We start from the raw sequence: 243,793 nt of genomic DNA on the forward strand, positions 1-243,793 counted from the left end.
TCCACAGCGGAACCACCTTGAGCAAGTCTGAATCTTGGTGAACCACATTGTCCCAGGGAGCTGATGACGTGAGTCATGGGTGGAGATGTGATCCCTGATGGAACTGAATCACAGATCACTTATGGCCTTGAAGATCAGGACCAAGGCCTGCCACTGGGCAACAGAAGCTTCTTGAGAGCTAGCAGAGGGATTGAAGCCCAGGGTTTAGGAGAAGGCCATCCCATGGAGTAGGTTGGCAGCTGCTTTCTACAGAAGAGTGCCTTATGGATATATATTTGCAAAAGACGAATTATATCTGTACATAGTGATGTGGCATAAAGCCTTCGTATGACCAATTAGGGGCCCAGAGCTGAAATCAACCATTGTTCCAAGCAGAATTAGACCTAATATCCCACTCTATTTTCTCCGTTTGTCACCACCACAAGCTGTGGCCTAGAGCGCTTGTTTGTTGACGGTGCCTGGTGTTGTGTTTTCTACCTGGTCTCCTGTATGGAAGATGTTGCTGTTGGTATAAAATGTCAAGTGTATCAATCAACATTTTAAAAAAAAAATCTCAGCAAAACAAGGTACGGTTGTCTGAGTGAAATGCTGTCCCACGGAAGTTCTTCCACTTACTAAAAGGAACAAGCACTCATCCCTACGGAGTCACGTCAGAATTTCTAGTACATGAACATCTGTTTGGAAAAGATCACGTCACTTGCTGCGCACACCCTGTTGTTACTATGCAGCACTTTGATGCTTTGCATAAACGGGCCCATTAGTCTTCAGCTCCTGGAAGACGCAATGCAGCTCTGCACATGCCCAAACCACCTATTTACGGACAAGAATGACCCTAGTGTTTGGGGGCTCTCTGAGGAAGACTCTGATCACAGCAGTCTCACGGTAAATTGTGGTCTGCTGGTGCAGAGATGAAGGAAAACAACATAAGCAGGTGAAAGCTGAAATGTGGGGCTGGAGAAGCAATCCTCTCAACAGCATTCAGTGGAAAGCACTGGGTATATGAAGCATCCAGACCAACCTCACTGCTGGGGCAACTCCATTAGGTTGGGTCTTCACTAGGAAACCGGTGTATTTAACCTGCGTTTTACTACCCCGTGTTAAAGGACCCATGCTGAAATCCTAATGCAGATAAGGTAGTTTCAGTTTTAATTAGAGCCGGGGAAGAAAATTTTTTGAGACATTGAGGAAAATTTCAGTCCCAAATTCGGATGAAAAGTGAAAATCTCAATAACAAAACAACAACAACAAATTGTGAACTGAAAATCCAAAAATATTCTCAGTGTAGATCAACCAATCTGTTCCCTTTTGATAATTTCAAAACATTTCATTTTAATTTTGACCTTTCCTTTTTTTAGCCTGTTTTAGTCTAAATTTACTAACATTTCTAATCAGAAAGTCATTTTGACTCGAAAAACCAAAACTTTCCTGTTCAAAAATGTTGAAATAGGACATTTTGCCAATTTCAAAACATTTCCCCCCAAAATGTATTCAAGTCAGAATATTCACACAACACAAACCTGTTTCACAAACAGTTTCAGTTTTGACAAATCACGATTTGTCAGTGAAAAAAAAAATCAACAAAAATTTACCAACTGGCTGTAGTTTTAATCCAGACTACCTGGTCTACGTAAACCCTAAACTCCCTCTGGGGTTTATCTTGACCCCCTAGCATGGGTTATAACTACAACTGCCTTGCCTTTCCTAGAATTATAATACAAGTTAATTTAACATGGGATAAAAATTCACCTTTCTCTTTGTGAGTCTAAGTAGAATTAGAAATAGAAATAGAATTGATTTAGTTGGGGATTGGTCCTGCTTTGAGCAGGGGATTGGACTAGATGACCTCCTGAGGTCCCTTCCAAACCTGATATCAACCACTTGGTGATTCCCTGTTCTGTTCATTCCCTCTGGGGCACCTGGCACTGGCATTGTCAGAAGACAGGCTACTGGGCTAGATGGACCTTTGGTCTGACCCTTTGTGGCCGTGCTTATGTTCTTATGTTCTTAAATAGACAATTCATTCTGTGTGTGTGCGGGGAAATTCCCCAGCCCTGGCTTCAGAAAGAATAATTTTATACCCTTCTGAGCAGCAGGTAAAGAATCATTCTGCAATCTCAAAAGATCTTTCCCAAGATCTGTTACCAACTTTGCCCGTTACTTTGGGGTATGCTCATTTATTAGGGTTGCTCTTCGGGGCGGGGGGAATCCGTACTTCTGTTAATGTCCTGCTTGTGTCACTTGTGTTCTCAGAGGGAGCTCAACTTCTCCCTGCTGCAAGTTCCCTCCCAGTGGAGCTGCCCTGTAGATACCTCGGTTCCCCAGGGCTAGGTTCTTCCAGCCCCAGAATTAGACAAGCGCACACACATTAACAGAGCATGTCTGAAAGGACCAGGTTAATCAGCACCTCCAAGCTGCCACCCGCATATGTCCCTGGTTCAGCACTTTTCTATCCCCACTTTTACATTACACTTGTTCTGGTAGCCACTGATGAGCCACTGGATGAGCAAACCCCACAGGGTTTTTGGGCACTGCAGGGATCTTTTAGCTTAGGTACGAGGAGCATTGCTGCAGAGCAAATGAGGAAACAAAAACAAAAAAACACCCACGAGGGGGAGAGAGAGAGAGAGACAGAGAGAGAGAGAGAGAGAGAAGCAGCCAGCTTAATCATGAAACTTATTTATTGGCAGGTAATAGTCATAGGGGAGCCAGACAAACAAAACAGTGATACTATTAAATCTAACCTAAATTTGATTATAAAAGTCAGGTTTGGAAAACTATAACTGATCACACAAGTCAGGGTCAGAAGGCTATATCGAGAGTGAGAGAGAACTGGGTTCTCACCACTCGCTGAAGCTGGAATCGATCGGGCGTCCCAGGTGGTGGCGGTAGGTCAGGGTCCGGAGTGCTGGAGACAGGCAGAGCCCCCAGCACGATCAGTCAGGAGAAGATGAAGTCCCAATGGAACTGATACAGATTTTGGATCCAGGCATCAGAACACTTGAGCATGGGTCGGGGTTTTTGTAGAGAAACAACAATGGTTCAAGGGAGAACACGAGATTTGTTTGGGCGTAAACAAGAGAGAATACCAGCTTTGGTTTGAGCAGGCTAGACATGGGAGCTGATCATTCCTGGCTTTGGGCGGTGTTCCTTTGAGGGAGCTCACAATGCAATTAGGGAGCTTCACTATTTTGGATACCAATGAAGGATTTATTACTAGAATTGGTCTGATAACTACTGAGCTGGATGTGTGCAGGCATGGGTTCATTAACATCTGGGGCAGAGATCCCCCAGGATGCAGGGCTTCCCTGCTTTTCTGGTCCCAGAGTTACGTGTGGTTCTTGCCTTGGAATCTCTGCTCTCCATTCTGTATGCTAATGGAGATGCCTCCTTGTCCTATATTTGATGCAAATGACACTAGGGGAGTTTCCTTAATTCTGACATCCTTATCCCAGGGGTTTAGGGGTATCTCCCACTGCCTTTTCATTGCTTTTTTTAAGTCTTTCTTCTGATGCAGATTTGGTTCAAGCAGAGCCTGCCCTTTCATGAGTCAGACAGGCTGGGTACTGTGCCCTGGTTCCCCAAGAACACAGAGCTGCTAGGTAACGGCTCACATTTTAAAAAGTTACACAGGGTTGATGTGATAAAATGTGGTTCTGTTGGCAAAGAGTTAAACTTTGAGCTGCTGTGCTTTTAAGAAGTAAGGCATGAAAGCTCTGTTTTACAGGGGCCCATTTGTCCTAAGAGCTAACATAACATCGGCACTCTAATGTCTTTTCACTCTTATTTAACCCCAGAATGGCAGTATTCTCAGACCAGCCCTTCCTCATCCCCAGAGAAGCTTTGCAGTGACCTCTGAGCCCTCCCACACCTCATAATAGCTGGCCAAGGACAAACAGCTGCATCACCCCCGGAATGAGGCACGGGTCCTAAAAAGAAACCCTGAGCAAAGACTTGGAGATAATTTTCCTGAATGAGTAGCAGAGGAAGCATGAAAAAGCAGCCTGCAGGGAAGCAGGAATGCTATTCTAAACACTCCCGTGACTAGGCAAGGTGAACAATGAACTAAGATATCATCACAGAGAACCCTGAATTGCAACATTGACTCCAAACCACCATCCACCAGCACCTTGGAAAAGTTCAGGTCCAACTGGGGCCTGATTCTTTGCTCTCTTACAACAGGTTTAACACCAATGTATCCTGGCACACAGCTGATATAATGGAACGGAGAATCAGACCACTGGCTCCTCCCAGGAACTCTGATCTCCGTAGCCCCTGACTCTTCCTCTCTCTTTCCACATCACCCTCTAAAATCCTGGCTCTAACCAGGGAACTGGTCTGCCCTTAGAAGGTACGTCTAAACTGCAGTCAAAGACCCTTGGTATGGCCATGGGTGGCGTGGGTCCGCTAACTCCAGCTTGCAGGACTTGGGCTGCGGGGCTATGAAATTGCAGTGAAGACATTCGCGCTCAGGCTGGAGCCTGGTCTTTCAGGATACATCCACACAGCAATTAAACACCCACAGCTGGTCCAGGTTCACTGACTCGGGCTCTCAGGGCTCTGACCGAGGGGCTAAAAATTGCAGTGGAGACTTTCAGGCTGGGCTGGAGCCCGTCATAGAATCACAGAAGATCCAGGTTGGAAGGGACCTCAGGAGGTCACCTAGTCCCACCCCCTGCTCAGAGCAGGACCAATCCCCAACTAAATCATCCCAGCCAGGGCTCTGTCAAGCCAGGCCTTAAAAACCTCTAAGGATGGAGATTCCACCACCTCCCTAGGTAACCCATTCCAGGGCTTCACCACCCTCCTCGTGAAATAGTTTTTCCTAATATCCAACCTAGACCTCTCCCACTGTGAAGACTGAGGCAAAAAAAGGATTGAGTTCTTCAGCTTTTGCCACATCATCTGTCACTAGGTTGCCTCCCCCACTCAGTAAGGGTCCCACACTTTCCCTGACCTTCTTGTTGCAAACATACCTGTAGAAACCCTTCTTGTTACCCTTCACATCCCTTGCTAGCTGCAACTCCAGTTGTGCATTGGCCTTCCTGATTACACCCTGGCATGCTCGAGCAATATTTTTATACTTCTCCCTAGTCATCTGTCCAAGTTTCCACTTCTTGTAAGCTTCCTCTTAGTGTTTAAGCTCACCAAAGATTTCGCTGTTAAGCCAAGCTGGTCGCCTGTCATATTTGCTATTCTTTCTGCACATCGGTATGGTTTGTTCCTGTGCCCTCAATAAGGCTTCTTTAAAATACAGCCAGATTTCCTGGACTCCTTTCCCCCTCATGTTATTATCCCAGGGGATCCTGCCCATCAGTTCCCTGAGGGAGTCAAAATCTGCTTTTCTGAAGTCCAGGGTCCATATTCTGCTGCTCTCCTTTCTTCCTTTTGTCAGGATCCTGAACTCGACCATCTCATGGTCACTGCTGCCCAGGTTGCCACCCACTTCTCTTCCCCTACCAATTCTTCCTGGTTTATGAGCAGCAGTTCAAAAGGAGCATGGCCCATAGTTCCTTCCTCCAGCACTTACACCAGGAAGTTGTCTCCAACATGCCCCAAAAACTTCCTGGATTGTCTGTGCCCTGCTGTATTGCTCTCCCAGCAGATGTCAGGGTGATTGAAGTCCCCTATGAGAACCAGGGCCTGTGATCTGGAAACTTCTGCTAGTTGTCTGAAGAAAGCCTCGTCTACCTCATCCTCCTGGTCTGGTGGCCTGTAGCAGACGCCCACCATGACATCACCCTTGTTGCTCGTGCCTCTAAGCATAACCCAAAGACTCTCAAGAGGCTTTTCTCCAGCTTCATACTGGAGCTCTGAGCAATCATACTGCTCCCTTACATATAATCCTCTGGGACTCTCCCCCATCACGGGGTCCCACCTGGTCCCAAACGTCGACACTACAATGAAACAGCCCCACAGCCTGAGCCCTGTGGGCCCAGGCCAGCTGACACAGGCCAGCTGTGGGTGTTTAATTGCAGTGTAGACGTACCCTGAGGCCGCACAAGGGGAAGCTCCAGCCTGAGCCCAAGTGTCTACACTGCTATTTTACAGCTCTGCAGCCTGAGAGTCCAAGTCAGCGGACTGGGCTCTGCGCGTTGGCACCACAGGCTGTTTTATCTCAGTGTAGACATGCCCAAAGGGTTCAATAAATAGAAGGTGCAAGTGAAAAGTGTCTGTACAAATAGCTTTGCTGCGCTCCGAATATACTTTCACTCATTGTCAGCCTTGTTCCCTGTTTCAAGGTGAAAGATGCTTTGGCAAACTGCCAGGGCCACAAATTCAATCTGGGGTCTGGAAATCCAAGTGATGAGCACAGAATAAAAACACCAATAGAGCGATATAAAACCAAGTGTCCTTTCCGCCTCTTTTCACCAGGCTAAAGATTGACCCGGGTAATTATAGGCATGCCAACCTGACATCAATTCTGGGGAAAATAATGGAATGGCTGACATGGGATTTAATAAAGAATTAAAGGAAAGAAATATAATTAATGCCAATCAGTATGGGTTTGAGGAAAATAGATAAACTACCTTGATATCTTTTTTTGATCAGATTACAAGTTTGGTTGATAAAGGTAATAGTGTTGATGTAATATACTTAGACTTTGACTTTGTACCACATGTCATTCTGATTAAGAAACTAGGATATATAAAATCAACTCAGTCCACTTTAAAAGCATTAAAAACTGGCTAACTGATAGATCTGACAATATAACTGTAAAGGGAGAAGCATCATTGATGAGTGCGTTTCTAGTAGGGTCCCACAGGGATTGGTTCTTGGCCCTATGTCATTTAATGTTTTTGTCAGTGACCTGGAATAAAACATAAAAATCATCACTGATTTATTTTGCAGCTGACAGAAAGCCTTGGGGAGTAGTAAATAATGAGGAGACCAGGTCACTGACTGAGAGTGAGCTGGGTTGCTTGGTAAACTGGACACAAGCAAACAATATGCATTTTAATAAAGCCAAATGTTAAAGTAGACATCTAGGAACAAAGAATGTGACCATACTTACAAGATAGGGGACTTTATCCTCGGAAACAGTGATTCTGAAAGGTCTATCAATGACTATTAGCCAGGATAGGCAGGGATGGTGTCCCTAGCCTCTGTTTGCCAGAAGCTGGGAAAGGGTGACAGGGGACGGATCACTTTATGGTTCCCTGTTCTATTCATTCCCTCTGGGGCACCTGGCATTGGCCATTGTTGGAAGAGAGGACACTGGGCTAGATGGACCATTGGTCTGACCCAGTATGGCCATTCTGATGAAAACGATTGAGTGTGGAGTTGGCTAATCAGCTGAACAGGAGCTCCTAGTGTGATGCTGTGGCCAAAGGTGCTCATGTGATCCTTGGATGTATAGAGCGGGGAATCTATTTTACCTCTGTAATTGGCACTGGGCAACTGCTGCTGGAATACTGTGTCTAGTTCTGGTGACCACAATTAAGGCAAATGTTGACACACTGCAGAGGGTTCACAGCAGTAAGGATTAGAAAACACGCTTTACAATGAAAAACTCAAGGAGCCCAATCTAGTTAGCTTATCAAAGAGTAGGATAAGGGTGACTTGATCTAGTCTATAAGTACCTACATGCATGGGCAGTGGGTGCCCCTCCCTCCCCCGCCTTTGGGGAGGCTAGCCCTCTGGCCCTGGCTCCCTGAGCTCTCCCCCACCCCACTCTGCTGCCTGAGCCCCGAGCCGCCCCCCACACTCCGCCCCCACGGCCGGAGCTCTGAATTCCCCTTCCTGCTCCCCCCCACCCCACAGCTGGAGGAGCCCCAGACCAGTCCGAGCTGCCCCAGGTGGCCTGAGCCCAGCCAACCTGAGCCCCCCAGTCATGCTGCACCTCCCCTTCCTCCTCTGGCCTATTACACCTGCTGCCTCTGCCTCCATGAGGAACAGAAGGTAGACAAAAGATGGCTCTTCAATCTCGCAGATGAAGGTATCACAAGATCCAGTGGCTGAAAGGTGAAGCTAGGCAAACTCAGACTGGAAAGCAGACACAGTGTTAAGCAAGGAGGGTTGTTATGCGTTGGAACAACTTACCAAGCTTTGTAGTGGATTCTCCATCACTGGCAATTTTTAATCAAGATTGGATGTATTTTTCTAGAAGATCTGCTCTAGTTCAAACAAGAATGAATTCAGGGAAGGTCTCTGGCCTGTGTGATACCAGAGGTCAGCTCACATGATCACAGTGGTCACTTCTGGCCTTATAATCTATGAATCTATTAATTCTGCACTTAGACCTTTGTTAACAAATGCACACGGCAGAAAAACATCCTGCCTGCCTCCCACAAGCCCTAACAGGAGAAATATCTGGTGTTTACCAGTACCAGGTATGACTTAATGACCCACAGAGAGCAGATCTGTCAAGTCACAAGTTATCTGACTATGTGAGCTGTAGCTCACGAAAGCTTATGCTCAAATAAATTGGTTCGTCTCTAAGGTGCCACAAGTCCTCCTGTTCTTTTTGCGAATACAGACTAACACGGCTGTTACTCTGAAACTTATCTGACTACAATCACTCCTCTGAACATAACCACACTCGAAGGAACTATGTGACCATAATATTACACAACTGCTCAGGACAGATTTACTGAAAAGAGATTATGAGTCATCTGGAAAACCGAGAGTGGTCTTGCATTGTCTCTGAGTAATGTAATACTCTCTACTGTCAGACACAGGGGAGATACACAGATGAAACCTTTGGGAGTTCTGGCTTTCTGAAAAGTTTCTGAAGGTGTCGGATTGTTTTTAAATACTGTGATTCCCTCTTTATCTAGCTCTCTTTTGCGGAGCAGCCATATGTGCTCTCAGACACACACACGGCTTTCTCATTGAGGATCTCTTAAATTTGTTTACTCTTGCCGTGGTTTGTTTGTACACAAATCCCAGGGGATGGGATGACTCCTTGGTCCCGCTGTATTAGATGCCAATTGTTGTAGATGATGGATCATGCTCCATGTTCTAATCCCATAGGGTCCATCACAAAGTCCAGGGGAAAAGGACTGAAACAGTAGTAAACCGAAGCTCAAACGGATGCGCTCTGCATACACAGCAATGGGTGGCTGCAACCTGGTGTAGGGACACATCAGTTAAACTGCAGTGCCATGATGCATAGAGTTTAGGGTGACCAGGGATAAGACCATCCAGCCTGATTTCTAGTGTAGCACAGGCCACCAGTGCCACCCAGCACCTGCCCGCTAAACCCAACGACCACAATTAGCCCAGAGCATTACATCCCAGAGGAGACTAGACTATTAAATGCCAAAGGCAGAGCATAGCAGGGACCGAGGTGCACCAGTGCTTGAGGTCCGGCAATGGCAGGGAAGTGATTAAATGAGATACACCCAGATAATCCTGGCAAGTGACCTGTATCCACAGCCTGGGGAGACTTGGTCTCTTGATACGCACTGCAGTCTTTTCCCAGGGCCCCACACCGGTGATCTGGACATGTCAGAGATTATCCCTTCCACAGGTGTGCACTGCTGGCATACACACCTTGGTGATAGGTTCCCTCCTGGTGTGAGCTGGGGGGCTCCACACCTGCATTCCTTGAGGCTTACGAAGAAGTCCAAGCTCTTCCCATGCACAACTCTGCTGCCCCTCCAGAGCCCTGAAGCCCTCTCTGCTCAGGCCAGTATGATAGCATCACAGAATATCCGGGTGGGAAGGGACCTTAGGAGGTCTTCTAGTCCCACCCCCTGGTCAAAGCAGGACTGATCCCCAACTAAATCATCCCAGCCAAGGCTTTGTCAAGCTGGGCCTTAAAAACCTCTAAGGATGGAGATCCCACCACCTCCCTAGGTAACTCATTCCAGGGCTTTACCACCCTCCTAGTGAAAAAGTTTTTCAAATATCCAACCTAAACCTCCCGCACTGCAACTTGAGACCATTACTTCTTGTTCTGTCATCTGCCACCACTGAGAACAGTCTGGATCCCTCCTCTTTGGAACCACCTCTCCGGTAGTTGAAAGCAGCTATCAAATCCCCCCTCATTCTTCTCTTCCGCAGACTAAACAAGCCCAGTTCCCTCAGCCTCTCCTCATAAGTCATGTGTTCCAGCCCCCTGATCATTTTTGTTGCTCTCTGCTGGACGCTTTTCAATTTTTTCACATCCTTCTTATAGTGTGGGGCCCAAAACTGGACACAGGACTCCAGATGAGGCCTCACCAATGTCAAATAGAGGGGAAAGATCACGTCCCTCGATCTGCTGGCAATGCCCCTACTTATACAGTCCAAAATGCCATTGGCCTTCTTGGCAACAAGGGCACACTGTTGACTCATATCCAGCTTCTCGTCCACTGTAACCCCTAGATCCTTTTCTGCAGAACTGCTGCCGAGCCATTCGGTCCCTAATCTATAGCAGTACATGGGATTCTTCTGTCCTAAGTGCAGGACTCTGCACTTGTCCGTGTTGAACTTCATCAGATTTCTTTTGGCCCAATCCTCTAATTTGTCTAGGTCCCTCTGTATCCTATTCCTACTCTCCAGTGTATCTACCTGGAGGAACCAACTAGGGGCAGAACTCTTCTTGACCTGCTGCTCACAAACCGGGAAGAATTAGTAGGGGAAGCAAAAGTGGATGGGAACCTGGGAGGCAGAGACCATGAGATGGTTGAGTTCAGGATCCTGACACAGGGAAGAAAGGAGAGCAGCAGAATATGGACCCTGGACTTCAAAAAAGCAGACTTTGACTCCCTCAGGGAACTGATGGGCAGGATCCCCTGGGATAATAACATGAGGGGGAAAGGAGTCCAGGAGAGCTGGCTGTATTTTAAAAAATCCTTATTGAGGTTCAAGGAACAAACCATCCCGATGTGTCGAAAGAATAGTAAATATGGCAGGCGACCAGCTTGGCTTAACAGTGAAATCCTTGCGGATATTAAACACAAAAAAGAAGCTTACAAGAAGTGGAAGACTGGACAAATGACCAGGGAAGAGTATAAAAATATTGCTCGGGCATGCAGGAGTGAAATCAAGACGGCCAAATCACACCTGGAGGTGCAGCTAGCAAGAGATGTTAAGAGTAACAAGAAGGGTTTCTTCAGGTATGTTAGCAACAAGAAGAAAGTCAAGGAAAGTGTGGGCCCCTTACTGAATGAGGGAGGCAACCTAGTGACAGAGGATGTGGATAAAGCTAATGTACTCAGTGCTTTTTTTGCCCCGTCTTCATGAATAAGGTCAGCTCCCAGACTGCTGCACTGGGCAGCACAGCATGGGGAGGAGGTGACCAGCCCTCTGTGGAGAAAGAAGTGGTTCGGGACTATTTAGAAAAGCTGGACGAGCACAAGTCCATGGGGCTGGATGCGCTGCATCCGAGAGTGCTAAAGGAGTTCGTGGATGTGATTGCAGAGCCATTGGCCATTATCTTTGAAAACTCATGGGGATCGGGGGAGGTCCCGGATGACTGGAAAAAGGCTAATGTAGTGCCCATCTTTGAAAAAGGGAAGAAGGAGGATCCTGGGAACTACAGGCCAGTCAGCCTCACCTCAGTCCCTGGAAAATCATGGAGCAGGTCCTCAAGGAATCAATTCTGAAGCACTTAGAGGAGAGGAAAGTGATCAGGAACAGTCAGCATGGATTCACCAAGGGCAAGTCATGCCTGACTAATCTAATTGCCATCTATGACGAGATAACTGGCTCTGTGGATGAGGGGAAAGCAGTGGACGTGTTGTTCCTTGATTTTAGCAAAGCTTTTGATACGGTCTCCCACAGTGTTCTTGCCAGCAAGTTAAAGAAGTATGGGCTGGATGAATGGACTATAAGGTGGATAGAAAGCTGGCTAGATTGTTGGGCTCAACGGGTAGTGATCAATGGCTCCATGTCTAGTTGGCAGCTGGTATCAAGTGGAGTGCCCCAAGGGTCGGTCCTGGGGCCGTTTTGTTCAATATCTTCATTAATGATCTGGAGGATGGTGTGGATTGCACCCTCAGCAAGTTTGCAGATGACACTAAACTGGGAGGAGAGGTAACTATGCTGGAGGGTAGAAATAGGATACAGAGGGCCCTAGACAAATTAGAAGATTGGGTCAAAAGAAATCTGATGAAGTTCAACAAGGACAAGTGCAGAGTCCTGCACTTAGGACGGAAAATCCCATGCACTGCTACAGACTAGGGACCCAGTGGCTAGGCAGCAGTTCTGCAGAAAGGGACTTAGGGGATACAGTGGACGAGCAGCTGGATATGAGTCAACATTGTGCCCTTGTTGCCAAGAAGGCCAATGGCATTTTGGACTGTATAAGTAGGGGCATTGCCAGCAGATCGAGGGACGTGATCGTTCCCCTCTATTCGACATTGGTGAGGCCTCATCTGGAGTCTTGTGTCCAGTTTTGGGCCCCACACTAAAAGAAGGATGTGGAAAAATTGGAAAGCGTCTAGCGGAGGGCAACAAAAATGATTAGGGGACTGGAACACATGACTTATGAGGAGAGGCTGAGGGAACTGGGCTTGTTTAGTCTGCGGAAGAGAAGAATGAGGGGGGATTTGATAGCTGCTTTCAACTACCTGAAAGGGGGTTTCAAAGAGGATGGATGTAAACTGTTCTCAGTGGTAGCAGAGGCCAGAATGAGGAGTAATGGTCTCAAGCTGCAGTGGGGGAGGTTTAGGTTGGATATTAGGAAAAACTTTTTCACTAGGAGGGTGGTGAAGCGCTGGAATGGGTTACCTAGGGATGTGGTGGAATCTCCTTCCTTAGAAGTCTTTAAGGTCAGGCTTGACAAAGCCCTGGCTGGGATGATTTAGTTGGGGATTGGTCCTGCTTTGAGCAGGGGGTTGGACTAGATGGCCTCCTGAGGTCCCTTCCAACCCTGATATTCTATGATTCTATGATTCTATGATACCTCTCCTCCCAGTTTAGTGTCATCTGCAAACTTGCTGAGGGTGCCATCCACACCATCCTCCAGATCATTAATGAAGATATTGAACAAAACCGGCCCCAGGACCGAGGAATGAAGCCTGTAAAAGATGCCTTGGGAGTTTCCATTCCTCAAACCAAATTCACAGCTGGCGTTACTCCGCTGGAGTCAGGGGAGTGAGGCTGTCCTGTGCCAGTGGTGAATTTCTGAGATCGAGGGCGACCCGGCTCAGTGCTTCCAGCCACGCAGCTAAAGTCCAAATGCCACTGCAACCCTACAGTGTAGAATCAAAGCAAGTGGTTAAACATCAATGGTCAAATCTCTCCCTTCCGTAACCTCTGTGTCTGCACTGTGCGCTGGGGACCTCGGTACCAGGCAGAGAAGGAGTCCAGTTCCTCTAGATCCAGGAGCAGCAGAGGGAACCCCTACCGCTCCAGTATCCCCTATCCAGGGAAGGGAGTGGCCCAGGGTTCTGCACAGGATGCCTCTACTCATCCCACCCTCCCAAATCTCCTGTAATCTGGAACACGTGGAACCCCCCTCCTCCTCCCCACCAGCGCACATACCCATGGTTGCAGACTCACGTTGTAGAGTCTCTGGCTTCTTTGTACTCTGTTTAAAAAGACATACATTCACCCCCGCCCTGTCTTGATCTGTTTGCTGTTCCTCTTAAGCAACGCCCTAAGGGTGTTTTGCTTATTTTGAGAACAGAAAGGCAGCTGCCTAGCACTACTGGACCACCAGTGGCAGGTGTTTTCATACCAACCCAGACTTGTTTCATCTTTGTCCACTGGTTTTTGTCCCTCTGAACCCATCCCTGTAATTGTGCAAGGCTGGCCAGGTAACCACAGGTTTGCTTATTTTTTTTGCACGTGAAATCCTGCCAGTCGTCAGAAGGCAGCAATCCTGCTGTCCAAGCAGTGCTACGGAGCTCGCACGGCGCCTTCAGCTGCTCTTATCACTTGTTTATCTCAGGGCTGAGGAATTACACTCCGGACGTCTGGCCACTACCTCGGTCCGGCTGGTGGTGGATTAAGGCAGCCTCAGCCAGAACTTCAATGCTCTCCCTTGAGTCTGCAAGGAGCAAACATGTTTCTTCATCTTTGACCCTCACATTCTCCCAGTGATTTTGGCTCCTTGTGGTGTGATCAGTTCCGATGTTAAGGCCCCAAATCAGTCGGTTTCCAAATTAGCGCTCAGCAGCAGGAGGAGTGTTGTGGTCAGGTGGATAAACAGAGCTGGAAGGCAGCCAGGAGACTTGGGTTCTGCCACTGACTGACGTCACCGTTTTGCAAGTCATTTAACCTCTTTGTCTTCTGAGGCACTAGGAGCAAGTATCCATCATCTCTTTTGTAGAACTTCTGAGAACCGCTGGGGAGAGGTGCTGCATCTGACAGCACAAGCTATATCCCCTTCCGCTATCCTGCTCCAGTGAAATTTTCCAGGCCACAAACCCCATGCCCCAATGAGGCCCACAGAATTTCAAGGCAATCTGAACAACCACTTAGAACCGTCAAGCTTACGAAAGCTGGATCTGCCCACTGTACATTCTTTATTAAATGCGAAGTCCAAAGCTCAGAATCCAAAGATTTTTGTTCTGGGAAGCACATGTGTGTTGATGATTGATGGGTGCTGGCTGGCCTGGCTGGATGCCTTTTTGGAATACGTATCTTTTATTTTTATTCTCACGCCAGATTGTTTCCAAATACAGCTCAGATGCAGTCCCCACCTCCAGTTCCTCCCTACTTCATTGCATGGCAGTGGGGGGACGGGGAGGGGCTGAGGCACAGGCAGGCAAAGTGACTGACCCAAGGCTGCTCAGGGAGTCAGTGTTGGGACTAGAACTCAGCCCTTTTTGGCTCCTAAGTTCACTCTTCTAGCCCCTGCTGCCTCAGTCTAGCCTGCATTTGTGGGGCCCTCAGGAGATTCTGATACTTTTAGTGCCTAATGCAAACCATAGTCATATGTTGAGTTTTTCTGCCTGTATATCCTTGATCTCTAGAACGTGGATCACAATGCCAGCCCCAGAGTTGTGTGCCTTTATTGACGAATGCCGACAAAGCGCTTTGAGAGCCTCATATGGAAGGTGCGCTAGCAGCAGCCAGTATCACTGTGAGATTATTTAGATGTTTCATTGCTTTGGTCGGCATTAGTCATCCTCTCAGCCACCGTTGTTGCTGTGTTCTAAAACCACAGGTGTGCAGCGAACAAGGTGGAGTGTGAAACAATAGTATCTATCATCCACACTCTGCACCCACTGGTTCATGAGCTGTATCAATACACGCGCATTAAACAAGCTGATTGAACAGGGGAGCAAGGTGCTGGAGAAAATCACCTGTTTTCCCACTGAAATAAGTCATAAAAGTCACATGTTCACACGACAGGAGGGGAAACCATGCCTGAATTCTTAATAATTCCAGAGGAATCAGAAGTTTCTCCTGCGAGCTGGGAAGTCAGGTGAAACCACTAGGGGGCGACGTGAAGACTGTACTTTAAATTGCGATCCAGACATGCTCTGCCCTTCATTCAGGTGCTTTCTCAGCCAGCACCACTGATGCCTCTTGCTCCTGGATTATAAAAGAACTGAAGGAACGGAAAGGCTGTTTGTAGGTTATTCACATTGCTGTTACTCTTACTAGGTGGGAAGCAGGCAGATCAATTGCAGCATTCGGGGTCCTGGGCAGCTCAGTTTAATATCCAGGGACCCTTTGGAGACTTTGAAAGCTATCTGCAAGCAATAGCCTTGTTTGGCGCAGAGATGGCCAGCGGAGGTCTGCAGCTGCTGGGATTCGTGCTTGCTTCCATAGGCTGGATCGGCATCATCATCAGTGCAGCCCTGCCCCAGTGGAAAATGTCCTCTTATGCTGGGGACAACATTGTGACAGCTCAAGCTATCTATGAGGGACTCTGGATGTCCTGTGTCATGCAGAGCACAGGGCAGATGCAGTGCAAGGTGTATGACTCCCTGCTCAAACTGGAGGGTAAGTAGCAACTGGAGGGTTGTGAACTGCACTGTTCTTATACCGGTTGGTTCTATGTTTTCACCCTGGCCAGGGGAAGCGTTGCCAGGAAACACAAACACTTCTTGTATTTTGTTTTCATTGTGGTAGATAAGATTGAGCTGGTGCCACTGAAGGTGCAGATAGGTCTTTCCCGACACAATTGTATGTCTCAATGGGTCTGATTCTCTTCTCACATGATAGTAACTACAGAGTTGCTTCAGTCACATTCACAGTGTTACTCCAGATAAGGCCTGGTCTACATGCAAAAGGTTTTTTTTTTTCAGTAGAACTAGTTTTTTTCAGCATAAGCTGCCTTCAGTCCACGCATGTGCGTTCTTTTTTCAATTTACCTGGTGTCTGCTGCTTTAACGAATCTATTTTGGAAGACAGGGGGAAGTGAAGGGAGAATCTGCCACCATGATTCGCTGCCTTTTACTACTTGGATTTTAATTTTTCATAGTTTGGGTTAGTTGCCAGAAGATCAATGTGTAAAAGAAACAATTTTTTTTCCATAAATATCTAATATGAATCTGTAAAGAGTTCAGGATTGCTGTAAAGAGTTCCTTCCTCTTATGAGTAATCCGAGTTTTGGTTTGATTCTGAGGGGCAAAATAGCCCATTTACTGCAGATTCTACAGGACACCTTGGTTGCTACCGTGGCTTTGAGCAGTTCCTTTGGAGTCTAAGCAATCGCATAGCTCAGGAGAGAGGGCTGGTAGAACTTGGTCTGTGTCCCGGACTTTGACAAAGGAGTCAGAAACAGGAGGTGGAAAAGCAATAATTAATGAATGATCTCAGTGAGTGAAACATGCCAAGAACAGAGAGATCAGCGCTTTGGAAAACAACTGCTTCATACCGAAAAATTCAGCAAGACGGAATTAGTGATGAGCCAAGGTGGGGGAGGAAGGAATTCGAAGCTCTGGAGGAATCTGCTCAAGTTTTACTGTTGTTTATAGTGTTCTTCATGTAGGGAGTTTCCTATTTATAGCAATCTAGGAAAAGGAGCTTTAAAAACTCCCTACATCAATTGAATGCTATCAATTCTCTAAGCAGCTAAGATAACATGCGAGGAGACACACTAAAGGCTGATTTCAGAGTAGCAGCCGTGTTAGTCTGTATTCACAAAAAGAAAAGGAGTATTTGTGGCCCCTTAGAGACTAACCAATTTATTTGAGCATAAGCTTTCGTGAGCTACAGCTCACTTCATTGGATGCATGGAAGGCTGAATCCCTCAGAGCTGTAAATCTGGAGCAGCCCCATTACACTGGATTTACACCTGCATGGCTGAAAATCAGAATCTGACTCTAAAGTTCTTCTAACCATGAACAGAACATTCTGTGTCAGTTACAAATTTCTCTCCATAAACAGCCTGAGTTTATGTGATGGCAGAGAGGGGTGTGATCCCCTGGGAATGTTCAGAGGAAAACAGTTTCTTAATCCTTTCAGATGCAATCACTTGTGGTCACATCCTTGTGTCTGTCCTTACCCCTCCATTGGGGCCTGAGTCAGCAGAGTGCTGAGCCCCCCCTGGGAAGCACTGAGCACCCTCCACTCTCAATGAAGTTAGGGCTAGGCTGGAGCTTTGTCAGTTTCACTACCCCAGAGTGCTGTAGCTAGATCCATCTAAATGTTCAGTGTAGACCACAGCTCTCTTGATGAAATACAGGCTGATCCAGGGTCCCTCTTTTCAGGAAAAACTCCCACTGACTAAAGGCTTGTCTGTGCTACAGGGGCTACAGACCCATAGCTACGGCCCCGAAGCTGTGACACACTGAAACCACGCAGTATAGATGCAGCCTACACTAATGGAAAGGGTTTTTCCATCAAGAAAAGGAGGACTTGTGGCACCTTAGAGACTAACAAGTTGCATCCGATGAAGTGAGCTGTAGCTCACGAAAGCTTATGCTCAAATAAATTGGTTAGTCTCTAAGGTGCCACAAGTCCTCCTTTTCTTTTTGCGAAGACAGACTAACACGGCTGCTGCTCTGAAACCGGTTTTTCCATCAGTATCGGAACACTAGCTCCCCGAACAAGGCCAGCTCCATCAACGGGAACATTCCTCTGGTGACATAGCTGCGTCTACACCGGGAGTTAGCTGCTCTGACCCAGGGCAGGGTTTTTCATGACATAGCTAGGTTGCTCTAACTTTTTAAGTGTAGACAAGCCTGCGAAGACTGTAGCAATGGAAAGGGTTTTTCTTTCACTGTAGGAGCTCTGTCTCCCTGAGTGGCTATAGCCAGGTGGATGGAAGTATCTTCCATCAGCCTAGCCGCATCTACTCCAGGGCTTAGGTCTGCATAGCTACGGCCCATAGAGGTGTGGATTTTTCATACCCCTGAGTGACTATAGCTGGGTCGAACTAAATTTGTAGCATAAACAAGATCTTACCCTGAGTTCTACCTCCCTAAGGCCTGAGGGCTGGAGAGAGATTTGTCTGGAAAAGAGGGTGAAATCCTGCAGCCCCACCCCTTTGATTAGCTGGAGGTGAGTGGATCTGTTTATATAATCGGCTGACAAATGGCCTCGTGTTGTTTTGCTAACAGGTGATACTTTCCAACCTTTGCCCCTTTATGCACAATGTTTCCAGCCTAAACTTTTCACAGGGGAGGGGGGAAACTGCAGTAATTTGAGCACTTCTGTCTGTTCCCACAACTCAACATCGGCTACAGAAATTACCAGAGCTGCTGCACACACTTCTGTGAATTGGGGACAAAACTTAGTCGAGTCATTAGTCCGATGTGATTCTTATTCTTTGCACAGAAAACATTCTTTTAGGACCATATCCTGCTCCCGATGAAGTCAATAGAAAATCTCCAGTTGCGAGCAAGATCAAAAACAACGAGGGGTCCTTGTGGCACCTTAAAGACTAACACATTTATTTGGGCATAAGTTTTCGTGGGCTTGAACCCACTTCATCAGATGCATGAAGTGGAAAAAAGTAGGGAGATATAAACATACAGAACATGACAAGATGGGAGTTGTCTTATTAAGTGGAGGTCAGCGCTAGCGAGGCCAATTCAGTTAGGGTGGACATGGCCCATTCCCAACAGTTGACAAGAAGGGGGTGAATATCAACAGAGGGAAAATTACTTTTTGTCGTGCTAACGAGGCCAGTTCAATCAGGGTGGACATGGCCCATTTCCAACAGTCGACAAGAACATCTTCTCACCCAAATAAACAGGTTCCACAAGGACTCCTTGTTGATTCTGCTGATTCAGACTCACACGGCTGCCCCGCGGAAACCGGGCAAAATCAGGCCATTTGACTGTGTGAGCAGAGCTTATTTTCTTCCACAGGAGGGGCTCTCACCCTTTTTCTTTCTGAGCCCCCCCTCCCCCATGTGACACAGTAACTTGTTTTCTGTACAGAAAAGCCAGGCCCGGCTGTAGGGGGCAGCAAGCAAGACAGTTGCCTGGGGCCCTGTGTCGCAGGGGCCCCCACAAAGCTACATTGCTCAGGCTTTGGCTTCCGCCCTGGGTGGCGGTGCACAGGACCCCAGGCTTCAACCCCATGCGGTGGGGCTTCAGCTTTCTACTCTGGGCCCCAGCAAGTCTAATGCTGGCCCTCCTTGGTGGTCCCCCTGAAACCTGCTTGCAGCCCCCCAGGGGGCTCCGGACCCCTGGTTGAGAACCTCTATTCTACAGCACCAATGCAACCCCTGGTGCTTAAAATATAATCCACGATGCTCTCCTTATGAGCGAGTACCTGTTCCTTTGGACACTTAGCTATCATGACCCCGATCCTACAAAACAAGTACATAGGTGTGTGATTTTACACCCATGATTAGCCCCATGAGATGCTTCTTCACTAGCTAGCTCTAAACTGGAGTTAGCTACAAGGAGGTAAGATCCTAATGAAGACCAGAGTAGTTGGTAGTTTCCCCAGGAGTTAGCAGGCCAACCCACAGACTACGGGAGAGCCTAGGGTTTACCCTGACCGGCTCATTTGTGATAACAAGTCTTCACTAGGATTTTACCCTGGGTCTGTCTAGACTGCAGTCAGAGATGTGCCTGCCACACGTATACACACACCAGAGCTAGCTTTAATGAGTCGTAGATTCCAAGGCCAGAAGGGACCATTGTGATCTGACCTCCTGCATAGCACCGGTCAGAGACCTGCCCAAAGCTTCGTTCTCGCTAGCTTGATCAACAATAGCAGCAAAGACAACGCGGGCAGCAGCAAGGGCTGGATAACCCTGCTTGGGGACCCTGAGTAGTTGCTCCCGGGGCTTGCCCATGCTGCCACGCCTTCACTGCTAGCTCGGCTGTATAGTTTATGGTCACCTCTGATTGCAGCGTAGCTAACCGGCCTTAAGGACACACCTTTCCTAAGGAAGCCTAGGCTGTTGAATTCAAGGGGCCTATTCCCTCGCATAAAGCCATGCGCCTATAGAAGGGCCTGGAAGGTCAGGGCCTGTGGTTGCCTTGCTCCCTTGCTGTCATTTGCCTTAAAAGCGGAAGAAGGAAAAATAAATTCCTAAGGACTAGCCTAATGGCCTCCTGTAATCCCGAAAGACACAAGGCGGGTGAGGTAATATCTTCGACTGGACCAACTCCACCAACAGAAGTCGGTCCAATCACAGATATTACCTCACCTGCCTTGTCTCGCTTGTACCCTGTGACCAACATGGCTACAGCAACTCCTTTATACTGACCCCTTTACCCCCCACGCATTGAAAACCATGGAAAGGCTCCCAATGACGTCAGTGGCTTTGGATCCGGCCCTGTAGGGCTCCTTACATTCCTTTCCAGCTGTGATTAACCCTGTGAAACACCATAATAACAATGCCGGCTTGTCATCTCGGCCAGGAGCCCGCATGCAGTTTTCCACAGAGACTCTATAAAGGGATCGTTAGAAATGCTAATGCAGGTTTATTGGACTCAGTCAGTCACCACCTCGCTCCCCGGGTGCTGCCATTGGACACTCAGGCTTGCAATGACCCCCCCTAATTACTGGTATCCACCGTCCGTTGTGAACTCAGCTTTCCTCTGCCCTGAGACCTCACCCCCCACCCCACACCATACGGTGCATATTGTACAGTCGTTTACTGCTGTGCATCGTGGGTAAATGTGCTGTCAGTCTGATGTGCAAGTGGGTGCAGGACACTATTCTAGCTCTAAATGGCTCCCCTGGGTGTGGGGCAGCGGAGAATCGGGGAGCGGCTACACACCAACCTTGGGCTGGTGTCACCAAAATCCGTTTTCAAATCAATGTTTGGTTTGGTTTGGTTTGTGCATAGAGGAGGCCTCCGACCCTTTACATTTAGCTCCCTGGGGACAGGGGAGGCTAGTGGGGTTTGGGGATTTTACAGACTCCTGGAAAGATTAGATTTCCCTGAAAGAACTAGCTTGGATTTACCCCATCGATTTTGCAGGAGGATTTAATTTAGAGTACACGCATCGCCTGACTAATGACTCCTTACAAGCTGAGTAACGACCACAGGATCCGGCCCAGTTATTTGTAATAACTGTTGATTACTGCTCTGCAAACAATGGTTCTTCTGTGACAGTGGGGGATGCTGATGCTTTGCAGTGCCAGGGCCGAGAGCTGAGCCCTCAGTGTCATTCGATCACATGATAACCCTATAACGGGCGGCCCTACAGGCCATACTGCAGGGAAACTCCTCTTGCCCCCCAGAGTCCTTGACATCATTGGGATTTTCTCCTGAATGAGGAGAGCAGGATCTAGCCATAAGGTCCTTTCACCTGTTCGGTGCATGCTGGACTCTGCTGGAGAAGGAAGAGCGCACTTTCTACCCTCCCCGCACATACAGGCCAGCCTGTGGCTGAAGATAAGCTTGGTAATGAGGCAGGGTCCCTTGAACATTGCTGGGCAGCCTCTGAGCTGTTCCAGCCCGTACCCGCCATGGGTCGCCGTGCCCAGCTCCCAGTGAGATAGGCAGTGCTCCTCTGCTGCCAAGATGGCACTCTAGAAGTCAAGGGCCGGAGCCGCCTCTAGCCTGTGGCAGTTTTATTCTCAAGTAGCCCCATTGCCTTCGGCGGAGTGAGCCCTGCTCTGCACGTGGGTCAGAGCTGGGAGAATCAGCCCAGAGCATCCATGAAGTGGGACACCTGGCACAGTCACCTGCCAGTGCTCGGCCGCACCTACGCACTCTCTCGCTCTCTCAAAGCAGAGCTCCTCCTCCGGGGTCTTGTCGGGACTGTTCCCGTCCAAGCCATCCGTCACCCCCGTGGGGTGTTGCCGCTGGGAAAGGCACCGCACTTCAGGCAAGTGGAGACTCGGCAGCTGCTTAATTGCTGAAGCCGGGTGGATTCCCCGCCCCATCCCAGAAAATAAACAAGGGCTTGCATGCTTTCCGGGCCCAGCAACGTTATTCCCGTGTGAACCCCTCCCTTCCTGCATCCCCAGCATCCTCGCTGAGGCTGTTCCCTGGTGGAGCGGGGGGGAGTTTTCACTGTCAGGTCACAAGTGCCGCACCATGATACTTGACTGGGGGAGCTGCAGGACTGATCCTAGGACTAGTAGCAGAAGCAGCCGGGTTCTAATCCTAGTGCTAACACCAGCGTGCTGGATGGAGTTAGACAAGTCACCCACCTCTCTGCTATCTTTAGCTATGGAACAAGCAGGTGCAGCTCAATGGGATTTGTGCTTTCCTGTGGTTAGGGCTTAATTTGCCCCGGTGTGTCTCATTTCCCCCCTCTGTAAAATGGGGATAGCGTGGTTGCTGTGGGGACTGGTTAATGTTTGCACATTGCGTTGAGGAGATGAAGAGCCAGACGGAATCCCACTGAGACCACCTGTGGGCGGTGCAGCTGCAGCAGAGTGGGCTGAAATCTCTGTCACATAGTATTGGCTTGACAGCAGAACCTGCCATAGGAACCGTCTCCTACGTGGCCGTAGAGGTTACGTGCTCAGTGTTCTTAAGCCTGCAGGTGGGGAAGAGTTTCCAGGTTTTATGGAGGAAATGTCTCTCCTGAATCGCCACCAAGCCAGGTGAGAGTTTGGCCTCAGAAAAGGGCAGCGTGGATGGGCTGGTTCAGGAGGGAGGCTTTCTCTCTGATGCTGTCACTGAGGGATTACAGCGGGCATTCCTACCTTCTCCCCTGCTTCAGGGCAGGCACAGTATAAAGCAGTGCATGCTGATCACTGTCCTTATCTCTGTCTGTATTGAACACACCTTGTGGAATTGCCAGCCTTCACCTTTCAGTCACTAACTAGCCCCCAGCCCAGAGGATCTCCTCACCCTTTTCTAGAGAGCTTTTAATAGCACAATGTCAAATTTAGGAATGGACTTTTCAGAGGTTGGAGGGGCAGCTGGCTCCGGCCGGGTAAGAGGCTTGCCTAGCCTTTCGCTTCCGGCTCACTCACTCAGTTTTGGCCCAGATCAGTGTGAGCAGACGTCGCTCACGCGTCGGACATTTCTTCATCTGGTGATCTTTGTGGTTGCTAGTGGACAGGTGTCTGCATCACATCGCTTCTCGTTCTTTTGGCTGAGATAAAGTGTAGTCTCAACAAAAATCACCATCATTAATCATTCCTTTTCAGCAAGCAGAGTCCAAAACTATATGTGCCCTGGATATTTAAGTACCTCATCATTACTAGAGGTGGTATTCTTCTGACTGGAGTTGTTAGGTTATGCACCCACATCCGGTGGGGCAGCCTGGGTAAAGCTTCCACTGCTACCACCAAAAGTTTGTGGGATCTGAGACAGAATTTCATTGGCCTGAGTTGCCAGTCTGGATCCTTTATCAAAGACCCTTTTGATCGGAGTTCAGCACCCATCCCTTTTACCTGGGTGAATCATTTTTTAGTGTTTTGCCGTACGTTAGATGTTTATTCAGCATAAGACAAAATCCCTCTCATTTTTTAACCTGCTTGCCTCTGAGGATCCTCCCTGTAGACTGATCTTGTCACAAAGAGAGGCTTTTGTCTAATCTTAAAACTGGGGGGTTGTTTCTCCTAAGCATCCCTTGAAAGGCAATAATGAAAGGAAAGGAGAAAGTTCATCATCACCAGCACGGGTACAATGGCACAACAGCAAGGCAGGTAAGACGGGCCTCGCTGAGTGAATCATTCTTGAAGGTTTGGCATTGGTGGGTAGCTCTGACTTCTGTCAAACCCCAGTAGGAAGTGAACACTCCTGACTGAGCTGTTTGGAGTAGCTTGAGTAACATGTTTCCCGTACTTCATGGGCTGTTTGTGACTCATGAGTAGTTACTGTTCTCATAAGAATAGGGATCAGTGTAGCACTTGTCAGTTTCACCTGCATTCTGCCATCCCTGGGCTGCATAAGCCTTGTAGGGCCTGGTAGCAGGAAACTGACCAGTTATTGTCAGAAAACTATTCTAGCTAAAGATATGCAGACACGTCAGCTGATCAGCAACCCATCAAGGATTGGAGCTGGTTGTGTGGAGAACCAGCACAAGATAAATGTGTGTGCACACACAGAGCCGCGAAAGGGAATATGCTTTAAAAGTGCAGGGATTACAAAACGAGCACCAGTCACTTCCCTAACATAGCTTTTATTTAACATGAGGCATTAACAAAATCCAGGCTGAAATGTGAAGATCTAAAAGAAATCCCACACTTACTCCAGTGAAGCCTTTCTGCTGTCACACCACTTCATATGATTATTTCTCTGCCAGCCACTGATAGCCATGGAAAAATCTTATCTAGGCCGTCGATGAAATTGTGCATCGTGTAGTTCATATGTCCAAATCTATGGCCACAGACAAAATCAAATTCCCTGCAGCAGAGAGTTGGCATATTTTGTAAAGGATGTTGCTTTTCACATTTTAAATTCAGCAAGAGCACCTCTAGCATTTGCACGAAGTTACGATATTTTAAAGGTAACCCTTTCCAGCAGTAGTCTTAAGACCCTGTCCAATACTTACTTATTATCTCCCATCACTAGGAAATGTTTGCAGAGCTGGTTCGTTATTACTAAACGGCAACAAAACCCTTCACTTCTGAGTTAACAATGGATAGTAGAGACCAAATCCTGGTGCCATCTGATGGCTGTGGTTTGGTATCAGTCCAGTTCTTGGTGGACAGCTGGGTAAGGTCAATGTTTTCAAACAAGGGTGCCTGTGGTTAGGCTCCTTAATCCTTAGTTGGGCACTTAAGTAAAAGTGGCCTGTTTTTCACAGGTTCTGAGCAGCTGCACCTCCATTGACTTCAGAGGAACTATTTGCATGAGCAAGGGATTGAGAAACAATCCCTTATTTCTCTAGTAAACAGAACATGTGTCCTAGAAGACCAGTCATCACGGACTGTCACTGGCCTCTGTTCTCTAACCTCTCAAGTGTGTGCAGATTTAGATAATCCTGTATTGAGCCGTCACCTTGGTTATAGGGTAGCTACACACCCGTGTGGTAATTAATCACTATCCATGTACTCTGCAAAAGGGAGGAAGGCACAATCACAGAGAGTGACAGGTAGAGAGACAGAACCAGAAGCATGTATTAAGGAGGGGTTTGAATGACAAGTGGGTGTCATCACAGTCAGACCACATCTCTTTCAGCTGTTACTGCTGCCCTGGTTATTCCCTCCCACTGAGCAGCTGGGTTTGAATTCTATCCCCCCCACCACATTGGTCATTGTACTTTTTTTTTTTTCAAATGAAATCTCATTTTGTTGTTTTCTGCCCATGCTTCTAAGCTCACCAAGCAACTCCTTCTAGTTTAGTATCATCTGGGAGCTTCCCTGGTAATACTACTCCCTCTTCCAGATTGGGAAGACGTTAAACAAGGCTAGATCTAACACTGATCCATCTGGTACCCAACCAGTTAACTCCCCTAATCTATTGCTGTATATTGTTGCCCTTTGCAATATCCAAGGCAATTTCAGAATTTTTTTTTCTAGATTTGGGGAGATTCAACTAAACTACAAATAAATGCAATCTATACGAATAGGCCGTGCTACCCAACGGGCCCATGTGAGTAAATACTTTGCAGATCCAGAGATGCTAGATAATTGCCCAGGTTCTCCACAAGGAAGATGGTCCACACGGACTCAATTTTGAACCTCAGCTAAGATTAGCAGATTTTGCAGAGAAGGAGACGGGGAACAAACAGTTTAACCATTTCAAGTCACTGGAGCAAAACGAAACAAACGGAGTGTGTCCCTGAGAAATTCTCCATGGAAAGAACTGGAGATAATGGCTTGAAGGTCTTTCTTTGTGGTTAAGATTTTGCCCATTGCTGGGGGGAACACGCGTTGAAATAGAGGGGAAAGCCCTTTCCTTGGGCACATGGTGGAACGCCATGAAATAACCTCAGGACACTTTGGCAGGAGGGATCTGAGGGGAGGAGAGCAGACCCCTACAGTATTGGTATTCACAGGCAAACACAAACATATGAACGAAAAACCTCAACCCACCTCCATGTTCTCGCTCTCTCACGCACACCCTTCGTTAAGACAGAGCTAAAATTGTAAATGCTGTTCAGAACAAAATAACAATAAAGCCAAGAAATAGCAAGTTTTTAGTTCAAAAGTCCTAAATGCTGAAAAGTCAAACACATGAACCTTAACTCTGACCCTTACCAGCAGCTTTTCCTATGGAGCTCTATAAGATTCACGGGCAAGTGTCGTTATCAAATGTGATCTTTAGGTAGAGACCAGGTAAAAGCACTCTGCTCCTTCCTCATTTATCAGATAATTGATGACCAACAGAAAACTCTTTGGGTCCGTTCAGCCAGACAATCCTGAACCTAGTCCCAGCAGCCACCTCCTTTACTAAATGCCTTGATCCTCTTTTTCCCCCAGCTATGGCAGCTGTGTGGTCTAGGGGAATGAACCGCTGACTAGGTATCACGTGCCCTTGACATCTAACTCCATGTTCTGTTACTGATTTATTGTGGGGCTTTGGAAAATTTTGTGATTTCTCTGGTTCCCCATCTGTGAAGTTTGGAGGGTGATCCTGGTTTACCAATTCTGCAGGGATCTCATGAGGATAATCAGCTAAGGTTTGCAGAAGTAAATGCTGTAACTGTGATTAGTACTAAAATTACCTTCAGTGTCTTCTAAAGTCATTTTAGCTCCTCTCTGTCAAATACCTCACCCTGTAACTTATTTCCTATATTTATTACCCCTTGTGTCAAGTAACTGGGCTTTTACTCCTAGTTGTCCAATATTTAGATTACGTCCCACAGTTCTGAACCTCTTGCAAAACGCTTTCATTGCTTTCAAAACCTCTCTCCCTTTAGGGTCATCTCTTTCACAGTCAGAATGAGCCTAAATTATGCACAATAGACCTGACATGTTGTATGTGACATATGGTCACAGCACATCTGACAAACAGCCTTTCCTCACGTACAAAGAAAATCACAGTTTGGCCATTGCAAAGCTGCTGACATGTTGCAAAAATTAGCATGAAACATGTGTGGGGTCTTGGATACTATTGCGGAATGAGTATCCTAATGCAAGCTGATGTTTGTGTCAGTCTTTTTAAGCTATATTCCATTGACAAATATTAGTTTAAAAATGATTCAACATAACTTGACAAATACAAACAAGTGACCAATAGCAACAGGGTTACAAAATATTCTTTTGGTTTGAAATCACCCATGCTTGATCACTGAGCCAGATGATGAATTTTTCTGCTTGTTTAATAGCATAATAATATACATTTAAAGCCTGATTCTGATTTCCCTTACACCCGTGAACTTCCATTGATGTCATTGGAGTCACCCTGGATTTACACTGCTGTAAGCAAGAGGAGACTTGCATCCTTAGCTTGCAAGCCATGACCAATGGTGACACAAAGGAAACTCAATGAAAAACATCTGTGTTGCTTTGATGGGCAATTTCCCTTTTAAGGAAAGGCAGGGAAGCACAAGCCAGCCAAGTCCTACCACTCTGAAAGTGAAAATCCCCTAAGAGACCAGAGATTTATTTTCTTGTGCACGGTGTGTCAGTTCCCACTGATCTGGATCTGTTTGTTTTTTCACTGCATGGCACAACCTACTCCTACACCATTAAGAAGTTGAACATTTACACAGAGTCTGGTCCTGACTTGCCTTAAGATATTGATGCCTTTCTGTCCTCATGCAACAATACTGAACCCTTCTTGCCGATGGGCTAGTCAGGGCCAACTCTCCCTGGCTTTTAAGGAAGGAATCTTCCAAAGACTCTATAAAAAGACAAAGAGAAAGACCTAGAATGGCTGGGAAAGGGATCGGTGTAATGATGATTAAAGAGCAGCTGGAATTCGAAAATAAATGGTGTCAAAATAGCACCTTCTTCCTCAATAGATCTGCTCCTGGTGTGTCTTTAACTGCTCCAGGTACAGGCTAAGGGTTTCCTGATGGGAAACTCCATCAGCCAGATTTGGACACTTGCCCTGCAGGGGCTATGATTGGCTAGGAAAGAATCCTCCTGCTGCAGGAGCAGCATGAAGCTATGGAGGATTTCGTTATTACAGTGAAGAGCATGGTTTAAGAATCTACATAGAATAGATGTGAGTTTGCTGCCATCCTGGTCAATGCCATAGTTTGAGCCAGGGACCTCCAGAGCTAAGAGCATGAGTCCCTACAGCTGAGATGAAGAGCCAGGCTCTACAGCTGGGTGTGTAACAGACTCATAACCTCTGTAGATCTGGCACAGGTGGAAATGTTTCATGTACTGACCAGTGAGTTATAGAAAGGCCCTATTCTGGTCCCTTCTGACAAGTGTCAGCATAGCAGGTAGCCTTTATTCAGCTCCTAAGCATTAGATCTCATTATGCTTTGAGCCATCCACTTGCCAAAATCTCTTTCCCACATAAGTACTTGTAGGCCATGATCAAGTCACCTCTTATCCTTCTCTTGGATAAACCAAATAGATTGAGCTGCAGACATCTCACAGTCAGGCAGGTTTCCCAGATCTCAAACCATTCTTCTAGCTCTTTTCTGAACACTTCCCGATTTTTCAGCATCTTTTTCTGAGTGTAGACGCCATAACTGGACACAGCATTCCAATAATGGTCCCACAAATGCTGAATACAGAAGTAATATCTCCTCACTGCTCCTACTTGATATTCCCCTGCTTATGCATCAAAACCTCTTATTTGGCCTCTTAGCTACAGAATCATACAGCCCATGAACAGCCCATGTTCATTTAGTTCCCTACCCTTACGTTCTGCTCTGGGTCATGGTAGCATTCCCCATCTTGTGTGACCTCTATTCTTTGTTCCTAGACCTTGCACTTGGCTGTATTAAAATGTATGTTGTTCAGATGAGCCCACCTTACCACGTGATACAGATGGGTTGGTACAACTGACCTGTCCCTATCATTATTTACCATTCCACCAATTTTTATGTCATCTTTATATTTAACAGAAATGACTTTATATTTTTGGTCCATGTTAGAATTCATACTCCCGCCCCTCAGTGCGCGCGGCTGCACCATAGAGACAAGCTCTGAGACACTTAAATTAGAGGTCTGACTTTCAAGAGTGCTGAACACTAAAGAGTTCCCACTGCTTGCAGTTATGCATGTGTTTAAAGGTTTTGCCAGATCGGAGCCTAAAACCGAACTTATTTCCTTTGATAACTAGCAAATGTATTCTTTTGTAATTGGAATTAAAATGGTTAGGGAACAAAAGTTGTTGAAGATCAAATCCTGCAAGGAGCTGAGCTCTCTGAACTGTCAATTGACTTCAGAAGAAATATTGTGTGTCCACCGCCTTATAGGATCGAGTTGATGCATGACAGTTCTTCATAGAGTTTAAGGCCAGAAAGTAGTACCTAACAGAGGCCACAGAACTTCACCATTACCTCTATATTAAGCCCAATAACTTGTGTTTCAACGTGTGCCTTGGGTTCTTTTGTGTTTCAATGTGTGCCTTGGGTTCTTTCCAACACACTGATAACCTCATGGTAACTCTAACCCAACACAATGCTATCTTTGTCCTTGCAGGCAGTCTGCAGGCTACCCGGGCACTGATGGTGGCTGGCATACTCCTGGGACTCATTGCCATATTTGTTGCTGTGACTGGCATGAAATGCATGAAATGCATGGAGGATGATGAGGTGAAGAAGATGCGGATGGCTGTCTTTGGGGGCGTGATCTTCCTTATTGCAGGTTGGTAACATTTCAAAGACCAAACACACCTATCGGTGTGTATTTCTGGATAGGATTTATTTTGCAATCGGGTATTTTGGGTGAGAGGAGAGTATAATGTGCTTTTACCGGTTAGTTGTGCTGGAACATCTGGAAATAATTGTTGCCTTCACGTATTAACCCTTTGGAAACTGCAGACACACGTTGCATGTCCTAGGGCCAGTCATTCATTTGGTTGGCCTTTTCCAAAATTTCCATTGTTCAAAGGATTACACTAACTAGCTGGGCTGGCCCCATTCTCTAGTGTCCTGGCATGCTGTGCCATGGGTTGAAAAGTCTCAAGAGTGCTGAGATGCCAGGTTTTTGCCACCAAAGGGACCAGATGGCAGCTGTCCCCGGTGCAAGGGTGCTGAATTAACCAGAGTGGGGTCCATGGCACTGGCCCCTCACCCATATCTCCCATCCAGTGCCGCCCTGTGGCTTCAAGTAACAATTTGGCTTTGAGTTGTGGGTGCTCAGGACCTCTCAGGATTGCAGTTCCTCAATGTACTAATCTTTGCTGTGACCATGTCATCTCTTTGGAGGCTTCCCTATTAACTAACCAGCCATTTAATTGTCTGAATTTCACTGGCAGGTTTTGCCGTCTTGGTGGCCACATCGTGGTATGGACATCGAGTGGCTCAGGACTTCTACAACCCTTTCACCCCCGTCAACACCAGGTAACAGTCAGTCTTGCATAATGACACTGTACCATAAGGCAAATGAGCATTGCAGTGCAGGGCCTGACCCATCTCAGTCAATGGGAATTTTGCCATTGATTTCAGCGGGAGCAAGAGTGGGCTATCATGATTACTGGTGCCCTGCCAGGGTTTGCTTGAAGGAGTTTCCGAGCCCTTGTGAGACTTGGGTGATTGTCCTATGACTCGTGTTAGAAGGGTTAAATCTGACTAATGCAACCGGAGCCGTGTGACTGGATCCTGACGCCCATGCAGATCCTGTCGCAAGAGCAAGGCCTAGAGCAGCATGTTGACATCAGCCGTAATTTCTGTGACTCTCATAAAAGGTCGTGGGGCCCAGCTGCCCACAGCCCTGCACTTTGACATCTGTGCAAAGTGAGGGCAAAATGCTACCCAACTGGAATGGTAGCGCTGTTCACTCGCTCTGCACAGCTATCCATGCCAACACATGGTTCAATGGTGAACCAAGCCTTTGGTCTCTCTCACTCCAACCAGCCTTCTACTGAGTAAGCCTCCTCCGTGAATGTTTAGGTATTTGGCTCCGTCCAGACCCCGTGTAGTGGTGTACAGCTTTTTAAGTTGTTTGAAACCATGGTTTCTCCTCTCCTGCTGTACCACAAACCCCTTTTGCATGCCGGGACCCTCCTCTCACCTAGCTGGGATCTAGCCGCAACCCATTTAGCAGCATGGGAAGGCCAGGCATGAGCCCCATATGTGAACAAATAGTGAAACAGCATTAAATGATTGTAAGCATTTTTTTTTTTTTTTTTTTTGGTAAAGTGAGTATTGATTTCATAGAATCATAGAATCATAGAATATCAGGGTTGGAAGGGACCTCAGGAGGTCATCTAGTCCAATCCCCTGCTCAAAGCAGGACCGATCCCCGACTAAATCATACCAGCCAGGGCTTTGTCAAGCCTGACCTTAAAAACTTCTGGGGAAGGAGATTCCACCACTTCTCTAAGTAACGCATTCCAGTGTTTCACCACCCTCATAATGGAAAAGTTTTTCCTAATATCCGACCTAAACCTCCCCCACTGCAACTTGAGACCATTACTCCTTGTTCTGTCATCTGCTACCACTAAGAACAGTCTAGAGCCATCCTCTTTAGAACCCCCTTTCAGGTAGTTGAAAGCAGCTATCAAATCCCCCCTCATTCTTCTCTTCCGCAAACTAAATAATCCCAGTTCCCTCAGCCTCTCCTCATAAGTCATGTGTTCCAGTCCCCTAATCATTTTTGTTGCCCTCCGCTGGACTCTTTCCAATTTTTCCACATCCTTCTTGTAGTGTGGGGCCCAAAATTGGACACAGGACTCCAGATGAGTCCTCACCAATGTCGAATAGAGGGGAACAATCACGTCCCTCGATCTGCTGGCAATGCCCCTACTTATACATCCCAAAATGCCATTGGCCTTCTTGGCAACAAGGGCACACTGTTGACTCATATCCAACTTCTCGTCCACTGTAACCCCTAGGTCCTTTTCTGCAGAACTGCTGCCGAGCCATTCGGTCCCTAGTCTGTAGCGGTGCATTGGATTCTTCCATCCTAAGCGCAGGACTCTGCACTTGTCCTTGTTGAGCCTCATCAGATTTCTTTTGGCCCAATCCTCTAATTTGTCTAGGTCTGTCTGTATCCTACCGCTACCCTCCAGCGTATTTACCACTCCTCCCAGTTTAGTGTCATCTGCAAACTTGCTGAGGGTGCAATCCACACCATCCTCCAGATCATTTACAAAGATATTGAACAAAACCGGCCCCAGGACCGACCCTTGGGGCACTCCACTTGACACCAGCTGCCAACTAGACATGGAGCCATTGATCACTACCTGTTGAGCTCGACAATCTAGCCAGCTTTCTATCCACCTTATAGTCCATTCATCCAGCCCATACTTCTTTAACTTGCTGGAAAGAATACTGTGGGAGACCGTGTCAAAAGCTTTGCTAAGGTCAAGGAACAACACTTTCCTCATAATTTTTAATATCAATTTTTTAATTTTAAATTTAAAACAACTTTTAATGTCGATTAAAATGGTGTGTCCCTTGACGTTAAGCTAAAATTATAGGGTTTTACAATTTTTGCCATGAAAGAAATATATTCAGTGTGGCTCTTACATGGGGCTCTTTGGCTATAGACCTCCAAGTGCTTTACGAAGCAGAGCCAGTATCATTACCTCATGGTACATAAGGGGAAACTGAGGCAAAGAACAGTGACATGCCCACGGTTGCTCAGCAGGTGAGGGGCAGAGCCAGCACTAGCTTCGTGGCTTCTAGCACAGTAGGCTAGAAACGTCAGAACAATGAGTCTCGAGAATGACTCTTTCAGTATTCCAACAATGCCACACAGAAGCTTTTCGCCTTTGATGTGCACTTCTGTGATGCTTATAACCTCGCTGCTGCCAATTATTTCTAACAAGCGTCCATAGGTTTTGCAAACTGATGTTTTAAGCTACTTTGCTGTACACCGTATTTTCTGGGCATAGAGAAGGTGATCTGGATTCTTCTAATCTGTTTTGCTGTGCCAAACAAATGTCTAAAACTGAGTGATGAACCAGAGAGGCAAGATTGGTAATTTGTAGTTAACAGTGAAACGTAACTCATTCACAAAGTCTTTTGTGATAAATTGCACTTTGAAATCATATGATGGGGTCAATTTTATGTCTATATTTTCACCACAAAACCCCGTCTCCACGCCAGCGATTTTACTTTGTTCACTGTATTTTGAACTGGTTAGCATTTGAAAAAAGAGAGTCAGATACAGATTTTACGATTGTGCCATATACACCCCTGGTGTAAACAGTGCCCTGTTAGTGGCATCACAGGGATTGCATGGGTAAGAGCGAAGGAAGAATTTAAGTTGGTGTCATTACACTGTCTTCTTTACTTTTATCTTTTGGTTAAGCCTTGCAGAATTGGACTGTATGCCATTCCTGGGAGTTAACTGTGACAAGTAATTATTAGTATTTGTATTATTGTAGTGCCTAGACGCCCTAGTCATGGGCTAGGACTCTACTGTACTAGGTGCAGTACAAACACAATTAATGCTTGTAATTCAGAGGGAGTACTGCCCAGTGTTTAGAACACAGGCCAGTGAAATAAGGGTCTGGCGTTCTATTCCTAGCTCCATCACTGTGTTTGCTGTGTGATCTGGAGCAGTGCTTTGATCCTCTTTCTGTGCCCCAGTTTGTCTATCTGTAAAATGTGAGAAATAACCCAATGTAGTTGTGAAGCTGAAAAAATGAATGTTTGGGAAACACTTTGAGATCCTCAAATGAAAGGCACTAACAAAGAGCAACATACACATGGTACCAACGATAAGCCAGTCTATAAACATATTTCAGAGTAGCAGCCGTGTTTGTCTGTATCCGCAAAAAGAAAAGGAGGACTTGTGGCACCTTAGAGACTAACCAATTTATTTGAGCATAAGCTTTCGTGAGCTACAGCTCACTTCATCGGATGCATAAAATGGAAAATACAGTGAGGAGATTTATATACACAGACCATGAAAAAATGGGTGTTTATCATACACACTGTAAGGAGAGTGATCACTTAAGATGAGCTATTACCAGCAGGAGAGTGGGGTGGGGGGAGAGAAAACCTTTTGAAGTGATAATCAAGGTGGGCCATTTCCAGCACATTTCCAGGAGTTAACAAGAACGTCTGAGGAAGGGGGTGGGGGGTGGGAGGGAATGAATAAACAAGGGGAAATAGTTTTACTTTGTATAATGACTCAACCACTCCCAGTCTCTATTCAAGCCTAAGTTAATTGTATCCAATTTGCAAATTAATTCCAATTCAGCAGTCTCTCATTGGAGTCTGTTTTCAAAGTTTTTTTGTTGAAGAATAGTCACTTTTAGATCAGAAATCGAGTGACCAGAGAGATTGAAGTGTTCTCCGACTGGTTTATGAACGTTATAATTCTTGACATCTGATTTGTGTCCATGCAGATGTGCCACAAGTACTCCTTTTCTTTTTATAAACATATTGCTTTTATTTGGGGCGGGGGGGGGGTCACTAACCCTTCCCATACCGATGGCATCTTTGTTTCCAGAAGAGTCGGTAAGAGCTAGTTAGAAAATTTTCAACAACAACAAAAAAATCCATGAAAAAGAGAAACAAAATGTGTCATGATTCCTTCCCCCCGTCATTTTCCAACCAGCTTTAGAATTAATGTAACTCAAAGGGGAGAAATCAGAGGGAGGCTAAATAAACAACACCCCCTGGACCCTAACAAAGTAAATCAAATATTGGGCATAGATAAATTACGGGATGGTTTGGGGTGATATAAAGATTTATTATCACCTGTTTGGAAGACCTAATATCTCATCTCTTATTTAAGAAATTGCTACATTATAATGGTCCCAAACACGAGGGTATTTCCATTGTAAACAGAACTGTTTTGAGCCATTACTATGAAACACCCTTGTACTTTGTCCATAAAATGTCGTTCTGCTACTTATGGCTCCTAGGTTTTGTTGCTGACCTGCACCTGCTTTGTTCTTTCATTTATTTGATTATACTTAAACTCCAGCTTAGCACATGACATTAAATAACCCCTACCTGCTCTACAGTACTTTAAATAGAACACAGACTCATGAACATTTCTACCTGAATTGCCATTGGGTAGCAAAAGGGCATCCCTTGAATATCGAGGGTGGATGACAGTTTGAGCTCTGATGTATGAAATCACTGGAGTGTGACTTTCACAGACATTCTAGTCATGGGGGAAAACCCATAAACCCAGTGGGGACCTAGGTACTCAAAATTAGTTCACAGAACTGCCAACTCTCATGGTTTCAAGTCTCCTGATAGTTGGTGTTTTTCTTAAAGCCCAAGCTCCTGGAGGCATGTGATTAGGTGAGAATCTTGGCTTTCACTTTCTTTATAAAAAGAGTAAGTTTCTAGCCCTTGTGGGAGAAAAGAAAAGCTTGAAACTGTGACCCAGATGTGACCAACAGGCTCAGAAACCAGAAGGCAAGGAAAAGGAGCTCAACGTGTTTTCTATTTTTAAATTGCATGATTTTTTAGCCAATCTCGTGATTTTGGGGAGCCTGACTCCATATTTTTAGGACTGGCAATGTTGCTCTACTGAACAAGGATTATGCTGCATGTTGGTTGGCTCTCTGGCCAGAGTTTGTTGGGGGTCTTTTTTGCCTTTGACCCTAGGATTTTTTTATATTTATTACTATTTACTATTTCTCCCCAGATTTGAATTCGGACAGGCCCTCTTCATTGGCTGGGCAGCAGCTTCTCTCACCATTTTGGGAGGCGCCTTCCTCTGCTGCTCCTGTCCACGAAGAGAAATTTCCTACCCACCAACCCGCGCCTACCCAAAGAGTGCCCCCTCAGCAGGAAAGGATTATGTATAATCGAGACGGGGAGGAGCTACCTGTGTCGGCGACAAAGTTCATTAAAGAGAGGATGCGGAGACCAGATCGGAGCGGAGTTCGGACCTTCTGCATACTGCCTTCCTTTTATTACAGCAAATATGTATATTTTTATAATCCTCTTCATTACTGGACATGAATCTTCCTTTCTCTCCCATCCCAAAGAGGAAGACTAGCTTTGTTCGTAGATATTCTCTTTGGAAAGGTGCAGCCTCCAATCTTGTGTTAATCTTGATCCTGCAGCTCACTGGGAGAAAAAGGGAAAGTGATACTTTTTTCAGACAAATATTTGTGCTTTATATAAAAAAACCCCAATTAGATGGTAACAATTCAGCCCCTTTATCCCAATAAGGTGGAGTCCAGTGTGGTGTGTATATTTTTTTCTATACAAAGTGATAGAAAAAGTAGTGTTAGAAGAAATCTCCCGACCGAGGGAAAAGACCTGACCCACAGTACCTGTTCTAAGAGGGTCGCATAAGATCTTATGGTTTTGCTATGGCTTCCTATTTTATCCCTCATTCTTCTATGTACAGATCAGCACACCAAAGACTGGAGAATCACAAAAATTAGCAAACCCCAAAGGTGTGCTGCAGATTTTTTTCTGATTGTATTTACCCTCAATCTGACTTTGCTCAGTGTTACCTTTACTCTTCCCCATTACTACTACACACAAACAGTTGTGTGCATGCCCACACATACACACACACACACACGCCAGTGGACACCACCTTAAACAATTCCTCCACTCCTTGAAGTTTGCTCCTTTCAACTATGAGTGACCAGATATTACCTCCAATCCACCACCCACATCCTTCGTCATCTCTGAGCTGAGTTGTACATTCTTTCCTCAGAATCCATCTCCTTGGCCTTTTTGTCATTTTCTTCTCTCAATTTCCCTGTCCCCAAACTGTCAGTTCTGGGAGTGAGGCGGCAAGAACTATTCACTGTATTCCAGGTACGTTCTCTCCAGTCTTGCACGGAGGGATTAGCGCCTTGTCAATCTAGGGCGTGATGCCTCTGCAGATGCAGCACACAATGGTACTGATTTGTGTTTCAGTACCGCCCTGCAAACGCCAGTCCAAGCTGCTGTCCTCTATCACCTGTAGTCTTCTTTCAGCATGGCTGCTTTCTGAGTAGTCTGCTTTCTGGTTCCTTCAGTTTAATTGTCTGCCAACTATTCCCCAGATGGATTAACTTGCAAATTTCTAGGTTGGTTAATTCATTTTTAAAGCTTTGCTCTTACTCCTAACCTCTCTGGATTGCTTTCTGTTACTTCTCTGGCCTCGCTGCTGTTTGCAACTCTCCCTGGCTTAGCATCCCCCCCATCAATGAATTAGCATGTGGTTTGCCTCTTCTTCCAAGTCATTCATAAATATGTCGAACCAAACTGAGCCCAGGGCCAGTGCCTGAGAGATTCCCCTCGGATAACTCACACAGACATACACCTTGCTCAGGACACTGCCGTTTTCACCCTGGATTGTTTTCCTCTAGACGGATCCAGCCCATATTCCAAGTCCCAAAGTTTTGAATCCAAGATCACCAAAGAGAGATCCAGAAGCCTGATGTCCAGGCAGTGATTGCAAGCAGGCATATCTGAGGAAAGCAACTCATGGGAAAAGCTTCATGCACCTTCTCTGAAGCAGTTGGTGAGACACAATACTGGACTAGGTGGACCTGCTCTGATCCAGCCTGGCAATTCCCATGTTCCCAAAAGGGCCAAGGCAGTTCAGTCTGAAACACAAACTCAGTCTGAAAGGAAAGAAGCCGGTGGCTTCTATATACAGGGCTAATCATTTGGCATATGTTCAGAGGCAGTCAAATTGCTTGACATTCTGGTGTGAATAGGGGCAGCCCTGGGGTTGAAATATGTAAGAAGTATTGGTGGGTTATTTGATTGTTGCAAGCTAGGGTTGATCTGACAGCCACCTGTCCTCCAAGGAACACTGCAATAGTACAGCCCATTGGTCAGCTCCAGGTTTAAGTCAGTGCTGGGCCCAGTCCTGCAGCCCTCCCACACCTACAGCTTCCAGACGAGTCGCGTGACTGCCTGAGAAGTCCCTGGTTTGACAAGTCAGCAGCCCAGGCTGGATCTGTCAGCAGCAGAGCGCAGTTCTTACATTTTCAGGTCTGACCCAGAGCAGGGGGAACAGACTTTTTCCATGGGGGACTTGTATAAAGTGTTAAACAATGTTTTCAATAAATGGATTTTTTTTAAAGAAAATCCAATTGCACCATTCATTTTTTACCAAAGAGCAATAACCACGGGGCGGGGGATGGAAGAGAGAAAGAAGCGGAGATCAGGCCCATGGGATTCAGGCTGACTGAATAAGACCTGTTGTACTACAATGCGTCACTGAGTGGCTGAGGCCTGTTGAATGAGTCGGGCAGATGGAGAGTGCAAAGGACTCTCTTCCCACCGGTGTGGTCTCCTTGGGTATGTCTACACTGCATACTAAGTGTGGGCTTTGGCTCAGGTTTGAACTCCAGCCCCCTTTCCAGCCACACACAAATCAGTCTGACTCAAGTCAGGAAGCTCTTAGCACCTGGGTCCTAGGACCCTGGTCAGGGGTTGGTCAGAGCCCAAGTCCTGCTGTGACTCGCGTACAAACCCCGTCATTTTGCAGTGTGGGTATGCGTCAAGCCGCAGCGCCAAGCCAGAGAGTATGTGGAGTGCAGTACGGATGTGTTAGACAGCTGTGAGACCCAGGTCCAGCCGTTGTTAGCCCAGTGGGGATGCTCGAACACAGGCTTGGAAACACCAAGTCCAGAAGCTCAGGTTCCAGAGACCTAGGTTTAGAATGCTGTGTAGACAGACCCTATAAAGGCCAGGTGCAAATGCAATCAGAAGGGCACAATGGCTGCTCTGGCCTTAATGCCCTGAGGGCACAGTGTGCCCCAGAAAGGGCAGGAAGGGTTGGAGAGAAAGCGGTTCGATGCACATGGGCACACAGGGCATAACCAGCAGGAATGGGGAAGGGAAGGGGCATGGCACTGGGCACAGCGCTCCTGCCGTTAGGGGAGCCTGTGGGTCTGCTCCGCATCGTAGGGCTACCAGAAGAGACGGGAGCAGTGCGAGCTCTCTGCCTTAGAGGTACAACTGAACCCAGAGGAGTTAGAGACCATCCTCCTTTCTAATGGCCTGCCACCTGCTTTCCTACCATTACCTGAGCGATGGGCAGGCCAGAGGGAAGCTCCCTCCGAAGCATCTTGCACTGGCCACTGTTGCACCAAGCCAGCCAGATGGTTGATCCCGTCGATTATTATGTACTTGGCTTATGGGATTGCCTCGAGGCCAGGGCCCCACGGCGCGAGGTGCTGGGCAGCTGCAGTAGTGCGAGGGCCTCTCCGATTAGCACCATGCTGGGAGTATTTCCCCTTGCCTCTAGTTTGGGAGCTGGGTGGTTGGGCTCTCACATCTCCGGAGTCTTTTGACTCCACACCCCTTGCTGGGCTTTTATTGGGTTCATCTGCTTCTTCTATAAGACTCAGTCTCTGGTGTTATGATCTCTGGGGCGAGAAAGTCCGTCCGTGGCCGAGACTGCAGGGATGGAAAATGGCTGCAGCCTTCTCTCATCCCGGGACTCATCAGGCTCCGCGTTCCCTTGGAGCCCCAGCTTTCCACCTGCTGTGTCAGACTCCCCCACAGAGGCAGCAACGTTAACTCTTTCTGCTCCCGCTCGAGGCCAGAGCAGGCACCCTGGCTGCATCACCAGCTCTAATGAGTCTGTCCTCATGCTTTTCTAGCCACAATAGACGATGGAAACTAAGAGGCTGCAGGAGAATCTGAGCGTATTTAATTTTCATCATGTTTTTTTTTCCCTCCCCTTTACTTTTTCAGGGATATATAATGGGAGGCAAACTCTGTGCTCAGTGTTTTGTTCCTTGCTGTCAGCAGAGAAGCTGTCTTCTTTGCTCCCTTTCTGCTCACTGACTATTCACTTAGTGCAGGAAACAAAAGGAATAAAGCTAATTAGGGACCTGTAAAGTAGGCAAAGCAAAGCAGACAGGCATGCTGTTGGCTGAACTAGCTTGAGCTGCCTGGAGCAGACTGTTTCCTTGGCACAGTTTGGGGTCCGGGGTTATCCTCATTTCAGCCTGTCAATTAGTCAAGGCTTTTATTGAGATTAATTTTTTCCCATGTTCTCCCCCCCTTTCAAGGACTTTTTAAGTTCAGCTGAAGTTTCCTGTGAAGACAAGAGCCTCTCCAAGTTCTTGGCAAAACGATAAACAAATCTCCCATCTGCACACAAGGCTGAACTTGCTGATGCTTGCACAAAGGGCCAGGCAGGGCTGTGCGCTTCCAGCAAGATGTCAGATTGTGTTGCAAGACTGGAGAGGAGGGAATTCGGCCATGACCTCTATGCCTGCTATGACTTCACATGATCAAACAGTTCTGCCCATCCTGCAGCTCCAGGCCCAACTAGGAGAGGTTGTAAAGTTTCGTGTGATGTTTGCTGCTCAGCCTGATACCTACCTGGAGTGCAGGATGAAGTCCTTCTTCAGGACCACATTATGATCTTACAGCTGTGTAAATTGGGTGTATCTCCATGGAAACCAGTGGAGTTACACTGTTGTGGCAGAGGTGGGCGTGAGATCCCTGTGAAATCAGGACATCTTTTCCTTTCTCATGATCCTAGCTGGGGCATATCTCACATTCCTCCTCGCCTTCTATGCAAAAGGAAACCTCCACCCCTTGCTCCCATAACTCCCTCCACAAAGACATAATCAGGGTCACATCTGGGCATATTTTCCATGTGTCTTTCCCCACCCCCCACTTTTAGTGACACGGCAAAGGAATTTGGGCTGGGGTGGAATGATGAGGGAAGGTTTCGCATTGGAGCTCAGCCCCCTGGGTATGTGCCACCTACAAGCAACTTACCGGGAAACCCTACCATTTGTAAAGCCACTCAACGTAGGAGATAGTAACTTTGGCTACTAGTCTGGAGACTGGCTGACAATCAGTCGTATTGATATCAGAGTTGTTATACCACTGATGAGACGTGTCTGATCTCATTAGATGGGAAACTGCTTCCACTTACTATTCATTGTTCTCATGGCACCATAGCTGTTTATGGCATTTACCGAACCTTACTGCCAAATGGAATATTAAGTTATAATCCAGGCTAGCTGGTGACTTTTCAAGCAGCTAGGAGTTGAGGTGTTTTCTGTAAATCATTAGATCTTTGGTTCTCTCTGCCTCTGGAACTAAATCAGAAGTAAGAGATTCTCCATGTTGAGAGCTTCATCTCATCCTCCGGCTCTTCATCTGGCTGGTGATGGTCATATCAGTGGGTGTGATTTAGATGTTAGATTCACACACGTAAATACACTGAATAGGTTTCACACTCGGCAAAGGGACTCAGCTGGGATATTCAACTTCTGAGGCCATACAGACGGTGACAGGGAGTGCTGTCAGTTACTGGCAGAGCACTGAAAATGCTGTGGAGAACGAAGCAGAACCAGGCAAATGCTGAAACCAAAAAAGTCATGAACGTTCATTCAGTCAGGAAGCACAAATTCACTTTTTAGCAGGGGTCACAGCCTTTTTATTGCTACCAGTAAAACACGGCATCATGAGGTGGTTGCTGTTCACAAGAATTCACAGTCAGGGAAAGTATCACAAGTAATGCCGTTAATGAACACGCATGAGACTGGTCATTGCATAAGTGAATAATCCAGGCCACCTTCTGTGCGTAAGAAGTTTCAGTTATCCAATCAGGCAGAAGAAGCAAGACCATGTGACTTAGCTGGCCTATTGCGTAGAACTGAGTGAATTATAAGTGATTCATACTGGAAACAATGATCCTGAGGAATAGTTAACTGGTAGCCCACGCTTTTCTGTAAAGCATTCATTAAATCATACTGAACCATGAGCAAATTAATAAAAATAACAATCTGTTCACAGGCAACAGAGAATGGGGCCACTTTTGTCTTATAAATTGTTCCCTGTTCTACCTTTGCCCAACTCCAGAGCAATTTCCAAGTTCAGTTAAAAGGAATAACACATTTTTGTGAACATTTTTGACATTTCCCCCCATTTTGACCAGCAGTGTTAATTACTTTTCGCCAATGTTTGCATGGCACCAATGTCAAATCTTTTCCAGTTGGCTTCCATAGATCATGAGCCACGGTGCCATACATAAAACATTTGATTTTTTTTTTCAATTCTTGCTAGATACCTGGGTAGCAACCCTCCCTTCAGTGCTTCTCCTAGACACGACATCATTGCTGAGGCTGGACAAGCCACGTAGGAGAAAACACTTCACCAATAACCGGAAGTTAATCTTTTTTGGAGGTTCAAAATAGCTTCATTTAATTTTTTTGAAGAGCATTTCCCTATGACTCTTCTCTTCCTCTCATGATCCTGAAGCAGAGCTACTAGCTCAGTGGGGAAAGAAGACCTTCTTGTGGTATTTCTGGCCAAGGGCAAAACCAAGAAGTACTGGCAAGCTTATGACAGAGCCTGAATTAAGCAGATTTTTCAGAACAACCTGGCTCAGATAACTATCAAGACTCAGAGGTTTATATTCCCCTCTCACTTACACTGGTGGGCATAGATTCACAGATTCCAAGGCCAGAAGGGACCATCATGATCATCTAGTCTGACCTGATGTATAACACAGGCCAGAGACATGCCCCAAAATAATTCCTAGAGCAGATCTTTTAGAAAAACACCCAATCTTAATTTAAAAATGACCAGTGAGGGAGAATCCACCATGACCCTTGGTAAATTGTCCCAGTGGTTAAATGCCCTCGCTATTAAAAATGTATGCCTTTTTTCAGGTCTGAATTTGTCTGGATTCAGCTTCCAACCATTGCATCGTGTTACACCTTTGTCTGCTAGATTGAAGAGCCCATTATTAAATATTTGTTCCCCATGTAGACACTTACCAAATGTAATCAGGTCACCTCTTTACCTTCTCTTTGTCATGCTAAGTAGATTGAGCTCCTTGCGTCTAGCACTATAAGGCTTTGTCTACACTGGAACCTGAACGACAAAAATTTCTCGCTCAGGGGTGTGAAAAAACCACACAGCTCTCTCCCGCCAACAAACAGCGGCTACACTGCGCGCCTTTTAGCGGCACGGCTGTCACGGCACAGCTGTGTTGCTAAAAGGTGCCTAGTGTAGACAGAGCCAAGTCATGTTTTCTAATCGTGTAATCATTCTCATGACTCTTCTCTGAACCCGCGGCAATTTATCAACCTCCTTCTGGAATTGTGGATGCCAGAACTGGACACAGGATTCCAGCAGCTTACACCAGTGCCAAATACAGAGGTAGAATAACCTCTCTGTGCCTACTCAAGATTCTCCTGTTCATGTATCCCAGGACGGCATTAGGTCTTTTGGTCACAGCGTCACACTGGGAGCTCATGTTCAGCTGATTAACCACTATGGCCCGCAAATCTTTTTCAGAGTCACTGTTGCCCAAGATAGAGTACCCCAGTACTAAACGTGGACTACATTCTTTGTTCCCAGATGTATACATTTACATTTAGCTGTTTTAAAACACATATTGTTTGCCTGCACCCAGTCTACCAAGCGATCCAGATTACTCTGTAGTAGTGACCTGTCCCTTCATTATTTACCACTCCCCCAATTTTTGTGTCCTCTGCAAATTTGATCAGTGATATTTTGTGTTTTCTTCCAGGTCACTGATAAAAATGTTATATAGTGCAGGCCATGAACCCATCCCTGCAGGACCCTGCTGGAAACAAACCCACTTGTTGATGATTCCCCATTTACAAATACATTTTGAGACCTATCTGTTAGCCAATGTTTAACCCTTTTAATGAGTTACATGAGGAAGCCATGGAAGCCAGTGGAGTGACATCTGAGTCAAAACAGTCTATGGGAGCTCAAATTCAGGCCCAGAGTTCTGGCAAGGAGTGGGGGCCAAAGAGAAGCCAAGAAGCTTCAATATCTTCTTCTAATACCTTTGTACCTTCAAGCCAATATCTACTGCATTGAAAGATTGCCTGTAAATATGGTGCAGATCTAGTATAATGAGTTGGCCTGGAGAGAGAGGGTCAGCTTTCAGGAGGGATGTAGTTTGGTAGGACACCTAGAAATCTTTTTTAAGGTAAATTGCATATTTATTTATTCATATATTTATTTACTTATGCATGATTCTTACTCAGTAGTTTCAGGGATTTTTTTTCTCATCATTCCCTAGGTTCTTTCGAAGTTTACTGCTGTTCCTGGATATTGTCTCCTCTTTGTTACAGCACTACTTGCGAATATAACCCGTAAGAATACTTTTCTTCAAACTCTCCCTGCCTAACTCGCTTCACCTCCAGCAACATACCAATTCAGATCAGCCCCTTTTGAGGCTCCCCTCTTTCAAATACTCCATGAGAAGCCTGCCCTGTTTCGTGTCTACCTGCAGCATGTTGGGGTCTTTGATTTCACTGGTGGTTTGCAGTTAAAGCCCATGTACTATCATTGAAATCTTTTTTGCTACTCTTCTTTTCATATCAGAAACCTATTTGGTTTCTGTTTATCTTCTTTTCCGTAGTTGTTCTTTCGGATCAAGTGGTTTGCAAAAAGCACAGCTTCTAGGATTCTTCTTGATTTTTAACCACACTGGTTCTGTCACCAGACCCAGACTTCCTCCTTTGCTAGCCCACTTCCGTATCTTTACATTTCATCCTGTTCCTTCAATTCAGTCTCAGCAAAATGGTTTGTGCTTCTCCATATGTAGCCTACCATGGGTATCCTGTTTGGTCTGCACCAAGTGTGGTTGAAGAACGCATCACGAAAATCCTCTCTGCAGCCAGATATTCCTAGTTCCCTTATTTTCTTTGTCATGTTTCTTCTATTTATATTCACACACCATAGCTATAGCATCACCAGTGTAATCTTCTTACCACTGTGTCTGAGACGGTATTTCTATTTCCTGAGGTTGCTCTTTCTCTCTTTCATGTGCTATGTGTTTTTATTATTTACTTATTTGTATGACTGTATGGTGTAATAGCTGGTTTACGGACCAAGACTTCACTGGGGTAGGTGCTATACAAAAGCAGAATAAAAATATGGTCCCCACCCCAAAGGCTTAGGTTACATTATTTACTCCTTATCCATTTAGGTTAGCTGCTGCCTGTCTCAAAAGGGCCCCTGTATTTGCCAACAATCCCTCCATTCCATTAGTTTAAATTCCTCCATCCTTGTCAGGTGCCCATTTCACTCTTTCGTAGCCCATCAAATCTGCAGAGTCCCCCATAGCTATAAGATTTCCCGTCACTCTCATATCCCCAAAGCCTGCCATTTGCGTTAGCTTTTCAGTCATACATTCCAGGGCCTGGTCATCTCATCAGTTCATAGATCATAGAAATGTACCTGGAAGTTACCTCAAAAAGTCTTCTAGATTAGCCTCTTGCGCTGAGGCATGACCAAATAAACCTAGACCATCCCTGACAGGTGTTTGTCTAACCTGTTTTTCAGAACCTCCAGTGATGGGGATTCCACAACCTCCCTTGGAAGCCTGTTCCAGAGCTTAACTACCCTGAGAGTGAGAAAGTTCTTCCTCACATGTCTAACCTAAATCTCCCTTGCTGCAGAGTAAGCCCATTACTTCTCCTACCTTCAGTGGACCTGGAGAACAATTGATCACTGATCTCTTTAGAACAGCCCTTCACAGATTTGAAGACTGTTATCAGGTCCCCCCTCGGTCTGCTTTTCTCAAGACTAAACCTGCCCAGTTTGTTGAACCTTTCCTCATAGGTTAGGTTTCTAAAGTTTTCATTGCTCTCCTCCGGACTCTCCAACTTGTCCACACCTTTCCTAAAGTGCAGCACTGGACACAGTACTACAGCAGAGTCCTCACCAGTGTCAAGTGAAACGGGACAATTTCCTCCTGTGTCTTACATACAACAGTCCTGTTAATTGACATGAGCTCTTTTTGCAACTGCATCACATTTTGAGCTCATTCAATCTGTGATCCACTGTAAAGCCCACATCCTTTTTTCCAGCTGTGCAACCACCTAGCCAGTTAGTTCCCGTTTTGTAGTTGTGCATTTGATTTTTCCTTCCTAAATGCAGTACTTTGCACTTGTCTTTAATGAATTTCATTGCATGCATGCAGCTACCAATTACTTCAGCAGGAGGTGTGCACAGCCAACTGGTGGGGTAATCAGGCTTGGCTTTTCTAAACTATCCCTGCACCCCGTCCTGATTGTAGCACAAACCGCACTTCCAAGGATCTACCTGCACTCCAGATATTATGTAGTTTATTTCTTAATTCCTCAAGCCTGTACTTTCAGGTCCTGAAGTCTGCTTGGCATCCATATCATCCATCTGAATATAGCTAGAACATGAACGTTGCTAGGAGCTTATCTTTCTGCCATATGTTGCCTTCTGCCTTGCCCATAATTCCCATAGAAGATCTGAGGATCATGACTGAACAATGCTATCTTCATTTCTAAGACTATGAGATATCTGCCACTACTACCCCTGCCTTTTCCTACGTTCCCCTTCAAGAACAATTCTTCTGGAATCCTTGGATCATCAGGTCCATCTGCCTGTATCTAATACGATCCCTTCCAACCCAAATGATTCAGTACTTAGCCTGCATTTAAGTGATGGGTAAACTATTCCTGTATATAACGCCCGGGCAGGAGTTTTGCCTGGTAAAGGAGTAAATAAAAGGCTGCCAGATTTGGCCCCTAATTTGCAAAGGGTTCTAGCGTACTCTGAGTTGAAAGGCACTCTGTGTATGTCAAATGTGATTACATAAGGGACACGCAGAAAAGAACATCGCCGTGTCTACGCTCAGTCACTCTGCTCTCCTGTCACGGCAGCCAGAGGGTTGGTTCTGGAGGCCGTCATGCCACATTACATGATTTAGTGGCATGTGTCCGGTTGTGGTGCGTTGACACTGCTGCTACACTGATTTACTTGTAACTCTTTTTCTCCGGCACCTCCCAATGATACATCATTAGCTTTTCTCTGGGGACAATGAAGGAGAGCCGGAAATGATGTCACTGGTATAAGAAATGAACAACGTTCTCCTGCCAGAACCGAAAACGACCCCATCCCAGCAGGCCCTGATGGGTCCCTTTGCAGGCAATCTCAGCCAGAAGGCCAAGGACAGAATGGACACGGAGACCACTCTCCCCAAGACAGGCCTAGGGCATGCTGGACGAGCTAGAGGGGCTGCTCCTTCTCTTTAGATGATAAAGGCTTCACTGTCCAGGGACATCGAGCGCAGACTTTTCACCAGCACTGAACTGGGAGGCAGCATGGACTAGTGGATAGGCACTGAACTAGCTATCAGGAGAGCTTGGCTACTCTCCCTGCTCCGCCTTCGTGGGTGACCTTGGCAAGTCAATTCACCTCCTGTTGCCTCTGTTTACCCACCTGTAACAGGTGGCTCACAGTGCTCTCGAGTCACAGATTCCAAAGGCAGAAGGGACCATTGCGATCAGCTAGTCTGACCCCCCCACCCGTGTTACACAGGCCTTTGTAAAGTGTCTTGGGTTCTCTGGATGAAACACTGTAGTGAAGCGCTAATGCTGTTGTTATTATTAATTAGTTATTATTATTATTTGTTATTATTTCATTTTACATCTACTAAAAGGAAAGGAAAGTGACTATAGTCTATATTCACCATTCCTACCTGGCCAGCAACCGCTCTCTGCTTCTGCCACCCCCTGAGTGGGTGCTACACACCCATCCTCTGAGCTGCCCCCAATTTCTGCTTCCTGCTGCTCTGGAGGAGGGGCACCATCCTTGGGACAGCCAGTGATAAGAGCCTCCCTAGCATGCTGGTCCTGCGGGCCTGTGTTGTGGGGTCATCTCCTGCAGAGGGAAAGATTCTAAAGGGTTTTGGTTTTAATTTGGGATCCCCCGTCCCCCAGCTGCCTGGGGGAGGTGGGAGAAGGTATGAACTCTCAGCCTGATGGTGTTCTCATAGCCAGCTCCCCAACTAGGACAGCAACCGGGGAGCCGTGAAAACGGACTCTGCCAAAGGAAAAACAAAGCAGTAAATAAAATCCAAATTACCAGGGAAGCTGCATTAACTCTGTCTTTGGGGGATCGATGATGATCCACCTGGATGATCCACCTCTCTGACCACATGTCCTGGAAGAGTAGGTGGAACATCCCCCTCAGGTGGAACATCCTAACCGCAGCTGCAAATGATCATTATTTACCTGTGTGCCTTCATCATTTGCTGCTTTAAGAGCTTCCTCCTTAAAAGCTGTTCCCAGTGAGGGTGGCTAGCATGAGCCAAACACAGGCTTGGTGTATCCCCATTCACCTCAGCAGAGCGGCACCCACGATGAATGGGGACCAGTGAGTCATAAAGGTGAAGTGATTAGATCCCAACTGCTTCTGCTATCAAAGCCCCCAGCGAGGGGGTGTTTGCTTTTGCAGTGAAAGGAGCTGGATGCCTCATTTTTAATTGTTGCCTTTTCCAGCTCCACAGACTTGCAGAGCCCACAGTGCCTTTTGCACACACTCGGCAGTTCTTCTGAACGGGCAGTGGCTGGCCAGTTAGTTCCGGGCAGTCAGAACGCATCTGAAAGAGAAGCAGAGCTGCTTGTTTACCCTGCTCCGTAGGGATCTCAAAGCAGGAGCCCTGAGAAGTAGGTTCAGATTCTTATTATCCCCATTTTACAGAGGTGGAACTAAAGGCACAGAAAGGGAAGTGACTTGGGCAAGGGAACTGACAGAGAATCAGTGTCAGAACCACTAAATCCAGGCACCCTGTATACCCTGCCACACCCGCTTTAACCACTAGACAACAGCCCCTTCCAGAGCTGAGAATAGACCCACAAGTCCTGGCTCCCACATTGTCTAGCCACGACACCATGCTAGCCCCAGAGCTGGGAACAGAATCCAAGAGTCTTGGCTTCCATGTCCTCTTGCTAATAGATCACACTCCCGCCCAGAGCTAGAAATGGAACCCAGGAGACCTGATCACTGGTCCCACACTCTAACCATTAGCCACACTCCCTTATATTCTAAAAGCAAACCAAAAAAACCAAACCCCTGCTTTTGTTTTTCTGGCATTTTGCTTTTCTTTCTTACTGATACAACAGAGATCTGTGTTAGCATGTGTAAAGAATCCATGCAAAAAGTGGAGGGATCTGGGTGTGAGAGATCAAACCCTAGACAGCATGTAGACTATTGTGGGCAGACCTTGCCTGCCTTTGATGGACACCTGACAGGCCTGTCTCTTCTTTAGCACTGTGTAACACTTCCACAGCTTCTCATGCTTGGATTGGATTCAGCTGGGGTGGAGGCAAAGTAGCCTCACAACATATTGGACAGTGTCTCTGTCTTCAGAATCAATCACTTTATTTTCCTTACTTTCCTTCCACTATTTGTGCTAATAAAGGTCAAAGTATAGAGGGACCGAGGCACCCTTCCTGCCGGCCTCCATTCTGTGCTAGAAGCTGTAAAATTCCTATAGAAGTATCAGGATTGTGGACACAGAGACAAACACATGCCTATCCCCTCCACGGAAGGGTGTCTAGGCTAGTGCTGGGGAACGTGGCAACAATAAAAAGACCTCCCTGCCTGTATTTTGCAAGGGAGTGATCTAGTTCAGGCCCAGCTTCAAATTCTGCACTCAAGGGACTCTCAGTTACAGCACCCTGTAATTTTCTGACGCAGTAATGTGTTTAGCAAGGGGAAAGGGCTCTGTTGATGTTAACCAGCAGGTTGTAGTTAGGTCATCCTTCAAAAAGAATGGGTCAGATCCACAGCTGGCGTTAAATTGTCCTAGCTCCACATAACTCACTGAACCCACTGACTTCCACGGAGGAATGACAATTACACCAGTTGAGGCTCTGCCTCATTAACTCCAGATACTTTTAAAAAGGAATGGTCAGGTCTATTTTGACCCCAAACTTTAGGGTTGGTTCAAACAAGGCTTTCTAGATGCAGAAATGCTGCTGTAAGATTTTGTTTTTAATAAAATCCTTTGAAAATGGGCAAACCAAAACATTTCCCTGCCGAGTTTGCAGTCCAGATGTCCCAGCGCTCTGCTAGTGCATGAGAATATAAAGGAAATTCAGTGGTAAGGTTACAGGTAAAAGAAATTCAAATACATTAGGGTAAGGAATCATAGAATAGTAGGACTGCATAGATAAGACACTGAACAACTTTCACTCTGCTCTGCGGGGATGAGACAAGGGGCAAAATATGAAAAATGTCTAATGTGTTTTTAAAAATCCATTTAATCTAATCTGGGTCCACAAATCCTAAAATGCCTTGTTCATAATTGTCTGGTTGCTGCATGTCATCACAGAAGGGCAGAGTAAAGGTTGTTAACTAGAGATAATAATATTTACATACAAACGTCACACAAGGATGCGGTGAGGATCTATTAGTATTTTGTTTGTTACAAGGATATTAAAGTCATTCATCATAACACTCTTCAACTCACCCTCTTTCTGTGTCATTAGGGGCAGGGCTGACATTGCATGTTGGCCTTCTAGTTATATTGACTACACAACAGAGAAAAATCTGGTGCCAAAAAACCCAGCAGTCTTATAAAAGTTTTTCTCTCTCTAATTGGGCATTAGGAAGTGAGAGGTGGAGGAGCAGGGCTGTTTCTGCTTTTTGTTAAAATTTACATTCCTGTGTCTTTGACAGATGTCAGGATGAATTCTTGGGTCTGGCAAACTTTAGGTTCCGAGGCCTCTCCCACACCTACCAGTGTTCATGGGCTTTTTGATTACATCACAAATGGGCTACTTTTTTCTCAAAGAGTAACAACGAATGGGCAGCAATCAGCACAACCATCAAAGACCTGACCTTCTGAAGTGTGCTTTGCTTTTTGCACCAGATTCATCAGCATCCCAAGTTATTATTTCTATATCCTTTTCTTTACAGCAGTGCCCACTGTGTGCTAAGCACTTTACAGACATTCCCTTCCTGAGAAGCTCATAATTTAGAGACAGACATAGCAACATAGGAATTGCCCTCTGCATCAGACCAAGAGGACATCTACTTCTGTCTCCTATCACTAACAGGGCTGGCACCCGAGGCTTCAGGGGAAGATGCAAGAAACCCTGTAGTGGGTAGTGATGAAATAATCTGCCCCTAGGGAATGTTTCCTCCTGACTCACATTCGTCAGAGGCTGGCTCATGCCCCTGAAGCATGATGGTTTAGCTAAATTATTCTTGTTTTAACCCTTTCTGTTGTATCTACAGATTTAATTGTCCAGCAAAATGTCCACTCATTTTTTAACCCTGCTCAGCTATTGGCCTCAATTATATCCTAAAGCAAAGAGTTCCACAAGTTAATTGTGCATCATCTGAAAAAGCATTTCCTTACCAGACAAGAAGGCAGACTTTTGGGAAAGGGGGACAGAAACAGGTAATTTAAATGCAAGATCACTTGATTTGTGCAGGCAGCAGGGCAGAAGTAGGTCTTCAAGAGGGACTGGAGTATGGACAGGGAAGGGGCCTGGTGGATGAGCTCAGGGAGGTTCTATCAAGCACAGGGGACCCTGGGCAAGAAGGCACAGAGATGATTGTGTGAGTGGCTGACAAATGGCTGGATAAAGTTGGGAATATCGGCAGAGTGGGGTGGGGGAGAATGCAAATTTCAGCAAAGGAGGATAAGCATAGCGATGACTTTGAAATGCTTCCTCTGAGAGCTGGGCTGAGGGGAAACAAAAGAACACCTAATATTGTAAAGGAGTGTTTAGAGCCCCCTTGAACTGTGGTTGGTTACACTAGTTACACGGAATAAAGGTTCAGAGATTCACAGAGTTTAAAATGAGACGGGACCATTAGAGCATCTAATCTCACCTCCTATGTATCACAGGCCATTAAATTTCCCCCAGTTACCTTTGTGTTAAGCCCAGTAACTTGTATATGGCTAAACCATCTCTTACAGAAAGGCCTCCAGTCTGGATTTGAAGACTTTATGAGATGGGGACTCTGCCATTTCCCGTGGGAGTTTATTCCGATGGTTAATCACCTGCACTGTTAAACACGTGGGCCTTTCTTCTAATTTGGATTTGTCTGGATTGAATTTCCAGCTAATGGTTCTTGTTCTGCCTGTCTCTGCTAGATTAAAGAGCCCATTTGTACCTGGAGTTTTCTCCCTGTAAAGGTACTTGTACCCTGTCATCAAGTCACCTCTCTGTCCTCTTTTGGATGAGCTAAACAAATTGAGGTTTTATAAGTCTCTCTCTCACTGTCAGACTTTTTCTCTAGCCTTGGAATAATTTTTGTGGCTCTTGTTTGCACCGTTTCCAATTTTTCAACATCCTTTTCAAACTGTGGGTATCAGAACTGGATGTAGGATTCCAGCAATGGCAGATACAGAGGTAAAGTCACCTCTCTCCTCCTAACCCTACTCCCATTTGTATAACCAAGAATTGCATTAGTTTGCCACACCATGGCACTGGGAGCTCATGTTGAGTTGCTTGTCCACTCTGACTCCTAAGTCCTTTCCGAAGTCACCACTGTCCAGGGGACCGTTCCCCTGTCTGTAGATCGGGCCTGCACTCCTGGTTCCGAGATGTGTAACTTTGCCTTTGGCTGTATTAAAAAGCATTTGGTTCGAAGGGACCCAGTTTATCCAGCAATCTAGATTACTCTATGACTGCCCTGTGCTCCTCAGCTTTTACCACTCTGCAAACCTTTTTCAGCAGCAATTTTACATTTATGTCCAGATCATGGATGAAAATGTTGAAAAACTTCTGGCCTAGGACTGGTCCCTGCGGAACCCTCACTACAAACACCCTCATTCCGCAGGGACTCCCTATGGACAATGACTTTTTGGTGCTATGTGACATTATTGTTATTTTGTTTGCGTCGTGGTAGTGCATAGGGCCAGGACCCTGAGGTGCTGTACAAATACAGAACAAAAGACGGTCCCTGTCTCAAAGAGGGGACAGTCAAGAGGTAATTGTGCTGGCCCCATGGTATGGGGCTAGTTTAATATGCAACATCATCCCAGTAATAAACACACCTCTCAAGTTGCTATTAATAGTCGGATCATGTTGCCATGGAGCCTGAGCCATGGGATTGCTCCAGGAAGTCAGCCTTACCTTTGGCAGTAAGTGTTCACAGGACTAAGACACACGCACACACACACAAATCAATTTGCTGATGTGCGGTGTCATCTAGCTAAGGTACTTAGCTGGCTCACCACAGCTTCTGAGCACCTCACAATCTTTAATGTGTTCTCCTCACAACACCCCCGTGAGGCAGGGAAGTGCTATTATCCCATCGTACAGGAAGAGAGTAAGTGACTTGCCCAGGATCACAGGGAATATCTGTGGGAGAGTAGGAGCTGAACCGGCATCTCCCATAGCCCAGGCGAGCACACTAACTAGTGGACCATCCTTTCTCTCATCTTTTGCCTGGACTCGGCAATACCACCCACACTTCTGTTCAGAAACGGAAGGAAGAAATTAGGTAACGAGATTGGAGTTATGTAACCTGCCATTTGGCTAGGATATCAAGGCTCTTTCTACTCTTTCAAAAGTGTTATAAGTACCTTAATGAACAGAGGTGGTTAAGACCTTCACTTTGTGTTTTATGGGAAAGATGGTATCTGCAGCAGCAGTGACTAATGCACACACATCTCTGGCCTACTGAATTACCAACACAACTTCATCCACTAACAGGGATCTCTTTGGAGGTCAGTACTTGGAGTAGTGTAACCCTAACCCAATTTTGCAATCCCCAGAAGCAGAGCACAAGTTTGAAATACAGACAGGATAGAGCCAATACTTATAACTTTAAAAACAAAAATGATACATGCATACAGATAGCATAATCATAACGAGCAAATCATAGCCTTTTCATAGACACCTCACATGACAACCTTTGTACAATATTTGCTGCAAATATATAACAGTGGTTGCAACAATGATCTATATGGTCACAGTTTATGTCAATAACGTCACAGATCTGGCAAGTTGACAGCCCAAGCCAGTAGCAAGTTAATGTTGTTTCAGGTAGAAGCCCTGCTTTGCACAGGTTGCGTGAATCATTTAAGATGGAATTAAAACCATTAATTAAAAGAACACTATGAGTAGGTAGGTTCAGAGCCAGCATAACTTGTTTGTTATTGTTAGCTCTTGGCCTTCACATTCCAAACATGTGTTTCTTTTCCCAATCAATTCCTGCAGCACTGAGTAATTAAATAAATGAAGGGTGGATGTCTTGGAGCTCCCAACATAAACAAAGCCTAACCATTCGTGCAGGCTTTGAAAAGGGCTAACATGGGCGCACTGCGAAGTTGGTATGGGACCTAAAGAAATTAAAGCTTTTGTTGATGTTTATAATGACACCCCAGTGATCACTGAAAGTAAGGCTCAGTCACCAATTCCACGGATGTTGGCAGTTGAGGATCACAGCAGTGGATTTGGGTGGTTAAAAGGTACAATAATAAACAATTTTAAACAAGGTTTAGATTGAGATTTTGGCAAAGGTTCAAGCTGCTTCTTAAAATATTTTATCCAGTCCGGCTCACCCACACCTTGTTTGTTGATTCACTGCCTTTCTAGTTTTCAGATTTTAGCCTTCCTTTTGCTGCTGTTATCCAATTGGGTAATCAAACGAACGTTGCTTGGCTGCATTTATAGCTCACAGAGGATTGTTACACTGACTGTTACCCTTCTACAGAGCTTTCCATCAGTGGATCTTCAAGCACATTACACACACATTTTTCAGAATTATGTATATGATGTCACTGCCTGTGGTTCATTCGTGCTTGGTTCTGTACAAACGTAGGTACAGGCATAATCCATGCTGAGTGTGTCAGAAGATGAGCAACATGCCAAGGGTGGAAGACACTAGGAACAATTCAACATGTGAAACAGAGTTCCCATATTTATTAATTAAACCCCACAACGTCTTTGCTCGGTGAGACGGCACCTCACCTACATCAAAGACTGAATTAGGATCTCAGAACCCCCATGTCAGCTGTGCTCCCTGGGACCATGCAGAGCTCAGGGCCCGGCACAAAGCATGTGAGAGCTGCAAACACAGCATTCTCCGTCCGGCAAGTGAACAAACTTCCAGAGGCGATCAAGAGAATGCAGAGTCTGTGACCCTCTTTAGAAGACGTTTCAAAACCTTCCTCTTCAAAAAAGCCATTCCACTGTAAGAATGATACCCACAACACTCATCCCCTCTTCTACCTCAAAACTGCTACCAACCACACACAAAAGGAAATTAATAAAATCTAAAACCCCTACACAAGTAGAGTTTTGCCTGTGAAAAGAGAGAAAGGACAGCGATGCCAGGAAGTCATGAGGGTCTTTGCTGTTGCTATTGATTTTACAGGGAAGGCGCACAGCGATAGGCAGCACTATAAAACCCTAAGGCAGATAGATTGTTACATATAGGGAAACTGAGGCATAAAGAGATTAGGTCACTTGCACAAGGTCTCTCAAGTGAGTTGGGAATTGTACCAAGACCTCCTGAACCCAGTTCCATGCCTTAACCAAAAGACCATCTATGACGTATTCTTTTTGGAATGGCCACAAATCAAAGATTAGGTGAAGCAGCATTTGATCTCATTTCATTTTGAAGGGGGAGAAGGATCAGAATGGGTCAAAATTTTGTCAAAATATGGGGGGGGGGTTGTGAAAAATAAACAATTTTGTCAAAAAAAAGCAAAAAAAAATCTTCCCAAAATGTGGAAACCAAACGCTGAAAATCATTCCCCAAACCCAACCCTTTTAAAAGCAAAAAATTCACAAGCACTGAAAAATTTCGGCTTTTTGGCTGAAAACCCTAATACCGTTTCAAGGGCAATGCTGCTGAAAATGAAACAAACACAACATTTTCGAAATTTCCTCTGCATAATAATAGGCATTTTTTCCCTGCTCTGTGAAAGGCTCCTTAGCACAAATGTGCATTTTCCCCGTAAGAGCACTGAAGACGATGAAAGACTAAAAGCTCTTTGCTGCTCAGTCTCTGTAGCATTGTTTTATTCTCAGAATGGGTGGCCCTGTGTGTTTACTCAGACCACCGGCGCGTTTGCTAATGAACATGCACAAATGCTCTTGTGGGAGCGGTAGAATGCAGCCAGCCATTCAAACACAACATTGGGGCGAGGGGAGCAGCCCTGGTTGTGAGGGTCAAGAGCAAGTCAGAAGAGGCACCTGCTGGGATTGTGATTCAGTATCCAACCTCAACAGCAACCCTCTTCCTAAACTGCTCCGTGGGGTCCTGTCAGTTGCACAGTTTCGTTCTATAATTCACTTTAGGAAGCAGAGCTCAATTTCCTCGCCTAATATTTTCCCTGTGAATTAAATGCTGGCAAAAGGTGCTGGATTAACATTCAGAGTCCATGAAGTCCTGTGTTTATGCACAAAGCAGAGAGAACAAGGAAAGTGGCAGGGCAGCCTTCCCCCTCACGGTCTCGTCTAAGTGCTGACCAGGAAAGAAGCAAGAGGTGGTTGATGCTGTCCATTCAATCCCGAATCCCTGTGTGAGACTAAAGGATGGTTACTGATAGCAGTGGTATCCATGATATAGATTCCTCCTCTCTGTGTGTACGTGTGTGTGTGTGTTTGTGTGTGTGTACATGTGTGAATGCATACCCCCATCTATATGTAGGTGTATATATTATATGCAAAGTACTAAAGCATTTGCTAGCAATGGCCAAAGCATCCCAGTTTACCTTTGTGCTGCTGCAGTGTTTGGGTAATCTTTGTAGAATTGCCTGGTTTTTTTATTTTGAGGTAGGGTACCACTTCGGAAGTGGACCGACCCCATCTATTCATTGTAAGAAGGTTTCCAAAGAACATACATCAGATAGTGATGACTTGCTGTCACTTTGGACACTTTAGACGGGATTTAAACTGGCATTGGCAATGGGTCCAAACGAGAACCCAAATCCAACCCACTTCCTCTTCCCCACACAATTTCAGAGAGCGGGAAGAAAGGGGGTGGATTTGAATTCCTGCAACCAAAGACACGCTATTTGATTGCAGCAATGTCCCAAACCAGAAGAAGCCTATTTTCCAACTCAAGCTAGTGGAAATCTCACAAGTATGGTTGATCTAATGAGAGCTCGTCAGTTTTGAGCTGAAATCTTGCAAATACAGCAGATGAGATTTTGACACCATCGCATCTGAACCCTAGCTCGAACCCAGGCTGTCTAAACCAGAGGCAGAACAAAGGCAAGGCCTGGCCAGCCCATTACAACTTTGAACTTCCATCGGATCTTTCAAAGTTGCACGGTCTATGGGCTATACCTCCGCCCCACCCCAGGAACTCTCTGGACAGACCCCTATGTAAATGGTTTGTATATCTAAATGAACAAGCTCTAAGAGTCTTATCTAGAGGCACATTCACTCCTGAAAATAAAATGAACCTAATTTTCCGAGCTCTAAACCAAATGTTTCCCAAGACAAAATTCAACCCTCGAAGTCATCTGAGACCCAGCAAATATGGGGCAGCCAAGGGGACAAACCTCCCATAATAAGAACCATAAGAAAGAATGTTACTAGGTCTCAATCTGACCTCACTTACTGGGTGTATGTCAGGAGTAACTTCACTGAAACCAACAGAGTTACACCACCAGCAATAAAATCGGAATAAGGCCCAATACATTTCAAAGAGGTCAGACTAACAGCATAAACAGCATTGTCTGGAAGCCTTTTTCCCCTTCCTGATGCAAATACCTTAGCATAATGAAAGTGAGATGCTGCCAAGTGTGAGGACAAAATCTGGGTCACAAATGAGGGACAGTCGGGAGCTATGACAGCATCACCTAGTTTTTGAAACAGTTTACTCTCTGTCAGTTACAGCAGTGTGGCATTTTCACTGGCTTCCTACGCTCAGGCAAACTCCGGTTATTCTGCTGGGGTTTCTCCTTCCCTGGAACTTGATGTCCGGAATGCCTGGTTCGCCACCCCTTCACGTTCAGGCATGTTTTTAAGCATCTTAGAAATCTGATAAAGCTGTAGCACGCTCTGTTCCTCTCATAATCTTTTGTCTAGCCAAGCAGAGAAAAAATTCACCACACTATTTGCCTCCAAAAGACCCAAACCTTGACAATGCAACGTACTGTAGCAACACTGGGCAATTGAAACTGTCATTTGGTTGCTTATAACTAAAATTGGTCAAAAAAAAGATAATTTTCCAAGAACATTTCCTCACCCACCCCCCTATCTGGGGGGTTTGAAATTTGAAAACTTTTGACCAGGTCATTGAAAAATGGGGGAGAGGGAGAAGTTAATGACAATTATTGTGAAGCTGTGTCACATTTGTTTTACCAGAATCGCTCGTTCTTTTGACCACGACACAGTAGAGATCAGATTAAACCAAAGCAAACACCTCTGAATATTGCGAATGTTCAAAATCCAAACCCAGGGCTGAATTTTGCAGCCAGACATTGTCTCCATACTGGGGGTTGAACCATAACCCCAGCTCCAAACAACCCTACAAATTTAGGGCTGTTCAGAATCTGGGTCTTGGTCTGAATTTTATATCCTACAATTAGTGTAACATACTAACCTCATTGGTGATCATTAGCTTAACTCATAGAATGCTAACCACTGTAATTCCCAGATCCAGCATGTCCACCACCTGGTTGACTAGCCATTTTCCTGGGGTTTTACTCTCTAATCTAATCTACCTCTAACACACTCATCATTGTGGTATCTGGGCTCCAGATATGTTGCTGGCGAGCTCTGTGCTGGATAGGTGGCATGCTGATGGCAGGGATGTAGGGCTGGGTTTGGACCATAGGATGGAAAAAGACCTGATCTGCTCCATCTCCCAGTCCTCTCAATGTGATCTATCTCCCTTGCTTGCCAGGAAATAGCAACTGGGGAAATTGGCTCCATGGGATTGATCAAGCCAAGAGTACTGAAGAACCAGAGTAGCATGGGCAATGTGCCAGCAGAGAGAGACAAGGCTGGTGACACAGTCCTCAGCCTGACAGCAACCCAATGTCTGGCCTCCAGCTGAGACCAGCCTAGCATTAATCCGATTGGCTCACTCAGTGGAAGGCTCACCTGTGGCCTTACCTGCCAGAACTCCTTTCTGTTCTAGGTATGGTCTGTGGCACTGTTCTGGATTCAAGCTCTATGGACCCTGGATGAAGGACTCCAGCTATGGACTCAGTTATGGCTTTAGCCACTGGGGTCAATTCAGAGCTGCACTGCCCATGGGGCAACACCTGGAGTTACTTTACTGAAGCCACAGGAATTAGGGCAGGGGTGGATGTGGCTCCCAATTTTCAGCTGTTCTGCACGAGCTCCTCCTGTACTTTGTGGGAGCAGAATTGAGCTTTCGGGAAGCTCCTCATGAAATGGCTTCTTGTTTCAATTCCTCATTCTTAAAGGGCCAGACTCAGGTTTTGTTAAAGTAAGTCCACTGACCCCAATAACACCAGTAACCCCAATAACCCCCACCCTTGTTACAAGCCCGCTGATGGAGGGGCCTCATCATCTGGCAAATATTTGTCAGCTCCAGCATCAAGACACATTCCCTTTTGCAGTTTGAAGCTTGGACAGGAGCTAACATGAAATAACAATGGGTGGGGCCTTTTTTCAGTAAAGAACAGATCTGATAATAGCTGCCAAACAAGTAGGACCGGACTGTGGAAGCAACTTACTGCAGAGGAGCCAAAAGGCTCAGCAGCAGGGGCTGTAATTATATTTGGCTTAAGCAATGCCATAGACACAGGGAGCCAAACTGCTCCCCAACGTAATTCCAATGGTTTCAGTGACATTACACCGGGGGGAAACTAAATCCAAGTTACCAACATGTTTGTAGCTTTTCATTTTATAAATCTAACCCACATAGATAATTACATAACAAAGACTGCCAAAGCCCTTCATGTGGCCCCTCAGCAAAGGATAATCGTGCGCTACTGGCATAATGCAGAGGCTGCTTTTGCTGTTAGGGATTGACAGGTTTGGATGCCATCCTTTCCAAAGGGCTGTTTTTAACTGGGTTTGTGCCCTATTTTGCTTCTTCCAAAAAAGTGTATTTCTTGGAGGGGGCAAGGGAGGAGGGGGAGACAGGGAAACTGTATTTGTTTCTTCTTGCTTTACCATAGAAATGTTTGAATGTCACGTCTGTTATTTTCCTAGAGAACTCCTTGGGTGCCTCATCAGATGGTATTGACAACTGTCACATTTAATTGAAAGGGATTGGGGAACTGAAACTTTAACAAAGACACCTCTTCTCCTGAATGGTCCTTAAGCATCAGAGTTAAATAGATGATACCATAAACAAACAACAAAGAGTGTTAAACAGTCTAGTCGGTTTAGACAAGTCCTACTTTTCTAATGTAAGAAAAGGAAAGGAAATTAAAAAGCAAGCAGATAACAATAAAAATAAAACTACAATCTTTCAGGCTTTCTTTATCCATCATAAGGAAGCAAAGGAAAAATAAAAGGAGTACTTGTGGCACCTTAGAGACTAACAAATTTATTTGAGCATAAGCTTTCATGAGCTACAGCTCACTTCATCGGATGCATACAGTGGAAAATATAGTGCGGAGATTTTATATACACAGAGAACATGAAACAATAGGTGTTACCATACAGACTTAAACGAGAGATCAGGAAAGGTGAGCTATTACCAGCAGAAGAGGAGGGGGAGGACCTTTTGTAGTGATAATCAAGGTGGGCCATTTCCAGCAGTTGACAAGAACAGTAAGAGGGGAAATAAACAAGGGGAAATAGTTTTACTTTGTGTAATGACACATCCACTCCCAGTCTTTATTCAAGCCTAAGTTAATTGTATCCAGTTTGCAAATTAATTCCAATTCAGCAGTCTCTAGTTGGAGTCTGTTTTTGAAGTTTTTTTGTTGACGAATTGCCACTTTTAGGTCTGTAATCGAGTGACCAAAGAGATTGAACTGTTCTCCGACTGGTTTGTGAATGTTATAATTCTTGACGTCTGATTTGTGTCTATTGATTCTTTTACGTAGAGACTGTCCAGTTTGGCCAATGTACACAGCAGAGGGGCATTGCTGGCACATGATGGCATCTATCACATTGGTAGATGTGCAGGTGAACGAGCCTCTGATAGCGTGGCTGATGTGATTAGGCCCTATGATGGCGTCCCCTGAATAGATATGTGGACACAGTTGGCAATGGGCTTTGTTGCAAGGATAGGTTCCTGGGTTAGTGGTTCTATGGTGTGGTGTGTGGTTGCTGGTGAGTATTTGCTTCAGGTTGGGGGGCTGTCTGTAAGCAAGGACTGGTCTGTCTCCCAAGATCTGTGAGAGTGATGGGTCGTCCTTCAGGATAGGTTGTAGATCCTTGATGCGTTGGAGAGGTTTTAATTGTGGGCTGAAGGTGACGGCTAGTGGCGTTCTGTTATTTTCTTTGTTGGGCCTATCCTGTAGTTGGTAACTTCTGGGTACTCTTCTGGCTCTATCAATCTGTTTCTTCACTTCAGCAGGTGGGTATTGTAGTTGTAAGAACGCTTGATAGAGATCTCGTAGGTGTTGGTCTCTGTCTGAGGGGTTTGAGCAAATGCGGTTGTATCATAGAGCTTGGCTGTAGACAATGGATCATGTGGTGTCTTGCAGGTCACCTTTAAGGGTTAGATCCTGCTCCCTTACAAGTCAAGGGGAGTTTTGCAATTGAGTTAAAGGAGCAGAAGCAAGCCCAAAGCTTTACAGTGTGTTTTATCCCACATATGTGTAGGAATTGGATTGAGGACCACATGTGAAGTGCAGTTATATTGTCACAGGGCAGATTGCTTATATCAGTAATGTCTTTAGGTTCACAAAAGTATTGATATACATAGGACAGCAATACCAGGCTGGTTATCCGTACAGCAGAGACTCATTTTGGATTCATCATGTCTGTGACATTCCAAACCCAGAGGCTTGAGAGATTCCACCTCAGAGCCAGGGAACTTATCTATGATTTGTCGGATCAGGACAGTAGAACTTCCTTGCAACATTCCTGAAAAGAACGCAGGGGCACTCCAATTCAGAGCGCGGAGAAGCTAGAAGGGCCGGGAAGAAGAATCTTAGCACATGTCAGATCCAGTACCTGGACACCTAACTGGAGCAGACACAGGGACAGCTTTGGCCGCTGAAAAAAGAAAGACATGGGCCTTGGAAATGGAAAAAGGCAGCCCTCATCAGATCCTGTATGTCTGGATGTAGCTTCCAGAATCGTATCCATCCGATCTTTACCCTTCTGTATTCCTCATAATCTGAGTTCAGCAGTTCTTAACCACACACTGGTGTTTCATTCATTTAAAATGTGCCATGCACCAAACAACCACTGTTTACTTTGTAGAAGGAGTCTGGAAATGTACAATATACCTTAGTGTTATCTAGTGTGATCATTCAGAAGAACAAGCATCCTGTATCATCACTGGATAGATGGGCTGGGCAGTTGAGGAAGTGTCTCTTGGAAGCCCTTAGCCCAAATAGATGTAACTATGGCACATGTTTGCCTTTAATGTTCCCACAGACAATATTATTGAGCCCCAGAAAGCTGGGTGGAGCCTTGCTAGATACCAGCAGTTAAGTGCTAAAATGAGGAAAGGTCATTTGATGATGACCTGATCTTGGAAGAGTGATGAGTTTATACTGGTTCTGGTTCCTCAAACTGTGGATTTCAGAGGAAATTATGTTCTTAGTGTCCCTGGGTGGCAAACTACAAAATTCAGCTATTAAAATTTGCTTAACCAAAAGGCTGGAAAAGTCTCTGAACTAGCCAGTCATCCTGAGTCTGAAAATTTGGGCAGCGGGTCTCCCCTGAATGGGATCTCTCATGGTATTTTGGAACTTTCTGACTTACCTAATAGAGACAACTGTAACCTGAAGGCCCCAATCCTGGACTGTGATCTGTTCGGGTGGACTGCTGTGCCTGCACAGAGCCCCACGGAGTCAACCTCTATCTGCACAGATCAGGGTCTGATTTGCAACAAACACACAATATAACAAAACAAAGAAAATAACAGAACACCACTAGCTGTCACCTTCAGCCCCCAACTAAAACCTCTCCATCGCATCATCAAAGATTTACAACGTATCCTGAAAAATGATCCCTCACTCTCACAGATCTTGGGAGACAGACCAGTCCTTGCTTACAGACAGCCCCCCAACCTGAAGCAAATACTCACCAGCAACCACACACCACACAACAGAACCACTAACCCAGGAACCTATCCTTGCAACAAAGCCCGAAGCCAACTCTGTCCACATAATGACAGGTTTCAGAGTAACAGCCATGTTAGTCTGTATTCGCAAAAAGAAAAGGAGTATTTGTGGCACCTTAGAGACTAACCAATTTATTTGAGCATAAGCTTTCATGAGCTATACTCAAATAAATTGGTTAGTCTCTAAGGTGCCACAAGTCCTCCTTTTCTGTCCACATATTTATTCAAGTGACACCATCATAGGGCCTACTCACATTAGCCACGCCATCAGGGGCTCGTTCATCTGCACATCTACCAATGTGATAGATGCCATCATGTGCCAGCAATGCCCTTCTGCCATGTACATTGGCCAAACCCGACAGTCTCTACGCAAAAGAATAAATGGACACAAATCTGACATCAGGAATCAAAACATTCAAAAACCGGTAGGACACTTCAACCTCTCTGGCCACTCAGTGAAAGATTTAAGGGTGGCAATTTTGCAACAGAGAAGCTTCAAAAACAGACTCCAACGAGAAACTGCTGAGCTTGAATTAATATGCAAACTAGATACCAGTAACTTGGGTTTGAATAGAGACTGGGAGTGACTGGGTCATTACATTTATTGAATCTATTTCCTTAAGTTAAGTATCCTCACACCTTCTTGTTGTCAACTGTCTAAATGGGCCATCTTGATTATCACTACAAAAGTTTTTTTTTCCTGCTGATAATAGCTCATCTTAACTAATTAGCCTCTCACTGTTTGTATGGCAACTTCCAACTTATCTGTATGTATATAAATATCTTCATGTTCCATTCTATGCATCCGATGAAGTGGTCCGTAGCCCATGAAAGCTTATGCTCTAATAAATTGGTTAGTCTCTAAGGTGACACAAGTCCTCCTGTTCTTTTTGCGGATACAGACTAACACGGCTGCTACTCTGAAACACAGTTTAGAATTGCCATTCTGGAAACTGCTCTTTGATCCATCTAGTCTGTCCTGCTACTGGCAACTGCCAGTACCTGATGCATCGTTAGAAAGCAACAACCCCTTACTCCCACCCAATTTGCACACAAGGCCATTGTGCAAAGCTCTAAAATGCCGGTGATTGCTTTGTGCCCTGAAGCAAGAATGAGCCTTCATTATTCTTATCATCATGATCTTAAAGTTCTGTGTTTAATTTCTCTGGGAGAATTCCCACTGTCAGGCCTGCTCTTAGAGGCAGATCTGAGAGCTGGACCAGGAAATGTTAATTACTCAAATGGTTTATTTGTATCATTAATAACAGGAAAGGTTGTCGCAACCCTTAATAGAACAAGGCAGGTTTACAAGATGCCCAGCACGCATGGAATGAGGCAAATTCCATGCTTCAGAGAGAGCTGGCAACCAAAATGAGACAGGACTAACCCAGAGGCAAGATAAGACACAAGATAACAATAGTTCAGGGGAGGGCGGGGAAAAGCTGGTTGTTAATGAAGGGAAGAAGGGAGGAGGGATTGGGAGGAGGTTGGAGAAGGATTCAAAGGGACAGGAAGGAGGGCACTCGGCAGATCAGGATGGGGAAGGTAGGGAGTAGGAAGAAGGAATGTAGCTGAGAATGGGTGAAGGAGATACAGGGAACAGCAAGTGAGAGGCCTGGGAAGAGTAGAGGGGCTGACAGGGAGCTGGGGAGAGCAGACACATAGCAGGGGGAGGCTGTGAAGGGCCTTGTTGGGGAACACTGGCAGCTGGCTAATAAGCAGTAAGAATTAGATGCCAGTGGAAGGATTCCGAGAGTTGGTAACATTAACAGCAGCATTTTGGACAGACTGGAAGTGGGGAAGGGAGAGGCTGCCGTGTCAGAAATGGAGTCAAAGAGCCTGTCTACACAGATATTTTCAAAGTGCTGGCTCAAGCCCCAGTCTGTTGTCCCGGGCTAGGAGGCTCATTTCCACAGGCTGTGTCGACAGACCCTAAGGGTATGTCTACACTGCAAAAAGAGGTGAGTTCTTAACTCGACTTAGCTAACTCAGGCTAAAATAACAGTGAAGACACAACAACTTGGCTTCCCTCAAGACTTTAGCTTGAGCTGCTAATCTGAGTGAAAAGCAAGTTGCTGTGTCTTCACCGCTATTTTAGCCTGAGTTAGCTAATTTGGATTAGCTAAACTGAGTTAAGAACTAACCTTTTCACTTTATATAATTTTTGTTCTTTTTGCAGTGTAGACATACCCTTAGCTGAGCTCCCACCTCAAGTTAGCCCTTCTCTGGATCTGCTCCTGCTCCGTAGTTGGCTTTGCGCCAGATTGGCATCATGTCCACACTGGGTGCCGACCCTTCAGAATGGACAAAGTGAAAACAGCGAAGCTTTGTACAGCTCTGTTCTGCATGGGTTACATTCCGCCCCGTTCTGCACCAGGAGAACGTGAATGAACTAACCGAGTCTCAGGATTCACCATAGGACACTGGCCGGTGCTGACATGCTTTATACCCATCAGGCTGAGCCAGTTTCCAGAGATAAGAGCCTCGTCCCGGAGGTGCTGTGGCGAAGGAGAGGAAGGGTCTGTGGCAGCTTAGAGGAGGGCCTATGTTGGGGTGCCTGGCCTGAGCCATGTCTGACACACCCTAGCTCCCCTATTCCAGCCTCAGTGCAACCTCCTGCTCTCCTCAGCCTGCCCTTGCCACTGTATTCCGCCCCCTGCTTTGTACAGCGTGGCCGTACCAGGGAAGCTGGGCCTATGGGCTGAGACCGCTTGACACGGGACCCAGGAGTGGTTTCGTCTTGACAAAATGGCGGGCGGCTCACCATTTGCAGGGAGAGGGCTTGCTGGAAGTGCGTGTGAGGAGGCAAGTGGGGAGCAGAGTCACCAAGGGCATAGAAAGAAATGGCAGAGCTTTAGTGGATCTGGCCCTCTGCACAACACCGACCAGGCTGCTTCAAAACCCCGGAGGGAAGTGTGGAGGGGATCTTCCCTGGACTCTGCACTGCAGAGATCTGCAGCAGGAAGGCTTGTAAAGAGGGTCCCCAGCACTGCATGCTAACAAAAAGCAGTGCAGAGCCCTGGGCCAAAGCCTGCTTTCTGGTTCACAGGTGCCAGTCCTGAATAACTCAGTGTGGTGGATGGCAGTAACAACCTACTAGCGCTGTGTGATTCTTCCGAGCACTGGCAGTTCTGAAAAAAATCAAATAATTAAAAAAAATTCATTTCAGGTCAAATAAAACTTGTTGGTTTAAAAAAAAATTAAAATAAAATGGAGGGAATTTTCCAATTGAAAAATCATTGTGAATCAAAAAATCAAAATGTTGCACATTGAAAATATTGAAATGAAAAGTTTCCATTTCTTCCTATTTTTTTTGTTTTGTTTTGGACCAAAACAATTTGGCAAATGGGACACAAATGAGTGAAAAGTTTCGGTTGGCCCAAATGTCTTTTTTTTCCAAAAACAGGTTGGCCTGAAAAATTTCGCCCAACTCTACTCACTGCAGACTAATGCAGCTGTAGCTGAGAGCACCATCTGTCCTTCCCAGTCCTCCTGATTAATTTGTTTTCAATCTCCCTGCCAAGGATTTAGTGGCCTGATGCTTTGGGGCTGCTTTCAGATGGAATTCCACTCGAAACGTGTCTCCTTCCAAAGCAAAGGTGAAAGTGTCACCATCTGAGCATGTAGAGAACTTCACGTTAGCAAGATAAATCGATGCACCCAGCACTGCACTTAGGGGAGGGATATACACGGGCTACTAACAAATCCCCAGAGGTTCAGTGTCGGGAGAAGCAGGCGTTGATTAAGCAAAGGGTCCTGCTGGAGTCTTGGCTTCTGAGCCTGGTGAGGCAGCAAGAAACCAACCCCCAGATTGACTCCCTAGTTTCTGCTGCACAAATGCATCGACTTCAGTGGGCTTGGTGCCTCCTTAGGCCAGGCCTGAATGTTGCTGGAGTTGGGGGTTGGTTGTGAGGAGAAGATCAGTGGCAGAAGGCGACTGGAAGAAGGAGTCTGTTGCACAGGGAGTGGAGAACCCCAGTGTTTAGGTGGGTCCCGTCTCTGAAATTCCCAGCTCTGGCTCATATCTACAGCAGGCAATGCAGCGAGTGGATGTGGCCCCCTTGGTTATCGGACTGTCCCTCGCCCTGCCACCTTTCCTTTCTACACGCCGGATGGCAGAGGATGGAAGTGACCGACCTGCTCTTTCATCCCTGCTGCAACTTTGGGCAGGGTGACGCTGCACAGGGAAAGGTGTTCTCACGCCCCAACCTGCAGGCAGAGAGGATTGACTCCAGAGCCTTGAATGACTGAAGCAGCCAGCAGCACTGGAGGTCAGAGACCCTGGGATAGATGCAGGTCTGACACTTTTCAGAGGAGGTGTCTTCTGGGCAGATAGAGCGCAGCTCAGCACCCGCTTCTACTGGCCAATTCATGGCTGGAACCAAGTGCCCTCACTCTCAAGGCCTTTCCCACCTCTGCCCGTCCTGGATGTTCTCTCACTGTCCCTGTTTGCCTCAAGCCCTCGTCGACCCACTTCTCTCTCACCCATTGCTGCTCTTTCACACTCCACCCAGCTGGTACCGAATGCCCCCTGTGAACTGGCCTGCAAGGCTCCTGCCCTGCCCACCATCAAATCCCACCTCGAGACACAACTCTGCTAGGATGCATGTGAGAAATAAACTGGCTAATTAGCTAAGAAGAGAGGAAGGGCTGCCCAGTGGTTAGGATACTAGCCTAGCAGTGGGGAGTCCTGGGTTCCAGTCCCTGCTCTGCCACCAACTTCCTGTGTGACTTTGGGCAAGTCAGTTAGCCTCTCTGTACCTCCATTTCCCATCTGTACTGTGGGGATGGTAGCATCACCTGCCCTCACCGGGGTGCTGTGAGGATAAATACGTTAAAGTCTGTGAGGTACTCAGATGCTGTGATAAGGGGGCCAGCTAAGCATCTGAGAGGGGTTGCTTCTATTTAATCAAATATTAAACCCTTTGATTTTGTATGTTATGGCTCTTCCCTTCCTCCCTTGTTTGTCTGAGTGAGCGTTCTTTGGGGCAGGGATGCGTCTGCCTATGGGTGGACAGCACCCACCGCATTGGGGGCAAGGCAATGATACATGAATATTGCTCATAGCTTTATTCCTCTACTTGCTATTTTCCTTCCAGGGAGTCCTAGAACTATTTCTGGACTGGCCCCGTAACTGTGTGTGTTAACAACTGATAGCATGCTAGTCAAGGATGGGATTCAAGCCAGCCCTGCAGGGTCCCACCAGCATCTCTGTTAGGTATTTATAAAGTGTCTGTCACCTTGATATCCATGCGCCAGACATGTGCTGGATCTTATCAAGCCCCAGCTGATCTCCCATCCTGCAACTTGGCTCAGGAGAATGGTTATATTTTCACCTGCTTCGCCATCAGAACTCTGCTTAGGACCCTGTTCTCCTTCCAGGTTACTGGGATCTTCTCAAATCAAGGTGCTGAGACTCGACAGCAATGTACATATATCTGTGAGCATTGCTGGTTGAGTACTCCCGCAACTCTCACTAAACTCCTGAAGTCTTCTCCCAGCACGCTTGGGACTCATTGAAAAAGGATGGTTGTGTTGGCCTGAAACAACCCCATCGTGATAGCAGGTGCAGGTGCTGCAGGGAAAGGGTTAAGTGGGGTATGGTGATTCACTGAGGCAGGTGGCTCATAACCCCCCCAGGTAAGATAGAAGTGGGAGTGTCTCTCAGGAAAGATGGGATCTAGGGTGTGGACTGAGTAGCCCTGAGGAAGGAACCTTTAGCAGCCTGTGCTGGCCCTTTAAGAAGGTGATGGATCCAGCATTACCCTGCTCCTGGCTTCTGTTCAGCGGTGAAGCATGCTGGGAGTTGTGGACTGCTGCAGCAAAGCATGCTGGGAGGGGAGCTAGGAATATAAACAGCTCACTTCCCTCATGCAAGAGACAGAGTGGGAAGAGCTGTGGGGCTCTCCTAGGCAAGAGCCTGACACCTGGATAAGAGACCTCAGAGAGGAGACAGGGATGTTTCGGGGACACTGACTCAGCTCTGCTGAGGAGGACAGCAGCCAGCGACCCCAGAGGGAAGAGGAGTTGTGTCAGCTGAACTATATATTGGGAGTTTTCTACAAGGAAGAACCTGTGACCCAAGGAAGAATGAGGTGAGTGGAAGGAGCTCTCAGGCTGTGGGTGGTGGTCCTTAAACAGACTGCCTCAGTCACAGGGGACAGGTCAGGTTATAGGTCAGTATCTAGAAGAGGGAGAGTCAAACATGGCCAAGACAAGAGACAATGGCAATCCCCCTGGGTTGAGATGGAAACGAAGCCTGAGCTGGAGGTGATTGCGTTGTGTTCACTATTAATAAAAGCAAAGTTCAGGGTGGGGGATGTGTTTGGACTTTGTCCTGAGTGGGTTGTATTGGGAAAAGCTCCTGCTCTCACAGATTGGCTGGATTCTCTGGAGGCAGCCTCTTCTTCGGTTGCTCCAAAGTCCTGCTGAGATGTATAGAGGTAATGCCCCCAGGATGCGACAGACCTGTGTAGAATATATTTAGAGCTGCACTAGACTCTGGAAAGACTGAGCAGCAAGCAAATGAGACCTGCCCATCGTGTTGGTCCCTTCCGGGCAGGACTGAGGCAGTCTGGCCAGTGTTTTCCCAGGAATTGAAATTAGGGGGGTGTTTGAATACACGGGGTGGGGGGAGGGAGAAGGAGGGCCAGTGAGGGGTGAGACTGTGAGGGGGAAGATAGGCTATATGGCACCATAGTAAAAACTAAAAAATGTTTCACAACCATTTTATTAGATTTAACTCATTTTAAAATCATCACAGAAATTAAAGTTGGCTACTCAAGCCTTCAAAGAAGCACTATATCTACATTCTTCTTGGTTTCTTGTTGTAATTTTGCACAACTCTGTTAATGAACTTCTCAAATGCAATGCGTTCATCTTTGGTGGCTTTTTGTGTCTGTTACTTCCAGCCCTTCACGATATGCTCATGATCCGGCAGAAGGTGACTTTTTTCAGAACACAGAATTCTATTTAATGAGGAAAAAGAACACTCAGCTGTCGCTGTTGTGATGGGGAGTAGCAAGAAATGAATTCCTGCTTCTTGCATCCCAGGAAACAGAGCACAAAGATCGGGTCGAGCCACTAGTGATGAGAAAGAAGAAGTTGAGGTTAAATCTTCATTCGTTCATCGTATGATATTCCACGCTGTGTTCAAATTCTCTATTCTGTCCTGAGCACATGGCAGCCCCATTGCTGGGAGAGCCTCACTCCACTCAGCTGTCGGTGTTTTATAAGACGTAAAGGTTGAGAAGAATCCGGAAATCGCTATTGTAGATTTGTAAGAATCAAGTCTGTGTATTTTTTCAGCTGGTTTAACAAACACTTCTTGTCCTCTTCACATAAGGACTCAATATATGAGCCTTCATTCGTCAACTTCTGGACTAAAGTCTTTGCTTCTCCCAGTATGTTTTCAATGGATAGCTCTCTGATTGATCCAAGGGTAGCTTCTATTGCTGGACAAAGATCTACCACTGTTATAGAAGATTCCTGCATGGCATTGTTTAATGACCCAAGTGGTTTCAACAGTAGACTTACAAGAGAAGTCTTCTCTGAATTTTGTAGCAAAAGTAGTCCATCAGCTGCACTACTTAGATCTGTCCTATCTCAGTAGGCACTTTCCAAAGCCAGTAATAACGGTTACAGTAATTTTAAGACAACAGCCAAGGATTGCTCATGAGAAAGCCAGCAGGTTTTCCCAGGTTGGACTAATTTGAACTTCAGTCTTCTATTTGTTTCCAAGACGTTCAGTCCTTTTGGGCTGTTGATGAAAAAAGAGTATAACAAAGCCATTAAATTTATGATTTTTAATGTGTTTTGTAGATTCTGTAGCTCTTACTAGTGCTAGTTGGAGTAGAAGGCCTCTGCAGTGTGTATAGGAGAGATTAGGGTTACACTTTTCTCTGAGCAAAGCTTGTATCCACTATGTCTTCCAGAGAAGTCTGCAGCTCCATCAAATGAACAAGCAATCATCTCTTTAGGGTTCAATTTACAAGCATTTAACTCTTCTAAGATGTCACAGATGCAGCTGTCTTCTGCAACTTGAACATCTAGAATGCTTCTACTGGCCCTGCCATGGACATCAAGATAAGATAAGCAGTGACTTAATACTTGATGCCTATTTGCATCAGTGCATTCATCAGCCATGTATACAGATTTTTTGAATGTGTGGAGAGAGTTCTTCACTTTTTCAATTGCTGAGTCTTTCACTGTGACACCGCATGCTTCTAGCCAGCCAGCTGAATGTTTTGCAGAAAGTTAGGGAGCTTTTGCAAGTCTTGTTCGGAAGCAGTGTCCAACTTCAGGATGAACAAGTGACAATGCACTTAACATTGGCCTCCAGTTTGTAGTGTGTGGTATCTCTTGCTTAAAAAGAAAGTATGATGCGACAGCCATGTTGGCTCACATAAACTATGTTGTGTCACCAGCATTCTTAACAACCTTATTAAGTATTTCTAAAATTGGCTTTGGCAGTGACTGGCTTATAAAGCTTTCTGCATGTTAATGCAGTCCAGAGGCATGGTGTTTTGCAGCCTTCTCATGTAGGTCGTCAGTGTTGGCTTGACTGATCAGTCTGGCAAATTAAGCTCCTTCACTTTTACTATATAAATCCGTGGTACACCCACACCTTGAATACCGCATGCAGTTCTGGTCACCCCATCTCAAAAAAGATATATTGGAAAAGGTACAGAGAAGGGCAACAAAAACGATGAGGGGTATGGAACAGATGCCATATGAGGGGAGATTGAAAAGACTGGGACTTTTCAGCTTGGAAAAGAGACAACTAAGGGGGATTTGATAGAGGCCTCTAAAATCATGACTCTCTATGGATCCTTAAACAGGGAATAGGGGCACATCAAATGGCAGGCTTATGACTCTCAGGCAGAGCCCACACCACCAAGCAAAATACCTGTACCCCACCCACTCTCTATTTCTCTCTCTCTCTCTCTCTCCACTAGGATCTGGCATCCAAAGTCCCTGCTTAGCGAGTGCAATACAGTTGAGGGTGACCAGTGCTTAATTTGTAATGAAAGAGATGTCGGGGCTCAAGCAAGTTTATTACTTTCATAACTGATGCAGCAAGCCCAGAGGTGCCGGGGCTCAGCCCTGGCAAGCCCTAGCACAAATTAAGCGCGGAGGGAGACCCCCTCATTCAGGAGGGCTAACTGCCCTTTACTCCTACAATAAGGAGAACAACATTTCAGGACCCCCACATTCAGTACTAAAGTGATTTGTAACCCAACACCAGCCAAAAGTGGGCATGGGCAACACAGCTCTGTCTGCTAGCAGAGTACTTACCTAGGCAGAGAGGTGTGCTCATGTAAATACAGTCTGGTCCTGAAGCGTTCCCCCCTCCCCAGGCTCATCACTAGCTATCAAGAGAGAGCTCATTCAGACCTTGCTTACAAATCATAATTTGAAATTATCAGGTTGGCCAATACAGCTAAAACAAATGTGCCAACATTATGATAAATAACAGCTGTATGAGGAAGCTAGTTTTTGTTCATACTTTTCAAACCTATTACGCTTTCCCAGATTCAAGTATTTTATCATACATTGTATTTGCTTTTAAAGTGTGTATTAATGTTTCAATTTCAATTCAAATTTCCAACCAATGACTACATTGGCAACACTGCATGTAACTGGTTGACCACTGGGAGTGGGGATGTTGGGGAAATTCAGGAGGGGTGTAGGGAAATCCCACTGGGAAAAGCTCGCACTGCAGTTGCTCATAGTCATAGAGTCGTAATGGTCAGAAGGGACCATTATGATCGTTTAGTCTGACCTCCTGCATAACGCAGGCCTCAGAATCTCACCCACCCACTCCTGTAACAAACCCCTAACCTATGTCTGAGCTATTGAAGTCCTCAACTTCTGGTTTAAAGACTTCAAGGTGCAGAGAATCCTCCAGCAAGTGACCCATTCCCCACGCTGCAGAGGAAGGTGAAAAAACCCCAGGGCCTCTGCCAATCTGCCCTGGAGGAAAATTCCTTCCCGACCCCAAATATGGTGATCAGCTAAACCCTGAGCATATGGGCAAGACTCACCCGCCAGACTCCCAGGAAAGAATTCTCTGTAGTAACTCAGATCCCACCCCATCTAACATCCCATCACAGGCCATTGGGCGTATTTACAGCTAATAGTCAAAGATCAATTAATTGCCAAAATTAGGCTATCCCATCATATCATCCCCTCCAAAAACTTATCAAGCTTAGTCTTGAAGCCATTCATGTCTTTTCCCCCACTGCTCCCTGTGGAAGGCTGTTCCAGAACGTCACTCCTCTGATGGTTAGACACCTTCATCTAATTTCAAGTCTAAACTTGATGGCCAGTTTATATCCGTTTGTTCTTGTGTCCACATTGGTACTGAGCTTAAATAATTCCTCATATTGTATTTGTTCTGTGAATACACAAGCCTTTTCATCCTGGTACCTTGCACCGGCTCTGAATGCACATTGGGGCTGGGGGTGGAGGGGAAGACCTAAAAAACAAAGCAGGAAAGGACCTACCAAGAGTCAGAGTTTGCTGGATTTGTGAGCTTCTTTAAAAACAAAGTGGTCTCACTAGCTATTTTGTATAGGAGGTGTGCACTGATCCCATTAACCTTCAGACTGGAATGCTGACATATTCCTGAGCACCAGCCAAAGGAACACTTTAAGAGGAAATGTTTATATATCCCCCACACAAGGAATCAGCATGGACTATTGAACTGGGCACAGGACTAAAAGCCAGGATCTCCTGCATTGTAATACCAGCCTTGACACTGTCTCACGGAGTGACTTGGAGAAGTCCCATTGCCTTTCTGTCTCAATTTCCTGCCTGTACACAAAAGGGATCATAATACTTCTTTAACCACCTCTTGGGGGTGCGATGGGGATTAACAAATTAAGGTGCATAAAGTGCTCCAGAATGGTGAATTGTTAATATTGCTGTCCCCCAACAGCAAACAATGTTATTTCAGGTTTCAGAGTAACAGCCGTGTTAGTCTGTATTCGCAAAAAGAAAAGGAGGACTTGTGGCACCTTAGAGACTAACCAATTTATTTGAGCATGAGCTTTCGTGAGCTACAGCTCACTTCATCAGATGCATACCGTGGAAACTGCAGCAGACTTTATATATACACAGAGAATATGAAACAATACCTCCTCCCACCCCACTGTCCTGCTGGTAATAGCTTATCTAAAGTAATCATCAGGTTAGGCCATTTCCAGCACAAATCCAGGTTTTCTCACCCTCCACCCCCCCACACAAATTCACTCTCCTGCTGGTGATAGCCCATCCAAAGTGACAACTCTTTACACAATGTGCATGATACAGACTAGTCTCAGTTAAGAGCTGTTGCTCCCCCTTGTGTGAGTATATGTGAATTGTAGGGATAGTGGAACCGATCTGTGCAAAATTAATATTGACACAGCCCTTTGCACATCAGAACAGAACCAAAAGCTCTCTCAAAGTTTGTAACCACTTCTGTTAGAGCCTCTCCTTCTATTTGGGTGCTAGGATCAGCTGCAGATCCTTTTAAGGGGTTCTCAGTAGCACCTCAAATACAGAGCATAATGATCGCCACACAGGACACACATGAGCCAAAAAGCTTTCACATCTGGGGGATTGTGGTAGAACTGTTAGAACATTCTAAATATATAAGGATAAACTCAGTAGAGTTTGTTAATTTCAATTTTTGGATGTATTTATCCTGGATATTCCTATTCCTTAGGAGACTGGCTCACCAAACTTTCCACACTTTTCTTTGCCAAAGGTAGTTGGATGAGTCAAATTTTGCAAGCAGTTGATGATGTCCTTCGCATCAGTCAGAAGAGCTCACTAGACACTAACAGAAACATGGTGGAATAGTAGTCATGACTGGAGTACAGGTATTGAAGGGTATGTGCTGTTTAGGAAAGACAGAAATAAAGGCAAAGGTGGTGAGTAGCATTGTCTATCAATGATGAGGTAGACTGTACAGAAATAAGAAGTGATGGAATGGATAAGACAGAGTCTGTCTGGGCAAAAATCACATTGGGGAAGAAAGCTACTACAGCCTTCTCTGGGATAGTGCTTGGAGTGTGCTATAGACCGCCAATATGGATATGGATAGAGACCTCTTTAACGTTTTTAATGAAGTAGATACTAATGTGTGGTCATGGGAGACTTTAACTTCCCAGATATAGTCTGGAGGACAAGTGCTAGTAATAATAATAGGGCTCAGATTTTCCTAGATGCAATAGCTGACGGATTTCTTCACCAAGTAGTTGCTGAATCAACAAGAGGGGATGCCATTTTAGATTTGGTTTTAGTGTGTAGTAAAGACCTCATAGAAGAAATGGTTGAAGGGGACAACCTTGGTTTGAGTGATCATGAGCTAATTCAGTTCAAACTGAATGGAAGGATAAACAAAAACAGATCTGTGACTAGAGTTTTTTATTTTAAAAGGGCTAACTTAAAAAAATTAAGGAAATTAGTTAGGGAAGTGGATTGGAGTGAAGAACTTGTGGATCTAAAGGCGGAAGAAGCCTGGGATTACTTCAAGTCAAAGCTGCAAAAGCTACCGGAAGCCTGCATCCCAAGAAAGGGGGAAAACTCATAGGCAGGAATTGTAGACCAAGCTGGATTAGCAAGCATCTCAGAGAGGTGATTAAGAAAAAGCAGAAAGCCTGCAGGGAGTGGAAAATGGGAGGGATCAACAAGTAAAGCTACCTTATTGAGGTCAGAACATGTAGGGATAAAATGAGAAAGGCCAAAAGCCATGTAGAGTTGGACCTTGCAAAGGGAATTAAAACCAATAGTAAAAGGTTCTATAGCCATATAAATAAGAAGAAAACAAAGAAAGAAGTGGGACCACTAAACACTGAGGATGGAGTGAAGGTTAAGGATAATCTAGGCATGGCCCAATATCTAAACAAATACTTTGCCTCAGTCGTTAATGAGGCTAATGAGGAGCTTAGGGATAATGGCAGGATGACAAATGGGAATGAGGATATGGAGGTAGATATTGCCACATCTGAGGTAGAAGCGAAACTCAAACAGTTTAATGGGACTAAATCGGGGGGCCCGGATAATCTTCATCCAAGAATATTAAAGGAATTGGCACATGAAATTGCAAGCCCATTAGCAAGAATTTTTAACGAATCTGTAAACTCAGGGGTTGTATCGTATGACTGGAGAATTGCTAACATAGTTCCTATTTTTAAGAAAGGGAAAAAAGTGATCTGGGTAACTACAGGCCTGTTAGCTTGACATCTGTAGTATGCAAGGTCTTGGAAAAAATGTTGAAGGAGAAAGTAGTTAAGGACATTGAGGTCAATGGTAAATGGGACAAAATACAACATGGCTTTACAAAAGGTAGATCATGTCAAACCAACCTGATCTCCTTCTTTGAGAAGGTAACAGATTTTTTAGACAAAGGAAACGCAGCGGATCTAATTTACTTCAATTTCAGTAAGGCATCTGATACAGTTCCACATGTGGAATTATTAGTTAAATTGGAAAAGATGGGAATCAATATGAAAATTGAAAGGTGGATAAGAAACTGGTTAAAGGGGAGACTACAACGGGTCATACTGAAAGGTGAACTGTCAGGCTGGAGGAAAGTTACTAGTGGAGTTCCTCAGGGATCGGTTTTGGGACCATAGAATCATAGAATCATAGAATATCAGGGTTGGAAGGGACCCCTGAAGGTCATCTAGTCCAACCCCCTGCTCGAAGCAGGACCAATTCCCAGTTAAATCATCCCAGCCAGGGCTTTGTCAAGCCTGACCTGGTTAGCCTAACCAAGGACCAATCTTATTTAATCTTTTTATTACTGACCTTGGCACAAAAAGTGGGAGCGTACTAATAAATTTAGCGGATGATACAAAGCTGGGAGGTATTGCCAATACAGAGAAGGACCGGGATATCATACAGGAAGATCTGGATGACCTTGTAAACTGGAGTAATAGTAATAGGATGAAATTTAATAGTGAAAAGTGCAAGGTCATGCATTTAGGGATTAATAACAAGAATTTTTGTTATAAACTGGGGATTCATCAGTTGGAAGTAACAGAGGAGGAGAAGGACCTCGGAGTATTGGTTGTTCACAGGATGACTATGAGCTGCCAATGTGATATGGCCGTGAAAAAAGCTAATGTGGTCTTGGGATGCATCAGGCGAGGTATTTCCAGTAGAGATTGTTAAGATATAGATATTCAGGCCTGTCTGTAAAGGCCTATACTCTAAGAATTTAGGTGTATTCTTATCACTTGGCTAGTGATAGAGGTATAAAAGAAAGAATCAAAATCACTGTCTGCTGGTGTAAGGGCCTTCTCTTACTGTGACAGTCTGAGGCCCTGTTCTTAGGCTAAGGCCTTTGGCTAAGCAGCAGAGGCAGCCATAAGCTGGGAAGCGACCGGTCACATCCTCACATTCCAAACTAGTCACATTGAAATAAGGTGCTATTCGGCTGTTAGGAATACAATCCTGTCCTGATAATTCGTATCACCTCCAGAGAAAGGGAAGTGCCTAGAAAATGTAAAAGGAAACTTAGTTTGATAGCATCCTGTCTGGCAAGAACTCACTTATCAATAGCTGGGATGTGAAATCCTCACTTCTGTGTTGTCTTGTCATTGTAGTTCCCACTTTGCTATTGTTTGTCTGTATAATCTCTGTCTGGTTCTGTGATTGTTCCTGTCTGCTGTATAATTAATTTTGCTGGGTGTAAACTAATTAAGGTGGTGGGATATAATTGGTTACATAATCATGTTACAATACGTTAGGATTGGTTAGATAAATTTCAGGAAAATGATTGGTTAAGGTATAGCTAAGCAGAACTCAAGTTTTACTATATAATCTGTAGTCAATGAGGAAGTGACTGGGTGTGGGTGGGGGTGGGCATGGGCATGTGGGTGAGGGAGATGGGAACAGGGAATGGGGGTAAGAAAATTGGAATCATGTTTTGCTAAAGGGGGAAATGGGAACAGGGAATGGGAGTAAGGAAGTTGGAATCATGTTTGGCTAAGGGTAGGAATGGGAACAGGGACACAGGTGTAAGGCTCTGTGGTGTCAGAGCTGGGAAGGAGGATACTAAGGAAGGAAACTGGAATCATGCTTGCTGGAAGTTCACCCCAATAAACATCGAATTGTTTGCACCTTTGGACTTCGGGTATTGTTGCTCTCTGTTCATGCGAGAAGGACCAGGGAAGTAAGTGGGTGAAGGAATAAGCCCCCTAACATCTTGGTGCCGTGACTCGGATGCATCGCATTGGATAGGTGAGTGGCAGCCTGTAAGTCCCCCTCCCCAACAGTCCGCGCAGCTGCTTGGAGGGGGTATCGCGAACTCTCGTGATGGTAGTTGCGGGTTCTGGCAAGCCAGGGTAAAGGATTTTTTGGATGAATGGATAAGGGAGTTCCAGGGCCCATACCAGGTACAGGGGTCAACCTGGGATAAGATTAAAAAGGAAATGGAGGAAGTGTTAGGGGACCCAGAGGTATGGGGGGTGGCTGAGGAGCCCACCCTCCTTGGTATATGGGTAGGGGAAGAAGGTCCCTGCCCATGGGGACTGAATGCCTCCCAGGGAAAAGAGGCACTTCAGTCTGCTTGAGAGGTTTGAAGTAAGGGCAGCATTATGGGAAGCTGCCAGTAATCTTTCAAGTTTGGTGCTGCTTCAGCAAGGGCTGCTGAAGGGTTGTAAATTAGTTAGGGATAGTGAAAGATGATTTGGCACAAAAGGGTTTAAAGTCAAAAGCAGAGTTAACAGACTACCTTTAGAGACTGGATCTGAGACTTGGTCCTGGGGGAGTGGAGAAAAAAAAAAAGTTTCAAAGTGCAACCTGCCTTTCCACACTCTTTTGTTTTTCTGAAGTTTTAATGGAGGGTACTTTGGATACTTATGTGAGATGTCAAGAAGGAAGTTTTTGTTTAATGATAAAACCCAGTTATATAAATGTAACTGTATGTGCAACTCTGTGCAGTCACATTGGATGGAAGCTTGGTAATTAGATTATCCAAGGGGGTCAGGTCGAGTGGCTACTACCACCACTATGCTTCTGTCCACAGAAACCTTTACGGCTATTCTGAGGGAAAATGGGCCCTTTTCCCACAGAAATGGTCTATAAGGGACTGCTGCAGGCAGCAGGCAGAGAGAGAATCTGAGCAAAATTATTTGACTATTGGGTAATGTAATCAAAATCACTAAAGGATGGAAGGGGTTTCTTTTGGAACTTAACTTGGCTGCCCCTGGTTGTGTCTAGTTGTACAAGATGGAAGTGTAATCGGGGTACAGTTGTGTAAAAAGAGTAATTACAGTGCAAGGGATGTTAGGCAAAACAGAATTTTGTGTGTGTGTGCACAGGTAAAAGAAAAGGAAAAGGGGAGGAATGATGGGAACACTGAGCCTTGGGATGGCTCTGGGGGATCAGATTGTTGCTTTGGTGGGTGTGCATGAAAACTCTGTAGGCATGGGGGAGGCAGTTATACCTTGTGTAAAATTAATTTGGCTAATATGATGTTATGGAGGTTAAACTATATGGAAGGAATTTGCATTTTCCCAGGACATGTGCAGTGTATATTGAAAAAGGAGTAAAAGAAATGCAAATAAAACATGAAAAGAGGAGGAGTACTTGTGGCACCTTGGAGACTGGCCAATTTGTTTGAGCGTGAGCTTTCGTGAGCTACAGCTCACTTCATGCTCGGGTAAATTGGTTGGTCTCTGGGGTGCCACGGGTACTCCTTTTCTTTTTGCGAATACAGACTAACACGGCTGTTACTCTGAAATAAAACATGGTACTTCATTAAAATCCTAATAGGGCTCCAAAAGGAGCCACAATAGGTTGTGCTTTCTTTTTCAGATCGTTGTGTTTTGGAGCAGGAGATGAAAGTGGAAAGTAATCAGAACTCTGGTGGAAGTAAAATGTTTCCCTTTTAAGACAGTGTCTGAGCTGCTAACAGCTTTGGATCCAGAAGCAAGCTAGTAAGCCTCTGTGTGTAAATGCAAATTACCTAGCTGATGGGCACAAAGGAGCTGCAAATAACGAATACATCTGGTCAGCAAACAAGCTACTAGAAGACTCAGATTATGGCCCTTCAGGAAAGGGAGGTGAAAAAAACAAGTCAAGCCTGAAAATAAGGGGGACAGGTTAACCTTAAGGGGTGTGTGTGTGTGTGTGTGTGTGTGTGTGTGTGTGTGTGTACAGTGCTAAAATCTGAAGCTGTGTCTCAGCTATTACCTGAGAATAAACTTAAAGCTTGGTACAGCAGAGAAACTATTGCAAACTCGGTCTGTTGTACAAGAGGGGAAACTGAGGTACACCATCTCATGAATTTCATAAATGACCAGTGAGTGAGGTAATTCACTAGCCTGACTATAGAACAAAATAAGGAGAGCCTGGAGGTAATTCTTCTGTTTTTCCTGCAAGTAGCAAGGACATTTGTAAAAGAAAGTGGTATTATTATTAAGCAATAATCTGTCCCCACCATGGGGAAGGAAATTGTTTCTTTTGTTTTTCAGACACTCTACAAGCAAGCTGGCGCCAGCGGGAAGAATAACTCAGAATACCATGGATCTGTGTTTTGTGTTGTTTGTCTGTGGTGTTTGTCTTGTTGCTAGCATTGTTGTGTTTTAATAAACAGAAAACCTCATGACATGGGTGGGGGATGGCTTCAAAAGGCTGACCCTGGGGGAAGATGTGTATGGGAATGCAAATTCTCAACTAGGAGGCCAGCACCTGTGTAATAGCTACCGTGGTACCTGGAAATGGAATGGCAACTAAGGTGGCCCCCACAAGCCCTATGGAAATAATGAGAAGGGGAGGAGCTCACTGGAAATCAATGTGTGTGTGTGTAAAATAGTGTAAATTAATAGAAGATGTTTGGATGTGCCCCTCTCCTATGACTATAGAGGAGCGGGATCAATGGCCTATGCAAGGGGTGGACAATTGGGTGTACTGTGTATAAGGTGTTTTGCTGGGAATGCACATATTACTGGGGGCGCAATTACACCAGCCCATAACCAAACTACACCCATCTACATGCTGCTATATGGACTTTGGTGCACAAATGGATCTGTGAATCTTATTGCTGTGAATAAGCCAGGGCTTACTGCCTGATTCCATACCAAGTGGTCAAGCTGGTTTGGACAATATCCCATTTCTCTGTGAACATTCAATGGACTTGTGATATGGACAAAAGCAAGCAAAACCTGCAGGGGCAGCTTGTTGCAACTGCCAGCAACTGGACACAAGATCGTGACCCCGTCGAAGGAGGAGAGGAAGTGTTCTGGGGGTGTCGTGGATGTTGGACCATACTGCAGTGGTCAGGACTTGGTGTTGCTGTGGATTTTGTATTGTTAACTGTACTTGTGTTACGTTGCATAGGGAGATAACCTATAAGTAATGTAATAAGCCCTCCAAACCCTACAGTGTACTAGACAACCCGGACCCAACCTTCTCAGGCCCACTCTAATGGGAAGTCTGGAACACTAATTGGAATAGGTGTGGTATGCCCGTACGAGAGAAGGTGCAGGGCACTATACTACACAAGGGGCAGTGGGACAAATGGAATATCGACACCTTCCACCTTGATGCCTGGCCCTATCAGGAAATGTGTCGCCATATGTCCTATGCTTTTCCAGGGATACCTGGGCAGGAGGATCCCAAAAGAAAAAGAAAAAAAAAGGGGTGGAGTGTTAGGATATAGATATTCAGGCCTGTCTGTAAAGGCCTATACTCTAAGAATTTAGGTGTATTCTTATCACTTGGCTAGTGATAGAGGTATAAAAGAAAGAATCAAAATCACTGTCTGCCGGTGTAAGGGCCTTCTCTTACTGTGACAGTCTGAGGCCCTGTTCTTAGGCTAAGGCCTTTGGCTAAGCAGCAAAGGCAGCCATAAGCTGGGAAGCAAACAGTCACATCCTCACATTCCAAACTAGTCACACTGAAATAAGGTGCTATTCGGCTGTTAGGAATACAATCCTGTCCTGATAATTCGTATCACCTCCAGAGAAAGGGAAGTGCCTAGAAAATGTAAAAGGAAACTTAGTTTGATAGCATCCTGTCTGGCAAGAACTCACTTATCAATAGCTGGGATGTGAAATCCTCACTTCTGTGTTGTCTTGTCATTGTAGTTCCCACTTTGCTATTGTTTGTCTGTATAATCTCTGTCTGGTTCTGTGATTGTTCCTGTCTGCTGTATAATTAATTTTGCTGGGTGTAAACTAATTAAGGTGGTGGGATATAATTGGTTACATAATCATGTTACAATACGTTAGGATTGGTTAGATAAATTTCAGGAAAATGATTGGTTAAGGTATAGCTAAGCAGAACTCAAGTTTTACTATATAATCTGTAGTCAATGAGGAAGTGACTGGGTGTGGGTGGGGGTGGGCATGGGCATGTGGGTGAGGGAGATGGGAACAGGGAATGGGGGTAAGAAAATTGGAATCATGTTTTGCTAAAGGGGGAAATGGGAACAGGGAATGGGAGTAAGGAAGTTGGAATCATGTTTGGCTAAGGGTAGGAATGGGAACAGGGACACAGGTGTAAGGCTCTGTGGTGTCAGAGCTGGGAAGGAGGATACTAAGGAAGGAAACTGGTATCATGCTTGCTGGAAGTTCACCCCAATAAACATCGAATTGTTTGCACCTTTGGACTTCGGGTATTGTTGCTCTCTGTTCATGCGAGAAGGACCAGGGAAGTAAGTGGGTGAAGGAATAAGCCCCCTAACAGAGATAAGGAGGTGTTAGCACCATTATACAAGGCACTGGTGAGACCTCATCTGGAATACTGGGTGCAGTTTTGGTCTCCCATGTTTAAGAAGGATGAATTCAGACTGGAACAGGTACAGAGAAGGCCTACCTGAATGTTCCGAGAAATGGAAAACCTGTCTTATGAAAGACTCAAAGAGCTTGGCTTGTTTAGCCTAACCAAAAGAAGGCTGAGGGGAGCTATGATTACACTCTATAAATATATCAGAGGGCTAAATACCAGGGAGGGAGAGGAATTATTTAAGCTCAGTACTAATGTGGACACAAGAACAAATGGATATAGACTGGCCATCAGGAAGTTTAGACTTGAAATTAGATGAAGGTTTCTAACCATCAGAGGAGTGAAGTTCTGGAACAGCCTTCCACAGGGAGCAGTGGGGGAAAAAGACATATCTGGCTTCAAGACTAAGCTTGATAAGTTCATGGAAGAGATGGTATGATGGGATAACATGATTTTGGCAATTAATTGATCTTTGACTATTAGCTGTAAATATACCCAATGGCCTGTGATGGGATGGGATCTGAGTTAGTACAGAGAATTCTTTCCTGGGTGTCTGGCAGGTGAGTCTTGCCCACATGCTCAGGGTTTAGCTGATCACCATATTTGGGGTCAGGAAGGAATTTTCCTCCAGGGCAGATTGGCGGGGGTCCTGGGGGTTTTTCACCTTCCTCTGCAGCGTGGGGAATGGGTCACTTGCTGGAGGATTCTCTGCACCTTGAAGTCTTCAAACCACGAGTTGAGAACTTCAGTTGCTCAGACATAGGTTAGAGGTTTGTAACAGGAGTGGGTGGGTGAGATTCTGTGGCCTGCGTTATGCAGGGGTCAGACTAGACGATTATAATGGCCCCTCCTGACCTTAAAGTCCATGAGTCTATTCCTCACTCCTGGGGTTGAGCTCAGCTCTTGTGTATTTGGACTAAAATTGACCGGGGCTTGTTTGAGTGATTGAGACATTTCCATAAAGACTCAACATGTTGTCGATCAATAGATAAACTGCATCAGTCCTCAACGGTGCACAACTGCAAGAGAACTTGGCCCAACATCCTAGAGCAGAGATTCTTGGTGTGGGGGTTGTGGAACCTGAAGGGGTCTCCACCAACTGTCTGGGGAGAAGAGGAGGGTGTTGAGAACTTGTTCCTATTTCCTGTCTCCAATGTTCTGCCAAACTACGTAGGAGAGCCAGCCTTATACAACCAGTGCACTGACCTCCTCAATGTCCTCCTCAAAGGATTATGGGAGGTAGCCAAAGAGCATCTGTTGCACAAGACTGAATACGGAGGGGATCCTGCTATGAAAACAATTTGAATAGAAGCAAGAGAGAAATGTTAGTTCGCTTTTTCTGATTGCAGTAAAGAAGACCACTAGATGTCAGCATAACCTTAGTGCCAGTTTACTGAAAGGCTGGGTGTATTAGATAGGATGGATTGATGCAAGGAGGGCATAAGCGACTGTTCTTTGGCCCATCAGACTGTTCATACAAAGTCTCTCATCGTATATCTCGCTGTAACTCAAAGCACTGACTATACTATTCATTGAGAGCGAGGGGTTCAGGACTGGGCCCTATTCTACTAACTGAGCAGTTGGGTTCTCTTAGTCTAAAGGACTTGTGGGGGAGAGGGGTTGATATATGAAATATAATGTTCAGCTTAAACAGTATAAAATGCTAAGAGGAAAAAAATATACATGTCCAAAAAAAATTAGTAAAGGCAATTAACATAGCTTCCCTTCTTCACGCATACACCCACCAAGGCTCTGATACGGTGGAACTGCTTACAGGGAACTCAGAGGGAATGAGTCTCGGGAAACCCCAAGCTGTGCCAATGCATTGCAATGCACAAGTCCACATAGAGTGAGGCAGTTCCGTGAAAAAGAACAGCTCAGTTCTAATAATTCTGCCTTAATTCTGCTTAAAACAGTCAGTTTATGCAGTCCCAGGGAGCTGCTGCCCACTCATTCAAAGTTGTCACCAGTAGAGTCTGCAGAATGATGCAAGGTCACGTCTTGTGACTCATACAGGGCAGGTCACACCAGAAATACTCCCCACGATGGTTTTACAATGGCCTTTCTATTCAATGGATTTTGCTTGCCTTAATGCAAGGTCAAGGTTTCTTATGAATGAAATACATGGACATAACACCTATCCTTTCACCAAAGCAGTATCCTTTCACATTTGACTTTTTTACCTCACTGGAAGCTTCGTGCTTTAATTGGTGTATTATTCTTCCATCAGGTCATTCATTTAAGAGGGAGGGTATCACCACATTTCTGCAGATACACTTAATGCATTCCTTTCTTCTTTTAAAACATCACATATTTAAATGGTCTCTAATGCAAACCGTCAGACTGATTCCTAGCCATGAAAAGTCCCACATCCTGGCTTGCAGCAGCCACTTTAAAGGCAGGTCCCACATTCCAGGGAGCAGGACAGGGGGCTCCTTCTAGCCGTCGCTGTATTTGTGTTGTGCCCGAAGCACATGGAAGAAACACTACTACGGACTCTTGGTGAAGGGAACCTGGTGTACTGGGTTTGCTGTTTAATTTGCCCGGAGGGCTTACCAAGGCAGGTTGCCACAAGCTGGAGAGGAAATCGGTTTACCCTTGGCTGTAGAAAACATTTCCGTGGGAGGGAGCTGTACCTAAAGCAAGCCCTGGGAAGGTGGGGGCCAGGGGAATCTAGGCAGAGAGTGATTCGATTTTAAGGAGCTTATGACATTTCCCTCGGCGCTCCTTTGCCCACCTTCTCCGGGTTCGCTGGTGCTGTAAGACCCCGCACTGTGTGGGAAGGGGTGAAGAACCCACCACCCCAGGGGAAGCCCTGGAAGCAGAAAGCTCATTATGTGGAGAGGATCCCATGCTGCTACATCCCTATAAGAGGTGCTATATATTTTCTTCTGCTGCCCCTGGCCAGTTCCTGTTGTAGGGGGCTGAGCCCTAGTCCCACATCCTCTTTGCCACCTCCCATTTGGGGAGCAGCTTCCTAGCAGTCCTGCACTCTCCCAAGAGGGGTAGGTGCAGATCTGGCCGTGCAAGGCCATCTCTTCCCTCAGTACTGCCTTATGCCCAGTGTCTGGCAGGACACTCATGCTCTGGGCCTCATCACGCCTGCCTGCATCCAGCGGGGATTGCCCACTTTGCATCCTGCTGGGCTGTGGGCAGACTGATGCAGTTACTCCCTACTGGAGCTGCTGTCGCATCTGGCTTCAGGTGGCCCTCTCTCTGCTTCCCTGCTAGTGCCAGGCTCACCAGCATCCCCCAGAGCGGTGGCAGGGCGGTGTGGGGAGGAGGAAGGACAGGCCGCCCAGGTGGAGCCTGGAAGGGACCAAAAAGGGGGAGCAGAAATGAGGAGGGGGCAGAATGAGGGGGCTGCCTCAGGCTTCCTCTGCCACCTCATGACCCTTTCCCTAGGCTGGCTCTGCCATTCCCAGGAGCCCCCTCCCCAGGCAGTCCCTGCCCCCCACCCAAAGCTCACTCTCCCCCACCAGCAACCCCTCCTCCCCACTCTGCTCACAGGCCGCTACTCCTTCCAAGCCCCTGTCTCCCTCCTCGCTTCTGAGGCATGCAGAAACTAGACTCCTGCCGCCATTCCCCCACTCCGGCTGGCTGGGGTGGGATGCTGAAGAGATGGTGATTCCTTCTCCTGGGTGGGAGCTGCCCAGAATGTGGCAGCTGAGACCTTCCTTGAAAGCCAGCCAAAGGCTAATCCTGGACGTTCAGCCTTGTACATCGCTCAGCACTAAGCCATGTGTTCAGTCACTGCCTCCGTGAAAGGATCCCACTGGAGCCAAAGGCAATAAGAGCTTGGTCTTGCAAACTTGTGATACTCTTGTGAATTGTTCCATTAAAATCAGTGGGGCTGTCTCTGCAGGTTAGGACCTCCTGCTCATCCAGTAAAGGTCCACAGTGGCATCAGGGAAAACACTAGTGATAATGGAACAAACTCGCCTTTCTCTGACTCTGGGCCAGAAGAGTTACTCTGGCAAAACACAGAGGAATATAACCCACAATGTTGCATATAAAATGACCAGATAATAAGTGTGAAAAATCGGGACACTTTTTTTTTTCAGGGGTGGGGGCGTAATTGCATATATAAGACAAAGCTACTAATTTCTGGACGGTCCCGATACTATTGGGACATTTGGTCACCCTTGTTGCATAGTAGAGACCAAATCCTGGCCCCACTACAATCAATGACAAATCTCCAGTTGATTGGAGTGGGCCAAGATTTGGGCCCAGACCCATAATCTTGCTAATGTTTCACATAGTTGTACTTATTAAAAGCCATTTATGACATGATGGTCTTGTTAGCATCTGGAAGTCTTCAAAAATGTGCACCACACGTGCAATTAATTTGGGGTCTTCCAGTCTCAGGAACATCGGAGTCAATACGGAGACTCCCAGTGATTGCAGTGAGTGTTGGCTCAAGCCCTAATTGCTTGGCAGAACAAAGTTGTCCAGCCTCATGACCAGTTCTTAGGCCTCCAAACAAAGGTTTAGGATTCCAGGTGGGAAAACAAGCAGCAGCTGAACTGTTAAAGGCAGAAAGGGCAGCTTTCACTCGGGTATCTTTCAGACTAAAACCGTGGGGGTGAGGGGTGAATATTTAATATTTATTTAAATTTTCTTAAAGGCTGTAGGCACTTCCACACCCATAAATCGTGGTCCAGTGCTGCCCATCCCTGAAGCCTGCTGAGTGGACCACAAATAGTTTCCTCAGTTCACAACCATTAACGATGCATGTATCAAACGAAAGGCGAAATAGCCCATCCTCCCCCATGTCAACCCCGCCTCGCAAAATATAAGCCACCCATTTCACCCGGGCATTATGAAAGAAAAGAAATGCAACCAAACCAGAGCCCATCTCTCAAGTCCCCTCAGGAAAAGAGATGTGCATTAAACTGGGCTTTCTTGGCGCAAGCTGAGTGAGTTCCAGTCCAGATAAAGCCAGGACGTATATTGTGGCTGCACAGTCTAGGGGACAGAGCAGGAGGCCTGAGCGCTATTCCCAGCTCTGCCTGTGACCTTAGGGCAAGTCACTTCATATTTCTGTGCCTCACTTTCCCATCTGTAAAATTGAGATGACACCTTCCTTTCTAAAAGAACAGGAGGACTTGTGGCACCTTAGAGACTAACCAATTTATTTGAGCATGAGCTTTCGTGAGCTACAGCTCACTTCATCAGCTCACGAAAGCTCATGCTCAAATAAATTGGTTAGTCTCTAAGGTGCCACAAGTACTCCTTTTCTTTTTGCGAATACAGACTAACACGGCTGTTACTCTGAAACCTTCCTTTCTAAAACGCTTTGAGAGCCATGGATGAAAAGTGTTTTATAATAGCTACGTATTGTTGTTATTAGCCACGGCATGGGTGTCATATGTGACACAGATTGCAAAACCCTGCTCTCCGCTCACCCCAGATAAAATGGCAAGTACAATATTAGGTTTTCCATGATCGTCATCACGATAAAGGGCAAATGGATTTTGTTTGTGGTGGTATGTTTCCATGATAGCCTTGCAAGGTTGTATTAGACATAGACACCACTTCAAATAGAAATATTACTCTACGTTTGTTGTAGGATAGCAGGGGCTCTTTAGGGAAATTGCGAAAGAAACCTCTCATTGAGCCTCTTACACAGAGAATTTCACAGAAATCAGAGATGGAACCATCTTGTTAAATGATCTAGTCCTGCATAATCCACCCCTTCCCCCACCATTCGAGCAGAATTGTTCCCTATTGTATATACAGATATATTTTATTAGGTTACTTCATCATTTTAATATTCATTGCTGTATTTCTTCAGTTCGTGGCCATGGCTGTAGTTACTTTCCTCAACCGTCCCTACAATAAAACGGATCCTATCCAGCCATGAGGTAGCATTCTCGCCGAGTGACCTTGCACTGACTGCTGGGTGCCTCACAGATATCGAGGCTATAAAAGAGGCTTTGTGAGCGGTATAAATACAAACACCGTGAGATCACATATTCCAAGAGTCTGCATCCAGTTATTCTTTGGAAGAAAACTGACTCAATGTCCTCTTGGAAAAAAATGGTCAGGGAACACTTCATCAATGTTTCCACAACCCTAAACACGCCAGACATCAGACAGGCTCCCTTTCGAAACTGGTGCCATTTTCAGAAGAAGAAAGCAATCCTTCTCGATAGCCAGGAGCTGCAAATTACTTGCAAAGCCTCTTTGTGTACCCGGGGCTGGAATATGTCCTACGTCCTAAGATGTGCTCGGCCCGCTGGTTCAGGCAGAGACCATCTCAGGTGTGGCCCGCAGCAAGTCATTGAGAAGGCGTTTAGGGAAGAGCAAACAATCTGTGAAACAAGTCTGATGACCTCAGTCCAGTTCCCAGGGGGCATGTCACCAAACCCAACATTCTTGCCCTCCTTCTTGGCCGTCCCAGCAGAAAAGCTAGTGACTAAATGGAACCTGGAGCAGGGATTCCCCTCTTCCCAAGCCAAGAGGTTAATAGGATTCAGACTGGCCAAGGGAGAGTGTGGTGGGAGCTGGGCTACACACGTTCTGTGGCTCTGGACTCCAGAGCTGTCAGTCTAGCACCTCCCTCGAGCAGTAGATTTCCATGTGTGTGGTGATCAGTGACGGCTCAGTGCTTCAGGCACTGGCGAGGTTCTGCTTTACTCTGGTTTCGACTGGCTCAGCATCACAGCTTCCCGGCTCCCTGTCTGGAAGCTCAGTCCCTAAAGGCTCAGACCCACAGTGCCGCAACTTGCCCACACCGATTAGCTTTATTTTATTTTATTTTCAAACCCATTTTCACACTTGTTCGGCAGCTGGAGCATGGACAACCCAAGGAAGGCTCTGAGCAACTTGTCGTCTTCTCCCTTATCATCGTATGGGTATCGGCTGGAGGGCTTCCAAGACTCAGCCAGAGCGAGAGGTTGGTCTAACCAGTCCCGGTCTCTTGCACTGACCATAGGGAGTTCAGATGGGAAGGTGTGTAATGAATGAGCAGGACACTGCAAGAAGAGAAAGGACAGTTTCTTGATTAAGGCAGTTGAAAGTTGCCCTGGAGAAGGGGATGCTGTCCCTGCCTCTGCCACAGACATCCTATGTGATGGGGGGCAAGTCATTTAAAATGAACTGTTCACAGGTATTCGCTAATTTTGTTTTCCTCATTGTGATGGTTCTCAGGGTACCCAGGACTCTGAGTCACCTTGTAAGCCCTGCCTCCAGCATGAGGGAGTCTCTCCTGTGTCTGGCGGGGTGTCAACTCTTTAACACCACCAGCCTTTCAGCCCCTCAAGCGCTCTCCTATGGGCTATGCCAGCCCTGTCTTCCCCTTCCAGGTTAACAAGAGGTGCAACCCTATCCCCAAGTCCCTTTGAATTGTTCCCCTCTGCAATTCAGCTCCTGACACTGACTGTTCACAGAAATCCCAGATCTTCTGCACCCAAAAAGCAGTGCATCCCAGTTTACGAGCTGCACCTTAAATCACTGCTCATGTATAACACACAGTACTTACAATAAAACAAAAATATATTTATTTAAGAAAGAATAGAGATTTACCTAGAAATGAGAGTGAATGTGGTGGAAACAAAAGGTTACAATACAAAACAACCTAAAACGCGAACCTCAGTCTACACTTATTAACTGTTCCCTTTCTTAGCTAATAAAGTAGGTTTTGCCCCCAAAGTTCAGTCCACTGCAGAGCTGGCTGGCTTCACAAGGAGCCAGAATCTATTTTTTTTTAAGAGAACACCTCATTCGTCAATATGACTCCTCAGTGAATGGTTTCAGAGGACTTCTATCTCCTCCGTGTTATACCGAAACCATTTTTTGTTTCTATTCACAGACAGGGTGAACCCCGCTCATGTTGTATTGTGTCTTTTTTACCTTCAAGACATTGCTTGCAGTTGTCTCTGATGGGTTTTCCATTGTAAGTCTTGGGATGGAGCAAAGCTAAGTAGAGTGAGGTGACAGCTCCCTCCCGCCCAAATGGACCATCACCAAGACACATCGTCTCCCGCTGACTAATGTCTATTCCAAGTCCATAGAGCAGACTTTCAGTATACATACATTATTCCTTAAATATTACCTGTACATACATCTCACAATGACTAAGAATCTTGACAAGTGACAAGCTTTTTGTAGCTACCTTAGCATGTTACTCTTTATGCATAAAAATCCTGTAAAACATGCTTGGTGTAGAGAGTTTGTCAGGTCCGAGGTAAGAGTTGTTTGCAAAGAACAGGGGACCCTTAGCCTAGGAGCCTCAGTGTCACACACATTTTCTGGGTGCATGCCAGAAGTGCTGAGCACTCATAGCTGTCACTGAAGTCAATGGGAGCTGTGCTTTGAACAGATAAAGAGCTATATAATGCAAAGGACCCTGAAAAATCGCGTCTTTGGCCTCTCAAATTGGCCACCCAGCACTAGCTTGATACTTTTGTCTTTGTGTCTCAGGTCTCCATCTGTAAGGTGGTGGTAAGAATACCCCCTCATCTCACAAAGGTGTTGTGAATATCAATTCATCAATGTTCACAAAGCACAAATACCAGAGAAAGAAGAGCTATAGAAATGCCCACGGGGAAATTAATTCTTCTGTCTTCAGGACAGGGTGTGACGAGCCTGCGATAAATAAGACCTGGGCCACACATTGAACAACGAGGATAAAATGCAATATTGAATAGCTGTGGTAAAAGCCAGCGCTGTGCACTGAATGAGGCAGAGTCTTGTGGGGAAAATACCAGGTGATCACGTAATTAATGACTGTCTCATAATTCATACACACAAGGGGTTTGAATTAAGATTGTCTGCACAACACTAATACTGACATTTCCAAACTTTTGAGTCCTTCATTTTGCAACTTTAATAATGTTCTTTAACATAGTTTTGTGTTTTAAATATATATAATATAAATTACAAACGTCTGCCTGCCTACCCAGAGAATGAGGGTTTTTTTGAAAGACAAAATATTTTTTCATTATTTTAGTTCATCCTAGAAATCCAGGACGTGTGTGTGTGTTTTGTTTTTTCTCCATAACCTAACCCCTTTCTGTTACGCTACAGACCGCTGTGGCCTGGCACAGCCTTGCTTCCTTGGCCATTGGTTTTATGTCCTGCATAAAGGAAATGCAACAGGTTTTCTCCATTCTGTTTTTTAAAATGACTGGTTTGGGTCTCTCGGAAAAAAGTAAGCAAAGTGCTTTGACAAACATTAGTTGCCTTAATACAGTCATTTCCAAGACCACAATTTGAGTTGAAAATAATGTAATGAATGGAAAACACCATCTTGTCCTGACCAAACCTCATATGCTCACCCCACCATTCCAATTCCTGGCTGTGTCCCAAAGCTTCTCTTTCCCATGAAGACACCATCTTGGCACAACAATGATCTTCTTTAGATTCATCCTCTAGTAGTTTTAGCTCACCATCTGGAATAATACCAAGCTTTCTTCTGTCCTCATTCTCCATCTTTAGTTGGTTTTTCTTATAGTGCTACATCTAACATGTTCTCATATTCTATGAGGTGACCATTTCTTTCTTCTCCAGTCATGGTTCCTCAAAGCCTTGTGGTTTTGCATTAGTCTGTGAATCTCTAGGATGTTCCCTTTCAGATGCAAGTGGTATCCCTCTTTCAAAATCAATTACTAGCGAGGCCCAATACTGTTGCCTCTTCAGAGCCACGGAATTGCCTCTTTATCTATCTAGTTTCTTGTATAGGTCTCCATCTCCAGAGTATCTGGACACCAAACCCATACAGTGTATGCCATGAGAGGTTTGAATTGATGCTACTTTGTGCAATCTGTCCCTACATAGGAGTTAATAGAATTCCTGTTCCTATATGGAGGAAACATCAGATTTTTATGGTATTTTGGCCCTATAAATGGCTTTTTGGAATCTAGACACTGATGGGTTGTGTTGCTTCGTGATTGTCTCGATGGAGCGGATATTACACTAAAGTCATTGTAAATCTGAAGACTCTGAGCCAGATCTACAGTGGGTGTAACCCCTTGAAGCTGCAAGGACCTAGCCCTGTGTGTAAAGCATTGGTCAGAAGGGCCCTAAAACCATTTGGCTCGAGGTTTCTATCTGAATATTCCTGCAGTGTGAACCTGTCTCTGCTCAAGCCTGTTCTTTACTGGAGTGCATACACCTGGCTGATTTCCAGCTCTCCCAACCAAAGCTGTAACAAAGGTGTAATGTTGGCACTTGCAATGAGCCCTGAATGTGGCATCTGATTCTGATCTCACTTACACTAGTGTAAATAGAATCAGGCCCATAATGTCTCTAATCATGGTAGCAGGGGGCTCTCAAATTATCCAAACAAAGCTAAAAACAGCCCCCAAAATACATCTACAAAGAAATGGCTGCAACAGCTGAATATCCTTATTAATGATTTAGTGCACTAGCCTTTTGATAGCATCTCTCCTGGGAGGCAAAATCTGACTTAGTCCCCAAATGAAACTGAATATACTGCCTCCATCGTGACCCACTGTCCAGTCCCACCCATCTGGCACAGCTGGGAGCTGATTGCAAAATCAGGATGCAGGTTCATTTTGGCTGAACTTTGGTGAGGTGGGAAAAGCTGCCATGGGGCCTATTAACTGGGCTTCCTTCTATCAAGGGCTAGCCCCCATTCCCCCAGGCAAGGCTTCTTTCAGTGCATGTGCTTCATTCAATTCAAAAATATCGAGTTCCAAATGGATTTTAAACGAGTGCTAAGCAAACCTCAAACAACAACTTTCTTGAACATGAAAGATAACTAAATTCACCCCAAAATGTTTATAGGGGTCAGGGGATAGCCTCACTGTACTGTCTGGGATGAGAAAGCAGATATACCATTCTACTGTAAAGGGGAGTGACATGAACATAAAGGAAAAGAGCCACATTCTCTGCTGGCCAAATGTCACTGATTTTGTTGGCGTTCCCCCAGTGGAGTTTGGCCCACATATTAAAGTGTGTTGGATAAGTATAAAAAGAAGCATCCAAATATTCTCAGATGATTTATAAGATTTCCTACCTGCCCCCCCCCCCATCTAATTTCTTCCTTCTTCCCAGACTCCACAAAGTTCTACCATCCGATCCAAGAGTAGATGTTGGCCTGACTTTCCATAAGATTCCACGTCTGGTGGAGGTCTAGGAAATACATCAAACCAACTGAGAAGTCCTTCTCTCCAGATGCCCTGTACAGACAACTAAAAATGACATTAGTGACAGCAAATATGCAATATGATTTTTAAACACCCCCGTGGAACAAGATGGCTTGGAAAACTGGCAGAGTCGAGCGGAGTCTTTCACCTCTAGTTTCACCTCTAGCCTTTTGTCTGCGAGAGACGATGGGAATTGCAGCCTACGATGTAGATCAGTGGTGAGCAACCTGCAGCCCGCGGGCAGCATGCAGTACATCGGGGTAATCCCCTGGTGGGCCGCGAAATAGTTTGTTTACATTGACTATCTGTAGGCATAGCTGCCCGCAGCTCCCAGTGGCCGCGGTTCGCCGTTCCCAGCCAATGGGAGCTGCAGGAAGCAGCAGTCAGCACGTCCCTGCAGCCCACGCCACTTCCCGCAGCTCCCATTGGCCGGGAATGGTGAACCGTGGCCACTAAGAACTGCAGTGGCCGTGCCTGTGGACAGTCAATGTAAACAAACTGTCTGGCTGCCCGCCAGCGAATTACCCTGACAGGCCGCATGCGGCCCATGGGCCGCAGGTTGCCCGCACTGATGTAGATCGTTTGCAATGTCTCGTGTGACTGAATAGTCCACTCCGAGATTTGCACGATCTTTGGCAGTTATTGCAAATGTCTGTATGTTGGCTGTGAGCTGCTTGCTTCCTACAGGCTCTTTTCTCCTCAAGCTTCTGGGGGCCAGCTTCTGTCATGGACTTTGATACCCTGATGGAGACGATGGTGCCGCTTGTTACGGATCACTTGCCAAGATTTCCCACTGGTCAGGATCAATTCCAAATTCCTTCATATCTTGCTTGCATGTGTCTTTATAGCGAAGCTTGGGACGTCCTGTTGTTCTTGTTCCCTCTGATAGCTCCCCGTATAGCATGTCCTTGGGCATGCGTCCGTCTTCCAGCCTAGTCAGATGGCCCAGCCAACGCTGTCACAGTTGGTAAATTTGCCCTTTGAAGAACCTCTGCGTTAGTGACTTTATCCTGCCATTTAGTGTTGAGTATGCGGCGTACACAACGTAGGTGGAAACTGTTTAACCTTTTCTCCTGATGAGCATAAGTTGTCCATGTTTCCTCACCAGACATGAGAGTGCTGAGGATGCAAGCTTGGTACACTAACATTTTGGCCTTGAGCTTTGAGTTGTCCCATGCTCTTTTAGTTAGTCTGCTAAAGATGGTGGCAGCCTTTCTAATGCGAACATTTAGTTCTTCATCCAGTGAGAGGTTTGTGGTTACTGTAGAACCTAAATAGCTGAACTTTTGGACTACTTCTAGCTGATTTGTATTTAAGGTAACTGAAGGATCTTGTGGAATCCCTTGTCCTAATACAACTGTTTTCTTGATGCTGATGATGAGAGCAAATGCCTCACAGACAATTGAAAGGCGGTCCATGAGTTCTTGTAGTAGAGCTTCATCTCACTACTAAGTGTAGCAGGAAAAATTTTAGCAAAAGTCATCTTAGTGTGCCTACAACAGCCGGCAAATCTTGTCTACCCTGAATCACAGTACAGATTCAGGGCTGGAAGATCAACTATAGACATGATATTTTCTCTGCAAAAACTCCAAGAAAAGTGCAGAGAGCAAAACCGACCATTGTACATCACCTTTGTGGACCTAGCCAAAGCATTCGACATAGTCAGCAGAGCAATACTAGAAAAGACAGCATGCCCACCAACCTTGTTAAGTCTTATACGTTCATTCCACAGCAACATGAGAGCAACTGTCCAGTTTGACGGGTCCATTTCGGACAGCTTTGAGATGAAAAGCAGAGTGGAGCAAGGATGTGTTCTTGCCCCTACACTCTTTGGAATCTTCTGCTCAGTACTCTTGAACTGTGTGTTTAAGGACATGAAAGATGGAGTGTATCTCTACCCAAGATCAGATGGGAAATGCTTCAACCTGTCCCGACTTAAGTCAAAGACCAAAGTCAAAAAGGTGCTAATCAGGGAACTACTAGGTTGCTGGTGCAAAGCTAACCTAGATCAGCAGGGCCAACAAGCTATTGCCTTCTGATGACTGACTTGTAACCTGAATGAATTGCATTTGCTGGTTTCAGCTCAGTTCCCAATAGACAAATGTCCTTGATCAAAAACCACCATCACAATATGCAGCCTTGGGCACCAACTGACTTTGATGGGGATTTTGCCTGAGCAAGGACTGCAGTTTCAGCAGGAAGGCCAAGGTTTACATGCGTCACGGAGACCACTCTCCCTTTCCACTCTCAGGCTTTGTTTACACTTGGAAAAACCAGGAGCCACGATTTTCTACTGGTTGTAGCAGCAGCCAAAGCTGTAGTGCAGACAGGCTCAGGCATCTGTACCAAGGAGTCCTCGAAACTTACATTGCAGCTTCCACAATTGCTACCATTGCTGCAGCTACACCAGTCAGCACCGGGGAAGAATCATGGGTCCCAATTTTGCCAGTGAAGATGCCACCTTAGATGTACTCCCTCTAACACAGGCATTGGGCATATTGGCCACCAAGCATGGTGGAAACATACATGACCACTGCCTCTGTTATTGCTACGGGCAAAAGGGGAACTTCAGACTTCAGGGCTGCCCCTGCAGCCCTTGTCAAAAGCCTTGAAATCCCAATGGGTTAGTCAAAAGGATGTATTGTTTGAAAAGCTGGTTTTAATTCATAGCAGCACTAACTCACTCAGCACGAGGCAGCTGGGGATTAGAAAGCAGCTGTAGTTAACAATCCTCTCAGATGCTGCACAGGGCCATCATCGCCAGCCAGCCAGTTGTTAATCCCTAGGAAGTGCCCTACGCCCTGCTCATAAATGCTCAGAAGACCTTTGCTGTGAAATGCTCACCAGCCAGTTGAATGGCTGCCATTTGGAGCAACGCTCTCGGCTTATAACAATTGAAACTGCTTAAAAAGAGAAATATTCTGCCCAGCTAACCATTCGAGCCCAGTTTCACAGAGCCCTTTTCAAATGAATAACAGAGACAGAACCTCCTTAGAGATCCCTGCACCGCGATAAAGGATTTCACATAACTCTTTTCCCATTGCTACCTCTTCTCTCATTAATAACTGTCCCCACGTGAGCCAGCATCAGAATCAAGCCGGTTCCGGAGCCATCGTGAGTTGATGGATTTACACAGTGAAAGATCATTGCAATCCTTTGTTCTTGCTCCCGCTAGGTATGTGTTCTGAAAGCCACCTTTGGCCCAGCATACCAGAAAACCTCACTCCCAACCCCAAGTACCAGCAGTGAGACTTGCTTGCTGCTCCCTAATGAGATTGCAGGGATCACACAAGCAACCACATGCTATAATTCCTAGCCTCTGAGAGAGCCTTTGTGAGGGGGAGCTCTAAAAGCAGCTCTGTCTTTTTATTGTTTTTATAAGAAGTTGCATTCCAATAAGTAGTAAATTAAGAAAGCCAGAGGTCCTGCTACTGTCTCCAGCAATCCTCTCCCCTTTCCCACTTTGTGCCCCTTTCTGGACATGTCCCAAAGCTTATACAATTTGGCAAAATCTATAAGGGATACTAACTGGGCTCTATTTTTGGTCACTATTTTAAGGTCAAGTCCTGCTCCCCCAACATCCACACACTGCCAAGTAAGGTTCGAGAGAAACTGATGAGGTTCTGCTGCACAGACCAGAGGAGTCACCCCACCAGGTCCGTTTGCTTGAATGGCACTATGCTGATCACACCAGTCTCAACTGCGGGGGGTCTTGCCCTGGAGAGGGGTGTGGTCCAGCTGACAGGCCACTGCCCTGGCAGTTAGGAGAGCTGCATTCTAGTTCCTCCTCTGCCACTGACCTACTGAGTGACGTTGGGCAAATCACTTTGTATCTTTGGTTCCTAGACACCCTCAGTATACTTAGATTGTAAGATCTTTGGGGCAAGGTGTTTCTCTCACTCTGTGTGTACAGTGCCCAGCACAACGGGGTCCTGATCCCAGCTGAGGCCTCTAGGTACTACTGTAATACTGATATTGCAATCGGTTGCCATGCAATTGGTTTTGATGGCACATTGTATCACCTTAGATTGGAACAATATGGTAAGAGCAGAGAGAGACCCCTCAGGAACTAAGAGATAGTTTCTGATCTCAGGTACCCAGATGTAAATCTGGAATCACCCAACTGAAGACACTGAAGTCACTCCAAATTCACCTGGCGGTAACTGAGATAAGAATCTGGCCTGAACGCTTCATGCAGTTGTTTCCAGAAATAAGCATCAAGGGGCTTGACTCTCCTTTCACTCATACCAGTGTAAAGCCAGAGTAAATTCATTGGCTTCACTGAAGTGACTCTGGATTTACTCCAGTTTAACTGAGAGCAGAATTTGGCCACAAGGGAAGAAAAAAACAAAAAGAGAAAAAACGTGTGTATATTGGCAGAATTGTGTAAGCAGAGTCAGAATGAACTCTACCCTGACATCTGGTGGTGAGCTGTGGAAAAGGACTTTAGGGGCTGATCTCGTTTGCATGGACACACCCACCCTACCTAGCATGATGGACTGCTTGCCCAAATGGTCACTTTGGCTGCTGTGGGATCCCCAGTCTCTTTGTTATTGGGACAGGAGTAATAAAGTGTTGTTATCCTGGACAGTAGAACGGTACTTGGCATTTTATGATGGAGTGACTCGCCCTCAACTGAGGAGCACTCACTAGGCAAGGGACATGGTTTCCAAAACCCACTGAACTAAGAGACTGGGGATAGGTATGTGTACCTGGCAGGGTGAGCCCTAAAGACTACTTTGACCTTCTTCCCCTCTGCTGTGTAATAACAGAGCTAATTTTGGCTTTATTAAGAGTCTTGTCACATGCTGGAAAGCTAAAATCAGGATACCTAGATCAAAGCATTAGACCTACTTTGGACTAGTGGTATACCAGCACTGAAGCTCCCCTACTGTCAGCTAAAAATCGCTGAAGTTGCTGAGAGCTGTGTTAAGTACGGGGGTGCCTGAAGACAAGTTGGTGAGCGGCCAGCAGGATGGCTAGCACGGGGAGCAGAGTGGATAGCCAGGCGGCTGGCAGAGAGGAGCGGCCAGCAGGACGGCTGGTGGAGAGGCATGGCTGGCATTGAAGACTGCAGCAGAACCCCCATGGAGAGGAGTGGCACTCGGCCATCGACCTGAGCAGCGGAGCATGTAAGATGCCCCCCATATCTCCCTTCACTTCCACCCAGGCTGGGAGGTAAACTCTGCAGATGAACTTCTGAACTCTGGGGGGCTGCACTGACCAAGGACAGAAACTGTGTGTCGGGGGGTGACTATTGGGTTGCTGGACCCTGAGGGGAAAAGGACACTGCCAAACTTACTTGTGGGTGTGTCTTTTGCTCATGGTTAGTGTTATGAATCTTGTTTGTGGTGTTTCCCCAACATAATGCCGCATTGTTTCCCTCCTTTATTAAGAGGCTTTTGCTACACCCAGACTCTGTGCTTGCGGGAGGGGAAGTATTGCCTCTTAGAGGCGCCCAGAGGGGTGGTATGTAATTGTCCCCGGTCACTGGGTGGGGGCTCGAGCCGGTTTTGCATTGTGTTATTGAAACGGAACCCCTAGATACTGAACCCGGCCCTTGTTGCTGCCAACTCTGACGGGCAGAAGGGTACAATTGTTTCCAAACAGGATGTGTTCCATGAGGTGTCAGTGGCTCTGCAAACACTCGATATCATTTGGCTGCCATCCATCCATCCCAGAAGGCTGACGAGCCTTTCACTCCTCCCCTCCATGAGGCTATTTGTTCCCTGGGGTGACAGGAGGAGCCCTGAGTAGTACATTCAGATGCCAAAGCCATGTGCCCCAAGCTTACCAAGACAGGTCTATTCCTTTCTGAAACTGACAGCACCAGGTCACCACCAGAGCCTCAGGTCTGGCTGAGCCATGCGTATCACAGAACTGAGGTGGGCAGGGGTGGTTTCATGCCCATCTTCATTCCTAGGCACACCTCTTCCTGCCCCTGCCCTTCCCCCTATGCTGCATGGGCAGGTGTTATAGAGGAACTTGTGGGGGACTCCCCAGTTGCCTGTTTCCAGCTGCTTTGTAATGCCTAAGCAGTGCAGAACAACCAGGTTCAGAGGGCTACGAATCTGTGGTTGATACCCTTGGACTCCCTAAAAACAGAGGTTCAAATCCAGGTAAGATTCACTTGGCCCTTCATCCTTCCAGAGTAGAAATACTTGGCCTCGTTCCCCTCACACCAGCGTAGGCAGGCCATTCATCCAGTTTTAAGCTGGACACTCCTGTTTTGTCCCCTATCCAGACAAAACTGGATGTGGTTTTGTCCTGTATCATGCATGGAGGATGCCACTTTGAAGAGCACACTGCTCCACCTCTGCCGGCATGAGCTCACATACATCATGCATGTGAGATCACACCAGCAGGGGTGAGGCAGCCTGCTCTTCAAAATGGCATCCTCCATGCAGCATGCCCTTGCACACATAGTACACGTGAGGTCAAGCCAGGAGGGGCGGGGTCATGCAGGTGGGGACTGGCCCACATTGTTCCTGGAGGTAACTGGAGATGTGTCAATGGCCACCCCCCAGTGTAATTTGGCTGGTTTCTGTGGGCGTACTCCTGAATTACACCAATGTGAGAGGGGAATCAGACCCACTGAGTTCTTGGCAGTTTACTGTCTATTGAATAAGACCTTAAAAATGTTGGCCCTGTCTGTTCTCCCCATGGCACTTTCCTTCAGGACAGAAGTTAGCCCTGCTGTCCTTGGTCTGTTAAAGTTTCCTCTTTTCCCACATCTGAGCAGTGTATTATATGCTTGCTGTCTGCCTAGTAGCTGTAGAGAAATGATTCTTGTATATATACAGTTTGAAGAGTATTTTTGGATCCTTTAGGATGAACATTAGTTGCTATATAAAAGAAGCATCTTACTGAAAAAAAATGTTTCTGCCAAATTCATTTAACAATTTGTTTATCCTTACGTTTTCTTTGTGTCCTCTGAGCCTTCCTCTGCACATGTACAGTAAGTCCAATGACCCGTCTCAGACTGACTTTGCCATAGTAAAGATTTTGTTTCTGCCCTGGGTTGATCTTTCCATCTTGTATTAGGGGATATAATTATTATGGTCACAGAACAAACGCAGAGAAGTTAGATGAAAACATACAATACTCTTGCTGGAAGTCTGAAGTAACACTACTTTATTTCTTAGAATTCAGAAAGATAACACACAAGAACCCCAAAACGGAGAGAGACAAAACAGGCTGCTCCCTAAAACAGAGAAGCACAATTCACTGCACCTTATTCTAGTCTAGACATTCTGCCTGCTGACTGACTGTTGCTAGCCTTGCCAGGCCCAGATCACACATTTCCCTACTGAGTCCCTTGGCCTGCAAGCAGGACCAGGAAAAAAAAACCCTGAGCATTTAAAGCAGGGGTGGGCAAACTTTTGGGCCCGAGTCCACATCTGGGTATCAAAATTGTATAGTGGGCCATGAATGCTCACGAAATTGGCGTTGGGGTACAGGAGGGGGTGAGGGCTCTGGCTGGGGGTATGGGCTCTGGGGTGGGGACAGAAATGAGGAGTTCAGGGTGTGGGAGGTGGCTCGAGGCTTGGGCAGGGGGTTGGGGCATGGGGGCGGGGGTGAGGGATCCATCTGGGGCTGTGGGCTCTGGGGTGGGGCTGGGGATGAGGGGTTTGCGGTGTAGGAGAGTGCTCTGGGCTGGGACTGAGGGGTTTGGAGGGTGGGAGTGGGGATCGGGGCAGGGGTGCAGAGGTGTGTGTGATGGCTGTGGCTGGGGGTACAGGCTCTGGGGTGGGGCTGGAGATGAGGGATTTGGGGTGCAGGAGGGTGCTCCGGGCTGTGACCGAGGGGTTTGGAGGGAGGGAGAGGGATCAGGACTGTGGCAGGGGTTTGGGGTGCAGGAGGAGGTCAGGGGTGCAGGTGCTGGGTAGCGCTTACCTAAAGCAGCTCCCAGAAGCAAAGGCACTACCGGGCAGCTCTGCACACCGCCCCGTCCATTGGCTGCGGTTCCCGGCCAATAGAAGCTGTGGGGGCGGCGCTTGGGGCCGGGGCAGCGTGTGGAATGGAGGCCCCTGGCTGCCTCTATGAGTAGGAGCCAGAGAGGGGTCATGCTGCTGCTTTCTGGAGCTGTGCGAAGCGGCCCCCAACCCTGCTCCCTGGCTGGAGCACCGGAGCAGGGCAAGCCCCAGGCTCCTCTCCCCAGCAGGAGCTCATCTGTAGTTTGCCCATCCCTGATTTAAAGTGACAGTTTACATTTTCATAGGCCATAATAATCACAAAGAGCCACTGAGTATTGTACCTCTTAGCTGTAGATCATTTTTCTTATATTTTTTATTATTGCAAAGTAGTAATCCAAAAATAAGGATTTATTTATTTTGGTAGATTTGTTAGAACTGTAGTAATTGGAAGAATGCTGAATCTTGACACAAAAATTTTAGGAAACATAAGACATGTTAAAAAGATGAACTCATCTTTTCTAGTTTCTCTCCTCTATTTTCATAGAACATAATTAAAACCAGGAAAGACCTACTGTATTAGATCATTTCTCCTCCCACTTTTTGTCTGTCTTGGCTATTTGGACTATAAGATTCTGATCTGGGACCTCTGTCATACTGCTAATAATAAGCATTTAATCCATCGGTCTCCAGTGCATTGTTCTCTAAAGTACATTATCTAATGCATGTCTAAATTATTTTTAGATTTCCCAAGTGATGGGGTTCTCACTGCTGCCTCCGGGAAACCTAACTGAATAGGTCTCACTGATAGGAAGTTTTCCCTAATATTGGGCTTAAATTTCCCTTATATTCTTTCTGGGTCTTTCATATTTTAAATGTCCCTTTTTCCTCCCACAACCAAAGTGGGATCTAAATCCAGTCGAGAGTTGTGCTGGGAAAGGAAATACTTGCTTTATTTACTAGTCTTCCACTGCTGGGTAATTTGGGGATAAGGGTCGATAGATAAAAGCCTTGCTCTTTTCAGGGTGTGTTTTGGAGTGGAATTTGGAGTCTATTTTAATTGGCTCAGGCGACCCACAGGTTTCACATGATCTTATTTTTAAACACTGTTTAATTGATGAAGGGCATTTTGGGACAGGACCAAAAGTGACAAAGTTAAAGACAAAGATAATAAATGCACCATGGCAACAGAAATATGAGAAAATGTACAGAAAAAAAGAAGCCAAATTAAAAACAAACCGGGCCACATTTAGTCTTGGTGTAAGTTTGTTGACTTCCCTTTCAGGGATGGGTTTGGCCCATTAAACATTCACACCCAGATATACAAACTGATTCAAAACAAACCTCAAGATGTTTCTGAGTATCTTCACCTACTGTCTCATCCCCAGTGCACTAGCAAGGCCTTATTTTCATGGACAATAAGTTGCTCCCATGTGAATCATAGAAGTGAAGGAGTGAAAGGAACCTCAGTAGGTCATCTCGTCCCATCCCCTGCACTCAGGGCAACACAATCCATCCATTTATGAGCTTCCTTGTTTTCCCTCTTTTGGCCAATGTATCCTTGCAGTACACAACCCGTATAGCGTATTACCTCCCTAACAACTTTAACTTGGTGCTGAAATGTAATATCCATTTTATGCCCTGAAGAACAACCTGAAAGCTCCTCTCTCTCACTGACAGCAGTTGGTCCAATAAAAGATATTACCTCCCCCACCAAGTCTCTCCAATATCCACTTTATATTTGTTTGTTCAATATGACCCTGTATGACCTACTCCTGGCCCTTGACTTGTCACTGATAATAACACTTAGTGCTTTGAAGTCAATGGGGCTTTCCTGATTACATCCCCAGAAGATCTGCTCCGTAGATATCAAATCATGTTACAAAGATACATGAGCAGTATCATCTCCACTTTACAGATCAGGAAACTGAGGAATCCTTGGTCATTCAGTAAATGAGAAACCGAATTGGGACTAAAATTTTGGTCTCCTTATACCCAGTCTGGTCACTTAGCTACGGTACTATACTGACATGTGGAATCATAGACTTTAAGGTTAGAAGGGGCCATTATGATCGTCTAGTCTGACCTCCTGCATAACGCAGGCCACAGAATCTCACCCACCCACTCCTGTTACAAACCCCTAACCTAAGTCTGAGCTACTGAAGTCCTCAACTCATGATTTAAAGACTTCAAGGTGCAGAGAATCCTCCAGCAAGTAACCCGTGCCCCACGCTGTAGAGGAAGGCGAAAAAACTCCAGGGCCTCTGCCAATCTGTCCTGGAGGAAAATTCCTTCCCGACCCCAAATATGGTGATCAGCTAAACCCTGAGCATGTGGGCAAGACACACCAGCCAGACTCCCAGGAAAGAATTCTCTGTAGTAACTCAGATCCCATCCCGTCACAGGCCATTGGGTATATTTACAGCTAATAGTCAAAGATCAATTAATTTTCAAAATTAGGCTATCCCATCATACCATCCCCTCCATAAAATTATCAAACTTAGTCCTGAAGCCAGATATGTCTTTTGCCCCCACTGCTTCCCTTGGAAGACTGTTCCAGAACTTCACTCCTCTGATGGTTAGAAACCTTCATCTAATTTCAAGTCTAAACTTCCTGATGCCCAGTTTATATCCATTTGTTCTTGTGTCCACATTGATACTGAGCTTAAATAATTCCTCTCCCTCCCTGGTATTTATCTCTCTGATATATTTATAGAGAGCAATCATGTTCTAACTCCCTTTGATCACCCACATTTCAGGGAAATCTCAAATAAGGATTTGTTTTTCTTGAATCACTACTTTGTTGCCATAGACACAAGTAGACTCCCTTCCCCCCACCCCCACGTCAGGCACGCATGTTTTTTCTCTCTCTCTGCCCAAACTCCCTCAAGTTTCTCATGCATATCTCTGAGGCAGTGATTCAGTTCTGAATCTTGTCCCAGAACCATCTCTGTGTTTTATGACAGTTCCAACCTGCCTTCCAGAATCTGTTGCCTATAGAACAACTGCTAGGAGTTAGTGACCTCCTGAAATGGTAGCTCCTTCTTTAACGTATTGATTTCTTCCCCCCATTGTCTTGGTCTTTGGCCTATCTCCTGAGCAATGGGCAATGTTTTGGGGCATGGGGAGCATTAGCATGAGAAGACACGGATGAGGCAGATCAACCAAAGTACTCTGTGAAATCAGTTGGTTCCTGCGCATTATCCACAGTGATGAAGGAGATCTCTCTGTTGCTGTGGGAAGCCAACTGTAGTCAGGTTCACTCTGTGGTTAAAGACAAAGACAGCAGGACAGAAATTCGTGTGAATCCAGGCAAAAGCTTGTACTGCCCAATAGTGGAACATGACTAGAGCATACGCAGCAGCTGCTGGTTGTTGTGGCCACTACCCTTGATTCAAGCCCCAGCAGGGACAGATCCCACCCAAACTCACCCAGGCCAACAGTAACCAGATGTGATTGTTTCCATTTGCATGCATCCAGGGGTACTGGAACAATCTGTACAGTGGAGGTGCTGAGAGCCATTGAACCAAACTGTATACTCTGTATCTGATGGAAACCACTTCAAGCCAGGGGCTACTGCCGCACCCCCAGCACCCCTAGTTCTATGCATGCATCGGCGTGTCTTATACGTGCTGTGCTACCCTATCGTAGGGGATAAACTCTTAGGTGCTCATGGTGAAATCCTACGCCACCAAGCATAAAGCGAGAGGAATCTGGCTTTTTGAGAGTTACAGTGGAGGGACTGGGGCTAACACCTCAGTTCCTCTGAGTCACTTGGGCAGGAGTTTAGGCCACTGGCTCTATGGTCGTGCAAATACCACAAGCCCCTTGCAGGCCACACAAGAGGGACCCATTGCATGGCTGCTGGTCCCTCCTCCCCCTCCCTTAGAGGAGGAGTGATGGAGGGCTTGATGCTGTGGCGGGCCTTGCATAATCCCAACCCACCTGTGTGAATTTCATCCTTCGCGCATTGCCAAAACAGAGCTCACTTACTGGCCTCTCACTCCATTCCACTGAACAGACCAACCGGGGCCTTGCCGAAATCAACCCCTAACTCAATGGTGTAGATCACACTCTCACAAACGTACAGCCTGAGCCAGTGTGTGCATGTTTGTGCATATATACGCTTTGGGCTAAACTCGTCCCTTTTGTAATGCTGCTGATGTCAGTGGCATTACACTAGGGATACATTTGGCCCTTTGTGTACAGAATACAACCAAAAAGATAGATAACCGTAGCTAACAGCTTTAGTTCAGACAAAAGTTATACAATGAAACCTTTCAAGAGCCTCATTAACTCTGGACTATGTATTGAATATATCTGTATCACATGAGTCTAGGAATATATTTTTGCTGTTCCTACTATCATGTAAGTTTTTTCTGTTAGTTTCTGCAACTTTCTTTAAGTCTGTAAAGCATTCTGTGACACTAAGGTAGGAAAGGTGCTATGTAAAATGTAGTTTAATTATTTGTTAGCATTAGTAATTGTTAGCACAATAAGTAGCGTGGTGTTTCGGAGTTATTTTAAATCTGTGCTCAAAGACATAGGCAGCTGGCCAACCCCTCCCAGTCACTAGTGAGCCTGTGGTTGTGTACTTTGCATGTACTTGTTAAACTTTATTTTTATTAGTTTTTAATTTATAACTGCACTGCAGTCCAAGTTTCTACATAAGCAAAGTGTGCAGGCATTTGGCATTTAATAAAGTTATACAACTGTCTGCACGTGGAAACACAGAGAAGCCTCTTATTCATGTTGTTGTTTATTATTAATTATCTATATTGCTATAGATATATGGATATATAATTTGTTCCGTGCCAACAGTGTGGTTGATACTGTACGATTCTATTCTCTTGTGTGTAATTTCTTATGTCCGATCCATCCCCCGGGTATCTGAGCACTGCACAGAGCTTGCAGTCGAGATCTAGACACACCCACACTAGCTCCGTCACAGCTAGTGCGTTACAAATAGAAATGCAGCTGTTGCGGCGCAAGTGGTGGCTAAGGCTAGCCCCCCTGAGAATGACCCCCCGTCCAAGGCCCTAGCTGCATACTTGGGGTCGGTAACCCCTCGTACTTCCACGGCTGAACTCCTGTTTTTAGCCATTGGAGCTAGCACAGGTATGTCTACTTGAGCTGGATATTACCCAAAAACACGTCATCAGAAAAGAGAGGAACCCTGGGAGATTCAGAGGAGGGAACAACCCAGAGCTGGCTTTGTTTCTTACTAGGGTATCTTGGGAAGAATTTGGAAGGGGAGAGGATGGTTACTTTGCAAAGTGAGATCTATATGTGATGGCCGCCCTCTTAGCCAACATACCAGGGATTGAACCATGAACTTCCAGAGCTAAAAGCATAAATGACTACAGCTTGAGCTAACAAATCATATCCTCTGTGGATTGAACACAGAGGGGACCTGTAACACACACTTGCCGGGGGGTTACATATGCATACAGGGCAGCCCAGACACAGGGATGGGAATGGGAGCAATAAATAGAACATGGTCTCATGACTGGCATTGTTAGTGGAACGCAGAGGATGGGGAAGATGGGTTAAGGGACAACGTCTGAGATTTATACCAGAACAGAGTTGTGTAGGATCTCAAAGGTGAGGACAAGCAGTTTAGATTTGAAATTGTAGGTGAAGGGAAACAAGCGGAAGGGTACAAGGAGCAGGTAGCATGTTCAGACGGACAAGCAAGGAACCTAAGTTAAACAGGCAAGCTTTAGACAGACTGGAAAGGGTGACATAGGAAGCTGGAGAAGAGATGGCTGTAGTAATAAAGATGAGCAGGGCTTGAACAAGTGTTCAGCTGTCAGGACAGAGAGGAAGTGTCAGGTTCTTGATCGTGTATGTTGTGGAGGAGCAAATGCAGTATTTGATCATGGCCTGCAACTCAAGGGAGAAGGAGAAGTTGATGATGACTCCCAGGGTGACAATGAGGTGTTGTCAGCAGCAACAGAGGAAGGCAGAAGTGAACAGGGCTTGGGAGGAAGAATAAGGAGCTCACCTTAACCAAGGTGAACTTGAGTTGTTGGTGGGGCATCCAGAATGCTATGTCAGAGAGGCTGGAATGCAGGACTGGACAGAGGGAGATGGGTCAGATGTGGAGGAGTAATTTATGAGTCATCAGCAAAGAGATGATAGCTAAACCCACAGGAGTAGATGATGCGGCGTTCTCATCCCTGCTTTTAATGCCATGATGTACCCTGTATTTTCACCTCCATCCCCTCCTGATCTTTTGCAACATGTCATTTTATTGATTTCCTTCTGAGTAAAACAAAGGATACAGAATTAGCGAGAGAGAAGTCATCTTACTGTTCCCTCCCATGCCAATGGTTCTCCCCCTTAGGAGTCTCCAGGGCTTTGATTAGTCTAATTCTAAATGACTCAAGGGGTGAGTTTTCCATAAAAAGATATTCCTAACCTGGACCGCATTTATTTTTGCATTTTGTAAGCTTTGTATTCACCTTGCCTTCATCCATCCATCTTCATCATCACCATTCCTCTGAATACAAAGGGAATTATGATTACAGATAGGTATATGCCACAGAAATCAGATGTTGATTCAGGGCTAGATCCTCAGCTACTGTAAATCAGAAGAGATCCCGTGACTTCAAAAAAGCTACAGTGATGTACCCTAGCTGAGGATCAAGCCACTGCAGTTTAGAAGTATCAGAGCTTACCTGTTGGTTTGAACCTATCTCTACTTACGGTTAATGGCTGCACAGCTTTGAGTGTTTGATTTAGGATTTGCAACGTTCAGTTGTGAATTAAGGTGAATAATCAGGTCAAAAACTGCTAATGAAAACAGAAGGGGGGCTTGACACATGGATCCAGATAAATAAGTTCTACTTAAAATGCATTCTTTGGGGAAAGTTCTTCTTCTGTCATGTTGCCAAATCATTGGGGGGTGTATTTGGGAGGGGAGCTTCTGATGAATCTGTTCATGTAAGAAAAAAAAAACTTTCAAAACAACCTCGCAGGAGCCAGGATCAGCAGCTGCTGAACGCGGGTCGAGTTGTTGCATATTTAGAATTATTCCTTTCATTAAAGGCTTGAAAGCTGTCTCGGGCATCTTGGGGCCTGGTTACAAATTATGATGATAATTAACTGATATTGGTATTGCTGGAACTAAGGGTGGGATCCTGTTCTTCCTCATTCATACATGTCTTCTGGTCATACAGTGATGTAACTCTGGATGTGGATGGAGCAACGCTGGTGTAAATCTGGTGTGAGATCAGAATCAGGCCCATTCAATGTCTAAGGTGACAGGACACGGCTCTAAAATAACACCTTGTGCCTAAGAACCCTTTTGATTGTTTCAAAAAGATTTTTCTGAAAAGAACATCTGGCTCAGAAAAGGTAACACACTAAAAGAAAACATTTCATTTCACTTCACTCTCTTCCATTCGTTCAGGCTCTGCATTCCTTCCTATTCATGGCCTCAGTGCTGACCATGTGCTGTGAGTACTGGTGTAATTGACTTGGAAATAGAGGAAGAAATCAAATACAGCCTACTGATTCTGACTTGTGCCTCTCAGGAGATACAGCCAAGGAGTGGGGGGGCTTTACTCCATCTTTGCACCCCTTTGATTCTGGGACCAATTTGACTCCCAGCATATACTAGAGCAGCCTCATATGCTGTGACTCAGAGATGCTCAGACAAGTATATTGCCCCTGTGTCCACCCATCTTCTCAATATTTCACTACAGACGGTTCGTGCATGGTGTCTGCCAAAAGCTAAGAACTAGCTGATCCTCGTAGTTATTGCAAGATGTTTATATGGGGAATAGTTTGTGAGAGACGTAAAATGTAGACTATTAGGTCTTCAAACTGTTGAAGTGAAACTTGTCCCCTGAGGCAAGGCGGGTCCCAGGGCTAACTCAATCAACTCCAAGAACTGTTGCCAGCCCTAAGTTTACTGTCTGAACCAGGTGCAGGCTTGAGGATTTACAAAGACAAATACAAAATCTGTGAATAGGAGACCCCCGGGGTGGGGGTGGAGGTGGGTGTGGGGGTTGGGGGAGAAACAATTGTCTGTAACTGTATTAGAGAAGAGGAAAGGGTACAAGATTTTTTCCATTATGGAGGAGATGCTGCCAGTGGGACTATCTGATGAAAGGCAGATCCCAGCTTCCTGGCCTGGACAAGCACTGTAAGGACTGACCATAGGGTGAAAAACACAGGAAACTAACTTGCTAGTAAATAGATAAGCTAGCAACTGTGTTTTTTGGGTTGTTTTTTTTTTTTTTACCTGTAACCCTATGTTTCCAAAACTTTTAACTTGCTTTTATTTGAATCTCTATCTCAAGCTCTGTTAAACAAACTTTAATTTGGTTTTACAGTAGACACATCTAGGTGCCTTGTGCTAAGGAGAGGCTTGAACTGAGGTGAAACCAGAGAACAGGGGTTGGAGTCCAGAAGATAAGGACTGAGCACTCCAGTGTAACAAAGTGGGGCGTAGCGTGTGCTGGGAAAGGATTGAGTCCTGTACAGCCTGCAGCAGAGTGCTTTTTTTGCCAGCAGTTGAGGAGGGTTTATTCTGGTGGGCACAGACAATGCTCCATCCTGTTGTGAGCAGGTGGGAGAGAGTCACCCTGAACACCTGGGTTAGCCCACAAAGCCCTTGGTTAACCCCAAGGGAGCATTCAGCAGACCAGAGTACCCAGGGCACAATGCATTCCAGCTGCACCCTTTCCCCCTCCTATTAAACTAAACTGTAACCCATTTATATAATAGAAACCATTTCAAGCCAGGAGGTGCAGGTGCAGGTGTGTGAGGAATCAGGATCTGGGGGTTGGGATGGCAGCACCATCACTTCCTCTAGCTGTTTTGGGTTTGGCCAAAACTATTTTTGTCAAATACACTGATAGTTTTCAATTGCACTTTTTGTCAAATAAACTATTTGTAGTGAAAGTAGGACAAGAAGTGACTGATTTAATCTGCAGTGAGAGCTTTAGCTTAGATATTAGGAAAAACATTCTAACTACAAAGGTCGTTAAGTTCTGGAATGGGCTTCCAAGGGAGGTTGTGGAATCCCTATCGCAGGAGGCTTTTAAGAAGCGGTTGGACAGGCACCTGCCAGGGCTGGTCTAGGTTTACTTCCATGATTATTATTAAACATTTACATTTCAGCAGCGATCAGTTTGGTGGGCCCATTGTGCGAGGTGCTTTATAAACACATAATCAATAATGAGCCCTGCCCCAAAGAGCTGAGAGTCTGAAACTGAATGAGATCCTGGGTTTCTAAAAAAAGGTTCCAACAGACTTTTGCCCAGTCCGCCCTGCGCAGTGAAAGCTTCTTTCCCCCACATCAACAAAACTTCTTTTAAAAACTTCTTTGCTGTCAAGGATTCAACAATATGAGTTGAAATTACAGTTAGATTTTCCCCCCAGTGTACAGTGCGATTTTTGAATGTTTCATTGAGCTGCATTTGCCAAATACTTCATTGCAAGAATGAGAAGCTTGAACAAAAAATACTGCCTTAAAATGAATCCAAAATGACTAATATTTTGGCAGAGCAGGTGCTGTAGCTTTGGAAGAGGGAACCCTGAAGAGAGAGACCTACACACAGCTGGGAGATGAGGAGGATGCTTCACAGACCTCTCCATTCTGGCTCACTGTGCCCATCCCTGATGATTTATTTGCAAAATTCCTAGAGGTTGGAGGCTTGTGTAGGTGGGAAGGGGGACAGAGAAGCCAGAGACCAAGGTCTCCAAGCAGCAGACTGAAGAGTGTCACAAAATATTTAGCAAATAGTTAGGCAACCACAGGGAAGTCGAGGGAGCAGGAGAGAGGAAAATACATTGCCTGCAGCTGGGAAGTTGTGTTTTTTTTTTTTTTTTTAAATGTTACAGCCATGAAGCAGATCATTTAAGAGGGACTTCCTTGCCTTCTCAACCCCCACCACACCAAACACTGCCCCTCCCAGGCCTGCTCGCGTGGGGCATGTAGCTAGAAATCTGTACACAAACTGGGCTTCCTTCCCACAGCACTTATTCATTATCTTCTATCCCCCTAACTCCCGCAGCTCAGCCTGCTCTGACCTATCTTCCCAGGACCCAATGCCTTAAAGGCATCAGAGCGACCCCGGTTTCTTTGCGCCAGAGGGGACAGGCTGCAGAGGGGTACTTCTGCAACAAATTGAGGAGACTTTTTGGATTTATGACGAGTCCCTCTCCCCCCGCCACAACCTAGTCATCAGTTTTCTCCACTTGTGCAGACTGTGAGCTCACTGGGGCACGGAGGGTCTTTATCTATATCTACACAGCACCTAGCACAGTGGGGCTCTGACCCTCAGCGGGGGCTTTAAATGCTGCTGAACATCTCTTCTTGGGTCGGCTCAGTCGTGACCGGGGGTTGAATGAAGTTCGTGCACCACTTAGGGTGACCCGATGGCAAGGGCGGGCAGTAGGCACCTGTATGAGACGAAGCCCCGAATCTCAGGACTCTAAAATCGGGACATCTGGTCACCCTGGCGCCACCTCCTATCCGGTAGCAGCTTCATGGCTTCCTTCATCTTTAAACCTTTCTGTCCTGCCCTAGAACCGAACACACCAAACACTGGGATGGCTACTGGCACCTCGTCGGCACTGCCTGAAAGACAGCTCGCTGCTTGGCCGGCGACGTGAATCAGAGCCGCAGACGGGGCTGGGGGAGCGGGGGGGGGCGTTCGTCCTTGCTCAGCGGCAGCCGGATGATCTAGTGAGGGCGGCTGCGGGGCCCGACCCTGCTGCCCCTGAAGCCGGCTGGGGGCCCCGCCAGTGGCAGGAGCCATAGGCTCCCCATTCCCTCCCGTTTGGAAAGGGGCTCGGGCGCGCTGCACTAAGCCGGGCCGGCGCTGAGCTCCCGGCTGAGCGCGACCCGGCCCGGCCCCAGCCCCCGGCGGCTCCGATTCCCAGGGCGGAGCCCGCGGCAGTCGGGCTACGCCGCTGCCCGCCCCGCTCCGGAGCAGGAGGAGCGTGTGACCCAGCGTAGGTGCCTTTAAGAGTTGCCGGCTGGTGGCCGAGCCCGGGGTGGAGTTTCACGCCCGGGCGGCCGAGCGAGGAGCGGGCGGCGAGCCGGGGAGGTCCCCGAGCAGCACATGGAGCCGGAGCCCAGCCCCGCGGCTTCAGCCTAGGGAGCCCCGCTTGCACCCGGCCCCCGCCTGCCTCTGCCCCGGGGAGCCGCGCCCGGCCGCCCCCAGCGCAGCGCGGATGGCCCCCGGCTGGTGCAGCCGGCTCTGGGGGGCTCTGCTGCTGCCGCTGCTGGGCCAGGCTGCCGGGGGCCCCGCGGAGCCCCCGCCCCAGCCCCCGCCGCCCTTCGACGCGCTCTTCGCCCGCGGCGTGGAGGCGTGTGACGGCGGCGACTACGCGGGCGCGGTGCGCTGGCTGGAGCGGGCGCTGAGCAGCCACCGGCAGCTGCGGGAGGCGCGGCTGCGCTGCGGGCTGGGCTGCCGGGAGCCCCCGGGGCGGCTCGGGCCGGGCGCCGGCGGGGACCTGCCCTTCTTCGGCTCCGTGCTGCGCCGGGCGCGCTGCCTGCGGGAGTGCGAGGGGCGCCGGCTGGGGGCCGCCTCCCGGCACCGCGCCAGCGAGGAGGTGCGGGCCGACTTCCAGCGCCGGGTGCCCTACAGCTACCTGCAGCGGGCCTACATCCAGGTGAGAGCCGGGCCCCGCATCTCTCTCCTCCCCCGGCGTCCGCCCGCGGCCCCCAGCTATCCACCCCCAGCATCCTTCCACCCATCCCTGCCAGCGCCGGGTGCCCTACAGCGGGCCTACATCCAGGTGAGAGCCGGCCCCGCATCTCTCTCCTCCCCCGGCGTCCGCCCGCGGCCCCCAGCTATCCACCCCCAGCATCCTTCCACCCATCCCTGCCAGCGCCGGGTGCCCTACAGCAGGCCTACATCCAGGTGAGAGCTGGGCCCCATCTATCCACCCCCAGCTTCCTTCCACCCATCCACCTCCACCATCCATCCCCACATCTCTTCATACAGGGCGTCCTACAACAACTTGTAATGGGTGTACTCCCAGGTGAGAGCTGGCCCTGGCCAGCCCTCTCCATCCATTCTCCTTCCCACCCTCCCCCCATCCATCTACTTGTAGCAGATGTATATCCAGGTGACAGAGATGCCAGCCATCTCTCCATCCATTCACTTGTCTTTCTGTTAATTCCCTTCATCCCTGTCGGTCTTCCTCATTCCTTCTACCCATCCCCTTAGCATCTGGGGCCAGATCTTTAAAGGCATACGTGTTTATGAAATCGGTCTGAGTTTGATTCCTCGGTGCTGTTGAAAATCCTGCTAGGCACCTATCTGCATCCTTAGGGTGTCTAAATACCTTTAAAATCTGGCACCTGGAGCCATATGTCTACCTTGGCATGCATCAGGTGAGACTGAGGCATCCATCCATTCATCAGGCTCAGGGTGCCCTGTGAAAACAGCTTCAGCAGGTGTGAACCCAAGTCAGGAACTAGCCAGTCCATCCCTTCCCCACCCACCCCTTCTTCTGTCTCCCCACCCAGCCATTCACCTGTCTCTACAGTCCCTATCCATCTCATTGGTAACACTATGTACAATGAAGCAAAAATAATGAATGATGCAGGGGAGAGATGAGCCAATGTGAAACCCAAGTGTTTGGCCCCCTAAAGCCTAAGGAAAATTGAAACCCATGGTATTCGAAGGGACGTACTGATAAGTTGGTCCTGGACAATTATCTATGCTAAGACATTAGTTTGTGTCCTGAATTACTATGGTTTATGTCAGTTACATTCCTTCTCCTGTTCTTTGGTGGCTGAGGACTCTCAAACTCAGTACATCATTAAAGCATCCATGTTCTTTCCTCCTAATGAAAGTTTAAAGGGGACTGGGTTAGGGTTGAAAATGACTTGCCTTACGAGGAATGTTTTAAGGAAAACCCAGCAACTGTGAAGTTATGGTACAAGAGGCTTTTTCATTTTAATGCAGCAGTACCTTAAACCCCTGTCACTTCAGTGACACCTCCTTTCTCTGTCCCTGTGCATGTAGCAAGAGGATACATGATTTCTATTATCATATTGTATCTGCCTCTTGTCTATTTTTTGTGGTATGAAATACTTTACAGGGTACAGTAGAATCAATGTTTTTGTAGCCTCTGAAATCCTGCTGATCTGCCCCTTGTCCAGATAATTGTTCCCAAATCATCACTGTTTACTCTTCATGAAGACTGTGTTGTCTTTAATGAACTTGCCGTGGGCAGAAAATCTCCTGGACAGCTGAGGTTGGCTCTCTCTCTTTTTTTTTTTTTTTTTTTTTTTTTAATTCAAGGCTGATGCTGTATTTGCTGAGCCACTGGGTACCTGGAGGAAATTGACATTTCATGGCTAACAGCATAGAGACTCTTTGGGAAATTATTCTGTGCCAAGCTGAAAATGTAAAACATTGCTGGGACGTTCCCTCTGGACTTTTCCTTATTTAATTGACACAAGGTTGTAGTTGCTAAAGGCGGGTATTAAGTGGAGATCTGCCCTTTCCAATGTAGAGCATGGCTTGGTGGTGGCGATTCTGCGGCAATCCACCAAAGCCAAATGGAGAAGCAAATGTCAGTACTGAAAGCATAAACGCTTGTAATGTATTAACTAAACAGCGACAGAAAGTGGGTGACAATCATCAGTCCCTGTGATTAAGGACCCACTGAAAATCATAGCTGCATTTTGTGCTTTGCTTCCTGTTCTGTAATGTCTTAGTTTGAGGTCTTTGCAATCCACAGGGCTGGAAATGCAAAGGAAAGGATTTACAGGAAGTTAAGAAACCCAGTGTGCATAATATGCAGCTCTAGAACGAAACACCACTGGAGAAACAGGGTTATAGTCTGGTCCAAATTCTGGTGTCATTGAAGCCAGAAGAACTTCCTGCAGTGAGCTCTTCGTGGGTGGATGCCTTCACCTATGTGGAGCTCCACTCAAGTCACCTTCCTGAGAAATATGCAGTTTCAACCTTTCTCCTGCTGAGAAGCAAATCCAGTGAAGTTAACGGGGTTGCCTGTGGGTTCAGGTGTCTACCTGCATAGAGTTCACAGAAGGATATGGATTGAACCTATTATGTCTGGCTCCCTTTCAGCAAAATTACTCCATGCTTTAGGGTCTTTTTTTGTGTTTGCCAAATAAGGGCTGCCTTCTATTCCTGCTTCTGCCATCCGAGTCAGTTTTCCTCATTTAAAGGGATACAGTGAACTTGAGAACTACTCCATTTCAAAAAGATGAGCTGAAAGAAGATTCAGATATTCCACAGCAATCTCTGAGCCCCCCCTGCCAATGTTTGTGATTTTACAGCCCCCAGAGCTTATGGCCTAGATCCTCAAAGGTATTGAGGGGTCTAACTCGCATTGAAATCACTGGACGTTTAGGGGTCTGAAACCTTTTAAGAATCTGAGCCTGTATTCCTTCTCAAAGCATGTCTATCCCCACCTAATGTAACTGTGGATGTTCTCATTAGCTGTATAAATGTTTGGGTTTCAGACACTGCCTCTGGGGATTTTTTTTTTTTTTTACTACAACTATTTTAATTGGAAGTTTTAAAAATCATTTAATGGAAACCTTTCTTCTGATCTCAGGTTTTTCTGCCTTGGCCTCCAGTGGGCCACTCAGTTTAGCACCTTTCTTGCTTAGCAAAACCATCAGTGGAGTATCTGCTAGCTGGAAGAATTTCTCTCCATAACGATGTATCAGGATAGGCCCCCTAAGGTGCAGAGACTGATCCAGGTCGCTTGTGCAAGACTGGATTTGCCTGAGTTGTACTGACCACGAGTCCTGGACGTACGTGTACTGAGAGCCAAATCCTCTTTCTGTGCCAAGTCTGAGTAAACGGGTTTGGCAAATTTCCCCAGGGCATGGGATACACCCCCGCCCACCCCACTAAAACCTGAAGTTGAGGGGGGGGGAGTTTGAGACAGAGAGGAGGCTGGGAAAAGGGTTGATGCATAGAGCACAACTCACCCCAGCTCTGTTCACCCACACACAGTCCTGTCCAATGCAGCAGACAGACACGGCTGGGGTGTGCAGAACTCCCTGAATTCCTCCCCTAATAGCCCCTCTGCACACAGGTTCTGCTGGCTGCTGAGACTTGCACCCCTCTCTAGGGAGGGGGCAGGGGAAGGCTTCATTTCTGTTCTGGCAACTGCTGTTTGCAACCCTGTTATCTGTTCGTTCACTTTAGCAAGAAGGGCCTTAAGTTCCAGACTTGCCAAGCACCTGCGGCTGCCAGCGACTTCCGGCTTTACGAGTACAACTCACATTGCACTTGTATGTATGCCGTGTAGTTGTAGCCCTGTCGGTCCCAGGATATTAAAGACACAAGACGGGTGAGGGAATGTCTGTTATTGGACCAGCTTCTGCTGGTGAAAGAGGCCAGCGTTGGAGCCATACAGAGACGAAGCAGTGCTCTGTGTGGCTCGAAAGCTCATGTCTCTCACCATCAGAAGTTGGTCCAACAACAGATATTCGCTCACCGCCTTGTCTCTCGAATTGCACTTGTATGACATCTGGTGAGAGAGGCAGGCAGACTGTGACACCCTTCTCCCCCCCCGCCCCCCTTAGGTCTCTCTCGTACTTGGCATTTGCATTTCCAGCTCCTTTGCGCCTTTGCGGAGAAGGGTTTATTGGTGGTGGTTGTTGTAATGGACCTGCTGCCTAAACACGTTGCAGACCTTCTGGAGATCCAAGCAGTGTCTTGCTTTTGCTGCTCCTCTCGAAACCAAAGAGGAAATGAGATTAGGTTAAACATCCCACTGTGTACCCTGGACAATTCCTTCCCGTCACTCTGCCAGGAGTGGGTGGGTCACTGGCTGCTGGGTATTTCCATAGATTCCCTCGTGTGGTTGGACGGCAGGATTTGATGTCATTTGCATTTTTAGAGGGAACGAACTGTATGGAATGTGCTTTCTCCGTCCCACTCCTAGTGACCTCTCACTTGCTTGTTTAGCTCTCAAGAGGGGAGGGGAATAAACCCTTTGATGGTCATGACAAAACAGAATAAATCAAAAATATAAGGCTTGGCACTTGTACGGTGCTTTACAAAATATGGTGCTGTATAAATACAAACTCATCCACACACTAGCCCTGTAAATCAGGGAAGGCAACTGCTATTATCCCTGCCTTGCAGATGGGGAAACTGAGTCAGAGGGCCAAATGTTCATCTCACATGGCTGTAGCTCTACAGTAATTCCTTTGGGTCAGCACCAGTAAACGTGTGATTCGAATGATACTCAGAGGGCCTCAGTTACAATGGGGTAGCTCCATTACACCATTGTGAGAGCAGAAGCTGGCCCAATAATCAATGTCTCTTGTCCAAGTCCCTGTAGTGAGTCTGTGGAAGAGCTGGGTTTAGAAACTGAGGCTTTCTGGTGCCCCGTGCTACTTGCTATGCTATCCTGGCCAATTCCCTGGAGTAAATATGCGCGGAAAACACCCCTGCAATGATAGGTGGGGTTTTCTAGGTTCATGGATGATACCATATAACCCTGTTGGACCATAACCCATGAGCAGATCAGCCTTTAACTCTATGGCAGTTGAGGTAAGGGGGGAAATTCTGGCTTTCGCTAACCCATAAAGGCTTAAAAACGAAACACAATCAAATTCCTGCACAAAATGTTGATACAAGGAAGCGTGCCCCAGGCCTGAGCAAACAATCTGCCTGATTCAGAACTGATTGAAGTCAGCTGAAAGCCTCTCATTGGTTTGGGTGGACTTTGGATCAGGGCCCTAGTGCGGGATCTATTTCAGACGTTTGGCCAAGCACTCCAAAGTTCAGATGTGCCCCCTGACCTTCTTTGGAACCACTGGGCTGGAAACCTCCCATGCTCATGCTTCCCCAAGAGATCTCCAGTGTTTCCAGTTGGGCCAGAAATACCCCAGGGACGGCCAGAGACTGCCGTTGCCAGGTGGGCCAGTGTTTGGGAGAACGAATAAGCATAGAGAATGGGGGGAGGGGGAGAGGCACTAATGGGAATAAAAGAAGATTTGAGTTTTCTAGCCCCTGGGGAAGAGAAGGGTCTGTAGTGTATTCCCAAACGCCCATCTCGTCAGCAGAAGAGGCTATATGTTGAACGCGCTCTACTTCTGTTACATACAGGCTGACTTGTCTATTACAGTACATACAGGCTGCTGTCCTTTGAGAGCCTGCTAGGCTTTGGTAGGAGGGGTTTGGGGGATCACTGGTGCTGTTTGCCCTCTGGACTCTGATTTGAATTATGACCCGCCTGCTTTTGCTGCCTTGGCAAGTTTTGGTTTGTGTCTGAATGTAGCCTGGAGGCCAAAGCTTTTGCCCTCTTTAGGGGTTTTCTCTGCTATGCATGTGGGTTGGGGAAGTAGGAAATTGCAAGACATGACGGCATTGGCCGGTTACAAACTGCTGAGTCAGTAACCTTGTTGGAACTTGCTGTGGACATTCTGCCTGTGAACAGCACAAGAGAACAGAGCTCCCCATGCCCTGCACGGATTCTCACGAGTCAGGAATCCTTGGCCAAAAATAACTAGTAACTTCCTGGAAAAAACTGACAGGTTGATCAAAAACAATTGCTCCTTCTAACCTCACCCTCCAGCTTTTCTCCTAGCTTCTCATTTCCTCCTTTAGTCTTTTTCCTGTCCCCCTTTTGCCTGCATTGTTTGCCATACGATCTTAATAGCCTTTGCTTCCTTCCACATTTGCTTTTCTGTTTCCAGCTCCTGAGTGCTTGCTACCTTTTTCTAACTATCCATCTCTAAACCATGTCTCTGTCTGCCCGTCTACTCAGCCTCTTCTCTATTTGCACCATGACAAGCGACACAGTGTAAATCCTATTTCTGTAGCCTGGCACCACTAAATACATTTCAGGTGTAATTCAAGAGAGATTTAGACATAGAGGGTAGGAAGCTCACTGGAGTATTGTCAGGATAAAAAGTGGTTTCTGAAGAACAATAATATCCTTGCCTCTCTTTCAAACACCATAGATCATTAAAGAGTAAACATACATTTGATTTTTAAAACTCTTTCCATTCTATTCTGTTACTTTTCTGCATTTCTTTTGGCTAGGATAACGATTACAGATTAACCAGAATAACTTGTTTCTAGCCAATATTGCTTTGAGGATTTCATGCATTAGTACGATGTGGCTGTCTTTAGGTCACCAATAGAGCAGGAGAAGGTGTTTTTGTTGTTGTTTGTTTTTTGTTTTTTTAAATGAAGTTGCTTCTGTTGAATTTTTTTGTTTTTAAAACTTGAAAAACTTTGTATTGATCTTCAGTTTTATTAAAAAGGTGTTTAGCCAAATTACAGTGTTTTTACAAATTTGCCCTCGCAATGTCCCTTTAACTACCGCATCCTACTACCAGTAATCTGCTGTTGTGCACAGATATTACTGTTAAGTTGCTCTTATACTGTATAATGCTCTTCATCCAAGGATTTTAAAACACTTCACAAACATTCCCCAATACAGATATGGAAACTGAGGCATGGGCAATTAAATGACTTGACCAAGGCCATACAACATAGCAGCAGACGGTTCAGGAAGGGAATTATTATTATTTGTTGTATTCTCATGGTATGTAGGAGTCCCTGTGCTGGGCGCTGTATAAACAGAGAACAAAATGATCGTCCCTGCTCCAAAGGGTTTTGTAATCTGAGTAATGCAGGAGTCCTGCAGGAGAGTGTGATTAAATCGCCCATATAGTCTGTCACTAGCACCAGCGTGAGACTTGAAATGGACCACTTGCAGCCATTAAAGGTCCCCTGGCACTTGTTGCAAGACTAGGAATGTTTACCATGGCCCTTGTGCCAAATTCTTTCCATCTCCTCAAATTACTTTCTGCCTGCCTAAACTTCAAACTGCGTAATTATATTAGGCCAGTTTCTCCTCTCGTGCTGATGTAAAGCTGGAATCACTAGATGGAAATCATGGAGTTTTCTTCTGGATTTGCACCAGTATAACGGAGACTAGAAGTTTTAACTCCACACGCTACTTTTAATTTCTGGTACTAAGATCGTCTGCAATGTTGCTGTGTGTTCTAAACAGCTGCAGGGTTCAACCTCACAGGGGGATGAATTTCAGTAGTGGAGGAAGTTACCCCTGTGTACTTTGTATATCCGTTGGAGAATATAAAGAACTTTGGGATCATGGTATGACAGAAATGTAAATACTACCATTATGAAAAATCCTAAGTGTACATCTCTGACTGTGATGAATTTGCCAGAACTAGTGGAAAATGCTGTTCTCTTGGTAATCCATTCCCTTTGGATGCCTAGTGGCAGATAACACAAGAAAAAGCCACTGGTTCAAAATCTGTGCTGGCAAAAACGATTTAACTTATTTCTCATTAGAGGTATCACCCACTATGCTCTTTGGGAGGTCTGTCCGTTTTGTTTTCATCTGACAGATGCCCTGTATCCCAGACAAATGTTGAAATAGAAATGTACGGTAATAGTGTTAATAAATAGGGGGATGCTTTTATCTTTAATCTTGAAGACTGATTTTGCTCTACCATTGACTAAATAAAGAGATTTCAGAGCTGGGTTCTTGGAAAATCTCTTAATTTAGATTGTCTAAAATAGCATCCCTAGTCCTCACCCAGAGGGTAAACATCTTGGTGGTCAGCGAAGTTAAAATTATTGCAGTACAAAAATAAACAGTATTTGTATGGGATGGAATGCTCTGAGCCTTGTGGGATGGATCTATGAAACACAACTTAGGCCTTCAGCCCTGAAGGCATCATCCCGCTGCCATTGAAGTCAGCTGGAGATGGGAATGTTCTGTCAGTCACATCAGTCCCTGAGTCTCCGAAGAAGGGTAGGAGCTCTGCAAATTAAAGTGACTCGGCCCATGTCCAGACACAGCCCATCCATTCATGCTCTCTGGACAGAGTAGCGATGCAGAAACCCCATGTGGACATGTGTAGAGGGTGCTGAATGACCTTTAAATCAAGGTATTGGACTCTGATCAATTTGTATGAGAAATAAACCTAAATATAAGGACTAGCTCCCCCCTAAATCCATGGACTTAAGAACCTATCGTCTGCTCGCTCTTGATGGCAGTGTCCTGAATGAAAACTACATCAACTCACAGGCCCAGTGGTGCAGCCATGCGGGTTTCTTGGCTCCCCCCCTACCCCCCCATACTGGCCCACTCATGTGTCTCCATGCTGACTTGGGAGGGAGCTTGGAAGGTTAGAAAGATGACTTGGGTCCTGATTTTCGGATCTCATGAGCACCCAGCACCCGCGCTGATGTCCGTGGGAGCTGCAGGTGCTCTTGGCTCTCAAAATCCGGCCCTTGTTTGAGCAACAAAGCTACCAACAGTGGTGGTGTGTTTTTTTTTGTTTTTTTTTTTATGGTGTGAACATAAAATGTGATTGTTACAAGTTGGGCTGAGACCCACCGAGCTCATTTCACAAAAGCCACTCGACAACCACCAGATAGCAATGACTGGATGTGATCCTGCCAGGTGCTGAGAGCGTCCTCCGCTCCCTTGCAAGGGGCCTAAGTACCTCCCAGGATTGGGCACCTGGGCTAGATTTGAACCAGGGGCCTGGAGCTGAAATGCTTTAGTCCTCCTTTTGTCAGTTTCAAGGGGAGAGTAAAGTTTCCCTTAAGTGGGTGTTGAGGTCTCCTCTCCCCTCGAAGCCTGTTGTGGGGAGGATAAGGGTCATAATGGGGGTGGGGGGGGGGACAGCTCTGGTAATGATGAGAGAATCAATCCTTTCTTTTCAAGCCAGGGCCCTGTTCCTGCTCTTACTGAAGTCAAAGGAAGCTAGACTGGATCCTAAAGGGGTGTTAATATAAACTGATGTTGCACAGAACTGGTTCCTGTATCAAACCACTTCCCCAAGTAGGTGTTCAGAAGCATTAAGAGGGGATGGGGCTGATTCTGATTTCTGTTACACCTGTATGAGTTTGGAATGACTCCACCGAAGTCTCCAGAGCTACTCTGCGTTTACATGGGGGAAGGCCTGCAGTTCTGACTGCAGGGAGCACAGCCTTCAAAGTTCTTTGGTTATTCTAGTTTCTGACCAATCCTAGGCAATAATGTCCACGAAGCAAGGACTTTAATTCCTAGGTCTCTGAGGACTGATCCGGGAGAGGGATCTGAGTGTATACATGCAAGGGGCAGGTAGCTAAACAGCATTCCATAGCCACATCATACTGCCCAGCCAAACCACCTCCTCGCCACTGCAGCTGGGCATTTAACTGACCTTCCGAGGCTGACGTCCAGGGTCCTGGATTCTCCACTGAATAATTATATCAACAAAAATGGTATCTTGATCCCAGATCATCAATGTCCTTTTCTCCTTCCTTGGGTGGGAAGCCAAACCCATGTGTACTAACTGGAATGCAGGGCAGAGTCTGGCTGTGGCCTATCTGATCTGGAGGCCAAATATTTTCTTGTCGCTTCTTGTTCGTTTATATAAGTTTAAAAAAAAAAAAAAAAAAGAGGAAAACATGTTCCTTCGGGCCTGGATAAAAGGACAACTTGTGTTCATAACTGGACTGGAACCAGATGGCTGGCTGTCCCTCACCCTGAGAATGCCATTGCATTGCTCACCACCCTGCAACACCACCCTTGTCACGTGCAGATGCAGCAGAATTATCTTTGCAAGCTGGTGTGTTCTTCAGCCGCCCCCGGTGTGGTGTGTTTTAAGCTTAATCTTTATTGATGTAAAGCATACAGCTGGGGTGTTCAGGAGTAAAAAAAGGGCAGAGCTGACACAAGGCTTGCTTAGTTAACATGATGGGTCTCACGGCAGGTGCTAAGCTTTTAACTTACAACAGGCATGGGCAGGCAAAATTAATAGCATGGTGTTCAAGGATGTAGTTAAAAACAGAAAGCATTGAAGATTGGATGTGAAGGAAGAATCAGACCTACTGAGGCATCATAAGTAATGAAACACATGCAAGTGATGAACTATATGTAAGCAGGGGAATGGTCCCACTACTGTGGGAAACTTTCCTGGCTTCTGCACTACCCCGGTGAAGTGGACTAGCGAAAGGATCTGAGTCCTCGCTCCCACTTCCTTTACCCAGAGGCCTCCCTGCCCTTGAGGACTCCCCTTCCACTCTCCTGTCTGGCAGAGTCCTCGTAACCCCAACAAGGCTGGGCCCAGGATTCCTGGGGGGCTCGACCCCGAACCCTGCTGCAGTCACCTAGGACAGGGGTTAGGGTGTCCCCACTCCGGGGTGCTCTCTCTGCACTGGGCACCTCCCTGACCCACTGATCATTACATACAATTTAAAGCAAATGCAAGTTATTTAATCAACAATTAATTAAAAAAAAAAAGAATAAGGAAAAATGGGAAAGGTTAAAGGAAACACATCACCCCGCTCTGTGGCAGGGAACATCACAAACAGTGTCTCTGGAACGTCAGGGCAGTTCACAGTCAGTGGCCCCTGCCCAGGCCCTGGCTGTGCTACAGGGGTGCTGCGGGTTGGACACTTGCAATGGTGGTGGCCACACACCTCTGGGCTTTGGGCGGTGAGACCCTTCTTCACAGTGTCCGCCCCCTGTTGGGTTAAGATCCCCCTCCCAGTCTGGCCTCCAAGGACCCATGGCTGGGGGTGTCTCTCTGCACTGGGCACTTTGCCCAGGGTCCCCCCTTGGCTGGCCCCAGTTGCTCACCGCACCCGGCTCCAGACTGCTCCAGCCCCAGCTCCACTGTTCTAGCTCCGGCCCCACTCTGCCTCAGCACGGCTGCTGCTGCTCTGCCTCCAGCCCCTGGGCTGCTGCTCTGGCCCCTCTGGCTCTGTGGCTTGAGCCCTGCTCCCAGGACAGGTCTGCTCTGTGGGCTGCTTCCATGACTCTGCTCCCAGCTCTGACCTGCGTCCTGGATGGCTTTTCTGGCCCCTCTGGCTGGCCCAGCTCTGCTCCCCAGCTCAGCTTGGGCCCCGGCTCTCTCCTTAGCTCGGCCCCACTCTGTCTGACCTAGGCAATTCCAGCTCACACGGAGGACAGGACCCACCCTGGCCTCCTGACTCCCTGATTAACCCTGTCAATCAGGCTGACCTGGAGCATTGGCCTCTCCCCATTCTTGTAGTATGGGACCTAGCCAACGCCCCTCCCCCCGAATGTTAGTAAGGGGACAACAGTCCTCTTACATATACATGCAGCCAAGGTTTTTCAAAAACAAGGGACCTGACATCAGGCTCCTAAATCCATATTTAGGCTCCTCAAATAAATAGCCTAATTTTTCAGTTGTGCCTAGTGCTCACAACTCCTGCTGAAGACTGCAGGAGCTGCTGAATCCTCAGCTCTTTCAGGCCACTTATTTACATTCTTTTATAGGCACACAGGAGTCTAACGTCCGGCCTCCTGCAAAATCTGAACCCCAGTTTATTGCACGTCTCCTAGTGCGTTGCCCAATGTTTCTGAGGAATGGAGGGCTGGTTTACTGTTGATGGCCAATCCGCTAAGGGTGAGGTGGTGGCTCGGGATCCGTATGGATGCCTCCATCACCAGCGCACACACAGTTGTTGGTTTGCATGTGGCCTGGTTCAGAGGTGATGGGGAGTGGTTGACTTGGGATGGCTGTTTGGGGGGTCTCGGTCTGGTTCCTTATGCACAAGTGTCAACATTGTAATAGGATCTCCGGGGAGAGTGCTGAATAGGCATAAACAGAGACAGTACCACTCCTTTGTGCCTAAAGGTGCCCACATCCCCCTCAAGTCAGGAATTGGACATTGTGGAGAGACACGTGTGATCCATGCGGTGTATCAGTTCTACGGACACAGAACTTCAGAACTGGTTTCCAACAGAGCTGGACGCTCACAACTCTAAGTGATGTCAATAGAAGCGGAAGGGACTCAGCACCTCTTGAGACTGGCTGGATGCCTTTTCCCAGGCACTGAAAGCAGCATTACATTAACAACATATCTGGAGAGCTGAAATTAGACTCAGAATAATGTTGTGCATAGTATGGAGACTTGAGATGAATGAGCTGGCCTGGCTTTTGCCAATGCACTAGGAGGATTTTGCAGAAGGAAGCGCCAATAACAGATGCTGGAGGCAGCTTCCAGGAGTCCCTTGTTGTCATCTCCCCTAATTGAAGAGAGGAGTTTAATGAGATTGTGTCGTAATCACTCCATGTATGGCTCCCAACCAGAGAGGATCCGTTCCCAGGGCTCAGACAAATACTTCTGGAGAGCATCTTATTTTACCCTTGGAACATATCAAAGGCCTAGAAAAGCTCTCATTTGAAGAGAGATTGAAAAGTTTGGGATTATTTATCTTTGAAAGGACATGAACAAGAGGCAGGGCAGAATAAGATTATGTGAGATAATGAATGGTCTTGAAGGTAGATCAGGAACTTCCCTTCTTCTTGTATTCTAAATCAAGAAGAGCAGGACATCTGGTGAAACACAAAGTTGGGAAATTCAAAACTGATATACTAGGTCTCACCATGCGTAATTAGACTATGGAACACACTCCCACAGGAAGTTGTTGAAGCCAAGAATTAAAAAGATTCAAAAAGGGATTGAATATATAAATAGCAAGAATATTCAGAATGTCATAATGAGAATAAAAATGTTGGCCGGGATATTAAAGCTTGTGACTCAGGACATAAGCCAATCACTAATTATTAGAAATCAGGATGAGATCTAGTGTGGGGGGAGCAGATTATCCAACATCTACTGCTGTGGGTTTCTTGCATCATCCTCTGAAACATCTGGTTTAACTCTAGAATTTCCCATGCGCCAGGGCGCTTGAGGCAGCCCATTTCCCCCCCACCCCCCAGTCTTGTCTATCCGGAGCAAGATGTTTTATCCCATCGTAAGTTGTCCCCATGATGGTAATATCCTTTTCGATCATCCTCTGATAGGTCATTCTTTGTCCTCCATGTCTTCTCTTCCCCTCTCCAAATGGGATCCCGTGTAAGACATACCTGGTGCTTGTGCCACATGGTAGCCTGATGGCATGGCCAAACCACTGTAGCTGTCTCTGTCCGATTACTGAATCTGCAGTCCACTGACCTGTGTGGTACAACACTTCCATGTGGGTTACACAATCTCTCCTTTGAACTCCCAAGGTGTTTCTTAAACAAAGCTGCATTCAGCTTCCTTTTTATGTACTTCCACCATCTGACGTGTTTCCGAGGTATATAGTAGTACTGGGAAGACAATATCATTGTACAATCTCATTTTAGTACATCGATGTATCTTTCTACTCTTCCAGATGTTTGACAAATGGGAAAATGATCCACTGGCTTTGCCAAGTCTTGCCTTCACTACTTTAGTGAGCTGCTGTTAGCAGATATTGTACTTCCAAGATGGACTAAGTCATCAAATCTTTCATATGCTTCTCCATCAATTACACATCCATTGTTGTTTGACAGCACTCTCTCCTAGCTCCATGATCTTGTTCTTCTCAATACAGATATGAAGTCCCATTGTGGCTTCTTTGGCTTTTATGTTCATAAAGAGTCTTCATTCCATCCAAGTTGTCAGTATAAAAATATCATCTGCAAAATCGAAGTCTCACACTTCTCTTGCTCAAACAATGCCAGAGTTTTCTGCAGCAGCCATCACTCTTCTCATCACAAAGTCTGTAACAGTGCAGAAGCGAAGAGGGGATAGTACGCAATCTTGCCTTGGACCAGTAACAATCTTAAACCACTCAGTGTGTCTGCTCTCTGTCCTCATACAGCACAGAGACTTGTCCTACAAAGCTTTTATCTAATTAACCTCTTTGCTGGAATTCCATAGTGTCTCAGGATCTTCCAGAAGGCTTCTCAGTGGAAACATTTTCATAAAATCAACAAAGTTAAAAACCATCTTTTGCTGGTATTCTAAGTCTTTCTCATTGAGTCTTCTCAAATCTGGTCTGAATACAACCCACCTGATCAAAATCCAGCCAGTTCTTCCCTGAGTACTTGATCAGCATCAATTTTCATCCTATTTGAAATGATAATGCAAAATACTTTTCCAGGAACACACAGGAGTGTCATTAGGGTTACCAACCATCCAGGATTGTCCTGGAGTCTCCAAGAATTAAAGATTGTCATGTGATGAAACCTCCAGGAATACATCCAACCAAAATTGGCAACTCTGTCACTGTTCACAAAGAAGCTGGTCCCCCTTTTTTAGGAAGTTTACAGACCTCTTCTTCCTCAGTCTTTAGTACAGTTCTACTTTCCCCAAACCATTCTGTACAACCTGTGCATGTATGACCATTTATGTAATTCACCATCACTTTGACACCAGCTTTTAACATTTCAACCATCTATGTTATCATATCCTGGTGCTTTACAACTCTATGGTTGGTTTGTAGCTTTAGTTACTTCCTCAAAGGTGATTACTTCCAATGATCTAGGCAAGTCTGCTATCTCTTCTCCTCTCTCAATGTGTGTTAGTGGTTCTGGCTGGTTAAGCACAGCCTGGAGAGGTTCCATCCAACAGACTGTCTTTCTTCTGTGGTTAAAATTGTACCATCTTGAGCCTTCACAATGCCAAAATGGTTCAAGAATTGTGATGTCAGTTGTTTAGCTACTGGAATACACTTTTTTTTAGAATCTCCTCTCTTGTACAGCTTGTCTTGCTCTATTTTCCATCCATTATCTCCTCTTAATCGTTTTCAGAATCGGGACCTTCTGACAAGGCAGGAGAACATAGGAACTACCCAAACGATTAAGCACCTGAGTAACTTTGCACCTATTGAACTCAACCAGCTAGATTCTGCTCTTCACTACTCCAGTTTCATACTGCTGTAGGTCCAGGGAATTCAGTGGCATTATTCTGCATTTACACTGGTTTAACTAAGCAGAATTTGGCCCAGTGGAGCTACTCTCCTATGTCACGTTATCATGTGCATGAGTGTTTGTTTGAAGGATCAAGGCCTTAGTCAATTATCCCTTGTGGAAAAGACCCATGGAGGAGCAAGAAAAACTCTTAAATGTTTCCTTAAAGGAATGTATTACAGGACATTTCTAGGATTAGATACTATTTTAAGGAAACTGGATTTTTATTCCTTATTTTAAATAGTCAAATTCAAAGAATTCCCCTTTCAATGTGCACTGCAATGCTTCTACCTCCCAACACCGGAGCTCTGCGGGTTCCTCTTGAAACATGGGCTGAGCTCCGAACGTGCAGGGCAGTCAGAGGGAAGTTTGCTTTCAGAACATAAGCCTGCCTCAAACGTGGGCAGCACTGATTCATGGAAAGCGTTCATTTATTCATGCAAACCTGTTTTATCAATTAAAGCTCTGTCTCACATTAAGCTGAGAATTGTGTAAAGCCTGCTAGTGTTTTTCTTTATCATATCACCCAGCATTACCGCTCCCTTCTATTTCCTCTGCTCCCCAGTAATTAGAGTAGATTGCCCAGCGAGAGCAGGCATATGCTGCAGTCAGAGCAGCCGTGTGTCAAGAATGATTGTGACCTAAATGACTGCATGGTGTGTGTAAACCTGCAAGTGACTAAATCCCTTATAAATCACTATCTCCACAGTGCCTAAGACCCTGCTTACATGCCTGATCTGTGAGTGTTACCAGTCTAATGCATGTGTGGGCAGGCAGCGAGTAACTGTCTAATCAAGTTAATACACTGGAAAAGGAGTAACGCTTTATCACAGGGTTGGTACCGTCGATCTAGGAGTTGGGGTTAAGCCATCTCCCTCTGGTTTGGGGAAAGACAGTTGCCTGTCGTCAGTGTGGGAATTTGCAGGGTAGTGGGGTAAGGCCAGCTGCAGGGAATGACTTAATTCTCCCCCCCCCGGCACACTGTAAGACGTACTGTGGGTCTTTGGTACTGTGGCTGGTGGGGAGAGTCCAGGAGTGAAGGATCTCTGAGTGGGCACATGGTGGCTTTCCCTCCCAGGGCTAGGCTGAACCGAACCGTGCTTTACCCTTTGCTTTCGCTTCTGGGCCATAAAGGGACGGGACAGGACATTCTTGGCATTCACCTCTTGCTTCTGCAGTAGCATTCACGCCCTCCCGAGGTGTGGGGGCTCCTTTGCTGCTCCGACTGGCCTGCCTCACCCACGCCGTTGTACCATCTCTGAGACTTATGCCAGCGCTAAAACCTCCCTTTCCTGCCAGCAGGTTCTTGGCGCTGGCGCGGACGTGGACTGTGCCATCTGCCCCTGCGGGGCAGTAGTTTCAGTGGCCGGTAAACCTACGTATTATGGGAAAATGCAGGGCAGGGTGGGGCCGTTTGGCCTCTGGTTCCAGGCACAGCCGGTCAGCAGTGATGAGGGTTGTCGCCAACTGATAGCCGTTGGGCTGTGTGGGATGGGTGCAGGAAGGGCAGGAGTCTGCCTAGTTCCTAATTTCCACATCTCTCACACCGCTTTCTCAGCTGGCACTTCATTGGCACCGTTGTAGAGAGATCCAGGACTCGAGAGTGGGCCCTGGAGGCCTCTTTCTGCTATGGGTGGGTCTGTTCGTCCTGGGCTGAGGCATCTTGGCAGGGACCGTTGTGGTGGGCAACTTGTCCGCAGTCCAGCCTGTATCCTGTCTGTGGACAGACAGAGGATGCAAGTTTCCCCAAGCGGTCAGTCCTGCCCCTGTCACCAGAACCACGTGCAGGTAAATGGAAGAAAGGCTGAGCGGAGAAAATCAATATCGCTGTCGGCAGAAACGTGATACTTTTGGGCCTAGGTTCCCTGCGTCCTGGATTTGTAATTCTAGCCCATTTCCTTGACTGGAGGCAGATGTTCTGTGTGTGCCTCTGATCAGCAGCTCATCGCCGGACACTAAATGGGGGTTAAAGTGCTTTACAGAAACTTCCTATGTTGTTTCTGCAACCCCACAGCTAGTGCAGGCCATGTTCCCTGTCCCCATGTCTCCACCCTGGCGTGGCCGCTATGGCCTTTTAAAGATAGCAGTCTGCGTCTCCCAGACATGGTGTAAATAGAGCTGTCACCCACGTGCCTGTTGCTATCAAGGAGGAAACAGGCTTGGGCTTCCTGGCATCACGGCTTTGGAATGTTTGACTCCCGGGGCACAGTGGGTGGCTGGCGCATAAAACCGTCATCAGGGCATGTAGCAGCGCACACCAGCTGCACAGCATCCAGGGCGCTGGACTTGCAGCAATGTCCATCTGTAATGGGTAGGAAGCAGCTAGGATTCCTCTTGTGAGTGAGGGAGAGGCAGATCCCCTCCTTTCCTTTTTCTGGCCTCCACCCCCCACTGCCCGGAGACTTTCCAAGGGATTTTTTTCATGGGGATGTTTCTGCTGGGTTATCTGGTCCAGTAGCCCTCAAACTTTTGCCACGAAGAGTCCACAAACCAGCTGAGGATTTTTAGCTGCCCCACAAATTCCCCAGTCCTTCACAGCTGCTAGATACTGCAGCTGCTTTCGGGTGTGAGATGCGGGGTCTGAGTGGAGGGCTGATTTCCCCCTGTCCTCAGCCACTGGTGCTCTCACTTGGCAAAGGGTCAGGTTTTGACGCTATGCCGAAGGATACTAAATGTCTCCTAACATCCTGCAATACCTGTAATCCTAGAGGGCTCAGTCCCATCCTCCTCACATGGGCAGGCCCAGAGGGTGCATTTTGACTAAGCCTTAGAAATCTGAATCCATCCTGTGACCGCTAAAGCTCTGGGAATTGAATGTTCTCAAACTCCGGCCCTGAACTTAGATGAGGAGAGCAACCCATCTCTGGGGACTCGTTCCTTGCCTGATTGAGCATGAGTTTTAAACATTCAGCAGAACATGCTTTGGAAAATGACTTTGCAATGGGGCATGAGGTTATCCAAGGGGTTGTTTTTAACTCCAGTTCACTGTTGTTTTAATCACCATGCTTCTGTTTTGCATGGCTATTTCTAGATCCTCTCTTTGAAATGCTGATGTATGATAGACTTGCAAACATACTTCTTTAGCCCCGTTGAAGTTTTTTGAATTGGAACAAAACTGGTTACGTAGACCTGAATGATCACATAGGTTAATTTCTGTTCTTGGAAGTTAGAGGGTTTAAAGTTGATTCTAAGTTCTTACAAATCCACGCACTGCCTTAGATCAACAGAAAATATGCAGCGTACAACCATCCCACCCTCCGTGTTTGGAATGAGACCTATTAGATAAGGACTAAAGTTGGGGCATATTTCAGATATATTCTTTACATTCCTGTTTGGGAATAAACTACGAGCAACTTTGAAAATGATCCATGGAGAGCGGAATAAATGAGCACAGTTATCCGAAGAAATGCTCTTAGTTTTTTTGTGTGTGTTTAATATTGGAATGAGCAAAATGTGCAAAAGGAAGTCTTCTCAGATGCATGGGTGACAAGCGCACCCTTGCACATGCTTGGTACGTTTCATGGACCTATTCTACATGTGCACTGAGACTCCTAGAGCCAGGGGTCACAAAGACCAAATTCTCTTCTCACTTGCACCTAGGCTGCACCACTGAAGCAGGAGGGCTTGCTCAGGTTTATTGAAAGCAGAATTTGGCCCAGTATCTGCAGGATTACTTCATCCAGCACTGAAATGCAGCCATCGCTGGGGTGGAGGACAGCAGCTTTGGGAAGTGAAGTATTGAAGTGAAGTGAAGAGTTTAGCTCTCGGTTTAGCTCAGTTTAGCTCTCTGCTCCCCATACAGGAGTGGTTATAGCTTGCCAATAGTGCTGTAGTCTGCCAAGTATATAAAAGCCTTATTTTTCAAAGGCCAAGTTGGGTGGTTGGCTCAGATTGCAAACTTCCAGTTGAGATTTTTGACTCCCCCGAGGTCTGAGAGTATGTGTTGGGATCTGACTCATGTCTAGTTTAAAAACATAAAAAGGACAGGAGGGCTAGTATATGAAGGGGAGGAAGGAGAAATCCTTTTCTCTTGGATATAGCTACAATTTCCTTTTTCTGGGAGTATCAGTCAAGTCCAAGCAAGGACAGCAGGCCCTCTCTAAACTAGCTCTGTCATTTTCTTTTGCTACAACGGTTGTATGGTAGAGTTAAGCCCCTGGTGTATTCTCCCCTTTCTGCACCAGGAAGCCTGTCTTTGTGTTTATTGCATTCAGAGCTCTCGCTTCGTATTCCTGAACACTCCTTCCTTGGCCGGCTTTTATTTGGACCAATGCAGAACATAACCCCAACTCCACCCCCATCCACTTCTTATCTGGGAACACTGTTTGGCGCAGGCAAAGACTTTGCCCTGCCAGTGACCTATGACAACACCAGGAGGATGTCAGTGCTAGAAAATTTCACTCCAGCCAGAGGTACAAACAGAATGCAGCCAGAAATAGCAGTGCCATAGGGTTACTGAGCTGTGTGCTGGGCCCTGGCTCTTGGAGCCAAGGGTGACAAAGACAACAACCCAAGGGGACCTACTCTGGTTAGCTGATATATGACTTCTGAACCTGGTTTTGTAAGTGTTCATTGCCGGGTGCTCAGCTGCAAAACTGCCAGTTTCCTGTGGGGAGACAGATCTCCAGGCTTTGCCGTCTGTACAGTGTAACAGCACCGGTAAATCGGTCCCTATTGTTCTTGGCCACTCAGTTTGAGGGCCATATGTCCCAAAGCTGCTACAGCAAACAGCAGGAGTCTGGCCAGTCCCCTAAGGCTGGTCGGGAAAATGTTTTCTTGCTCCCGCCTGTCGATGGAAACGAAAGCTTTCGTTTGGGTCAAAGGTGTTCCTGTTCTCCTCAAACATTTGAAAAATTTCCCCGAGAATGGCTGTTTTCTGCCGAAATGTCCATTTCGATGAAGACGCTATTTTCAGCCAAAAAATGTCGTTGAGCAGCTCTGCAACCCGCCCAGCTGTTAATCCCCTCGGGAAATGGCCGCATCTGCATCCCAGTCCCATCCCCCAGGGTGCCGGGCTTTCCTTCTAAATCTTGCTCTAGCAACATCCTCCCTCCTCGTGCTCAGCTCTGCAAAGTCTAGTTGAGTTGGGCAGGTGTCTCAACCATTTGATTAGCACGCGTGCGTGCGTGTGCGTACGCACGCACATATGTACAAGCAGAGTGGGCCATTTGCTGCTGGTGACTTTTTGTTGCGCGCTGGCCTAGCCATTGCTGTTAGTGCTGGATTCAGGAGGGATTCCATAGCATTTGCATTCCGCTCCTGCTTGACGGTCCTGCATTTTATTGTCTTCCTTTATTGTATTCTCTAGTTAGAAAAAGAAACTGATCTACAACGGCCGCCACAGTTATCTCTCTTTGCACAGGAGTCAGTTCATAGGGGAGCTGAACCTGCTCTGTTACGCTGGTGAAAACCAGGAATAATTCCAGCCAGGTCAGTGGAGCTACATATGTATGGAAACCCAGATGAATGAGAGCAAATATTTAGCAGTTCCCCAGTCCTGGATCTTCCAAACAACTTTTCCACCTCGAACCAGACCTATGAGACCCCCTTGCTATTCCAGGCCTGGGACAACCCTGCACTCTACTGCTGTAGTAATGCACTTCAGTCCTCTGTAACACCTAGGCTGTTGCAGGATGGGAGAGTCCCCAGGAGCCCTAGATTTTAGTCTTCACAACTTGTTGCAGATTTCCATTCGGTGTGGTGGAACAGACAGATGTCCCCTGGCACTTGATGGAGATCCCGAAACTTACTTCACCTGAGCCATCTATCTTTGCACTTCACTAATTATAGCAGGGAAAATGTATTAAACCATTGCACTCCCAGAAGCCTCCATTCCCAGGCTACACTGACGTGGATTTGAGAAATCCTGGGTCTTGCGCATGCTCACATCCTTAGGGAAAAAGTCTGTTGGTTGCACTTCATTGAGCCTTTTGGAGTTCCCAGCTGGAGAAGAACTTAGCAACACATGGCTGCCTGAATTTCTAAATGCTTGCTGCTTTGTTCACATTCGCTTTTGTCCCAGGAGGAATGAAGTAATTTGTTTGATTTGCCCTGCTGCTTTACACTGATACCGATGAATGGCAGAAAACAAGACCATGGTGAGTATGTGTAATCTGGGAGCATGTGGTTTTGAAATATGTGATAACTTACACATCAGTACTAGAGTGGCCAGTTTGGAAAACCTATCAGCAAGGCTCTTGAGTAACTTAAGATAATGACTCCTCTAGGAATTATGCAATGTCGTGGAGTGGAAGGAATTTAAAGTAAGCCACTGCTAAAGTCTTACCTCATTGGCCACAGAAAAGCAGCCTGCGATTCAACCGAAAACTTTTCCACACAAAGGTCTGGATTCATCCTTTGTGGGCAGAGCATAGTGTGGTATAGTCTAAATACAAGGTAAAAAACCAATATCACATATGGATTTGGGTGGGAGCCTTGCTGAAGTTGGAAAAATGCTAGGTCTCATTCACCAATTAAGGCTGTGTGACTTCATTGGACCATGTATGGAGGAGGAATATTTCGTTGTATAACTATCATAAATAGGAAACTTAGAGCTTTTTTTTATGACTAGCTTTTCTAATGCTAGTCTAATGCAGTCACCCATCAGATTTTGCTTGTGAAAGGCCTGCCCTGAGTTGTTGTCAGTTGTTTCCTAGTTTTAAAGAAACCTCTAAGCATCACGTCTTGTTCTGAGGAAAGCTGCCACCTTCTTTTCCTCTTCTCATCTCAGAAATTGTTCTCCCACAAATCCTCAGGGGCTTGCAGTTCCTTCCTAGTTAGACGCCATTAGGTTTAATAAGGGAGCATTGACTGAATCAATTGTAGACTCTTTTATAACTGGTGGTGGTGGTAACACAGACCAGAACAGATGCCAAGAAACCAAACACTGTTTTTGGGTTTTTTTGTTTTTTTTTTTCCTTTTGGCTGTTCATCTTTGTGGAAGCCCCATTTCACACTGCAAAAGGGTATGTAAATGACAGCTGAATACCCAGCTGTGATGTACAGATGACTGTTTTTCCCTCGCATTCGCAAAAGAAATACATATGCTGGGTCAGATTGCTTGTGTCATAAAAAGAAAGGGAAGGCTAACCACCTTTAAATCCCTCCTGGCCAGAGGAAAAAACCCTCTCACCTGTAAAGGGTTAAGAAGCTAGGATAACCTCGCTGGCACCTGACCAAAATGACCAATGAGGAGACAAGATACTTTCAAAGCTGGAGGGGGGGGGAACAAAGGGTTCTCTCTGTCTGTGTGTTGCTTTTGCTGAGACCAGAGCAGGAATGCAGGTCAGAACTCCTGTAAAGGGTTAATAAGCAATCTAGTTAGATATGCGTTAGATTCTGTTTTGTTTAAATGGCTGAGAAAATAAGTTGTGCTGAATGGAATGGATATTCCTGGTTTTGTGTCTTTTTGTAACTTAAGGTTTTGCCTAGAGGGATTCTCTATGTTTTGAATCTGATTACCCTGTAAGGTATTTACCATCCTGATTTTACAGAGGTGATTCTTTTACTTTTTCTTTAATTAAAATTCTTCTTTTAAGAACCTGATTGTTTTTTCATTGTTCTTAAGATCCAAGGGTTTGGGTCTGTGGTCACCTATGCAAATTGGTGAGGATTTTTATCAAGCCTTCCCCAGGAAAGGGGGTGTACGGCTTGGGGGGATTTTGGGGGGGAAAGACGTTTCCAAGCAGGCTCTTTCCCGGTTATATATTTGTTAGACGCTTGGTGGTGGCAGCAATAAAGTCCAGGGGCAAAAGGTAAAAAAGTTTGTACCTTGGGAAAGTTTTAACCTAAGCTGGTAAAAATAAGCTTAGGGGGTTTTCATGCAGGTCCCCACATCTATACCCTAGAGTTCAGAGTGGGGAAGGAACCTTGACATGGTGGGATTAACTTGAAATCATTTTGAGATCAATTTGAGATTTTTTTGAACCAGAAGCACAGATTTTAAAAGGAAATATTTTTTTTCCTTTGGGCTGCTGGAAAGCAAGTTTTAAGCTGAAAGCAGTTAGAGGGTTTTTTTGTCTCTGCTTGGGGACCAGAGCAGAGACAAAAGGTAATTGTCTTTTGTGAGTTGGAGTTTTCTCTGCCTAAAGGCAGGGTAGTTAACCTCCTGCAGGGAAATTCACAAGTCTTCACAGACTTGAAGTTGTTTTTTACCTAAGAGCAACTAGAGGGGTTTTCTGTCTATTTGCCTGGAGACAAAGGTGTTTGGGGTGGGGGGGGGGGGTTTAAAGGATTTTTCTGTAGGCTGACCATCACGATCAGAGAACACAGGTATCCAGTTACAGCACAACCTGTTTTTGTTTTGAAAAGTCAAGTTTTTTGTTTGTTTTTAGTTCTAACTCTCGGGTGTAAAGTTAGTTAAAAACAGAGAGGCAAACATGGCAGAAACCAAGGAAACAGCCAAAGAGGCTGCCCACAGGAGAGCTATGGAGGCAAAGGAAAAAGAAATTAAGAAAAAGTAAAAGAATCACCTCTGTAAAATCAGGATGGTAAATACCTTACAGGGTAATTAGATTCAAAACATAGAGAATCCCTCTAGGCAAAACCTTAAGTTACAAAAAGACACAAAAACAGGAATCTACATTCCATTCAGCACAACTTATTTTCTCAGCCATTTAAACAAAACAGAATCTAACACATATCTAACTAGATTGCTTATTAGCCCTTTACAGGAGTTCTGGCCTGCATTCCTGCTCTGGTCTCAGCAAAAGCAACACACAGACAGAGAACCCTTTGTTTCCCCCCCACTTTGAAAGTATCTTGTCTCCTCATTGGTCATTTTGGTCAGGTGCCAGCGAGGTTATCTTTAGCTTCTTAACCCTTTACAGGTGAAAGGGTTTTTTCCTCTGGCCAGGAGGGATTTAAAGGTGGTTAGCCTTCCCTTTATTTTTATGACATCTTGCAAAGGGCTTTAATAGGGACCACAGAGATTCTCCTTCAGCAAGGATTTCAACTCGCAGACAGTGGATCACACATGAGCGTTCATAGCTCATGAAATAATTACCTCCTCCTAGCAAGGTTAGCTGAACTGCATTCATGGAAGGATGCTCCAGACTCTGCAGGATTGGGACCTTTAATGCTTTTTGATTTTCATTAAAGTGAATGGGGAAAAAAAGTTACGTTTTTTGGACACTAGAATGAGCTCAATTACTCAGCCAAGTCATGACTGGGCCCAGCCTGGCTAGCTGTTAGTGGGTTACAACACAAGGTAGTATGGTACCAAAATGTGTATTAAAAGCACCTATAATTCCAGTGTTACAACACACCCTGCATTATATGTACCTTGATGTGTACGTTCTCGGGGTTTGTCGTTTTCAGGTTTCTTATTTAAATCCTTGCAAAGCTACTGAATTAGTGTTTTTTGTGCAAAAATGCTCTTTTAAGAAGCATGTTGAGCTTTTGAAAATCGTGTAGTTGTTGCGGTGGAAAACTCTCTGCCAGCTGCTGTGGGTTATTATGGAATTTGAGCAAAGTCTTTAGTCCTACAGTCGGGGAATAATGTTTATTAGGAACCTTTTTTCCTCTCTAAAGGGTCCGTTAATTCCATTAAATTTAAAGCAGCAGGAGGATAGTAATTGGAGAAATTAACTGATTTATTTGTTCAATTCCGGTGCATTTTTCCTGGAATAGAATAGAAAATGATTGCGTATATTCGTGTGAGGTAAGAAGAGCTGTTGCTAGTGCTCATATTGTAGGTAGCCCGTTGGAAGATCGCCTTGGTTAAAGTACGTACATTTCCTTTCATAGCTTTCCTTCTTTCACGGCAGCCATGACTTTTTTCTGGTCAATGAATTCCTAATGTGTAACCCACACTAATCCAGTGTGGATCTTTGTCCCTTGTCTAGTGGCTAGACCTAGTTCCCCTTAGCTCAGTGGCTCATGTTGGATTAATGTGGGTTGCACCAGATGGGAGAGAACCTAAGTTATTTCATTTGTATTTGCCTGGCAAGGTGTTCAGTGCAGTCTCCTGTAGGAGAGCAGTGGTTACCATAATGAGCGTGTGAACTACTGACAGACTCTAATCTAATGGTGACAGAGGCAGGTCACTGATTCAGAGCGATCTGGATCTCTTGGTAAACTGGGCACAAGCAAACTACACTTTTTAATGTGGCTACATGTAAATGTATTATTTGTTTATGAACAAAGAATGTAGACTGCACTTACAGGATGGGGGACCCTATCCTGAGAAGCAGTGACCTTGAAAAAGTTTTGGATGTCATGGTGGCTAATCAGCTGAACGTGAGCTCCTAGTGTGAAGCTGTGGCCAAAAGGGCTAATGAGATCCTGGGATGCATAAACAGGGGAGATCTTGAGTAGGAGTAGAGAGGTTATTTTACTTCTGTATTTGGCACTTGTGATACCACTGCTGGAATAATGTGTCCAGTTCTGGTTCCCACAATTCAAGAAGAACCCTCTCCTGATAAATTGGAGAGGGTTCAAAGAAGAGCCATGAGAATGATTAAAGGATTAGAAAATCCTGCCTTATAGTGATAGACTCAAAGAGCTTGATCTATTTAGCATAACAAAGAGAAGGTTAAGTGGTGATTTGATGACAATCTGCAAGTATCTACATGGGGAACAAATATTTAATAATGGGCTCTTCAGTCTAGTAGAGAAAGGTCTAACCTGATCAAATGACTGGAAACTGAAACTAGGCAAATTCAGACTGGAAATAAAGTGTAAATTTTTAACAGCGAGAGTAATTAACCATTGGAACAATTTACCAAAGGTCGTGGTGGATTCTCCTTCACCGATTAATTTTTAAATCGAGATGGGATGTTTTCCGAAAAGCTCTGCTCTAGGAATGACATTGGGGCAGGTCTCTGGCCTGTGCTCTGCAGGGGCTGAGACTAGATGATCACAATGGTCCCTTCTGCCTTGGAATCTAGACATCTATAAATAAAGGTGGAATAAATAGGGATGAAGTGAATAGACATGGCTGTGTCACAAATGTTGCCACAGCCCATGTTCACCCGCTGTTGGAAATACGCATTATTCAGTCTGGAGAACAAATACAAAGTCCAAATAAATTATTAGTTATTCATTTATATTTCACCTGTGCAAAATTGTCATGAAGTGTTAGAATTTTAACAGTAGCAAACCAACTGCTTACGGACTGGACTATTTAGCTGTGCTCAGAGTGCTTCTTCATAACGAAGACGGATTCCATTTCTCCTCGTGCATCCTTCACAAATAGTTCCAGTTAGATACACCTCTGCAAACCCACTGAAGGGAATGTGGTGGCACAGGTGTCCCTGAGAGCAGATTTTGCAAATAACACATGGTAAGGAAGGAACCCAGCTTGACTATGAGCCCAGGTTGAATATGCTGCATTGGCAGTTAGGAAAGGACAATCTTTGTACTTGTAAACTGTGCCCATTTGTTACGGAGACAGCAGGCATGGATCACCACATGGTGTTTGTAGAGTCACTTTTCAGAGTAGAACCACTCTTCCAAGCATTGTGATTTAGATGTAATTAGATAACTAGTGCACTTACTGACTCTGATATCTTGGTTAATTAAACTGACTTGAACTGAATTTCTGAGCAGAGACAAGAGCAAGATTTTCAAAGCACACAGCATTGGCCTGATTCTGCTTCCCTTCAAGTCTATGGGAGTTTCACTTATTCAGGGGGAGCAGATTATGCAGACACTGGGTGCTTTCTCTCAGGGCAAATAAACAGTGGTGTCCTACCTGAGGCAAATGACAGACAAAGAAATGAATTTGTCATTTCCTGAGGTGGCGTAACACTGGGAATATTCTCTGACAGCTCACATGCTCCATGCTCATTTGGGAAAAAGTTGTTGTACTCTGCTAAATCGGGAAGGCTGTTGATATTTAGCTTCCTTTCGGGTTATGCTCCCTGTCTTGGAAACTGGCTGTACGACAATTGCATATTTTCTTGAGGGGAGGGGTAAGGCTCTTGTTTCCCACAGGCTCTGGTATACCCCTTATTCTTTGCTGAGTCAAACATTTGCCATTGCAAAATCCTTTGAGGTCTGACTCCTGGGAGTTTTGTGTATATTCCAGTTTTCCCACCCTGCAAATTCCCCAGCTGGACGTGGTGGTTTCTGCCCAGAATAGAACACAGGTCACTGACTGACCAAGAGATATTTCCTTCCGGAGAATCTGGTCTGTACTGTGTGTTCAATTAACGCATGGGACCTGATCAGCCTTACCTAAATGAAGGCTTCTCACCCAAGTCTCTGGCTGTGGGTAGGATTATTTGGGCTGTTATAGCTGTCGGCAAACTCTTAGCCCCTAGCTGTGCTAAGCTAATGGCTGCTGCAGCTGCCACATCTGTGGAAGGGACACTTCTCTTCAGAGTAGAAATAGCAACATAGATCCAGTCTGGCAGGTGACAAAAGGCCCTGCCTTCATCCGGATCTACTCAGGCCAAGATTTTAGAAAATGGGCGCTGAAAGTTAGGCTCCTAAATCCGTATTTAAAACAACAGCTGGGAGCGTGCTTCCCAGTGCGGGTGGGCAAGCATGCACTAGCTGTTCTTAAATTAACATGCTAAAAATAGCAACATAGCCACAAATGCATGGCAAGCAGGTTGGACTAGCCACCCCCATAGGTACTCTGGTGGTCAGGCCAACTAGCTCAGGCTTCCTCCCATTCAGTTGTGGTCACAATGCTATTTTTAGTCTGTCTGCACTGGGAAGCACTCTCCCAGCTGCTGTGGAGACATACCCCAAATAAGTAGCTTGGTCTTCAGAAGCCCTGAGTCCATTAACCTCAGCTTCAGGCTACTAACTTTGCCTTGGCATTGGAGAGATGAACGTATTCTTGCCACACCTCCATATAGTAATGACACAGTCTCGTCCTAATCATAGAATCATAGAATATCAAGATTGGAAGGGACCTCAGGAGGTCATTCTAAACCATTAGGTGTTCTTATGGCTGGTGATAGGTGACCTTATAAAAACCCAGCCAGAGAAATTGTTCTGAGACCCTGTTGTGGGAAGGCCCCAGCGTCATGATGGTCATCCAAAAGAGAGAGTAGTTTTAGGAGAAAGGGTTAGCATTTCTCTCTTCCAGCAGCTCAATTAGAAGCAGCCCTCCTGGAGCAGACTCTGGAAAGTGTAAAGATTCTTGGCTTGTGTCATTCTTAGTGATGCACAGACTCTTCATTTGGTTGTCAACCTGTCGAGGAACAGTAGAGCCCTCGTTAGTATTCCAAGTCACAGAAGTCATTCTAGTCTCCTGAAACTTTTAATCCTTGTACAAGAAGCATGCAGACAGTGTCAGTTCCTTTGCTTTGACTTTATCTTGCCGAGGTGGAGGAGGTGGGTGGGGTAGGGTTACCAGTTTTGGTTGGATGTATTCCTGGAGATTTCATCACATGAAGTTAGTCTTTAATTAAAGACTAACCTTTAATTCCTGGGGACTCCAGGCCAATCCTGGAAGGTTGGCAACCCTAGGTAGGCGGTGGGAAACGATGGTAGGTGTGTTATTTACTGATTCATGTGGATATTGACTTGTGTGTTCTGGGATAAATCCCAGCACCTTCTGAATGAATCTTTCAGGATAAAAATAACCAAAGAGCCGATGTGAATAACATGATGCAGTTTGCCGATCCCTTGTGCAAAGCAAAGTTTCAGCTAAGACATACCACCTTTTCAAAGCGAGGGAAACGAAAGTCAGGGTTATTGGAGTCCCTGCTGGGGAGCTGAAGACTGGGTGAACATTTGCAGGGATAGGGTGAAATGCAGGCTATGCTGGGAGCTTTGCAACTGCCTGGATGTCTTTTGGGCTAACCTTTGTGCCTTGGAACTAGCACTGCAGACGGACTTTCTAATCCTGCATTTTGAAGGATGCCCATTTTTTCCGCAGCTTCTTTCTTTCACCCACCTCCTCTCCGGTTCCATGTCATTCGGTGCTACGGATGCCAAGGGTTCACTCTCTAAATATCTGCTCTTAACTGAGGTCCTGATCTGCAAGCCCTGGTCTGCACTAGGACTTTAGGTTGAATTTAGCAGCATTAAATCGATGTAAACCTGCACCCGTCCACACAATGAAGCCCTTTATTTCGACTTAAAGGGCTCTTAAAATCGATTTCCTTACTCCACCCTGACAAGTGGATTAGCGCTTAAATCGGCCTTGCCGGCTCGAATTTTGGGTACTGTGGACACAATTCGATGGTATTGGCCTCTGGGAGCTATCCCAGAGTGCTCCATTGTGACCGCGCTGGACAGCACTCTCAACTCAGATGCACTGGCCAGGTAGACAGGAAAAGAACCGCGAACTTTTGAATCTCATTTCCTGTTTGGCCAGCGTGGCAAGCTGCAGGTGACCATGCAGAGCTCATCAGCAGAGGTGACCATGATGGAGTCCCAGAATCGCAAAAGAGCTCCAGCATGGACCAAACGGGAGGTACGGGATCTGATCGCTGTTTGGGGAGAGGAATCCATGCTATCAGAACTCGGTTCCAGTTTTCCAAATGCCAAAACCTTTGTCAAAATCTCCCAGGGCATGAAGGACAGAGGCCATAACAGGGACCCGAAGCAGTGCCACGTGAAACTTAAGGAGCTGAGGCAAGCCTACCAGAAAACCAGAGAGGCAAATGGCCCCTCTGGGTCAGAGCCCCAAACATGCCACTTCTATGATGAGCTGCATGCCATTTTAGGGGGTTCAGCCACCACTACCCCAGCTGTGTTGTTTGACTCCTTCAATGGAGATGGAGGCAACATGGAAGCAGGTTTTGGGGACGAAGAAGATGATGATGATGATGAGGTTGTAGATAGCTCACAGCAAGCAAGCGGAGAAACCGGTTTTCCCGACAGCCAGGAACTGTTTCTCACCCTGGACCTGGAGCCAGTACCCCCTGAACCCACCCAAGGCTGCTTCCTGGACCCGGCAGGCAGAGAAGGGACCTCCGGTGAGTGTACCTTTTAAAATATTATACATGGTTTAAAAGCAAGCATGTGAAAGGATTGCTTTGCCCTGGCATTCGCGGCTCTCCTGGATGTACTCCCAAAGCCTTTTCAAAAGGTTTCTGGGGAGGGCAGCCTTATTGCATCCTTCATGGTAGGACCCTTTACCACTCCAGGCCAGTAACACGTACTCGGGAATCATTGTAGAACAAAGCATTGCAGTGTATGTTTGCTGGCGTTCAAACAACATCCGTTCTTTATCTCTCTATGTCTATCCTCAGGAGAGTGAGCTATAATTCATGGTCACCTGGTTGAAATAGAGTGCTTTTCTTCAGGGGACACTCAGAGGAGCCTGTTCCTCCTGGGCTGTTTGCCTGTGGCTAAACAAAAATGTTCCCCGCTGTTAGCCACGGGGAGGGTTGAGGGGGTTGCCACGCGGTGGGTGGAGGCAAAATGCGACCTTGTAACGAAAGCACATGTGCTATGTATGTAATGTTAACAGCAAGGTTTATCCTGAAAGAGTGTAGCCACTGTTTTATAAAATGTGTCTTTTTAAATACCGCTGTCCCTTTTTTTTTCTCCACCAGCTGCATGTGTTTCAATGATCACAGGATCTTCTCCTTCCCAGAGGCTAGTGAAGGTTAGAAAGAAAAAAAAACGCACTCGAGATGAAATGTTCTCTGAGCTCATGCTGTCCTCCAGCACTGACAGAGCACAGACGAATGCGTGGAGGCAAATAATGTAAGAGTGCAGGAAAGCACAAAATGACTGGGAGGAGAGGTGGCAGGCTAAGAGAGTAAGTGGCGGGCTGAAGAGAGGGCTGAAGCTCAAATGTGGCGGCAGCGTGATGAGAGGAGGCAGGATTCAATGCTGAGGCTGCTGGAGAACCAAACCAGTATGCTCCAGTGTATGGTTGAGCTGCAGCAAAGGCAGCTGGAGCACAGACTGCCACTACAGCCCCTGTGTGACCAACCGCCCTCCTCCCCAAGTTCCATAGCCTCCACACCCAGACGCCCAAGAACGCGGTGGGGGGGCCACCGGCCAACCGGCCAACCGGCCAACCAGCCACAGAGGATTGCCCAAAAAAAAGAAGGCTGGCATTCAATAAATTTTAAAGTTGTGAGCTTTTAAAGTGCTGTGTGGCATTTTCCTTCCCTCCTCCACCACTCCTCCTGGGCTACCTTGGTAGTCATCCCCTTATTTGTGTGATGAATGAATAAAGAATGCATGAATGTGAAGCAACAATGACTTTATCGCCTCTGGAAACGGTGATTGAAGGGAGGAGGGGAGGGTGGTTAGCTTACAGGGAAGTAGAGTGAACCAAGGGGCGGGGGGTTTAATCAAGGAGAAACAAACAGAACTTTCACACCGTAGCCTGTCCAGTCATGAAACTGGTTTTCAAAGCTTCTCTGATGCATACCGCGCCCTCCTGTGCTCTTCTAACCGTCCTGGTGTCTGGCTGTGCGTAACCAGCAGCCAGGCGATTTGCCTCAACCTCCCATCCCGCCATAAACGTCTCCCCCTTACTCTCACAGATATTGTGGAGCGCACAGCAAGCAGTAATAACAGTGGGAATATTGGTTTCCCTGAGGTCTAACCGAGTCAGTAAACTGCGCCAGCGCGCCTTTAAACGTCCAAATGCACATTCTACCACCATTCTGCACTTGCTCAGCCTGTAGTTGAACAACTCCTGACTACTGTCCAGGCTGCCTGTGTACGGTTTCATGAGCCATGGCATTAAGGGATAGGCTGGGTCTCCAAGGATACATATAGGCATTTCAACATCCCGAACAGTTATTTTCTGGTCTGGGAATAAAGTCCCTTCCTGCAGCTTTTGAAACAGACCAGAGTTCCTGAAGATGCGAGCGTCATGTACCTTTCCCGGCCATCCCACGTTGATGTTGGTGAAACGTCCCTTGTGATCCACCAGAGCTTGCAGCACTATTGAAAAGTACGCCTTGAGGTTTATGTACTCGCTGGCTTGGTGCTCCGGTGCCAAGATAGGGATATGGGTTCCGTCTACGGCCCCACCACAGTCAGGGAATCCCATTGCAGCAAAGCCATCCACTATGACCTGCACATTTCCCAGGGTCACTACCCTTGATATCAGCAGATCTTTGATTGTGTGGGCTACTTGCATCACAGCAGCCCCCACAGTAGATTTGCCCACTCCAAATTGATTCCCAACTGACCGGTAGCTGTCTGGCGTTGCAAGCTTCCACAGGGCTATCGCCACTCACTTCTCAACTGTGAGGGCTGCTCTCATCTTGGTATTCGTGCGCTTCAGGGCAGGGGAAAGCAAGTCACAAAGTTCCATGAAAGTGTCCTTACGCATGTGAAAGTTTCGCAGCCACTGGGAATCGTCCCAGACCCGTAACACTATGCGGTCCCACCAGTCTGTGCTTGTTTCCCGGGCCCAGAATCGGCGTTCCACCGCATGAACCTGCCCCATTAGCACCATGATGCATGCATTGGCAGGGCCCATGCTTTCAGAGAAATCTGTGTCCATGTCCTGATCACTCACGTGACCGCGCTGACGTCGCCTCCTCACCCGGTATCGCTTTGCCAGGTTCTGGTGCTGCATATACTGCTGGATAATGCGTGTGGTGTTTAATGTGCTCCTAATTGCCAAAGTGAGCTGAGCGGCCTCCATGCTTGCCTTGGTATGGCGTCCGCACAGAAAAAAGGCGCGGAATGATTGTCTGCCATTGCTCTGACGGAGGGAGGGGCGACTGACGACATGGCTTACAGGGTTGGCTTCAGGGAGCTAAAATCAACAAAGGGGGTGGCTTTACATCAAGGAGTATTTCAGGCAGGACTTCACGGAGGGTTCCAATAAGAAATGGTGCACCTAAGTTATTGTTCTTATTGGAACAAGGAGGTTAGTCTGGCCTCTGATTGATACATGGCTAGATTTACCTCGCTGCACCTTCTCTGTGAGTAACTGCAGTGTGACCCAGAGGAATGAATCCCCTAGACAGGGGAGGAGGCAAATGAGTACAAAACAAATCTGGTCTATTTCTTGTTTTGATCCACTCCATCTATCTTTTACATCTCTGGCTGGCAGCAGACTGTGCAGAAGGACTGCATGCCATCCGCATCTCATGGCTGCCCGGCAGAAGATGATGCAATAGGACTGCTAGCAATCCGTATCGCCTGCCTGCTCACCATAAGACGGTTCAATAGGACTGACTGCAGGACTAAAGAGAATGACATGGTCAAGTCACTCCAACTTTAGTCCCTGCGCTCATGTCTGCCCAGGCACTCGTGGCCGATGTGGCCAGGAGCACCTCGGACATGACGATGACGGCTACCAGTCGTATTGCACCGTCTGCTGCCAGAAGGCAATGGGTTGCTGCTACTGTGTAGCAATGCCGTACCGTGTCTGCCAGCACCCAGGAGACATACGGCGACGGTTACCTGAGCGGGCTCCATGCTTGCCGTGGTATGGCGTCTTCACAGGTAACTCAGGAAAAAAGGCGCGAAACGATTGTCTGCCCTTGCTGTCATGGAGGGAGGGAGGGAACGGGGGCCTGACGATATGTACCCAGAACCACCCGCGACAACGTTTTAGCCCCATCAGGCATTGGGATCTCAACCCAGAATTCCAGTGGGCAGCGGAGACTGCGGGAACTGTGGGATAGCTACCCACAGTGCAACGCTCCGGAAGTCGACGCTAGCCTCGGTCCTGTGGAAGCACTCCGCCGAGTTAATGCACTTAATGCACTTAGCGCATTTTGTGTGGGGACACACACACTCGACTGTATAAAACCGATTTCTAAAAAACCGACTTCTATAAATTCGACCTTATTCCATAGTGTAGACATACCCCAAGAGACTGAGAAGCTATTGGAAAATGCCCAGTTCCCTCAGCTTCTGGTTTCAATAGAGTTGAGGGCTCTGGGCATCTCTCCGGATCAGGCTCTTACCAGGAACGGCTTGTTTGGAAGGTGGGAGGGTTGTTGTAAATTCCACTCTGATATAGTCCAGTTTCATTTGATTTGAAACAAGGTCACATTCCCAGATGTGTATTCTGCAGCTTGCCCTGAAACCCATTCCATGTGTTGTTTTCAGGTCCCTCAGACTGAAAACAAACAAAAAATGTGAAGTGCAACTTGGATACCAAATGAGGTCATCTGACAAGAAAACCCACTTGTCCCAAGTTTTTATTGTAGCTGCTGTTTCTCACCTATATTCTTACCATTGAAGATGCAACTTGTTAGTGGAGTTAGCAAAATAATTTTGCAGACATCTTCCATTACGTCCCCCTTTCTGGGAGGAAACATGAGGAAAGAGGGTGGTTTTCACGGTCCGTATCATATCAAATGTGAGTCAGTCAAAGGATCCAGGATTTTTAAGTGCAAGTGAGAAGCATAACTGTGAGCAGTAAGTAATAAAATTTCACTTTTCCAGGCCCCAGCATTTCTGGTTGTCCCAAGTTGCTGGACTGGTGGGTTTCTCCTAGTGTGATATCCTCTCTTATTTTGATAAATAAGATTAGTGTCTGTTGACATTGAGAAGCGAAGCCAAGCCATTATTTTGATTCCAATGAAATGCAATTAAAGTAACAAGCCTCTTTTCTTTTGTGCGCACGTGCACTTGGAAGATGGTTTTATTCCCCTGGCAGAACCCTCAGGAATCCCTGAGAAAGGAGGAAAGATGCCGAAAAGGGAGCAGATCCAAGAATGAGGAAATGCAGTTGTCGTTACCAGATGGTATCTTGCACAGTGTGTAAACGCTTGGGGGTTTGGGATTTGTTCTGCATGTTTTGTTTGTGCTCAAAGAAGTTTTCTGGACAGTTTGGAAAATTTCTGGGTGCTGTTCCCAGTGCCTTGGTAGACGGGTGTGTGTGTGTGTGTGTGTGTGGACTGAGTCACCAATACACAATACATTCTACATACAATCTCCTTCTGGTGTTTTAAGTTCTCTGCAAAATGAACTATGACTCTCTCTTGTTGTTTTCAAGTCTTCTGCCCTTCCGTTGTAGAGCTGTGTAAGAATTATTTCTCCGCACAGTGCAGTGTTGCATTGGTAGTTGTGGTGTGTGTGTGTGAATGTGATGGTGAGGGAGGGAGTTACCCGTTTCTTTTGAACCGTCTGCAAAGTAGAGGTAGGGGTGTGTGAGCCCACAGTTGTGCATGAAGTTACATAGACCTGGGGTTGAAAATGTATTTGTAAATCTCTTCGCGGATGAGGAGTGGGTTAAAACTGGTCCTTCCCACCTAGCAATCGTTTATGGATACAGATCGGGGATGAATATGGCCAGTGTTAACATTGACAGGGTGTGCAAGAGGCCACGGGACAAGGCTAAGGGCAGAAATGCTGAAATCACTGAGGAAGTTGCATTGGGTGCCAAAGGATCCCTGAATAATAGCAGGGGAGGCCTGAGTTTTTATTCCCAGATAACACTGACTTTGTTCAGCTTCCAGGACAGATTCCCTGGCTCCCAGCACACAGGCCTGTGTGATACCAGGTCTCCACTGAGTGGCAGTTCAGGAACCTGCACAGGAAATATTGGATTTCTGCATGGTGGTATGTAAAAGTGGAAGATAAGGCTGACGTGCCAAAGGGGCATTCCAGAGCGTAGGCTACACATTGTTGGGTATTACACAGCCGTGGTGCCCACCTAAGGCATCCGGCTGAGAAGAACCTCCAAAAGCAGAAAGGCATGGGACTAGATCTCTGATTCAGGACCCAGCAAAATAAGATGACATCACTGAGTCTGAGCTGGCTGCATTCGGAGGGGCTTCAGAACACTATATAGACAGTAACTGGAGCTGAAGACTTTGAATTCCTTAGTGTCTTGCCGAGTTGTCTGTGGTCTCGTATATGTAAGCAAAGTCTTCTCTAGTGGGTAACTTAGAGTTATCTGATCCAGACAGAGGAAGTCTCTCACCATTCTCATCCTCTGAGCTAGCTCGGATTCTTTATAAATTGACTTTATTTAGTTAACTGGAACCTGAGGTTTAGAGTCTGATCTACTGCCCATTGAAATCAGTGGAAAGGCTCCCATTGACTTCACTGGGCTTTGGATCAGTCCTTTTAGATCACACGTCTTTGTCAAACTCCACCTTGGATGATTAGCTTTCTACCGTTCTAAATTCCTTCTGTGTTTTCAAATGTAGACAGCACTGAACTGTGCAGCTCAGGCCCCTTCTACGCTAGAGATCTTCATGGATAAAACCACTTGGAATTACCAGCTTGTGTGCGGAAGAGGGGACATCCTGTCTGATTCTCCCCGAACTGCCTCACACCTTTAGGAAACTGAGATGGAATTTTTCCCTGCTTCTGTAGGGCCCCCACTACAAAGAGAGGTTGTGAGAGCCCTGAATTCCTCCTGGCCTTATCCTTAAAGCAAGTGATTAATTTGCATTTGCAGATAAATCAAAATGAATGCTGTTGCCTGCTTTATTTCCCCTCTGCCCCTTTGCAGAACAGATCACTAGAATGGATGGGTAATAATTACTAGCATCAACCACCTTGCAGAGTACTGCTTCAAATAGCTTTCCATGTAGTCTTTCTGCTCTGTTTACATAAGTTCCCAATGTTTAAAAGTTCTAGTTAAAAAGCTTATCCTATTAACAGCTGTCTACTTTTTTTCTCTTTTTTTAAGCGTGACGGAGGAGTTGAAGTTCATTTGTTTATGGCTGAGCAGGTTTTGTTGGCCTGCCAAGCAGCAAGGAGTGCTTAGCGGGGTGATGCTGAAAACATGCAGGCCAAAAAATATAAATGTCTCAAAATTAAGGACGTATGCTCTAAATTTTTCTTTCAATTTTCGTAGAAAAAGTTTGCTTCATATTACAGAGGGAGAGTGGAAGAAGGAATGGAGAAAGGCCAGTGTTTCAGACACCAGTTGGTACGAGAAGGGAACCAAAGCAAACACCGTCAATTTATGGCAGTGGCTCTCAACCTTTCCAGATGACTGTGCCCCTTTTAGGAGTCTGATTTGTCTTGTGTGTACCCCGAGTTTCCCTTCACTAAAAATTGCTTGCTTACAAAATCAGACCTAAAAATACAAAAGTGTCCTGGCACACTGTTACTGAAAAATGGCTGGCTTTTTCATTGTTACCCTATATTTATAAAATAAATCAGTTGGAATATAAATATTGTCCGTACATTTCAGTGTATAGTATACAGAGCAGTAGAAACAAGTCATTGTCTGTATGAAATTTTAGTTTGTCCTGACTTCGCTAGTGTTTTTTATGGAGCCTGTTGTAAAACTAGGCATATCTCTAGATGAGCTGGTTTACTGCCTGGAAGACCTCTGTGTACCCCCAGGGGTACGTGTACCCCTGGTTGAGGATCACTAGTTTATGGCTTCTAAAGATGGAAGAGGTAGTGTAACAGGGCACTGATCTGGGGCATATGCAAGCGACCCAATGCCCTGTTTCAAGGCTCTGGCTGATGAGTTGAGTCAGGTGACAACCTTGAGACATCACTTCCTCTAAGAGGAAACCTACTCAAGGAGGAAGATGGAAGGACCAAGAGGGACTCTCTGCACCAGCCAGGCAGAAGGTCTGATAGGAGACAAAGAGCAAAAATGGTCTAGTGGTTAGGACACTAACCTAGGTCTCAGGGGACCCATGTTCTGCCACAAACTTTCTGTGTGACCTTGGGCAAACCGCTTAGTCTCTCTGTGCCTCAGTTCCCATCTGTACAATGGGGATAACCGCACTGCCCTGCACCACAAGGTGCTGTGAGGTTGAAGACATGAAAGATTGTGAGGTGCTCAGATACAGCAATGAGGGGGGGCCCAGACTGATACCTGCAGGAAGCAGTGGCAGAAACCTTAATGGGAAGAGGCTATAGGAAAGGCCAGGAAGGAACTATAGACATTGAGCTGAGAGGGAACTGTTTTGTTAAACATAGAAAATCCCAGCGAAAGGGAGTGAAATCCCTGCCGTTGTTCCAAGCCTTATTCAACATACTGGCCGGGGAGTTGGGCCACCAGCTTGCAAATACCAATTTCACTTTTACCCTACGGGTGTGCTTTGCAGTACGTCCTAAACAGGCATCCAGGCACCATCGGCCATCACTGAAGCCACCTGTTAAACAGGGCGATCAAAGATATTAGAGGATGTTGCCTTCCCATATTGAGGACCATGCCTGGTATTATTTCTGGAACTGGGATTAGCACAAGTTTTCCAAGAAGAAACTTGCAACCCCCATGGCTTTACAACTGTCAGCTTAATTTCATCTTTATGTATTTAAAAAATAGATATGAGATCTTGGAGCCAGCATGTATTCAGACAGTCGTGATGACTGCTTCTGGCATGTTTAAGAGCAAACACCCTGTATCTTGGACCAGTGGCAAGGAAGCTAATGAGGTGTCTGGAACCAGAGTGTGAAAATTTGAAGCTGTAGCAAAGGGCTAGAATTTGATGCCTTTTGAGGTAGTGGAAATTTAGTACTTGGGGGAATAAAAAATATGGATCTCGGTGAAACTGCTTTTAAGGGAACTGGACAGGTCAGGGGATTAGTAATGATCTGTGGCACTTCTTAACCTTAGAGTCCTTCATTCCACTCCTGCTCAGGCCATTGATAATGACTGATGGTAATTTCCACCCAAAGGGAGTTTTGGGGCCCATGTGAAATGAGTTGGGTAATCTTAGTTCTCTTCTTAGTTGTCCCACGTGGTGAAAACCCCCATTGCAATTGGCATCATTCCTTGCAGTCTTGCCAGAAAGGGGGTGGGGATAGAATATAGCTGGAGACCGTAACCTCACCATCTATAGAGGTGGTATTTCCAAGGGTCGGCATATTTTCAGTGCAGTGTGGTAAAGCTTCCAGAGCGGAGAGGACTTCATTGATCTGGGCTGTCAACCCAGCATGTCTGACAAACACTGGATTTATACAACCATGTGATACATTTATTCCCCTTCCCACCGAAAGGTTGGGGATTGCCTGTTTTTATGCATTGGCTTAGGGCCTCGGTCTCTAAGAAGAATCTGATTAGGGCATGTGATACGTGTTGCTTGGGAAAGTAGGAGAGTATCTACAGCACCATGCTGTTCAACAGGCTATGAATACGGGCCTATGGCTTCTGTATCCGCACTGGCGATAATGAGTGCCTGGAAGAGGCTCCTTTACGAGCCGTCCAGTGTCTCCAGATCCTTTCCTTTATCCCAGGTAAGAGCACATAACCCCTCTGCTGTAAGCATCTTGCCCAAGTACATTCACTCATTATCAGGTAGCCTTCCTATCCAGTCTCCATAATTCAGACTTCTTAAAAACAAGATACCACGGGCTACGCTTGTCTTTGACCTACACCTTTGGTAACCCATATGGGGTTTGGTGTCCGTTAGGTTGCGCCGGTTGAGGCGGGACAGCGTTAGGCTGCACCATCTCAGAATGGCTCGAGGTCCATACCCCATCCTGTCCAACATAAGCCAGGTCTCAGTGCTCTGGGCATTCTTGGCTTCCAGGCTTGATTGTAACAACACACTGTGCTTGGGAATGAAACCAGATACATAAAATAATATCTAGCAAGTACAAGAAGTTGCTGGCTTGTCAGATATGGGTCTCTTGTCACCCTAGTGCTCTGATTGCCTCAGTGGTTGTCCATAGTCTAGCGAGTTTAAGATCTAGGTGTTGGTCTTCAGAGCTCTCGGTGTGCTTGGGTTGGGCTCTAGCACCAGACCCCACATCTTTCTCTACAAATCCTTCCATGATTGCTGCACTGCCCAAGAACAATGAGATTCTCAATGACACGGGTAGGACTGGAGATAAAGTCTTTTCAGTGGCTGTCCCATGACTGTGGAACTCCCTTCCACATGACTGAATCCTGGCCATGATGCTCACCCCTTCAGGAACGAATGCAAAATCTTTGCTATAGCTTTCCCATAATGATATAAAATCTTTTACCTGTCCTTGGCGGGGTGTGTGTGTGGGGGGAGGGGGGGGAGACGAAAGAATTTAGGTCAACATGTGGACCATCCATGTGATTTTATGTTAGTAAGGCATCAGTTGGTACAATTACAGATACAATTACATAGAAGGATAGAAACAATTATTTTTAAATTTATTCCCATCTTAGTTTAGGGCTCTCACTTTCCCTTAGGATGTTACAGTTCATTATTTTTCCCTTGTACAAGAGGAGCAAGCTCCCTATGTTTGTTTTCTTGCTTTGGCATGTTCATGCCAAATGATGTGTTTGATCTTTAGGGTTTCCTCTGTAGCCTTGTTTCTGGGTCCCATAATTCAAGATGGCAGTAAGATCTCAGAAGTACTATAGATGTTACAGGTAAAAGGAAAAGCTGAATTACTTGTGTGTAATATTTTCTGGGTTTCATTGGCATCCATATCTAGCTTGTCCCACTAAACAGGAGGGCGAGATTCATTCCAGTTTTTAACTAATGTAGAATGTATTGAACTGCCGATGCTTGCTAGGAAAATAATCAGCCTCTCCAGTGGACCTGGCTTCACTTCTGACATAAACGGTCACAATTCCTGCTGTGCTATCTTTGCAGATGGCTTTCAGGGGGCGGTAAACCCTCAGCATTCTCTTCCTTCTGGAGGTCTGGGAAAGAACCAAAAAAGTCAACTGCTAATGTTCTGTATCCAACCAGGCGAGCGATTATTATTAAGAAGTATGGGCTGGATGAATGGACTATAAGGTGGATAGAAAGTTGGCTAGATTGTCGGGCTCAACGGGTAGTGATCAATGGCTCCATGTCTAATTGGCAGCCGGTGTCAAGTGGAGTGCCCCAAGGGTCGGTCCTGGGGCTGGTTTTGTTCAATAGCTTCATAAATGATCTGGAGGATGGTGTGGATTGCACCCTCAGCAAGTTTGCAGATGACACTAAACTGGGAGGAGAGGTAGATACGCTGGAGGGTAGGGATAGGATACAGAGGGACCTAGACAAATTAGAGGATTGGGCCAAAAGATATCTGATGAGGTTCAACAAGGACAAGTGCAGAGTCCTGCACTTAGGACGGAAGAATCCCAGGCATCGCTACAGACTAGGGACCGAATGGCTCGGCAGCAGTTCTGCGGAAAAGGACCTAGGGGTTACAGTGGACGAGAAGCTGGATATAAGTCAACAGTGTGCCCTTGTTGCCAAGAAGGCCAATGGCATTTTGGGATGTATACGTAGGGGCATTGCCAGCAGATCGAGGAACATGATCGTTCCCCTCTATTCGACATTGGTGAGGCCTCATCTGGAGTACTGTGTCCAGTTTTGGGCCCCACACTACAAGAAGGATGTAGAAAAATTGGAAAGCGTCCAGCGGAGGGCAACAAAAATGATTAGGGGACTGGAACACATGGCTTATGAGGAGAGGCTGAGGGAACTGGGATTGTTTAGTCTGCGGAAGAGAAGAATGAGGGGGGATTTGATAGCTGCTTTCAACTACCTGAAAGGGGGTTCCAAAGAGGATGGATCTAGACTGTTCTCAGTGGTAGCTGATGACAGAACAAGGAGTAATGGTCTCAAGTTGCAGTGGGGGAGGTTTAGGTTGGATATTAGGAAAAAACTTTTTCACTAGGAGGGCGGTGAAACACTGGAATGGGTTACCTAGGGAGGTGGTGGAATCGCCTTCCTTAGATATTTTTAAGGTCAGGCTTGACAAAGCCCTGGCTGGGATGATTTAGTTGGGGATTGGCCCTGCTTTGAGCAGGGGGTTGGACTAGATGACCTCCTGAGGTCCCTTCTAACTCTGATATTCTGTGATTCTATTGTACCACACCATGGGCCTGATCGTGCTGCTATTGAAGTCAATGGGAGTTCTGCCATGGACTTTGGTGGGAACAGGAGTGGGACATGAGATCAGTACCGCATCACACACGAGGCTTGCAGTGAATAGATATGGATGTTTTGAATGAATGTTAGCACTAATCCTGAACTCTTCTAGTGCGTGTTATGTCAAAAGACAAGCTAGGTATTTTCGAATACTTATCACTACCAGCCTTTGCAGACAAGAATATGACATGATGCCTAACATCCAAGTTCAGCTGTTGCTCTAGGCCAGTGGTGGGCAACCTGTGGGCCGCATGCAGCCCATCAGAGTAATCTGATTGTGAGCCACGAGACATTTTGTTGACATTGACCGTCCACAGGCACGGCCCCCTGCAGCTCCTGGTGGCCGCGGTTTGCCGTTTCTGGCCAATGGGAGCTGCAGAGGGCCATGCCTGCGGAAGGCCAACATCAGCAAAATGTCTCGTCGCCCACAATTGGATTACCCTGATGGGCCACATGCAGGCTGCAGGTTGCCCACCACTGCTCTAGCCTGATGATTTGCCCCATCAGAGAGAGAGAGTAATAATATGGCTAATTTGACTAGAAGCTCCTTGTGCAAGGGAACAGGAGTATTTGTGGCACCTTGTGCAAGGGACCAGATTACATCGTGTCTCTTATAGAGAACCTGGGACACTGTCTTTGCTTGACAGAACAGTTCCTTTTTGCTGCTGTTGAATAAAAAGAAAACTACAAGTTATCATATCCCTCAGTGTTTCTCAGTGCCCAAGATAGAGAAACCCAATGGAAAGTAATTGAAAAAGGCAGAAAGGTGATCAGGATTTTTTTGAATCCCCCTGTAAAATTGAATGGAGAATTGTTTTAGGGGTGGCTTAAAAAAAACCATAGGGAAGGACATCATCGTCTGTTAAATTCTGAATTTATCTGTTGAAGACTGTGCTATGTTGCTATGCAGGCATACCATGCTTCACTCTTTCTAGAGGTTATATAGTCTACATTTGTTGATCCTGAATAGCGTGTGTGAATTAGTCATTCTGATGTTTATTGCGCTTCCAAATACGGTTTCAGCACCATGTGCAGCAGATCTGTGGTTCCCATTAGTGTTAGCCAGAATTATGTGTGTAATTCCCTGCATATGGTGCTGAAACATTACCCCTTATCTGTAGGCTTCCTTGACCATAGGAAGTTCATGCAGAAGGTTCAGTGGCCAATGAATTCAACACAAAAGGAGTGGGAAGAGGAATAATATCTCCGATGGATTCTGTTTTCTCTCTGTTAAAAGGGAACCTAAAGCTTTAGGTTCATGTAAATCCTCCAAGGCTGCATTAATGAAAAACAGATCCACACCACACACCTACCTTCTGGTATGTAATACCACTAGATCTGATTGTTCTGTTGCATCTCCTCAGCGTTGAATTAAAAGCCAAGTTAAATTCTTCATTTTACAGCTGCCTCCTTCTTGTCCAGACCTGCGGGGGAGAAAGTGGGAGAGGTGGGGCAGCAGAAATTAATTACAAAGCTGTTTACATGTCAAGCTCCTAGTTTATATCCTGATGATCCTATACTTGCAGAGAGCTGATGACTTAATGATTCAGCCAGCCCTTTCCAAGTACTAGCATTCTGCAAATGTGAGAGAGCCTCTTAACATTTCATTACTTAATTCCCATTGCTTAATTAAGGGAAACTGTAGGCCAAAACTCCTGGCTGCATTACAGGGGCTTTGCAGAGATGGGCTGAGAAAGGAGCTGTGCAAAACATTTTGCTTTCAAAGCTGGGGTTGAGGCTGATGGATTCTCTGAACGTTGGGGGAACCAGTTCACACAGCTACAGAATTTGCAAGCTCTTCCTCCTCTAGCTCTCCTTTCCCTACCCCGAAAAAGCCCAGAGCACTACCCCTACCCCCTTCCCCACCCCAGCTGTAAATCAGGAGGGATTTTGGCCCAACAGATAGGGCATAGGAGTGGGAGTCAAGAGAGCTGAATGCTGATTGACCCTGATGCACTGTGACACCTTGGGCAAGTCAATTTGGCCCAGATTTTAAAGGTAATTAGCCATTGCTGAGCTCAGCGTTGCCATACGTAACTGATTTAGGAGCCCAAGTCTCCTTTAGAAGCCCAAATCCCACTGGCTGAGCTCAGCAATGCCTAAATACCTTTAAAAATGCAGGCCTCTGCTTTTCAGCGCCTTCAGCTCTCTGTGCCTCTGTTTCCCCACCTGCAATATGGGGATAATGGTACTTGCTCTGCTTGGTACAGTGTTTTGAGATCGAGGGCTGGAAAAGGTGATGTCTGCACAAGCTGGAGGGGGATGTTCTTCAGGGAGGCTGGAGTTTCTTGGAAACCAAACGGTACACTTTGCAGAGCTCTGAATGGTGATCAGTGCAAACCGGAGGTTATTAACAGGTGAGCTCAATAGCTACCTGCCAGCCAGGCTCTTGATAGCATTAACCACCTGCTGCCGTGGGGGCACAAACGGAAGACAAAGATTCAGCATGGAATTGAGCGGCTGGGCATATTCTCTTGATGAGCTGAGGAGATAAATAGGGTCGGCACCTGTCCCTGCAGGTTCAGTTGATCGTTTACCTCTGTGCAGAGATGCAATGAGACTCCACCATGGTTAAATGCCTGTTTAGGCTCTGTAAGAAAGGAAGGGATATACATACAAAGGGGGAAGCAGATATAAGCTGGCTATGTAAGCCCCTGGATTACTCGCAGCCAAGCCAACTGCTGCTGGAATTTGACAATCTACATGTCCCTTGTACAGGAGAATTTCCATTGCCTGAATTACATCATACCCTAACCATGCAGACTTCAGCAGGATTTAAGCCTTTTTCCTGAACATAAATTAATATAAATAATTGCATGTTTCCCAGCTGGGTGAAGGAATGTGAATGGTGGGAAAAGTCACGGAGGCGTTTCTGAGAGAGGCCACTCTAAGGGCTTGGAGATGCTCTGACTCTCTTCTTAGAGGGTGGTTTTTTAATGTGGATGTGCCTGCTGGCATTGGGGAACAATGGGAACCAAGGGAAGGTGCCATGCAGAATGTGCCTCGTATTAAAGCACTTAATCTCGATCAGGCTGGCTCATGTACATTGTGTGAGATGCAACAGAGGAGATGGTGAGAAATTTTACTGAACTCTGTGTGTGTGTGTGTGTGTGTGTGTGTGTGTGTGTTTACACTTATAGGTGCTGTCAAACTTTTTTAAAGATACTTTTTCAAATATTGAGGTTTCCTCTGCATTGTGTGTGGCCCAGTATTATCTGTGACTTTAACTCAGCTCAGGGAATAGAATACCATAGTTAACATTTGTTCCCTCTTGTGTATATAGCTGGGAGAGCGCTCCCCACCTGTTTTTTAAGAGCTGAGTAATGAGTAAGTTTCAAGCCACTTACGGCTATTGTGCATGTCATGTCATTTCTGTGTTCCAGGCCATTGTGGCGTGTGCACGTGGTTGTGGTTGTGCTTGTCTTACTCCATCAGCATGGTTTGAGTGGTGTTGTTCTTAGTTCCAGTTGCAAAACGATCCAGCCTGCCTGCTTCCACCGGGAGAAGGAAATGTAATTGGGGAAATCGTCAGCAAGGGCCACTTTCCAACCACCACCTGCCACCGTCTGTGGCTGGGGAAATTCAAGTTTGGGCGAGCTGCGAGATGATGATGAAGGCACTTAATAGCTCTTTATTGGTGAATGATGCACCCAAATACGTTCAGGAACTGAAAGCCTCTTCCCCGCCCCCCATGAACCAGAGACAAGACTTTTATTAGGAAGGCAGGTCAGGTCTGGATCTTAAGCTGCGTAGGAGCATCCACTTTGAAAACCATCTCTGTGGTTCATTTACTTACACGTTGTCTGGAAGGCCAGAGATGCTGCTGTCATTTCAGTCCTGTGAGGGCTGTGCTCGGGAGCGAGCAGAGAACTATTTAAACGGTTCAGATAAAAATCGCTTTCTAACCCCTTGGAGTTAAACTTTGACCGATTGCTGCAGTGTAACCAGGAGCCTTGTCCTGGCGATAGCACCTTGACAGCATCCCTTGGGGATGTGAATTTGGATGTCTGGAAATACCTTTCCCTCTGGGTGATCTGCCCCTACTTGAGTCGTGTTCTCAGGCATTTTCCCATCTTCTGGGATGAGGGGGGTGGCCCGAGATCAGTGGTAGAGGGGGGCGGCTCAGGGTGCTTTCAGTGGTGGATTTGATTGAGGGCTTTGCTACTGGGAAGTAGCCTGGGGTCTAGTGGCGTGTTGGAAGGGCTCGTTAGCTGGAAGGGGAGTGAGACTGAGGAGGCAGGGGTAGGTGGGTTGTTCTGTCCACTGGTACCAGGCGCTGCCCATTGCTAGCAACTGAGAGTTGGTGGATTCTGGCTGAAAACTTTTGCCTTCTTTCCTCACAACCTGCCTGTGAATTTTGACTTACCGAAGCCGGACTGAGGCAAAGGCCCTCATCTGTCACATTGTGGAGAGGGGCAGGCCGGGTCCCTGCAAAGGCCCTAAGGTTCCCTCTGGATGTTGGCTCACAGGCTGGCTACTGGCCCTCGGGACTCTAGCCTCCAGGACTAGTAGGGCTGGGAATGGTGGGGGAGGTAATGTTCTCCAGGCTGGAGCTGTGGGACGCATCCGGCTGTGCTGCTGCCCACCCGCACGGCGGCTCAGAGGGGACAGCAGCCTTGTGGCCTCGGAGGAGTATTTTCACCCTGTAACAACAGCAGCGAGTTTAGTGCCCCGTGCAGAGACACAGCACAGCTGTTCTGAGGAGGCGAAATGGGAGCAAGCCGCTGCCCAGAAGCAGCGAGAGCCTTTGACCCTTCAGATGCGGAGCCAGCCCGAGAGGGGCGCGGTGGGGAGCCTGGAACCTCCAATGAGGTTTCCCTCTGTGCTGGGAGGGGAGTTAGTGATTCCAGCCCAACTCCTACTCTCTTATCCCTGCTGCTTGTCAGCCGACAGACTTGGAGAGGGGAAGGCAGGGGCTGGGGGGCTGAGAACAATGGTGGCTCAGATTTTCCAGCTGTCAGATATTTAATGTAATTAACTCTCCCCCCCTTCCCCTCCCTTCACTACTCCCTGGGGAGCCAGCTGCAGGCCTGCCTGCAGCCAGCTAGACCCAAATCCTGGACCAGATTCCCAGCCTCCCCCGCCCCCAGGGGACGGAGCCTCCGTTGGGCAGGCATCCAGCGGAAAGGGGACTGCTTAGCCGTCTTCCAAGAGAGCGAGTCTGGCAAGGTGTGAGCAGCACCCTGGGGACTCGGGCACAGGGGCAGCTGAGTGCAGAGATGGTCATAGGTGGGATCACTCGCGGGCGACCCCGAATATTTGCCCCCCCACCCCCGAAATGTACAGCAGGCCGAACAGAAGTGGGGAGAGAAACGTTTCTGTTGTGGGAGCAGGGAAATATGGGAAGGGCACCTCTTCTTGCCGCCTCCGAGTGCTAGGCGCACATGAATCCCGTCCCCTCTGGCTGTAGAGCCATTGTGTAGCTCTAGGAACGAGGCCTTCCTGGAAAGCGAACGGCCTGCAGGCCAGCTGAGAGCTCCTTCCCCTCCGGCCCCTCAGTGTGCCGGAAAGCAGGGGGTCAGTTCCCCCGTCATGTGGGGGTAGGGATTGCAAAATCCCCTGGGGCAGCAGAACTGCATGTTGCGTTTGAGGCCCTTCTTAAGCGTGGGAGGGGCAGGCAGGATTTGCCCTGACCCGTTTTCCTTTTTGCCGTGATCTGAGCTGTGTGCAGGGCTGGGGAGGTGTGCGGCCAACGTGTAAGGCAGCTATTGCGGGAGGGTGGGGGATGTGGGAGAGGAGATTGTTATGGGTTTGGTGGCGCCTTTCCCCCGTGGGCTGCCAGTTCAAATCCAGCCCAGCTCCATAGGGACTGAAACTTGCTACCATCTAATGGCTATTCTGCGGCACGTATGCGCTGTCAGGTCTCGGTGGGTCTCATGGTCCGGTGTCTACGCCGGCATCTGGGTTGCTCCATATTGTCCAGGAGCTTTGGGTACGGCTGCCCCGCCTGAACCCCACCGCTTTGCTATAGGAGAGCATTGAGGGTGGGGGGTTGATTCCCGCTCTGCGGGTGGCATCGTGAACGCACCCTAGGACTGCACAAAATGAAGCCTGTAGGTTTTGTCGAGTCGGCTGTTCAGAGCTGGTTGTGGAGTCCTCTAAATCAGTGCTACTCAAAGTGGCAGTCCGGGGACCGGTGCCGGACCGTGAGCCATCAGCTGCCGGTCCGCGCGCACGTTGGAAAATAAAATTGCCCGTCCCCCACATCAGATAGCTTGAGAAGCACTGACTCCAATACGATCCAGTAATTTCCTCCTCCCCTGCTTCCTGCCACCCCAGACCAGACGCCCTGCCTGTTGTCCGGAGGATCTCGAGTTACCCTGTGTGAAGTCACATTTTTCCGAAGCCTTGTTTCATTGCCGCTGCGAGTGGGGATGGAGTCAGGGCGGTCTGCGTGAATGCTCTGTGTCCTGGGTATCTACTACCAGAGCAGTGCATAGGCCTGCATGAATTTCAGGCTTTCCTCAGGGTTTAGTTTCCAGCACTTGACTCCCTAGACTGTGTTACAGAATTCCCTTCTGTCAGGGTTCAAAACCGGTTTTATAACGACTCTGGTTTACCAGCCGGAAAGCAGCTGGCTGCACATTCCTAGAGTCACTAGAAGTCTAAGCCTTTCACTGTTTCATCTTGCAATGCTTCTCTGTCACGTTCGGCTTCTCTGCAGAGAACTTATCGCTGCTCAGATGGACAGCCCCAGATTCTGACCTCCTCTGGTTACCCACAGATCAGGGACAGCATGGGCAGCAGCAGAGCAAATTGGCTTGCTCGGTGACCTTGAGCTAGTCACATCGTCACTCTGTGCCTCAGTTTCCACATCTGTATAATGGAGATGGCGATATTGACCTGCTTTGTAAAGCGCTTTGAGATCTAGGAATGAGAAAAGCTAGGTATTTATTTTGTTTTATTACCCCGCTGGGCTGGTTTTAAACCAGCTGCCTAGAAAAAGAGCAAATTCCGTCCTCACGTAAGTACAGGTGACTTTTATTGAAGTCAATGCAAGTTGCACCCAGCAATCACTGAGTGAAGGATGGGTCAAACCCAGTTGACATATGGGCTAGGAGCCTTCTCCGGGCCTCCTCCTTGTCCCCTTCCCCTGCTGTGTCTCTGAGAGGGGGATGGTGAAGAGCTACATGGAGCAGTAGCGTGGCCCTTTCCATCCATCCACCCCACCACTTGCTGGGTGCGGCTGGTGCTTTCAGTGCAGCCTGGCCAGCAGTTAGGCTGCTGAAGACCTGTCTAGACTGCATTAGTCTCAGCGGCTCCCCCTACTTTTTGATAGGGATGAATTTGAGACTCTGGGTTTTTATTCCAGACTGAGAGTATTGCGTTGAGTAAACTGCTCCGGTGGGAGCAGCACATGGCCACTCAAATGGGTCTTTCTTTCTACCTGCGACTGCTTCTCCCCTTTCCCTTGTCCTGGGTGCCTTCTCTGAGTCAAAATGACTGGACTATCTTCAGCCCATGCTGGTAACATGCTTTACTAGCATACTTTAGTGGGGAGCAAAGGTGGGGAGGTCTAAAGTCTGCAGGCTCAGCTCTGACCAGTTTCTTACAAATAGCTGGGCTCAGGTCTCCGATATTTATTTGTCCACTGCACAAGAATATTTTCCTTCAGGGAGAGTGCCCAGGTGGGGGCAGGGGGAGACAAGAGGTTAAAAACTTCTCTCCCTTAGTTTATTTTTGTTCTTATTTGTTTGCAAAATCTATCTAAAACTTTACATATGTAGGACGTTTTTTAAAATAAAAATAAATACGTCAGGGCTCTCAGAAGATAAAACCTGTCGTCAACCCTACAATAATAAATAGGTGTGTACAGCTTAGTATTCTTGAGCAACCCTACAATAACAAACCACTGTGTGCAGGGCAGTACACTCAGCAGCCCTACAGAAAGAAGCCAGTGTTTACAACCCCGGGTTCTTGTGCAACCCTGCAAGAACAAGTTGGTGTGTGCACAGTGCAACAAGAATCTCAGTCATTTAGTTTCAAGGTCCGGGGTGTTTATTTTAAACAGTGTTTGAAGCTAGTTTTAAAAAATGATGCAGAATATCTTGACAAAAATGTCCCCTTTGTCTCCGCTGTTACCCCCCAGCTTTCTCTTATCTCTGTAGTGGCTTAAGGATTTACTGGGTTTGCTACTGCCCAAGGTTCCTTTCGCCAACAGTCACAACTGAAAGGGAGGCAGAAGTTTAAAACGAGTCCTTTTAAAATCGAGATTTTGCACGATTTTCAGAGCCCCAGATGGTTTCTGAGCCATAATCGTAGCTTAAAATACGGCTTCCACTTCTCGAGCTAAAAAGCAAGACATTTTATTGAATGCAGAACTATGTCCAGCTGCCGCTCGAGCTGTCTTTGTTCTTGAAATGGAATTACCAGATATTTTATAAATTCTTCCCCTCGTGGGGGAGTCGGCAGAATGAGAGAGCGGAAAAACACACTAAAAGTCTGGCTGGCTCTTTGAAACTTGGATTTGAGATCCATTCCTGTTCGTTTTAAAGGGACCCTCTCAAATTTGCTTGGGCCCCAAAAGTAGACTTTTTATTTAATAATAATAATAATTAATAATGTTTGTCTAAATAATGTTTGTATATTGCATATGTAAGTGTATCTATGTACTGTATATATGTGTATGCATGACCTGTCTGAATATGGGGGGGGGTGTCTATACACACATACCTATGTAAATATCTGTCTTTGTGCTGGTATAAATGACCACACAGAGAAGGGCAGTGGAGAATCAAGCCCTAGGTATCTGCATTCTTTCCCCTGACCTGGCTATTGACAGGCAGCGTGACCTCGGGTGGTCTCCATGGGTTGGAAAGTGCCTGCTTGCATTTGCACACACTTGACATGCAAGTCTGTCTCCCGTGCTCAGCTTGGCAGTGGCTTCCCGGTCAGCAGTGCATGGCCGCGGGTGGGGCTTGGTGGTGGGCTGTCCGCGAGAGCCTGGCAGGCTGTGGAATTGCTCGAGGAGCTTGGGAGGTTGACACGGTGTCTCCCTTCTTCCCTCACCTCATTAAACAGCCGCAGCACGCTTAGACTGTGTACCGAGCTGCAGATTTGCCCCTGGGTGATGAAGAATAGGCACCATTGACTGTCAGAGGCTGCGTAATCAGGGCTGTTCGATTGCTATCCTTCCCCAGCCTGCTGTCCCCTCTTCAAGAACCTGACCATGGCTTTGAGGCTGCAGGCTCGAATTTGCCATTGGCGGAAGAGAAGTGCGGAGTTTGACAAGGGGAGTGATCCGAGAATTCCCTTGGGGCAGCCTATTCACCGACTCCTTGGGCGCTCCGGGGCTCACACAGTCACCGAAAAAGATCGTGGGTGCTCAGCACCGCAAAGCCGGATTAGTCTTTTGTGAGCCCCAGTGCTCAAACCATCGCCCTGCCTGTTGCCCTGCCACAAGGCCTTGGGGCCCCCTTTGGCCTCTTCACCCCCCCAAAGCCCCACCTCCACTCAGACGCTCTTACCTAAGGTCTGCACATTCGAGAGAGCATCTGTTCGAGGAGGGAGCATATTTTAGTGGTTACTCTCGGGGGCTGGGTTTCTTGCGTCTTTCACACAGCAAACAGGTGAGAGAAAATGTAAAACTAGAGCTGGTTGAAAAATGCCGTTCCAAACGTTTTTCCCAAAGGAAAATGGCTTTTCAACAAAAACAGAAATTTTTATCCCAAAATTTCCATTTTCACCTAAAATTTTTTTGTTTTCAAAGAAAATTTTTGACAGAAAAGGAAAATGTTCATTTTTAATCCTCTTTTTTCTTTTTTTTTTGGTGAGGACATTTTTTCCCCACACTAGTTCTAAGCAAGATCACAAAAATTGGCCGGGCTTGGTGCAGGTGTTGAGTCCAAAGTGGGTTAGGGTCCATTTTTATTTTAATATAGGTGGGATTTCAGCTCGATACTGTCTCTAATAATTGCACCATAGGAATGGCTCCTGAATATTCTAATCAATGGAGCCATACAGCTTTGTAAAGCAACAGCCGTTGTGATTATAGCAGGTGGGTGTGTACCAGGCTGGCTTCTCCTGATCTATCAGACACATCACATGTGTTTTCTTTTTCAGATTACCTAAGCACAACAAACGCAATGTTTACCCATAAGAACAGCTCCAGAGAAAAGACTATCCCCGTCTCCTGGCTAAACTTTATCCCTATTTGACAAACTCTTTAAGACTGTATTATACATTATCAAGATTAAAAATAAAAAAGCTGCCTAAATACACAGTGACCAGAGAGACCGGAAATGTGGGGGCTTCCCTTAAACAAACACTGAGCAGGAAGTCTCAGTAATCAGGCTAACGTGCAGGGCTTAATTTGTAATGAGAGAGGGGGAGGGGCTCAAGGAATTTTTTTTACTTTCATAACTGATGCAGCAAGCCCAGAGGGGCCAAGGCTACGAACGGCCAAGCCCAGAGGGGCAAGCTCGGGAGCAAATTAAGCCCTGCTAACATGACCTCCTTAACTCTCACTATTGTGCCTCTGGTTTTTTTGCAGCAGTTTGAATTATTGGCAGTGTTGGCCGCAGCTTTAGATTTCTTCTCTCAGGATTAGTGGTTTGACTGGACACTGACCTGGAGGGCATCCGATCCCGTACTGTCAGCCAAATGCATACCTGGGTCGGGGTTGGGAAATATTCTCAAGCCAGGCTCTAGGTTCCTTAGAGTTGGCCTTCGCTCCCACGTGATTGTCATTCAGTATCGTGTCCAGCACGATGCTAAGTGCTTCACTGAACAGACAAATCAGCAAAACATGGACCCTGCCCCAAAGAGCTCACAAGCTAAGGCCCCACTCCTGCAAACACTTACGTGCCCGCTTAATTTAAGCCCAGAAGTAGTTCTGACTGTGACATCAATGGCACTTCTACACAGGGGATGTAGTTGGGTTGGTTGGGGTAGCGTGCAACTTGATTTACGCTGCAGTGACCCCGTAGTTTTGGAGTGGTGCTCATGGACTCCAAAGCAGCATGCCCCAGTCTGTTGCCATCGACCCGAAGGAAGAGCTCTGCGAGGGAGAAGGCAGAGAGAGGCCACTGAGGGGTGTGTGAACTAACTCCCCTAGTTGATGCATCTAAGCAAGGTCAACAGAAGGATGCTTACATTGACCTAGCTACTCTCGCCTGGGGAGGTGCTGTCCCTACCGCAGTGGAAAACCCCCTTTTATTATTGTAGGCTGCGTCCACACCAGTAGCTCTCCATCTTCCCAGACTCCTGCACCCCTTTCAGGAGGTCTGATCTGGGTTGCGTACCCCAAGTTACTCTCTGTTCGAAACGACTTACTTACAAAATCAGACCTAAAAATATAAACGTGTTCCAGCACACTCTTACTGAAAAATCACTCACTTCCTCATTTTTACTATATAATTATAAGATAAATCAATTGAAATATAAATATTGTACTTTATAGAGCAGTATAAACAAGTCATTATATGAAATTTTAGTTTGTCCTGACTTCGCTAGTGCTTTTTATGGAGCATGTTATAAAACCAGGCAAATCTCCAGATGAGTTGATGTACCCCCTGGAAGATCTCTGCGTACCCACAAGGGGGTGTGTGTACTGGTCTACCCTGTGGGGTTATGACTGCATGGCTGTGTCTCTGCAGCGATGCTACAGTAGTCCCTGGGGTGTAGATGTGGACTAAGGACACACACAGGCAAAGCAACATTAGAGCTGGTTAGAAAATGTTGGTGACACTGAAATTGTACTCTCCCATCAAAGAAAAAATTATTCCAGGGAAGTGTGTGTGTGTGTGGGGGGGGGTGCGCATGTACATATGGTATGTATAAATTTTAGACTGTGTGTATGTTAATTATATAATCACATATATCAAACCATAGACACTGTTCTCCCTTTAATAGTATATGCTGAATTCCTCCCAAGGCCTCTTATTATCTGGTTGAGAGCAGAACCTATATGTCAGTCTGAGGAGGGATTTTTCCCTCTTCTTTTCCCACTCTCTAATTTAAGTCTTCCTAGGACTTCCTCGATCCAGAACTACTCCTCTGGCAGCGGCAGGAGAGTGAGTCATGCCTGAGGCCTGTAATCCCATCGCCGGCTTTTGGAAGGCAGCGCTGGGTCTGCTTCAGCAGCGTAAGGCGTTTCAAACAAAACAAACCCATTGTGCCGTGTGTCTTGTGCTGTTGGCCCTTTGACAGGTTCAGCACATTAAAAAGGGGGAGGGAATACTCATTTGATTTAAGGTAATTAATAGCTTAATGAAAGCCTCTCCCCTCCCCACCACAAGCAAAATTGCTTGCTCTGTTCAGGTCAGGGGCCAGGCTGTTTTATAACTCACCCCCCTCTGTGTACTCTGTTGTTAGTTCCAACAAACCCCTTCTGCCTATGCCCCCCTAGATGAAATTATTGTTGTAAAAGTAAAATCCTATGGGAGCCAGGGTATATGGAGAACCTCAGATGCTGTGGGGTGGAAAAGGAAACCCGGTTGTAAGTGAGGATTTAAACTGTGGTTTCTGATTTAGCGGGTGCTGATGTGTGGTTTTGATATCCTGTGAGTGTGGTTTACAGACAATGTTGGTGGCATGCTTTTTCATTATAAATATTATTCATTATAGGCCCTTGATCTCTTAGCAGGGACTCTTCCCTAGTACCTTATGCTGGAGTAACAGAATATCATACTTAGCGTAGCAAGCAGGCAGCTCACTGATGGCATGGAGCAGCTGAGATCAGAGGTTGGGTTCACCTCTGCTCAGACTGCTAGACACAGTCTGAGCCTCCATGGGTGGAGAGGAGAGGCTGTAATATGCCAAGTGAAGCTGTGGATGAATTCTATTAGACTCCTTAAGGGAACAGCACTCAACTTCCCTGGTGCGGGAATGGGGCTATTTTGATTTTTCCCTAGCACCGTAAGGGTATTGATGACACATTGCAGACAAAGGCTCAGTGGCAGGTGCGTTTTCCAGGAGTGCGGGTGGGGTCTGCACTGTGGGGTAGGGATGCACCTGGTATATTACAGAGGTGCCGTGTAACTAGTTCTAGCGAGGGTATTGTATCATACTGGATCTGGCACTGTGTATTTGTATGTGATCTACGTCTATTGATAAATAAGCTTGTTTTTGCCTGGGGAGGTAGCTGGGTACAGGAGCAGTCTGAGCTGCTTTGCCGCTGGCTGGGGTGGAAAATGTTTTCCCTGCCCACCCCCAGCAGCCAAAAGTAAAAGAACCAAGCAGTGCAGTGGTACTACGCCGTCTGGGAGCCCCTGGAACTGGCCCTGACAGGGTACGTACTACTTGACAGCTCTGTGAAATCGGAGCGCCCCTGGAGATGGCTTCCCTGCATTCTCAGTCCGGGGAGCTTTCCAGTATGCTCAGCCGAGGACTAGCTACTGCTCTCCGGAACGACCAGGGAAAGCAAACACACAGACCCTTGGAGAAATCACGTTGAGATTAAGTCAATGAAAATGCAAGCTGCTGCTTCCAATAACAAACCCAGAGGTTTAGTGGCGTGTGCATTAAAACTTAGAAGGGAGAGAAAAGTCAAATATTTGTATCCACTCCGGAAGCCGTTCTGAAGGAAGCCAACTTCATGGTACATTGACTTCTGACCTCTTTCCCCCTGTTTGTTAGCTTTAGATCCAGCGCTGAAGGATCAGAGCTTTCAGAGACCCTGGCAAATTAAACACAGGGTGGGCGCTGTGCCAAAGCCCCGCGTGGCTTGATTTCATTTTTCATTTACTTTTATTTGTAGACATTTAACATACTTTCTTGGCCCATGTTGTGAGACGGGGCTCAGACTGAACAATCAGGTAATTATATTAACAGACCTTTGAGTGAACAGGGAACTTTTCTGCCTCCTTTTAAACAATCACAGTAGATAGGGAGGCTGTTTCTAGCACTTAGTCACCAGCTGGAGGACTTCAGACAGTCATTAAAGTGTGGGTGTATCAGGGGCCGTAGCTACAGGGGGACAAAGGAGCTGGGTCCTAGGGGAGACCCTGTCTTGACCGGATAAAGTCCCTTCAACTCCCACCACTCTCTGTGACTTCTCAGAAGCTTCTGCTCAGTCCGCTGCCCTCCCTTGCTGTCCCCTCTTTGCACACACAGCAGGCTCATGATGGCTGCGGTCCATGCTAATCTGCCCTCCCCTGTATCTGCTGCCCCCACTTTGTCTACCTTGGGCAGGAGGCTGGGAGAGGAATGTCACTTACCTAAGTAGATCCTGCCTGTCTGGTCCCTGGAGCTGCTCCGCTACATCTGACCCAGACAGCCAGGCAGGAACCCCTTCCCTCTACTGTCAGTTGAGCAGTGAAGGGAGGGGCTGGAAAGCGGAGAACTGGATATAAAATTAAACTCCCTGGGTGAAATTCTGGCCTTTCAAGTCCACAGGAGTTTGGCCATTGATTTCAACAGGGCCAAGATTTCACCCTGAATTTCAAAGTTGTTTCAAAAGAAAAATGTGGATTTACTCTATCAATAATTACAGGGGCAGATCCAGCACCGCTGTAATGGAGTGGTGCCGGTTCATTTGCCCATCGTATGCTGAGGGTCTGGCATGCTGTTTCTAGACACTGGGGTATTTGCCATCCTTGGTTAAGAAATACTCTGTACATAGGCCATTGTTGCGGTTATAAATTGTGCACATTTTCAAATACGAAGGGGAGAAAAGAACAAATTTCCTTTTCCCTGGTGTGTTTAAAAAAGACAGCTGTACGGTGCCATGGTAATGGGATTGTGTTTACCCCTGTCTCTTAGTGCTGGGAGGAGTCCTCCATCCTGCCATGCAAATCCAATGAAGTCCGTGGACACGAACCTTTCAGTGTGCTGAAGATACAGAGTCCAATTCAGCATTGCTTTGCACCGGGCCTCGTCATTCACACCAGTGCAGAGTGGGTGGAAAAATGCCATTGTAAAAGTAGACACCAGGTCCAGGACTTTGGTCCCCTAAGTCTTTGTATCTATCACCATGCTGCACAACATGGCTGTAGGGTTAAAGCTCATTATCCTGTCTCAAAAAACACAGGCCTCAACCTCTGGATCCCAAGGGAAATCACTATTCAGGTTTAGCTAGGAAGATGCTCTAGAGCTAATTGGAAGATGCTGCTTCATTGAAATTTCAGCTTTTGGTCTCGATTTGGGCCGAGACATTTTTTCAATATCTCGGAAGTTTTGGTGGGGTGGGAGAATCTTCCCTGCCCAGCTCTAGTGAGCCCCGCAGTGTTGGGCCTCGTACGTGCACGTGAGTAATTCTGATTGCGACCAACAGAGGGCAGTGGTGCACATGCACATCACTATTTGCGTGCAATGCCTCGTGCCATGACAGGAATGGTGTCTTCGTAGGTGGTACAGTAACCCACTTGAAAGCACGACTTCATTCTCCATGTTCCCTTAGGTTTATGAAGCCGGATAATAGCAATCACAAGCAGTGATTTATGCTTTTGACTCTTACATTTTTATTTTTATTTTTTTCAAAAGTGACCTAGTCCAAATATCAAGGGTTCAAATGTGCAAGGTTTTCTAATGGTTGGTGCCATGTCAGATGTTCCATAGAAACACGACAACTCACAAGCCAGCTTGAAGCACCCAATCTTGGTGCACGGAGGGACAGTGAGACCTCTGAATAGCTTCAGGGGAGAATACCAGTTTTTATGCTGAAATTTCAGCTCCACAGCGGCGTGTGGTACAGTCCAGATGCTTTCAGTTTCATAAAAGGCTGCGTATGAGTGTTCCGTATGCCTAAACGTGTTCCCAGAGGGCTAATCCAGGCCTGCTGAGCTCTCTCCCTGTGCACTGCGGCCTGATTTCATCCAGGCTACTCAAATCAGTGTGGCTCTATACAGGCCATTTCTGCCTAGCAGTTTCTCAGTTGTCTTGAAGTGAAATCTCTAACCTTGAAAACGATAAGGGACTCTCTGAAATCAGCCCAAGGCAATGCGGATATAGTTGTGTCAACTGTGACATGGCTTCATATTGTCCTACCTTGTTTCATCGAGAGAAAATATTGTAAGTATTTTTCCAACTTCTATTATTTTCATCCTCCTTTTTTTGTAGTGCTATGGATTAAAATTCCAGCTAGTCACCTCTGCATCGAGGGGGTTTCACATCGGGTTTAGGTCGCAAGTGCAATGAGTTTCCCCAGTGCTTGAGCGATTAAAAAGCAGACTGAGTAAGGCATTAGAATGTATGTATTATAAAAACGCTTTGAAATGATTAGGACTTTCACATGACAAAACATGCCGTATAGACTCAAGGAGCTCAATCTACTGAGTTCAACAAAGAGAAGATTAAGGGGTGACTTGATGGCAATCTGTAAGTACCCACCTAGGGAACAAATATTTCATAATGGGCTCTTCAGTCTATAATACACTCCAATGGCTGGAAGTTGAAGCTAGACACATTCAGACTGGAAATAAGACCTAAATTTTTAATAGGGTATTAACCCTTGGGATGATTTACAAAGGGTCGTGCAGGATTCTTCATCACTGGAAATTTTTAAATCAAGATGGGATGTTTTGCTAAAACATACAGTCTAGGAATTCTTGTGGGGCAGGTCTCTGGCCTGTGTTACACAGGAGCTCTGACCAGATGATCACAATGGTCCCTGCTAGCCTTGGAATCTACGAATGCACTTGTGCAATAACTAGCATATGAAACTGTGAGATCTGCTGTTTCTCACCCTCCCTCCTCCCCTCTTGTTTGGCGCTTGCCTTTTGACTTTTAGATTGGATCATAAGCTTCAGAGGGGCAGAGACCAGAGGCACTTTGGAAAAGTTTACCTAAGTGGTTTAGGAGCCGACTGGTATTTAGGCACTTATGTGACTCAGGCAGTTCTGAACATTTTACCCCTTGTGCCAGGTGTTTGACAAACAAACAGTGACCCTGACCTGACCTGATTGGTAGCACCCTGCAAATCCATGGATATCCATTTTATATCCAAGGATCATTTTTGCAGATCGTATGCGGATATAAATTTGTTATATGTGCAGGGCTGTACGGATTGGTGCGTTACTGTGATACAAACAATAAGAAACAATCCTGCCCCAGACAAAGAGGTAGTTTAAAGAGGCCAAATTGGTTTGGTTTGGGTTGGGTTCTCCTTCCCCCCCGCCCCCCGTGTTAATTTCTTTGATTCCTAGTGGGCATCGAACCCGACACTCTGCATAAATAAAGAGCGGCACCAAAAATGTGGTCTGCCTGTTCCATGCCTGAGAAAGACATGAAAGAAGATGATTTTGCAGTTCCCTCATGGCTTCCATCCAAGGCTCTCAAGGAACTTTACATACATTAATGGATTTCCCCTCTTCCCCTGGGAGGTAGGTAGATTAAGGAGGATGTTGAAATATATAGTCTTTGTTGTAGGAGGGGGAAGGGAGCCTCTCAAATGGCCGACGCAAGGAATTAGAGTGATCTCCGTGGGTTGCTCCAAGGACCCTGGGGGGTTTGGACACCCCAGCACGCTGGAGCCAGAGGCAGCTGCCCACCCCTAATACAGGCAGTGGTTACAACACCATCAGTCCATGGGTCGCAGAACTCCCTCCAGGCGTTTGACCCTCACGGCAGCCCGTGGAGGCGGGTGGGTGCTGTCCCCATTTTACTGAGGAACAGCGGAGGGCCAGAGGTGCGACGGCCCAAACATTGAAGAGTGGCCTTAGGTTCGTGCCCCTCATGAGGCAGCCTGGTGCACAACACCCCTGAAGGTAAGGCCCAGGGCATGTCATATGGGGCACGCAAAAATTAGAGGCTGCTCTTGAAAACTTGGGCCTAACCAACTTGCGCTGCAGGGTCCGAGAGGGGTAGACTTCAGGCCTTGTGACGCTTGGGCCTGTCCCTCCCTGCTGCCCCCACATCGAATCGCACATTGCAGCACTCCAGCGAACGCGTCCAGCAGCCCCTGCGTTTGCTGCTGCAGAGACCCCATGAGTCGCACCCGCTCCATTGACCCAGCCCCAGGGCGGGTTTCATCCTTCCACCGGGCACTAGCGTGGCACCAAAGGGCTGTGGCCAAGTCCCCTTCGGGGAGGTTCTCGGCAAAGGGGGCTCGAGGAACGTGGCTCAGAGTCGATGCCGAGCGGTGGTGAGGGAGGACCTGTTTGCCATTCGTGTGTGGTCTGGCGACTCAGCCGGCTTCTGCTGCTGCCACTGGAAACCAGCTTTTTGCGTTCGCCTCGCTCCTGGGATGTCTGCCCTGAGCGCGGTCGCGTGTGCTTCACGCCCGTGGCAGCTCTGCCCTCGGATGTCTCCCGTCTACACTGGAATACGTTGCTGAATTGGAGCTTGTGGGCTAGTTATTCCCCAGCTGAGTCGAGCTGGAGCACCGCTCTGGCTCTGGGGCGGTCGCACGAACCTGCTGAGCTACAGAAGGTGCTTGAGGAGAGTGGTCTGGGACTCAGGGGAGTCGGGGTCCCTTCGCAGCTCTGCTGGGGAATTGCTGTGTGACCTTGGGGATGGTCACATCCCAGCTCCGTGCCTCAACTTCTACATTGGTACGGGTGGTACTGTCTTACCCCTGGCTATTCAGGCTTAGTTAGTTAAAGTTTGTGCCGAGGTTCAAAGTCCCGGGTAGTTGTTTTTAAACAAAACCAAGAAAACCCTTTCTTTAGAAGACAACAGACAAGATGGTGGCTTTACCCCATCACCTGCCTGTCAGCTTGGTATGTACATGCCAGTCTGCCCCATTTTTATGCAGGTTCCCGCAGCTGCTGAAAGTCTGGGGCATCTCAGATGCAGTGACTGAGCAGGTATGGAGGGGAGTCCCCCGACTCTGGCCCCCCTTTGTTAGGCTCCATTAGATCCTCCTGAGGCTGTAGTACCCGGCAGAGAGCACAATTTCTGGTTCCTGATTGACCCTTCCTGGTTTTGTCTGCACCAGGGGGCACGGGTCCCGAGTGTGCAGTAGGCACCCAGCTCTGCTGCCTGTCGGGGCATCGCCTAGCAGGGCGCTGCTGACTGACGGCCGCTTCACTGCAAGCACATGTGCTGGGCCCCTCGGGAGAGGCCTGTGGAGTGGGTGGATGTGGATGGAGTTATTGGTTTCCTCTGAGATGCTTTATTTCAAGAGGGTGGATTAGCTCATATTGGTCTCTGCTGTCAGCTGCCATGGTGGGAGGTCCCATGGTCTCTGTCAATGGAAAATGTGGGACACTTGGCTGGTCTCCTTCTGGCCCAGCTGGGCTCTGATCCATCTAGCTCGGGCTGGGTCCCTCCTCGCAAGTACCCCAACAGGGCTGAGCCTGCTCCCTCCAGCTCAATCGGTCTGGACTGGGTTTCTCCTCTGCTCAGTTGGGCCAGGCTTGCCTGTCGCAGCCAGCTCTTGGGCGGCGGCTGCTGCTCCTTTTGCTGTCCTGCATTTGCCATGCAACGGTCTCCATCAGCTGTAATGACTTTTGGTGAGCCCCACTGTGGAGACGATCAGTATCTCCTCCATGTCACAGATGGGGAAACTGAGGCACAGGGCAGCTAATCAAGTTGCCCGGGGTGAGACAGAGAGGCAGGAAATAGAATAGACAACAGATACGGTGTTTCTGTTGTAGAAAGTCTTGGTGTTTTTTATTAAAAAGAAAAGGAGGACTTGTGGCACCTTCGAGACTAACACATTTATTTGCTCAAATAAATTGGTTAGTCTCTAAGGTGCCACAAGTCCTCCTTTTCTTTTTGTGAATACAGACTAACATGGCTGCTACTCTGAAACCGGTGTTTGTATTGCCTCTTCTCCATTGGTGCTCTGCTCATAGGGCTAAATACAGCCTGGAGTAAATGGGTGTGGAAATTTCTGGGCCAAAGTCAATAGGGACCTGATGATCTAAGTTCTGTGTCACCTGCGAGTTGGTCAGAAAGCAGGAGAAAGTGGCCAAGTAAGAGTGCTTTGTGCCCATTTAGCCTTCAGTGGATGTGCAAAAGGAGTGACGCTTACACACAAAGTAAAGCAGGCTTTCCCATGCCATCTCTGGTGCTCCTGGCACCCAATTCAGTCCTGGCATAAGCAGGTGTAACTCCCGCTGACTTCACAGGGAATTGCACCCCCTGCGGCCAGGGCTGAATTGGATCCATGTGACCGACATACGTGCTTGTGCTCTCACTTACATTGGGGCAAACCAGGGGGAACTCCCTTGAAGTCATTGAATAGCACTACTAACGAGGCAGTGTGGTCTAGTGGATTTGGAGTCAAGGGACCTGGGTTCTATACCTGGCTCTGGCTTGCTGTGTGACTTGGGCAAATCACTTCTGCTCTCTGTGCCTCAGTTTTTCCATCTGTAAAATGGGGATAAAGACACTTCCACTCCTTTTGTGGACATTTTGCAATTGACAGACAGTGCCATACAAGAGCTAAGTGGTGGCTTAAAAAATTCTGCAAGTTACAGTCAGACCCACAGACTGTAGCATTGGCGGTAGGTACACAACTCCTCTACCTACGCCCCTTTGCCAGCAACTTACACCACCGGGGGGTCCAGCTGAATTGTGCCCATTGGGCTAGGTTCATCCTTGGTGTAAACCTATTGACTTCAGTGAATTATGTGAGGGGTGAGTTTGGCGTGTTGTGATTTGCAGGAATGACCACAATATGTGTTTCCAATGTATTTTGTACTAGTTTTTCTATCGTGGCCTTTCCTTCATTTAGAAGGAATCTAGGCTCATTTATTCTTTTTTTTTTTTTTTTTTTTTTGCCATTCCAACAGTAGAATAGGATTGGAGCAGACGGACTGGTTTCCAAAAGCATTTTGAAACAAGCAGCCATTGCTCACCTAGGCAAACAAGAGGACTCGCTAAGAAAGGAGTCCAAAGCAAAAACAAAAGAATAAACGTGATATTATGGTGGTATCAAGCGTGCCAGTCAGCGGCCTAAATGCATTGATTTGACAGTAGATTGTAACTTACTGAACTCTCCATTTTCAAACTTAAGCTGTCGGTGGCTGGCAGGAAACGTCTGCTTGCAATAGAATATTTTGAAATGGAGCAGGCCCTGTGCATTGTATTCTGGAAAAGGACACGGGGGTACGGGGTTGACAATTCATGAGGTGGTTTGGCTAGTTCTAATGGATATAGCTACATGCAGCCTTGGGCCTGTCATGAGGCACCTGGCTAAAAGGTAAGTTATCGTGCCTTTTTGGGCCGCTGTACCTACCAGCCGTGTTTTAGCCCTAACCGATCACTCAAGCAAAGCAACACTGTACTTGGATGGGAGCCCAGAAATGGTGTGGGTAACTTCTTCATAGTTGATGCCCTTCTCTTTCAGTCATTCCTGAACCAATGCTGGGGCTTGATTTAGCAGATGCTGTGCTGCTGGAGGGCCCACCTTTTAGAGAAGATGCAAAATTGGGCTCCTCACTCCTGATGGTCACTGAATATTCTGGGACTACAGAGGTTAGACCTGGTATCCTGGCCAAATTCCAAATTATGTTCTGGCTACCTGAATACCTTTCTGTGTCACCTTTGCACGCCCTGCCCTTCTACAGTTCATCCTGAGCTGGTTCTGCCGCAGAGCCAGCTGTAGGAATCCTCGTGAAATATTGTGGTGATCAGAGCGTTCCAAGAAATCGTTGTTAATATAATTGATAGAAATATTGTCTGTCTTTCATGTCTCTGAAAACTGGTGTGTTTGAGTTTATTTATTGCTATTTCCCTCCCCGAACTATGCTGTGAACAGTGCAGTGAAATTCACGGTACACAGAAAGTAAAATGGATGACTCTGGTTATATTGTTCTTAGCCTTCATCTGATTTACTTTCCCCGCTGTGCTGGCCAAGAAGTTGATTAGATGGCAAACTTATTCTGGCTTCATCAGCCTCAAGTGCTGTTACTGAGCCTGCTTGACAAATTTCCAACAAAAATCTTTTTTGGAAGGAAATTTAGGCATTTTGACAAAACAAATTTTTGTGGAAAGTGTCGGAAAACCCGAAAATTGAAAAATTTCAGCTGAAAACTAAAATGTTTTTGCTTCTCGAGTTTCATTTTTTCCACAAAAAGTCAAAATTTTCTGCAGGCTTCCCCTCACCCTCATTTTCCAGCCTGTTTCAGCTGTTAGGAACAAGGGGAGGGGATTTTCCCTTTTAACTCTCTGACTTTACCTTGGCATCATCTCCCTTTCTCACTGTAAGTATTTCATCTGGAGATGAAATAGCTCTTTGCGCTGCTGGGGACTCCCTTATTGGGGGTAAAACGGGCCCCAACCACACTGGTGACTCTGCAGACAGGCAGACCTTTGTTAGTCGCAGGTCACAGATGTAGGGAAGAGCCACCACTGGCTACAGTTCAGGCTGGCAAAGACAAAACCAGCCTGACCCTATTTGACATCCCCTTGGTGGATTTCAGAGTCTCTCTAAATAGCCTTGTATGGAGTTAGCCATATTTGATTTTCAAAGAAGGACCAGGGCGTGGACAGGAGCAGCAACAAAGAGCCACTTATAAGGGCTGAGTGAGCCCTTGAAGGGGACTAATTAACAATCTTAAGGTCAGTAGGAAATTATTGCAACATCTTAGGCCCTTAAAATAGCATATGAGAGTCGCCAGTGGTAGTGTTCAGCCTCCCAGCGGTCTGGGTCTGTAGGTAAGTGGGTTTTAGACCTATTTAACAGATGTTGAAACTGAGTGACAGGGTGGTTTGGAGATTTGTCCAAGAACCCACAGCGAGTCAGAGGCAGGATTTAGAAACCAGCTCAGACTTTCAGGTCCCTGTGCTAAGCACAGACGGCATTGGCCTCTTGCCCAGAGTTCACTCCCCCTTTGTTCTGAATAAAGGCATATACTGATCTTCATTTTCTACGTACCGGGAAATCGCTTTGTCCCAGACAGAGGGTAATGTCTCGGTCTTCGGAGGTGATGTCGCAGGAGGGAGCAGCCGTGCTGCACTGAATGAATAGTGGCAGCTTTGTCAGAAATACCAGCGTTCATTCCAGGGAGAAATAACCCGGGTTGACATCGCGTGGCGCCTCTGTATTCGGTCGGGTGAAACGCACGCCTTGCTCCCCGCGGGCTCTACATGGCTGTTTGTCTAGTTCATCCTGGCAACCCACTGGGCTCCGTGACGCAGGACCGCGTCGCCTGCTTTCTTCCATGTCCGAGAGGGAAAGTAAAGCAGCAGGCAACTGAACCCTCTTCACTCCTCCCAGTGGCACATAACTCCAGGTAGCCTGTTCCTCTAGCCATTGCGCTCATGCTGAGAGCTCTTACAAATTAAGGCGGATAGGAGACCATTAGGGAATGCCCACCACTGACCCTGCTCACGGCTCCTCTCCTGCAAAGGGATCCGCCGGCATGGGCAATGAATGGAGTCCCATCGGCTTAGCCGAGGCCTGGGACTAGGAAAAAGGGTGCTGCTGAAGGAATTGGCAGACGTGTGCGTGTCAGAGCTTGGCTGGGCTTGGGCTGGTTTCCAACCTGGCACACTGTCTCTCACTTCAGTTAGGACTCCGTGCAGAGTAAGTCTTCACCCTGTGTAGGACCAGGTCCTGAGGGAGTAGCTGTGCCATGTTTGTCCCAGCAAGGAGTATGACGATCTTCATCCCAGTGCACCGGCTCTACAGTGGTGTTCCTTTATCCCAGGTGGAAGTCTGTGTAGGGGAGCAATGATCGCAATTCAGTAGCGTCCCTTCCAAGTCGGCACAGAACCAGCACCCCAGCGCTGCTGCTGAAATGAGAGTAAAACCAAGATCCTGACGAATTGGTAATGGAGGGTCCCTTGGCACTTGCTACAAGCATAGTTGACATTCTCCGCTCAAGAAGGCGCCTGGGATAGCAGAGCAGGGTGGGGGCTGCGGGTCAGAACTGAAAGAAACTGCCCACAGCCAGGTGGCTCTCACAAGACTGGAACAGCCTGCAAATCTTCTTGCGGTGTTATGGCTGGGTTAGGTATTAGCAGGGCTGCGCGACTTGCTCAGGACTGGAGGAACTGAAGGTGGAGCCGGTCAGGAATGATGGGAGTTGGCAGAACTGAGGGGGAGCCAAGGCATGGAATAGCAGAGGGTGCCGCAACTCTTTCAAACTTCCTGGGCACTAGCGAGGAAGAAGCTCGCACACGGACTACCCGCGGGAGACCTGCTTGGAGGGCCTAGGGAAAAGATGCCACTTTGGCATTGTGCTGCAGTCTGATTGAGCACTAGCCATTTGCCGATGGATCTGCACTACAAGTCCAGCCGGACATTCCAAGAAGAGAGGTCTCTAGCATGGGCAGAGTGCAGTGCCTTATGGTTTTGTGCTGTGGGCTATCAAAAAAGACACAACTGTGGCTGGCTGTCAGTGAGTTTGCTAAAGAGAGGCCCAGGACCGCGCTAGTATAAAAACTCACCTACGCCTCATACCAAGCGACCTTTTGGCTCAGTGTGGTGGTCATTGGCAGTGGAGTAGTTTGTGAGAAGTGATGTGGCCGTCATGCTATCCCTAGCCTTCTGGATTACCAGAGAGCGAGAGTGTCCAGAAAAGCAAGAATTCAGTCTACGGAAACTTGTAACTTTGCCACCTCTCCAAACAGTGGTATTTTCTTGTGGTATTTCCTAATTTTTTGAGGTGGAAAAATGAGGAAAACAGGCCATATAATTTTCAGAGAACGTCCGACAGGCCGTAGCTTAGTATTGTTAAATGCAACTTAGGCCTGGTCTACGAATGTGTGACAAACTCACCCCACCCCGCTGACATAGCCAAGCGGGCAGAACTTCCAGCGTGACCATCGCTATACAGGCAGAAGGGTGCTACTGTCAGCTCATCGAACCTTGTTCGGGGAGGTGGTGTGACTGTGTCGGCAGAAAAGCTCCTGTCGGCAGTCACTGGATCTACACAAGGGGCCCTGCTGACGTAGCCCTCCTGGTGCACAGGCTTTGTAGTGTAGACATGCCCTTAGTGGCAATAAACTTAGGATTGCACTGTCCTCTACTGAAACTGAAGCTGCACTGGCAGAGAATTAAGGGTTCCGTTTTTGGTCCCTTCTCACACTGGCTCCCAGCTGGGAGCAGGGTCCAGCGGCTCAGCTTTCCGGGAGAGCAGGGGGCAGCTGGGCTCTAGCTGCCTGGCTTTCTTGTTAGTATCACGGTTCCTGCTGTGAAACTGACACAACGACCAACAGCCGATGTAAGGGACACAGTGTCTATACAGACTCTGTGTCGCCCTAACTACACCGACATAAGCCCTCCGCCGGTCGTGGAGGTGCAGTTATGATGTCGGTGTAGTAGGGCACTTACCTAACTGAGTAGTGTAGACCAGCCCCACAGTGTAGATACAGCCTTGGTGGCCACCTTTTCCTGTTGCACAGTCCCTGAAGAGAGTGGCCATACTTGGTGTGTGCATGCCCAGGAAGAATGAGGGGGCACTTTCATTTGGGTGAAGCCCATTCTGTCCCCTGAGGGTAGGGTAGGGTAGGGTGGGGTAGGTGGGGTAGGGTGGGGTGGGTGCCGCTTTCTTGTAACTGCCTCCGTGCTTCCATAGCTAGTTTTGCCCACCCTAGTCTTGGCATTGTGAGAGCAGGGTTTCACACAAGTTTATCCGTGAGCATCTCTCTTTGTGTACATTTTCCACCTGCCTCCTCCTTTTCATACCATGATTTGCTGTAGACCCCTTCATCACGAGGAGATTCCCACCCTGAGGTTGACTGGAAGTTTGGAAGGAGGAGATCTCTCGTGCTAAATGGAGGAATTTTCCTGTAGCTCAAGGGATAGAGCAGGTGCCTGTGTAGCCATACTGATTGTATTGTGGTTTAGCAACAACAGAATTATAGCCTTGTAATGCTGTGGTTGTTATCTAACTAAGAATAACCTGGCTGGGTGTGAGGCATCAAGTCTTTTTACAAACTGGTGATCGTTAATGAGCGTTGAGATGGTGTTAACGTCACTACAGGAGTGATCGTCCCATGGTGTTCTATTCAGAACATTGTACAAAGAATCTTTAACCTCCCATTGTACTGAATGTCCTAATAAACATGCATTGGAGTGTGGTTGGTTACTGAGAGCCATGGAGTTGGGCGTCAGGACTCTTGGGTTCTACTGCTGGCTTTGCCATTGATTTGCCATGTGACCTCAGTTTCCACATCTGCGAGATGGGGACAATGATACCTCCCTCACAGAGGGCTTGAAGGGTTTAGCAAAGGTTAATAAAGAACCTTGTATGGGAACATTGCAAAGCATTATAATTTATTATTCTTGCGTGTTGTGAAGCAAGCCCGGTACTCTTAATCATCACAGTAATTTGGCCATTTTGGACTCTGGCTGGATTCTCTCCGCGTCAGACAGTAGCAAAGTTTAACTTTGTAGCAGGAGGGCTCGGAGACTGGTGTGCCTCAGTGTCTGAGTCAAAAGCAGGGGGCGTTCTGGACTAATTGGATCCAGGTTCTCAGGAAATGAAAGCCGTCCACTTGGTAAGTGTTTAGTCATTATTACCAAGGCACAGCCCGGGAACACAAGCAAAGTTTTTGTTGTTTTTTTCATTTCAGAAGTAGCAAATCCAGCTGAGATTTGTGGTTCCTGGAGCATGTAGAGGTGATTGTTTGGCCAGCATGAGGACTTTCTTGCTGAAAGCCTGGGCCAAGTTCAGCCCAGTGCAGCTCCATTGAAGTAAATGGAGCTACACCAAGGACGGAGTGGGCTCCCTGTCTGTAACTTGTTGGCAGAGGCATTTCTTGCTGGACACTGTTGCTGGCTCTTCTCTCCTGCTGGTGCAAATCAGAAGTAGCTCCACTGAAGTCAGTGAATTGCATTGGAGTAAAACTGCCATATTGAGGGGAGAATCGGGCCCCCTCCACGGTCCTTTCCTATGCTAGCTTCAGCTATATAGAAACTTGAGCTGATTTATGCCACTCTGGCTATTTGGTTGCTGTTGGGAGGGAAGGAGAGAGAGAGAGAGTCTCCTGCTAGCAGACTCTGCGGGCACCAGAAGCTTTACAGAAGAAGAGAACACATTAGTGGATCAACTATTTCCCCTAATTGCCCATTGTCCAAGTCCTTCGTTATATCCCCTTCTGAAGAGTAGTGTGGATTGTCGCTGTGCGTTATGAAACAGCTGGCCCTTTCCACCTCAGAGGTGATGACATTTTATTGGGTGGGGAAAGTGCTTTGGAAACCCTCTGGATGGAAATCACGATATCTATACGAGGGATTGTGATAGGTCTTTTATTCCTGTGAGTCAGCCTTGGCCATAACATTCGTGGGCTGCAGAAAGAGGACCTTTCCTCCAAGGAGTGCTTAGGTTCAATTTTGCATGGGACCATGCACAGGAATCGTTTCAGTGTGAAATCTGCCATGCTGAGACCATTTCCCTCTGCCTGATGAAGCTGATTCCCATCTTCTCCAGGCCAGAGCACCTGTCACTCCTCCACCAATCTGAGTGCCTACTCGAGATCAATCTCTTTGATGCTGGTGTGGAACATCCCACTGTGTTTTGGTTTCATGAGCCCTGAACCCAGCTCTTGTCGCTTGTTTTTCCTGGTTTGGTTTCAAAACAATGAAACAACCAGCATGAACTTTGTGTGAAAATCTGCATTGATTTACCCAAATGCTTGTGGATTTCGGTGACGCTATGGACACGTTTGCAGTTTCACTTCAGCAGTCTATCTTACTCTGATTCACGCATCTAAACATGCGTGTGCGCGCGCGTGTGTAAGTGTGTTATATTTTCATTACAATCCTCTTTCCTAAAAAAACTATATCGTAGCTTAGCTCTTTACTTATTCCATGGCCTCAGCCAAACTCTAGGGAGAATAATGTACTATAGTGTCCTGGAGTCTTCAAATCCCACCTTTATAGCAGGTAGGGAGTGTCATTTTTTTGTTTTTAGTTTTAAGCGGGAATTCGGGGTGTTCAGTGGAATTCACCCTTCGAGACAGGTAGAATTTTAATGCTCCCCCTGACTTCAACGTATGTTGCTTCTCTTGCAGTGAGCAAATTAAGGGGGCAGCTGGAGTTCCAGAAGTTAGAGGATTCATGGGATCGGGGTTGAAGTCTCTTGTAAAGATTTCAGTGCTCTCCAGAAAGAATGATCTTGTAAATTGAGTTAATTGCAAACTCACATCTTCACATTAAGTAGAGCCTTACTCTAGGAGAAATTCCTAGGAACAGCGGTCATAAATCCAGTCCCCTGCTATTGCATGCAAACCCATCGTATAATCCCATTCATAATTTTATCAAGATAAATCTTAAAATTAGCTAGCAGAGATAGCCATTTCCTGCAATATCCTTGGAAAACCCTGTTGAATTAAGTATCTTTAAGGCGCTTAGTTTTAAATGAATGGTTTACATGTTGTTGTGGGCCAGCATTGCATGTAACCTCTCGGGGTGGGAGATGTGACGTGAGGCCTGGGAGGTCAAAGGACTATATTGAAAATATGCCGGACAGGAATGGACTTTTGAGGCAATAAGAGTTAAGTGCATCCTTAGGTGGAGGTTAATGCAAATGGCCCACCTCTGGTTATGCAAAAGCTTAACCTTTTAAAGCTCCGCCTTGAGGAGCATGTCACTGTCTGCTGATTAACTGTTCCCAGAGACTGGAGATCAAAGGCCCTGGTTTGTATAAAGAAATGGGTGAATTGTCCAGCCTCGGTTCCGGTTCTGAATTGGAGACAATTATGAACGTGTAACCCAGGGTGAAATGCAGTTGTGGGTTTTGAAGGATTTACACCTACCAGCTCCTGAGGGTGGAGCTGGGGATGATCTCTGGTAAGCTTTTTAGCGCGCGTGTAGCTTTTTGGAATAGGTTTTCTCTGTAATACTTTCACCTTAAGAATAAATGTACTTGCTTAGAAAGAGCTGTGTGGTGACTAATGCCTGCTGGCAATGACACTGTTCATAGCCTTCGAAGAGAAAGCAAAGCACTGACTGGCCTGATTAGGCAGTCTGGCTTGCTGGGAATATCACAGTGTAGGCAGGGAACTCTGCAGCCTGGAAAAACCCTGGTCAGGAGGGAGAGAGACGCAGCTCTCTGACCAACAGAGGTGATGGCTGGGAGCCGGGAGCCAGGAGCCTTTAAGTGGAGGCCCTTGGGGGATCATGGAGCAGGAAGACGGGAAGTTACGCTGAAACTCTGACAGCCCCCATTACTACTACTCTGTCGACTCTAGTGGGATTAGCTGTGGAGTGAGGTATTGTAATTACAATTTTACACAATTACAGGTATTACATTTTGTGTAAAGCAAACAGAATCAGCAGCCTGGGTTAGAGAAGTGTGTAAGTGTGCAGCCTCTGCCGCTCCTCAGCGTGTCAATATCCGCTCTGGACGGCTGCAGGATGGATGAGGAGAGGTTCAGCGATCCAGCCAGGCCACCCCAAACAGAATTATCGGCCCTCCCAAAAATGAATGTTGAAACCGGACCGCTGCTAATATTTGGCCGCCTTTCTCGCTTCCCTTCTTCCCTTCAAAGATCCTGAAGTTGTCTTTTTATTTAAATCCTGTTTAGTTTCTGCAGAATTTCTATCAAATAATGATGGGGGTGGTTATTTAATTAAATCTGCAGTGGCTTTAATGTCTGCCATCCTTGTATTTTCTTGCTTTCAGCACTTGGTAGGCGTGATGAACTGAGCTATGAATCCGGCCCTGGAAGAGCTATTCTGAAAATGCTGTGGCAGGCAAAGCCATTTTCTTAAAGACTGTCAAAGATTCTGGTGGGAATAGTTACATGGGAAGTCTGTTTTCTCTTTGGGATTTTAGAGTTTTAATTTGCCTCTCTTTATTTCCCCCTCTTGCAGGGGTAGTGTTGCTTGTAGTGTATGCAGAAAGCACCTTCTTTCTAAGATAGCACAGTCCTGTTCCTGGCTTTCCCCTTCGGGTTATTCACTGATTCATTTTAAAAATAGGTTTCAGAGTAACAGCCGTGTTAGTCTGTATTCGCAAAAAGAAAAGGAGTACTTGTGGCACCTTAGAGACTAACCAATTTATTTGAGCATGAGTTTTCGTGAGCTACAGCTCACTTCATCAGCTGTAGCTCACGAAAGCTCATGCTCAAATAAATTGGTTAGTCTCTAAGGTGCCACAAGTACTCCTTTTCTTTTTATTTTAAAAATAAACACTGTTGTTTAAAAATAACAAATGGACCAAACTCACTATTCAAGTCAGCTGATACGTTCCTTGGAAGATAAACTGTCTTTTGTCAGAGAGCCACGTTCGGGCTTGGAGCAGTGCTGGGACAAGCCAATTACAGCTAGACACAAGTCTGTTTTTAAGTCAGAAAAGTGGCTATGTAAAAGTGTGTTCTTACTCGCTGGATCTGTTGTGTCTTGGTGGCCTGCGCTTGATGGTTGTAACTAACTCGAGCTCTCTCTTGAAAGGGCATCAGGGAGAAGCAGCTCTTGGAAGTGCCTGGACAATGCTCAGTAATGGCAGCATGCTGGACATTCAGCAGCTCATCATTTGAGTCTTTTAAGAGGTGCTGAGCTGTTGTGGCACTCTGGGGGAAACCGTTCTATTGTTGGAGTATTTCTGGCTCCTACAGTTTTCTGTCTTGTTTTTCTTCCATCTCTTTTTTAGTTACTGCTGGAGAGATCAGCATGAAAACAGTGGCCCTGCTGCTTATCTCTTCATCTGCTCCCACACCTGGTGTCACGCGTCCTCTCCTTATGATGCAATAAACCTCACAAGAGCCAGTGGTTGTGGTGTTTGAAACGGTGTGTTAGGACATTGGATGAGAGACAGGAAGCTCGAGCAGACAAACCCCTCACCTGGAAAGGTCCTGTTTGCATATGTCCTCCCGGAAAGGAGAAAATGAAAAAAGGCAAGAGAAATGGATAAGCTGAGACAAAGGATGGCTGATATCAGTGGTCTGTTGTGTCTGATGTATCTTCTGTCAAGGGGACTGTGTTGTGCCCGTAGAGAGACTCTGTGGTCCATTCTCTGACGTCTCTCATTGCACTGTGAACCTCCTAATTAACTCTTACAATACTGCTTTTTGCAGAGATTGCAGGGAGGTGTCAGCGGGTACAGTACAGGCAGAAGAATCATAGAATATCAGGGTTGGAAGGGACCTCAGGAGGTCATCTAGTCCCACCCCCTGCTCAAAGCAGGACCAATCCCCAATTAAATCATCCCAGACAGGGCTTTGTCAAGCCTGACCTTAAAAACTTCTAAGGAAGCAGATTCTACCACCTCCCTAGGTAACGCATTCCAGTGTTTCACCACCCTCCTAGTGAAAAAGTTTTTCCTAATATCCAACCTAAACCTCCCCCACTGCAACTTGAGACCATTACTCCTTGTTCTGTCCTCTGCTACCACTGAGAACAGTCTAGATCCATCCTCTTTGGAACCCCCTTTCAGGTAGTTGAAAGCAGCTATCAAATCCCCCCTCATTGTTCTCTTCTGCAGACTAAACAATCCCAGTTCCCTCAGCCTCTCCTCATAAGTCATGTGTTCCAGACCCCTAATCATTTTTGTTGCCCTTCGCTGGACTCTCTCCAATTTATCCACATCCTTCTTGTAGTGTGGGGCCCAAAACTGGACACAGGACTCCAGATGAGGCCTCACCAATGTCGAATAGAGCGGGACGATCACGTCCCTCGATCTGCTCGCTATGCCCCTACTTATACATCCCAAAATGCCATTGTCCTTCTTGGCAACAAGGGCACACTGCTGACTCATATCCAGCTTCTCGTCCACTGGCACCCCTAGGTCCTTTTCCGCAGAACTGCTGCCTAGCCATTCGGTCCCCAGTCTGTAGTGATGCATTGGGTTCTTCCATCCTAAGTGCAGGACCCTGCACTTATCCTTATTGAACCTCATCAGATTTCTTGTGGCCCAATCCTCCAATTTGTCTAGGTCCCTCTGTATCCTATCCCTGCCCTCCAGCATATCTACCACTCCTCCCAGTTTAGTATCATCCACAAATTTGCTGAGAGTGCAATCCACACCATCCTCCAGATCATTCCAGAAGAACTGCTGTACCCTGATAGAAAACTGGCATAGCCTGCTGTTGTGAAGCTCAGTGTGCTCTGCTAATGGTAGGTAGGTAGGTAGATCGAATAGCCTATTGTGTACAGCAGAGTTTATTGTGAAGCTCATAGATCTTCCTACGGAACATGTTTCCTCAATTCAACTACACAAGCCTGGGTCTGAACTGCTGTTCCATCACAGCAGGAGTCTGCAAACCAGCGGAGGTTCTGTGCTGTAATGAAGGGGATGTTTTAGTGGCCTAGATTTTAGATTAGGATTATATAAGAAACACACATTCCAATCCTGGCATTCTGATCAGCCCTTCATCCTTGCTGGTGTACATATTGTAAATTGGGTTCTGTGCACTTTACATGCCTTTGGGATTAGGCCTTAAAAACTGAGGTCAGCTCTGCTCTGCTTGGACCTTGGAGCCCACAAGCCTTTTAGTAAATGTAGGAGTGTTTCCCGGTTTTCTGCCTGCAAACTCCTTGGTCTGCTTGGTTGCTGCCCCTCATCTCCGAGGAAGTGTCTGCATTTCCGTGGTGGCATCTGAGATGTTTTCAGATCTTTAATGTTGGAAGGTGCGATATAAATATCAAGTATTGTCGTGCTCCCATGCCTAGTGGCTGCAGGGAATACAATAAATGCACAGTCCTGCTTCCTTGTCTTTGTCAGACTTCTATGACGTACGCCACAATTGTTCTTGCTGCACATTAAAATTGTTTTTGCTGCACATTTAAAGCGCCCCCGGGGCTCCCCACAGTGGCCGCAGCCCCCATGGCGCTCCGCTGCGGTAGCGGCGGCCAGAGCCTGGGGCCCTTTAAATCGCCCTGGGGCTCCCAGCTGCCTGTGCAGCTGGGAGCTCCAGGGGTGATTTAAAGGCCTCAGGGCTCCCAGCCGCAGCCGGAGCCCTGGGGCTTTTAAATCTTGATTTTTAAAGGGCCTGGGTATTTAAAGGCCCCGCCTTGTCCGCTTGAGGCCACGCCTTTTCCAGTCGAGGCCACACACCCCTGCTCAGGACTCCGGAGTACCGGTAAGTCCTTTAAGTTACTTTCACCCCTGGTTTGGAGCTGTATATTGCTGTTCACGTCTGGCTTTAAAGGCAATAATGCCTGGCCACAAGAGACCTCAGAGGCTCAGGAGGTGAACTGGGGTGCATTTGTAAGTCTGTTGATCTAGCTTGACCAAAAACTATGTGAAGTGTTTTTTCTTACAAGTACCAAAAGGTAAACTGTTCTTTAGCGTTTCCCAAAGGCTAAATAAAATTCTGCCAGTCCCAATGGGAGTTATGAAAGGAGAACCTTTTGCCACTTACTCATTTGCCATCTGATTTATGTTTGCATCCATTTAAATACATAGAATACATACATTTTCTTACCAGGCCCAAGCAGGAGAAATTGATGAGGCACCTGGATTGTCAAATTTATAGTGTTTTCCACCACAAGCTCCAGTATAGCTAATTGGTGTCTTCAGCTCCTGTTGATTGATCTCTTTTAATAGTAGGTTCTTTGGGCCCAGTTCTACCTTGAGCTGCAAGGGCTCAACTTTGCCAGATGTCCCATTGGCCATGTGTCACCTGGTATGAGTGAATCTTCCTGGTCCAGTATTGCGCTACAAAATAGGGTGGTGGACTTTGCATACTGCCAGATACACCCTTGGCATGACTTCAGCTTGAGTATGGGCTGCGTGTGTTGCACCTACTGGCATGAAGGAAAGAATTCACTCTGCACAGCCTTCTGTTTACATCCAGTTTTCAGCTTCAGCCTTAACTATTTGCCAAGAGAGCCAACAGGGCTTGTTCTAGGAAAGTTTTCTTTATAAAGTGTTATTTAATGCATGACTTAGCCTTCTTCTGAGTGTGTTAAACAGAATCAAATTTTCTTGGGAGAAAATCCCAACGGGAGCAATTTGCATGATCAATCACAGTGAAGGCTCGGTACAAGACCATAAATACACGCAGATCTCCGGCTGCATGCTCCCATGACATATCCTAGGACATATTCATTGTGTTTGGGATATGGGAGTGGGAGGTGTTTTTCTTCTGGGAAATGGTTCAGCAAGTAACTTGGGTATGAGTGATGATCCTTTTGCCTGACTTGCTGAATTGTGTATGTGCGAGAGCATAAGGCATGTGATGCACAAGCACAAATATATGTACGAAAGGCTTGATTCTCAACTCTGTCTGAGCACAGCTTAGGCAGCATGGAGAGTGGGGAGCTGCAGGGGGCCAGATGGGGCTCTCTGATTCAGGACTCATCAGCTCTGGTGCAAATTGGGACTGTCCTTGTGCAACCTTCCCTTAAAGCACTGGAGGATGGGGCAAAGCAAATTGTGGTCCTACACACCCTAATCTGATCACCCACCACCCCTATAATGCCCCCAGTGCACTCCTACTCTCCTTATGTTGGGGATGGGGGGTAGCTAGCGCAGAAGGTAGTACAGTGCTTCCACTGGCCTCACACTAGTGGAGAGTTCCTTGGAACAGGGGTAATTCTCTCATGACCTCCTCCAGCTATTCTGTGGCCACTCTGTGTTGCTTACCCACTACACAGTGGCCTTATCAGACTGGAGAATCATAGAATATCAGGGTTGGAAGGGACCTCAGAAGGTCATCTAGTCCAACCCCCTGCTCAAAGCAGGACCAATCCCCAATTTTTGCCCCAGATACCTAAATGGCCCCCTCAAGGAATGAACTCTCAACCCTGGGTTTAGCAGGCCAATGCTCAAACCACTGAGCTATCCCCCCCCCCGCCCCCCCCCCCCGAATCTTTTGGTCCATTGTGTGTGCACATGAATGTGTGTGTGTGTGTGTGTATATATATACATATATATATAAAAAAACATGGAGATAATCACCCAAGTGAGAGATCCATTAGGACAGCTAGTCTAGCTCCCTGCAGCAGATGCAGGATTGTTCCCTGTGGAATATTTTCTCAGAGTTTGTTCAGCCCAGTTATAATTTCCAAAGTAAGGATGCTTCAAAGGGCCACCTCCTTTTGGAGACTGTTCCAAAACCTGATCCAGTCTGGCTCTGCGGTGTGTGCATGCCCATGCCGGTGTGCATACTGGTAAGTATGATTGTGTAGTATGTATAATTTGCCTCTCAAGATGGCTTTTCCAGGACATACCCAGGCCAACCCTCCCTTGTCGTGATGAGCCTATATTTGCTCCATTTTGCTCCAACAGAACCCTAATGTGCTAGTTTGAGACACATTGAAACTATTTAAAAAGGGAACATCCAGAGCAAACTGGAGATTGATTATATATTGGGGATGGAAGAATCTCTCCAAAAAAAAAAAAGTTGGGGGGCCTCCAAAGAGTCATAAAGTACTAAGCAGGTTGTAGCACAGAGTCCTGTTGTACATAACCTGAGCGGGTAGACTGCAAATAGACAAGTGTTTTGGGAAGGAAATGGGTTTTCACACTTGAAGGCCTATACAGACGTCTAATAATCCAAGACCTATGGACAAAGGCCCCATCTTGGAATATAGTTTTCTAGGGCAAATTTCTCTCTCCGGTGCTGGCATCTCTCTTGAAGTCAAAGCGGATCATGCCTGGCGACAAATGTTGGACTTAGGCCCCTACAGGGTAACTGGGACATAGTTAAAGCAGACTGTCACCTTCTTTTAATATGCTAAAGTCTGGAGTGATATTTTGAGACTGATGTAAAAGAGGAGCTCCTATCCCAGGGAACAGCAGTATCAATAAGATCATCTCGGACCTTGTGAATATCATCACACCCAGGGCACATTAAATTGGAGGTGGTTGGTTCCCTTCTAATGTTTCCCTCTTCCCCCAGTACAGCATTCAGTAATGGTATGAACAGGCAGTGCTAACTCTCTGCTTCAAGATATGTTTGTCGAAGCATAGGATATCTCTCTGCTCTGAAAAGGCAACAGAACAGCTTGCAGACTTCTGAGAAAAGACCGCAACAAATTTCAATCTGAGCATTGCCAGCAGATCGAGGGACATGATCGTTCCCCTCTATTCGACATTGGTGAGGCCTCATCTGGAGTACTGTGTCCAGTTTTGGGCCCCACACTACAAGAAGGATGTGGAAAAACTGGAAAATGTCCAGCAGAGGGCAACAAAAATGATTAGGGGTCTGGAACACATGACTTATGAGGAGAGGCTGAGGGAACTGGGATTGTTTAGTCTGCAGAAGAGAAGAATGAGGGGGGATTTGATAGCTGCTTTCAATTACCTGAAAGGGGGTTCCAAAGAGGATGGATCTAGACTCTTCTCAGTGGTAGCAGATGACAGAATGAGGAGTAATGGTCTCAAGTTGCAGTGGGGGAGATTTAGGTTGGATATTAGGAAAAACTTTTTCACTAGGAGGGTGGTGAAACACTGGAATGCGTTGCCTAGGGAGGTGGTGGAATCTCCTTCCTCAGAAGTTTTGAAGGTCAGGCTTGACAAAGCCCTGGCTGGGATGATTTAGTTGAGGATTGGTCCTGCTCTGGGCAGGGGGTTGGACTGGATGACCTCCTGAGGTCCCTTCCAACCCTGATATACTATGAAGTTAAGGAAGGCAGAAAAGCCCATTCAGCTCTTCCAAAGATGCATGAAACCCGCTCAAGTAGCTTCCTTTCACTCCTCTGTCAGAGTTCGTGTACTTTTGAGTCAATTTGTGTGATGCAGGTTGCAATAATATTCAGTCTGAAAACCCCTCTTTGGTTCTGTAACTCTCATTTCTGTCAACACCTGCTACTGTAAGAGTGCATTGACAATTCACTGCAGTATGCATGGCAGGGCTTCTTGCTACCTACTGGTAGCCCTAGTGTACAGCTGAGCATCTGGGGTTGGCTCATAGTTTTTTTTGGTGCTTTTTGAAAACTTTACCCAAGTGACCTAGAAACCTGAGTGCTGAGTAGCAATAGACACCCCAGGGATGTGGAGCACATCAGCACAGATAGCAGGGGAATTAAAATGTTCACTTTACTGGACAATGATTGTGTGGTGTCTGCTGCAGAACCTTCAGCATGAGCAGGCAAAAGCAAGTTGCAAGGCGACAGATGTAAATAGCTTGCAACCTAGTCTCAACAATGGTCTTGTTGCAGATTAGGCAGGGGGAAGCTCTCTGGGCTAGAAGTGCAGCTGGCCACTTGATTAAAAAGACTGACTAGATCAGATTTTCCGGTACCAAAGGGAGTTGTCAGTTCTGTGGTTAAACGGGTCACTACGGGGGTCAGCAACCATACAAGCTTCCCACCGGTTGCCAATTGATGCCACGCAATCCCTGAGCTGCAGGGAGCCAGTGCCCGGAGATCATTCCATTCTCCACCATCAGTTGAGCCCTTGGACTCCCGAGACTCTCTTGGGCAGCAGCTGTGTTGTTGGTTCATGAGACGTGGACACCTGGCCACTAGGAACTGGATCGAACCCTAGTGTCGGTACTCCATGTCAGACGGGAACGACTGTCTGTCTCTACTCAGCTGATCTGGCATCACACCATGCTGCACAACCTCTTACCAATCCCTGAGCCAGCCACTCCCCCTGAAGTTATGAAAACTGGATCGATTCATTTTAACTGGTGCGCTTGATGCAGCTGGAATCCTTTCTGAAGCCTTCTGCACAGCACATGCTTGTGTGGCAGGTACCCTGCCCTGGCAGCAGGTCTCTGAGTCCAGCCACTTCAGATGCCCCAGGGGTTGGAGCGGGGTGGGGGGGATGTCCCGTGCCCTTCGAGCCCCCCTCATTTCAGAGGCCTGGGCTCATAAGACACGTTATGGCCAAACTTTCTGGGCACGTTTATACGGCAGTGTAAGCCCAGGGTTTGGATTAAAGCTTAAGCCTAACCCCCATTTAGTCTACACACAAATCGCGCTAACCCAGGGCTCGGTCCCAGGACTCTTTGGGGGGTGGAGGTGGAGAGTCCGACCCTGAGTCAAGCTGGGACCCAGGGTTCAAGCCCTATTGCTTTGTAATGGAGACATGGCCCCTTCAGACTCGTGCTCTAGGAGTCCACCAGAAGCGTTCCACAATCCCATGGGCTGACTTTCTTTGTCCTCTGGACAGCCAAGTTTTCCCACACAGCACCATGAACACAGGGCTAAAGTGGCCACATTTTGGGAGCGCCCTAGGAAGTCTGGGATATGGGTAGTTGGACTCGGGGACTCCTAATGGGACTCGGGTGCTGGAGCTCCAGGTTGGTTCCCAGGTTCAACAATCCCTAACCTGGGGTTACAAATGAGTGTAGATGCTCAAGCCCTAGGCTAACAAACCCAGGGTCTGCTCTACTAACCCTGGGTTTACATTGCAGTCTAGACATACCCTCTGGAGCCTCAGCCTGTGCTCCTGAGCCGTGTGTCTTCTGGCACCTCTTCCCAACCCTATGTACTGTCATAGCTACCAGCCGCAATCCAGCCCATAGAGTTTAGCACAGGAAAAGCATCCTTACCAAGGAGATCATAGAAGATTAGGGTTGGAAGGGACCTCAGGCAGTCATCTAGTCCAACCCCCTGCTCAAAGCAGGACCAATCCCCAACTAAGTCATCCCAGCCAGGGCTTTGTCAAGCTGGGCCTTAAAAACCTGTAAGGATGGAGATTCCACCACCTCCCTAAGTAACCGAGATGTATTTGAATGAACAGAAATTAGCATAAATAATTCCAGAAGCGGTCGCTGCAGGATGCTCTGTCTGTTGTATTTCTATGCTGTTGGGTGCCATAGTATCTAAGTGTATCCCTGCGTCCTTTCAACCAGTGCCACTCACATCCAGGCTGCCCTGTGTTTGCCCTGGCGGGCGCCACGTGTCATCAGATGGAGTTGTGTACAGGGATGGGTTTGGATGGATCTGGATGCTATGACTTTCTGTGTCAGCCACTGCAGTGAGAAATGCCCTAGCAAAGGTCCTGTGTTCCACCCCAGTGAGCTGGGATGGGCAAGCCTCACATCTTTAAGCATCCCTTCAGGTCTGGCCTGTGGAATGAAATAAGCTTTGGCCAGCAGTCTCTGCACATTCCTCCTCGAATGAGTTCTCCAATGTTCAAACCGTTTTTTGAAGTACCCGGAAAAATAAGAGCCCTTGTCTGAGTAAGGAATGGTGGCTATTTCAAGGGGAAAGCGGTATATTTAGGCCTTTGAGAGCTACAAGATGGGGGAAGTGCTTGAGTTGTTTGTGCTTGCTTGCCTAGCATTTCTCACAGGGAAGTAGTCTGTGCGGAACATTAAGTGCATTTCATAAACACAAATTGGAGAGGAAATTAGGACTGCATTATAAATTGACCCCGACAGAAGTAGCTGTGTGCTTGATCACCTCTGAAGTGCGCACAGCCATCAGCTGTGCCAAGCCATTTGCAAAATAAAAGACCAAATTCTTCAGGCACAGTTGGAGAACTGTGGCTCTCTCCAAGTTTCAAGAGGCTGCTGAATTTAGGTGTGTGGGTTTTTGGTTTTGGTTTTTTCCCCCCCTTTTCCCCCCCTCTCTCCTCCCTCTTTTCTCGCCCCTATCCCCAGCTCCCCACACTGCATGACTGGCTCTGAAATCCATTATGGAAATTGGATGAATTGGGCCAGTCACACTGGACAGCTCACGGATCCTGACAGATGATAATGTATTGAAATAAGAGACAGGAGAGGAAGGGGAGCCTGTGGCAAAAGTCATAGGAGACCATGTAATAAATTTCTGTGTCGTGTACTTATGGAAAAAGAGTTAGAATTAACATTGAATAGGCTACATTCATTCTGGTATTTCCTAACTTTTGACAGGTTTCAGAGTAACAGCCGTGTTAGTCTGTATTCGCAAAAAGAAATGGAGTACTTGTGGCACCTTAGAGACTAACCAATTTATTAGAGCATGAGCTTTCGTGAGCTACAGCTCACTTCATCAGATGCATACTGTGGAAACTGCAGCAGACTCAGTTTCCACAGTATGCATCTGATGAAGTGAGCTGTAGCTCACGAAAGCTCATGCTCTAATAAATTGGTTAGTCTCTAAGGTGCCACAAGTACTCCATTTCTTTTTCCTAACTTTTGAGTCATTCACTTTGCAACTTGAAAATGTTCCTGTAACTCTGTAACATTGTACAGAATACGCACTTTGTCTGTCTGTCTAAACACACGCAGAGAAAAATGCAGGAATAAGCCACTATAACACCATGGATTGCTTGCTCCAAAAATCTGGCAATAGATCATTCCATTTTGTTTCCAGCACTGTAGATCTTGATCCCGCAGTCACTTAAGCACATGTATAGCTTTACTCAGGTGAGCCGTCCAATTGCACTCCGTGGCCCTGTTCACCAGAGTACAGTCATGTACATGCCTAAGTGATTGCGGGGTTAGGGTCATAGTTTTTAGCTATTGACCATCATTGCTTTGTCGTTGAGTCTTGTTGCAGATTGCGCAGGGGAAGAGACTGTGTTTTTGTGTGTATTTGAACAGCACTTAGCGACTTGGGATCAGCCTGGGTTTTTTTTTAGGATCTATCACCATGCAAATGAGTCCAAGTCCATATCAGAATTATTATTACGCACAAGTCCAAGTTAAAAACAGTTCTCCTGGAATGGAGCTGAGCTAGCCAGAGCTGATTGCAGATGGGCGTTCAGGATTGGGATTACATGACACATCCATGATGATTTTATGATGTTATCCTTTTAAAAATGAAGCAGCAGCCAAAGTGCTGATAATATCATACTCTGTGTAAGATGTGTTCCAGATACCTTAGTGGTACAGTGTTGCCAAGCAAATGGGAAGAATGTAGAGAGTATTATGTATTAAACCTTGCTGGTTGCTAACCTGCAATCATAGAAAGGCAAAGGATTTAGATTGGGTTGCTGGGGAAAGACTGTATTGGCTTCATAATGAAAACCAGAAAGAGGGTGAATTGTGAGCAAGCTGTTTATACTGTATTGATACATTATCATACAGCCTCTGAGAGCAATGGTAGTCATTCCCCATCTAGGATTTTCACTATTGAAGTAAACCAACTGGCTGCACTCTAGGTGCCAAGTGACACTATAAATCGTGCTAAGACCAGGCAGGTACTAACTTGAGGTCCATCCTGCAGTCTGACTTCAGTCCTTACCCTGTTCAAATCTTTCCCATATAAGTTTCCGAAAGTCACTAATTTTGGATGAAATCCTGCCCATTAAAGTCAATGGCAAAACTCCCGCTGACTATAATAGGGTCTGGATTTCACCCTGTTGTGTCAGGAGCTGTACAAACAGAGAACAAATATTTTATTCAGTAGTTTGCCACAGTTTGTCCACCCCCTGCAGAAGTGTAAACTACAATCGGTTGAAATTCTTTCATCTAAACATTTTTTGATGAAAATAGGTTTTCAAACTTCCTTTGAAACCTTTCTATTTGCCAACCAAATGAAACGAGTTTTGGTTTTGAGCTGAAAAATTTTCAAAATTCAAAAAAGGCGCTTTTTTCTTCATTTTCCTTCTCTAGTCATTGCCACAGCTGAGCTGTCCCCGCGATAGTCTTTCGGGGCTCTTGCATATTTCTTGATGCTGTGCTCTGTTTATGTGACCTTGCAGCTGAAATGTACAGGTTTTGATGTAAAACTTTGAAGATATTCCCACAACATCATTCCGGGAGTGTTAGTGTAATTCAAGATGTATTGTACTGTAAGGGTCTGATACATAAGAATGGCTACACTGGGTCAGATCAAGAGTTCATCTACCCCAGGATCTTGTTTTCCAACAGTGGCCAGCGCCGAATGGTTCAGAGGGAATGAACGGAACAGGGCATTTTAGAGTGATCCAACCCTGTCATCCGGCTTCTGGCAGTTGGAGGTTTAGGGACACCCAGAACATGGGGTTGCATACCTGACTCTCATGGCTAAAGCCATTGATGGACCTATTCTCCAGGAACTTCTCATTCCTTTTTGAACGCAGCTAAACTTTTGGCCTTCGCGACATCCCCTGGCAACGAGTTCCATGGGTTGACTGTGCTTTGTATGAAGAAGTACTTCCTTTTGTTAGTTTTAAACCAGGTGTCTGTTGTTTGCATTGGGTGACCCTTGGTTCTTATTTATGCCTTCACATAACACACTACTTCCCTATTCACTTGCTGTATCATATGCCCCCTTACTCGTCTCTTTTCTAAGATGAACAGCCCCCGTCTTATTAATCTCTCCTCACATAGAAGCTGTTTCACACCCCTGATAGTTTTTTGTTGCCCTTCTCTGTACTTGGTCCAATTCTAATATATAGTTTTTGAGATCCTGTTTATCCATCCACTAGTAGTTGTTGTTAATAGTATAGTGTCCACTGTCAAGAATGGGATTTCCCATATGCTACACACACTCTCTACATACGCTTAGTAAGAGAGGGTCCCTGTCCCAGGGAAATTGTATGTAGAGAAGACCGAGAAAAGGTGGAGGAAAGAAGCATTATTTATTATTATTCCTATTTTACTTTGTGACTTAGCTCTCCATCAGTTTGTGACCTGCTGAGGCTACACACTGAGTCTGCGATGGCACCAGAAACTGAACCAAAGTCTCCTGAGTCCAAGTCCTGTACTTTAAACCATTCTTCCTCTCCCTTGGGTCTCGAGGGAATTTGGCAGCAGACCCCGGTATGTTTCATAATACGTCTGTACCCTAGCTTCTGAGAACTGCTTACTGGTTTGGAATTTGTTTATATATATGCTTCTACTTAAACACTCCAAGACAAGTAGAAACTTATCACTGCTTGGCTTCTAGGGCAACTTGAATATTTCAGAAGCAAACACAGAAGGGGATACCCTGAAAGGGTGGAGCTCAGATGTTCTGAGTTTCACCCAGCACTCGAGCTCAGCACTGCTTACACCCTATTTTGAGGAGTTAGGTGCGACTTCTCTATTGTTCAGGAATTATTCGAGCCCTCTGCACAAGGGTGAGTTTCCCCAGGAAGAGCTGAAACCATCACAGGATCTACTGGTGGGTTATTCCCATTTCTTTTTGAAAGGTGTACCAGCAAGCGCAAGAACAATGCAGTCGCACCACACAGCATTTTGCTTCACATCCTGGTGCTGTAGAGAGCTGGATTGAGCTTATTGGTAGAATTAAACACACAACCTTTGGAAGCAAAGGACTGCAAAGTTAACAAGAATGAGAGAGATCAAGGCTGAAGTTTGCACTGTAAATAGCTCTGAACAGTGCAAAGATTTCCTTAACATCAATCATCGATGTAATCTCAGATCAGCTGCTTCTTTTTCTCTAATGTCCTCTTGTCACCAATTAACCTGCTGTAATTATAGGCTGAGCTGGTAGCACTGTCACTAGTTAAGATTGCCTGATGCTTCTTACTGTAAGACCCAGTTTTCAGTTGTAACTTTGCCAAACTTCAACCGCTGGGGATGACGTTTTCCAGGCGGGTGCCTCCGGGTGGGTGCGTTTGGGCAGTTTTTCAGCATAAATCTCAGAATGAGAAAAGACAATGTTTTGTCCACTTTAAAAACATTCGTATAACCATTTCACTGAACAGCGCTAGTGAAAGCCCCCACGCTTTGGAGCAGAGCTGGTGGGGGAGGAGAGGGTCGCCCTGGTGCCAGGATTATGGCTTTTATGGTTCTCACGAAAATGCACCCAAATTTGGCCAAATTATAAGACTTTGGAAAAAATCTCACTTTACAGATGCTGGCAGCTAACTCTCTGGAGCTTCCATCTGCACGGAGCATGCTCCAATCTCTCACCGCTCCTGCATGTGACCAGACTATGCATGCACCATCCCACACGGTGACCAAGCATGCTCCAACCTGGTGGCTAAGGGTGCTGGCTCTGGAGCTGAGGGCAGGGAGCCTGTCTCTCTTGTATTCTCAATTCCTTACCTTTGGGCAAAGGAAAGAAAGGAAGGGGGAGAAGATTGAGCCTCGGGAGGTGGGGGAGACTGGGAGCTGGGTTTTGGGATATGACGGATCAGACAAGGAGCCCCTGTGGGGGTGACCGAGAGTGAGCAAGGAGACCGGCACAGGGATGAGGATGAAGAGCTGGGGAAAAACCTGGGACAGAGATCTGGGGTTGGGATGGAAAGAGACGGGACAGGGATAGGGACAGAAGGGTCTGTGACCATGAGAGATCACTCCCCTCAGAAGCCAGACTGGACCCCAAGATTCCTGATACTCTGCTGTCATTAAGTAGCTGTTTAATCCATGTTAAAACCATTCTTACAACCAGGTCATTGAGATGCTGTGGTACGGCACCCGTGGCTGGCCTGGGTCAGCTGCTCAGGCTCGCTGGGCTCAGGCTGCAGACTGTAAAATGGCAGTGTAGACATTCAGTCTCTGTCTGGAGCCTGAGCTCTGGGACCCCGTGGTCGGGAGGGTCCCAGAGCTCTGGCTTCAGCCAGAGCCTGAATGTCTACACTGCAGTTTTTAGCCCTGTGAGCCGAGCATCGCGAGCCCAAGGCGGCTTACCCAGGCCAGCCGTAGCTGTGCAGCAGGTCTTTTATTCCAGGGTAGATGTACCCTCTGTGGCGAGGGTTTAGGGGAGACTTTGAGTTAGGACTCCTGAGTTCAATGCTAAGAATTGACACCTATTTATAATATGACCATGGACACATCACACTACTTCCCTGAACCTTATTTTTCCCATCTGTAAAATGGATAAAGTAGAATTTACCTGATCAACTAAGTTGCAAGACATAATTCTCATTCTCTCTCTCTCTCTCTCTCGTGCTGTAGTGTAAACTCAAACTTTCTCTTCTGTTTGGATTGAATACACAAACGGGAGAGCTATTGTTTTGCAGGAAGAGCAAAGCCAGCCTCTGTTTCCTGCACAGGTTGTAACTACAGGGTTAAAGCCAAAAATATTCTCAAGTTTGCACAGGACAAATTGTTCAAGTTCCTCTGGGCATTGCTGTGCCCTGGTGCTTTGCTGTTCAAAGGACAAAGCTGGAGCCTGTTTTGACATGCCCTCTGACTGGGGCTTACATTTTCTTTTCAAAGGCAATTACACATGCTCCTTCTCAGGCAGCCCTGCTCTGGGTCTGCTGGGAATTGGACCAGTCAGTGGACTTTGGCTGAGTTAGGGCAATAGAACAAAATCTTAGAGTGTAGAGGTTTTATTGTCCGAAACTTGACTACAGTGGTGGAAATCTCAGTGAGCTTCAGTTCCCAGGCGAAGTGCCTGTGTTGATTTGAGGGCTGATTCAGCCCATTGTTACCAATGAGAAAAGCAGGAGTATGACAGGATAGGCGAAGTTCATGGAGCATGCCACTAGAGTTGATTCCTATCTTCATCTGAAGTGTTTTTCCATGTTAGCATTTGCCACAGAGCCAGGAGGATTCTGAAGGCAACTGGGGGGGACACCTGCTGTAGGATTCCAGCCACTGGAAGAAAGTTGTTTTCTCCCAAGTTTGTATCTCAGCCTCCACGTGATCTGTAGCGTCCCTTCCACATGCCACCCAGGGAAGGTAAGGGAGTGACAGTAAAGACACGGTTTCTGTTCCGAGCTCTGCAATTGATTTCTGTGCCCCCAGGCTAAGTCCCTTAGGGCATGTCTTCACTGTGATTAAAAAACCTGAGGCTCCGTCAGCTGACTTGGCCTTGCAGGGCTCGTACCCTCCTGGTACGTCTACACTGCAATGTAAGCCCAGGGTTCGAACTCGGGTTCAACCCTAACCCCCCTTCCATCTACACATAAATCACTTTAACCCAGGGCTCAGACCCAGGGTGTAGAGTTTGAGCCTAAAAAAGCTGCCTCAGAACAAAAATATACATCCTCATCGAGCCTTGTATTTTCCCAAGCCCCACTGAACCGTGCATACAGTGCAAGGGGAGGTGTCGCTCTGCTAGTTAAACAACTGGCCTCTTTTATGAGCCCTGGCAGCCAGCTCCAGTTTCCGAATGGGAACAGGTTTGCAGCCACTCAGCCGGGCCTGCTGCTTCCAGAGGAATTCTTCTGCTCTAGCTGAATTCCAAGGCTGCCACTCTTACTCCGCTCCAGGCCATGCCTGCTCAAAGCAGCATTAAACATAAACACGGGGCTTCTTTACAGTGCTGTTCTGGTAACGTACCGGGAACAAGCCCTCTCTAAAGCCAGGAGTCCTGAGCACTGCAGCAGTGCTAGGCAGAGGACAGCTGTGTGCACCATCTGGCCAGCTGTAGCCAAGCCCAGTTACCACTGAGGGTCTGTCTACACAGCAAGGAAAAGCCCGGGGCTGGCCTGTGCCAGCTAACTCATGTGCAGGGCTTGGGCTGTGGGGCTGTTTCATTGCTGGGTAGACTCTGCACCGTAGGAGCCCCGTGAGCCTGATTCAGCTACCATGGGACATCTGCAGGTGGCTAGTTACTGGGCAGACATGCCAATCTGGCTACCTCTACGCTACAGGTGAGGGGTGTGATTCCACTGCTCATGTGCGCGTGCTCATGCTTGCTCTCATTGAGCGAGCAGGAGTATAAATAGAAGTGCATCAAGGGTCACAGTAGTGGATGTAACCGTAGTTATCTTTGAAAACTCATGGCGATCGGGGGAAGTCCCGGACGACTGGAAAAAGGCTAATGTAGTGCCCATCTTTAAAAAAGGGAAGATGGAGGAATCCGGGAACTACAGGCCAGTCAGCCTCACCTCAGTCCCTGGAAAAACCATGGAGCAGGTCCTCAAGGAATCAATTCTGAAGCATTTAGAGGAGAGGAAAGTGATCAGGAACAGTCAGCATGGATTCGCCAAGGGCAAGTCATGCCTGACTAATCTAATTGCCTTCTATGACAAGATAACTGGCTCTGTGGATGAGGGGAAAGCAGTGGACGTGTTGTTCCTTGACAGTAGCAAAGCTTTTGACACAGTCTCCCACAGCATTCTTGCTAGCAAGTTAAAGAAGTATGGGCTGGATGAATGCACTATAAGGTGGATAGAAAGCTGGCTAGATTGTTGGGCTCAACGGGTAGTGATCAATGACTCCATGTCTAGTTGGCAGCCGGTATCAAGCGGAGTGCCCCCAGGGTCGGTCCTGGGGCCGATTTTGTTCAATATCTTCATTAATGATCTGGAGGACGGCGTGGATTGCACCCTCAGCAAGTTTGCCCATGACACAAAACTGGGAGGAGAGATAGATATGCTGGAGGGTAGGGATAGGATACAGAGGGCCCTAGACAAATTAGAGGATTGGGCCAAAAGAAATCTGATGAGGTTCAACAAGAACAAGGACAAGTCCAGAGTCCTGCACTTAGGACGGAAGAATCCAATGCATCGCTACAGACTAGGGACCAAATGGCTAGGCAGCAGTTCTGCAGAAAAGGACCTAGGGGGTACAGTGGACAAGAAGCTGGATATGAGTTTATAGTGTGCCCTTGTTGCCAAGAAGGCTAATGGCATTTTGGGCTGTACACATAGGAGCATTGCCAGCAGATCGAGGGATGTGATCATTCCCCTCTATTTGACATTGGTGAGGCCTCATCTGAAGTACTGTGTCCAGTTTGGGGCCCCACACTACAAGAAGGATGTGGAAAAATTGGAAAGAGTTCAGCGGAGGCCACCAAACATGATTAAGGGGCTGGAGCACATGACTTATGAGGAGAGGCTGAGGGAACTGGGATTATTTAGTTTGCGGAAGAGAAGAATGAGGGGGGATTTGATAGCTGCTTTCAACTACCTGAAAGGGGGTTCCAAAGAGGATGGATCTAGACTCTTCTCAGTGGTGGCAGATGACAGAACAAGGAGTAATGGTCTCAAGTTGCAGTGGGGGAAGTTTAGGTTGGATGTTAGGAAAAACTCTTTCACTAGGAGCGTGATGAAGCACTGGAATGGGTTACCTAGGGAGGTGGTGGAATCTCCTTCCTTTGAGGTTTTTAAGGTCAGACTTGACAGAGCCCTGGCTGGGATGATGTAGTTGGGGATTGGTCCCGCTTTGAGCAGGGGGTGGGACTAGATGACCTCGTGAGGGCCCCTCCAACCCTGAGATTCTGTGATTCTATGATGCCTGAAATTGGACTAATACGTATGTACCCGCCGGTTTCAGGCTCAGCCGTGCGTCCGCTGCAGCTCCCTGCCCTCCACCAGCTGCATGGCTCTTCATGCTCACGTACATGTACACGAGCAGGGGACCCTCACTCCCAGCATGTTGTGCAGACATAGCCTTAGTCCCAGACAGGGAAGGGAAAACCAGTGAGCACCAACTTACGGAGTTTGCCCCTCCGCCTGTAGAATGAGTTGCTGCTTTGTCCCCAAATCCAATAGGCTCCAGGGGATCCCAAAGAGCTGGGATGGCTTCAGGTCTCCATGCTGAAGGGAGCCACAAGAAAAGAACCAGAGCCCCAGATGGACACCCCTTCTAGGTAATTGCCATAAGGCAGCCAGGACCGGCTCTAGGCACCGGCAAAGCAAGCACATGGTTGGGGCGGCACAATTCCCGGGGCGGCGTTCCGGCCATCCCTTTTTTTATAACCCCGCTGCTCCCAATCTCCTGCTGAGATCCTGACCTCGGGGAGAGCCCTCTGCTGGATGCCAGCCATGGGGGCTAGTATCACGGAAGCAGCTTCTGCGCTGAGCAGAGGAGATCTGCATGTGGAGGTCTCCTGCCTTCAGGTTTCCCTGGGATGATCTAGGCTAAGATTAAACATACCTGTTCAGTTTGGGACAATGTTGTGCCTCAAAGCATCAATATCTCGTGGGATTTCACAGTACATTTTTTTTTGGTTTGTTTTGTTGTTTTGTTTGGGGAGGGTGTTTTTTTTTTTTTTTTTTTGCATTTGGAACATAAAAACGTGACTTTTCTTGCGTGTTCATCGCTCAAGAGCGGGCTGACCTTTGCTTAATATGTGGCTGGTTTCCTAGTGGAATGGAGCACGTCCCAGCTTGCCAACGGGTCTGTTTTCATCCAGTGTGAAGTTAAAGCATCACAGATTCCCCCTCCCTCCGAGCAGTTTGGGTTTTGATTTCTTTTGCCATGAGACATGAAAATACATTTTCAGTTTGAATGTCACGGCTGCATTTTGACAAGCCTTTGATGCAAAACTGTCAATTCCCCATAGGGCGTAAACAGTCTGCTCCGAGATAACGCCCTGCTGCCCGCTGGCCCGTGTGGCACGTCCGTTACTCTCACCCCTCTCCTCGGTGCATTGCGCTAGTGTTACTCTCACCACTAGCAGAACAGCGTGTTCCTCAGGGACTGGCTGGAACGTGCTGTAAACGGATGGAGGAAAGGGGTAAGAAATGTGCAGAAACGGTGAGCGAAATGCAGAGACAAGAGTGTCCTGCGGTTAGGGCACCAGGCTGGGAACTTGGAGCTCTGCCACATTCTTCCTGCACGGCCTTTGGCAAGTCACTTAGGCCCAGCTCCTGAAAGGGGAATTAGGCACCATTTGAAATCAGTGAAACTTAGGTGCCTAATTCCCTTTACGAATCTGGGCCTTAACCTCTGCATATCTGCGCTCCCCAGTGGATAAAATGTAGCTGATGATACTCACAGGAGAGTTGTCAGGGCAAACTTTATGAGGGGTGGGAGTGTCTGTACATAAAATGGTCACAATTATTATTTAGGTTCCATTGACGAATGGTTTAGAAAGGATTGATAGCTGTTAGACACAAATAGTACATGTTAAAGAGGGGTCTGAACCCCTGTAGAAGTGCTATAAATTCCCATAACCCATGTCACAAGCAACCTATAGACCAGGCAGACATGCTGACAATTGCGTTATCATTTGTTGAAACATCTGTCAGTCATGTGCTAACCCTGCATCGACTGTTGCTAAATGGAACCGTAATATAAAGTGTGACCGGTCACGCAAATCAAAGTCCGACCGGTGCAAGCTGGTCCAGCCGTGTGCTGGGCAGACGACCTGCTGAGTCAGGGTGTGCTACTTCGTTGTGACCTACATCTTGAGCCACAGCGTAGACTAAGAAAGAAGGCAACAAATGGAAGGACCCCCTTGCCAATTGTCTGGTCTGGGAATCTGAGCAGCAGACAGGACCAAAGCAAACAAACCAGTGTGGTTTACCAACAACCCGCGGTGCTGGCCAAGTGGCACGCGGTTCGTGTTCGCAGCCCTACAGCACTTTACCCTCGGTCATGCTGTGCTGTGACACTGTGTGCGGCTTTGAACTGGCCAGCGTCCAGCACGGTCTCTTGTTCTCTGCCGGGTGAGTAACATCCTCCGGGAGCCGGCCAGGCTTTGTGGTCCCTCTGGGAGGAAGGCTGGCGTGCTCGGTCTCTGTCAAATCGTTGTAACTGAGACTGAATTTCCCACATGTGCACAAGTGTGGCTGGAATCTGCTTCCTAGTGCCGTACGCAGGCAGGAGGCATTTCAGGGAGACAATGTCCGATCATGGCGGCAGGGCAGTGTGCCTGGGAAATCTCTCCTCCTAACTCACCTCTCCCGGGATGCCTGAAAACCACAGGCAGTGGCCTGGCGGCTGGGGTGCTGGGCCTGCTGCGTACAACACTTCTCGGACCATCGCACTGCTCCCTTGTGCCCCCGCCGACCCCCCCCCATCAGTTAGGCGCGGTCCCCGGTGTGACGACTCCTCCGCTCGTTGAGGGCAGAGACCCTTGTGCCATTATGAGCTGTCTGTGCCGAGTGGCTTTGATCGGCGGAGGCTGATCGTTACAAAGGTTTCGGGCTGGAAGCTACAGGCCCCATTGCTGAGGAGGGGGGTGCAGAGGTGGGAATCCCCGGGGGGCTTTCTGGTTGACTCAGACAGAATATCCAGTGGCCGCCACAAGCTTTCCCGGTGTGCGTCCCCTCCTCCCCCGCGCTGAGACTGGTGCAATAAGGGCAGGCTGGGGCTAGGTCCACCCTGCTCCTCTCCCTCGCTGCAATCTACTTCCTCAACCGTGGGCCCCCACCATTTACTGAGTCGGATGTGAGGGAGCGGAGACATGAGGGAGCGTCGGTGAAACCACCGCCAGGGTTAAGTGGGATTTCCGTGCTGGGTAGGCCTCTGGCGGGCATCCGCCCCCTGCCGTGGGAGGAGAACCAGGCCCTGAGAGTCTAGCACAATTAGTAACCAGCCTTCAGCTTGGACAGCCCTTGGGCACCCATGGAGAGCTGGCTCCCGAACTGCACCAGCTCTTCCTCTATGGTGCTGTGATTAATTTTGGGGGCAGGGGCCTCAGCCAGTGAAGCTGTCTCCTATCCTTTTCTCTCCCCATGATGGTGTGTATGGCTGTCAGCAGGCAGATGTTTTACCACATCTGTCTCTTTCCCTGCAGATCCCGCAGCTGCAGCTGGTGTGCACAGGGCTGGACTCTCTACATGTGTAGGAGGCCTTGACCAGTGCAGGGCCAGCATCTGATAGCAGTTACACCAGTGTAAATCTGGAGTAATTTAGCTCAGTGGGATTAACTGCAGATGACATCGGTGTGATTGACAGCAGAATCTGCCTGTTTGCAATATAAAATAGCCTGGCAAGGGCTCCATGGTCGCCTGTGCAAGCCAAGGAGAGCCTGGAGCCCTGGGTCTGACTGCAGGAAAAGCAGATGGGTAGGGTACTTTCACTGCAGGATGTTCCCTCCCAGTGCGGGGCTTCCATGGGGATTCAGGTCAGAGAGTTTAGAGGGGTCTAGAATGGGAGGGGTGGCTGGTCTTTCATGCTTCCCCCCCCCCGACCCGCCCAGATTTCTTCCACACGTCCCCTAGAGCAGTGGTCCTCAAAGCCGGTCCACCGCTTGTTCAGGGAAAGCCCCTGGCACGCCGGACCGGTTTGTTTACCTGCCACATCTGCAGGTTCGGCTGATCACAGCTCCCAGTGGCCGCGGTTCGCCGCTCCAGGCCAGTGGAGGCCGCAGGAAGTGGCGGCCAGTATGTCCCTTGGCCCACGCCACTTCCCGCAGCCCACATTGGCCTGGAGCGGCGAACCGCGGCAACTGGGAGCCGCGATCGGCCGAACCTGCGGATGTGGCGGGTAAACAAACCGCTCCAGCGCGCCAGGGGCTTTCCCTGAACAAGGGGCAGACCAGCTTTGAGGACCACTGCACTAGGGTTTGTGTTCCGTGATGTGTCAGGGCAAACGTGGCAACAATGGTTTACGCATAGCCAGTCTTGGCACCAGGCTGTGTGTATTTACTGGCTCCAAGCAGCAGTTATTTCTGCTCTGTGCCTGTACCCACCTCTGAAGGAGCTGCTATCCCATAGTACACTTGTGGAAACTGAGTCGCAGAGAAGCAAAGTGACTTGCCCAAGGTCACGCAGGCAGGCGGGAACAGACTCCCTATCTTCTAACTGCCCTGCACCAGGCTGGCTCTGGCATTGAAATCACTTCCTTCATTCTGCATGCTCAGTTTTTCCTTGATTTCGCCTATCACTCAATGGTGATCTCGTTTGCTGCTGGTCCCTTCCCTGTCCCTGCTTTTGGACATTGATGCACCCTTAGGACAGACGAAACGGCAGGATTTGCTCCCTGTGTTCAGCGGCAGTGGTAGCTTGGTCCCAAATGCCCCCGGAATGCTGAGCAGTGGTAGGTGGCGAAAGAAATCTTGAGTGTGGTGCCTTCATACGGAGGGCGGTTCTGGCTTGGGTTAGCAGGGCACTTACCAGCTGCCTGTTTCTTCCCTTGTTTTAGCTGAACCAGCTGGAGGAGGCAGCAGATGCAGCTCACACCTTCTTCGTGGCAAACCCTGAGCACATGGAAATGCAGCAGGACATTGAGAACTACAAAACCATGGCTGGGAAGGTCCATCTGGTTGATCGAGAGGCCAAGCCGCACATGGTGAGTTTGGGAAACCAGCTCTGTCCACTGAGCTGAACACGTAAGTCAAGTGTCAGCCAGCTTGGGGAAGAGTTTTGGGCCTGGAGGAAGGTAACACAGGCTACTGGCCAAGCTCGGTTGGATGGCGTATACAATGCTGTGACGTGAGCTCGTGCTAGCTAGAGAATATCGATGTGTGAGCCTTTGGCCATGTCTATGCTGGGCATTAGAAAGGCAGCATTTGTCAATTCCCACCCCATTAGCATCTGCCTGGCTGCGCCATTACCCTGTGCATAGCCAAGAGATAACCACAGTGTCTCTGATTTACGTCAGTAAACATAGACTTGGTAGCATGGTCATTTTGCATTCATTTACACTTCCATTCAGGCATCTGTGCACCTGTATTTTCACTGTAGTCCAGCCATATGCATTTAGCCAGGGCACTTATTCACCCACCTGTTTTATCCATGTACATCCAAGGCAATGCATCAAATGTGCAATTCTGAGGACTAAGCTCTGGCTGGCAGTGGACATGCCAGTGTTCTCTGGTCGTGAAGGTTCAACTGGAAAACAAATCTGTCAGAATTCCCTTTTGTTTTCGGATCCGTGTCCTCTTGGAGCTGACTGCACATCCTCGGTTATACGTATCCCCTGTCGTATGCCCGGTGACGCAACCCTCCAACCTGTCCTCTCTGTAGAGGAGCTGCTGACTCACACGCTGACTGCTTTCAGTATCCGCAATGGCCTGGTTTGACGGACGGCTCAGTAAATGGCTCTCTCGCATTTACATGGGGGCTGGATTCTCCAGACGCCCTGAGATGTACCCAGCACAGGATGGTGTGGGTGAGGTGGGGGTGACAAAGGGGGATTTAAGCCATCTTCATTCCCGGACTGATCCAGAGCATAGGTGTCTCTCTCTTCCCAGCTATGCCAATGCTGGGAGAGGTACCGGTGTTATGTCAGGTCCATGAGCATGATCCAAAGCCCATTGAAGACAATGGAAAAACTCCCATTGACTCAGTAAGGTCTTGGATATGGCCGATATTATCTGGTAGTGCCCAGCCGGTTCAGCCAGCTTTACAACTGCTTTGTGAAGCAACCAAAATGAACCCAAAAACTGGGCTCATCGCAGTCACTGGTTAATGATTTTGTAGCGCTCTGGAGAATTTACACACAGGAGGTTCGTTAAGCAAACATCACTGTTCATTCAGCATAATGTGCAGTTCTACAGGATTCTCTTTTAGACCAGTGTGCCACATAGGCACTGATTTAATCCCAGCGTTACAGCACCTACCTGATTTAGGAGCCCAAGTCTTACTTTCAAAAGGGGGTTAGGCATTTGGGAGCCTAAATCCCTTTGACAGTCAAGGCTGTTCAGGCTCCAGAGTGCCTAAATCCTTTTTGAAAACGAGACTTAGGCTCCTAAATCTGGTAGGCGTGGGTGGCGATGCTGAGCACGGGAGTGCCTATACCCTTGTAAATCTTTGGGCCTCACTGCCGGGCACGTGGCCTGTGTCTGTACATGTTTGGGCCTGGTTCCCAGCTGCCTAATGAGCCTGTCGGGCTTCTTTGCAGGAGAACTACAGTGCAGGGGTGAAGCACTATGATCAAGAAGAATACGTGCTGGCCATCGAGTCCTTGGAGCGAGCGCTGCGGGGCTACTACACCGCAGATGTGGAGTGCCGGGTCATGTGCGAGGGGCCTCAGCGGTTCGAGGAGTACGAGTACTTGGAGTATAAAGCTGACCTCTATGAAGCAATTGCAGGTGAGGTCTCTAACCAATCCCCAAGTCCCTTTAAGACGCAGGACATGTATGTGCCTTGGCTCCTGGGGTGTTTTTAACTATAAACTTTCACACCGTTGCTGAATTTGGCAAAGCGGCTTCCCTTCAATAACCGGCAGCGCTGAACTGTGAAGCCAGCTGGGACCCAGGGACTCCTCCTTTTAATCCTGAATTGAAAACCATCTCCTTCAGTGGGCTTGGGGCTCACGTTCAGAGGTGCTGAGCACCTGCAGTTTTCATTGATTACAGTTGGTGTTATGGGTGCTCAGCGCTTCTGAAAATCAGGACCTCCACCTCTCTGCCTCCATTTTCCCCTCCACCAAAGGGGGACGTTAACATCTGCCTTACCAGCGTGCTGCATGGCCGCGCACTAGCTAGCTGTGTGTAAAGTGTTTTGAAGATGCTAAGGGGTCTAGAACAATGTGCATAAGGACACAGGGCTGAAGAAACCTCCTGGATCATAGCTAGGGCCCTGTCAATTTCACGGTCATACGATTTATGATTTTTTAAATGTCCTTATTTCAGCTGTTTGAATCTGAAATTTCATGGTGTTGTAATTGTAGGGGTCCTGGTCCAAAAGGAAGTTGTGGGGTGGTCGCAAGGTTATTGTCGGGGGGTGGGTTGCAGGAGTGCTACCCTTCCTTCTGCGCTGTTGCTGGGGGCGGTGCTGGGAGCGGTGGCTGCTGGCCGGGAGCCCAGCTCTGAAGGCAGAGCCATCGGCAGCGCCGAAGGAAGGATGGCACGGTACGGTATTGCCACCCTTACTTCTGAGCTGCTGTCTGCAGAGCTGGGCCCTGGGTCAGCAGCTGCCACGCTCTGGCCGCCCAGCTCTGAAGCCAGTGGAGAAGTAAGGGTGGTAATACTGCGACCCCCACTAATATAACCTTGTGGCTCCCCCCACCCCCCGCAGCCCCCTTTTGGGTCAGGACCCCCAGTTTGAGAAACGCTGGTCTCTCCCATGAAATCTGTAAAGTATAGGGTAAAAGCACAGAAAAGGCCAGATTTCATGAAGGGAGACCAGATTTCATGGGCCGTGACGTGTTTTTCATGGTAACTTTGGTAGGGCCCTAGTCATAGAGTCCAGTGCCCTGCCGTTGTAGGCAGCCCTGTCATATGACCTCATTCATAAACTTAGCATGCTCCGTCTTAAAACTAGCTAGGTTTCGTGCCCACCAAATACTGTTTGGAAGGCTGTTTCTGAACCTGTGCATGCAGGGGTCCAACTTTATCCCTGAAGTCCATGATGAGTCTGCATCTGAATTTCACGACTGGTCCCTGTCACTGTGACAGGCTGAACCAAAACCCCCAAACGTCAGGAATCCAGATTCTGCCAATTGTGCACTTGCTGACCTGCTCCAAAGTCTGGCACGCAGGAGCCTGCAGTTGGGAGCAACGAGGCCCCTGTGTCAGGATAATGTGTTCACAACCCAGTGAGTGATAACAGCTCGACATTGCCCTTCTATAGCTCTTTCCAGCTGAGGGATCTAAAAGCATTGTGCAAACGTTGCATAGCACCCTGGGGAGAGGAATTACCACCCTGTTTATAAAGAGGGGGAAACGGGGGCACAGAGAGAAAGCAGCTTGCCCGTGATCAGTCAGCGAGTCATTGGCAGAGTCAAGAATGGAACACAGAACTCCTAGCTCCCAGTCCTGTACTTTTACCAACATGAGCATCGTACCTTCCAGCTGCCTAGACTTCCTGAGATTGGGAGGGCTGCACAGCTGGGTCCCGGGATGGGCAGGAATGATAGACAGGCCCAGCACACTTCATCCCTTGTTTTCATTAGTTAGGTAGGGAGGAAAGGATTTTGCCAGGTCGTATTCTGAACAGCTCATTGTCTGAAAAGGCCGGGGACACAGACGAAAAAAAATAGGATAGTTGCTAGAATAATGCGGAAGCGGCAAAGAATTACTAGAGATTAGAAACCTGTGCAGGGAATTGAACACTGCTGCTCTACTGTCCTTTGATTTGCATGTGTGGCCTTGAGCAAGGCAGGGTTAAGTGGGAGCCCTCTCTCCATAAACTTAATTGCCTGTAATTAGCAGTAAGGGAAAGCATAACAATACATTTGAGCCCACTTGGCCTCAGAAGTCTCATATATCTGCAGTTGGCCTGTCAGCTCTGAGAGCTGATGCATGGTTTTGGGGGGATTGTTTTTCTTCTGCTGCTATGGAAAATATTTCCATTCAAATGCAGATTAGTTTTTATTTGTGTCAAAACTCATTTGCTAGTACAAAGTCGAGAGCCTAACTGAGAGCAATGAGATGGGAAACCATGAGCACAACAAGAGGGAAGACTCTTTGCCTGATGATCTATCGATTGATCGTTTTTGGAACGAGACAGCAGATTGTTTGTTTGTTTTTTTAATATTTACTCATGCAAGAAAAAAGAGAAGTTTTCAAAGGCCTGATCTGCAGGTAAATTTCATACCTGTATGTCAGTTAGGGATGTCATTCCCCACTCCCAACCCCAGCCAATGTAGATACACCAGTACATACCCTAGTGTAGATATAGTGGCATAAAGGTGTCTTCTTCTGGAATATCTTATTCCCCTTTCCAAACAAGAATAAGCTATCGCAGTGTAAGCACCTTTTTATAACTGTGTAACTCTGTCCATACTAGGAGGCTTGTAGTGCTTTAACTATACCAACATAGTTAAAACTACACCGGTATAATGAAAGTACCACTTTGTGTGCAGATAAGCCCTAAGAGTCTCTGTGTGATAGGCTAACACCGCTCTGCCATCCATCCTCTCAGGTTACCTATACCAAACCCTGGGCATCATCATGCATGAGACCAGGAAAATCTGCAGCTCCTCCTGCCCCTGGAGCATGCGCCCAGAGACCAGCACTGCTGAGTTCCCACCTCTTTCCAAACAGAGGGTTCTTTGCTGTGAGTCCCGAGGAGACAGTCCTAGCGTCAGACAGCTTTGATCACCTCCTTTGGGGAGATCATTTGGCAAAGTTGCAGGTGGGACTCATTCAAAGTTGGCAAAACTCGTGCTGGTTTAGTGCACGTACGTTGCTCTTGCTGCGTTCAGTGGCTTTGCACTCTGATGGCAATTGCGTGTGTTTTGGGCGGGGGGAGACATTTGGGGAATAGTCAGAGCAGCAACAGAATCAGGTCATACCGGGAGGAAGAGGAGCGTCGCCGTGACGTTAGTGAAAGGTGCTAGGCTTGGAGCTCTGGAGAGTGAAGCCCCGGAGCAGATAAAGTGTGGGCAGTGCAACCTCCCTTCACCCTGTTTCTCACAATGGACGTGGAGGGACCTCATCTAGACTGAGAAGATTCTTCCGTGTCCTTGACCAGCTCAGCCCTTGGCCTTGCTGCCTACTGGAGCCAGTGCTGTGAATGGTTTTTGTGATACTGTCCATTGGGAACTTGAGAATGACCAAGAAACTCCCTTCCCAGAGGCTATTGAACAGCCATCCCATGGGAAAAGTTTTCAGTTCTCACTGAGACTTAAATCTGTGACCAGGAGGTGAAAGAGTTTATAGCCCATTACCAAGTCCCAGAGCCATCCAGCCACCCATAGAAACCAGCTTGACTGGAGCAGCTTGGCAAAATAACATAGACTCCCGTTGCTGTTACTTGTCTTTCTACAGAGGACTGAGAGTGATACATGACAGGATGTCTTACTCCATAATTTACTGACAGGTCTCTGGTTCCCAGCCTCATTATATTTAGTGGAAAGAGGGAATTCTGATGCTACTGAGAAATGGTTTTAAGTTTCTCCAAAACCATGTTTCATTCCCTATCCTGAGCTATTTTGTGGTGCTGCCACTCTCCTCCCCAGAGGTGGCTGCATTTCAGTGGCAGGTAATGATTCCTGCACGATCTCCGTAAAGTTTTGAAGGACGCTTTGAGAGCATTGAGGGGAAGCACTGTATGTCAGTGATGATTGATATTAGGATTTGCTGCCAACCTTCAGATCTAGGATGCTGCCAGTAGGTTTAAAGTTTAGCTTTCCCCTCCCCCACTCTCTCTTTAGTGCACGATGCAGAGTGTGTCTGGGAAATCAAATGTCCACTCACGCTAACAGTTCTTTGAATCCCCAGAGCAAGACGGGGCCTGTTTTGAGTTTCCACTTGATTTCAGTGCAAATTCCTAAAGCCAGTGTTTTGGCAGCTCGGGGGAGCGCTCTGGTAGCAGAGCTCATGTTTTGTTTCAAACCTATGTTTGTTCCTTAAAGATTTTAATTGCATACAGAGGCACAGCAAGCAAAGTCGATTTGTAAGTACATTGCAGAAAAGGTCCCAAAGTGGAATCAGATGTCCGCTTTGGCTTGTACTGTGTGCTGTCACCAGTTAGAAATCTTGTTTATGGCAGATGCTTGCCATTCAGTTAAACTAACCGGAGAAATGTGTCCTCTTTAAGAAGCAATGAACAGAAAGGTTCTGTCGATAGCATTCCTCCCCTTAATATTATTAGTACACATTCCGTCCGGCTTAGCTTGAATGGTTGCATTGAATTTCCCAGCCTGGCTTGCAGCAGTATTAATCTCAAACTGTCACTCAGTTGGGATGTGTCCCGTATTGTGCGTTTTGCTCTTGCAATAGAGAAAGGATCAAAGATCCAGTTCTTAAGTCTTTTGAAAGAGTGCTCCCAAAGAAGTATATTCCGTTGTCAAGGGGGGAAATTGAACACAGGAAATTATGGGCTGTGCATCAGTCAGAACTTTCGAATAGAGCCTGTTATTTTATAGATTAGTCTCCAAAAGGAAGCAGTGGAAACCTTGTTGCAAGACCCATTTAAAAATGGTTTGAACAAACCACTGGAAAATATGTAGTAGAGAGCAATCTTACCCTGTTCCTCACCCAATTGGCTAGATGACTTCATAAGTCTTTCACATCTCAGGTTTCTTTGATCTCCTTCTTGGTGTCCCTCCGAATTTTGACCCTCCGAGTCTGACAACTTCTGTTGATTCCCATTGCAAAGATCTCTCAAGAGGCCTATTGTATGTTGAGGTGGCTTTGCTGTGGCTTTAGACCAAAATAGTGGTTTCTGCAGTACAGTCTCTCCTCACCATGTGTGCAAAATTAACACCCTTGGAAGTTAACACAGAGTAAAACATCAGACACCTGCAACCAAGCTGTGCCTGAAGACTATGTGCTTGCAAGATGTTCAAGACCTGAGTTGAGTTATGAGTCCTGTTAGAAAGGAACATGACAGAAGGCCCAGATATTGGGCATGGACAGCATGTTCCCACTGACTTCTCAGAATATACTCAGCAGCTTACAGGATGGGGCCCCTGTGTCTTTGGTCTACTTGTGCCATGAAAGTTGTTCTCCATAAACCCAGCTGAGTCCATCTCTCAAGAGCTGATCATCAGCCTTCTGAGCACAGACATTGTCATATCTCTCTCTCCCTTGCAGATCACTACATGCAGATCCTGGTGTGTCAACATGAGTGTGTCCGAGAACTTGCCACCCGTCCTGGGCGTTTATCACCCATTGAGAACTACCTTCCTCTCCATTATGACTACTTGCAGTTTGCCTATTACAGAGGTAAAGCTGTGTTTCTCCATTTCTAGCAGCCCTTGCTTGCTTTTGTTACTCTTTTCGGGTTAGTGGGGACTGCTTTAGTTGGGGATTTAAATATTCTCCTGTAGGGTGTATGCCATCACAACGTAATGGCACTGGCTAGCTTATGAAAGGAGACTCAAAGAGCATGGCTTGTTTAGCCTAACCAAACAAAGTCTATAGGGAGATCTGATTGTTCTCTATAAATACATCAGAGGGATAAATGCCAGGAAGGGAGAGGAGTTATTTAAGTTAAGTGCCAATGTGGGCACAAGAACAAATGGACGTAAACTGGCCATCAACAAGTTTAGGCTCAAAATTAGACAAAGGTTTCTAACCATCAGAGGCGTGAAGTTCTGGAGCAGCCTCCCAAGGGGAGCAGTGGGGGCAAAAAAACTAACTGGCTCCCAGACTGAGCTTGATAAGTGTATGGAGGGGATGGTATGATGAGACTGCCTACGATGGCATGTGGCCCATTGGCAGCTGCCAGTAACAAAAATCCCCCCTGGCTGGAGATGGGACAGTAGATGGGGAGGGCTCTGAGCTACTGCAGAGAATTCTTTCCCAGGTATCTGCCTGGTGGGTCTTTCCCACATGTTCAGGGTCTAACCAATCACCGTATTTGGGGTCTAGAAGGACTTTTCCCCCAGGTCAGATTGGCAGAGACCTCTGCAGCCTGGGGTGTGGGTCACTTGCTGGTTTAAACTAGTGTAAATGGTGGATTCTCTGTAACTTGAAGTCTTTAAACCATGACTTGAGGGCTTCAGTAACTCAGCCAGAAGTTGGGGGTCTATTTCAGGAGCGGGTGAGGTTATGTGGGCTGCAGTGTGTAGGAAGTCAGACTAGAATAGATGGTCCCTTCTGACATTAGTCTATGAGAGCATGAGAACCAGAAAATAAATCCAGTTAAAAACTGAGAGTGGAAGAGCCCTGCCTAGTGTTACTCTCCAAGCTGAATGAAGTGCAAAGAGTGAAGGGCCATATTTTTAAAGGTTATTTAGGTGCCTAAATAGGCACCAGGTGGGGGAGTTGGATGCCAACGCACTGTTGAAAATCCCACTGTGTGCTTATCTGTGTCTTTAGCCCCTAAATAAGCTTTAAAAAGTCTGGCTCTAAGTGCTTTTATAAAAAGCAGCATCACCAGCCTTATTTACTCACAACCAACCACCACAAACTCATGAGATTGGCTTAACAATCATGAGATTCTTTTTTTAATGATACGTTTTGGGATCTTTTCATTGGCTTTTTGGTTTCTGAGCCTTTGGAGTTTGTGTTTCTGAGCTTTTTTTACTGCAAACGCTAGGGCTATAAACTTCTCTTTTAACAAAAGGTAAACTGAGAATCTCCTGTAACAACCTAAAATAAACAACAAAGATCGCGAGAGTCGCAACAAAATCGCGAGCATTGGCAAGACCATAGAAGTAATTACTTGTGCTTATTGTCGATAGTAAAACAACATGTAGGATAAGACAATGGTCTGTTTATTAAAAGCACCTACAATCGGTGTCCTAGAGGAATAAACTAAGAGCCCGAGAAGGGGAAAATAAGCAAATGTGGCAATAAACAACATGAGAATCATAAATCCGACTTAAAACTGGGAGCTTGCTCATTTCTCATATTCACTGATTTCCATCCCCCTTATTTTCTCTCAGGGATTGTGGTCTGCTGCTGATTCTGGGCTTCTGTCCTAGCTCCGTCCCCTGATTTGCTGGGTGGCCTTGGAAAAGCCACATAACTTCTCTGTGCCTCGGTTTCCCCCTATGTAAAATTGAGACAATAAGACAGAGCTATTTCAGAGGGCTGTGGTGGAGCTGATTCATAAATGTCTGTCATGAGCCTGGGGGCCATCAGGTGAAAGTCTGTACGAGTGAAAAGTCTCATCCATCCGTCTCTGGCTGGCTTCTTCCTTATCTCTCCTCCTAGTTAGCTGCAACACACCTGTCACCTCTGAGTCCCCTGGATCGGTCATGCCATGTAGTCTCCATGCCGTCCCCAACCTCTGCTCTGCTCCCTTGCAGTTGGCGAGTACATGAAAGCCCTAGAATGTGCCAAGTCCTACCTCCTGTTCCACCCGGATGATGAAGCTGTCTTGGAGAATGCGGATTATTACAAGAGCCTTTTGGAAGAGGCTATGGACCCGGAGACCATCAAACCCAGAGAGGTAAGAATACATAAATGTATTGAAATTACCCTGCATGGCACCACAACTGAAGCATTGTTTGGAAGTAGCTCAACTGATGCAGCAATTTGGCAATCTCCTAGTACCATCACCGATGTTGAGGAAAGGTTAAAGGATTGTGGCCAGGTGGCTCTCTTGGTCACGTTCGGGATTAATGCCAGTGGCTGGTGTGACCGTTTTTAGCCAAATGACAACCAAGCAGGGGGGATGTGATGCCCACGTAGGTGTATGGCCCAAGGAGGGAGAGGGATTGTTTAGGAGGACAGGAGTAGGAGCAGTGTGATGAAATAGGGTAAGGAGCATCCGGAGAACTCCAGACAGTCCCGGCTGTTAGTCAACTGGGGAAGTGGTGAAAGCCAGTCTTACCGCTTGAGTCATTTAAAGCTAGACTGGGCAAAGCACTCCAAACTGTTCTGCAGGGAACAGCTCTGCAGTAAGTGGGGTGGGGATTAGCCTTGTGTCAGATGACGAAACAGGACTTATTGAGTCACCACTGGAGGAAATGTCTTTCTAGCGATAATTTTCCCATAGTGGGTCCCTTTCCCATGCTGGAGAATGTTCCCGTCACAGCCCTGAGAGACGTCTCCTCCTGCCAGAGCTGGATGTATCTTAGATACTTATCTGGCTCCGATTTGCATAGTGCCCCACAATCGGTAAGGAATTTAGCCTCACAGCAACCCTCTGCAGTAGGGCAGGGCTGTTATGCCCGTGTACAGAGGGGAAGGAGGGGTGCAGAGAACCTGAGCCCTGGTCTACACCTAAAATTTAGGTTGACCTAGCTTCTTTGCTTAGGGGTATGAAAAATTCACACCTCTGAGAGACCTCGTTTGGCAGACGTAAACCCCAGTGTAGACGCCGTTTGGTCGTTTCTTCCAGCAGCCTTGGTACTGCCTCTCGGGGGCTGGGGCGGTTCCTCCAGCTACGGAAAACCCCTTCCATCGCTGTGGCAACTGTCTGCACTTGTTGCCTCAGTGAATCGCCCGCGGTCATGCAGGAATCCTGAATTGGAGGCTCATGCCCTGACCAGCCTCACGCTTCCTTCTCCCTTCCCTCGGCTATTGCAGGAGGCTGCCAAGTTTCTGAGGCGTCATAAGCTGGAGTCTGACCTCTTGCAGATGGGAGCAACTGGCCTGGGATTCGCATACACTGAGCCGGTAACGACATGTAGCTCTTCCTTGCCATTGCAGTTTGTTAGTTCCAAACTTTGCCGCCTGATTTCAGTCTGGTTTTCTGTCCCCATTAGCAAGGCCAAGCATGTGAAGTGAGGGATGAGGTATGTCTCAAAGCAGTCTATCAACGTCCGTTTAAGTCCAGAAGAATGTATTGGCCTGACAAGCCATACAGGTGTTACCAGTGTGTAACAGAGACAGACCCCACCTGTTAGACCCCTGTCACTGTAATAGCTGGCTGTCTCACATTCTTTAATATGGGCCCCTTTTCAGTCTAGTTACAGACCTTTCAGTGACGCTCATCATGGTTTTGTCATCTGTGAAGCACTTAGTTAAAGAACTAAACCTCCCAGCATTCTTGTCTACTGGGGAAGTCATGTTAGCCATGTTTTGCTGTTGGGGAAACTGAGGCAGACACAGAGAGGCTAAGTAACTTGCCCAAGGGTGCACAGGAAGGCTGTGGCAGAGTAGAGAATTGAACATGGGCCCCAGGCCAGTGTGTTAGCCATTGGACCATCCTTTGTAAGCAACTGAAGTAATGGATTTGCAGATTAGAGAACATCCTGAATGCCACTGGACTGCGACAGTGCTCCAAAGCCATGCACCCATGACTCCACCCATGTGGAAGTGCAGAGTGGAATATGCATGCAGATTCTTCACTCCTTTCCCTTCTGCATCACCTTTTCTTTGGGAAAACCAATGCCACAGCCGTTACGTGGGCTTTGTGCCATTTGCTGACCCTGTGTGACCTGTGTACCTTTCCCTCACATGTGGGGAGAAGGGATGGTCCTGATAGAGATACAAGGATCTGAACTCTCTCGGAGCAGTTTGAATGTCGATGTAGACTTCATAGCATGGCTTGTGGCACCTTAGAGACTAACCAATTTATTTGAGCTTAAGCTTTCGGGAGCTACAGCTCGCTTCATCGGATGCATACTGTGGAAAGCGTAGAAGATCTTTTTATATACACACAAAGCATGAAAAAATACATAGCTCACGAAAGCTTATGCTCAAATAAATTGGTTAGTCTCTAAGGTGCCACAAGTACTCCTGTTCTTTTTGCGAATACAGACTAACACGGCTGTTACTCTGAAACATAGCATGGCTTGTCTCTGTAATGCCTGGACTCTGAACATGGCTAGACTAGGGGAATGCTGAAGTTCACATCTCGGCCCCATCTCTAGGGTGCCGTGAAGTAGGTCAGAGCTGCTAACATAGTCTGGTTTGTTGCTTGCCCTTCCCGTTGAGATCAGCAAGTTGCAACACAAGCCCCACTGCCTGTGGTTTGGCATCGCTGGATGGAGAAAAGCGTGTGCGCGTGTGTAAGGCAGAGAGACCACTGCAGAGACAGTCCGAGAAGGGGAGTGTAAACGTGCTCCCTGGGCCACGCCAGCACAGACATCACCTGCGCGTTCCCAGGAAGCTGGTTTTTCTGCATTCCCATCTCCAGTGTTTAAAAACTCCAGTGTTTTGTTTTTCCTCCCGAATTGTTTTCGTGGGTCACTTTGATCATTCCGTGTAAAGAACCCACCCCCCTCTCTTGTTGCAGACCTACTGGAGCCGCTCCGGTGCCCGTCAGGACGAGCACAGGTAAGTCCCTGACAAAGGCACAACCTTGTTTTCTGAACTGAAGGTTTCGCAGGAATGAGCACAGGGTTTTAAAATGGCCGCTGCTGCGATCGAGAGTCCAGTCCGTTTGCTGAAGAGAGCCGAAGCGGTACCTGATGTTTCCAGTCCTGAACTCCACATAGCCCAGCAAGCTCAGTAACTCAGTGGAAATGATGGGTCCCTTTTCCATCTAGTTACAGACCTTTCTGTAGCACCCATCATGGTTTTATCTGAGTGTCTCACAAACATTCATGAATTAAACCTCCCAACACCCCGATCTAGTAGGGAAACAGTGTTAGCCAGGTTTTACTGATGGGGAAACTGAGACACGGAGTGCCCAAGTGACTTGACCAAGGCTACCCAACCAGCCAAGAGCTAGAACCTGGATCTCCTCAGCCCCAGTGCTGTGTGTGAGTGTGGAGAACATGCTGCTCTCCTTAGACACAGGGTTCTGAGACGCTCGCATCTCATGCAAAGGATAGCACCTCACCTCCATGCTGGGCCATGGGCGGCCGGACTCCTTCAGAGGGGAGAGCATCACCTGTGGAAGCACTCATAGCCTTCCTGCAGCATGGAGGTGTTCCTGGGAGGTCCTAGTGTGTTTAGCTTGTGAGACCTGATGGGTGCATAGAGCAGGGTGCGGGGCTGCACATGTATCCCTGCAGTGCCTCTGGGTCACAGATAAGCTCCACTGATGAGGCAATATGGCATAGAATCATAGAAGATCAGGGTTGGAAGGGACCTCAGGAGGTCATCTAGTCCAACCCCCTGCTCAAAGCAGGACCAACCCCCAACTAAATCATCCCAGCCAGGGCTTTGTCAAGCCTGACCTTAAAAACCCCCACAGAAGGAGATTCCACCACCTCCCTAGGTATCCCATGCACGGCTGCTGCTCATAAACCTAAGGAACCTGCTCTGGGGAGCTTCAGTCTCTTTGGTGTGACTATTTGGTGGTACCTTTCAAAAGCACAAAATACTACCCCAAAGGTTTGGTTTTTGTTTTAAAAAGGTAGTTTGAATGGATTGTGACCCATGACCCCGGGGGCAATCCCGTGGTTCGCTAGGAGCTGTGCTGTTATAGGACAGCACTGGATATTTGAATTATTAAACATGTCTGCCATGCTGTTCTTTTCCTCAAGTGCTAGTTTCTGGTGGTACCGGTTTAGACGTCAAGATCGTGCAACCAACATACAAACACTGAGGCCAGCGTTTTCAAAATGACTCATGATTTTAGGGGCCCAGACACCATAAAGGGGTCCAGTTTCCAGCAAGTGCAGAATTATGCCCTGCCAAAAAAAATCTGGTCTCTTTTTTTGAAGATGTCTCAGGTTGAGCACCCCAAATCCCTACTCTGTTTTGAACAGCGCCTCCTTTCCTTTCCTTTCCTTTCCTTTCCTGTGTGCGTGTGTGTGTGTGTTACTGATTTTTCTGGTGGCTGCAAAAAAAGCAGCATTCCCAGAATCTGAAACCCACTGAAAACTCATGGCTTTTCCTCTTCTCTCCTGCTCCCCAGAGTCCCCTCGGGTGTTAACAGTGAGCTGGCAGATGGTCCCGCACTGTCTCTGGAAAAGAAGCCTGCACCCAAAATGGATCGAGAGCTGCGGGAGGGTAAGTCTGCGCCAAGGGTCTCCACCCAGACCAGAGGCTTTCTGTGAGCCATGAAGACACGTATTCTGTTGCTAGAGGGGATGAAGCCATGGAGTCACATCCTAGTGTCAGCTGTGGGATTTGCAGTTCTGTTTGTTACAACCCTGCGTGACGCTGCCAAAGCGAGGGACCTATTGCTTTTGCCATCATGTTGCCCTGCAATTAGGGCCTAATTCTGCAAGCTGCTGAGTGCTCTCCACTGAGCTCAGAATTTGGAGATAGGAGACTGGATTAGGTGCTGCTCTGAAATGGCAGTTCCCGTGTTGTGATTTATACTGATCCTGAGCACTGTGTACCCTTAGTGCTCTGTGGCACCTTTCACCTTCCAAACATGGTCCGGCTGTTAATCCTCACACGTTACCCCTGGAGGCGAGTATTTTCCCTGTCGCCCGAAGTCGCACGCTGAGTGACAGTGAAGCATTAGACTTTTGGGGGAATTCCCAGCCCCCACCACTTTGCTAGCAGCCCTAGGCCTATCCTCTGATTCCAGTGAACACTGCATATTTGTTCTCCTTGTTCTCCTACAATTTCATATCTTGGCTTAGTTCAAGTTATTTCCTTTTAACGCCTGGTAGGCACATTATCTGCAGGGGTTTCAACTGGTTCAGTGATTGTTTCCCAGTCAGAGAGACTAGCCATCAATTATTATACTAAGAGCTGAGCTTTTCCCTCGGATGATTTTGAAATCAGGTGTGCTCTTGCCAAATTCCAAAGCCATTCCTTCGCTTCAAAGCAGTCTGACAGCAAGCCAGCCATAGCAGATCTCCTGTCTCCACCGCTAAGCCGGCTCCATCTTGCTTGCTTGGGAGAGAAAATCATGTCAAATATCAGGACCTTTGCTCTGCTCTTTGGATGGGGCCAGGGGAAGGTTCTGCCCTCTGGCTGTCATTGTAACAAGATCTTGCAAAGTTTCCCGGTAATCCTGGCCATTGCTCCCTTTGGAAATCATAGTCAGTGGTTGCAGTCAAAAATGATGCAGAGCATTAATAACACTGTGTGATCAAAACTAGAGGAAACCAACATTTGCGCTTGCCAGGGCCACATCAGCTATTTATTCAGATCATCAGCGGCTGAGCCCAGTTTGCGTGCAATGGAGCACATCGCGGTCACCGTCTTCCTTAATATCAAGACACAACTCTCAGCAGCAACAAATCTCCCCCCTCCTGAGCTGAGTGTCCTGGCAGCCTTATACCACGTTGCATGTCCCTCCAGGGGCTGCGTTTGGCCCACCGTCGCCGTAAGTGATCAATCTATTGCTCTCAATCCCCGGCACAGCACAAGCAATGTAGGAAAGTCTGGTATTTGAGAGCTTTCAAGCAAGTTGCCTAGTACAAAAGCTAATTGGTTTGGTTTTTTGTTTTTTCTTTCTTTAATTTTTGTGCGAAATTTTCACTTTAGCTGAAATTCTCCAAGTTTTCAGGAAAAAACACGTACCAAAACTAAAAGATTTTCAGTTTCTGTCTTCTCCCCCCCCTTTTAATTCCCTTTTTATTTTCCCTGTTTCCAGTGAAAAAAGGAGAGAAGAAAAGGAAGAGAAGGGGGGGCACGAGGAAAAAGGATTGGTTTTTGTTTGTAAAAAATCTGAAAAAACACTCTCCAAAAATTGGAAAAAATGGGTTTTATTTTTCATTCCTTTCAGAGATTTGCCCAGAAAAACCCTTTGTGACAGACTCTGTCCGGGACACATTTGGGACCTGATTCTTTCCTGTCCTGATTTTGCATAGGCATAATTTCACTGAGCTCAGTGGACTTGCTGCAGATTCCCACATGTGTCATTTAGATCAGAATCTGGGCCCCCATGGTGTCTAGAAAGAAAATGCCAGTGGCCTTGTTGCCCTGTTGCATTCCAGCTTGTTTTGATGCCTGAGATATCGGAGCCCCTCTGCTCAAGAGCATATAAAATCTCGGGACACACTGGAGGCCAAACAAATCATTAGTGCAGTCACTGTGTATGTGTGATCAACAGCTTGATCCCGCTGCAGTTGTAACCACAGGCCCGGGAGGCTGGAGGAGCCTAGCCAAGTACATACCTACGGTGTGATACAAGGATGCAGTGTTTGCATTACAGCTCCCAAGGCGGCTGCTGCAAGTTGGCTGGGTCAGCTCTGTGCAAACCGGCTGTTAGGAACCTAAACACGTTTGTAAGGCCTTTTATTCCTTCGGGGTTTTTTTTATTCTTTGATCTCGACCCACACTGGGCTCCTCTCTGCCAGGATAAGCATCCCAATGTTGTAGGGTCAGCCCTGGCAGACGCCAAAGCCAGCCAACACATCATGAGCCTCTCCAGAAAATACTGCTCTTGAGGATGGGCTCCCAGAGCACCGGGAGGAAAGGGACGGCAGCTTCAGCTTCTCCACGCACCAAGCCACCTCCTGCCATCCTCGTTTCAGCCCTGGCCACACGGAGAAGGCACTCGGGGTGCAAAGATCATATTTGTTTTGAGCTAAGCATTCACTTGGCTTTGAAGTTACAGGCAAACCTTAATTCACTCGAATTCAGGTTTAACTGAAGATTGGTTGTGTCCCCTGAGCCTGGAGAGGGCACGAAGCAGGGCAGGAAGGGATGAGGATTGCCAAAGTTAGCCAAACTCCCCACCGTTAGCATTACTCCAGAAGCAGCCTGTGGTGGGAAGTGCGCATGGTTTCCCCAGTCCTGAACATGATGTGGAGCTGCATTGCTGCAAGGCTTAGAGGCTCCACAGGGCTAGAGCTGCTGGGCTATGCAGAAATGGAGCTGCTGGTTCTCCAAACAGCTGATCCTCAGAAGGTCTTGGTGTCTCCTGAGAATTTGAGGACTTGGGTTTTGCCTCTGAACTCTGATGCCAAACTCCTTTGGGTTGGCCACCCCTGTTTGTGCACAAAGTTGGCCAGAGGTTTGATTGAATGAATCTCGGAGCACATATTAGCTGTCAGAACTAATACGGCTCCTTTTTATTTTTGGCTGCAAGTGATCTGTTGTAACTGTAGCATACAGTTGGCATCATTCGTGGCTTTCCCCAGCGGATGGCTGGAATTACAAAAATATCGCCAAAAATTAAAAGCCTCCCAAAGGGACAACCATTATGGCTCCACTCCTGAATGGCGTGGGGTGGGGATTAGTAATAAAATCAAGGGATTAGGGACAGAGCCTTTCACTGCTTGGGACCATTGGTCTGACTCAGCTCCATGGAACTTGCATGGAAAGCTCCCCACTGATTTATGGTCAGTAGATCAGGCCCCAAATCTTGTTCACTTTACTCCCAGAAGGACTCCTGTTAGCTTCCACTGGTTGTTCCCTTGGGTGAAGCAAGCAGAATTGAGCCCTCGGTCAGCTGTTTGGTGGCTTATATGGGCCTGTCTGGGAAATATAACCACTGGGACCCCTGAAGTTTGATGACGATGACAAGGACCGGTCGTGTTCAGCATTGTGTCTGCTGGTCCTGGTTAAACTCAGAGGACTGCGAGTCAGAGCTCCTGGGTACCATTCCCAGCTGCATGGGACCAGTTAACCCCTTTGTGCCTGCCTTTGCCCATCCTCTAAGTAGCGGTGATGATGCTTCCCAGTGAGAGGCTCAGTGGATGTCTGTAAAGTGTTTGGAGACCGCCACGTGAACAGCGCAAGGCCAGGGCAAATCCTTCGGTTTTGTAAAGACAATCTAGCCATGGGCAAAGCCCCAGCACTTACCCGTTTGCACTGTAGAGCTCACCTGCACGGTACATGCTGGGACCTGGCCCAGAGCAGGCGCCAGGTAGATCAGCACCTACAAACAGAAGGAAGATGAAGTTTCATGTTTGTGATGTAGCAGTGACCCTCCTTTCCCTGGCTGGGACATGCAGCACATCCATGTCAACTTGCTGGATATTTGTGGTTCACTTTTTAACAGCTCCATCCTTTTGAAGTTGATCTTCTGCCAGCAATGGGGAGCTACTGGAAGCACATCCAGAAGGAAGCAGTAACAAAAGCTTTCTTAGATGTGCCCACTGTATTGTGTATGTATAAGAAACGAACCTGATCCAGGAAGTTCAGAGCCCGGTTGGATAGTGCCCCGAGTGTGTGAGGTTTTGATCCAGGCCTCTCTTTCTGATCCATGCTGGTTTGTAATAAATATTATCCTCAAGCAACAAAACAGACCGTGAGGGATGCTCCCTTTTCCAGGAAACCTAAATCTTCTTCGCAGATCATTCCTCGGCAAGCAATGGGATCTCAGTATCGTGTCTCCTCCATTGGCCTGGGGCCCTTCCAAAACAGCAATGTGCTGCAGCTGACAAAAAAAATAAAAAGCAGCATTTAATAGCAATGTTCCATCGTGCCGAATTTCGAGATAAATGCTCTTCTGCCACGGCCCGCTTTTTATTGCAGCGTTCCAAGAGCAGATCTGTTTCCCGTGGCTCCGAAGCGTTTCACCTTCCCCCCAGAGAAACATCGGGTTGAGGGTTTAGTTTTCGAAACACACAGACTTTTGTTTTCATTGTCTTGTCTTGTTTTTCCATTTGAATGAGGGCGGCCTCATCCCGTGTCCGTGCGCAGGAGAGAGAGCGTGTGAGCCAAATGTCTAATCACTTCCCCGCTCCCTGCAAGGTAGGCGTCTGATTTGCCAGCTGCCTAGTATTGATTTGTGTTACCCTTGGAGCTAGGCGCTGTACAAACCCAGGACAAAAAGCCTGTCCTGGCCCCAATCTGCAGTGTGGAACGCTGGCCCATGGCAGACTTGTGCCAAGTGAGGATGGCAGTATCTCCATACTATCAGGACAATACATTGCCCAGTATATTTCAAGAGGACCTCAAAACCAACCCAAGATATGACCCATTGTGAACAGATATGAACCGATGGTGTAAAATCCTTCCACAAAAAAGGGATCTTGGCTGGAATCTCCAGGGAATACCACGTGAAACCAGTGTGTGCGCCCCACGGCCCAGTAAAACGCGCAACGTCTCGTGAGCTGGTGTTTGACAGCGCTCCCGCAGCCAAAGGATGCCTCATCACAGCAGCATCGTGCTGAGTCGCAGCAGGGCTGTGTACGGCTGCAGCGCCGGGACACCGTGATGAAGTTCTGCTGGCCCGAAATCATGTTAGTGCCCCTACGAGCTTGCAGGCCTGGAAAATGGGCTCTGCCCCAGAGCATAATGGGAGGGGGAGGTGCAGGCCAGCCTTCGTAGAGCAAATCCCAGCCAGGGGCTCTTCTAGCAATAGATAAACTAGGCAGCAGATACGGCTCCTCTGTCAGGACAATTTGAGTGGCATTGCGACCCTGCGTGCCAGGTTGCAATGCCACTCTCTGCAATTTGGCCCGGCCGCCTCTCTGGCGTGATGGAAGGGCGGCTGGGCCAAATCAAGCCTACGAGGAGGGGGGCAGAACATTGGGGTTCGAGCAGCCTGCGATCACAGCCGTTGCCTTTCTGCCTCCAGCCCTTCCCGGGGCCTTTAGGAATGACTCCTTCAGTAATGGGACCTTGGGACGAGGAATGGTTTGTGATGCGCTAGCCCATGGAGGCTGCGTTTGGGAAGCCAGGCCCTTTTGTGCGAGCTGCTGCACACGCCTCGTGGGATGGTCCCTGCGCCAAGGAGCTTAGAACGTGGAAAACGAGAGACAAGAGAAGGATACAGCAAACTGGAGGGGACACAGTGTAGGGGTGAGACTACTGTGAGCAGCACAAGGGAATGGTCCCCAGCGGCACAGAACCGTCTCTTCCACAGCTTCCCTGTCTCCCAGGAGCCCTGCGTGGGGTGGGGGGAGGAGATCCGCTCCGCGACCGCAGATTGGCCCTCAACGAGAGCTCCTGTCAGCAGCCTTGGGCTGGAATAATGCAGCTCACTCCCAGCAGCCACAGAGTAAAAAAAAAAAGAAAAAAGACAGAAAAAATGCTGATGACTATTTCCGGGGCCAGTGCGTTGAGCCAAATACAAAAAAGGCTTTTACAGAACGAACACAGTGGAAATTTAGGGTCGACTTTTAAATAGGAATTGGTTCTATTGGCTGCTCTGAAAAAAGCCAGTAAGCTGGTGTCCGGGGCCCCATTGCATCTCCGTGCAGCGTTTTAGAGTCTGGCCCGTGCATTGCCAAAGAGCCTGATGAGAAAGTGGGAATCTCTGGCACTCTCGCAGGGAGCGGATTTCACCTCTGTGTCTTTGTTATTGACACGAGGCCAGGTCCTGCTCTCCGTTACACGGCTGTGAAGCCAGGCCTCTGGAACGCCACCAAGGTGACCTCAGTTGGCCTGGTGCCTCCATGTGACTGACAAGCCAGGGAAGAGGTGTCATGTTCAGGGTTGTTTTATATCTGTCTTTCCCGTAGGGGGTTCTCTGCTCTACAGCGACGTGAAGTTCATCTATAACTCCCAGCAGCTGAACGGCACGCAGCGAGTGCTACTGGATAACGTCATATCGGAGGAGGAGTGCCGAGAGCTGCGTAGAGTGGCCAATGTGAGTATCGGAGATGGTGGGGAGGGCTGCTGGGTGGAGGGCGGAGAAGGGGGGTTGCTGGTTGCAGGGAAGCCACGTGGGCAGAGGGTCTGGGCCAGGGAGCCATGTGGAGTGGGTGTAACTGTCTGATTTTGCCTAACTGCACAAGGCCCCCAGCAAACACAAAGAACGTGTCTCCAAATTCCACCCTCCCACATGCACGTAACCACTAACGAGGTCTCTGGGAGTTGCGTGTGTGTATCCAGGGTCAGAGCTTGGCTTCTGCAACAGAACTGTGTGATCCAGGCACTAGGGGAGCATATCAAATGCCGTCTACAATCCCCACTGCCGGCCCGTGCTTTGACACCGATAGACACCAGCTGAGGATCTGGCCCACTGTGTTTGCCAGTTACATGAGAAGACCAGTTAGGGAATAGCCCACTCCTAAATAATCTCTTTGCTTGTGTTCCAAGTAACCCCTGAAGTGAGTTGAATCAACTCATTCACTTTTCCCCTAGTGATGCAGTTTGTTTACTTTTTGCATTTCACTCAGAAGGGACAGCGATAGCAGCCAGCTGTTTTCACTAGCTATCTATCATTTTCTTCCTGTTTCTCTCTGCACGCAGGGCCATAAACTTTGAGTTCAACAAGACTTTTGGGGAAGGGGGAAATAGGGGGAGCCTTGAATCCCACAGCCGATATTTTCATTTTAAAAAACTGGATGACATTTAAGGAAAGTTCATGAGTTGCGAGGATAATTTTCCATATTTCTTCCTTAGCAAAACTGAGCTGTGTTCTCTAACAATAATACCCAGCTTTTACATGGTGCTTTCAACCCATAGATCTCCAAGGACTTCACAGAGGAGATAAGATGATTATCCCCATTTTAGAGAGGGCATGATGGTGGAGTGGCTTGCTTGAAAGCACGGTAGTAGCTGAGCTAAACACAGAGCCCTGCACTCCTGAATCTCCCTGGGTTGTCATAGACCCATGGCAGCTTAATTGTCATTTCAACCAGTAACGATGTTGCCATCAGCCCTTAGCTGACGGTGCCATTGACGGTGACCAAAGCAGAATGGAACCCACCTGATTTCGTCTGTAGTTCTTACTGGTGAGGGTTCAGTATTTAGGATGGGGAGAGCAGGATGAAGAATAAAACTGATTTGGGGTTTCTGCTCAGGATAACCGATATCCCTGACCTCTGCTCGTGTCATTTCTTCCAGGGGATCATGCTGGCTGGAGATGGCTATCGAGGGAAAACCTCACCCCACACTCCCAACGAGAAGTTTGAAGGGGCCACTGTCCTCAAAGCTCTCAAGGTGCGGTTTGCCCCTTTCTCCAGCCCCCGTGGCTCGGCGGGTGGCTCCGCCACCCTCTGGGCGGCCAGTGCTCACTCTGGTGTGTGATTGCCCTGCAGTTCGGCTACGAGGGGCGCGTCCCGCTGAAGAGCGCCCGCCTGTTCTATGACGTCAGCGAGAAGGCCCGCAGGATCGTGGAGTCCTACTTCCTGCTGAACTCCACCCTCTACTTCTCCTACACGCACATGGTGTGCCGCACCGCCCTGCCGGGTAAGGGGGCAGGGGCCGGCCTTGCGGCTCAGTGCTGAAGAAGCAGTCAAGAGGGAGGGAACGGAGCTGTTGTATGTACAACGATTTTGTACTGTCTCCTGCCTCAGAGATCCCTGCCCCACGTCCTCCCTGGAGGAAGCCACCTGCAGGGGGCATGAGTTTGTTCATTCTTTCGCTCTTCATCTCTCCTCGTCTGCCTCTCCTCCTTCCTCTCTCTGTCTCAGTGCCCCCCCTTGCTCTCCTTCACCCCAGATTGGGGTGTCTGTTCCATCAGGCTCATGGTGTTTCAAGTGAGCGCAAGGCAGGTGTCAATTCTTTGTCTCCAGGCTCCCCAGATTCCCCCTTTTCGCCCGCTGTCTTTGTATTTTTGCTGGCAGCGAGAGCCCTCCAAGTGCAAATGCCCCTGGGGGGAGCTGAGCTCTGAGACCCTGTCATGCTTATCTCATCTCTTCCTCTCCCCCCGCGTGGTACTGCCTAGGCCAGCAGGAGAAAAGGAACGACCTAAGCCACCCCATCCATGCCGACAACTGCCTGCTGGATCCTGAGGCCAGCGAGTGCTGGAAGGAGCCCCCGGCCTACACCTTCCGGGATTACAGGTAGGAACGCAGGGCTGAGATGCCGTGTGCCAGATGCAGGTGCCTGGCCAGGGGAAACAGACAAGGCATGTTCCTCGCTGGGCACCAGGTCGGTGGGGCGTGACCACGAGAGCCCACTTTGGCTCCGATGCCTGGTAAAGTTAGGCTGCCCTAGAGCCAGGTAAATCCCAGCCAGTGATGGGCTGAAGAGGCAGGCTCTGGATCCATGGTATGGTCGTGGTTCTAGGAGGAATTGGGGGCCAAGTTCCAGGCAGCGGTTGGCTGTGGCAGCCCCATGGTGTTCTTGGCTGTTTCGCCCGACGTGGCGGTCACCTCGCAAGGCTGGCCAGTCTGGGGAGATCGTCAGCACATCCGTGCCAGGAAGGAAGGATGCGTGTCCCTGCTGGGCTTAGATATAACCCAGAGGAGAGATTACCCACCCCCACCCCTGTATCACCGTCCCCCACATACCTGCCCCTGCTGGCACCCACAGGGCAGGCGGGACTCGAACCCCTGAAATACTGTGGGCCCAGCCACCTCCCATTGACGTCAGCGGGAGCCTTTCCCCTGACTTCCCTGGCAGGCGGAGTGGGCCCTGGGAGAGTGGTGAGCATTCTTCTTCCCACGGGCCAGATCTGCTGATGCAAATCCTGTGTTTGTAGCTGCCTGGGGTAGGGGCAGCCAGCCAGCCTCACCGGGGTCTCGTCATTCTTCCCCCAGCGCCCTTCTGTACATTAACACGGATTTCGAAGGCGGGGAGTTTATATTCACTGAGATGGATGCCAAAACTGTTACTGTAAGTAAATTGCCTTGGCTGGCAAAGTTGATGTCAGTGGGTTGGCTGGGGGGATCCATTTTGTTTTCCTTCCTAGTCCATTCCTCCAGAGCTGGTGCCGTGTATAGCTAGGGCTTTTCAGATAACTTAGGCTGTGACCTCAGACCAGTGGGCCCCTCCATAAAACAGTTACATCCCTAGCCTCGGTAACCTTAGACTAGAATCCATTCTAGGTGTAATCTGAAAAGACATTCACCATCCTAATGGTGCAGAACAAGGCTACCCAGAGTGTGAGGTCTTCAGTGTGGCTCACAGCCGCCCCTCTACAACTGTCAATGAGGACAGCCTTAACCGGCTGGAGGGTTTTTATTGCTACCGAATTAAGCTAACAAGCAATTTCTGTTCCTCTGTCATGGGCGATACAAGTGGAAGCAAATTTTAAATTTTTTATTAAAGCTAATGTTAAAAAATTATATAATACCTAGGTTGGGAAAAGTGTGTCTGTACATCTGGGTATAGAGCTTAGATTATCCACAAATACAAAGTTAGTTTTTAAAAGTCATATGATCCATAGAGTCCACAATCAGCAATAACCCAAATTTAGGTGAATAGATTTAACAATACAGTTTAGATATTAGAATCCGAATACTCGGGTACATCACTCATGAAAAGTTGTACGGAGGTTTGGTTGTGGAAAGCAAAATGTATCAATGAGAGGGGATTGTCCCTCAGTAATTGAGAATTAGATTGGTTGTCCATTTAGAAAATACAATCTATGAGGAAAGTATTTGTTACTTTCCCTACTAAAGCCATGTCATAACCCTGCTGCTGGCATCCTGTGCGCCTACAATCACTCAGGATTCCTGACTTCTGCAGAGAGTGGATTTTTGGAATCTCTGATCCATTAAGTAGAAGGTTTAGACGAAGACACGCAGTTTATAAAAAAAAAAAAAAAACCCGGACAGGCTGGCCGAGGATCCTGCTTTGTGTGGTTGCCCAATTCACTGAGCTTCTGCACCCCCTAGTGGTCAAATTTGAAGCAAGCGAGACAAGGTGGGTGAGACACAAAACTTTTCCTCTCTCGCCAACAGAAGGTGGTCCAATAAAAGATATGACCTCCCCCATCTTGTCTCTCTAATATCCTGAGACCAACATGGCTACAACAGCACTGCATTGTAGAAAAGTAAGGTCATCAAATCCGGCCCCCTGCGCTGAGGGAGGACCAAGGAAACCTAGGGCCATCCGTGTCCACCCTGGTCTTAAAAGCCTCCAGTGACGGGGATTCCACAACCTCCCTGGGAAACCTGTTCCAGAGCTTAACTACGTTGAGAGCTATAAAAAGTTCCTCCTAATCTCTAACCTACATCTCCCTTGCTGCACATTAAGCCCATTGCTTCTGATCCTATCTTCAGTGGACGTGGAGAACACTTGATCCCTGTTCTTTTTATAACAGCCCTTCACATATCTGAAAATTGTTATCAGGTCCCCTCTCAGTCTGCTATTCTCCACACTAAACATGTCCAGTTTTTTTAACTTTCCTCATAGTTCAGGTTTTCTAAACCTTTGATCATTTTTGTTGCTCTCCTCTGGCCTCTCTCCAGTCTGTCCACATCTTCCCTCAAATGTGGCACCTCAAATGGGGTGCAGTATTCCAGCAAAGGCCTCATCAGGGCCGAGTAGAGCAAGACGATTCCCTCCAACGTCTTACATACGACACTCCTGTTAACGCACCTAGAATGATACAAGTGATATCCTATTAAAGAAATAAGCCAATCACAGTGTAGGGTTGGACAGTAAGTGTGTCCCCATCCTTGTCTTCTCCACTCTCCAGCCACCTTCATTTAAAGGCTGAACATAAGCTTGCTATGAGTCCTTTGAATTCAATTCAGTGTTGATAAATGCAAAGTGATGCACATTGGAAAACATAATCCCAACTATACCTATAAAATGATGGGGTCTAAATGAGCTCTTACCACTCTAGAAAGAGATCTTGGAGTCATTGTGGATAGTGCTCTGAAAACATCCACTCCGTGTGCAGCAGGAGTCAAAAAAGCAAACAGAATGTTGGGAATGATTAAGAAAGGGATAGATAATAAGACAGAAAATATCACATTGCCTCTAGATAAATCCATGGTACACCCACATCTTGAATACTGCGTGCAAATGTGGTTGCCCCATCTCAAAAAAGATATATTGGAATTGGAAAAGGTTCAAAAAAGGGCAACAAAAATGATTAGGGGTCTGGAACAACTTCCGTATAAGGAGAGATTAATAAGACTGGGACTTTTGAGCTTGGAAAAGAGACGACTAAGGGGGGATATGATAGAGGTCTGTAAAATCATGACTGGTATGGAGAAAGTAAACAAGGAAGTGTTATTTACTCCTCATAATGCAAGAACTAGGGGGTCACCAAATGAAATTAATAGGCAACAGGTTTAAAACAAAAGGAAGTGGTGAAACACTGGAATGCATTACCTAGGGAGGTGGTGGAATCTCCTTCCTTAGAAGTTTTTAAGGTCAGGCTTGACAAAGCCCTGGCTGGGATGATTTAATTGGGGATCGGTCCTGCTTTGAGCAGGGGGTTGGACTAGATGACCTCCTGAGGTCCCTTCCAACCCTGATATTCTATGATTCTATGAAGTGTTTTTTCACACAAAGCACAGTCAACCTGTGGAACTCCTTGCCAGAGGATGTTGTGAAGGCCAAGACTATAACAGGGTTCAAAAAAGAACTAGATATAGGCAGTCCTTGGACTTACGACACAATTGGTTGCGGAAAATTGCATCGTAAGTCGAACTGTCGTAACTTGGAACTGCAATCCATTCCATTGTGGGACCGAGCATCATAAAGTCAAATCAGGGTGTCAATTCAGAAATGTATAGTGTTATGGCTTCAGAAGAGGGAGAAGAGGAAAATTGCTCGTGGTTCATAGATTCCTGGTTTCCAAGGCCAGAAGGGACCCTTGTGATCATCTAGTCTGACCGCCAGTACAGTACAGGCCAGAGAACTGCCCCCAAATAATTCCAAGATCAGATCTTATAGAAAAACATCCAGTCTTGATTAAAAATGGTCAGTGATGGAAAATTCACCATGACTCTTGGTAAATTAACCATCGGAGCAGTTACCCTCACTGTTAGAAATGTATGCCTTATTTCCTTATAACAGTCAGAGTGTGAAGGTTAACCTGATCTCATTGAAGGGACATCTAATTATTGCCTAGTTTGAACACAACTGATTTGCAATGATTGAGTGTGTTGCATTGAATTTTGCACAGACTTTGCACGCTGCCTCACCTTTTCTGGGTTAATCCTCTGCAACAGGACAGAGCCCTTTTTCTGGAGCAAAATGCCCATCTCAGCAATGCTCTGAGTTTTCGAGTATCCTGGAGCTATCCAGAGAGATCCATTAAAGTCAAAGGCCTGAACTGACGGGAACCCAGGGCAACACAAGAGATCTGCAGTATGCTGGTTCTTTGCCATGAGCCTAAATGCTGGTTGTGTTTGCAATGTTTGACTTGGTGTTTTTTACAGGCCTCTATCAAGCCAAAGTGTGGGCGCATGATCAGCTTCTCCTCTGGTGGGGAGAACCCCCACGGGGTCAAAGCAGTCACCAAAGGCCAGCGATGTGCTGTTGCTCTCTGGTTCACTTTGGACCCACTTTACAGGGAGCTGGTGAGTTCTTCCATCGTGACAGCAGCAGAGACCGTCATGAATGGCGCGGGGCGGTACAGCGGGGAGCTAGTGAAAAACCAGGGAGCTCCTTGTAATGCTCTGTCATCTTTAGCTAAGAGGCCCCTCTGCCTAGCCACAAAGATGCCTGCCTAGGCAGAAGTGCTGGGTCTGCCTCAGAACCAGTGGGTGTTTCCATAGCTAGCTGGAACCTGTCTTCAGGGCACTGGATACTGTCATGCTCAACAGAGCATAGGGTTAGAGATGGAAAGGGACTTACAGGATCAACCAGCCTCCCGCAAGCAAAACGAACCCTTCCCCCCACCCCCAATGAATGCAATAAATGCATTGTACCAGGCCTAGACTGGGAGTCAGGAGATCTGGATTGAGCTGTGTGACTTTCACTTCTCTGGGCCCCTATTCCCATCTGCATGGTGGGGACAGTACCCTGTCCTGCCTCTGAGGGACTTGTCAGTAAATTCGGCCATGTTTGGGAGCTGCCCATTACGACACTGGGGGGCTGGGCAGATTGTGGTTATACTAGAACCTCCACTAAGAGGGTGGCTTTCCCGTGTGACCCTTGCATGGGCTCCGTTTTTGGCCAGGTCGAGAAACAGGACCTGCAATCTGGGACTGGCTCTTAGGGTGCGTCTACACTGCAGACAGACACCTGCAGGCCAAGGTGTGGGAACCTCCCACCTCGCAGGGTCTAGAGCCTGGGCCTTAGCCTGAGCACGAACATCTATAAGGCAATTAAACCACCCCTTTGCTCAAGCCCCATGAGCCCCAGTCAGCTGGCGGGGGGCCAGCGGCATTTTTTTATTTGCAGTGTAGACAGCCCTTAGAGCAATGTTTCTGCTGAGCATTAGTGACACCTAGTGGACAATTCCGGTAATGACCAGTATCCCAGTGGAAATCCACAGCAAGGGGGAGGACCAGGAGCACACCCCTGTTTGTGAGCACACGGTTCTTTCAGCCAGTGATCTCAACCATTCGTTACTTCAGCCTGGTGGGGCCCTTTTCACCGATGGCAAAATTCTGGTACAGGGGCTTTAAACAGCTCCCCCAGGTCACACAGCAAGTCATTGGCAAAACAGAATAAAACCCAGGAGTCCTGACACCCAGTCTATTAATCCGGTCGCTAGACTGTGCTTCTGCTTTCTGGATTCCTGGGGTCTGGCACCCGCAGCCTGTCCATCCCTTGGGGTCTTAGTTTAGGACACATGTACATGGCGGTGCTGTAGTTATTTGTGTTTCGGTAGCACTACAGGCCCCGTTGTGCTCGGTGCATCGGACGAGACCTGCCCCAAAGAGCTTAAACTCTACATTGGCAAGACAGTCAAAGGGTGGGAGGGGAAACTGAGGCACCAAGCGGTCAAGTGACCTCCCCAAGATCACACAGCAAGGTCGTGGCAAAGCTGAGAATGGCTCTCCCAAGTGCCAACATAGTGCCCAATCCATTAGGCCGCACTGTGTCCCCAGGTGAGTTGTGCCTAGGTCTTATACTGGCCTTCCGTGCCAGGATGAATTTCCTCCTTGATGGAGAAATAGCTCAGAGACGAGAGGAGACATCGACGCTGCTGCTGCTATTTATTCCTCCTCCTCTTTCCTGCAGGAGCGAATCCAGGCAGACGAAGTGATAGCGACGTTAGACCAAGAGCATCTAGGAGCCAACGACCTGAACATCAACCCGAAGGACGAGCTCTAAACTAGGCCAAGGACTTCCGATTAAATATTTATTTAATATTGTTAATCCTATTAGAACCCTTTTATTTTTATACAGAGCCTCGGTATAAATGAATCGGTTAATATGAACATGGCGCCTCTGTGTTTTGGCACAGCTCCCTCTGGGCCCCATGTGCGCACCTCTCCTGCGGGGGCTGACTCTTCCTGCTGTATTCACTGGCCTTCCCCAGCACTTTTTCGGGTCCCTCTATTCCCCTGACAGGCTGTCTTCCCGTTCCTCAGGCGGGGCTCTCTCCTCAGACCCAGACAAGGAGAACATAGCGTGGGGGTTCCTGGCGGATCTACAGGGCACTGACCGCAGATAGAGGGGAACTGTACAGTTCTTTTGTTGTCCCGGGTTCATGCAGTGCATGTCAGACCTGGCTTTTCTTTTTGTGGTGGCTCCCTTTCCAAAGCCATTTGAGGAGTTAGGTCTGAATCCTGCTCTGGGACGTGTACAGGCTCCTATTGCACGGCTGAGATCTGGCCATACATTCCTGAGCACAGCCAGGGGGTTGGAGCTGTCCTTTAAGAAATCACGTCTGCTGAGCCCATGATGGAATTGCTCTGCAGAGGGCTCCCGCATGTGCTTTGCACAAGACCCAGGCAAAGTGGTATGAAGAGAAGGGGCCTAAGCCAAGCAGCTTGTTTTCCAGCTGCTCCACCGTGAGATTGGCAACTCTCCCTGATAGCATTTTCCCCATTAACTGCTTGGGGCCGTGAAAGAAACTCAGCTTCATGCTGTCATCTTTGGACTTCTGTTCCGGGGCAGCTGCAGGTGCCACTACCGGCGAAATGTAAGGTTAGAAGTCCCCAGCCCCAGGCCCATGCAGTACAGCATCTGGCAGGGTCGGGGATGTTACGGTGACCTGCCGCTGGGTGTGCATTTTGCATCTCTTCCTGTGGAAGATCCTGGCAGGGGGAGCGGGCACATGCCCTGCAGCACCAGCAGCCCTTTGTGCTCCTGTGCCGCTTTCAGTGTGAGGTGCTTACTGCATGCTTCGCTCTACGAAGTGTAATGCCTCGAGGGATCTGGCTTCTGCTGTGGGTAGCACGGGCTGTTTGTTAAGCTTGTGAGCTCCAGTAGGCCACTAAGTCCGTATCTTGCTGTGTCGTCGTCTTCTCTGCTCGTAGGGTGAATATAACCCTGGGGCCCGGATGGGGGCTATACGGTCAGATCCTCGGCCGCTCTAAATCAGCGCAATCATTGAAGCCAGTGAGCATCTGACCCTCCGCGCTGGCCCCAGGCACAGGGGCGATTCTCGCCCCAATCGGTCAGCTGCAAAGCAAAGAGCACCTTGGCAGGCTGGGAGCTGTGAGGTGGGGTTCACGGCGACTGTCCCATTGCCAAAAAGTTCTGCTGGGAACTTGGCTGGTGCTTGGCCCTTGCTCAGAGCCCTCTGCCCCTCCCCCCCGGCATTGCCAGGGCTTGGAGAATCTGGAACCAGTCACTTGTTCTCGCTCTTCTATCATGGAGCTCATGCTGAACCTGCCCCAAGTTGTCCTGAATCTGTAGCAATTGTCTTCCTCCTCCCGCCTGCAACTGCCTTCCTCAGGGCCTGTCTGCTTCCAAAGCCGCCACCTCAGCGGGGAGGGGAACTGGTGCAGGCTTCTCCTGGCTACAGGTTGATTACGTGACCAGGCCGGGAAGGGGACACAGTTACATCCTTGAAAGCAAAGCAGGGCATTTACCGTGTGTTGCTGAGCCAGGATTTGCCGCCACCTTCCTGCTGAGGCTGGGAGGGGGCAAGGTTCCCTCAGCCCACTTTGTAAGCAACCCTGCTAACAGCCAGCCTTCGCTCTTGCCCTGTTTCCCAGGGGTTGTCGCCCCAGCCACGGGTCGGGTGGGATCAACGTTTTTGTTTCAGCGGTAAGACGCAGTCAGCAAGCAGCTGGGGTAGGTTCCTGCCCATGTGCTGCGAGGCTGTTGTAAACCTGCAGCCTGTTTCTTTTCTAATATCCCAGCCCCACTGTAATGTGTCATGCAGAAGCACGTGGTGCCCTGTTAAAACCACGGGAGCAGCAATGCATGAGGAAGGGCATTTATGTCCTTACAGTCAAGCTCTGTTGCCTAGTTTATTAATCAGCAAATGCTGTATCTATGATGTTAAAGTGGGTTTATGCTGCTTCCCCCTTCATTAAGGCATACCTGACATGAACACTAGCTCCTGCCCCATCTGTGCTGGGGTTGGGGAGGCCGATCGTTTATCCTGCCACTGCAAAACCCAGGAGCCCTAAAACCTCCCCCAGCTCCCCTGCAAAAGCAAGCTTGCTCGTCTACACCCACAGGCTGCGCACCCCATTTCTCATGGGCTGTGAGGCCAGAAGGACGCAGTCTCCATCAGTTCTTGTAGCGTCCAGCGAGGAAAGGAACAACGGGCCAGAGGCGCTATCGTGCTCCCATTGCAGGTTGTGATTTGGCTGCTGCTATTTTGCTGTTCCCTAGAGAGCTGTGTCTAAACTCAGGGGAATAAACTAAACACAGGGCACAGCCTTGGCCTCGGGTGATTTATCCAGAAAGGTCCACTATCGGCTGGGAGAAGTTCTCTCCAACATTGGGTCGCTCCTTTGGAACGCAGATCCCCTCCTGGGATCCCCAGCCCTTTCTTTTGAGGGTTTCAGTCCCGGTTGGCCCACTTCTGCATCGTCTCTACAAGGGGTTTCCCTCCACCATGCCTCAGAGGGGTTGGAATCGTCTCAAAGCCGGTGTGTGTTCATTAAATGTGTGGGTTTTGTGGGACAAGTGTTCCCCAATCGGCATCCTGCCCTGTAGCAGAGCTGCGCCCGGAGCGTGTTTCAGAGTCAGAGCTCAGCAGCCGAGTGATGCACATGAGTTTTCGCTGCTTTCTCCGCCTGCCAGCCCAGCTTGGGAAGAGCAAGCAGGATCAGCTCAGCCTTTGTGCAGCACAAAAGGTTGCTGGGGTGGGTTGTACACCACGTTCAGAGTAGGTGGCCCGTCACTCATGGGGCACCAGGCGATGGCAGAGCTCTCCCGGGGGTCTTTATGCTCTTTATGCCCTAACCCCGGCTGATTCTCTCCTGCAGCCTGGAGGCTTCCCTGGGGGGCCGAGAGCTGCACCTAACTCTAGGGTTTGCCAGCCGGGGTGTGACTGGGGCTGAGAGCCTGCAATTCTCAAATGCCACCCTGTCCCCTTGGGGCTGTGGGCAGCAGGCTTGACCTCATGCAGGAGGCCGGACAAAGCACAGCAGTGGGTGACGCTAGTTTTGCCCTCCTGCCGCTCACCCCATTCTTGAACCAAGCGTAGCCGGGCTAGAGGAGGGACTCAGGCCCAGTGTGTTGGCAGCGGGCTCCTTGGTGGCACAATATGGCCCGGAGCACAGCCTGGAGGAAGGAACGCAGCCTGGCGCTGAGAGCCGTGTCCTTGTAACACGAGTAGGCTGGTGCTGCTGTGGAAAAGGCCAAAGCTGGGACTTCGGGGGGCTCCTGGCGGCCGGGCATGTCCTCCCAGCCGAACGCTGAATGCCCAAAGCTACAACCACATTCAGTTGCTGGGTGACGCACACTGGCACACCCCGCTTGCTCTGGGCGGCGGGAAGAATATCACGCTGCTCCGGCACAAACCTTGGGATAGGCAGTAGTGCCTCAAGCCCCTGCCTTGGTACCGCAGCAATTGCCCAGGCCCGGATCTTGCCTTACCGGTAGGGGGTGTTGTGGTAATTACGGTGGGGCGAGGCCAGGGCAGGATTGTAGCAGCCAAGCTGGGGCTGCAGTAGGGGGAGGATGGGTCCTGTGCAGCTCCTTGGCCCACGGGACGGCCCGGGTAGGGGAAGCCCACCACGCGACCGGCCCCACAGGCAGCTACCGCTCAGGGCATGGCTCAGGGGCAGCAGGATCCACTCCCTCGGCTGCTCGGATCAGTGCAAGCGCACACGGGGACGGGGCGGACACGGGTGTGAAAAGGCAACCGTCCTGCTTCGAGCGCACCGCTTTCAGCAGAGGCCCCTCACGAGCCCCCTCCCCCGTTTGGTGAACTATTGCGAAGCTGGTCGGGCACAGGGGTAATAGACCGGCCAGCATCACACACGTCCCGGCCAGGCTGAACGTCACTCAGCGCCTCCTGCTCCAGCTACACCGCCAGCTTGCCACCCCCTGCTAAAAGAAAACCTCAGTTCACTGTTCCCCAGGGAAAGCCCAGGCTTGTTCTTGGTCCAGCCAGCAGCAAGCAATGGGAAATATATGCACCAGCTGGCTCGGGACACTATGAGCATTGTACTGATTATTTGTAATACCTTGGGAGCGCTAGTCATGGGCCAGGCTCGCATTTGCTAGGTGTTGTCTTAACAGACCAAAAGGATGGGCCCTGCCCCAAAGAGCTGACGGTGGAAGCCAACAAATGGCTGCAGACAGATGGGTGCGTGACAGGAACCAATGAGAGCCGATTGATCAGTGTGATTGATCTGGCGAATCGTTGCAACGTTTCATGCAGCCGTCATGGGTAGGGTGACGAGACAGCAAGTGTGAAAAATCAGGCCAGGGGCTGGGGCGTAATAGACGCCTCTGTAAGAAAAAGCCCCCCCGAATCAGGCCATATGGTCACCCTGATCAACGAAACGTAAGAAGGGCTTTGAAGGGCCTCGGAGGCTGGCAGCTTTGGCTGATCAGCCGCGAGAGACGGCAGCGCCGTACTGAATGAGAGCTGGTGGGAGGCTGAAGCAGGAAGGGCCTTGACAAGCCATGGATGTTTGATGTGACTGGGGTGCCCTGGGCAAAAGGTGGGGTGAGAAACCCCGTTCTTTGCAGCAGCGTTTTTGGCTGGATAGGATGGGGGCAAGCCTGCATGTGTGGAGTCCTGAGCGACGGCTCGTGCAGGCCCCAGGGTGCAAGCCGGGGAGAGGCTGAGCTGCACGGCGAGTCGCTTGGCCTCGGGGGCCCTTTGGTCCCTGCAAAGGCAGCCGCGTGACCAGTGGCGTTTGGGCCGAACGCCGTTCGACGCGATGCCCCTGAGGGGGCCACTGCTCGTGCCCAAAGCGTTCCCGAGCGGGGGCTCAAACCAGAGGGCGCGTCCCGGTGGCAGTGTCTGCTAGCTTTAAAGAGAACGGGGCGGCAAGGGTGACGCCCGCATTTGGGGAGGGTGGCCTGAGCACTGGAAGATCCCTCCAAGGGGGAGGGGCCACCCCCCGCAAGGCCGGTGCCCACTCACCCACGCTCCACTCCTGCTTGCCCCTCCCCTGCCACCCACACCTTTCCGCCCCCTCCCCTCCCGAATGTCCCCACACCCACTGCCTGCGCCTCCTCCTCCCCCCCCCCGGGCCACCCCCACGACGACTCTCTGCCTCTCAGGGGGTGAAGAGGTGTGAGTGGCAGGCGGGGGAGGGGGGCCATGGAGGGAGAGGGGGGTGAAGAGGGTCAAGAGGCAGGCGGGGGGGCGCAGGGAAGTGGCAGAGAAGTATGAGCGGGGGGGGGGGCGCAGGGGAAAGAGGCGGACAAGGGACCGGATGAGGCACAGCATGGGCAGGGCCTTGGGGAGGGGGGGGAACCGCGTGGGCAGGACCCCGGCCTGGGCCTCCTTTTGGCGGCGGTGCGCCCAGGGCGGCAGGCCGGCGCCCCGCTGCCGCAGGGAGGTGCTCCACGTCTTGTTGGGGGCGGCTTAGCCTCCCCTGGCCGATTACCCCCGCTGCCCCTGCCTGAAGATGAGACCCTAGAGCAGGGGGCCTGACGCCGAGCTGAGGCCCAGGTGACGGGCTTGAGTGCCACACGGGGAGGTGGTGTGGCCAAGAAAGGCCATTTTGGGTCAGGAGGGCATGGCCAGAAAGAGAGCGGGCTGGGGTAGCCATGCTGAGCTGACGCTGACAGCCAGGCCCAGCTGTCAGGGAGCCAGGCCAAGCTGTTAGTTTTCACCGAAGGTCTGGCTATGTCTACACTGCCATTGACGTCAGGATAATGTACGTGGCTTGAGGGGGTGAGTTAGCCACGCCCCACTCCGAGTGATATCAGTGACACCGACCTAAGCCCTGGCGTGGTCAGCTCTGTGCTGGAGGGAGAACGTCTCCCACTGCCGTGCCCAGCGGGCTGGATTCATTCTGTGGGCAGAAGAGCTCTCGTCTGTCACTTTCGAGCGGCTACCTCAGAGCACTTGCCTCTCTACTGGGCCCAGAGCCTGTTTTGGGAGCAGAGCCGCGAGTTTTGCACTTGCAGTGGTCACTTGTTTGCACAGCTGAAAGTTAACGGTGGGGTCAAGCACGTCCCTTGGCGCATCCATAGATTTTGAAAGCACGCATTCGCCTCTCTAGCAGGTGCTGAAGCAGCTCATGGCAGTCCTGGGCACACCGGACACGTTCTCAGGTTGTTAGAGCTGACCCAGTTTTCTCAGTGACAATAGGCGTGGCCCACGGGATTTGGAAAAGGTGTCGCGCGCACTGGAGCTTAGTTTATTGATAACTAAGCCAGACTCCGCCTAGTACTAAAACAGCAGCTAGGACAGGTTTAGCAGAGTCTGAGTTATGTCTGCAAAAGAGCCTAAAGGAAGCTTACTATAATTCAAATGTCTGTAAGACCGTACTGAGCTGTCTGCTAGGCAGGGTGTTTGCATTTGGGCGGGGATGCGACAGTTGAAAGACATTGCTGAGCGACGTTACTCAGAAGGATTTTGTTTAAGAGGGATGGTCCTTTTCTTGTCATCATTTCGCCAGGCTTCCCTGCAGCAATCTGCCCTCTCCTGCAGCTGGGGCACTGTACAGTTCCCCTCTGTGTTTTTATGGCTCCCACAGATATTTATGATGCCGTAGCGTGTTGCTGGACCTCAGTCATAAGAACCTCAGAGCACTTTAGGGACAAGACATTAATCCCCAAGGAGGTCGGTAAGTAACATTATCTCACTGTCTCTCACCTGAGATGCAACGCAGTGAAGGCCCCCATCGTCAAAGCTACTAACTCCCTCTGGTTTCCCATTGCGAGGATGCAAAGGCAGGAATATCAGGGAAGGGCCCATTGAACCTCTTCGCTGTAGGGAGTGGGCCTCTCCTTGGCAGGCTTGGTAAAGGTGCCTCCACTGCCTGGCAACAGGCGATCTATTTACAGCTCCAGTTCCCCACATGTCCCGCTGGGACAGGTGGATTGAAAGGGCCACCAGCAGGAGGGCAGTTGGGGGAGGCTGCAGAAGCCAAGTTGCTCAGCCCGATCACCACAGCCAGAACAGAGGAGATCAAGGGCACATCCAAGGGGGTTGGTCAGCTTTGCATTACAGCTCCTGGGTGGCTATAAACCGCAGCATTGCAAGGCTGTGCCTTGCCTAGGAACAATGGGTGAGTTCACAGCAGGCGTTGCTAGCACCCCCCACACTAAACCCCACCTTTGCCCCAGTGCAGATGCAGGTGACAGCCATCAGCCTGATCCCGGCTGCTCATGTTTGAGAGGGAACCTCAGTTGCCAGCTTAGAAAGAGACATTTTCTGAGAGTTTTCATTTAAAAAATAAACCTCAAACAGTCATTTTTCAGTGTCCATGTGCTCGGTACCAGTGGCGTTAGCCTGGGCCTGGTTTCCTTGGCAGCTGTGCTCAGCTCCCTAGGCCGCATCGGGGTGGAACGTGGCCTGAGAGTCGGACCACCCTTCTCAAGGGAGCAATCCTATTCACGGCCCTCATCAGCTGCCCCTTTAAGTCCCAGCATCCTGCCAGATACCCAGGTAGAATGGGGAACGGGGACCAACTCAGGAGCCGTAGATCAGGCCTAGACCAGGAGCAAGCTGGAGGAAATGGCCTTGCCCTC

The 243,793-nt window shown here is 47.4% G+C and overlaps 2 protein-coding genes across 2 annotated transcripts; both read left to right on the forward strand.

Annotated features, from left to right (window-relative positions):
- Positions 1–15,608: 15,608 nt before the first annotated feature.
- CLDN1 (claudin 1) lies at positions 15,609–35,959 on the forward strand. The gene is made up of 4 exons (XM_077826576.1): positions 15,609–15,831; positions 29,713–29,877; positions 30,491–30,575; positions 35,797–35,959. Exons 1-4 carry the CDS (start codon positions 15,609–15,611, stop codon positions 35,957–35,959), a joined length of 636 nt encoding a protein of 211 aa, XP_077682702.1.
- Positions 35,960–113,013: 77,054 nt separating this feature from the next.
- P3H2 (prolyl 3-hydroxylase 2) lies at positions 113,014–236,055 on the forward strand. The gene is made up of 15 exons (XM_077826386.1): positions 113,014–113,454; positions 207,343–207,489; positions 209,044–209,233; positions 214,628–214,759; positions 216,793–216,935; positions 218,018–218,107; positions 219,672–219,712; positions 221,244–221,338; positions 227,650–227,777; positions 228,980–229,075; positions 229,174–229,324; positions 229,803–229,920; positions 230,620–230,695; positions 234,205–234,345; positions 235,958–236,055. The coding sequence occupies exons 1-15, from the start codon at positions 113,014–113,016 to the stop codon at positions 236,048–236,050; spliced, it is 2,082 nt and encodes a 693-aa protein (XP_077682512.1). The 3' UTR covers positions 236,051–236,055.
- The last annotated feature ends 7,738 nt before the right edge of the window (positions 236,056–243,793 follow it).

Source organism: Eretmochelys imbricata, chromosome 9, assembly GCF_965152235.1.
Source record: "Eretmochelys imbricata isolate rEreImb1 chromosome 9, rEreImb1.hap1, whole genome shotgun sequence".
Taxonomy (NCBI): domain Eukaryota; kingdom Metazoa; phylum Chordata; order Testudines; family Cheloniidae; genus Eretmochelys; species Eretmochelys imbricata.

Excerpts from the sequence above, each read along its gene's own strand:
- CLDN1 (XM_077826576.1), top strand. The coding sequence starts at position 15,609 with ATGGCCAGCGGAGGTCTGCAGCTGCTGGGATTCGTGCTTGCTTCCATA. Across the intron at positions 15,832-29,712 it reads CTCCCTGCTCAAACTGGAGG|GCAGTCTGCAGGCTACCCGG; the intron begins GTAAGTAGCAAC and ends TTGTCCTTGCAG. Across the intron at positions 30,576-35,796 it reads TTCACCCCCGTCAACACCAG|ATTTGAATTCGGACAGGCCC; the intron begins GTAACAGTCAGT and ends ATTTCTCCCCAG.
- P3H2 (XM_077826386.1), top strand. The coding sequence starts at position 113,014 with ATGGCCCCCGGCTGGTGCAGCCGGCTCTGGGGGGCTCTGCTGCTGCCG. Across the intron at positions 216,936-218,017 it reads AGACCATCAAACCCAGAGAG|GAGGCTGCCAAGTTTCTGAG; the intron begins GTAAGAATACAT and ends CGGCTATTGCAG. Across the intron at positions 234,346-235,957 it reads ACCCACTTTACAGGGAGCTG|GAGCGAATCCAGGCAGACGA; the intron begins GTGAGTTCTTCC and ends TCTTTCCTGCAG.